This window comes from Somniosus microcephalus, chromosome 11, assembly GCF_052327205.1.
Source record: "Somniosus microcephalus isolate GS21.2 chromosome 11, FLI_Smic_1.0, whole genome shotgun sequence".
In the NCBI taxonomy this organism is placed as follows: domain Eukaryota; kingdom Metazoa; phylum Chordata; class Chondrichthyes; order Squaliformes; family Somniosidae; genus Somniosus; species Somniosus microcephalus.
In genome coordinates, this window is record NC_140997.1 from 238678495 (window position 1) to 238966852 (window position 288358).

The 288358-nt window shown below is 47.7% G+C and overlaps 2 protein-coding genes across 6 annotated transcripts; both read left to right on the plus strand.

Annotated features, from left to right (window-relative positions):
* Nucleotides 1-14144: 14144 nt before the first annotated feature.
* Nucleotides 14145-164527, plus strand: LOC147111374 (scm-like with four MBT domains protein 1). The gene is made up of 20 exons (XM_086002204.1): nucleotides 14145-14248; nucleotides 55285-55379; nucleotides 55551-55791; nucleotides 62054-62142; nucleotides 67066-67312; nucleotides 74247-74344; nucleotides 75158-75259; nucleotides 83006-83159; nucleotides 87336-87418; nucleotides 106915-107041; nucleotides 107390-107503; nucleotides 107749-107791; nucleotides 111391-111443; nucleotides 112148-112287; nucleotides 113262-113371; nucleotides 113459-113634; nucleotides 128373-128551; nucleotides 145494-145745; nucleotides 151276-151395; nucleotides 152457-164527. The coding sequence occupies exons 1-20, from the start codon at nucleotides 14152-14154 to the stop codon at nucleotides 152595-152597; spliced, it is 2661 nt and encodes an 886-aa protein (XP_085858330.1). The 5' UTR covers nucleotides 14145-14151; the 3' UTR covers nucleotides 152598-164527.
* Nucleotides 164528-183408: 18881 nt separating this feature from the next.
* On the plus strand, nucleotides 183409-275112 carry stimate (STIM activating enhance). Of its 5 annotated transcripts, none has more exons than XM_086002200.1 (9): nucleotides 183423-183722; nucleotides 200392-200440; nucleotides 204382-204477; nucleotides 211803-211924; nucleotides 244687-244799; nucleotides 254717-254794; nucleotides 255438-255587; nucleotides 270261-270539; nucleotides 274892-275112. In XM_086002200.1, exons 1-8 carry the CDS (start codon nucleotides 183560-183562, stop codon nucleotides 270375-270377), a joined length of 888 nt encoding a protein of 295 aa, XP_085858326.1. In that variant the 5' UTR covers nucleotides 183423-183559; the 3' UTR covers nucleotides 270378-270539; nucleotides 274892-275112. The 5 variants fall into 5 exon arrangements, with proteins under 5 accessions (XP_085858323.1, XP_085858326.1, XP_085858327.1 ...); XM_086002201.1 differs by having other exon boundaries at nucleotides 270261-270545; nucleotides 274892-274979; XM_086002199.1 differs by lacking the exon at nucleotides 274892-275112 and adding an exon at nucleotides 272824-274428.
* The last annotated feature ends 13246 nt before the right edge of the window (nucleotides 275113-288358 follow it).

Here is a 288358-nt window from a genome sequence, read left to right on the forward strand (position 1 = left end):
TGGCCAGAAAAAGCAGTAAACCCGAGGATTGGGAGCAGTTTAGGATCCAACAAAGGAGGACAAAGGGATTAATTAAGAGGGGGACAATAGAGTATGAGAGTAAGCTTGCAGGGAACATAAAAACTGACTGTAAAAGCTTTTATAGATATGTGAAGAGAAAACGATTGGTGAAGTCAAGCGTAGGTCCCTTGCAGTTAGAATCAGGGGAATTTATAATGGGGAACAAAGAAATGGCAGGCCAATTAAATACATACTTTGGTTCTGTCTTCACAAAGGAGGACACAAATAACCTCCCAAAGATGTCGGGGAACATAGGGTCTAATGAAAGGGAGGAACTGATAGAAATCAGTATTTGTAGGGAAATGGTGTTAGGGAAATTGATGGGATTGAGGGCCGATAAATCCCCAGGGCCTGATAATCTACATCCTAGGGTACTTAAGGAAGTGGCCCTAGAAATAGTAGATGCATTGCTGGTCATCTTCCAACATACGATAGACTCTGGAACAGTACCCATGGATTGGCAGGTAGTTAATGTTACCCCACTGTTCAAAAAGGGTGGTAGAGAGAAAACGGGGAATTGCAGACTGGTAAGCCTAACATCGGTAGTGGGGAAAATGCTAGAGTCCATTATAAAGGATGTAATAGCAGAGCACTTGGAAAAAAGTGACCGGATCGGACAAAGGCAACATGGCTTTACAAAAGGTAAATCGTGCTTGACTAATCTACTGGAATTTTTTGAGGATGTAACTGGTAAAATAGATAAGGGAGAACCAGTGGATGTGGTGTATTTGGATTTTCAAAAGGCTTTTGATAAGGTCCCACATAAGAGATTAGCGTGTAAAATTAAAGCACATGGGATTGGGGGCAAGGTATTGACTTGGAAAGAGAACTGGTTGGCAGACAGAAAGCAAAGAGTTGGAATAAACAGGTCTTTTTCCGAGTGGCAGGCAGTGACTAGTGGGGTACCGCAGGGATCGGTCCTTGGACCCCAGCTATTCACAATATATATTAATGATCTGGACGAGGGAACTAAATGTAATATCTCCAAGTTTGCAGACGACACAAAGCTGGGTGGGCGTGTGTGCTGTGAGGAGGATGCCGAGAAACTCCAGGATGAGTTGGACAGGTTGGGTGATTGGGCAGAAGCATGGCAGATGCAATATAACGTGGATAAATGCGAGGTTATTCACTTTGGTGTCAAAAACAGGAAGGCAGATTATTATCTGAATGGCAATAGATTGGGAGAAGGGGAAGTGCAACGAGACCTGGGCATCCTTGTGCACCAGTCGCTGAAAGTAAGCATGCAGGTGCAGCAGGCGGTTGAGAAGGCAAATAGTATGTTGGCCTTCGTAGCGAGAGGGTTTGAGTACAGGAACAAGGATGTCTTGCTGCTGTTGTACAGGGCCTTGGTGAGGCCACATCTTGAGTATTGTGTGCAGTTTTGGTCGCCTTATCTGAGGAAGGATGTTCTTGCCATGGAAGGAGTGCAGCGAAGATTCACCAGGTTGATACCTGGGATGGCAGGAATGACGTATGAGGAGAGATTGGGTCGATTGGGATTGTACTCGCTGGAGTTTAGAAGAATGAGAGGGGATCTCATCGAAACTTATAAAATTCTAACAGGACTAGACAGACTAGATGCTGGAAGGATGTTCCCGATGGTCGGGGAGTCCAGAACCAGGGGTCACATTCTAAGGATAAGGGGTAAGCCATTTAGGACAGAGATGAGGAGGAATTTCTTCACCCAGAGAGTGGTGAACCTGTGGAATTCTCTGCCAAAGAAGGCAGTTGAGGCCAATTCATTAAATATATTCAAGAAGGAGTTGGATATATTTCTTAAGGCTAAAGGGATCAAGGGATATGGGGAGAAGGCAGGAACAGGGTACTGAATTTGAATGATCAACCATGATCTCATTGAATGGCGGGGCAGGCTCAAGGGGCCAAATGGCCTACTCCTGCTCCTATCTTCTGTGTTTCTATGTTTCTACCTTGTCAAGCCCCCTCAGAATCTTATATGTTTCAATAAGATCACCTCTCACTCTTCTAAACTCCAATGAGTATCGGCCCAACCTGCACAACCTTTCGTGATAAGACAACCCCTTCATCCTAGGAATCAACTGAGTGAATCATCTCTGAACAGCCTCCAATGCAAGTATATCCTTCCTTAAATATGGTGACCAAAACTGTGTGCAGAAGGAGGAGACAAATCAGCCGTGGTTCCCACTCATGATCTCCTTCAGGGTTTCCCGAAGACATTGGCTGAGGACCAGGGTTTGCCAACACCCTAGGGTTGCCCTGGAGCCTCCAGGAATGAAGGACTAATCTCCAGGACATTGTGCTGCGAGGAGGACAACCCAGGAGTAAAACAGTGGGTTTTATTTTTAATTTTCTTTGAACACTTTTACTCCTTAGCAATGGAAATACCGGAGATCGGGGAAAAAAAGGCTGTTTGACTGATTGGCAAGAATCCTCTAATTGGGTAACAAAGAGTCTGTCCACTTTGCGATTGGCCGTGGGGAGGCGGGGCTCCACGAGGGTGGACGTGTCGAGCGACCAATGACGGGGTGGTGGGAGGCAGGAGGTCATGTGATGACACCTCCAGGAATAAGTCCACCCACACTAAATAACTCCACAATATACAAAGTCCCATAACCATATCAGAAATCAATTAAAACTTCAAGTATGCTATGGAGAAAGAGCAGGGTGAGTTCTTTCAAAGAGCCGGCACAGGCACGATGGGCAGAATGGCCTCTTTTGGTGCTGTAAAAATCTATGATAATATGAAACAAAAGCTAATGGCATGTTAGATTATAAAGAGAAAATGACCAATTGAGTGTCAATCAGAGGTAATCCTGCATCAATACAGTGCACTGGGCTAGCACCACTTAAAGCACTCATCAAAGTCACAAATGACATCCCATGTTACTGTGACAAAGGTAAACTACCCCTCCTCGTCCTTCTCAACCTGTCTGCAGCCTTTGACCAATCCATCCTCCTCAAACGCCTCTCCACCATCGTCCAGCTGGGTGGGACTGCACTCGCCTGGTTCCATTCTTATCTATCCAGTCGTAGCCAGAGAATCACCTGCAACGACTTCTCTTCCCACTCCCGCACCATTACCTCTGGTGTCCCCAAGGATCTATCCTTGGCCCCCTCCTATTTCTCATCTACATGCTGCCCCTCGGCAACATCATCCGAAAACACAGCGTCAGTTTCCACATGTACGCTGACCACACACAGCTCAACCTCACCACCTCTTCTCTCCACCCCGCCACGGTCTCTAAATTGTCAGACTGCTTGACAGACATCCAGTTCTGGATGAGCAGAAATTTTTGCCAATTAGATATTAGGAAGACCACAGCCATTGTAGAACTAGGGGGCGGGATGATGGCGGGTTCCCGACCCACTCCCAAAAATTTCAACTTTCCCACCCGACCCGCCTCCGATAGCGTCCGCAACCACCCCGGAAAATTCCGGCCCATGAAACTCTCAGATTGTTGTAAAAACCCAACTGGTTAGAGTAAGCTTGCAGGGAACATAAAAACTGACTGTAAAAGCTTTTATAGATATGTGAAGAGAAAAAGATTGGTGAAGTCAAGCGTAGGTCCCTTGCAGTCAGAATCAGGGGAATTTATAATGGGGAACAAAGAAATGGAAGACCAATTAAATACATACTTTGGTTCTGTCTTCACAAAGGAGGACACAAATAACCTCCCAGAGATGTCGGGGAACATAGGGTCTGATGAAAGGGAGGAACTGAAAGAAATCAGTATTTGTAGGGAAATGGTGTTAGGGAAATTGATGGGATTGAAGGCCGATAAATCCCCAGGGCCTGCTAATCTACATCCTAGGGTACTTAAGGAAGTGGCCCTAGAAATAGTAGATGCATTGCTGATCATCTTCCAACATTCGATGGAATCTGGAACAGTACCCATGGATTGGAGGGTAGCTAATGTTACCCCACTATTCAAAAAAGGTGGTAGAGAGAAAACGAGAAATTACAGACCGGTAAGCCTGACATCGGTAGTGGGGAAAATGCTAGAGTCCATTATAAAAGATGTAATAGCAGAGCACTTGGAAAACAGTGACAGGATCGGACAAAGTCAACATGGATTTACAAAAGGCAAGTCGTGCTTGACTAATCTACTGGAATTTTTTGAGGATGTAGCTGGTAAAATAGATAAGGGAGAACCAGTGGATGTGGTGTATTTGGACTTTCAGAAGGCTTTTGATAAGGTCCCACATAAGAGATTAGCGTGTAAAGTTAAGGCACATGGGATTGGGGGCAAGGTATTGACTTGGTGTGGTAAACCACTGTTATACCTGTCTGTACGTGTATGTGTATTCCACTAGGTACAGGTCTGGACATGCCTCGGCTGACTCCTCCCACTATTCCAGGTATATAAGTGACTACCTCCCAGTCCCTTGGTATTCTGGACGGGTCGACCACTCGAGACTAGACCTTCATTCTTTAGTTAATAAAAGCCTGGTTGTTACTCGCTTAACCTCAGTCTTTTGAGTAATTGATGGCGCATCACTTGGATAGAGAACTGGTTGGCAGACAGAAAGCAAAGAGTTGGAATAAACGGGTCTTTTTCCGAGTGGCAGGCAGTGACTAGTGGGGTACCGCAGGGATCGGTCCTTGGACCCCAGCTATTCACAATATATATTAATGATCTAGACAAGGGAACTAGATGTAATATCTCCAAATCTGCAGACGACACAAAGCTGGGTGGGCGCGTGTGCTGTGAGGAGGATGCCGAGAAACTCCAGGATGATTTGGACAGGTTGGGTGATTGGGCAAAAGCATGGCAGATGCAATATAACGTGGATAAATGTGACGTTATCCACTTTGGTGGCAAAAACAGGAAGGCAGATTATTATCTGAATGGCAATAGATTGGGAGAAGGGGAAGTGCAACGAGACCTGGGTGTCCTTGTGCACCAGTCGCTGAAGGTAAGCATGCAGGTGCAGCAGGTGGTTAAGAAGGCAAATGGTATGTTGGCCTTCATAGCGAGAGGGTTTGAGTACAGGAACAAGGATGTCTTGCTGCAGTTGTACAGGGCCTTGATGAGACCACATCTTGAGTATTGTGTGCAGTTTTGGTTGCCTTATCAAGAGAAAACTAAGAGGAGACCTGGTAGAAATCTTTAAAATTATGAAGGGGTTTGATAGGGTGGATGTAGAGAAACTGGTTTCCACTTGTGGGTGAGTCCAGAAGAAGGTGGCATAAATGTAAGATAGTCACTAATCAACCAAGTAAAGAATTTAGGAGGAATTTCTTTATACAGAGCGTGGTGAAAATGAAGAACTCACTACCACATGGAATGGCTGAGGCAGAGAGCATTGATGTATTTAAGGGGAGATTTGATGCATACATGAGGGAGAAGGGAATAGAGGGATATGGGGGCAGGGTGAGAAGAAGTAATTTGAGTGGGAGAAGACTCATGTGCAGAACATAAGAAATAGGAGCAGGAATAGGCCACTATAGGAATAGGGAGGAGTATTGGGCAGGTAGAGGAGGAGGGGGAGTATTGGACAGGTAGAATGGTCTGCACAGAGTGGACTTAAATGGAGTGCATTGAACAAAGTGTAAAAGTTAGGAATTTGGAGAGAGTGGGTATTTGGTGCAGAGGGGGAAGGTGATACTACATTTTGCTTCCAATACTTGTAGTGCTTTGTGTTACAGGTAAATATTGAATTTAATCTACCTATAACCTAAACTAGGTCAAGTAATTAGTTAAAAAAATAAACTATAAGCTAAGTTAATTAAATACATAAACTTTAATTAATTAAATAAATAAAACGTGGTTATAAAGGGATGACAGTGCGGTTGGTGTGCCGCAACTACAGCATGTGGGAGTTTGTGAAGAGCATTGCGATCCCAGACGACCACATCTACAATAAGTGCCTGCATCTTCAGGAACTTCAGCTCAGAGTTGTTGTGCTGGAGTCCGAGGTGCAGACTTTGCAGGGCATCCGGGATGGGGTGAGTTACCTGGACACTTTGATCCAGGAGGCTGTCACACCCCTTCAGTTGGTAGTGGTACAGGTCTGGTTAGTGGTCAGGGACAGGAGGGTGTGACTGCAACTCAGGCAGGTAAGGGGTCCCCAGGTGCAGTGCTGGAGGACCCTTGGCCTTTGCCCTTGTCCAACAGGTGTGAGGATCTTGCTGCCTGTGTGGATGAGGGTAAAGTCTGCAAGGTGGAAGAGCAAGCTGACCATGGCAGCATGCTACAGGAGGCCATTCAAGTGGGGGGCATGAAAAGAAATGTTGTGGTGGAAGGGTACCTTATAGTCAGGGGGATAAACACAGCCTTCATAACTCCCAGTCGCGAATGCAGATAACTCCCCACCCATTCACACACTCTGAACCCAATCCAAATCCCCCACCCTCACACACACACTGTACCCCATGCAACTCCCCACCCTCACACACACTGTACCCCATCCAACTCCCCACCCTCACACACACTGTACCCCATCCAACTCCCCACCCTCACACACACTGTACCCCATCCAACTCCCCACCCTCACACACACTGTACCCCATCCAACTCCCCACCCTCACACACACTGTACCCCATCCAACTCCCCACCCTCACACACACTGTACCCCATCCAACTCCCCACCCTCACACACCATGTACCCCATCCAACTCCCCACCCTCTCACACACTGTACCCCATCCAACTCCCCACCCTCACACACACTGTACCCCATCCAACTCCCCACCCTCACACACACTGTACCCCATCCAACTCCCCACCCTCACACACACTGTACCCCATCCAACTCCCCACCCTCACACACACTGTACCCCATCCAACTCCCCACCCTCACACACACTGTACCCCATCCAACTCCCCACCCTCACACACACTGTACCCCATCCAACTCCCCACCCTCACACACACTGTACCCCATCCAACTCCCCACCCTCACACACACTGTACCCCATCCAACTCCCCACCCTCACACACACTGTACCCCATCCAACTCCCCACCCTCACACACACTGTTCCCCATCCAACTCCCCACCCTCACACACACTGTACCCCATCCAACTCCCCACCCTCACACACACACTGTACCCCATCCAACTCCCCACCCTCACACACACACTGTACCCCATCCAACTCCCCACCCTCACACACACACTGTACCCCATCCAACTCCCCACTCTCACACACACACTGTACCCCATCCAACTCCCCACCCTCACACACACTGTACCCCATCCAACTCCCCACCCTCACACACACTGTACCCCATCCAACTCCCCACCCTCACACACACTGTACCCCATCCAACTCCCCACCCTCACACACACTGTACCCCATCCAACTCCCCACCCTCACACACACTGTACCCCATCCAACTCCCCACCCTCACACACACTGTACCCCATCCAACTCCCCACCCTCACACACACACTGTACCCCATCCAACTCCCCACCCTCACACACACTGTACCCCATCCAACTCCCCACCCTCACACACACTGTACCCCATCCAACTCCCCACCCTCACACACACTGTACCCCATCCAACTCCCCACCCTCACACACACACTGTACCCCATCCAACTCCCCACTCTCACACACACACTGTACCCCATCCAACTCCCCACCCTCACACACACTGTACCCCATCAACTCCCCACCCTCACACACACTGTACCCCATCCAACTCCCCACCCTCACACACACACTGTACCCCATCCAACTCCCCACCCTCACACACACACTGTACCCCATCCAACTCCCCACCCTCACACACACACTGTACCCCATCCAACTCCCCACTCTCACACACACACTGTACCCCATCCAACTCCCCACCCTCACACACACTGTACCCCATCCAACTCCCCACCCTCACACACACTGTACCCCATCCAACTCCCCACCCTCACACACACTGTACCCCATCCAACTCCCCACCCTCACACACACACTGTACCCCATCCAACTCCCCACCCTCACACACACTGTACCCCATCCAACTCCCCACCCTCACACACACACTGTACCCCATCCAACTCCCCACTCTCACACACACACTGTACCCCATCCAACTCCCCACCCTCACACACACACTGTACCCCATCCAACTCCCCACCCTCACACACACTGTACCCCATCCAACTCCCCACCCTCACACACACACTGTACCCCATCCAACTCCCCACTCACACACACACTGTACCCCATCCAACTCCCCACCCTCACACACACTGTACCCCACCCAACTCCCCACCCTCACACACACTGTACCCCATCCAACTCCCCACCCTCACACACACTGTACCCCATCCAACTCCCCACCCTCACACACACTGTACCCCATCCAACTCCCCACCCTCACACACACTGTACCCCATCCAACTCCCCACCCTCACACACACTGTACCCCATCCAACTCCCCACCCTCACACACACTGTACCCCATCCAACTCCCAACCCTCACACACACTGTACCCCATCCAACTCCCCACCCTCACACACACTGTACCCCATCCAACTCCCCACCCTCACACACACTGTACCCCATCCAACTCCCCACCCTCACACACACTGTACCCCATCCAACACCCCACCCTCACACACACTGTACCCCATCCAACTCCCCACCCTCACACACACTGTACCCCATCCAACTCCCCACCCTCACACACACTGTACCCCATCCAACTCCCCACCCTCACACACACTGTACCCCATCCAACTCCCCACCCTCACACACACTGTACCCCATCCAACTCCCCACCCTCACACACACTGTACCCCATCCAACTCCCCACCCTCACACACACTGTACCCCATCCAACTCCTCACCCTCTCACACCCACTGTACCCCATCCAACTCCCCACCCTCACACACACTGTACCCCATCCAACTCCCCACCCTCACACACACTGTACCCCATCCAACTCCCCACCCTCACACACACTGTACCCCATCCAACTCCTCACCCTCTCACACCCACTGTACCCCATCCAACTCCCCACACTTTCACACACACTGTACCCCATCCAACTCCCCCCCCTCACACACACTGTACCCCATCCAACTCCCCACCCTCACACACACTCTGTACCCCATCCAACTCCCCACGCTCACACACACACTGTACCCCATCCAACTCCTCACCCTCTCACACACTGTACCCCATCCAACTCCCCACTCTTTCACACACACTGTACCCCATCCAACTCCCCACCCTCACACACACTGTACCCCATCCAACTCCCCACCCTCACACACACACTGTACCCCATCCAACTCCCCACCCTCACACACACTGTACCCCATCCAACTCCCCACCCTCACACACACACTGTACCCCATCCAACTCCCCACCCTCACACACACTGTACCCCATCCAACTCCCCACCCTCACACACACTGTACCCCATCCAACTCCTCACCCTCACACCCACTGTACCCCATCCAACTCCCCACCCTCACACACACTGTACCCCATCCAACTCCCCACCCTCACACCCACTGTACCCCATCCAACTCCCCACCCTCACACACACACTGTACCCCATCCAACTCCCCACCCTCACACACACTCTGTACCCCATCCAACTCCTCACCCTCTCACACACACTGTACCCCATCCAACTCCTCACCCTCTCACACACTGTACCCCATCCAACTCCCCACCCTCACACACACTGTACCCCATCCAACTCCCCACCCTCACACACACTGTACCCCATCCAACTCCCCACCCTCACACACACTGTACTCCATCCAACTCCCCACCCTCACACACACTGTACCCCATCCAACTCCCCACCCTCACACACACTGTTCCCCATCCAACTCCCCACCCTCACACACACTGTACCCCATCCAACTCCTCACCCTCTCACACACTGTACCCCATCCAACTCCCCACACTTTCACACACACTGTACCCACTCTGATCAGCCATGATCGCATTGAATGGCGGAGCAGGCTCGAGGGGCCGAATGGCCTACTCCTGCTCCTATTTTCTATATTTCTATGTTTACCCCATCCAACTCCCCACCATTACAGGCAGACACAGAGTTAGATTCTCCTTTTCAAAGCTAGAAGCCCTTAGCGCAAAATTACGGTTTTCCGTTCAGTAAAAAAAATGAACAAATAATCTTGATCAGCTGGTGCCCAATTTTGCCATAAAGTTTTCTGCGGCCCCCCCACCCCTTAGATTGTACACCCAGGCAATAAAGAGTCTCAGACCTCATGTAAAGCACCTTTAGGTGTTTGCTGCATGAAAGCTTCTCTTTAAATGCAAGTTCCTAAAGGTTCTATGGGTTGAAATCCAGATGGTGCCCAGCATAAGTATCGAGATGAGACGCCCATCCTTGACCCCAGGGGGACGTCCCAAGCCACTATGGCTGCCTCTGGAGTCTTCGCTCATCAAAAGCACAACAAATGGCAAAGGCCTGTTGGGACAGGTCCAGCCCAACCTCCTAAAATAATTTGTAAAAAAGCAGCATAGAAATAATTTATTTTAAATTGCTGACTGTTTCTTTGAGGGTCCAAACCATGATCTCGATGTGGACCCCCAGATAGGCTCCACTTTCACCATTCAGCAGCAAAGAGCCACTGCTGACCTTTCACCGGATGCCTCTGAGGGCCAGGAATGTAGGAGCTCCTGACATAGGGAGTCTGCCCCAGCCTCACCTTTCTTACTCTGATAAGTGGCGTGTCCAGGACCCGGCCTAAATCCTGGCCCTTTCAGCGCAGTCCCATTGATTTTATGCTAGAACGTCCCAGAAGAGCATGGATTTTTGGCCCCTTTCTGTTCTATCTTTAGCAGATGCAGCGTATTTAGCGTAGGGCATTTCATGGCGTAATAATGCACTGCTCATCACTGTTCCAATTATTTCTAAACAGAACCAGGGTTATTTTAGCTTCTGACTTGTCAGTGTGGCCTGTGCCCAACAGAACACCCTGGAAATCTTGGAAAAGTTCAGCTCTGCTCCACTACCACACCAGCGTAAAGTTTCTCCATCAACAAGAGGGAAACGTGTTTAAACTTTAAGATTAATTTGCTCTTAATCTTGTTCAGAACTGGATAAAGAAATGCAAGATGGATATTATTGGAAGTCAAGTTGGTGGCTATAATAAAGAGTTTTCAGAGGATAACTGCGAGATTGTGAATCACTGAAGAAATGTAACTAATGTCTCTTGGGTTACAGAGAGGGTCATGGATAGGATTAGAGGCTATCTATAACCTGCCCCTGTGTTTCGTAAAGCTTTGCACCAACCAAGGAGTCTCTGGCCACTGGACTACAATGGAACAGCCAAATCTAAAATTTCCTCAGACCTTATTGGGGTGGTGGTGGCGGGAGGGAAATTGTGGCGGTCAGGCCTTCCACCCACCACAATAGGCTCTCCATCACCTTATCCCGACAAGTGGTGTCCCCCATGGATTTGTACTGGGGCCTCAGCTTTTCACCATATATATTAGTGACTTGGATGAAGGAATAAAGGGGGCTAAATTCGGTTGATTTGCGCCTACCGTTAGCGCCCTCCTAGGGTGTTAACGGGATGCAAATCAACTAGCGCCTGAGCGGGGCGCCACTAACGCCTCCGCAGGGCGCCACGAACGCCTCCTGCGAAATTCAGCGGCAGCACCAACCGTTAGCGCTGCGCCACCGACGATGACGTCATCGCCATGCACAGCACCCCGTTCGCGCCCCGGCTGTAATATTGGGTGGCGCCCCCCGGCTTATCGCCGGACGCTATGTCCGCTGGGGTCAGGGGGGCCTACCTGCGGCCGGGGCGGCGCTAGTTAAAGGGGAGGTGGTGGGCGGCCATTTTTGTCGCTGGCCGCCTGCCAGCACCTGTCCCTGTTGCTGTCCCCGGCCCCCGTGAAGCCCCCCCACAGGGTGCCAACTGCTCTCCGTGAGCCCGGCACTCCCGATCCCTTTAATAAGGGGAGGAAGGCCTGCAGTACCGCGGCGCAACGTGGTGCTGCGGCACGTAGCGCCACGATATTGGCTCGCAGCGCCCCAAGAGGGACGCGGGCGCTTCCAGTAGCACCCCTCCTCCCTCTCGGGGTGCTACCTTGGAAAATCAGCCGCGGGGGCGCTAACTTTTAGCACCCGCTACCCAATTTTTACCCCAAAGAGTTTAATATCCACATTTTCAGATGACACTAAGTTAGGAGGCACAGTGAGTTATCTAGATTGGAGCAGGAAGTTACATAGACAGACTTATTGGCCGGAATTTTGCTGGCGCTCAGAGTGCGGCTTCGGAGGCAGGTCCACTGTCAAAATCTAAAAGATTGATAGCGGGGCGGTATCCCGCTCTGAACCCGCCTCCTTGTAAGTTTCCAAAGTGTCGAGCCTGTCTACGCTTCACAGACCCGATACCAAGCGGCGGGCCAGCCAATTAACATCATTAAGAGGTAGTTTAAAGGTATTTTAAAAGAATTTTACCAGGTACTTACCATTTTCCAACTTTTTCAGTAGGTCCCATCGCTCGGGCATCATGTCAGGTAAGTGTGGCGGGATCTCAATTGCTGTGAATAGGTGACAGCTGCAAAAGTGGTATAAAAGCTATTATTTCACAGCTGTTCACTTTCCAATGTCAGAATTGGAGCCTTCATAATTTGGAAGACACTTTTCAGCTGTATGCAGTTTGGAAGTGTTTGAAGTAAACTCTCTGTCCACTGTCACCTCCTTGGAGCAACCTCTCCCACCATTGACAGATCGCTTCTGTCATCTCAATCTCACCTTGGTCCTCAGAATCCCACCACGATCAGCCCCAACACCAACATCACCAGGCACACCAGGACTGCAACAGGACATAGAAAGGCTAGCAGAATGGGCAGATGGAATTTAATACAGAGAAGTGTGAGGTGATGCATTTTGGCAGAAGGAACAGGGAGAGGCAATATACACTTAATGGCACTGTTTTTGAGTGTGCAGGGACAGAGGGACAGAGTGGTTAGCAAAGCATATGGGATCTTGGGCTTCATAAATAGAGGTATTGAGTACAAAAGTAGAGAAGTTACGCTGAACCTTTATAAAGCGCTGGTTAGGCCACAACTGGAGTACAACAGACTAGATGTTGGAAGGATGTTCCCGATGGTCGGGGAGTCCAGAACCAGGGGTCAGTCTAAGGATAAGGGGTAGGTCATTTAGGACAGAAATGAGGAGGAATTTCTTCACCCAGAGAGTGGTGAACCTGTGGAATTCTCTACCACAGAAGGCAGTAGAGGCCAATTCATTAAATATATTCAAGAAGGAGTTGGATATATTTCTCAAGGCTAAAGGGATCAAGGGGTATGGGGAGAAAGCAGGGACTGGGTACTGAATTTGGATGATCAGCCACGATCGCATTGAATGGCAGAGCAGGCTCGAGGGGCCGAATGGCCTACTCCTGCTCCTATCTTCTATGTTTCTATGTATTGCGTCCAGTTCTGGTCACCACACTTTAGGAAGGATGTGAAGGCCCTTGAGAGGGTGCAGAGGAGATTCACCAAAATGGATCCGGGGATGAGGGATCTTAGCTACAAGGACAGGTTGGAGAAGCTGGATTTGTTTTCATTAGAGCAAAGGAGGTTGAGGGGGTGATTTGATAGAGGTGTACAAGATTATGACAGGTTTGGATAGGCTAGACGGGGAAAGGCTGTTCCCACTAATTGATGGCACAAGGACTAGGGGACACAGATTTAGTTTTTGGGCAAAAGATACAGGGGGGACGTGAGGAAAAGCTTTTTTACACAGCGAGTGATGATGACCTGGAATTCACTGCCGACGGAAGTGGTGGAAGCGGAGACACTCAATGTTTTCAAGGGGAGACTGGATAGGCACTTGAGGGAAATAAACTTGCAGGGCTACGGGGATAGAGCGGGGGAATGGGACTGACTGGATTGCTCTACAGAGAGCCGGCACGGACTCGATGGGCCGAATGGCCTCCTTCTGTGCCGTTATAACTCTATGATGACTTCTCTGTACACCTTCCAATAACTGAATATCCCTTTCTGTGGGACATGGCCCAGGATGGGGCGCTGTCCGGCACCGGCCGCAGGGCTCTTGTCGCCCCTCGGGGCCTGTGGTCTGGGCCTCATTCACTCCGACCCCTGACCCCTGACCCCGGCACTACGCAGCTTCCCCCGAACCCGATATTGGAGCCATGGAACCGGCGCCGGCCGGAACCGCAGCCCGGGACACGGCACCGAGCCCGGCTTCAGCACAGCGCCAGAGCGCGGCGGCAGTCAGCGCCGACCCAGGTAAGAGCCGCCGCCCGGCCGGCCCGGGAAAGGAGCGCTGGCCGAGGCCGCGGGGAGGGAGCCGCTCGGGCCGGAGTGAGCGGCGGATGCTTCGCTGAAGGCCAGCAGTGGCCCGGGTGGGTTTTAATCCGACAGGTTCGCCCTCTCTTTATTTACAGATTTTATCAACAATTGAAATTCTCAAACTGCCGCCCTCGGATCACAACAACAACAACTTGCATTTATACAGCGCCTGCAATGTAAAGCGTCCCAAATGTAAAGCGTCCCAAGGCGCTGCACAGGAGTGATTATCGAACAGGAGATATTAAGGCAGGTGACCAGAAGCTTGGTCAAAGAGATAGGTTTTAAGTAGCATCTTGAAGGAGGAGAGAGAGGTAGCGAGGCGGAGAGGTTTAGGGAGGGAATTTCAGAGCTTAGGGCCTTGGCAGTTGAAGGCACGGCCGCCAATGGTTGAGCGATTAAAATCGGGGATGCTCAAGAGGGCAGAATTAGAGGAGTGCAGAGATCTCGGAGGGTTGTGGAGCTGGAGGAGATTTACAGAGATAGGAAGGGGGCGAGGCTGTGGAGGGATTTGAAAACAAAGATGAGAATTTTAAAGTCAAGGCATTGCTTAACTAGGAACCAATGTAGGTCAGCGAGCCCAGGGGAGATGGGCGAGCAGGACTTGGTGCAAGTTAGGACACGGGTAGTCGAGTTTTGGATGACATCAAGTTTACATAGGGTAGAGCGTGGGAGGCAAGCCAGGAGTGCGTTGGAATAGTCAAGTCTAGAGGTAACAAAGGCATGGATGAGGGGTTCAGCAGCAGATGAGGTGAGTCAAGTGCGGAGACAGGCGATGTTATGGAGTTGGAAATAGGCGGTCTTAGTTATGCTGCGGATATGGGGTCTGAAGCTCATTTCAGGGTCAGATATGACACCCTGGTTGCGAACAGTCTGGCTCAGCCTCAGACAGGGAAGAAACATAGAAACATAGAAGATAGGAGCAGGAGTAGGCCATTCAGCCCCTCGAGCCTGTTCCGCCATTTAATGAGATCATGGCTGATCATCCAAATTCAGTACCCTGTCCCTGCTTTCTCCCCATATCCCTGATCCCTTTAGCCTTAAGAAATATATCTAACTCCTTGAATATATTTAATGAATTGGCCTCAACTGCCTTCTGTGGTAGAGAATTCCACAGGTTCACCACTCTCTGGGTGAAGAAATTCCTCCTCATCTCAGTCCTAAATGGCTTACCCCTTATCTTTAGACTGTGACCCCTGGTTCTGGACTCCCCGGCCATCGGGAACATCCTTCCTGCACCTAGTCTGTCTACTCCTGTTAGAATTTTATAAGTTTCAATAAGATCTCCTCTCATTCTTCTAAACTCTAGCGAATATAAGACTAATCGACTCAATCTCTCCACATACGTCATTTCTGCCATCCCAGGTATCAGTCTGGTGAATCTTCGCTGCACTCCATCCATGGCCAGAACATCCTTCCTCAGAAAAGGCGACTAAAACTGCACACAATACTCAAGGTGTGGTCTCACCAAGGCCCTGTACAACTGCAGCAAGACATCCTTGCTCCTGTACTCGAATCCTCTCCCTATGAAGGCCAACATACCACTTGCCTTCTTAACCGCCTGCTGCACCTGCATGCTTACCTTCAGTGACTGGTGCACAAGGACACCCAGGTCTCGTTGCACTTCCCCTTTTCCCAATCTATTGCCATTCAGATAATTTGCCTTCCTGTTTTTGCCACCAAAGTGGATAACCTCGCATTTATCCACATTATACTGCATCTGCCATGCATCTGCCCAATCACCCAACCTGTCCAAATCATACTGGAGTATCTCTGCATCCTCCTCACAGCACACACGCCCACCCAGCATTGTGTCATCTGCAGACTTGGAGAGTTTGATGGAGCCGTTGATCGGGATGGAGTCGGTGGCTAGGGAACGGAGTTTGTGGCGGGAACCGAAAACAATGGCTTTGGTCTTCCCAATATTTAATTAGAGAAAATTTCTGCTCATCCAGTACTAGGTGTCGGACAAGCAGTCTGACAATTTAGAGACAGAGGAGGGAATGGAAGACGTGGTGGTGAGGTAGAGCTGGGTGTAATCAGCGTACATGTGGAAACTGACGCGGTGTTTTTGGATGATGTCGCCAATAGGCAGCATTCAATAGTAGCCTTCAAAAGGGAATTGGAGAAACAATTGCAGGGATATGGGGAAAGAATGGGGGAGTGGGACTAACTGGATTTCTCTTCGAAAGAGCCGGCGCAGACTCGATGGGCTGAATGGCCTCCTTCTGTGCTGTACTATTCTATAGCGACACACCCCATGTCACAACTTTAAGTCATGTTTTGCTTATGCTCTCTGATACTGTGGTGCTGTCTTTCCCGCAAGCAGTCTGCCTTTAAGGTTGAAGGCCGTACTATTAATATCTAACAGTACAATAGTATAACTTCGGGTGTAACAATATTATTCCCATGTGATCTGAATATTTTCCACAGCAGACTGAGAAAACGTTTGATAAGACAAGGCCAGAATGAATCATTTAAGCCGCTTTTTTTCACAATGAGTGACATACCGATCAGACACACTTAGTTCAATAAGTAAAACGTGTCTTTGTAAAATACTGAATACGCTATGCTCCCTCACATCAGTGGGTTGCCTTGCTTGACTTAAACAAAATAACCTGACTACCTACCTGCATTCTCGCCTAACATTGCCCTCGCAGCTTTCTGTTTAAGACCCTCGCTGCCGCTGTGTGTTTCTGTCTCTATCGCACCATGTTCACAACCAGAGGACAGGACCTATAACACAACCCCAACGAGCACTAGGGTCCTCCCAAATACTTCATGTGAGTGAGGTGTTTATCAATTACTAAGACAGGCTAACAAATGGCTTATTTTTTGCAGACTGAAGAAACAATTTTAATGACTAGCTAATTTGCAATTTAACCATCTTTCGATTGAGTGCATTTTTTAAACTTGTGTGAATACACTTTGCTTCAAAACTCTAACATTTAAATGTAAATATGGGCCAAAAATTCACAAAAAATGACACACTGATTTAGGCTCAGGGACCCCATCAGGAATTTTGGGACTTTTCTACCTTTCTTACTTTAGATTGTTTGACCCTTGTGACTTGGATCACCCTCGTGGTCAATTTCCAATGCCCCATATCTTAGCCTAGAGATCGAGGCAAGCTTTTGGTAACATCAATCTAAACAGAGGAAACTACAAGGGAATGTGGGACAAGTTGGCCATGGTAGATTGGGAGACTACACTAAAAGGTATGAAGGTGGACATACAATGGCTAACATTCAAGGAAATAATGCATAATTTGCAACAAACATATTCCTCCAGGGCATAAAAACCCCAAAGGAAAAGTGATCCAACCATGGCTAAGAAAATAAATTAAAGCTAGTATTAAGTCAAAGGATGAAGCTTATAAAGTTGCCAGAAAAAGCAGTCAGCCTGAGGATTGGGATCTTTTTAGAAATCAGCAAAGGGGGACCAAGAAATTGATAAAGAAAGGGAAAATGGAATATGAGCACAAACTAGCGAAAAATATAAAAATGGATTGTAAAAGCTTCTATAGGTATGTGAAAAGGAAAAGACTGGTGAAGGTAAATGTAGGTCCTTTACAGTCAGAGACGGGAGAATTTATAATGGGGAATGAGGAAATGGCAGAGAAATTAAATAAATATACTTTGTTTCTATCTTCACGGAGGAAGACACAAAAAACCTCCCAGAAATACGAGAAAACCAAGGGTGTGATGAGAATGAGGAACTTAAAGAAATTATTATTAGTTAAAAAACAGTACTAGCAAAATTAATGGGACTAAAAGTCGACAAACCCCAAGGACTGGATGACCTACATCCTAGGGTTTTGAAAGAGGTGGCCATTGGAATAGTGGACGCATTGGTTGTCATCTTCCAAAATTCTATAGATTCTGGAACGGTTCCTGCAGATTGGAGGATAGCAAATGTAACCCCGCTATTTAAGAAAGGAGGGAGAGAGAAAACTGGGAACTACAGACTTGTTAGCCTCACATTAGTAGTTGGAAAAATGCTGGAATCTATTATAAAGGATGCAATAACTGGGCACTTGGAAACTAATAGTAAGATTGGGCAGAGTCAACATGGATTTATGAAAGGGAAAGCCTGTTGACAAACCTGTTGGAATTCTTTGAGGATGTAACTAGTGGAGTAGACAAAGGGGAACCGGTAGATGTGGTGTATCTGGATTTTCAGAAGGCCTTTGATTAGGTCCCACACAAAAGGTTGGTGAACAAAATTAGGGCACATGGAATTGGGGGTAATATACTAGGATGGCAGACTGTGACTAGTGGGGTACCGCAAGGATCGGTTCTTGGACCCCAGCTATTCACAATCTATATCAATGATTTGGATGAGGGGACTAAATGTAACATTTCCAAATTTGCTGATGGCACAAAGCTAGGTGGCAGTGTCGGATGTGAAGAGGCTTCAAGGGGATCTCGACAGGCTCAGTGAGTGGGCGAGAACATGGCAGATGGAATATAATGTGGATAAATGTGAAGCTTTCCACTTTGGTAGAAAAAACAGAAAGGCAGAGTATTTCCTAAATGGTGAAAGATTGGGGAATGCAGATGCTCAAAGGGGACCTGGGTGTCCTTGTACATGAGTCACTGAAAGTGAATGTGCCGGTGCAGCAAGCCATTAGGAAGGCAAATGGTATGCTGGCCTTCATTACAAGAGGATTTGAGTACAGGAGTAAAGAAGTCTTACTCCAATTATATAGGGCCTTGGTGAGACCACACCTGGAGTACTATGTACAATTTTGGTCTCCTTACCTGAGGAAGGATATACTCGCCATAGACGGAGTGCAACGAATGTTCACGAGATTGATTCCTGGGATGGCGGGACTGTCATATGAGAAGAAATCGAGTAAACTAGGCCTGTATTCTCTTGAATTCAGAAGAATGAGAGGGGATCTCATTGAAGCATACAAAATTATTACAGGGCTTGATAGGGTGGATGTTGGGAGAATGTTTCCCTTGGCTGGGGAGTCTAGAACCAGGGGCCACAGCCTCAGGATAAAGGGTAGGCCATTCAGGACTGAGATGAGAAGACATTTCTTCACACAGAGGGTGGTGAATCTTTGGAATTCTACCTCAGAGGGCTGTGGAGGCTCAGTCGCTGTGGAGGCTCAGTCATTGGGTATATTCAACACAGAAGTCGATAGATTTCTGACTAGTAAGGGCATCAAGGGATATGGCGATAGGGCCGGTGAATGGAGTTGAGGCAGAAGATCAGCCATGATCTCATTGAATGGTGGAGCAGGCTGGAAGGGCCAAATGGCCGACTCCTGCTCCTATTTCTTATGTTCTGCACCTATCCTGTGGTCTTTGAGCAATGTAGTGTCACATTCCTCGTTTTAAGTTTAAGGCATTAAGCAAATTCATTTAATAAAAGATGAACAAACCAATAAGCTCAGTAATATAATTATAGATTTATACTAAAAGGTCTATTTAACTCAAGTGGACAAATAATACATTTTGCAGCAATATGAAGGAAGCTGGTCCTTTATAAAATTATTGAAATACACAAAAATGATTCTTTTTGAATTTCTTGCGACTATGGAAGGCTAGAATATTCTAAATGCCTTGGAAATTTCAAACTCATTGTTCTTTCTTTCAGGCGTTTCAAACTGTGTGGTTCCTTTCAATGAAGCTCCAAGTTGACTCTTTGAATTAAATAGACCAAGAGTTCAAACATAGAAACATAGAAGATAGGAGGAGTCGGCCATTCGGCCCCTCGAGCCTGCTCCGCCATTCAATGAGATCAAATCAAATCAAATCAACTTTTATTGTCATTGTTAGTGCACAAGTGCAGTACAACGAAATGTAGGCTTGCGGCTCCCGAGAGTGTACATTTAGATTAAGACATTTAAACATTCAACATACATTTGGCTTGTAATACATTAACATAAACATAACCATAATAAAGTGCATTGGCAGATGTGCCGGCTTTAGAGTTTATTTGTGGAGTTCAGTAGGATGACAGCCCTGGGAAAGAAGCTGTTCCTAAATCTGGTCGTTCGGGTGCGAATGCATCTGTAGCGTCTCCCAGATGGCAGGAGGGCGAACAGACTGTGGCTGGGGTGGGTAGGGTCTTTGATGATGGACCGTGACCTCCGTAAACAGCGTTTCTGGTATATGTGCTCTATGGTCGGTAGCCGGGTGCCGGTAATGCGTTGGGCAGTTTTGACTACCCGCTGCAGGGCTTTCCGGTCATAGTAGCTACAGCTGCCATACCATACTGTGATACAGTTCGTCAGGATGCTCTCTATAGTGCAGCGGTAAAAGTTAGAGAGGATCAGGGGTGACAGGTTACATCCCTTCAGCCTCCTTAGGAAATATAGGCGCTGCTGGGCCTTCTCCACCAGAGAGGAGGTATTGAGGGACCAGGAGAGGTCTTCCGTGATGTGGACTCCGAGGAACTTAAAGCTGTCCACCCTTTCCACCACAGCCCCATTGATGTGGATGGGGGTGTGACTTCCGCCTTTAGACTTCCTGAAGTCCACAATGATTTCTTTGGTTTTCTTGATGTTAAGGACCAGGTTGTTATCGGCGCACCACTTCACGAGATGCTGGACCTCCTCCCTGTAGGCTGACTCATCGTTGTTGGTGATCTGGCCTACTACCGTGGTATCATCCGCAAACTTGATGATGGCGTTGGAACCATGAACAGCCACACAGTCGTGGGTGAAGAGGGAGTAGAGGAGGGGGCTCAGCACACATCCTTGTGGGGCCCCCGTGTTCAGGGTCGGGGGGGGGAGGTGTGGTTACCTAATTTGACAGACTGGGGTCTGTTTGTTAGGAAGTCCAGCGTCCAGTTGCAGAGGGAAGTGTTCAGGCCAAGAGTTTGGTGGCCAGCTTGTTGGGGACGATAGTGTTGAATGCTGAGCTGTAGTCTATGAACAGCATTCTGATGTAGGTCTCTTTACCATCTAAGTGATTCAGTGCAGAGTGTAGAGCAGTTGTGATTGCATCCTCCGTTGATCTGTTTGCACGATAGGCAAACTGGTGTTGGTCAAGAGAGGCGGGAACACTGGCTTTGATGTGAGCCAGGACCAGCCTCTCGAAACACTTCATTATGATGGGTGTGAGTGCGACAGGTCGATAGTCGTTCAGGCACGTCACAGCCGTTTGCTTTGGCACAGGAATAATGGTAGCGGTCTTGAAGCATGTAGGGACTACTGCCTGGGCCAATGACAGATTGAAGATGGCGGTGAAGACATCAGCCAGCTGATCAGCACATTCCTTGAGTACCCGTCCAGGGATGCTATCCGGTCCAGCAGCCTTTCGTGTGTTCACTCCGCGTAGAACACCCCTTACGTCGGAGGTCGACAGAGTGAGCACCTGGTCTTCCGGGGGTGGCAAGGCTTTGGTAGCCGGCTCCCTGTTGTCCCTGTCGAAGCGAGCGTAGAAGTTGTTAAGCTCCTCCGGAAGGGAGGCATTGCTAACCGGGGGGCTGGTGTTTTTGCCCTTGTAGTCAGTGATGGACTGGATGCCTTGTCACATGCGCCGGGGGTCCGAGTTGTCGTGGAAATGATCCTCTATCCACAGTGTCTGTTTCCTTTTGGCAGTCCTGATACCCTTTTTTAGGTTGGTCCTAGCTGCACTGTGAGCCGCCGCGTCGCCAGATTTAAATGCTGCGTCGCGTGCTTTCAACAGCGAGCGGACCTCTCCGTTCATCCAGGGTTTCTGGTTGGGGTATGTCCTGATATTTTTATGGGTCGTGACGACCTCGACGCAGCTGTTAATGTAGAATAGCACTGTGGATGCGTATTCCTCGATGTCATTATGGGCAAACATGCCCCAATCAGTGCGTTCGAAGCAATCCTGAAGCTCCGAGACTGCCCCCTCTGGCCATACTTTCACTGATCTCACTGATGTTCTCACTCTTTTGATGAGCGGTTTGTATGCCGGGGCTAGAAACAGGGAGAGGTGGTCAGACTTCCCAAGGTGGGGGCAGGGAATGGCCTTATAAGCGTCTACAGTGCTCATGTAGACTTGATCCAGTGTGTTCTCCCCTCTTGTGGGGCAGGAAACATTCTGGTGGAATTTCGGTAGTACAGTTTTTAGGTTTATGTGATTGAAGTCCCCCGCGACGATAAAAGCTCCGCCTGGGTGCGCAGTTTGTTGTTCGCTGATGGCCCTGTAGAGGTCCTTCAGTGCTAGTTTGGCATTAGCGTGTGGTGGGATGTTGACCGCAGTAATGATAACAGCCGTGAATTCCCGAGGCAGGTAGAAGGGTCTGCACCTTACCATGAGGAATTCCAAATCAGCCGAGCAGGATCTATCAATTATGTCCGTGTTAGTGCACCAGGCATTGTTAGTGTAAATGCACAAACCGCCTCCCTTGCTCTTACCAAGATCATCCAAGTTCAGTACCCGGTGCCTACTTTCTCCCCATACCCCTTGATCCCTTTAGCCTTAAGAAATATATCCAACTCCTTCTTGAATATATTTAATGAATTAGCCTCTACTGCCTTCTGTGGTAGAGAATTCCACAGGTTCACCACTCTCTGGGTGAAGAAATTCCTCCTCATTTCTGTCCTAAATGACCTACCCCTTATCCTTAGACTGACCCCTGGTTCTGGACTCCCTGACCATTGGGAAAATCCTCCCTGCATCTAGTCTGTCCAGTCCTGACAGAATTTTATAAGTTTCAATGAGATCCCCTCTCATTCTTCTAAACTCCAGCGAGTACAAGCCCAATCAACCCAATCTCTCCTCATACGTCATTCCTGCCATCCCAGGTATCAGCCTGGTGAATCTTCGCTGAACTCCTTCCATGGCAAGAATATCCTTCCTCAGATAAGGCGACCAAAACTGCACACAATACTCAAGATGTGGTCTCACCAAGGCCCTGTACAACTGCAGCAAGACATCCTTGTTCTTGTACTCGAACCCTCTCGCTATGAAGGCCAACATTACCATTTGCCGCCTTAACTGCCTGCTGCACCTGCATGCTTACCTTCAGCGACTGGTGCACAAGGACACCCAGGTCTCGTTGCACTTCCCCCTTCTCCCAATCTATTGCCATTCAGATAATAATCTGCCTTCCTGTTTTTGACACCAAAGTGGATAACCTCACATTTATCCACATTATACTGCATCTGCCATGCTTCTGCCCAATCACCCAACCTGTCCAAATCATCCTGTAGTTTCTCGGCATGCTCCTCACCGCACACACGCCCACCCAGCTTTGTGTCGTCTGCAAATTTGGAGATATTACATCTAGTTCCCTTGTCTAGATCATTAATATATATTGCGAATAGCTGGGGTCCAAGGACCGATCCCTGCGGTACCCCACTAGTCACTGCCTGCCACTCGGAAAAGGACCCGATTATTCCAACTCTTTGCTTTCTATCTGCCAACCAGTTCTCTATCCAAGTCAATACCTTGCCCCCAATCCCATGTGCCTTAACTTTACACGCTAATCTATTATGTGTGACCTTATCGAAAGCCTTCTGAAAGTCCAAATACACCACATCCACTGGTTCTCCCTCATCTATTTTACTAGTTACATCCTCAAAAAATTCCAGTACATTAGTCAAGCATGATTTACCTTTTGTAAATCCATGTTGACTTTGTCCGATCCTGTCACTGTTTTCCAAGTGCTCTGCTATTACATCTTTTATAATGGACTCTAGCATTTTCCCCACTACCAATGTCAGGCTTACCGGCCTGTAATTCCCCATTTTCTCTCTACCACCTTTTTTGAATAGTGGGCCAAAAAGGAAATTGGATAACTATTTGAATAGGAAAATGTGCTGGGCTATGGGGAAAGAGCAGGGGAGATGGACTAATTGGAGAGCTCGCTCAAAGAGTCTCCTTCTGTGCAGTAAGGTTCTGTGATTCGATGAGTTACTGAGATTTCCTGGAATTTGAATATCTGACCAATCAAATTTAAACGGGAATTGTCACTCATATAAAAACTGAACCTTGCAATATTATACAGGGATCTGACCGGTTTACGTATTGTGACCGGATTTAAAGGGATGGATACTAAACTAACACGATACTAAAATAGTGTAGTATACTAAGATAGAACAGATGAATGCGTGGCTAAAGGGATGGTGCAGGGGGGAGGGCTTTAGTTTCCTGGATCACTGGGTCTGCTTCTGGGAAAGGTGGGACTTGTACAAGTCGGACGGTTTACACCTGAACCAGAGGGGAACCAATATCCTTGCGGGGAGGTTTGCTAGCACTGCTGGGGGGGGTTTAAACTAACTTGGCAGGGGGATGGGGTACAGAGTGGAGCTATAGTAGGGGGTGATTTACAGCCAAATACAGAGGAAAAAACAAGTCAGATGGGAAGGCAGAGCAAATATGTGAAGGCAAAAGGGAATATGGCAGGGCTGGAAGGCATTTATTTTAATGCAAGGAGTCTTGCAAATAAGGTGGATGAACTGAAGTTGTTGTTGAACACATGGGAGTACGATATGGTTGCTATCACGGAGACATGGTTGAGGGAGGGTCAGGACTGGCAGCTCAATATTCCGGGGTATAGAATCTTCAGGCGAGACAGAGGGGGGTGTAAAAGGGGAGGGGGTGTTGCAATATTAATTAAGGAGTCAATTACTGCTGTAAGGAGGGATGATATATTAGCGGGTTCCTCTAATGAGGCCATATGGGTAGAACTTAAAAACAAAAAGGGGGCAAGCACTTTGCTGGGAGTGTACTATAGGCCCCCAAACAGTCAGGGGGAGATAGAGGAACAGATATACAGGCAAATCTCAGAGAAGTGTGAAAATAATAGGGTAATAATAGTGGGGGATTTCAACTTCCCCAATATAAATTGGGACAGTCAGAGTGTGAAAGGCTTAGAGGGTGCAGAATTCTTAAAGTGCATCCAGGAGAGCTTTTTGAGCCAACATGTAGAAAGTCCTACAAGAGAGGGGGCGGTACTGGACCTAATTCTGGGGAATGTAGCCGGGCAAGTGGTGGAAGTATCAGTAGGAGAGCATTTTGGCGACAGTGACCATAATTCGGTGAGATTTAAGGTGGTCATGGAAAAAGACAAAGACGGCCCGGAAATAAGGGTTCTAAATTGGGGGAAGGCCGATTTTAATATGATAAGGCAGGATCTGGCCAAAGTGGACTGGGAGTAGCTACTTATAGGAAAATCCACATCAAAGCAGTGGGAGACTTTCAGAAGGGAAATAGAGAGAGTACAACGCCAACATGTTCCTGTAAAGGTCAAGGGTGGGACCAACAAGCAAAGGGAACCTTGGATGACAAGGGATATACAAAAATGCATTAGAAATAAAAGGGGGGCTTTTGGCAGTTACAAAAGACTAAAGACGGAAGAAGCCCTAGAGGAGTATAAAAAGTGCAGGGGCATATTTAAAAAAGAAATTAGGAGGGCGAGGAGGGGCCATGAGATAACACTGGCGAGCAAAATAAAGGAAAATCCTAAGATGTTTTATAAGTATATTAAGGGCAAGAGGATAACCAGGGAAAGGGTAGGGCCCATTAGGGACCAAAGTGGCAATCTGTGTGTAGAGCCAGATGATGTAGGCGGGGTTTTAAATGAATTTTTTGCATCTGTGTTCACTATGGAGAAAGACGATGCAGACATAGAAATCGGGCAAGGGGACTGTGACATACTTGAACATATTAGCATCGAGAGGGAGGAGGTGCTAGCGGTTTTAGCAGGCCAAAAAATGGATAAATCCCCAGGCCCGGACGAGATGTATCCCAGGCTGCTGTGGGAGGCAAAGGAGGAGATTGCAGGGGCTCTGACACAAATTTTCAGAACCTCTCTGGCCACAGGGGATGTACCAGAGGACTGGAGAACAGCTAATGTAGTACCATTATACAAGAAGGGTAGCAGGGATAAACCAGGGAATTACAGGCCAGTGAGCCTAACATCTGTGGTAGGGAAATTATTGGAAAAAATTCTGAGGGACAAAATTAGTCTCCACTTGGAGAGGCAAGGATTAATCGGGGATAGTCAGCATGGCTTTGTCAAGGGTAAATCATGTCTGACAAATCTGATTGAATTTTTCGAGGGGGTGACCAGGGGGGTGGATGAGGGAAATGCTGTGGATGTGGTTTACGTGGACTTCAGTAAAGCTTTTGACAAAGTCCCGCATAGGAGACTGGTCAAGAAGGTAAGAGCCCATGGGATCCAGGGTGCCTTGGCGCGTTGGATCCTAAACTGGCTGAGTGGCAGGAGGCAGAGGTTGATGGTCGAAGGTTGCTTTTGTGACTGGAAGCCTGTGTCCAGTGGGGTACCTCAGGGATCGGTGCTGGGTCCCTTGTTGTTTGTGATCTACATAAATGATTTGGATGAGAATGTAAAAGGTATGATCAGTAAGTTCGCAGATGACACGAAAATTGGTGGGGTGGTAAATTGCGAGGAGGAAAGCCTCAGGCTACAGGACGATATAAACGGGTTGGTCAGATGGGCGGAAAAGTGGCAAATGGAATTTAACCCTGAAAAGTGCGAGGTGATGCATTTTGGACGGACAAATAAGGCAAGGGAATACACAATGAGTGGTAGGACCCTAGGAAGTACAGAGGGTCAGAGGGACCTTGGTGTACATGTACATAGATCCCTGAAGGCAGCGGAACAGGTAGATAAGGTGGTTAAAAAGGCATATGGGATACTTGCCTTCATTAGCCGAGGCATAGAATATAAGAGCAGGGAGGTTATGATGGAGCTGTACAAAACGCTGGTGAGGCCACAGCTGGAGTACTGTGTGCAGTTCTGGTCGCCTCGCTATAGGAAGGATGTGATTGCTTTGGAGAGGGTGCAGAGAAGATTCACCAGGATGTTACCTGGGATAGAGCGCCTCAGCTATGTAGAAAGACTAAACAGGCTGGGGTTGTTTTCCTTGGAGCAAAGAAGGCTGAGGGGGGACCTGATTGAGGTGTACAAAATGATGAGGGGCATAGATAGGGTAGACAAAGAGGAACTTTTCCCCTTAGTAGGGGGGTCAATAACAAGGGGGCATAGATTCAGGGTAAGGGGCAGGAGATTTAGAGGGGATTTGAGGAGGAACTTTTTCACCCAGAGGGTGGTTGGAATGTGGAACTCAATGCCTAAAAGGGCGGTAGAGGCAGGAACCCTCACAACATTGAAGAAGCATTTGGATGAGCACTTGAAATGCCATTGCATACAAGGCTATGGACCAAATGCTGGAAAATGGGATTAGACTGGACAGGGATGGATGGGCGGCGCAGACACGATGGGCCGAAGGGCCTCTTTCTGTGCTGTAAAACTCTATGACTCTAAAATACCACGAATGTGTATAGCACAACTTAACTTTAACCAGCTAACAGTGTGCTGTTCACCAGTATAGTGCACTGGTACATTCTATGTGTTCTTACCAAGATTGTCGGTGAACTCTCCCCTCACCTGGTGCAGGGTCCCAGTCCCACCCAGATCACCCAGTGCAGGGTCCCAGTCCCACCCAGCGCACCGGGTGCAGGGTCCCAGTCCCACCCGGCTCACGCAGTGCAGGGTCCCAGTCCCACCCGGCTCACCCGGTGCAGGGTCCCAGTCACACCCTGCGCACCCGGTGCAGGGTCCCAGTCACACCCTGCGCACCCGGTGCAGGGTCCCAGTCACACCCTGCGCACCCGGTGCAGGGTCCCAGTCACACCCTGCGCACCCGGTGCAGGGTCCCAGTCACACCCTGCGCACCTGGTGCAGGGTCCCAGTCCCACCCAGCGCACCTGGTGCAGGGTCCCAGTCACACCCTGCGTACCTGGTGCAGGGTCCCAGTCCCACCCAGCGCACCTGGTGCAGGGTCCCAGTCCCACCCAGCGCACCTGGTGCAGGGTCCCAGTCCCACCCTGCGCACCTGGTGCAGGGTCCCAGTCACACCCTGCGCACCCGGTGCAGGGTCCCAGTTACACCCTGCGCACCCGGTGCAGGGTCCCAGTCACACCCTGCGCACCCGGTGCAGGGTCCCAGTCCCACCCAGCGCACCTGGTGCAGGGTCCCAGTCACACCCTGCGTACCTGGTGCAGGGTCCCAGTCCCACCCAGCGCACCTGGTGCAGGGTCCCAGTCCCACCCAGCGCACCTGGTGCAGGGTCCCAGTCACACCCTGCGCACCTGGTGCAGGGTCCCAGTCACACCCAGCTCACCTGGAGCAGGGTCCCAGTCACACCCAGCTCACCTGGAGCAGGGTCCCAGGCTCACCTGGAGCTGGAGCAGGGTCCCAGGCTCACCTGGAGCAGGAGCAGGGTCCCAGTCCCACCCGGCTCACCTGGAGCAGGGTCCCGGTCCCAGTCCCACTCGGCTCACCTGGAGCAGGGTCCCAGTCCCTCCCAGCGCACCTGGAGCAGGGTCCCAGTCACACCCGACTCACCTGGAGCAGGGTCCCAGTCCCTCCCAGCGCACCTGGAGCAGGGTCCCAGTCCCACCCAGCGCACCTGGAGCAGGGTCCCAGTCCCACCCAGCGCACCTGGAGCAGGGTCCCAGTGACACCCGACTCACCTGGAACAGGGCTTCATGTTAAATCAGCCGTTTCTTTCACAAATATAATTAGAGATGAGGCAGGCCATTTGGCCCATCTTTTTTTAAAATATTCGTTCATGGGATGTGGGCGTCACTGGCAAGGCCAGCATTTATTGCCCATCCCTAATTGCTCTTGAGAAGGTGGTGGTGAGCCGCCGCCTTGAACCGCTGCAGCCTGTGTGGTGATGGTACTCCCACAGTGCTGTTAGGGAGGGAGTTCCAGGATTTTGACCCAGTGACGATGAAGGAACGGCGATATACTTCTAAGTCAGGATGGTGTGTGACTTGGAGGGGAACCTGGAGGTGTTCCCATGCGCCCGCTGCCCTTGTCCTTCTAGGTGGTAGAGATCGCGGGTTTGGGAGGTGCTGCTGAAGAAGCCGTGGCAAGTTGCTGCAGTGCATCTTGTAGATGGTACACACTGTAGCCACAGTACGCTGGTGGAGGGAGTGAATGTTTAATGTGGTGGATGGGGTGCTAATCAAGCGGGCTGCTTTGTCCTGGATAGTTACATAGGATTACATAGGATATACGGCACAGAAACAGGCCATTCGGCCCAATCAGCCCATGCCAGTGTTTATGCTCCACTCGAGCCTCCTCCCGTCTTTCCTCATCTAAATCTATCAGCATAACTCTCTATTCCCTTCTCCCTCATGTAATGATATCAGCAAATAGTGATGGTATTTGCCTGTTTGATTATTATGCCTTACCAGCATATTTGCCTGTTTGATTATTTATGCCTTACCAGCAGAGGGCATGTGCGAGAGACAGTTTAGTTTTAGTTTCGTTTTAGATGGATCTCTAAGATGGTGTCTCCTGTAATGCTGTTAACTTAGTTGAACAAACTTTAGATTAAAAGACATTCTCTTTCATCAATGTGTCGTCATTGAACCCACGTAGAAATCAATACATGGTGTCAGAAGAAGTGATTGAAAGAGATGAAGAGGAAAAATCTGAAGTTAAATCAGCTCTCCACATATTAGCAAGCCAAAAGAGAACATCGTTACTTACCTTTGGAGAATAGCTAACGAAGTAAAAAATGGAAGGTTTACACCCACCGGCGAAGCTTCAGTTGACAGGTAATGTGGCTGAAAGTTGGAGGAGGTTCAAACAACGTTTGGAGTTGTATTTAGCGGCAATCGGAGCTGATGAGAAAAGTGATAAAATGAAAGCGTCAGTGTTCTTACATGTCGTGGGTGACGAAGCACTGGAGGTGTATAATAACTTCACATTCGCTGCTGATGGAGACAAAATGAAGCTGGATAAAATAATGGAACAGTTTGAGGCCTACTGCATACCTAAACGTAACGTGACGTTTGAGAGGCACAGATTTTTCACGTGTACAGAAAACGGGAGAGACTATTGATCAGTATGTGACTGAACTGAGAAACAGAAGCAAAACATGTGAATTTGGGGGACTGACAGACTCGCTGATAAAAGACAGACTGGTGTGTGGTATTCCAGATAATGGTCTAAGGGAAAGACTGCTAAGAGAGCAAAATCTACACCTGGGAAAAGCCATAGCACTGTGTAGGGCTACAGAGACTGTGAAGTCGCAGGCAAAGGAGCTGTTCAGTGACAGTAGCTGCAACGTGGATGCAGTGAGAATGAACGGACACAAACCGTTTAACAAAAAGGGCGCCAATGTGAAAAAAGAGGCGTGGCCAGCGAACAAAAATGAAAGGGGCAATCGAAAGTCATGTAGTCGATGCGGTACACAGCATCCACCAAAAAAGTGTCCAGCATATGGTAAAATATGCAATAGTTGCAACAAAAACAACCATTATGCCCGTTGCTGTAAGAACCAAGCGCAACAAAGCAAGGTCCATGCAGTAGATGAAAGCGAGATCGAGGAGTTCTATGTGGATGTTGTGTCAGAAAACAAAAAAGAATAAAGAGACTGGATGTTGACACTAAAAGTGAATGACATACACATTCCATTTAAATTGGATACTGGAGCACAAGTTAATGTGATATCAGAGACTGATTTTAAGAAAATTAGACCCAGACCAAAGATACATGGAATAAAAGTGAAAGTGACAGGATACTCAGGTACTGATATACCAGTGAAAGGAAGATGCATTGTCAAAGTGACACACAAGGACAGAGAGCACACGCTAGCATTAATCGTGGTGCCAAAGGATGTGCAGGCCATACTAGGTTTAATAGCCTGTGAGAGACTGAACCTGGTAAAGAGAGTCCTCGTTGTGGAAAGCGAAGGAGAGACAGTCTATGATGAACTCATGAAAGAGTACAACGACCTATTTCAGGGTCTAGGCTGCCTTCCAGGAGAACACACGATCAGAGTAGATAAAAGTATGCCAACGGTCATACATCCATGCAGAAAAGTTCCGTTTGCTCTTCAAAAGCAACTGAAGGCAGAGTTGGACAGGATGGAAAGCCTGAACGTGATTCAGAAGATAGATGAGCCAACTGAGTGGGTGAATTCCCTCGTCGTTGTGGACAAAAAGAATGGAAAGCTCAGAATTTGCCTGGATCCAAGAGATCTAAACAGAGCAATAAAGAGAGAGCACTTCAAGCTTCCTACACGTGAGGAAATCATGTCACAGTTTGCAAATGCAAAGTATTTCAGCAAGTTAGATGCATCATCAGGATTTTGGCAGATGAAACTGGACGAGGCAAGTTCAAGACTGTACGTTCAACAGTCCATTTGGCAGATACAGATTCCTAAGGTTACCATTTGGCATTGCCTCAGCTCCTGAAGTGTATCACAAAACTATCCATATGATCTATGAGCACCTGGAGGGAGTTGATACATCAATGGATGACATCATAGTATGGGGAACCACGAGAACTGAGCATGACAAGAGACTGAAAAAAGTGCTGGAAGCAACAAGGAAAACAAACCTGAAGCTGAATAGAGAGAAATGCGAGCTCGGGGTGACAGAACTGACATTCGTGGGAGATATCCTTAGCAGTGAGGGCATCAGACCAGATCCCAGAAAGGTGTCTGCCATTGAGAATATGCCAAAGCCACAATGCAAAAAGGACGTGCAGAGGTTTAATGGAATGATCAACTACATGGGTAAATTCATATCCAACCTCTCAGAAAAGATGGCGCCACTGAGAAGACTAACTGAAAAGAACATAGAATGGGAATGGAATCATGAGCATGAGAAGTCATGGAGCGATCTAAAGAAACTGCTCACAGAGGAACCAGTTCTGAGGTTTTATGACCCAGCGAGACCCATCAAGATATCATCAGATGCATCACAGAGTGGGCTCGGTGCCGTTCTTCTGCAAAAATATGACGACTGGCAACCTATTGCATATGCATCGCGCTCAATGACAGACGCGGAGACGCGATATGCTCAAATAGAAAAGGAGTTGCTCAGCATCACATACGCCTGTGAAAGATTTCACCAGTTTGTGTCAGGACAAGCAATCAGTGTAGAGACTGACCATAAGCCCTTGATTACATTGTTCCAAAAGCCACTAAATAGCTGTCCGCTTAGAATACAAAGAATGATGATCAGGCTGCAACGCTATACACTGAATGTTGCGTACACACCGGGTAAGCTGATGTATACAGCAGACACGTTGTCCAGAGCTGTTGACCCAGGAGAGCCCGCAAACACCAAAATGGATGAAAAAGTGAACGCCTACGTGGACATGATCACAAGTGCACTGCCCATAGCAGATGCAAAAATGGAGCTCATAAAGACTGAGACAAACAAAGATGAAACACTTAGACGACTGAGGAAAAGCATCTTGGATGGATGGCCCAACATGAAGCAAGACTGCTCACCTGACATGGCAGAGTACTGGAACTGCAGGGCGGAACTATCAGTGGTCGAAGACATCATCTACAAAGGAAGTAAAATAGTTATCCCAAAGAGTCTGAGAAAAGAGATGCTAAAAAGGATCCATGGAGGACATCTGGGAATCGAAAAGTGTAAGAAAAGAGCACGAGAGGTGATGTACTGGCCACGAATCAACCAAGATGTGACAAATGAGGTGTCAAACTGCACAATATGCCTGAAATATCAAGCAAGCAATCCTGCAGAACCACTAAAGCCACACCCAGCGCCAGACAGACCTTACCAGAAGGTAGGCGCTGACCTATTTGTATGTCAAGGGAAGGACTATCTTGTAGTCACAGACTATTGCTCCCTGTATCCAGAGGTTTGTAGACTGTACACCACCACTGCAGATGCTGTGATAACATGTATGAAAGCCATATTCTCCAGACATGGCGTGGCAAGCGAGGTCTTCACAGACAACGGACCCCAGTTTTACAATGCAAGTTTCCGACACTTTGCCAAAGAGCGGGACTTTGTCCACACAACGTCAAGTCCTCACTTTCCACAGTCCAATGGACTAGTGGAAAAATCGGTCCAGACAGTGAAAAGACTGATGTACAAGGCAAAAGACAGTGGAACTGACTTCTACCAGAGCATGCTTGTATACTGCACAACGCCGCTCGAGTGTGGTATGTCACCAGCCCAACTCCTTATGGGACGTCTGCTAAGGTCAAACCTACCCATCCCGGAGAACCTCCTGAAAACAAAAGAGGGGGAGAAAGTGAGGAAGTTCAAAGAACAACAGAAAGAAAAGCAAAAGTACTACTATGACAGAGGAACACAAAACCTACCTGAACTCCACACTGGTGACCAAGTAAGGTTCAAAGACAAAACAAACATATGGACTCAGAAGGGAACTGTCCTGAGTGAAGTCCAACCAAGATCATACACCATTCAGACAGATGAGGGTGCTGTTCTGAGAAGAAATCGTCGGGATCTTCTCATGGGACCAGCCACAGCAGGTCAAAAGACTGATACTGTTGAACAACCTGATCACACAGCAGGTCAAAAGACTGATACTGTTGAACAACCTGATCACACAGCTGAGAAACCATCATCTGAGGCAACAACTCAGATTCAAGGACAATCAATCAGAAAATCCTCAAGACACGTGAAGCCTCCTGAGAGACTCATTGAGCAAGTTTAAGGACTCTTGTTATAGAAGGAAGTAATGTTATCTTATTCTCTCCAAGTTCTAGTGTATTTACATATTTCATGTGAACACGCAAAGCAAGGTTAAAAAACTTTGATAATGATAATGTAAGTTCATTAAGCGTTACAGCTAAAATGCAGAGTAATACAAAGAAAACATGTTAGATAAAAGTAAAATACTTTTGTTTTAAGAAAGGGAGATGTAATGATATCAGCAAATAGTGATGGTATTTGCCTGTTTGATTATTATGCCTTACCAGCATATTTGCCTGTTTGATTATTTATGCCTTACCAGCAGAGGGCATGAGAGAGAGACAGTTTAGTTTTAGTTTCGTTTTAGATGGATCTCTAAGATGGTGTCTCCTGTAATGCTGTTAACTTAGTTGAACAAACTTTAGATTAAAAGACATTCTCTTTCATCAATGTGTCGTCATTGAACCCACGTAGAAATCAATACACCTCATATGTTTGTCCAACCTCCCCTTAAATGCATCTATACTATTCGTTTCAACCAGTCCCTGTGGTGTCGAGTCCCACATTATCACCACTCTTTGGGTAAAGAAGTTTCTTCTGAATTCCCTATTGGATTTCTTGGTGACTATCTTATATTGATGGCCTCTAGTTATGCTGTTCCCCACAAGTGGAAACATTCTCTATCCACTGTATCAAAACCTTTCATAATTTTAAAGACTTCTATTAGGTCACCCCTCAGCCTTTTTTTCAAGCGAAAAGAGACCCAGCCTGTTCATCCTTTCCTGATATGTATACCCTCACATTTCTGGTATCATCCTTGTAAATCTTCTCTGCACCCTCTCCAGTGCCTCTCTATTCTTTTTATAACATGGCGACCAGAACTGTACACAGTACTCTAAGTGTGATCTAACCAAGGTTCGATACAGATTTAGCATAGCTTCACTACTTTTCAATTCAATCCCTCTAGAAATAAACCCTAGTGCTTGGTTTGCCTTTTTAATGGCCTTGCTAACCTGTGGTGCAACTTTTAGTGATTTGTGTATTTGTTCACTAGATTGATTCCTGGGATGAGAGGGCTGTCCTATGATGAGAGATTGTGTAGAATGGGCCGATACTCTCTGGAGTTTAGAAGGAGAGGTGATCTCCTTGAAACATACAAGATTCTGAAGGGGATTGACAGGGTAGATGCTGAGAGGTTGTTTCCCCTGGCTGGAGAGTCTAGAACTAGGGGGCATAGTCTCAGGATAAGGGGTCAGCCATTTAGGACTGAGATGAGGAGGAATTTCTTCACTCAGAGGGTTGTGAATCTTTGAAATTCTCTACCCCAGAGGGCTGTGCATGCTGAGTCGTTGAGTATATACAAGGCTGAGATCGATAGATTTTTGGACTCTAGGGGAATCGAGGGATATGGAGATCGGGCGGGAAAGTGGAGTTGAGGTCGATGATCAGCCATGATCTTATTGAATGGTGGAGCAGGCTCGAGGGGCCATATGGCCTACTCCTGCTCTTACTTCTTATCAACTCCGAGATCCCTTTGTGCCTCTACCCCACCTAGACTTGCACCCTCCAAGTGATAAGTGACCTCCCTATTCTTCCTACCAAAATGTAATACCTCACATTTGTCTGTGTTGAACTTCATTTGCCAATTATTTGCCCATTCTGCAAGTTTATTAATGTCCTCCTGTAATTTGTTGCAGTCCTACATAGAAACATAGAAGATAGGATCAGGAGTAGGCCATTCGGCCCCTCGAGCCTGCTCCACCATTCAATTCAATCATGGCTGATCATCCAAACTCAGTACCCTGTCCCTGCCTTCTCCCCATATCCCTTGATCCCTTTAGCCTTAAGAAATATATCCAACTCCTTGAATATATTTAATGAATTGGCCTCTACTGCCTTCTGTGGTAGAGAATTCCACAGGTTCACCACTCTCTGGGTGAAGAAATTCCTCCTAATTTCTGTCCTAAATGGCTTACCCCTTATCCTTAGACTGTGACCCCTGGTTCTGGACTCCCCTGCCATCGGGAACATCCTTCCTGCATCTAGTCTGTCCAGTCCTGTCAGAATTTTATAAGTTTCAATGAGATCCCCTCTCATTCTTCTAAACTCCAGCGAGTACAAGCCCAATCGACCCAATCTCTCCTCCTCATACGTCATTCCTGCCATCCCAGGTATCAGCCTGGTGAATCTTCGCTGCACTCCCTCCATGGCAAGAACATCCTTCCTCAGATAAGGCGACCAAAACTGCACACAATACTCAAGGTGTGGTCTCACCAAGGCCCTGTACAACTGCAGCAAGACATCCTTGTTCCTGTACTCAAATCCTCTCGCTATGAAGGCCTTCTTAACCGCTTGCTGCACCTGCATGCTTACCTTCAGTGACTGGTGCACAAGGACACCCAGGTCTCGTTGCACTTCCCCTTCTCCCAATCTATTGCCATTCAGATAATAATCTGCCTTCCTGTTTTTGACACCAAAGTGGATAACCTCGCATTTATCCACGTTATATTGCATCTGTCATGCTTCTGCCCAATCACCCTACCTGTCCAAATCATACTGGTGTTTCTCGGCATCTTCCTCACAGCACACACGCCCACCCAGCTTTGTGTCGTCTGCAAACTTGGAGATATTACATCTACCTGTAGTTCCCTTGTCTAGATCATTAATATATATTGTGAATAGCTGGGGTCCAAGGACCGATCCCTGCGGTACCCCACTAGTCACTGCCTGCCACTTGGAAAAAGACCCGTTTATTCCAACTCTTTGCATTCTGTCTGCCAACCAGTTCTCTATCCAAGTCAATACCTTGCCCCCAACCCCATGTGCCTTAACTTTACACGCTAATCTCTTCTGCGGGACCTTATCGAAAGTCTTTTGAAAGTCCAAATACACCACATCCACTGGTTCTCCCTTATCTATTTTACCAGTTACATCCTCAAAAAATTCCAGTAGATTAGTCAGGCATGATTTACCTTTTGTAAATCCATGTTGACTTTGTCTGATCCGGTCACTGTTTTCCAAGTGCTCTGCTATTACATCTTTTATAACGGACTCTAGCATTTTCCCCACTACCAATGTCAGGCTTACCGGTCGGTCTGTAATTCCCCGTTTTCTCTCTACCACCTTTTTTGAATAGTGAAGTAACATTAGCTACCCTCCAAACCATGGGTACTGTTCCAGATCCCATCGAATGTTGGAAGATGATCAGCAATGATAACTGGTAGAATAGATGGGGGAGAGCCAGTAGATGTGGTGTACCTGGACTTCCAAAAGGCCTTCGATAAGGTCCCACATAAAAGATTAGCATGGAAAATTGAGGCTCATGGGATAAAGGGGATAAAGGGGAAAGTTTTGGCGTGGATAGGGAACTGGCTGTCAGATAGAAAACAGAGAGTTGGAATAAACGGCTCATTTTCTGAATGGCAGGCAGTAACAAGTGGGGTACCACAGGGATCTGTCCTGGGCCCCCAGCTGTTCACAATTTACATTAATGACCTGGATCAGGGAGTCGGATGCAGCATTTCCAAATTTGCAGACGACACTAAACTAGGAGGGGGGGTGGGCTCAGAGGAAGAGACCAGGAAGCTCCAGAGCGATTTGGACAGACTGGGCGATTGGGCGGATAAATGGCAGATGCACTATAATGTGGACAAGTGCGAAGTTATCCACCTTGGGTGCAGGAACGGGAGGGCAAATTATTATTTAAATGGCAATAGATTGGGAGAGGGGGAAGTACAGAGAGACCTGGGTGTTCTTGTACACCAGTCACTGAAGGCGAGCATGCAGGTGCAACAGGCGGTCAAGAAGGCAAACGGTATGCTGGCCTTCATAGCAAAAGGGTTAGAATACAGGAACAGGGATACCTTGCTGCAGCTGTACAGGGCACTGGTGAGACCACACCTCGAGTACTGTGTACAGTTTTGGTCGCCTCATCTGAGGAAGGATGTTCTTGCCATGGAGGGGGTGCAGCGGCGATTCACCAGGCTGATACCAGGAATGGCGGGAATGACCTGTGAGGAGAGACTATGTAGTTTAGGGATGTACACACTGGAGTTTAGAAGATTGAGAGGGGACCTCATAGAAGTGTATAAAATTCTGACAGGTCTAGACAGACTGGATGCAGAAGGAATGTTTCCCTTGGCGGGTGAGAACAGAACTAGAGGACATAATTTAAGGATAAGGGCTAAACCATTTAGGACAGAGATGAGGGGGAATTTCTTCACTCAGAGAGTGGTGAACCTGTGGAACTCATTGCCACAGAGGGCAGTGTACGCCAGCTCATTAAATATATTTAAGAGGGAATTAGATATATTTCTACGGGCAAAAGGGGTTAAGGGTTACGGAGAGAAGGCGGGGACGGGATACTGAATTAAAGGATCAGCCATGATCTCATCGAATGGCGGAGCAGGCACGAAGGGCCGAATGGCCTACTCCTGCTCCTATCTTCTATGTATCTATATGTATCTATGTATGAATCTACTATTTCTAGGGCCACTTCCTTAAGTACCCTAGGATGTAGATTATCAGGCCATGAGGATTTATCGGCCTTCAATCCCTCTTCAATATTGATTATCCCCCCCCCCCCCCGCAATTTGGTATCCTCTGCAAAATTAGAAATTGTGTTTTTGATTCCAAAGTCTAAATCGTTTAATGTAAATTGTGAACAGCAGTGGTCCGAGCACTGATCCTTGTGGAACACCACTACCCACCTTCTGCCACTGTGAATAGCTACGCTTTACCCCCACTCTCTGCTATCTGTCTTGAAGCCAGCGAGCAATCCATTCTGCTACTTGTCCCCTGACTCCGCATTCTCTGACCCTGTTCATCAGTCTATTATGGGGTACCTTATCGAAGGGCTTTTGAAAATCTAGATAAATTACATCTACTGCATTACCCTTGTCCACTCTCTCTGTTACCTCTTCAAAAAATTCAATAAGGTTGGTCAAGCAAGATTTTCCCTTTTGAAAACAAAGCTGACTATTCATTATTATACTTTTTATTTCTAGATGTTCTTCTATGCTCTCCTTTAGTAGGGATTCCATTATTTTTCCTACCACCGATGTTAAGCTGACTGGTCTATAATTCCCTGGCCATGTTCTATCCACCTTCTTAAATATAGGTATTGCATTAGCTATCTGCCAGTCCTCTGGCACTACACCTTTTTCTAAAGAATTATTAAATATGTGTAGTAATGCCTCTGCTATCTCTTCCCTAGATTCTTTTAAAATGCGAAGATGCAATCCATCCGGACCAGGGGTTTTATCCTCTTTGAGTTTGATTAGTTTATTTAATATATCCCCTTTTTTATTTTAAATGCACTTATCTCATTACTCATCTCATCATCCAATGTCATGTCTCAGTCATTGGGTATATTCAAAACGGAAGTCGATAGATTTCTGACTAGTAAGGGCATCAAGGGATATGGCGATAGGGCCGGTGAATGGAGTTGAGGCAGAAGATCAGCCATGATCTCATTGAATGACAGAGCAGGCTCGAAGGACCGAATGGCCTACTCCTGCTCCTATTTCTTATGTTCTTATGTCCACCTGTTCTATCTCCCTGGTAAATACCGAAGTGAAATAATGATTTAATATTTCTGCCATCCCCCTATCGTTACCTGTGTTATTGGCCTGTCCATCCTTTAATGGTCCTATTCCCATCCCAACCTTTTTTATTGCTGTGCCTGTAAAATGTTTTACTATTTTGTTTTATGTTCCTTGATAATTTAATTTCATAGTTCCTCTTTGCCTTCCTAATTGTTTTTTTGACTTCTCGCCTAATCCCTTTGTATTCTCTCTTATCATGCACTCCTCTGCTGTCTATGTATTTAATGTATGCCTCTTTCCTTACCCTCAATTGTTTCCTTACCCTCAATTGTTTCCTTATGTCTTTATTCATCCATGGAGTTTCATTAGTGTTTAGTTTGTTCTTTTTAGCAAAATATATTTTTCCTGCACTCTGAACACTGTTTTAAATGTTTCCCATTGTCGTTCTACATTGTTGTTTGCCAATATTGGTGCCCATTTTATCTTCTCAAGTTCTATTCTCAACCCCTCAAAATCAGCTTTTCTCCAATCTATTACCCTGGTTTTTGTCATTCTTATGTCCTTCTCTATTGTCATCTTAAAGTGTATTATATTATGGTCACTATTGCCTATATGTTCCCCTACTTTTACTTCTGTTATCTGCTCTGGCTCATTCCCCATAACCAGATCCAATAGCAAATCCTCCCTTGTTGGGCTTTTTACATATTAGGTTAGAAAGGAGTCCTGTAGACATTGTAGCAACTCTATTCCCTTATCCCCTTTATCTACCTCTTCTGTCCAATTAATATCTGGGTAGTTGAAATCCCCCATGATGATTTATTCTATGTGTTTTACTCATTTCTCTAATTTTCCATATAGTTCTTCCTCTAGAAACATAGAAACATAGAAGATAGGAGCAGGAGTAGGCCATTCGGCCCCTTGAGCCTGCTCCGCCATTCAATGAGATCATGGCTGATCATCCAAACTCAGTACCCTGTCCCTGCCTTCTCCCCATATCCCTTGATCCCTTTAGCTTTAAGAAATATATCCAACTCCTTCTTGAATATATTTAATGAACTGGCCTCCACCGCCCTCTGTGGCAGAGAATTCCACAGGTTCACCACTCTCTGGGTGAAGAAATTCCTCCTCATTTCAGTCCTAAATGGCTTACCCCTTATCCTTAGACTGTGACCCCTGGTTCTGGTCTCCCCTGCCATTGGGAACATTCTTCCTGCATCTAGTCTGTCCAGGCCTGACAGAATTTTATAGGTTTCGATGAGATCCCCTCTCAATCTTCTAAACTCCAGTGAGTATAAGCCCAATCGACACAACCTCTCCTCATACGTCATTCCTGCCATCCCAGGTATCAGCCTGGTGAATCTTCGCTGCACTCCTTCCATGGCAAGAACGTCCTTCTACCTCCCTCTTAGATGGTGTCGAGCTTCTTGAATGTTGTTGGAGCTGCACTCATCCAGGCAGGGGGAGAGTATTCCTTCACACTCCTTACTTGTGCTTTGTAGATGGTAAAAAGGCTTTGGGGAGTCAGGAGGTGAGACACTCGCTGCAGTATACCTAGCCTCTGGCTGGTCCAGTTAAGTTTCTGGTCAATGGTGACCCCCAGGATGTTGATGGTGGGGGATTCAGTGATGGTAATGCCATTGAATGTCAGGGGCGGTGGAGATAGTCATTGCCTGGCACTTGTGTGGTGCAAATGTTACCTGCCACTTACCAGCCCAAGCCTGAACGTCGTCCAGGTCTTGTTGCATGCGGGCATGGACTGCTTCATTATCTAAGGAGTTGCGAATGGCACTGAACACTGTGAAGTCATCAGCGAACATCCCCATTTCTGACCTTATGTTGGAGGGAAGGTCATTGATGAAGCAGCTGAAGATGGTTGGGCCTGGGACACTGTCCTGCAGAACTCCTGCAGCGACGTCCTAGGGCGGTGATGATTGACATCCAACCACCACAACCTTCTTCCTTTGTGCTAGGTATGACTCCATCCAGTGGAGAGTTTTCCCCCTGATTCCCATTGACTTCAGTTTTACTAGGGCTCCTTGATGTCACGCTCGGTCAAATGCTGCCTTGATGTCAAGGGCAGTCACTCTCACCTCACCTCTGGAATTCAGCTCCTTTGTCCATGTTTGGACCAAGGCTGTAATGCGGTCGGGAGCTGAGTGGTCTTGGTGGAACCCAAACTGGGCATCAGTGAGCAGGTTATTGGTGAGTAAGTGCCGCTTGAAAGCTCTGTCGATGACACCTTCCATCACTTTGGTGATGATTGAGAGTAGACTGATGGGGCGGTAATTGGCCGGATTGGATTTGTCCTGCTTTTTATGGACAGGACATACCTGGGCAGTTTTCCACATTGTCGGATAGATGCCAGTGTTGTAGCTGTACTGGAACAGCTTGGCTAGAGGCGCGGCTAGTTCTGGAGCACACGTCTTCAGCATGAGAACCGGGATGTTGTCGGGGGCCCATAGCCTTTGCTGTATCCAGTGCGCTCAGCCGTTTCTTGATATCACGTGGAGTGAATCGAATTGGCTGAAGTCTGGCTTCTGTGATGGTGGGGACCTCAGGAGGAGTCCGATATGGATCATCCACTCGGCACTTCTGGCTGAAGATGGTTGCAAATGCTTCAGCCTTGTCTTTTGCACTCACGTGCTGGGTTCCACCATCATTGAGGATGGGGATATTCATGGAGCCTCCTCCTCCCGTTAGTTGTTTGATGGTCCACCACCATTGACGACTGGATGTGGCAGGACTGCAGAGCTTTGATCTGATCCGTTGATTGCGGGATCGCTTAGCCCTGTCTATAGCATGCTGCTTCTGCTTTTTAGCATGCATGTAGTCCTGTGTTGCAGCTTCCCCAGGTTGGCACCTCATGTTTAGGTACGCCTGGTGCTGCTCCTGGCATGCTCTTCTACACTCCTTATTGAACCAGGGTTGGTCCCCTGGCTTGATGGTAATGGTAGAGTGAGGGATATGCCGGGCTATGAAGTTACAGATTGTGATGGAATACAATTCTGCTGCTGCTGATAGCCTACATCGCCTCATGGATGCCTAATTTTGAGCTGCTAGATCTGTTCTGAATCTATCCCACTTAGCACGGTGGTAGTGCCACACAAAACGATGGAGGGTGTCCTCAGTGCGAAGACGGGACTTCGTCTCCACAATGAGTGTGAGGTGGTCACTGCTACCAATCCTGTCATGGACAGATGCATCTGCGACAGGTAGGTTGTTGAGGATGAGGTCAAGTAGGTTTTTCCCTCGTGTTGGTTCTCTTACCACCTGTCGCAGGCCCAGATTGGCAGCTATGTCCTTCAGGACTTGGCCAGCTCGGTCAGTAGTGGTGCTACTGAGCCGCTCTTGATGATTGACATTGAAGTCCCCCACCCAGAGTACATTCTGTGCCCTTGCTAATCTCAGTGCTTCTTCCAAGTGGTGTTCAACATGGCGGAGTACTGATTCATCAGCTGAGGGAGGGCGGTAGGTGGTAATCAGCAGGAGGTTTCCTTGCCCATGCTTGACCTGAATCCATGAGACTTCATGGGTTCCGAAGTTAATGTTGAGGACTCCCAGGGCCACTCCTTCTCGACTGTATACCACTGCCCCGTCACCCCTGGTGGGTCTGTCCTGCCGGTGGGACAGGACATACCCAGGGATGGTGATAGAGGAGTTTGGGACATTGTCTGAAAGGTATGATTCTGTGAGTATGACGATGTCAGGCTGTTGCTTGACTAGTCTGTGGGACAGCTCTCCCAATTTTGGCACAAGTCCCCAGATGTTGGTGAGGAGGACTTTGCAGGGTTGACTGGGCTAGGTGTGCCGTTGTCGTGTCCATAGCCAGTGCCGAGGTCGATGCCGGGTGGTCTGTCCGGCTTTATTCTTATTATTGTGTTTTGTAGCGGTTTTTTGCAACTGAGTGTCTTGCTAGGCCGTTTCTGAGGGCAGTTAAGAGTCAACCACATTGCTCATTCTTCTGTAGAAACCCATGGTCCTCCATCACTGCCTTTAACTGCCTCTTGAATTTCCCTAGTGCCACATTGGCCACCTGCTCTGGGACTATTCCAGGTATTAATCTCTCTTTCTGCACAATACTTTGAGACATCAGTTGTGAACTTGTCTTTCTCCAGTTTGTACCTGTGTCACTTTCTCTTCTCCTTTAAGACGCTCCTTAAAACCTCCCTCTTTGACCAAGCTTTTGGTCACCTGTCTGAATATCTCCTTATGTGGAAAGCTGCAGAGTGAGTTTTTCAAACTTTCCACATGACTGATTTCTGACACTAGAGATCAGTCTTGTGTCCTTGTCTAATTCTGATAAGGAGTCTGCCATACAGTTTTAGCCAAGGCCCCTCAGAGCTCTGAGGTCCCAAAATACACTAGAATTTCCCCCTCCCCTGGATAGATTTTCTGATGTAATTTTGAAACGAATATCTGGTGTTGCAGTTGGATCCAGTTTTCTCCTCATTGTGTTGCAGTTTATCAATCCCCATGCATTTCAATTCTTGCACACTTCAGCTGCTGGGTAGGCTTGCAATTATCTAAACCCTTTGATCTCCACTCCTTAATTAACTGACTTTATAGAGCTTCTAATTCCAGCCTTTGTGTTTTAAATGTTTGAAGTGCGGGTCATTATGAATTGATGTCATCGTGTGGTGAGCACCATCTCCATGTTTAATGTTTTCCTAATTTAAAATCACAGCAGTGTATTTCCCAATTTGTTCAATGTACTGGTAAAGGAATGTTGTTGAATGTAACACCAGCTGGTTATGTTTCTTATTCTTGGGATGTGGGTGACACTGACTAGGGTGTGGCGGTTTGATGGGCGCAGTGGGTTAGACCGGTCCAGGGTGTAATGGTTACAGTCGCAGTCCACTGGTTCTGGAACTGGAATAGGAACCCAGAGGTTATCAGTTCAAATCCTACTGTCGCATGTTGTGAAACTGGGGATTGGCAACAGGATGAGTGATCATGAAAACTGCTGGGTTGTCGTAAAACCCAACTGGTTCACTAATGTCCTTTAGGGAAGGGAGCCTGCACTGCCACATTACATAGCTGACTCTCTGAAGTGACCAAGCAAGTCACTCAGTTGTACAAACAATTGCTGCAATCACTAGATGGCCCTCGGGCAACTGGGATTGGGCAAAAAATGCTGATCACAAGAAGAAATAATAACCAACAAAGGTTCTGTTTCCTGAAGAGCATCAGATTTTTAATTAAACTTCACAACTTACCATGGTGGGACTTGAACAACGACTTCACCACAGCTAGTCCAGTACTGTGAACATCGCCCCGCCACCAGGTCTTTGTTAACAAGTACCAGTCTCACTGGCATTTTGCACATACTAGTGGATGTAATGTCATCGCTTAAAACTCTTAACTAGAATGCTGATTTTGAGCAGCACTCCTCGCCATACTAGGAGATACACTGTTGTAAGTACAGGAATGTTAAACAAAAAAGCCACTGTTTATTAGCTGCCACTTAAGATCTTGAGTCTCCTAGCTAGAGAGTAAGGGAGAGCTATTCCTGTAAACAGCTGAATAGTTCAGCAGCACCACTGCTTTTAGACACTTTTGCTCATTGCATGATGGATCTGGTCTGATCGGAGATTCAGAGGGAATCTTCTGAACTGACCCCATTGATTTGATGAGTTTAAATAAGAAAACATGAACTTTTCTGGATTAAAAGGAGGGAAAAGAACAATTTTTTGAGATTTAGAAAATTAGGAACATTTTATAAATATGGTAAACCCATAACTAGCAGAATAAAATATCTGAACAAGGAACGTTGGTGATTTGATTGGTTGCCCTCAATATTGTGATGCTAACTAAAGCTGCGTGTTTCTGTGAAAGATCACAATAATGGCATCAGATGGAGCAGAACTACTGTTCAGGGAGGATACAAGGAGGGAGATTCAGATAAACAAAGTGTGAGGACATAATAATGGCAGATAGCCATAATCTAAATCGAGAATCTGGGCTTCATTAGGAGGGAAGTTTTACTGTAATTATACAGAGCACTGGTCAGACCAGGAATATTGTGTTCAGTTATGGGCATCCCTCCTTGGGAAGGATTTACTGGCCTTTGAGAAAGTCCAGCAAAGATTCATCAGGATGATTGCAGAGCTGGGTTTGCAAAATGGGTTTAGAATGCATGTACGTAAACGCACAAAGTGTGGTGAATAAGGTTGGTGAGCTACAAGCACAATTAGCCGTGTGGCAATATGATGTTGTGGCAATAACGGAAATGTGGCTTAAAAACGGTGAGGACTGGGCACTTAATATTCAAGGGTACAAGGTGTTCAAAAAAGATAGGGAAAGAAAAAAAGGGAGGTGGGGTGGCAGTGCTGATTAAGGAAAACGTTGTAGTGTTGGAAAGGGAGGATGTTCTTGAGGGGACAAGGACAGAATCCATTTGGTTAGAGTTGAGGAGCAAAAAGGGTATGATCACGCTATTGGGGGTATTCTACAGGCCTCCAAATAGTGAATGACAGGGAAATTGCAGAGATATGTAAGAGCTATAGAGTGGTGATATTGGGGGACTTTAATTACCCAAATATCGATTGGGATAATGCTAGGGTAAAGGGAAAGGAGGGGGAGGAATTTCTGAAATGTGTTCAGGAGGATTTCCTTGACCAATATGTTCTTGGCCCAACTAGGAAGGAGGCATTGCTGGATCTGGTGCTGGGGAATGAGGTGGGCCAGGTTGACCAAGTGTCTGTGGGAGAACACTTGGGTATGAGTGATTATCGTATCATAAGATTTAGATTAGCAATGGAGAAGAGCAAGGAACAATCTAGAGTGGAACTTCTAAACTGGAATAGGGCTAACTTCAATGGGATGCGAAAGGATCTAGCCAGAGTAAAATGGAACCAAAGACTGACAGGAAAAACTGTAATGGGAGATCTTTAAGGAGGAGATGTTCCAAGTACAGGCTAGGTACATTCCAACAAGAGGGAAGGGTAAGGGAACCAAAGCAAGGGCTCCTTGGATGTCGAGGGAGATGGAGAAGATGATGAAACAAAGAAAGAGGGTGTATGATGAATGTCAGGTGAATTCTTCAAGGGAGAACCAGACCAAATGCAATAAGTTGAGAGGGGATGTGAAGATGAAAATAAGATTGGCAAAGAGAGAATATGAGAGTAGAATGGCGGTTAACATAAAAGGAAACTAAAAAATCTTCTACCGGCATGTAAACAGTAAGCGGGTAGTAAGAGGCAGGGTGGGGCCTATTGGGGACAAAAAAGGTGATATATGCTTAGAGGTGCAGGGCAAGGCTAGAATACTCAATGAGTACTTTGTATCGGTGTTTACTAAGGAGGTGGATGCTGACAAAATATCGGTAGAAGTGGAAAAGGTAGAAGCAATGGAAGGGGTGAAAATTGATAGACAGGTTGCACTAGAAAGGCTGGGTATGCTTAGAGTGGATAAGTCGCCTGGTCCAGATGGCTTGCATCCCAGGTTGCAAAGGGAATTGGGGGAGGAGATAGTGGAAGGGCTTGCCATAATTTTCCAATCTTCCCTAGATGCCGGGGAGGTGCCTGAGGATTAGAAAGTGGCAAATGTGACACCATTGTTCAAGAAAGGGTGTAAGGACAATCCTAGTAACTACAGGCCGGTCAGTTTAACATCAGTGGTGGGTACAGTTTTAGAAACAATAATCAAGGAAAAAATTAACGGGCATTCAGAGAGGTTTAAACTAATTAAGGAGAGCCAACACGGATTTGTAAAAGGCAGATCATGTTTGACTAATCTAATTGAATTTTTTGATGAAGTAACAGGGAGGATCGCTGAAGGGAATGCAGTGGATGTTGTCTACATGGTTTTTTGGAAGGCGTTTGACAAAGTACCACATAGAAGGCTGGTTAACAAAATTGAGGCTCATGGAATAGTGCGTCAGTGGCAGCTTGGATAAGGAATTGGCTTAAGGACAGAAAACAGCGAGTTGTGGCAAATGGCTGCTTTTCAGACTGGAGGATGGTAGACAGTGGTGTTCCCCAAGGGTCAGTGCTGGGGCCACTTTTTTTTATATATATAAATGACCTGGATATTAGAATACACAGAAACATAGAAGATAGGAGCAGGAGTAGGCCATTCGGCCCCTCGAGCCTGCTCCACCATTCAATGACATCATGGCTGATCATCCAAGTTCAGTACCCTGTCCCTGCCTTCTCCCCATACCCCTTGATCCCTTTAGCCTTAAGAAATATATCCAACTCCTTCTTGAATATATTTAATGAATTGGCCTCTACTGCCTTCTGTGGTAGAGAATTCCACAGGTTCACCACTCTCTGGGTGAAGAAATTCCTCCTCATTTCTGTCCTAAAAGGCCTACCCCTTATCCTTAGACTGTGACCCCTGGTTCTGGATTCCCCGACCATTGGGAACATCCTCCCTGCATCTAGTCTGTCCAGTCCTGCCAGAATTTTATAAGTTTCAATGAGATCCCCTCTCATTCTTCTAAACTCCAGCGAGTACAAGCCCAATCGACCCAATCTCTCCTCATACGTCATTCCTGCCATCCCAGGTATCAGCCTGGTGAATCTTCGCTGAATTCCTTCCATGGCAAGAACATCCTTCCTCAGATAAGGCGACCAAAACTGCACACAATACTCAAGGTGTGGTCTCACCAAGGCCCTGTACAACTGCAGCAAGACATCCTTGTTCCTGTACTCAAACCCTCTCGCTACGAATGCCAACATACCATTTGCCTTCTTAACCGCCTGCTGCACCTGCATGCTTACCTTCAGCGACTGGTGCACAAGGACACCCAGGTCTCGTTGCACTTCCCCTTCTCCCAATCTATTGCCATTCAGATAATCTGCCTTCCTGTTTTTGACACCAAAGTGGATAACCTCACATTTATCCACGTTATATTGCATCTGCCATGCTTCTGCCCAATCACCCAACCTGCCCAAATCATCCTGTAGTTTCTCGGCATCCTCCTCACAGCACACACGCCCACCCAGCTTTGTGTCGTCTGCAAATTTGGAGATATTACATCTAGTTCCCTTGCCTAGATCATTAATATATATTGTGAATAGCTGGGGTCCAAGGACCGATCCCTGCAGTACCCCACTAGTCACTGCCTGCCACTCGGAAAAAGACCCGTTTATTCCAACTCTTTGCTTTCTATCTGCCAACCAGTTCTCTATCCAAATCAATACCTTGCCCCCAATCCCATGTGCCTTAACTTTACACGCTAATCTCTTATGTGGGACCTTATCGAAAGCCTTCTGAAAGTCCAAATACACCACATCCACTGGTTCTCCCTTATCTATTTTACTGGTTACATCCTCAAAAAATTCCAGTAGATTAGTCAAGCACAATTTACGAAGTAGAATTTCTAAATTTGCCAATGACACCAAACTTGGGGGTGTGGCAAACGTTGAGGATGATACCAATCGACTGCAACAGGACATAGAAAGGCTAGCAGAATGAGCAGACAAGTGGCAGATGGAATTTAATACAGAGAAGTGTGAGGTGATGCATTTTGGCAGAAGGAACAGGGAGAGGCAATATACACTTAATGGCACAGTTTTAAAGAGTGTGCAGGGACAGAGGGACCTGGGAGTTAATGTGCATAGGTCCCTGAAGGTGGCGGGACATATTGAGAGAGTGGTTAGCAAAGCATATGGGATCTTGGGCTTCATAAATAGAGGTATTGAGTACAAAAGTAGAGAAGTTATGCTGAACCTTTATAAACGCTGGTTAGGCCACAACTGGAGTATTGTGTTCAGTTCTGGTCACCACATTTTAGGAAGGATGTGAAGGCCCTTGAGAGGGTGCAGAGGAGATTTACCAGAATGGTTCTGGGGATGGGGGATCTTAGCTACAAGGACAGGTTGGAGAAGCTGGATTTGTTTTCATTAGAGCAAAGGAGGTTGCGGGGTGATTTGATAGAGGTGTACAAGATTATGACTGGTTTGGATAGGCTAGACGGGGAAAAGGCTGTTCCCAGTAGTTGATGGTTCCAGGACTAGGGACACAGATTTAAGGTTTTGGGCAAGAGACAAAGGGGGGAATGTGAGGAAAATCTTTTTTACGCAGTGAGTGGTGAGGACCTGGAACTCGCTGCCGACGGAAGTGGTGGAAGCGGAGACACTCAATGTTTTCAAGGAGAGACTGGATAGGCACTTAGATTCATAGAGTTATACAGCACGGATAGAGGCCCTTCGGCCCATCGTGTCCGCGCCGGCCATCAAGCCCTGTCTAATCTAATCCCATATTCCAGCATTTGGTCCGTAGCCTTGTATGTTATGGCATTTCAAGTGCTCATCCAAATGCTTCTTGAATGTTGTGAGGGTTCCTGCCTCCACAACCCTTTCAGGCAGTGAGTTCCAGACTCCAACCACCCTCTGGGTGAAAAAGTTCTTTCTCAAATCCCCTCTAAACCTCCCGCCCTTTACCTTGAATCTATGCCCCCTAGTTATTGACCCTTCTACTAAGGGAAAAAGCTCCTTAGTATCCATCCTATCTATGCCCCTCATAATTTTGTACACCTCAATCATGTCCCCCCTCAGCCTCCTCTGCTCCAAGGAAAACAAACCCAATCTGCCCAGTCTCTCTTCATAGCTGAAGCGCTCCAGCCCTGGTAACATCCTGGTGAATCTCCTCTGCACCCTCTCCAAAGCGATCACATCCTTCCTGTAGTGTGGCGACCAGAACTGCACACAGTATTCCAGCTGTGGCCTAACCAGTGTTTTATACAGCTCCATCATAACCTCCTTGCTCTTATATTCTATGCCTCGGCTAATGAAGGCAAGTATCCCATATGCCTTTTTTACCACCTTATCCACCTGTTCCGCCGCCTTCAGGGATCTGTGTACTTGCACACCCAGATCCCTCTGACCCTCCGTCTTGCCTAGGGTCTTACCATTCATTGTGTATTCCCTTGCCTTGTTAGTCCCCCCAAAGTGCATCACCTCGCACTTTTCCAGGTTAAATTCCATTTGCCACTGTTCCGCCCATCTGACCAACCCATCTATATCGTCCTGCAGACTGAGACTACCCTCCTCGCTATTTACCACCCTACCAATTTTTGTATCATCCGCGAACTTGCTGATCATACCTTTTACATTCATATCCAAGTCATTAATGTAGACCACAAACAGCAAGGGACCCAGCACTGATCCCTGTGGTACCCCACTGGCCACAGGCTTCCAGTCACAAAAACAACCTTTCGACCATCACCCTCTGCCACTAAGCCAGTTTTGTATCCAATGTGCCAAGGCACCCTGGATTCCATGGGCTCTTACCTTCTTGACCAGTCTCCTGTGTGGGACTTTATCGAAGGCCTTACTGAAATCCATGTATACCTCATCCACACACCTAGTCACCCCCTCAAAAAATTCAATCAAATTAGTCAGACATGATCTTCCCTTGACAAAGCCATGTTGACTATCCCTGATTAATCCTTGCCTCTCCAAGTGGAGACTAATTTTGTCCCTCAGAATTTTTTCCAATAATTTTCCTACCACTGATGTTAGGCTCACTGGCCTGTAGTTCCCCGGTTTTTCCCTACTCCCCTTCTTGAATAATGGTACTACATTAGCGGTTCTCCAGTCCTCTGGCACATCCCCTGTGGCCAGAGAGGTTCTGAATATATGTGTTAGAGCCCCCGCAATCTCTTCCTTTGCCTCACACAGCAGCCTGGGATACATTTCGTCCGGGCCTGGGGATTTATCCATTTTTAGGCCTGCTAAAACCGCCAATACCTCCTCCCTCTCGATGTTAATATGTTCGAGCATATCACAGTCCCCCCGCCCTATTTCTATGTCTACATCGTCCTTCTCCATAGTGAAAACAGATGCAAAAAATTCATTTAGAACCCCTCCTACATCTTCCGGCTCCACACACAGATTGCCACTTTTGTCCCTAATGGGCCCTATTTTTTCCCTAGTTATCCTCTTACCCTTAATATACTTATAAAACATCTTAGGGTTTTCCTTTATTTTGCTCGCCAGTGTTATTTCATGGCCCCTCCTTGATCTCCTAATTTCTTTTTTAAGTATCCCCCTGCACTTTTTGTACTCTTCTAGGGCTTCCTCCGTCGTTAGCCTTTTGTATCTGCCAAAAGCCCTCCTTTTTTTCCTAATCCATTCTCGTATATCCCCTGACATACAAGGTTCCCTGTGGTTTTTGGAACCACCCTTGACCTTTACGGGAACATGTTGCCATTGTATGATCTCAATCTCCCTTCTGAAAGCCTCCCATTGCTCCGATGCGGATTTTCCTACAAGTAGCTGATCCCAGTCCATTTTGGCCAGATCCTGCCTTATCCTATTAAAATCGGCCTTCCCCCAATTTAGAACCTTTATTTCCGGCCCACCCCTGTCCTTTTCCATGACCACCTTAAATCTCACCATATTATGGTCACTGTCGCCAAAGTGCTCACCTACTAGCACTTCTTCCACTTGGCCGGCCACATTCCCTAGAATTAGGTCCAGTACCGCCCCCTCTCTTGTAGGACTTTCTACATGCTGGCTCAAAAAGCTCTCCTGGATGCACTTTAAGAATTCTACACCCTCTGAGCCTTTCACACTCTGACTATCCCAGTTAATATTGGGGAAGTTGAAATCCCCCATTATTATTACCCTATTATTTGCACATTTCTCTGAGATTTGCCTACATATCTGTTCCTCTATCTCCCCCTGACTGTTTGGGGGCCTATAGTACACTCCCAGCAAAGTGCTTGCCCCCTTTTTGTTTTTAAGCTCCACCCATATGGCCTCATTAGAGGAACCTGCTAATATATCATCCCTCCTTATGGCAGTAATTGATTCCTTAATTAATATTGCGACACCCCCTCCTCTTATCCCTCCCCCTCTGTCTCGCCTGAAGATTCTGTACCCCGGAATATTGAGCTGCCAGTCTTGCCCCTCCCTCAACCATGTCTCCGTGATAGCAACAATATCGTACTCCCATGTGTTTATCAACACCTTAATCTCATCCACCTTATTTGCAAGACTCCTTGCATTAAAATAGATGCCATCCAGCCTTGCCCTTATATATTTGCCCTGTCTACCAAGCTGACTTGTTTTTTTCTCTATAATTGGCAGCACATCACCCCCTATTTCAGCTCCCCTCTGTATCCCATCCCCCTGCCAAGTTAGTTTAAACCCCCCCCCCCCCCCCCCCCAACAGTGCTAGCAAACCTCCCCGCAAGGATATTTGTCCCGCTCTGGTTCAGGTGCAACCCGTCCGACTTGTACAAGTCCCACCTTTCCCAGAAGCAGGCCCAGTGATCCAGGAAACTAAAACCCTCCCTCCTGCACCAACTCTTTAGCCACGCATTCATCTGTTCTGTCCTCCTATTCCTATACTCACCAGCACGTGGCACTGGGAGTAATCCAGAGATTACAACCTTTGAGGCCCTGCTCTTTAATCTGCTACCTAGCTCCCTAAATTCTTGATGCAGGACCTCATCCCCCTTCCTACCTATGTCGTTGGTCCCAATGTGGACCACGACCTCTGCCTGCTCACCCTCCCCCTTAAGAATGCCCTGTAGCCGCTCAGTGACATCCATGACCCTGGCCCCAGGGAGGCAACAAACCATCCTGGAGTCACGTTTGCGGCCACAGAAACGCCTATCTGTTCCCCTTACGATAGAATCCCCTACCACTATTGCTCTCCCACTCTTTTTCCTCCCTTTCTGAGCCGCAGAAGCGTCCCTGGTGCCAGGAAGTTGGCTGCTGCTGCTTTCCCCTGGTGCGTCATCCCCCTCAACAGTATTCAACTTGGTATACCTGTTTGAAAGGGGGATGACCGCAGGGGTCCCCTGCACTTCCTGCCTGCCTCTGTTGCTCCGCCTGATGGTCACCCAGTTTCTTTCTGCCTGTGCAGCCCTACCCTGCGGCGTGAACAACTCGCTAAACGTGCTATCCACGACCCTCTCAGTATCGCGCATGCTCCAAAACTTATCCACCCGCAGCTCGAGCGCCGCAATGCGGTCTACAAGTAGCTGCAGCTGGATGCATTTCTTGCACACATGGTCGTCAGGGACACTGGCAGCGTCCCTGACTTTCCACATGGAGCAAGAGGAGCAGAACACGGGGCTGAGCTCTCCTGCCATGACTTACTCCTTTTAATTAATTAAAAAAATTATTCAATACCCCAGTTACAGGTATACTCTAGGGTGCTTTATTTACCAACTGTCCCCACTATACCACAGAGACCCTAGAAATTTAACACCACAGAATTCAAGCTTGTATTGAAAAGAGAGAAATACTCACCAACCAATCACTTACCTGCTTCCTGCTGACGTCACACTTGGATTACTTTTTACCTCTCTCCCGGAACCTGGATTGGTATGCCTCGCTGCCTCGGGCTGCTCTTTATGTAGCTCTCCTGCCTCTGGTGATCCCGCTCAGGTCCGCTGCCTCTCCGGTCTCGGGGCTCTGGGCCTCGCTGCCTCGGGCTGCTCTTTATGTAGCTCTCCCGCCTCTGGTGATCCCGCTCAGGTCCGCTGCCTCTCGGGGCTCTGGGAAATAAACTTGCAGGGCTACGGGGATAGAGCGGGGGAATGGGACTGACTGGATTGCTCTACAGAGAGCCGGCATGGACTCGATGGGCCGAATGGCCTCCTTCTGTGCCGTTATGACTGTGACTTTATGAAGGGATTCAACAGGCCAGGTTTTGCTGTCATTATACGGTGAGGCGCTCGCTAATATTTATGCGTAAATGGTACAGCAACGTCAGGCGATTGGCAGATGCACGGTTAAAAACAGAAATCCAAAAGTTGCTGTCCGAGATGCTCCGCTCTGCCGTTAGCTTTGCAAAAATGGCATCTCGCTGTCTGCCTCACCATTGATATGCAATGGATGGTATGAAGTTGCTGTATTTGTGTGGTAGATACGAACTAAACCTGTAGCAGATATTTAGGGCTAGTAATTACAAACGTAAGTGCCTTTTATTGGCATGATAAGTGTTAATTAATACCAATCAACCTCTCTGGCTCTGAACATTAATTAATATAAGTGTGAAGTCTCATTCTTTCAGGTTGCAAATTGTTTTAGGAGATTATAAAAATGTCAAATTTTAATTTTTTTCTTACTATTCCTTTCTGTTTTTTTCTCTCTTATTCTAATCTTTCTTTTCCTCCCTTTATTTCTCTTTCTGTACCTGATTTGGCATTGAATTCACCCAGTCTAACTTTCTGCTCAGCCCTTGTGCTGCTAATTTAACAATACTTCAATCTGATTGGTTAACAAGGTACAGTTGCTTGCTATGGTCGCTCAGATACCCGGTTTCTCTCGCTGCCACGTTATCAGTTCGCACTTTCAGATACTTGGTGAGAAAAATGTTTTGAGCGGAAGGGTTTGGGGGCAAGTCTAACTAACAGTAGATGCCATTTTATGCTCTGCTACAGCAAAATCTGGACCATTATGATGAGAGACTGGGTATACTTGGGTTATATTCCCTGGATATAAGGATGTTAAAGGGTGATTTATAATGAAGGGAATTAAAAGGGTAGATCAGGGAATCCAGAACAGGAGGGCATCCTCTTATAATTAGAATTAAGCCAGTTAAAAATGAATCAGGAAAAAGTTCTTCAGACAAAAGAATTGTGAGAAAGTGGAACACACTGCTCTCGGGAGCCATTGAGGAACCAATTAAAATGGAGATAAATATTTGGTAAATAATGTTATTAAAGGATATGAAAAAAGGTTTTAAGTAGACAGTTGTGGGATTGAAGCACTTGTTGCAAAAGTTATGTTGCCCTGTTGTCACTGAAAGCAACACGAAGATAAGGGAATGGTTTCTAAGCGGCATCTGGTGCCAGTTTGTCAGTAGTCGATGATACAGTTCATGAATCTAATGATAGTGAGCAGGGCTTCTCCTCATGGAGTTCTTTAATTGTGGTGAAGGGAAGCTTGATGCTCGTGCACGTGTCCCAGCTGTAGTTGTGCACCTTGTGATGAGTGTTGCTGGGTCAATCCAACTGTGAATAAAGGATTAAAAAGTAAACCCTAGCTGTTAAAGGGTTAAAGAGACCGACTCACTTCTGTTCGGGTTCTGATAGGTTAATTTCTTTCTGCAGATGGTGGCTCCGGGTTGGATGAAGCAGAATTCAATTGGGATGCGTATTTGGAAGAAACGGAAGCGGTAGCAGCTCCCCCTGCGGCCTTCAAACACGTGAGTCCCGGACATTCTGTTCATCATCTGCCAGCAAAGTCAAATATTGTTTACAGGTATAATCAATTGGATGATCCGGTTGGGGAGTGAGTCAGGGTGGTCTGGCATGTGAGTGAGGCATGATTCCGAGATTGGTCAGATTAGTTACAGCTAAGTCTCTCTGCTGTCCAGGTGGATACGAGTCTGAGGAATGGTTTCAGTCCAGGGATGAAGCTGGAGATTGCGACCAAGGTGGATGCTGATTGCTACTGGGTAGCAACTATCGTCACGACGTGCGGGCAGCTGCTGCTCTTGCGCTATGACGGGTTTGGGGAGGACCGCAGAGCTGATTTCTGGTGTGATGTCATGACCGCAGACCTGCACCCGATTGGCTGGAGTTCACAGAACAATAAAAAGCTGCAGCCTCCTGAAGGTGAATTTTTAATTGTTTCCTAAAGATTGGTCTTAGCAACATGAAATCTTAATTTATCTCTGTCAAACAAAAGGTCTTGCCTCTAACAGACATCTCGATATAACCTCTGTCTCTTTTATGTAGTTCTCATGTTACATAGAGTTATACAGCACAGAAAGAGGCCCTTCGGCCCATCGTGTCTGCGCCGACCATCAAGCCCTGTCTAATCTAATCCCATTTTCCAGCACTTGGTCCGTAGCCTTGTATGCTATGGCGTTTCAAGTGCTCATCCAAATGCTTCTTGAATGTTGTGAGGGTTCCTGCCTCTACCACCCTTTCAGGCAGTGAGTTCCAGATTCCAGCCACCCTCTGGGTGAAAAAGTTTTACCTCAAATCCCCTCTAAACCTCCTGCCCCTTATCTTGGAACTATGCCCCCTGGTTATTGACCCCTCTACTAAGGGGAAAAGTTACTTTCTATCTACCCTATGCCCCTTATAATTTTGTACACCTCAATCAGGTCCCCCCTCAGCCTTCTCTGCTCTAAGGAAAACAACCCCAGCCTGTCCAGTCTCTCTTCATAGCTGAAGCGCTCCAGCCCAGGTAACATCCTGGTGAATCTCCTCTGCACCCTCTCCAATGCAATCACATCCTTCCTATAGTGTGGCGACCAGACCGGCACACAGTATTCCAGCTGTGGCCTAACCAGCGTTTTGTACAGCTCCATCATAACCTCCCTGCTCTTATATTCTATGCCTCGGCTAATGAAGGCAAGTATCCCATATGCCTTTTTAACCACCTTATCTACCTGTCCTGCTGCCTTCGGGGATCTATGTACATGCATACCAAGATCCCTCTGATCCTCTGTCCTTCCTAGGGTCCTACCATTCATTGTGTATTCCCTTGCCTTATTAGTCCTCCAAAAATGCATCACCTCACACTTTTCAGGGTTAACTTCCATTTGCCACTGTTCTGCCCATCTAACCAACCCATCTATATCGTCCTGTAGCCTGAGGCTTCCCTCCTCGCTATTTACCACTCCACCAATTTTCGTGTCATCTGTGAACTTACTGATCATACCTCCTACATTCATAGCTAAATCATTAATGTACACTACAAACAACAAAGGACCCAGCACCGATCCCTGCAGTACACCACTGGACACAGGCTTTCAGTCACAAAAACAACCTTCGACCATCACCCTCTGCCTCCTGCCACTAAGCCAATTTTGGATCCAATGTGCCAAATTGCCCTGGATCCCATGGGCTCTTACCTTCTTGACCAGTCTCCCATGCGGGACTTTGTCAAAAGTCTTACTGAAGTCCATGTAGACTACATCAACTGCACTACCCTCATCCACACACCTAGTCACCCCCTCGAAAAATTCAATCAAATTGGTTAGACATGATCTCCCCCTGACAAAGCCATGCTGACTATCCTTGATTAATCCTTGCCTCTCCAAGTAGAGACTAATTCTGTCCCTCAGAATTTTTTCCAATAATTTCCCTACCACTGATGTTAGGCTCACTGGCCTGTAATTCCCTGGTTTATCCCTACTACCCTTCTTGAATAATGGTACTACATTAGCTGTACTCCAGTCCTCTGGCACCTCCCCTGTGGCCAGAGAGGTTCTTGAAAATTTGTGTTAGAGCCCCTGCATTCTCCTCCCTTGCCTCACACAGCAGTCTGGGATACATCTCATCTGGGCCTGGGGATTTATCCACTTTTAAGCCCGCTAAAACCGCGAGTACCTCCTCCCTCTCAATACTAATTTGTTCAAATATATCACAATCCCCCTGCCTGATTTCTATGCCTACATCGTCCTTCTCCATAGTGAACACAGATGCAAAATATTCATTTAAAACCTCACCTACATCTTCCGGCTCTACACACAGATTGCCACTTTGGTCCCTAATGGGCCCTACTCTTTCTCTGGCTATCCTCTTGCCCTTAATATACTTATAAAACACCTTGGGATTTTCCTTTATTTTGCCCGCCAGTGTTTTTTCATGCCCCCTCTTCGCTCTCCTAATTTCTTTTTTAAGTGCCCCCCCCCACACTTTCTACAATCCTCTAGGGCTTCCACTGTTTTTAGTCCTCTGTATCTGCCAAAAGCCTCCCTTTTTTCCTAATCCATTCTTGTATATCCCTTGATATCCAGGGTTCCCTGGGCTTGTTGGTCCCACCCTTGACCTTTACGGGAACATGTTGGCGTTGTACTCTCTCTATTTCCTTTCTAAAAGACTCCCACTGCTCTTATGTGGATTTTCCTACAAGTAGCTGATCCCAGTCCACTTTGGCCAGATCCTGTCTTATATTAAAATCGGCCTTCCCCCAATTTAGAACCTTTATTTCCAGTCCATCTTGTCCTTTTCCATGACTACCTTAAATCTCACCGAATTATGGTCACTGTCACCAAAATGCTCTCCTACTGACACTTCTACCACTTGCCCGGTTACATTCCCTAGAATTAGGTCCAGTACTGCCCCCTCTCTTGTAGGACTTTCTACATACTGGCTCAAAAAGCTCTCCTGGATGCACTTTAAGAATTCCGCACCCTCTAAGCCTTTCACACTCTGACTATCCCAGTTAATATTGGGAAAGTTGAAATCTCCTACTATTATTTCTACATTTCTCTGAGATTTGCCTACATATCTGTTCCTCTATCTCCCCCTGATTGTTTGGGCGCCTATAGTACACTCCCAGCAAAGTGCTTGCCCCCTTTTTGTTTTTAAGCTCTACCCATATGGCCTCATTAGAGGAACCTGCTAAGATAGCATCCCTCCTTACAGCAGTAATTGACTCTTTGATTAATATTGCGACACCCCCTCCCCTTTTACACCCCCCTCTGTCTTGCCTGAAGATTCTATACCCTGGAATAATGAGCTGCCAGTCCTGCCCCTCCCTCAACCATGTCTCTGTGATAGCAACAATACCATACTCCCATGTGTTCATCAACACCTTCAATTCATCTGCCTTACTCGCAAAACTCCTTACATTAAAATAAATGCCATCCAGCCTTGCCCTACTCCCTTGTGCCGTTACATATTTGCTCTGTCTTCCAGGCTGACTTGTTTTTTCCTCTGTATTTGGCTGAGCATCACCTCCTAACTATAGCTCCACTCTGTATCCCACCCCCCTGCCAAGTTAGTTTAAACCCCCCCCCCCCCCCCCCCCAACAGTACTAGCAAACCTCCCCGCAAGGATGTTGGTCCCGCTCCGGTTCAGATGCAACCCGTCTGACTTGTACAGGTCCCACCTTCCCCAGAAGTAGACCCAGTGATCCAGGAAACTAAAACCTCTTTACCTCTTTGACTAAGCTTTTGGTCACCTCTCCTAATATCTCCTTATGTGGCTTGGTGTCAAATTTTACTACGGTAAAGGCGATGTATAAATACAAGTTGTTGATGCTGAAGGGGAGTCAAGACAGGTGTCGGATTTAGATGAACTTTGGTTAGAGGGCACAGGATAATTGGAGCGGGCTGTGCAGACGTAATTCATTCCTCACTTTAAAGTCATGCATTCTATCCATGTTTTTATATTTCCATTATAAATTGCTGTGTCCACTTGTCATGCTGTAATTACTCCTTCCTGCCTGCTGCGGCGCTGCAGTACCATTGCAGACCAGCTCTTCTAATCTAGCACGCTGTGGGTAATGGCACCTAATCTAGCACGCTGTGGGTAATGGCACCTAATCTAGCACGCTGTGGGTAATGGCACCTAATCTAGCACGCTGTGGGTAATGGCACCTAATCTAGCACGCTGTGGGTAATGGCACCTAATCTAGCACGCTGTGGGTAATGGCACCTGATCTAGCACGCTGTGGGTAATGGCACCTAATCTAGCACGCTGTGGGTAATGGCACCTAATCTAGCACGCTGTGGGTAATGGCACCTAATCTAGCACGCTGTGGGTAATGGCACCTAATCTAGCACGCTGTGGGTAATGGCACCTAATCTAGCACGCTGTGGGTAATGGCACCTAATCTAGCACGCTGTGGGTAATGGCACCTAATCTAGCACGCTGTGGGTAATGGCACCTAATCTAGCACGCTGTGGGTAATGGCACCTAATCTAGCACGCTGTGGGTAATGGCACCTAATCTAGCACGCTGTGGGTAATGGCACCTAATCTAGCACGCTGTGGGTAATGGCACCTAATCTAGCACGCTGTGGGTAATGGCACCTAATCTAGCACGCTGTGGGTAATGGCACCTAATCTAGCACGCTGTGGGTAATGGCACCTAATCTAGCACGCTGTGGGTAATGGCACCTAATCTAGCACGCTGTGGGTAATGGCACCTAATCTAGCACGCTGTGGGTAATGGCATCTAATCTAGAACACTGGGTAATGGCACCTAATCTAGAACAATGTGTACAGAAGCACATATAATGAACGGACTGAACAAGATCTGCCTTGGTTCCAATCAGAAGATATTTAAACAGCTTGCATTGATATGGTGTCTTTAACATAAAGAAAAATCTCCATACTCTTCACAAATGAGAATAGAAGACAGACTGGCTTTCCCGTGAAGGCGCCGATTTGCTTGAGTTAGGAACCTGAGGACCTTTATATCTTCGAAATCAATCTTGATTGATGGATCTGTAGCCAAAAGGTGCCTGAACCTGGGATAACTGCAAGAGGCTATCACTAGTTCTTCAGTTCGGTTCCTGAACCCCATCGCGTTTGTAGGTAGTTGCGGTGAGGCAGGACTCTGAGCACAATGACATGCCCTCGTCCAAGAACTGGTAATTTATCAGAAAGTGGTTTTAAAATTACTGGTGAGAAGTTGAACATTTTTTAAACTATTTTCTTTCATCTGCTGATTTATCTTATTTCTGTGTAATTTTCTTTTACAAGAAATGTATCCAGAATTGCTCACCCTGCTGTCTTCCTAATATGCCATCTAGTCTTTTCTTTAATCAGTCCAGTGTCCTGGCCTCAAACACCCCTCCTAGCAAGCATTCCTTGTAAAGAAATATTTCCTGGTGACCATCTTAAAACTGTCCATGACAGTACGGAACCTGATCCTTCTTCTCCTGTAGCCTTGCTCTGTCTGAAAGTATTGTTCTTTGTTCGTTTTCTCTGTCCTACTTAGTACCTTATACACCCCATAACATCCGCAGAGCCCCAGCTTATCGAGCCTTTGTTCGTTCCTCTGGGGGAAAACACTGGGAATCAGCCTGATTGCTATTTTTAGCACTGCCTCTAGGGCATGGGTGGTCTCAGAGTACTGTACACAATATTCTGAGTATCGTCAGACCAGGATAATGTACAACTTCAATGGGTATCAGAATAGCCATCAAATGTAGTTATGCTGAAACGAGTGCAGCTGATGCAATGGTGTTCTTAAAAAAAGTACTGTGCATTCAGACATACAAACTCAACCCCGCTTGCAGCAAAGACCAGCAGATAACCAACATTCATGATGACATAATATTTCTATCATAGAATTTACTGCACAGGAGGAAGCCTTGTGTTATTTTAGTATAGTGTTGGTTTAGTAGCATATGAGGCCTGTGTTCGTGTTAGCTATATAACAGGGTCTGTCCACTCTAATCCTTGTGTACTTTTACAGTCTTCCTTTTCAAATGCTTCCAAAATTCCTTTTTAAATAGTATTATAGTCTCTGCCTCATAGCTATCTGGTAAAACATTCCATGTTCGAATAACCCTGTGCGAGAAGAGTTCTTCTAACTGCTCCCACATTCTTCCAGTGATATCCTGAATCTATATTCCTTGTTACTGATTTGGCATTTAGCAAAAACAGTCTTTTAATATCTACCTTCTCAAAATCTTTCAGAATTTTGAAGAACCCTGTTAGATCCTCCTGGGCCTCCTTATCCTCATCGACCTCTCCATAGCCTTGGACATGGTCAATCACTCCATCCTCCTGCACCGACTTTTGGGGATGGTCCAACTATGTGGCACTAGTGGAACCCGTAAAGTAAAGCGGTTAAGCTGGAGAAAGTTGGGGCTTGTCCATTTCTTGATGTCGGGCAGCCAATCAGAGAGTACAGCACCTATGATGACCAAGAGGAACAGTCGTTTACAAACTGTTTCCATTGAGCTGCGAGTCTGCCCGTTTAAGAACCTTTTTGACATCAAAAACTTTCCTTAATTATTTAAAAAGGGAAAAGCTTATTCTATGAATTTTATTTCATTGCAATTAAATTACAAAATCGGTTGACTTTTCTATGAAATTAATGGTGATTCTATGCCTAAAAATGTGCAGAATCTTTGAAAAATGCTGTGATTTCAATTCATTTATTGTTCCTTTCCTACAGCCATAAGAGAGCGAATTTTGGACTGGCAAACCTTTCTGACTCGCACTGTGGAAGGAACCTGCAGTGCCCCAGCAAACCTGCTGGAGGGCGTAAGTACTCCAGCTTCACCGTACATTCAATCCTGATTAACCCTGTATATTTCCGTTGTTTATTTTAAAGAGAGAAAGGGATAGACCGAGTAATTACAGGCCAGTCAGCCTAACCTCGGTGGTGGGAAAATTATTGGAAAAAATTCTGAGGGACAGTATTAATCGTCATTTAGAAAGGCACGGATTAATCAAGGTCAGTCAGCATGGATTTGTTATGGGAAGGTCGTGTCTGACTACCTTGATTGAATTTTTTGAGGAGGTAACAAGGAGGGTCGATGAGCGCATTTGATGTAGTCTACATGGATTTTAGCAAGGCTTTTGACAAGGTCCCACATGGCAGACTGGTCAGAGAAGTTAAATCCCATGGGATCCAAGGGAAAGTGTCAAGTTGGATCCAAAAATGGCTCAGTGGCAGGAAACAAAGGGTAATAGTCGACGGGTGTTTTTGTTTCCAGTGGGGCCCGCAGGGCTCAGTACTGGGTCCTTTGTTTTTTGTGGTATATATCAATGATTTAGACTTCAATGTAGGGGGCATGATTAAGAAGTATGCAGATGATACAAAAATTGGCCGTGTGTTTGATAGTGAGGAAGAAAGCTGTAGACTGCAGGAAGCTATCAATGGACTGGTCAGATGGGCAGAAAAGTGGCAAATGGAATTCAATCTGGAGAATTGTGAGGTAATGCATTTGGGGAGGGTAAACAAGGCAAGGGAATACATAATAAATAGTAGAACACTGGGAAGTGTAGAGGAACAGAGGGACCTTGGAGTGCATGACCACAGATCCCTGAAGGCAGCAGGACAGGTAGATAAGGTGGTTAAGAAGGCATACGGGATACTTTATTAGCCGAGGCATAGAATATAACAGCAGGGAGGTTATGATTGAACAGTATAAAATACTAGTTAGGCCACAGCTAGAGTACTGCGTACAGTTCTGGTCACCACATTACAGGAAAGATATGATCGCACTGGAGAGGGTGCAGAGGAGATTTACGAGGATGTTGCCAGGACTGGAGAATTTTAGCGATGAGGAAAGATTGGATAGGCTGGGGTTGTTTTCTCTGGAACAGAGGAGGCTGAGGGGAGACTTAATTGAGGTGTATAAAATTATGAGGGGCCTAGATAGAGTGGATAGGAAGGACCTATTTCCCCTAGCAGAGAGGTCAATAACCAGTGGGCATAGATTTAAAGTAATTGGTAGAAGGATTAGAGGGAAGTTGAACATAAGAACAAAAGAAATAGGAGCAGGAGTCGGCCATTCGGCCCCTCGAGTTGCTCCGCCATTCAACAAGATCACGGCTGATCATTGACCTCAACTCCACTTTCCCGCCCGATCCCCATATCCCTTAATTCTCTTAAGAGACCAAAAATCTATCTATCTCAGCCTTGAATATACTCAAAGACTCAGCATGCACAACCCTCTGGGGTAGAGAATTTCAAAGATTCACAACCCTCTGAGTGAAGAAATTCCTCCTCATCTCAGTCTTAAATGGCCGACCCCTTATCCTGAGACTGTGACCCCTAGTTCTAGACACTCCAGCCAGGGGGAAACAACCTCTCAGCATCTACCCTGTCAATCCCCCTCAGAATCTTGTATGCTTCAAGGAAATCACCTCTCATTCTTCTAAACTCCAGAGAGTATCGGCCCATTCTACACAATCTCTCCTCATAGGACAGCCCTCTCATCCCAGGAATCAATCTAGTGACCCTTCGTTGCACCGCCTCCAAGGCAAATATATCCTTCCTTAGATAAGGAGACCAGAACTGTGCCCAGTACTCCAGGTGTGGTCTCACCAAGGCCCTGTACAATTGGAGCAAGACTTCCTCACTCTTATACTCCAACCCCCTTACAATAAAGGCCAACATGCCATTTGCCTTCCTTATTGCTTGCTGTACCTGCACGCTAGCTTTCTGTGTTTCTTGTACGAGGACACCCAAATCTCTCTGAACACCAACATTTGAAAGATTCTCACCATTTAAAAAATATTCTGTTTTTCTTTTCTTCCTACCAAAGTGAATAACCTCACATTTCCCTACATTATACTCCATCTGCCACCTTACTGCCCACTCACTCAGTCTATCTATATCCCGTTGCAGACTCTGTGTTCTCCTCACAGCTTACTGTCCCACCTAGCTTTGTATCATCAGCAAACTTGGTTACATTACACTCGGTCCTTCATCTAGGTCATTAATATAGATTGTAAATAACTGAGGCCCCAGCACTGATCCTTGTGGCATCCCACTAGTTACAGCCTGCCAACCTGAAAAAGATCCATTTATCCCTTCTCTCTGTTTTCTGTCCATTAACCAATCCTCTATCCAGGCTACTATATTACCCCCAACCCCATGATCCCTAATCTTGTGTAATCTTTTATGTGGCACTTTATCGAATGCCTTTTGGAAATCCAAATACTGTACACTACATCCACTGGTTCCTCTTTATCTACCCTGCTAGTTATATGCTCAAAAAACTCTAATAAATTTGTCAAACACGATTTCCCTTATCACATTTAAAAAGTACTTGGATTTGCACTTGAAGTGCTGTAACCCACAAGGCCCACGGAGCAAGAGCTGGAAAGTGAGGTTAGGCTGGATATCTCTCTTTCGGTCGGCACAGACACGATGGACTGAATAGCCTCCTTCTGTGCTGTAAACTTCTATGATTATTGGACTAGAGAAAACTCCCATACTGATCACTGCCCCCTGCCCAAGGTATAAGGGTTGGGGAATGAAACCCATTCTGATCACTGCCCACAGAGTATGGGTTGGGAAATGGACCCCTATACTGATCACTGCCCGCGGAGTATGGGTTGGGGAATGAACCCCCATACTGATCATTGCCCCCTGCCCACGGTGTATGGGCTGGGTAAGGGGCTCCCATACTGATCACTGCCCCCTGCCCAAGGTGTAAGGGTTGGGGAACGGACCCCATACTGATCACTGCCCCCTGCCTACACAATATGAGTTGGGGAACGGACCCCTATACTGATCACTGCCCTTTGCCCACAGAATATGGGTTGGGGAACAGACCTCTATACTGATCACTGCCCCCTGCCTACAGAATATGAGTTGGGGAACGGACATAGAAAACAGAAGATAGGAGTAGGCCATTTGGCCCCTCGAGCCTGCTCCGCCATTTAATGAGATCATGGCTGATCATCCAAATTCAGTACCCTGTTCCTGCTTTTTCCCCATATCCCTTGATCCCTTTAGCCTTAAGAAATATATCTAACTCCTTCTTGAATATATTTAATGAATTGGCCTCCACTGCCTTCTGTGGTAGAGAATTCCACAGGTTCACCACTCTCTGGGTGAAGAAATTCCTCCTCATCTCTGTCCTAAATGGCTTACCCCTTATCTTTAGACTGTGACCCCTGGTTCTGGACTCCCCCGCCATCGGGAACATCCTTCCTGCATCTAGTCTATCTAGTCCTGTTAGAATTTTATAAGTTTCAATGAGATCCCCTCTCATTCTTCTAAACTCCAGCGAGTATAAGCCCAATCTATCCAATCTCTCCTCATACGTCATTCCTGCCATCCCAGGACCCCTGTACTGATTACTACCCTTTGCCCACAGAATATGAGTTGGGGAACGGGCTCCTATACTGATCACTGCCCTCTGCTCATGGTTTATGGATTGGGGAAGGGGCTCCCATACTGATCACTGCCCCCTGCCCGTGAGGTATGGGTTGGGGAACGGACCCCATACTGATCACTGCCCCCTGACCGCGGGGTATGGGTTGGGGAACGGACCACTGTACTGATCACTGCCCCCTGCCCACAGTGTATGGATTGGGGAATGGACCCCTGTACCGAACACTGCCCCCTGCCCACGGTGTATGGGTTGGGGAATGAACCCCCATACTGATCACTGCCCACGGTGTATGGGATGGGGAAGGGGCGCCCATACTGATCACTGCCCCCTGCCCACGCTGGATGGGTTGGGGAACGGTGACCATCCTCAGTGCCCTCCTGATCCTGAGCTGAGCTTCAGATACTATATTCTTCCAGTCACATAGACTTCTATTTCGACCTCCACAACATCACCCAACTCCACCCATTGCCACTGCTGCTGAAACCCTCCTCTATGCCTTCAATACTCCCTTATGCACACTGGTACAAAAATATGCCACCTACATCCTTTCTCCCAAGTCTATCACCGTGACCTCGATGGCCTCCATTGTCTTCTTGCCCCCCATCCACTGAATTCTAATGTCTGCCGTTCCCTCCGTGGCTTCCCCAGCCTCTGTAACAACCTCCAGCACTAGGTGCCAATGGATGCTCTGCCAACTGTGCCCTCATTTGTATCCCCCCACTCCACCTTTGGTGTATTGCCTTCAGCTGTCTCAGCCCCACGCTCTGGAATGGTCTCTATATCTCTCTGCCTTGCTTCCTCTCCTCTGTTTCAAAGCCTCCTCCAAACTTATCTTGCTTTTGGTCATCTCCCCAACTCTCCTCCCATCAGTAAACCGCCATATTCTTGAGTTAACATTTCATGGAGTTGTTGGTTTAGAATAAACTGCTGATAATCATTGCTCTTGCCCTGCCAGTTGTTCCCAGTATTGCAGCATAACTAGCGAGTGAGCAGCTCCTTTCCTGCATTTGCCGTGTTCTCTCTCTGCAGTAAGAGAGGGAGTGAGTTCTTGTTGAATTGGAAAATTAGTGTTTAATCATGATATAAAAGAATAAGATTGTTGAGAGGAATGGAAAGGAGATGAAAAAAGTCATATGTGACTTGTGATCTGAGAATTCAGTTTAAGTGCAATGTGAACCCTGGTTAGTAGCTGTTGGGATTCACCACACAATGGAAACAACTGGCAGGAGATCCACTTCTCCACATTTACTCGCAGATAGATGTTTAATGGAGGAGAGAGTTAAAATAAACAGCACAATCAGCTTTCCTTTTTGTTTGATTTTTAATTTAGCCCAATCGAGGTAAGAACCCTCTGGACCTCATCACACCGGGATCACGGTTTGAACTCCAAGACTCGCTCAATCCCTTGGAGTCCTGGATCGTTCTTGTTGAAGAAAACTTTGGCGGAAGATTACATCTTCGTTACGAAGGCGTAAAAGACACTAAGAGATTCAGCCAGTGGCTGTTCTACCTTGACTCCCGTCTACATCCGCTCGGTTGGGCCGAAAAGCAAGGATATGCGCGCCAGCCCCCTACAGGTTTGTACAGTGACTGTAGTGACGTTCCCCAGCCCCGTCTGGCTGTAGTGACCTTCCCCAGCCCCGTCTGGCTGTAGTCACGTTCCCCGTCCCCGTCTGGCTGTAGTCACGTTCCCCGGCCCCGTCTGGCTGTAGTCACGTTCCCCGTCCCCGTCTGGCTGTAGTCACGTTCCCCGGCCCCGTCTGGCTGTAGTGACGTTCCCCGGCCCCGTCTGGCTGTAGTGACGTTCCCCGGCCCCGTCTGGCTGTAGTGACGTTCCCCGGCCCCGTCTGGCTGTAGTGACGTTCCCCGGCCCCGTCTGGCTGTAGTGACCTTCCCCAGCCCCGTCTGGCTGTAGTCACGTTCCCCAGCCCCGTCTGGCTGTAGTCACGTTCCCCGTCCCCGTCTGGCTGTAGTCACGTTCCCCCAGCCCCGTCTGGCTGTAGTGACGTTCCCCGGCCCCGTCTGGCTGTAGTCACGTTCCCCCAGCCCCGTCTGGCTGTAGTGACCTTCCCCGGCCCCGTCTGTCTGTAGTCACGTTCCCCGTCCCCGTCTGGCTGTAGTCACGTTCCCCCAGCCCCGTCTGGCTGTAGTGACCTTCCCCGGCCCCGTCTGGCTGTAGTCACGTTCCCCAGCCCCGTCTGGCTGTAGTCACGTTCCCCGTCCCCGTCTGGCTGTAGTCACGTTCCCCCAGCCCCGTCTGGCTGTAGTGACCTTCCCCGGCCCCGTCTGGCTGTAGTGACCTTCCCCGGCCCCGTCTGGCTGTAGTGACGTTCCCCGGCCCCGTCTGTCTGTAGTCACGTTCCCCGGCCCCGTCTGGCTGTAGTGACGTTCCCCGGCCCCGTCTGGCTGTAGTCACGTTCCCCGGCCCCGTCTGGCTGTAGTCACGTTCCCCGGCCCCGTCTGGCTGTAGTGACGTTCCCCCAGCCCCGTCTGGCTGTAGTGACGTTCCCCGGCCCCGTCTGGCTGTAGTGACGTTCCCCGGCCCCGTCTGGCTGTAGTCACGTTCCCCGGCCCCGTCTGGCTGTAGTGACGTTCCCCCAGCCCCGTCTGGCTGTAGTGACGTTCCCCGGCCCCGTCTGGCTGTAGTGACGTTCCCCGGCCCCGTCTGGCTGTAGTCACGTTCCCCGGCCCCGTCTGGCTGTAGTGACCTTCCCCGGCCCTGTCTGGCTGTAGTGACGTTCCCCGTCCCCGTCTGGCTGTAGTGACCTTCCCCAGCCCCGTCTGGCTGTAGTCACGTTCCCCGGCCCCGTCTGGCTGTAGTGACCTTCCCCAGCCCCGTCTGGCTGTAGTCACGTTCCCCGGCCCCGTCTGGCTGTAGTCACGTTCCCCGGCCCCGTCTGGCTGTAGTCACGTTCCCCGGCCCCGTCTGGCTGTAGTCACGTTCCCCGGCCCCGTCTGGCTGTAGTGACGTTCCCCGGCCCCGTCTGGCTGTAGTGACGTTCCCCCAGCCCCGTCTGGCTGTAGTGATGTTCCCTTCTTCGAGACCCTAGACAGCAAGTATTGTCAACCTATTCAACTGTGGGGGGAATCACAGCTGAGCCTGATCCTGCCTTCATCCCTGCACACCCTTTCCAGCAGGTATCCCTGAATGGGAATCGGGAATAGGAGCCTGGCCGATTAGCACCCTTCCTCTTGCTTCAGGGATGCTGAGGCCTGATGCAGTGTCCTGACTGACACACCAGTCAAGCCTGCTGACCCTGCAGTCTGGGGACGGAACCTGGGACATTCCGGTATGGCGGGGGGCCGCAACATGAGGGGAGGGGGCTCGGGACCCCAACACTGGGAGAGGGGGTTGGGTGGGGTGTGCTCGGGACCCCAATCCCGGGGGGGCTGATTGAAATCAATGAGAACTATTGAGTTCACCGTCCCATTGTCTTGTGAATTGGCAGTTTTCTAGTCTAGAATCTATCATTCGACCTAAAAAGTTGATGCATGTCAAATTTTTACTTAAATTGTAGAATCATCAAATGATACAGCACAGAATATGTCATGTAACTAAAATCGGGTCAGAATATTGTGGAAGAATAAGAAAAGACAGATGAGAAAAGGCCATTTGGTACATTGAAACACATTTCTCCTGTGCCTTAACCCTCCCATCGAAGTCCAGAGGGTTAAAAGTTTGTGAGGGTGACTGTGGTTCTAGCAAAGCTTCTGTTTCATTTCTCTGGGCCCTGAGATACGGGCTAACATTTTGATGCGCTATCAATTACTCATAAAAGACTGAGAGTTAAGAGAGTAACTAAAGGCTTTTATTAGCAAAGAACAGAGCATGCCTCTCGTGGTTGACTGGGTTCCAAGAAGGCAGGGGGCTGCAGGTCAATCACCTTTATACCTGGGCCTGTGTGGGTGGAGCCAGCCGAGACATGTTGAGACATGCATAGGTACAACAGTGTGTATCAACAACAACAACAACAACAGTGGTTTACCACATTCACCCCTTCTTTAAAATTGAGTCCGGCGGGGTGAAGTGTACTAAAGGTTCGTGTAAGTAAGTCTATCAGGTGGCCTTGTATGCCGTCCTGATCGTCGTGGTGGCGGCGGTGATGGTGCAGCATCCAACGTTGAGTCTGGCGTCTCATTGAGTGGTTGGGTGGTCAATGACGGGTCCTGGGGCTGCGGCATGCCGTCTAGCGGGGTTGGGTTGTGGGTAGTGGTGGATGGCAATGGTAGTGTTTCAGGGGCACCCGAAGGTGCGAGATCTCGTGTGGGGGCTGTGTCCTCCCGCCCGTCCGGGTACGCTACGTAAGCGTACTGGGGGTAGGCGTGGGTAGTGGTGGATGGCGAGGGGGGTGTTTCGGGAGCACCCGAAGGTGCGAGGTCTCGTATGGAGACTGTGTCCTCCCGCCCGTCCGGGTACACCACGTAAGCATACTGAGGGTTGGCATGGAGGAGGCTCACCCTCTCGACCAGGGGGTCCGTCTTATGGGACCTCACGTGCTTCCGCAGTAGGACGGGTCCTGGAGAAGTCAGCCATGTCGGTAACGAGGTCCCCGATGTGGACTTCCTGGGGAAGGAGAACATTCTCTCGTGAGGGGTAGCATTGGTGGCTGTACAGAGCAGTGACCGAATGGAATGGAGCGCCGCAGGGAGGACTTCCTGCCAGCGAGAGGTCGGAAGGCCCTTAGATTTCAAGTTTAAAAGGACTGCCTTCCAGACCGTCGCATTCTCCCTTTCCACCTGGCCATTCCCCCGGGGGTTGTAGCTGGTGGTCCTGCTTGTAGCGATACCTCTCGAGAGCAGGTACTGCCGGAGTTCGTCGCTCATAAAGGATGAGCCCCTGTCGCTATGAATATAGCTAGGGAAACCGAACAAGGCGAAGAGGTCATTCAGACATTTAATGACCGTGGTACTGGTCATGTCTGAGCAAGGGATGGCAAACGGGAAACGGGAGTACTCATCAATTATGTTGAGGAAGTACACATTGCGGTCGGAGGAGGGGAGGGGCCCTTTAAAATCGACGCTCAGCCGTTCAAAGGGGCGCGTGGCTTTGATCAGGCTTGCTCTGTCTGGCCTATAAAAATGCGGTTTGTACTCGGCACAGATTTGGCAGTTCCTGGTCATGGTCCTGACCTCCTCGATGGAGTAGGGCAGGTTACGGGATTTGATGAAGTGAAAAAACCTGGTGACCCCCGGATGGCAGAGGTCATTGTGGAGGGTCTTCAGTCTATCGACCTGCGCGTTGGCGCATGTACCACGTGATAGGGCACCTGGGGGCTCATTGAGTTTCCCGGGCCGGTACAAGATATCGTAATTGTAGGTGGAGAGTTCGATTCTCCACCTCAAGATCTTGTCGTTCTTGATTTTGCCCCTCTGCTTATTATTAAACATAAAAGCTACTGAACGCTGGTCAGTGAGCAGGGTAAATTGTTTTCCGGCCAGGTAATGCCTCCAATGTCGCACAGCTTCCACAATGGCCTGGGCCTCCTTTTCGACAGAGGAGTGTCGAATCTCGGGGCCCTGGAGGGTCCTTGAGAAAAAGGCCACGGGTCTCCCCGCCTGGTTAAGGGTTGCAGCTAGGGCAAAGTCGGAAGCGTCGCTCTCCACTTGGAAAGGGATGGACTCATCCACTGCGTGCATTGTGGCCTTCGCAATATCTCCTTTTATGAGAGTGAAGGCTGCACAGGCCTCTGCTGTCAGGGGGAAGGAGGTGGACTTGATGAGGGGTCTGGCTTTGTCCGCATAGTTCGGCACCCACTGAGCATAGTACGAGAAAAACCCTAGGCATCTCTTCAGTGCTTTTTGGCAGTGGGGGAGGGGGAGCTCCATAAGGGGGCGCATCCTGTCGGGGTCGGGGCCGATGACTCCGTTCTCCACTACACAGCCAAGAATGGCAAGGCGCTTGGTACGAAACATACATTTGTCCTTGTTGTATGTCAGGTTCAGCCGCTGGGCCGTACGGAGGAATTTCTCTAGATTAACATCATGGTCCTGCTGGTCGCGGCCGCAGATGGTGACGTTGTCTAGATAGGGGAAAGTGGCCTGGAGCGCGTTCTGGTCGACCATCCGGTCCATCTCCCGTTGGAAGACTGAAACCCCGTTGGTGACGCCGAAGGGAACTCTGAGGAAGTGGTAGAGATGACCATCAGCTTCAAAAGCTGTGTACTGGCGGTCCTCAGCCCTGATGGGGAGCTGGTGGTATGCCGACTTCAGATCAATCGTCGAGAACACCCGGTATTGTGCTATCTGATTGACCATGTCAGATATGCGGGGGAGTGGGTATGCATCTAGCTGGGTGTAGCGATTGATTGTCTGGCTGTAGTCAATAACTAGGCGCTGTTTTTCGCCAGTCTTCACTACCACCACTTGTGCTCGCCATGGGCTGGTGCTACTTTCAATAATCCCTTCAGGAGTCTTGCTACCTCGGATTTAATGAAGCTCCTATCCCCGGCACTGTAACGCCTGCTTTTGGTAGCGATGGGCTTACAGTCGCGGGTGAGGTTAGCGAACAAGGAGGGGGGGGGGACTTTAAGGGTGGAGAGGCTGCAAATGGTGCGCGGCGGGCGATTTAAAAGCTGCTGGCTGCAGACTGTGAGTGGGGGGAGGGGTCCGTCGTACGCTAATGTGACACTCTTAAGGTTGCACTGAAAATCCAACCCCAGTAGAACGGTAGCGCAAAGATGGGGCAGGACTAGGAGTTTAAAATTTTTGTATTCTGTGCCCCTTACTGAAAGGATCACTACACAGTAGCCACCAACGTCCGCTGACTGGGCTTTGGAAGCCAAAGAGATCCAATGTCGCGTCGGCAGGACCGGGAGAGAGTAACTCCGCACCGTGTCGGGGTGGATAAAGCTTTCCGTGCTCCCGCTGTCAAAAAGGCAGGTAGTGGCGCGGCCGTTTACCTTAATGTCCATCATGGACCTGGACAGCTGATGAGGGAGAGATTGGTCCAGCGTCACGGAGGCCAGCGTATGGTCGAGCGAGTCGATGTGGTCGTCAGATGAGGCGGTGGTTGAGTCCGGGTCCCCCGTGGTTGAAGTTGGAGACGTCCGAGATGGCGGACAAAATGGCGGCGCCCATGGTCCCGATCCCCACGCGGCTGGGGGAGCCCAAGATGGTGGACAAGATGGCTGCCCCCACGGTTCGCACGCGGCGCTGCTGGCGTTAGCGGTTTTACCTTTGCAGGCGCTGACATAGTGTCCTTTCTTCCCGCAGCCGGAGCAGGTAGCGTTTCTCGCCGGGCAGCGTGCTCTGGGGTGTTTTGCCTGGCCACAAAAATAACATTTCTGTGCCTTGGACATCGCAGCAGCAGTTGAAGGTGGCGGTCCCATGACCCAAGGTTGTGGCGTCCACGGTGCGGAGCGGTTAGGGGAGAAGGCGTCCATATTCCTGTGGGCCGCGTCGAGCGAGAGCGCGAGGGACACTGCCTTTCTCAGGTCCATTTCTCCCTTTTCCAACAGTCTCTGCCGGGAGTAGTCGGACCTTAGACCCGCAACAAAAGCATCTCGGATCAGTCCCTCCGTGTGTGCTGCGGCTGATGCTTCTTTGCAGTCACAGTCTCGGCCGAGTATCCGTAGTGCCCGTAGGAAGGCCTCCACCGATTCCCCGGGCTGCTGTCTGCGGGATCTTAAGAGGTGCCGGGCATAGACCGTATTTACCGGGCGTGCGTATTGCCCTTTTAGCAGACCGATAGCCGCCGCGTAGGTCGTCGCGTCCTGGATTATTGTATAAACTTGGTGGCTCACCTTTGAGGCCAGGATTTCCAACTTGTTTTCGTCCAGGGTCACAGTTGAGGCTTGCAGGTAGGCCTCGAAGCAACGCAGCCAATGCGCGAATTTGATAGCCGAACCCGCCTCTTGGGGGTCTAGGTCCAGGCATGTTGGTCTGAGGGCTCGCAGCAGCTCCTGTTGCTCAGCGTTTGGTGCAGCAGCCTGCTGTTCAGCGTTTGGTGCAGCAGCCTGCTGTTCAGCAAATGTCGACATTTTGTTTTTGCTAATAAAATTGATGCGCTATCAATTACTCATAAAAGACTGAGTTAAGAGAGTAACTAAAGGCTTTTATTAGCAAAGAACAGAGCATGCCTCTCGTGGTTGACTGGGTTCCAAGAAGGCAGGGGGCTGCAGGTCAATCACCTTTATACCTGGGCCTGTGTGGGTGGAGCCAGCCGAGACATGTTGAGACATGCATAGGTACAACAGTGTGTATCAACAACAACAACAACAACAACAACAACAGTGGTTTACCACACATTTAAACTAGCAGCCAGAGGGAGGGCAGCACACAGCCTGAAACTAGAGCTTGCTGCGCAACAGTCATTGTTGAAATGCAGCAGAACAAACTCCAAAGACACCGGGTGTTTCAGTTTTAGTGACGATGAAGAACTGCAAAGAGTTATAATCTGTTTTGTATTGAGTTCTTCTATTAACCTTTCAAAGATAATTCTAGGAAGAGAATTGCACTAATGAAATGACTGGAACAAATAATGCTTTTGTAAAGCAGTTTGAATTTGCTTAGTCATCAGATCATTGCTGAGTGAGGAGGAATGGCAAGCTGTCCTACAGACCATTGCAGAAGAGACAAGGAGCTCCCCTGACCCCCCACACGTGTTTAAAGTAAGTGTGACTATATCCAGGTACTGTGTCTGATCAACACCTGAGAGAGGAGCAATAGCAGCTTTTCTTGTTGGGATGTTTTCGTAGTGCGTCCCTGGCATGGAGGGCGGGTGGGTGTCCCTTGCAGAGTTTGTGGCTGCTACAAAGTGTGGAATCTGGTCTTTGTGTGTGTGTGCGTGCGTCTGTGAGTACGTGTTATCGCGCGCATGCGTGTGTCAAGCTCAGCCTTGGGCTCTTGCTGTTCCTAGGTTTATTTTTTGATTTTGTAACATTATGTGAGCACAGAGACGGAAACTAGTATGAACCTTTCTTCAAACTACTGTGTAAAATCCTAGCACAGAAACAGACCATTTGGCCCATCAAATCTGTATCACTGTTTTGAACCACATCTTCTAATGGCACGTATCTGCTCATGTCCCTTACCCTTCAATGGCCAGTTCTCTTTCTCCAGTAACTGTAATATCCGAGATGGAGCGAGACACTGATCTTTAAGAACATGAAAGGGTTTGATAGGGTAGATGTAGAAAATATATTTCCACTTGCAGGTGAGACCAGAACTAGGGGCCATAAATACAAGATAGTCACTAATAAATTCAGTCGGGAATATAGGAGAAACTTCTTTACCCAGAGAGTGGTGAGAATGGAATGAGAGATACTATTGCACATATTAACTAACAAAAAGAGAAATGCATTCCTTTAATAAACAAAAAGAAACTGTTTAACAGTCGATCTGCACAGTCTGTATCCCACCTGCCTGGTATTTGAATTGTTAAATTACTGCTTCTGAAGCTCTCTTTATTTTGTGTTTCTCAGGATCAGTATGAAATTGGTGAGCATTCTTTCCATGTCGGAATGAAGTTAGAGGCTGTGAATCCAGCCATGCCCTTTTGCATCAGCCCTGCCACTGTCACTAAGGTGAGCTACACTGTAATCACATTCTCAGAACTGAAGAAGTGCAAACTTGTGTTTCATTCATCGAATTACATAGAATGTACAGAACAGAAACAGGCCTTTCGGCTCAACTGGTCTCTGCCGGTGTTTCTGCTCCACAGGAGTCTCCTCCCACCCCTCTTCATCTCACCATATCAGCATATCCTTCTATTCTTTTCACCCCCCTCGACGACCTCTCCCCCACCTGCCCCCCTCGACCTCCTCTCCCCCGCCCGCCCCCCTCGCCCTCCCCTTCCTCAAGTCCGGAGATGACAAAGACATGGGTGTGAGTTTCAGCAGCGATGTGTTCAGGTAAGGATGGAGTTGACCGATGTTATAGACGTGGTGTTTGTAATGGAGATGATATGGGCCAAACAGGATAACGAGGTTGTGAACAGTATAGTTGAACCTGAGATGGCAGCTGAGGGGGGAATGGAATCGGTGTCGTGGGTAAGGAGTTTGTGGCAGGGACATAGACAGTGGCTTCAGTTCTCGCAATGTTTAACTGGAGGAAATTGTGCTTCATCCAAGACTAGATGTTGGAAAAGCAGTCTGACCGTGTAGAGGCGGTGGAGTGAGGTGGAGGAGAGATAGAGCTGGTTGTCATCAGTGTGCATGTGGAAACTGACTCCATGTCTGTGGATGATGTCTCCAAGGGTCAGCAGGTAGATGGAGAGGGGGCCAAGAATAGGTCCTTGGGGTAGTCCAGAGATAACCATGTGAAGGTGGAAGAGTAGTCGACAAGAGCAGTGGGGAAGCAGCTGACACAACGGATTGATGGCCTCTATCTTGCTGACAAAGAAGTACGTGAGCTGCTTGCACTTGGGGGAGACGGTGGGATTTGAAAGGGGTTGGCAGAGACAGTTAGTAGTAGAGAAAAGAAGCGGGGTTTACATTTGCTTTCCAGGATGATTCCTGAGTATGGACGGTTTTGGCAGAGGAGAGCAGGGCCTGATAGTGCACCAAATACGCTCAAGTCTGCATCCCTTTATTTGAGGGAGCAAAGATGGGGAGCATACCAGGGGGGATGACTGGGATGGGAGAAAGTAAAGGTTTTGCTGAGTACACCGATATCCAAAGTGGGAATGAGAGAATGGTTGAGCAGATTGACAGGTGCAAACATAATGTGACGAATGGAGGGCTAAAGGCTAGAGAGTAAGACTGTGCTCCTCAGACTCTGCTCTGGCCTCCTCTGTCTCCCCTAAAACCAACACTGCCACTTTTCTCTCTCTGCCTTTGAAAACCTTCTCAATGCTTTTGGTCATCTCTCCTAGCAATTCTGTCACTGTTTCAGCTTTGGAAGGGGGTTCTTAAAGGCACTATATAAATGCACGTTATTGTTCTCCATTCCAACAAGTTCTATCGACTCCATCCTCAATAACATAGAAGAAACATAGAAGATAGGAGCAGGAGTAGGCCATTCGGCCCCTCGAGCCTGCTCCGCCATTCAATGAGATCATGGCTGATCATCCAAATTCAGTACCCTGTCCCTGCCTTCTCACCATATCCCTTGATCCCTTTAGCCTTAAGAAATCTATCCAACTCCTTCTTGAATATATTTAATGAATTGGCCTCAACTACCCTGTGTGGCAGAGAATTCCTCAGGTTCACCACTCTCTGGGTGAAGAAATTCCTCCTCATCTCAGTCCTAAATGGCTTACCCCTTATCCTTAGACTGTGACCCCTGGTTCTGGACTCCCCGACCATCGGGAACATCCTTCCTGCATCTAGTCTGTCTAGTCCTGTTAGAATTTTATAAGTTTCAATGAGATCCCCTCCCATTCTTCTAAACTCTAGTGAATATAAGCCTAATCGACCCAATCTCTCCTCCTACGTCATTCCTGCCATCCCAGGTATCAGCCTGGTGAATCTTCGCTGCACTCTCTCCATGGCAAGAACATCCTTCCTCATATAAGGCGACCAAAACTGCACACAATACTCAAGGTGTAGTCTCACCAAGGCCCTGTACAACTGCAGCAAGACATCCTTGCTCCTGTACTCAAATCCTCTCGCTATGAAGGCCAACATACCATTTGCCTTCTTAACCGCCTGCTGCACCTGCATGCTTACCTTCAGCGACTGGTGCACAAGGACACCCAGGTCTCGATAGCAAAATACTGCAGATGTTGGAAATCCGAAATAACAACAGAAAATGCTGGAAAAACTCAGCAGGTCAGGCAACATCCGTGGAGAGAAATTTGAGTTGACGTTTCGGGTTTGACCCTTCTTCAAAACTGGAGAGAAAAGGAACTAGATCGAAGGCAGGGCTGCGATCGGACAAAAGAATAAAAGAACCAAAAGAAGTAAAAGAGATTAGAAGCTAGACGAGATGGTAATAGGCTGGGATTAGGTGTAAAGTGTACTGGCAGGGCAAAAGATAGCTGCCAGGTGTGAGAGAGAAACAAAAGGAAAGGGGGGGGGGAGGAAAGGAGTGGAAAAATATAAGTAAAAATGAAATAGGGGCCGAGGTTATGATCTGAAATTGTTGAACTCGATATTGAGACCGGAAGGCTGCAGAGTGCCTAATCGGAAGATGAGGTGCTGTTCCTCGAGTTTACGTTGAGCTTCCGTGGAACAGTACAAGAGGCCAAGGACGGTGAGGTCCGAGTGGGAATGGAGCGGTGAATTGAAATGACAGGCGACCGGAAGCTCGGGGTCACCCTTACGGGCTGAACGGAGGTGTTCCGCAAAGCGGTCACCCAATCTGCGTTTGGTCTCCCCAATGTAGAGGAGACCGCATCGTGAGCAGCGAATACAGTATACTAGATTGCGAGAAGTACAAGTAAATCGCTGTTTCACCTGGAAGGGGTGTTTGGGGCCCTGGACAGTGGGGAGGGGGGAGGTATAGGGGCAGGTGTTACACCTCCTCCGCTTGCACGGGAAGGTGCCAGGCGAAGGGGAAGGGCTGTTTGGGGTGATAGAGGAGTGGACTAGGGTGTCTCGGAGAGAGCGGTCCCTGCGGAATGCTGAAAGGGGAGGGGAGGGGAAGATACGTTTGGTGGTGGGATCACTTTGGAGGTAGCGGAAATGCCGGAGGATGATCCGTTGAATGTGGAGGCTGGTGGGGTGAAAGGTGAGGACAAGGGGAACCCTATCGTGGTTCCGGGAGGGAGGGGCAGGGGTGAGGGCAGAGGTGCGGGAGATAGAACTGACACGGTCGAGGGCAGTGTCCACCACGGTAGAGGGGAATCCTCGGTTGCGGAAAAAGGAAGACATGTCTGAAGCACTGGTGTGGAAGGTGGCATCGTCGGAGCAGATACGGCGGAGGCGGAGAAACTGGGAGAATGGAATAGAGTCCTTACAGGAAGCGGGGTGGGAGGAAGTGTAGTCCAGGTAGCTGTGGGAGTCAGTGGGCTTGTAGTAAATATTGGTCGATAACCTATCCCCAGAGATGGAGACGGAGAAGTCGAGGAAGGGAAGGGAAGAGTCAGAGATGGACCATGTGAAGGTGAGGGAAGGGTGGAAATTGGAGGCAAAGTGAATGAAATTGTCAAGTTCGGGGCGAGAGCAGGAAATGGCACCGATACAGTCATCAATGTATCGGAAAAAGAGGTGAGGGAGGGGACCCGAGTAGGACTGGAACAAAGATTGTTCCACATAGCCCACGAAAAGGCAGGCATAGCTAGGACCCATGCGGGTACCCATGGCAACGCCTTTGATTTGGAGGAAATGAGTGGAGTTAAAGGAGAAGTTGTTCAATGTGAGAACAAGTTCAGCCAGGCGGAGGAGGGTCGTGGTGGATGGGGACTGGTCGGGCCTCTGTTCAAGGAAGAAGCGGAGTGCCCTCAGGCCATCCGGGTGGGGGGATGGAGGTGTAGAGGGATTGTACGTCCATGGTGAAAAGGAAGCGGTTGGGGCCAGGAAACTGGAAACTGTTAAAGTGGCGGAGGGCGTCCGAAGAGTCGCGGATGTAGGTGGGAAGAGACTGGACAAGGGGAGAAAAGATAGAGTCAAGATAGGAAGAGATAAGTTCCGTAGGGCAAGAACAGGCTGAAACGATGGGTCTACCAGGGCAGTCCTGTTTGTGGATCTTGGGAAGGAGGTAGAAGCGGGCTGTGCGGGGTTGGGGAACTATGAGGTTGGCGGCAGCGGGGGGAAGATCTCCAGAGGAGATGAGGTCAGTGACAGTCTTGGAAACGGTGGTTTGATGTTCGGTAGTGGGGTCATGGTCCAGGTGGAGGTAGGAGGAGGTGTCGGAGAGTTGGCGTTCAGCTTCCGCTAGGTAGAGGTCAGTACGCCAAACAACAACAGCACCACCCTTGTCAGCGGGTTTAATGACCATGTCAGGGTTGGATCTAAGAGAATGGAGTGCTGCAAGTTCAGAGGGAGGTAGGTTGGAGTGAGTGAGGGGAGCAGAGAAATGGAGACGGCCGATGTCACGTCGGCAGTTAGCGATGAAAAGATCTAGAGAGGGTAAGAGGCCAGGGGGAGGGGTCCAGGTAGAATGGGAATTCTGCAAGCGGGAGAAAGGGTCAGTTGTGCGGGGGGAAGACTCCTGGCCAAAGAAGTGGGCACGGAGACGAAGGCGGCGGAAAAAGAGCTCAGCATCGTGCCGAGCTCGAAATTCATTGAGGTGGGGGCGTAAGGGGATGAAGCTCAGGCCTTTGCTGAGGACTGATCGTTCAGGGTCAGAGAGTGGAAGGTCAGAGGGGATAGTGAACACACGGCAGGGGGTGAGATTGGGAGAAGGGGGGTCAGAGGAAAGTGAAGGGGAAGAAGGTTCCGGAGGGGCGTTGGTGTCCAAGAGTTGATGAAGCTTGCGATCCTTGACATCGGAAAGGAAGAAGAAAAGTTTTTTGTTGAAGCGTCGGATGAGTCGAAGGATGAAGTGGAACTGAGGACCCGGACAGCTTTGAGATAGAGTGCGCCGGTGTTGCTGAAGAGAGAAGTCGAGTGTGTTCATGTGGCGCCGCATGGCGTTGAGCGTGGATCTCAGGATGCGGCGAGAGCAGTAGTTCGAGGAACGATGAATATCTTGGAGATATTTGTAATCCTGGGTGGATCCGAAGCACGAAGGGTGGAAGTTTAGTTGGAATCCACGTGGAGTAAGTCGGAACCGGAGACAGTTGCTGAGGAAAATGATGTGGCTGTGAAACCGAGTCTTGGCAGATACCTGATCAAACACGAGAAGGGAAACTGAAAGTAATGAAGATGAACAAGGTTGAAGAGCCAAACGGAGATCCCGTCGCAGAGAAGAGCAGAACTTCTTCAAGGTAGGCATTCCTAGAAGAGGTGTGGCAGTGAACCAAACACTAGTACGATAGCAAAATACTGCAGATGTTGGAAATCCGAAATAACAACAGAAAATGCTGGAAAAACTCAGCAGGTCAGGCAACATCCGTGGAGAGAAATTTGAGTTGACGTTTCGGGTTTGACCCTTCTTCAAAACTGGAGAGAAAAGGAACTAGATCGAAGGCAGGGCTGCGATCGGACAAAAGAATAAAAGAACCAAAAGAAGTAAAAGAGATTAGAAGCTAGACGAGATGGTAATAGGCTGGGATTAGGTGTAAAGTGTACTGGCAGGTCTCGTTGCACTTCCCCTTCTCCCAATCTATTGCTGTTCAGATAATAACCTGCCTTCCTGCTTTCGCCACCAAAGTGGATAACCTCGCATTTATCTTCATTATACTGCATCTGCCATGCTTCTGCGCAATCACCCAACCTGTCCAAATCATACTGGAGTTTCTCGGCATCCTCCTCACAGCACACACGCCCACCCAGCTTTGTGTCATCTGCAAACTTGGAGATATTACATCTAGTTCCCTCGTCTAGATCATCATTAATATATATTGTGAATAGCTGGGGTCTGAGGACCGATCCCTGCGGTACCCCACTAGTCACTGCCTGCCACTCTGAAAAAGAGCCGTTTATTCCAACTCTTTGCTTCCTGTCTGCCAACCAGTTCTCTATCCAAGTCAGTACCTTGCCCCCAATCCCATGTGCCTTAACTTTACACGCTAATCTCTTATGCAGGACCTTATCGAAAGCCTTCTGAAAGTCCAAATACAGGAAACTTTGTTATATCTGGCACCGACGGGACCGAGCTGTTGCCGATCTATCAAAACTGCCGGACATACCAGCGTTAATGTTGAAGCATACGGAGATTTGCAGCTCCGTATCTGGCAACAAACACTGTTGCTTAGCAACAGCTTCTAAACAGTCGGCCGTACCTTAGAAGCGTCTCTCTGAAGCTGTTGCTAAGCTACAGAGACTTTGCAGAGCCTGACTGTTGAAAAAAAAGCCACGAGAAGGAAAAAAAACTAACAAAACGGCTCCTGATTTCTGCTGGTAGATCGAGGTTTCCGGACATACAACCTCCGGATAAACCAAAGTTTCCTGTACACCACATCCACTGGTTCTCCCTTATCTATTCTACCCGTTACATCCTCAAAAATTCCAGTAGATTAGTCGAGCACGACTTACCTTTTGTAAATCCATGTTGACTTTGTCTGATCCTGTCACTGTTTTCCAAGTGCTCTATTACATCTTTTATAATGGACTCTAGCATTTTCCCCACTACCGATGTCAGGCTCACCGGTCTATAATTCCCCACTTTCTCTCTACCACCTTTTTTGAATAGTGGGGTAACATTAGCTATCCTCCAATCCATGGGAACTGTTCCAGAGTCTATAAAATTTTGGAAGATGACCAGCAATGTATCTACTATTTCTAGTAAGAAATCACACAACACCAGGTTATAATCCAACAGCTTTATGTGAAATCACAAGCTTTTGGAGCGCTGCTCCTTTGTCAGGTGAAGTCACCTGACGAAGGAGCAGCGCTCCGAAAGCTTGTGATTTCAAATAAAGCTGTTGGACTATAACCTGGTGTTGTGTGATTTCTTACATTTGTCCACCCCAGTCCAACACCGGCATCTCCACACCATTACTATTTCTAGGGCCACTTCCTTAAGTACCCTAGGATGCAGATTATCAGGCCCTGGGGATTTATCGGCCTTCAATCCCATCAATTTCCCTAACACCATTTCCCTATAAATACTGATTTCATTCAGTTCCTCCCTCTCATTAGACCCTATGTTCCCCGACATCTCTGGGAGGTTATTTGTGTCCTCCTTTGTGAAGACAGAACCAAAGTATGTATTTAATTGGTCTGCCATTTTTTTTGTTCCCCATCTGTTCATGGTGCAGATGTAAGGATGCCACATTCTATCACTCCAGAATCACTCCCTCTTCTGGAGGTTATCTGTCGCTCATTGCTCTGCCTGAATGAGTTACCCAGCTCTCACCCCTTCACTCCCCTCTCCCTGACCTGCAATGATTCTCTGGCGGGCGACCAATTCAGTGGTTCTTGGAGATCTGAAAGATGAAAATAACAGATGCTGGATCTAGCAGCATCCCTGGAGTTGCCGGTTGGCTGTTTCAGCCAGTGTTGAAACCACATTACAGAGGCTTCGCACCACTTCATTTTAGGTGGAGAACTAGCAATGAAGCGTGACAATAGTTTACTTTGATAGAGACATCTTCGGTTTTCGAACGTAAACATTCTCCACACACTGCCCTCCATTCATCCCTGTGGTTTCCATCTTGAAGTCTGGGTGCACCATCCATTCGATAATGTAGCTGTAACTTAAAATGAACTAATGCAGTGTGTGGACAGTGCTTCCTATGGAAGATTGACAAAGCCCCCATAAGGCAGATAACCTGTTTTTTATATTCCTAAATCATGCAGAGAGTTGTTTTCAGCCTCACTGAACAAAGTTTTTCCTACCAGGTGTATAACGAGAAGTATTTCTTGGTGGAAATTGACGATGTGCGAACGGATGGAGCCCGTGCTGTTAGCTCATTCGTGTGTCACAGGAAGAATCCCAACATCCTTCCCGTCCAGTGGTGTCTCAAACATGGTCTGCATCTGACCTCCCCCAAAGGTGACTGGAAGCAGAGGGTGGTGGATGGATGTTTTTCAGATTGGGAGGTGGTTTGCAGTGGTGCAAGGGTCTGGTTTGGGTCCATTACCCTTTTTAAACTTTTTATAAGCAAAGAGATCATGCTAGAACTTTATAAATCACTGGTTAAGCCTCAGCTGGAGTATTGTGGACAATTCTGGGCACCACACTTCAGGAAAGATATAAAGGCCTTAGAAAGGCTACAGAGGAGATTTACCAGGATCTTACCAGGGATGAGGAACTTCAGTTGTGAGGAGAGGTTGGAAAAGTTAGGACTGTTTTCCTTGGAACAGCAAAGCTTAAGAGGTGACCTATTGGAGGTTATCAAGATGATGAGACATAGAAGACATAGAAAAATAGGAGCAGGAGTAGGCAATTCGGCTCTTCGAGCCTGCTCCGCCATTCAATATGATCATGGCTGATCCTCTATCTCAATACCATATTCCTGCTCTCTCCCCATAACCCTTGATGCCTTTTGTGTCTAGATATCTATCTATCTCCTTCTAAAATATATTCAGTGACTTGGCCTCCACAGCCTTCTGTGGTAGAGAATTTCACAGGTTCACCACACTCTGTAAGTGAAGAAATTTCTCCTCATCTCAGTCCTAAATGTCCTATCCTGTATCCTTAGACTGTGACCCCTCATTCTAGACCCCAACAGCCAGGGGAAACATCCTGCATCCAGTCTGTCTAGCCCTGTCAGAATTTTATACGTTTCAATGAGATCCCCTCTCATTCTTCTAAACTCTAGTGAATACAGGCCTAGTCGACCCAATCTCTCCTCATACGACAGTCCTGCCAACCCAGGAATCAGTCTGGTGAACCTTCGCTGCACTCCCTCTATGGCAAGTATATCCTTTCTTAGGTAAGGAGACCAAAACTGCACACAGTACTCCAGGTGTGGTCTCACCAAGGCCCTGTATAACTGCAGTAAGACATCCTTGCTCCTGTACTCAAATCCTCTTGCAATGAAGGCCAACATACCATTTGCCTTCCTAACTGCTTGCTGCACCTGCTTGTTTGCTTTCAGTGACTGGTGTACAAGGACACCCAGGTCCCTCTGTACATCAACATTTCCCAATCTATCACCATTTAAATAATACTCTGCCTTTCTGTTTTTCCTACCGAAGTGGATAACTTCACATTTATCCACGTTATACTGCATCTGCCATGTATTTGCCCACTCACTCAACTTGTCTAAATCACCTTGAAGCCTCTTTGCATCCTCCGCACAACTCACAATCCCACCTAGATTTGTGTCGTCAGCAAACTTGGAAATATTACATTTGGTTCCTTCATCCAAATCATTGATATATATTGTGAATAGCTGGGGCCCAAGCACTGATCCCTGCAGTACCCCACTAGTCACCCCGAAAAAGACCCATTTATTCCTACTCTATGTTTCCTGTCTGTTAACCAATTTTCAATCAATGCCAGTATATTACCCCCAATCCCATATGCTTTAATTTTGCACACTAACCTCTTATGTGGGACTTTATCAAAGGCCTTCTGAAAATCCAAATACACCACATCCACTGGTTCTCCCATATCTATTCTACCAGTTACATCCTCAAAAAACTCCAGTAAGTTTGTCAAACACGATTTCCCTTTCATAAATCCATGTCGACTTTGTCTAATCCCGTTGATATTTTCTAAGTGTCATGTTATCACATCCTTTATAATAGACTCTAGCATTTTCCCTACTACTGATGTTAGGCTAACCAGTCTGTAGTTCCCTGTTTTCTCTCTCCCTCCTTTTTTAAATAGTGGGGTTACATTTGCCACCCTCCAATCTGCAGGAACTGTCCCATAATCTATAGAATTTTGGAAGATGACAACCAATGCATCCACTATTTCCATGGCTACCTCTTTTAGTACTCTGGGATGCAGATTATCAGGCCCTGGGGATTTATCAGCTTTCAGTACCATTAATTTTTCCAGCACTTTTTTTTACTAATACTAACTTCCTATAATTCCTCTTTCTCACTAAACCCTTGGGGGAAAAAATTCAGTTGGTTTTTGCCTCCCGTTGGCACCTTAAGAGGGCGCTAATGGGGCGCAAAGCAACTAACGCCTGGGCGCGGCGATGTTTGCACCGCTCGCGAAATTGACCAGACATTTTGCGGCGGCGCTAAACACTACCGCCACAATCTCCTGTGCCCACAGATCGTGACATCAGTCGAGCGTACAACGCCCCGGTAGAGCCCCGGACTGGATATTGAGTGGCGCCCCCTGCCTTACCGCCTGCCGCTAGCAACAACAGGTTGAGGGAAGCGTTTTGCAGTCGGGTAGGGACTGGGGGAGCGCTATTTAAAGGTGACCGCTTCCTGCCTCTTTTTGTCGGCGGCATTTTTGCACCACGCATTCTGAGTGAGAGAGAGACTTCTGGAGAGATTCAACACTGTGTTGCGGAGTTTTGGGTACTGAGCAGCATTTTGCAGGTTCATTTTGATTTGATCTTCCTTGCATCGATTTAGAAGAGACTGTGGGGGCTGCACTCTGAGCTCTTTCCCTGGGCCTCTCCATTCTTTCCAGCAGATTTGATGTACAGGTCTCTCCAGGCCGAGATTCAAGGCTGCAATGAGCAGGGTGTGGATGGAGAGCAAGATCGACCCTCCCCTTTAAGAACTGGCGGGCGCCAGTGTGTCTGTGTTCCATTGCTGACTGATATCACATGAGCTTCGCCAGCACTCTGAGGTAGCGCCTCGCTCCTCGGCGTTAGCGCCTTGAGAGGTGTGCAGCGCCTGATTTCGTTCTCCAATCACTCCAGGGGCGATAGAAGCCAAGTTTGCAGTCGGAGGCGATAATTAGCGCCAAGCGCTAAACATTGCGCCTGGCCGACAATTGCGCCCCAAACAGGGTGATACCGAATTTCTCCCCCCAGGTTCCTTAGCATTTTCTGGGAAGTTCTTTGTGTCCTCTACCGTGAAGGTAGAACCAAAGTATTTGTTTAATTGCTCTGCCATTTCCTTGTTCCCCATTATAAATTCTCCTGTTTCTGACTGTAAGGGACCTACATTTGTCTTCACTAATGTGGGTTTTGATAGAGTAAATAGAGAAAAACTATTTCCTGTGGTGAGTAGTTCAATAACCAGAGGTCATAGATCCAAAATCAATTGGCAAAAGATCTAGAGGGGAGATGAGAAATTTACTCAGAGTTGTCGGGATCTGGAACACTCTACCTGAAATGGTGGTGGAAGCTGATTCCATAAATAATTTTAAAAGGGAGTTGGACGGGTAGTTGAGGATGAGGAACTTACAGGGTTACGGACTTAAAACGGGGATGTGGGACTAAGCATGACTGCTCCTTCAAAGAGCCAACACAGGCACGACGGGCCAAATGGCCGCCTTATGTGCTGTAAGATTCTATGATCTTGTTCTTTCGTAACTGCATGGCAGGTGCAGCTGTTAGCTAGCGAGTTCTTCAATAATAAAAATACAAAATGCTGGAAATACTCAACAGGTCAGGCAGCATCTGTGGAGCGAACTCTTCACTAACTTTGTATTAGTGAACTTGCCCTTGAAAGTTCTCCTTTCATGAAAACTTCTTCTTTCTTGCCATTGTTTGTCAATGTGTACCAATATTGTTCTAATATTGTCTAAGACCCATGGCAAAGTTGTAACTGATGGGGCACTGCTCTTGAAATCAGGTGTGATCGTCAATTATGAGTCAATCATATGGACATGGCCTTGATGTGCCCTGGGTGCTGGTGGTGTTAGGAACATAGGAACAGGACGAGGCTATTCAGCCCCTCGAGCCTCTTACGCCATTCAGTTAGATCATTGCTGATCTGAGCCTCAACCCCATTTACCTGTTTGTGTTCAGCAGGTGGAGTGCCATTAAAAGCTAATTGCAATGGAAATACTTTCCAGACATCATTATGCTCACATGCCACAGGTGGTCTAAGTAACGGGTTGACTGTGATGGTTTAAAGAGAGAAAAGCTGCTGTGTGGGGAGATGTGTGGAATCTGCTGTTTGACTGTGACAGACTCTGCATTGTGAAATATTTGATTGAATGAAAGGTTGGCAGAAGGTACTTTTTAATAAAAGCTGCACAAGTTGCAGGTATGCAGAAAGCTAGCCTAGAAATATGTAATTTCATAGGATGGAAGGTTAACCTGTACTAATATGTCTGCTGTTTAATCAATGCCCTCAGGTTTTCCTGGACAGGATTTTGACTGGGCTGATTATTTGAAGAAGTCTGGTTCCAAGGCTGCACTGGAACACTGCTTCCCTTCTGTAAGTGTCAGTCACGGAAACTGTGGAGGGGGTGGGGGTGTGTATGGGGTGGGTTGGGGGGGGGATGTGTGTGTGGGGGGGGGTCGGGGATGTGTGTGTGGGGTGGGTGTGGAGGCGTGTGGAGGGATGTGAGGTGAGTGGGGTATGTGTGGGGTGGGTGTGTGACCCACTGTCCCAGAGTGTGAAAGGACAGTGTGTGACCCACTGTCCCAGAGTGTGACAGGACAGTGTGTGACCCACTGTCCCAGAGTGTGACAGGACAGTGTGTAACCCACTGTCCCAGAGTGTGACAGGACAGTGTGTGACCCACTGTCCCAGAGTGTGACAGGACAGTGTGTGACCCACTGTCCCAGAGTGTGACAGGACAGTGTGTGACCCACTGTCCCAGAGTGTGACAGGACAGTGTGTGACCCACTGTCCCAGAGTGTGACAGGACAGTGTGTGACCCACTGTCCCAGAGTGTGACAGGACAGTGTGTGACCCACTGTCCCAGAGTGTGACAGGACAGTGTGTGACCCACTGTCCCAGAGTGTGACAGGACAGTGTGTGACCCACTGTCCCAGAGTGTGACAGGACAGTGTGTGACCCACTGTCCCAGAGTGTGACAGGACAGTGTGTGACCCACTGTCCCAGAGTGTGACAGGACAGTGTGTGACCCACTGTCCCAGAGTGTGACAGGACAGTGTGTGACCCACTGTCCCAGAGTGTGACAGGACAGTGTGTGACCCACTGTCCCAGAGTGTGACAGGACAGTGTGTGACCCACTGTCCCAGAGTGTGACAGGACAGTGTGTGACCCACTGTCCCAGAGTGTGACAGGACAGTGTGTGACCCACTGTCCCAGAGTGTGACAGGACAGTGTGTGACCCACTGTCCCAGAGTGTGACAGGACAGTGTGTGACCCACTGTCCCAGAGTGTGACAGGACAGTGTGTGACCCACTGTCCCAGAGTGTGACAGGACAGTGTGTGACCCACTGTCCCAGAGTGTGACAGGACAGTGTGTGACCCACTGTCCCAGAGTGTGACAGGACAGTGTGTGACCCACTGTCCCAGAGTGTGACAGGACAGTGTGTGACCCACTGTCCCAGAGTGTGACAGGACAGTGTGTGACCCACTGTCCCAGAGTGTGACAGGACAGTGTGTGACCCACTGTCCCAGAGTGTGACAGGACAGTGTGTGACCCACTGTCCCAGAGTGTGACAGGACAGTGTGTGACCCACTGTCCCAGAGTGTGACAGGACAGTGTGTGACCCACTGTCCCAGAGTGTGACAGGACAGTGTGTGACCCACTGTCCCAGAGTGTGACAGGACAGTGTGTGACCCACTGTCCCAGAGTGTGACAGGACAGTGTGTGACCCACTGTCCCAGAGTGTGACAGGACAGTGTGTGACCCACTGTCCCAGAGTGTGACAGGACAGTGTGTGACCCACTGTCCCAGAGTGTGACAGGACAGTGTGTGACCCACTGTCCCAGAGTGTGACAGGACAGTGTGTGACCCACTGTCCCAGAGTGTGACAGGACAGTGTGTGACCCACTGTCCCAGAGTGTGACAGGACAGTGTGTGACCCACTGTCCCAGAGTGTGACAGGACAGTGTGTGACCCACTGTCCCAGAGTGTGACAGGACAGTGTGTGACCCACTGTCCCAGAGTGTGACAGGACAGTGTGTGACCCACTGTCCCAGAGTGTGACAGGACAGTGTGTGACCCACTGTCCCAGAGTGTGACAGGACAGTGTGTGACCCACTGTCCCAGAGTGTGACAGGACAGTGTGTGACCCACTGTCCCAGAGTGTGACAGGACAGTGTGTGACCCACTGTCCCAGAGTGTGACAGGACAGTGTGTGACCCACTGTCCCAGAGTGTGACAGGACAGTGTGTGACCCACTGTCCCAGAGTGTGACAGGACAGTGTGTGACCCACTGGCCCAGAGTGTGACAGGACAGTGTGTGACCCACTGGCCCAGAGTGTGACAGGACAGTGTGTGACCCACTGGCCCAGAGTGTGACAGGACAGTGTGTGACCCACTGGCCCAGAGTGTGACAGGACAGTGTGTGACCCACTGGCCCAGAGTGTGACAGGACAGTGTGTGACCCACTGGCCCAGAGTGTGACAGGACAGTGTGTGACCCACTGGCCCAGAGTGTGACAGGACAGTGTGTGACCCACTGGCCCAGAGTGTGACAGGACAGTGTGTGACCCACTGGCCCAGAGTGTGACAGGACAGTGTGTGACCCACTGGCCCAGAGTGTGACAGGACAGTGTGTGACCCACTGGCCCAGAGTGTGACAGGACAGTGTGTGACCCACTGGCCCAGAGTGTGACAGGACAGTGTGTGACCCACTGGCCCAGAGTGTGACAGGACAGTGTGTGACCCACTGGCCCAGAGTGTGACAGGACAGTGTGTGACCCACTGGCCCAGAGTGTGACAGGACAGTGTGTGACCCACTGGCCCAGAGTGTGACAGGACAGTGTGTGACCCACTGGCCCAGAGTGTGACAGGACAGTGTGTGACCCACTGGCCCAGAGTGTGACAGGACAGTGTGTGACCCACTGGCCCAGAGTGTGACAGGACAGTGTGTGACCCACTGGCCCAGAGTGTGACAGGACAGTGTGTGACCCACTGGCCCAGAGTGTGACAGGACAGTGTGTGACCCACTGGCCCAGAGTGTGACAGGACAGTGTGTGACCCACTGGCCCAGAGTGTGACAGGACAGTGTGTGACCCACTGGCCCAGAGTGTGACAGGACAGTGTGTGACCCACTGGCCCAGAGTGTGACAGGACAGTGTGTGACCCACTGGCCCAGAGTGTGACAGGACAGTGTGTGACCCACTGGCCCAGAGTGTGACAGGACAGTGTGTGACCCACTGGCCCAGAGTGTGACAGGACAGTGTGTGACCCACTGGCCCAGAGTGTGACAGGACAGTGTGTGACCCACTGGCCCAGAGTGTGACAGGACAGTGTGTGACCCACTGGCCCAGAGTGTGACAGGACAGTGTGTGACCCACTGGCCCAGAGTGTGACAGGACAGTGTGTGACCCACTGGCCCAGAGTGTGACAGGACAGTGTGTGACCCACTGGCCCAGAGTGTGACAGGACAGTGTGTGACCCACTGGCCCAGAGTGTGACAGGACAGTGTGTGACCCACTGGCCCAGAGTGTGACAGGACAGTGTGTGACCCACTGGCCCAGAGTGTGACAGGACAGTGTGTGACCCACTGGCCCAGAGTGTGACAGGACAGTGTGTGACCCACTGGCCCAGAGTGTGACAGGACAGTGTGTGACCCACTGGCCCAGAGTGTGACAGGACAGTGTGTGACCCACTGGCCCAGAGTGTGACAGGACAGTGTGTGACCCACTGGCCCAGAGTGTGACAGGACAGTGTGTGACCCACTGGCCCAGAGTGTGACAGGACAGTGTGTGACCCACTGGCCCAGAGTGTGACAGGACAGTGTGTGACCCACTGGCCCAGAGTGTGACAGGACAGTGTGTGACCCACTGGCCCAGAGTGTGACAGGACAGTGTGTGACCCACTGGCCCAGAGTGTGACAGGACAGTGTGTGACCCACTGGCCCAGAGTGTGACAGGACAGTGTGTGACCCACTGTCCCAGAGTGTGACAGGACAGTGTGTGACCCACTGTCCCAGAGTGTGAACGGACAGTGTCTGACCCACTGTCCCAGAGTGTGAACGGACAGTGTCTGACCCACTGTCCCAGAGTGTGAACGGACAGTGTCTGACCCACTGTCCCAGAGTGTGAACGGACAGTGTCTGACCCACTGTCCCAGAGTGTGAACGGACAGTGTCTGACCCACTGTCCCAGAGTGTGAACGGACAGTGTCTGACCCACTGTCCCAGAGTGTGAACGGACAGTGTGTGACCCACTGTCCCAGAGTGTGAACGGACAGTGTGTGACCCACTGTCCCAGAGTGTGAACGGACAGTGTGTGACCCACTGTCCCAGAGTGTGAACGGACAGTGTGTGACCCACTGTCCCAGAGTGTGAACGGACAGTGTGTGACCCACTGTCCCAGAGTGTGAACGGACAGTGTGTGACCCACTGTCCCAGAGTGTGAACGGACAGTGTCTGACCCACTGTCCCAGAGTGTGAACGGACAGTGTCTGACCCACTGTCCCAGAGTGTGAACGGACAGTGTCTGACCCACTGTCCCAGAGTGTGAACGGACAGTGTCTGACCCACTGTCCCAGAGTGTGAACGGACAGTGTCTGACCCACTGTCCCAGAGTGTGAACGGACAGTGTCTGACCCACTGTCCCAGAGTGTGAACGGACAGTGTCTGACCCACTGTCCCAGAGTGTGAACGGACAGTGTCTGACCCACTGTCCCAGAGTGTGAACGGACAGTGTCTGACCCACTGTCCCAGAGTGTGAACGGACAGTGTCTGACCCACTGTCCCAGAGTGTGAACGGACAGTGTCTGACCCACTGTCCCAGAGTGTGAACGGACAGTGTCTGACCCACTGTCCCAGAGTGTGAACGGACAGTGTCTGACCCACTGTCCCAGAGTGTGAACGGACAGTGTCTGACCCACTGTCCCAGAGTGTGAACGGACAGTGTCTGACCCACTGTCCCAGAGTGTGAACGGACAGTGTCTGACCCACTGTCCCAGAGTGTGAACGGACAGTGTCTGACCCACTGTCCCAGAGTGTGAACGGACAGTGTCTGACCCACTGTCCCAGAGTGTGAACGGACAGTGTCTGACCCACTGTCCCAGAGTGTGAACGGACAGTGTCTGACCCACTGTCCCAGAGTGTGAACGGACAGTGTCTGACCCACTGTCCCAGAGTGTGAACGGACAGTGTCTGACCCACTGTCCCAGAGTGTGAACGGACAGTGTCTGACCCACTGTCCCAGAGTGTGAACGGACAGTGTCTGACCCACTGTCCCAGAGTGTGAACGGACAGTGTCTGACCCACTGTCCCAGAGTGTGAACGGACAGTGTCTGACCCACTGTCCCAGAGTGTGAAAGGACAGTGTGTGACCCACTGTCCCAGTGTGAAAGGACAGTGTGTGACCCACTGTCCCAGAGTGTGAAAATCCTCTTCATCAAATTTTATTTTGGTACTGTTTTAAGAATTTAAAAAATAGGTTCACCGCCTCAAGACAAAGGGATATCCTGGGACAAATTGCAGTCTCAACTTTTTATTCATGGAATCATAGAATGATACAGCACAGAAGGAGGCATTTTGCCCGTCGTGGCTGTGCTAGACCTTTGAAAGAGCAGTTGTGCTTAGTCCCATATAACCGTTTTTTTGTCTGTAACTCTGTATGTTCCTCATCCTCAAGTACCTTTAAGGATTTGTGTATATGGACACCAAGGTCTCTGCTCATCGACACTTTTCAAAATCGTGCCATTTATAGTAAACTGTCTTTCTACATTAGTCCTCCCAAAGTGCATGACTTCACACTTCTCCGCATTGAACTCTATCTGCCATGTTTCTGCCCATTTCACCATCCTGTCTGTCATCCTGACGCCTATAACTATCCTCATTACTATCTACTACGTTGCCAAGTTTTGTATCATCTGCAAACTTTATAATGCTGCTCCTTACATAAGAATATAAGACGTAGGAGCAGGAGTCGGTCATTTGGCCCCTCGAGCCTGCTCCGCCATTCAATAAGATCATGGCTGATCTGATCTTGGCCTCAACTCCACTTCCCTGCCCGCTCCCCATAACCCTCGACTCCCTTATCGTTCAAAAATCTGTCTATCTCCACCTTAAATATATTCAATGACCCAACCTCCACAGCTCTCTGGGGTCTAGTCATTTATAAAAAAATTAAAGAGTAATGGAGCCAAAACTGACTCTTGGGGAACACCACTGCAAACCGCCTCCCGGTCTGAAAAACATCCATCCGCCACCACCCTCTGCTTCCTGTCACTGAGCCAATTCCATATCCATACCAACACTTTCCCCTGAATTCCATGGGTTTCCATCTTCTTAACAAGTCTCCTGTGTGGCACATATGAGGAGAGGTTGAGTAGATTGGGACTCTACTCATTGGAAATAACAACAGAAAATGCTGGAAAAACTCAGCAGGTCAGGCAACATCCGTGGAGAGAAATTTGAGTTGACGTTTCGGGTCGAACCCTTCTTCAAAACTGGAAAGAAAAGAAAATAGATCGAAGGCAGGGCTGTGATCGGACAAAAGAAGTGAAAGAGACAAAAGAAGTAGAAGAGAGTTCAGAAGAATGAGAGGCGATCTTATTGAAACATATAAGATTGTGAAGGGGCTTGATCGGGTGGATGTGGTGAGGATGTTCCCAATGATGGGTGAAACTAGAACTAGGGGGCATAATCTTAGAATAAGGGGCTGCTCTTTCAAAACTGAGATGAGGAGAAACTTCTTCACTCAAAGGGTAGTAGGTCTGTGGAATTTGCTGCCCCAGAAAGCTGTGGAAGCTACATCATTAAATAAATTTAAAACAGAAATAGACAGTTTCTTAGAAGTAAAGGGAATTAGGGGTTACGGGGAGCGGGCAGGAAATTGGACATGAGTCTAGATTCGGAATGGTCATGGCCCTGTGGGTAGTGGAGCAGGCCCAGGGGCCGTGTAGCCTGGTTCTGCTCCTACTTCTTGTGTTCTAATTATGTGTTAGATTTCAGGAGATGGTTCTATTCCTGTTCCTGGCTGGGGTGGAGATCGCCTTTACAGAAGGTAAGTACTGTAGAAAATATAGGGACAGAGTGATCTCCTGGACGAGTTTCGATCGCCTAGATGGGTCGGAGAGGAATTTCCCAGATTTTCTTTTCTCCCAAATTGGCCATTGGGTCTTTTATCTGGTTTTTCACCTCTCCCGGGAGATCACATGGGTTCGGGTGGATGTAGAGTGATAGTAGATTTGAGGTTAGGATCAGATCAGCCATGATCTTATTGAATGGTGGAGCAGGCTCGAGGGGCCGATTGGCCTACTCCTGCTCCTATTTCTTATGTTCTTATGTATGTTCTTACTTTGTAGAATGTCTTCCGAAGGTCAATTGTCCGGATTTTGCGTTGAGAATACCGGTGAGGCTAACAGCGCTCACCATTATTATAGATTAAATCGGACAGCAACTTCCAAACTGCGCATGTGCAATTAAACGCGGAAATCCAGAAGTTGCTGTCTGAGTTACCCTGCTACTCCACGGGCTGTGCTATAACAGCTAAAATGAAGTTTTTTTTCGCTTTCTCTACATGATTTAAATCTAATTTATACTTCTTGGTTTAGACTCTGCGGGCTGAATTTTTACCTTTGAATGGGTTGGGGGGAGGGGGTTGGGCCGCGTAGCGGGTCGCCATCACAAACAGTCCATCAGCGCACTCTTCACTGCGTGTTTAACTTAATTAGATCACTTGACTAAGTCATGCGGGTTTCCCGGCCAATTAAATGGAGCGGGCCTAATGACGCCGTGGATGACTAGACTTCAGCTCACCTATTTAAAGGGGCAGTGGACAGATGAGAGTTGAAGGCTGTTGGAGGTCGTCCAAAGGTGCTTGTAAGAGGTGCCTGTCAGTGTTACAGCCAGTAGTTTGACTTTGACTGAGGGTGCAATCATTTAGAGACAACAATGCAGTCTCGGCGCCAGAAGGCAGCGCCCAGGTTTTCAGATTCCTCCCTAGACATTCTGCTCCAGGGAGTGAGAGCAAGGAAGAGGTCCTCTTCCCTGGTGATGGCAGGAATAGGCCAGCCACTGAAACCAAAAGGGCATGGTTGGAAATCGCACAAGAAATGAGCAGCAGGGATGTTGTCAGCCACTCCTGGATTCAGTGCAGGAAGAGATTTAATGACCTCATGAGGTCAGGAAAGGTGAGTACAATGCCACATTCAACTACATCCTGATGTGCGTGTCATCCCAACCCCATCACTCTGCCTTCCCAAGCCTACTCCTGCACATCACTCCTCACACCAACCTACCTTGCAGGTGCACCCATCCCTCACTGTCTATGCATCTACCCACATCCCCATCTGACTATCCACCACTGACACTCGCCCTCAGCCTAATGCAATCATAGAAAGTAATGCCACAAAAGGAAGCCATTTGGCAATGTCATGCCACTCCCTCATTGTCGCCCTCTACAGATGTAGCCCATCCATCCCCTACATTCATTCCATCACTCTCACTCAAAGTTCTCTTCTTTCCCTCCTTGCAGGAGAAGAGAGCACAGAACAACAGGGAGAGAGTGAGAAACGGAGGTGGCCCTCCAATTTACACTACATTGACGCCAGCAGAGGCGGAGTTGCTGGAATTAAGTGGTGTGGCAGAGCTGCTGGCAGTGGGAGATGGAGAGAGGGGGACCTCCCAGCAACCTGGTGACAGAATTAAATATCATACAACCTCATGGTATACAGCAGTCACTCATGGTGACTGATGTCAGCAGCCAGTGAAATATGATGTCCATAATTGTAACATTAAACTTTCTTATCATAAGAGTTCTAATTCATGTCTTTACTCTCTCACAGGTCCATCAAGTGCCCCCCCCCCCCCCCACTGTCCAGCTAGAGGAGGAAGACGACTCCTCAGAGGAAGCAGCTGTCTTTGAGGGTGTACCGTCACCAGACCCATGCGCAGCCTGCACCAGCGCAGATACGCGTACATCAGTGGATCCTGCGATACATAGAATAGCATTGTTACCTGGTGTCTCACAACTCACAAGTGAGCAAGACAGGGAGAGCAGTGGAGAGTCCTCGCCGTAGGGCGAAGGACGCTCCAAGCTCTGCTCAGCTGGATGCAGATGCTGAACCTCGGGGGCCGTCGACAGAGGTTGATCTTGGAGGAGCAGCAACAAATGCACGAGGCTCTGGCAGCTTTTTCAGCCACGCTGTGCGTGACTAGAGAGAATGGAGGAGTCCATCTCCAACGTGAGCAGCACCATGTCGTAAGCGATGGCGACGATGTGCTCTTCCATGGAAAGGATGTAATGCGCCAGTCAAACGAGAACATGCTTGCTGTGAACAACAGCTTGCAGACTCTTATTGAACTCATCTCTAGAAGGGATACCAACATAGACTTGGGCGTTCATCACCCCACTGATGTGCAGCAAGGCGCTCTCTAGCTCCTTGCTAGCGGGGAAGTGCAGGTGGCCCATGAGAGGGATGATGGTGAGAAGGCACATGGAAATGGGGGCTCTGTTCAAAGCGCTCCCACTTCTCCCCCGTTGCCTCCCCTTCAGTCAGAGCCCCACGTGCTGCCTCGGATCCCGATGGCCGAACATATGCACGCAGCATATGACGATCATTTTGGAGACCCTGGCTGGTGCGTACTGAAGGGCTCCTCCAGATCTGTCAAGGCATCTGAAGCGCATCTTCAGCATGCTGATTGCTTGCTCTATGACACATCTGGTCGTCATGTGGCTTTCATTATAGCGCTCATCGGCCTCATTGCTTGGCCTCCTCAAGGATGTCCTCAGCCACATCTTCAGTGGATAGCCCTTGTCTCCAAGCAGCCAGCCGTTAAGTCTGTTCAGAGGTGCGAAGGGTTGAGGGAGGATGGACTGATGCAGGACGAAAGAGTCATGACCGCTCCCTGGGAATCTGGCACACACATGCATTATCTTTTTGTGGTTGCAGACGAGCTGCACATTGAGGGAGTGGAAGCCCTTCCGGTTCAAAAACACTCTTGGAAGATCTGGGGGGGGGGGTGCCTTGATTGCCACGTGTGCATTCGATGACGCCCTGCACCTGTGGGAAGCCAGCAAGAGCCACAAAGCCGAGCGCCCGCTCAGTCACACTGACTTCATCAGTGGTAAAGTTTACATAAGTGCCTGACTTGTGAAACATGGCATCGGTCACCTGGGTGATGCATTTGTGGGCGGCCAACTGCGAGATCCTGCAAATGTCTGCTGCAGATCCCTGGAAACAGCCTGAGGTGAAGAAGTTGAGGACGGTGGTGACTTTGACAGCCACTGGTAAGGCGTGTCCACCTGGCCCACTTGACAGCAGGTCGCCTTCCAGCAAGCTACAAATGTCTGGCGCGATAGCCTGAGCCTCTTGAAGCACTGCTGTTCAGTCATGTCCAGGAAGCTCATCCTCTGCCTATATACCCTGTGTTGGGGGTATCGCCTCCAGCGAGGTGCACTCCTGTGCTAAGCTGCTCTCTCCGTGAAGCATCAGGTCAGTAAAGAGAAGGCTGATGGTGTTGTTGCTGCTGCTGGTGTTGTTGGTGCCGGGCCCATCTTGGTCTGAATCTGAGGTCCAAGGTGAAATAACATAAGCCCGCACCCATGCTGATCTGATAGCTGGCAGGTAAAGTGGAGATCAGAGGCACAATCCTCCAGTGTAGTGAGAATGACTTGCAATGTAGTGAGAGTGACTTCCGAGGTTGTAGAAATCACCTGCAACCACCTGAAAGCAAAATCTCTGCACAGCATGGTGTCAGCAAGAGCCTTTCCCTTGGGCAAGAAAGCAGCCCTAAGGTGTGTGTATTTATGTGCTTTTTCCAGCTGTCACTTAATGAACTCGCAGAATGGCCACTGAGCTCTCGCCTTGCCTTCACAGGCGAGCTTCAGGAAGTCCATGAATCCCGTACACAAGCAGTAAAAGATGAAACCTCACGTTACAAAGCCTCTTAAGGGTCTCTCAACTAGCTGTTAAGTACTTCAATGAGGTTGTCCACCTCTCCCATGCGGGTCCGTGGCACGCTGAGAAATGCACCCGAGTTAAATGCGGATGTCGGTGGGATGAAGGCAGGTACCCAATGCGCTGTCAATTTCAGCACTTTTAACTGTCAACCCGCTCACAAATCCGCACTCTCTGCAATGTGAAAATTCCTGCATGTCTGAGTGAGAATTCTTCAATTTGATTGGTTGAAGTGCCACGCTGTTGCTTGATCTGCTCACACACGCCACAGATCCCCTGTAGAGGGCGGCGTGCTGGATCAGATAACTGATGACAGCAAGTTTCCGCTCAAAAGTCTGTGGGCAGCTGTCAGCGCTGTCCCTTTGCTACTGACCACACAATCCGGTGCATATATCTACTGCATTGCCTTAATCAATCTTCTCTGTTACCTCATCAAAGAATTCAATCAAGTTATTCAGACAGGATTTGCCTTTAACAAATCCATGCTGGCTCTCATTGATTAACCCATGCCTTTCCAAATTAAAGTTTATTTTGTCCTTGATAATGGTTTGTAATAACTTCCCTACCACCGATGTGGCTGACTGGCCTGCAGTTTCCTGGTTTATCCCTCTCCCCTTTCTTGAATAGTGGTATAACAGTTAGTCCTACTCCCCTGCTCTTTAGTAGTACTTACATAAGAACATAAGAAATAGGAGCAGGAGTAGGCCAATCGGTCCCTCGAGCCTGCTCCGCCATTCAATAAGATCATGGCTGATCTGATCCTAACCGCCAATCCACTATCACAGAACCATCTCCTGAATCTAACAGAATTAGACACACGAAATAGGAGCAGGATTAGGCTACACGGCCCCTGGGCCCGCTCCGCTACCCACAGGGCCATGACCGATCCGGACCTAGACTCATGTCCAAATTCCTGCCCGCTCCCCGTAACCCTTAATTCCCTTTACTTCTAGGAAACTGTCTATTTCTGTTTTAAATTTATGTAATGATGTAGCTTCTACAGCTTTTTGGGGCAGCATATTCCATGGACCTACCACCCTCTGAGTGAAGTAGTTCCTCCTCATCTCAGTTTTGAAAGAGCAGCCCCTTATTCTAAGACTATGCCCCCTAGTTCTAGTTTCACCCATCATCGGAAACATCCTCCCCGCATCCACCCGATCCAACCCCTTCACAATCTTATATGTTTCAATAAGATCGCCTCTCATTCTTCTGTACTCCAATGAGTAGAGTCCCAATCTACTCAACCTCTCCTCATATGTCCATCCCCTCATCCCCGGGATTAACCGAGTGAACCTTCTTTGTACTGACTCGAGAGCAAGTATGTCCTTTCTTAAGTATGGACACCAAAACTGTACGCAGTATTCCAGGTGCGGTCTCGCCAATACCTTGTACAACTGAAGCAATACCTCCCTATTTTTATATTCTATCCCCCTAGCAATGAAAGCCAACATTCCATTGGCCTTCTTAATCACTTGCTGCACCTGCATACTAACCTTTTGAGTTTCGTGCACCAGGACCCCCAGATCCCTTTGTACTTCAGTACTTTCCAGTTTCTTGCCATTAAGATAATAACTTGCTCTACGATTTTTCCTGCCAAAGTGCATAACCTCACACTTTCCAGTATTGTATTCCATCTGCCAAATCTCTGCCCACTTACTTAGCCTGTCTATGTCCCCTTGCAGGTTTTTTATGTCCTCCTCACTCACTACTTTCCCTCCCATCTTAGTATCATCTGCAAACTTTGATATGTTACACTTGGTCCCCTCCTCCAAATCGTTAATATAGATTGTAAAGAGTTGGGGACCCAGCACTGACCCCTGCGGAACACCACTAGTTACTGATTGCCAGTCTGAGAATGAACCATTTATCCCAACTCTCTGCCTTCTGTTAGATAGCCAATCCTCGATCCATGCCAGAATATTACCCCCATCCCGTGATTTTTTTATCTTAAGCAATAATCTTTTGTGTGGCACCTTGTCAAATGCCTTTTGGAAGTCCAAATACACTACGTCCACTGGTTCCCCTTTATCCACCCTATATGTTACTTCCTCAAAGAACTCCAGCAAATTTGTCAAATATGACTTCCCCTTCATAAAACCATGCTGACTTTGTCCTATTAAATTATGATTATCCAAATGTCCTGTTACTGTCTCCTTAATAATGGACTCCAAAATTTTACCTACCACAGATGTTAGGCTAACCGGTCTATAGTTTCCAGCCTTCTGTCTACTGCCCTTTTAAAATAAGGGTGTTACATTAGTAGTTTTCCAGTCTGCCGGGACCATTGCCGAGTCTAGGGAGTTTTGGAAAATTATTACCAATGCATCCACAATCCCTACCGCCACTTCCCTCAAGACCCTAGGATGTAAGCCATCAGGTCCAGGTGATTTATCCGCCTTGAGTCCCATTATTTTACCGAGTACCACTTCCTTAATGATTTTGATCGTGTTTAGCTCCTCCCCCCCTATAGCCCCCTGTTTGTCCAGTGTTGGGATACTCTTAGTGTCTTCTACTGTAAAGACTGATATAAAATATTAATTCAGTGTTTTTGCCATCTCCATATTTCCCACTATTAATTTCCCGGTCTCATCCTGTAAGGGACCAACATTTACTTTAGCCACCCTTTTTCTTTTTATATAACTATAAAAACTCTTACTATCTGTTTTTATATTTTTTGCTAATCTACTTTCATAATCTATCTTCCCTTTCTTAATCAATCTTTTTGTTATTATTTGCTGTCTTTTAAAGTTTTCCCAATCCTCTATCCTCCCACTAGATTTGGCTACCTTATATGCCCTTGTTTTTAGTCGAATACTATCCTTAATTTCTTTACTTAGCCACGGATGGCTGTCTTTTCTTTTACACCCTTTTCTTCTCAGTGGAATATATATTTTTTGGAAGTTGTAAAATAACTCCTTAAATGTACACCACTGATCATGTATCGTCTTACCCTTTAATCTATTTTCCCAATCCACTCTACTCAATTCCGCTCTCATACCTTCATAGTCTCCTTTATTCAAGCTTAGCACGCTTGTTTGAGATCCAACCTTCTCGCCCTCTAATTGAATATGGAATTCAACCATGTTATGGTCACTCATTCCAAGGGGATCCTTTACTAGGACATTTTTAATTAATCCTGTCTCGTTACACAGGACCAGATCTAAGGTTGCTTGCCCCCTGGTCGGTTCAGTTACATACGGCTCAAGAAACCCATCCCTAATACACTCAATGAACTCATCCTCAAGGCAGCCCTGCCCAATTTGATTTGTCCAATTAATATGATAGTTAAAATCCCCCATAATTATAGATGTTCCCTTATTACAAGCCTCAACTATTTCCTGCTTGTGGTAAACCACTTTTATCGTTCACTATCGTTACACTATGGTTATCACTGTTTACACTGTTGTATCACTACACAAGGTCACCTCTTGTCACGCTGTTATACCTGGGCTGACCACAGCTGACTCCGCCCATGGCTCCGCCTGCTTGCCCAGGTATAAAGGTGGTCGACTAGCTGGTATTCCTCCTTGTTGGACCCGATCACCCACGAGGGTGGACTCTGTCATTTAGCCAATAAAAACCTATAGTTACTATCTTAACTCGTCGCTTTTCATTGGATGAATTGATCGGTATATCAATTTTATTGGCTAAATTTTGAAATGAGTGGACCGGAGCAGCCAAACGACCAGCCAAACGGCCAGCTACAACAGCCACAGCAGCCGGCTTGGCTGCGAGCCCTCCGACCGCCGTACCTGGATCTAAACCCACAGGCAGCGAACTCAGCCCTCGACTTCAAACACTGGCTGAGCTGTTTCGAATCCTACCTGGGAGAATCCGGCGTGCCTCCGGGATCCAAACTAAGAGTCCTGACCGTTAAAGTGAGCCCTAAAGTATTTGCATTCATCCAGGACCTTACTACATACGAGGACGCCCTCAACCTGCTGAAAGAGCAGTACCGGAGCCCGGTAAATTCTATGTATGCCAGACATCTCCTAAGATCCCGCTCGCAACAGCCAGGAGAGTCTGTAGATGAATTTTTACGGGCACTACAAACACTCGGCAGGGACTGTGACTTTAAAGCTGTAACGGCGGCAGAAAATACTGAAGGGAATATCCGCGATGCCTTCGTGAAAGGCCTTCGGTCCGACTACTCACGGCAAAGACTGCTCGAATCAAAGGACCTCGACCTGAATACAACTGCAGCCCTCGCTCGCTCTCTGGAAGTGGCCCATCGGGACCTCGAGGCGTACTCCAGGTACTGTGCTGCGCGACCCTGGGACTCGGGCCCGACCCCGGCCGCAATACCCCTCGCACCGCCGCCTCTGGGACCTACCTCAGCGTCGGCGTCCCAGAACCGATTGGGACTGCCACCCCCGGTACCGGCTGCGACATCGGAGCCCCGCGATCGGGCCGCCGGCTGCTTCTTCTGTGGCCAGACGAAACACCCGAGGACGCGCTGCCCTGCAAGAAACGCGACTTGCTCCGATTGCCACAAGAAAGGCCACTTCGCGAAGGCCTGCAGGGGGAGAGCCACAGACGCCAGCAGTGCCTCATGCGAGTTGTGGGGGCGGCCATCTTTCATCAAGGCCACAGATGCCAGTATCCCCTCGTGTGAGTCGTGGGGGCGGCCATCTTTGATCAAGGCCACCGACGCCAGCAGTGCCTCGTGAGTTGTGGGGGCGGCCATCTTCTCCGCCATTTTATTCAACGTCGTGGGCGCCGCCATTTTGTCCACCACACTCGACCGCCACCTTGTCTCCAGACCCGACCACCGCCTCACCCGCAGACTACAGCAGCTCGCTCGGCCATACACTAGCCTCCGTCACACTGGACCAAGCTCGCCCGCATCACCTGTCCAAGTCCATGATGGACATCAAAGTAAATGGCCACGCCACGACCTGCCTGTTCGACAGCGGAAGCACGGAGAGTTTCATCCATCCAGACACGGTGAGCCACTACGCCCTCACTGTCCGGCCAACGCGCAACCGGATCTCGATGGCGTCGAGGTCCCATTCTACAGACATCAGCGGCTACTGTGTTGTGACCCTGTCGGTTAGGGGCACGGAGTATAAAAATTTTAAACTCCTCGTCCTGCCTCAGCTCTGCGCTGCCGTCCTACTAGGGCTGGACTTCCAATCCCACCTTCAAAGTGTCACTTTGGCATACGGTGGACCCCTCCCCCCACTCACAGTCGACAACCAGCAGCCTTTAAACCGCCCACCGCGTACCACCTGCGGCCTATCCACCCTCAAGGTCCCGCCCCCCTCCCTGTTCGCTAACCTCACCCGCGACTGTAAACCCGTCGCCACCAAGAGCAGGCGGTACAGCGCCGGGGACAGAGCTTTTATTAGCTCTGAGGTGCAGCGTCTCCTGAAGGAGGGCATCATCGAGAGGAGCAACAGCCCCTGGCGTGCCCAGGTCGTAGTCGTTAAGACCGGCAATAAAAACCGCTTGGTCATCGACTACAGCCAAACCATAAACCGGTACACCCAGCTGGACGCATACCCCCTTCCCCGCATATCTGATATGGTCAATCAGATTGCACAGTACCGGGTATTCTCCACCATCGACCTTAGGTCGGCCTATCACCAACTCCCTATCCGCCCTGAGGACCGCCAGTATACCGCCTTCGAGGCAAATGGCCGCCTCTACCACTTCCTTAGGGTTCCCTTCGGCGTCACCAACGGGGTTTCGGTCTTCCAAAGGGAGATGGACCGGATGGTTGACCAGAACGGGCTGCAGGCCACGTTCCCTTATCTAGATAACGTCACCATCTGCGGCCGCGACCGGCAGGACCACGATGTTAATCTGGAGAGATGTCTGTCTTTTCTTTTACACCCTTTTCTTAGTGGAATATATATTTTTTGGAAGTTGTAAAATAACTCCTTAAATGTACACCACTGATCATGTATCGTCTTACCCTTTAATCTATTTTCCCAATCCACTCTACTCAATTCCGCTCTCATACCTTCATAGTCTCCTTTATTCAAGCTTAGCACGCTTGTTTGAGATCCAACCTTCTCACCCTCTAATTGAATATGGAATTCAACCATGTTATGGTCACTCATTCCAAGGGGATCCTTTACTAGGACATTTTTAATTAATCCTGTCTCGTTACACAGGACCAGATCTAAGGTTGCTTGCCCCCTGGTCGGTTCAGTTACATACGGCTCAAGAAACCCATCCCTAATACACTCAATGAACTCATCCTCAAGGCAGCCCTGCCCAATTTGATTTGTCCAATTAATATGATAGTTAAAATCCCCCATAATTATAGATGTTCCCTTATTACAAGCCTCAACTATTTCCTGCTTGATACTCCGTCCAACAGAGTTGCCACTGTTCGGAGGCCTATAGACTACGCCCACTAGTGTTTTTTTCCCCTTATTATTCCTTACCTCCACCCAAACTGTTTCATTATCCTGATCTTTTGACCCAATATCATTTCTCTGTATTACAGTGATTCCTTCCTTTATTAACATAGCCACCCCACCTCCCCTTCCTTCCTGCCTGTCCTTCCTGATCGTTAAATAACCTGGTATGTTTAATTCCCAGGCATTGTCACCCTGCAGCCATGTTTTTGTAATGGCCACAAGATCATACCCATATGTAGTTATTTGTGCCATTAACTCGTCTATTTTGTTACGAATGCTACGTGCATTCAGATAGAGAACTTTCAAAGATGTTTTGTGACACTTAGTTCCTGCTTTTGCCCTTTTTATTACTTTACCTTTTACTCCATACCTTCTGCCCCTTCCTGACACGCTCTGGTTTTTAATTTCCCCACTGCTACCTAAGTCTATGACCTTCTCTGTTGTCATTTTTATTATTTGCTCTCTAGGAACCTCCCCCCCCCCCCCACTAGTTAGTTTAAAGCCCTCTCTACAGCCCTAGTTATATGATCCGCCAGGACTCTAGTCCCAGCACTGGCCAAGTGAAGCCCGTCCCAACAGAACAGCTCCCTCCTGCCCCAGTACTGGTGCCAGTGTCCCAGGAAGCAAAACCCATTTCTCCCACACCAGTCTTTGAGCCACGCATTTAACTCTCTAATTTTATTTGTCCTAGCCAAATTCGCTCGTGGCTCAGGTAATAATCCAGAGATTATTACCCTTGTGGTTCTGCTTTTTAATTTGGCCCCTAGCTGCTCAAACTCCCTCAGCAGAACCTCCTTCCTTGTCCTATCTATATCGTTGGTACCAACATGGACCACGACAACTGGATCCTCCCCCTCCCACTCCAAGTTTCTCTCCAGTCCAGAGGAGATGTCCTTAACCCTGGCACCGGGCAGGCAACACAGCCTTCGGGACTCTCGCTCTCGGCTGCAAAGAACTCTATCTATCCCCCTAACGATACTATCCCCTACCACTACAACATTTCTATTTACTCCCCCCTCTTGAATGGCCCCCCGTTCCACGGTGCTGTGGCCAGGTTGCTCATCCTCCCTGCAGTCCCTGCTCCTGTCTCCACAGGGAGTAAGAACCTCGAACCTGTTGGTCAAGAGCAAGGGCTGCGGCTCCTCCAGCTCTACTTCCTGGATCCCCGTACCTGCCTCACTCGTAGTCACACCGTCCTGTCCCTGACCATGGGCTACATCTGAATTACTTAACTTCATAGGTGTGACCACGTCCTGATACACAGAGTCCAGGTACTTCTCCCCCTCCCTGATGTGCCGCAGTGTCTGAAGCTCAGACTCCAGCTCATCAACACGGAGCTGGAGTTCCTGTAGCAGCAGACACTTGTCACAGACGTAATCACCGTGAGCCTCAATGGGGTTCACTGGCTCCCACATCTCGCAACAGTAACACATCACCTGCTCCATTCTATGTAATTAATTAAATTTTTTATTGTTAGTTATGGACACCCTCTGCCCGATTTTAGATGCTAGCATCCCCTTTAATGAATTGGATTTAAATTAAATCAATCCCTCTAGTTACACCAGTTAAATGGTTTACCAACAGTCACTCTGCACCAGAAAGGCCTTGGTACACCACAGCAACCTTAAAAACTATAAACCACAGACTTAAAGTTTTAAAACGAGAGAAATACTCCAATCACCTACCTGTTTTGTGGTGACGTCACACCTTGAATACTTTTTACCTCTCTCCTTGCCTGAGATTGGAGATTGGTGAGGCCTACCTGAGCCTCTGGGGCCTCTTGTAGTCGCTCTGCCGAGGTGCTCCGCCTCCACCCGCTGCCGATGCCGCACTGAGGCCTACCTGAGCCTCTGGGGCCTCTTGTAGTCGCTCTGCCGCGCTGCTCCGCCTCCACCCGCTGCCGATGCCGCACTGAGGCCTACCTGAGCCTCTGGGGCCTCTTGTAGTCGCTCTGCCGCGCTGCTCCGCCTCCACCCGCTGCCGATGCCGCACTTATTCAATTCTCTTTTGGAAGTTACTATTGAATCTGCTTCCACCGTCCTTTCAAGCAGTGTGTTCCAGATCACAACACCTCGCTGCATAAAAAAATGTTTTGTGTAGCCTCTGGTTCTTTTGCCAATCACCTTAAAATATGGGCACAGCAGTTGCATTGTTTTAATTTGGATCTTAAACTCTGATAAAGATAACTTCAAATCAATTGTTGATGTGGGGAGGCAGTGGTATTAGGAGACATTGTGAGTTCACGCGGTCTCTGCAGGGTACCCACTCTCCGCTCATTGGGCGATCCAGAATCTGCCCATTGGCCGATCCAGACTCTGCTCATTGGCCGATCCCATTGGCTGATCCAGACTCTGCTCATTGGCTGATCCAGACTCAGCCCATTGGGCGATCCCATTGACCGATCCAGACTCTGCCTGCTTCTGCTCCGTGACTGTTGCCTCCGTAACAACTGTGGCTGAACTTCAAACATAATCTGTTGGTTGTAAACTGGTCAGGACATCCTGAGCCGTGATAAACTGCTGTATAAATACAAGTTCCCCTTTCCTCTAGCCGCCCCTCGACCATGGATTGAAGGAGAATATGAAGCTGGAAGCAGCCAACCCGCTACGTCCAGGAGAGATTTGTGTCGCCACAGTTACCAAGTTTAAGGGCCACTACATCTGGCTGCATCTGGAGGGTGAGGGCGCGCAGGGGAGGGTGTGAGAGGGGATGGGGCATGGCTGGGGGGGTGCGCGGTGGTGACGGGGCGAGAGCGCGCGGTGGGTTGAGGGCGCGAGGTGGTGAGGGTGCGCGGTTGGGTGGGGTGAAGGCCCGTAGGGGGTGGCAGTGAGGGCACGCGGGGGTGACGGTGGCCGGGGAGGCGAGGGCACGTGCGGGGGGTGGGGGGGGGTTTGGAAACTGGTTGTTCTGATCCAGGCTGCACCTTAGTGTTCAGGCATGGGAGCACTGTGAGACAAAAGATAAAAGAAATATTACAAAAAGTTTACGTAGTATTTTTATTAATTTTTGTATAATCTATTGGCAGGTTCAAAGGAGCCAATCCCAGAAATCATTGTGCACGCAGAGTCAATGGAGATTTTCCCAGTCGGCTGGTGTGAGACCAATGGATTTCCCCTTCGAGCTCCACGGAAACTAATTGGTAATGCGGCGATCCTGTAGGGATTAACTGGCTGTCCTGGCAGCACACTCCATTATACAGTAATATTTACAAAATGAAGGCGTGTGATTGAAAAGCGTGTCACCGTGTTATAACCATGATCGTGGTATTCAATTGCCTCTCTTTTCCTCATACTCTTCAGTGTTTTAAATATGTTCCTGTTTTTCCCGGGGACATTGGGATTTTACCCCTTCAGTAATCTTGGCCTATTTTTTTCTTTTTGGCAGTCACCAAGCACAAGAAGATCGCTGTGGTTCAGCCAGAGAAACAGTAAGTAGCGGAAAAAGTTAATGATGAAGTTCCTCAAACTAACGTAACGAAATGACAGCCTTTTACTGGGGAACCGTTTGAACTTTGGGATTGAGCTGTGCTGCGTGTTGTTTCCAGTCCATGGCAACCAAAACAACTCGGGAATGTGCAGAAATGTTGTTCCTTAGCCGCAGCCCATCACATCTACCGTTTGTGAAGTACAGCAAACCAATAAATGCACAGCAGCAATGATCACACAGCGAGCACTTCCATCACTGAGGCAAAAAACACAATTAAATGGTTAAATCACCATTACTTTGGATGAGGAACAGGATAACAAAAAGACCAATTGCCAGCTCAATTGTTTAGTGTTTTCTATGGACAATACAGCCTCCTAGTGAAAGAGTCTTTCCCAAGGTCAATGAGAGTGTTTCCTGAGGTCAGTGAGTGAGCTCAGTGTTTCCTGAGGTCAGTGAGTGAGCTCAGTGTTTCCTGAGGTCAGTGAGTGAGCCCGCGGTGTTTCCCGAGGTCGGTGAGTGAGCTCGCGGTGTTTCCTGAGGTCAGTGGGTGAGCCCGCGGTGTTTCCCGAGGTCAGTGAGTGAGCCCGCGGTGTTTCCCGAGGTCGGTGAGTGAGCCCGTGTTTCCCGAGGTCGGTGAGTGAGCTCGTGTTTCCCGAGGTCGGTGAGTGAGCCCGCGGTGTTTCCCGAGGTCGGTGGGTGAGCTCGTGTTTCCCGAGGTCGGTGAGTGAGCCCGCGGTGTTTCCCGAGGTCGGTGGGTGAGCTCGCGGTGTTTCCCGAGGTCGGTGAGTGAGCTCGCGGTGTTTCCCGAGGTCGGTGGGTGAGCTCGCGGTGTTTCCCGAGGTCGGTGAGTGAGCTCGCGGTGTTTCCCGAGGTCGGTGAGTGAGCTCGCGGTGTTTCCCGAGGTCGGTGAGTGAGCTCGTGTTTCCCGAGGTCGGTGAGTGAGCCCGCGGTGTTTCCCGAGGTCAGTGGGTGAGCTCGTGTTTCCCGAGGTCGGTGAGTGAGCCCGTGTTTCCCGAGGTCGGTGAGTGAGCTCGCGGTGTTTCCCGAGGTCGGTGAGTGAGCTCGCGGTGTTTCCTGAGGTCAGTGAGTGAGCTCGCGGTGTTTCCCGAGGTCGGTGAGTGAGCCCGTGTTTCCCGAGGTCGGTGAGTGAGCCCGTGTTTCCCGAGGTCGGTGAGTGAGCTCGCGGTGTTTCCCGAGGTCGGTGAGTGAGCTCGCGGTGTTTCCCGAGGTCAGTGGGTGAGCTCGTGTTTCCCGAGGTCGGTGAGTGAGCCCGCGGTGTTTCCCGAGGTCAGTGAGTGAGCCCGCGGTGTTTCCCGAGGTCGGTGAGTGAGCCCGTGTTTCCCGAGGTCGGTGAGTGAGCTCGCGGTGTTTCCCGAGGTCGGTGAGTGAGCCCGCGGTGTTTCCCGAGGTCAGTGAGTGAGCCCGCGGTGTTTCCCGAGGTCGGTGAGTGAGCTCGCGGTGTTTCCCGAGGTCGGTGAGTGAGCCCGCGGTGTTTCCCGAGGTCAGTGAGTGAGCCCGCGGTGTTTCCCGAGGTCGGTGAGTGAGCCCGTGTTTCCCGAGGTCGGTGAGTGAGCTCGCGGTGTTTCCCGAGGTCGGTGAGTGAGCTCGCGGTGTTTCCCGAGGTCGGTGGGTGAGCCCGTGTTTCCCGAGGTCGGTGGGTGAGCTCGCGGTGTTTCCCGAGGTCGGTGAGTGAGCTCGCGGTGTTTCCCGAGGTCGGTGGGTGAGCCCGTGTTTCCCGAGGTCGGTGAGTGAGCTCGCGGTGTTTCCCGAGGTCGGTGAGTGAGCTCGCGGTGTTTCCCGAGGTCGGTGGGTGAGCCCGTGTTTCCCGAGGTCGGTGAGTGAGCTCGCGGTGTTTCCCGAGGTCGGTGGGTGAGCTCGCGGTGTTTCCCGAGGTCGGTGGAGTGAGCTCGCGGTGTTTCCCGAGGTCGGTGAGTGAGCTCGCGGTGTTTCCCGAGGTCGGTGAGTGAGCTCGCGGTGTTTCCCGAGGTCGGTGAGTGAGCTCGCGGTGTTTCCCGAGGTCGGTGGGTGAGCTCGTGTTTCCCGAGGTCGGTGAGTGAGCCCGCGGTGTTTCCCGAGGTCGGTGAGTGAGCCCGCGGTGTTTCCCGAGGTCGGTGAGTGAGCCCGTGTTTCCCGAGGTCGGTGAGTGAGCTCGCGGTGTTTCCCGAGGTCGGTGGGTGAGCTCGCGGTGTTTCCCGAGGTCGGTGAGTGAGCTCGCGGTGTTTCCCGAGGTCGGTGAGTGAGCTCGCGGTGTTTCCCGAGGTCGGTGAGTGAGCCCGCGGTGTTTCCCGAGGTCGGTGAGTGAGCTCCGGTGTTTCCCGAGGTCGGTGAGTGAGCTCGCGGTGTTTCCCGAGGTCGGTGAGTGAGCTCGCGGTGTTTCCCGAGGTCGGTGAGTGAGCTCGCGGTGTTTCCCGAGGTCGGTGGGTGAGCCCGTGTTTCCCGAGGTCGGTGAGTGAGCTCGCGGTGTTTCCCGAGGTCGGTGGGTGAGCTCGCGGTGTTTCCCGAGGTCGGTGGGTGAGCTCGCGGTGTTTCCCGAGGTCGGTGAGTGAGCTCGCGGTGTTTCCCGAGGTCGGTGAGTGAGCTCGCGGTGTTTCCCGAGGTCGGTGAGTGAGCTCGCGGTGTTTCCCGAGGTCGGTGGGTGAGCTCGCGGTGTTTCCCGAGGTCGGTGGGTGAGCTCGCGGTGTTTCCCGAGGTCGGTGAGTGAGCTCGCGGTGTTTCCCGAGGTCGGTGAGTGAGCTCGCGGTGTTTCCCGAGGTCGGTGGGTGAGCTCGCGGTGTTTCCCGAGGTCGGTGGGTGAGCTCGCGGTGTTTCCCGAGGTCGGTGAGTGAGCTCGCGGTGTTTCCCGAGGTCGGTGAGTGAGCTCGCGGTGTTTCCCGAGGTCGGTGAGTGAGCTCGCGGTGTTTCCCGAGGTCGGTGAGTGAGCTCGCGGTGTTTCCCGAGGTCGGTGAGTGAGCTCGCGGTATTTTCTGAGGTCAGTGTGACGATAAGGAACTTTGCCAGTTAGATGGTGCTGATTACACAAACTATAACTTGTGCCAATCTAACTTCCTGTGTTAGTGCTGCCTCCATGAAGTTGGAGTTCATCATCCTTCATGCCCACTTTCAGGGTGCAATCCTTATTCAGTTCAAACCACAGTCTTTCTGTATCATTTAATGGGCTTGTGCTTCCCCTCCCTCCTGCGTGGCACCAGAATCCACCTCGAAGACACCGATGGTTTTCTGTATAACAATGCATTTTGTTTGCCTATTTCCTTGGTTGCAGCTGTGTTCTGCTGGAGCCAATCGGTTATGTATTAGGCTCGTTGGACATGTTTTCAGAATGTAGCCCAGTCGTCTTCATTGTATTCCGATGCCACATCCGGAGCAGGACCTGGAGGGGGCTGGGGCCGAGGCAGAGGCTGGGAGTAGGGCTGGGGCTGGGAGTACAGGAATGGCATCAAACTGGAGTCTGGAATTGAGACACAAATTCCTCAGAACCAATGATCTGGCTTAGTGGTGAGAGTGATGGGTTGGCCACGCAATGTTGGGTTTGAGTGTTTTGAATCTGCTGTGTTTTGGAGTAAGATTGTGCTCTTGCTGTGTATTGTAGAGTAAACACTCAAGAGTCTCTGATGGTTTCAAGAATCAAGACTTCATTTTCTCACTGCATGATTCAGGTAAGAGACGTTGCTTCTCGTGGTGTGAGTCAGATAGAGACCATTCGAACCTCAGCACCCTCCTCCGTACACACACTGCGTGAATTGCTGCAGGTTAGATCGGAATGAGATCCCGACAGTTAACCTAAACGGCACGTTTATCTGAACAAACTGCACAATTTCTGACAACGTTTTATATGAATTTAATTGCTGATCTTGTCGGGGGGGGGGGGGTGGGGTCGTGCTGTCCGGTGGGGGGGGGGGGGGTGGGGTCGTGCTGTCCGGTGGGGGGGGGGGGGGTGGGGTCGTGCTGTCCGGTGGGGGTGGGGGGTGGGGGGAGTTCTGCTGTCCGGGGGTGGGTGAGGGGGGTCGTGCTGTCCAGGGGGGCGGGGGGGGTCATCGTGCTGTCTAAGGGGGGGGGGGGGTGGTGTTCTGAGGTGTTTTTAGCGAGTGTGTGTTACTCCAGGGTTAATGAACTGGTGCATGATTTGAATATTGATTTTAATGCAGAATAAAGAATGATGGTGTACTTCTGTAAACAGTGGCTCGCTCTGCCGTCTCTCTCCACAACGTTGGGTAATAATTCCAATGGCAAATTCATGTAAAAACCCTTGAGTGTAAAGCGGCTGTGTATCGCGACTCTGTGACTGAGGCGCCCTCTGCTCCTCCTATTTTCCCCGCGTTTCCATTCTGTGACAGTCTGACTGCTCCTTTTATTGGTTCAGGGTTGAGTAACACGAGATATTACTGCCCCAAAATCTACTTCAATCACCGCTGCTTCTCGGGACCTTACCTGAACAAAGGGCGTATCGCAGAGCTGCCGCAGTCAGTGGGACCCGGGAACTGCCTTTTGGTTCTGAAAGAGGTACGGATTGTCTGACGATCAGGCCCGCCCCCCACCACTCCGACCCCATCTCCTTCCTTTCTCTCCCTCTCTCAACCCCCCTCTCTCTCTCTCGCTCTCTCTCTCTCTCTCCTCTCTCTCTCTCTCCCCCCTCTCTCTCTCCCCTCTCTCTCTCGCGCTCTCTCTCTCCTCTCTCTCTCCCCTCGCTCTCTCTCTCCTCTCTCGCTCGCCCCTCGCGCTCTCCTCTCTCTCTCCTCTCCCTCTCTCCTCTCTCGCCCCTCGCGCTCTCCTCTCTCTCTCTCTCCTCTCTCTCTCTCTCCCCCTCTCTCTCTCCCCTCTCTCTCTCCTCTCGCGCTCTCCTCTCTCTCTCTCTCTCCTCTCCCTCTCTCCTCTCTCTCTCGCTCGCCCCTCGCGCTCTCCTCTCTCTCTCTCTCTCTCTCTCCTCTTCTCTCGCCCCTCGCGCTCTCCTCTCTCTCTCTCTCTCTCTCTCTCTCTCTCTCTCTCTCCTCTTCTCTCCCGCCCCTCGCGCTCTCCTCTCTCTCTCTCTCTCCTCTCCCTCCTCTCTCTCTCGCTCGCCCCTCGCGCTCTCCTCTCTCTCTCTCTCTCTCTCTCTCCTCTTCTCTCCCGCCCCTCGCGCTCTCCTCTCTCTCTCTCTCTCTCTCCTCTTCTCTCCCGCCCTCCTCTCTCTCGCTCGCCCCTCGCGCTCTCTCTCGCTCGCCCCTCGCGCTCTCCCTCCCTCGCCCCTCGCGCTCTCCCTCCCTCCCCCTCCCTTCCTCTCGCCCCTCGCGCTCTCCTCTCTCCTCTTCTCTCCCGCCCCTCGCGCTCTCTCTCTCTCTCTCTCGCGCTCTCTCTCGCTCGCCCCTCGCGCTCTCCCTCCCTCCCCCTCTCCCTCCCTCCCTCTTTTCTCTCTTCGCTCTCTCGCTCGACCCCCTCGCTCCCCCTCACCCCCTCTTCGCTTGTATATTGAGACTGGTTTGCATGTTTCTTTTCTGCAGGTTCTCTCTCTGTTAACTAACGCAGCTTATAAGCCAAGCCGTGTCCTTCGAGAACTGCAGTTGGATCAAAGGCGGTCGCCACACGGATTCGGAGAGACTCTTAAAGCAAAGTAAGGATTTAAAAGTTGTCACTTACTGACTCTTGCTGGTGAACCCCTAATGCCAGGTGCTGAGATACCTGCTTTGTTCTGCCCCAGGTACAAAGGGAGATGTTATCGTGCCACAGTCGAGGTTGTGACAACAGTTGACCAGGTCACCAGTTTTTGCCGGAGAACCTGCATTAAGCTGGAGTGTTGCCCAAACCTGTTTGGCCCAGTGATGGTGCTGGAGAATTGTCCAGAGAAATGCTCAATGCTGACCAAAACCAAGTACAGTGAGTACCTCCATTAGCGCAGGCGCCTCCTTACAGATTAAACAAAGCTGCACTCTCCCTGCGCTCTCCACTTCCCAAGCCAAACAGCGGAGTAGGCCATTCGGCCCCTCGAGCTCGCTCCGCCATTTAATGAGATCATGGCTGATCATCCAAATTCAGTACCCTGACCCTGTTTTCTCCCCATATCCCTTTAGCCTCAAGAAATATATCCAACTCCTTCTTGAATATATTTAATGAATTGGCCTCAACTACCCTGTGTGGCAGAGAATTCCTCAGGTTCACCACTCTCTGGGTGAAGAAATTCCTCCTCATCTCAGTCCTAAATGGCTTACCCCTTATCCTTAGACTGTGACCCCTGGTTCTGGACTCCCCGACCATCGGGAACATCCTTCCTGCATCTAGTCTGTCTAGTCCTGTTAGAATTTTATAAGTTTCAATGAGATCCCCTCCCATTCTTCTAAACTCTAGTGAATATAAGCCTAATCGACCCAATCTCTCCTCCTACGTCATTCCTGCCATCCCAGGTATCAGCCTGGTGAATCTTCGCTGCACTCTCTCCATGGCAAGAACATCCTTCCTCATATAAGGCGACCAAAACTGCACACAATACTCAAGGTGTAGTCTCACCAAGGCCCTGTACAACTGCAGCAAGACATCCTTGCTCCTGTACTCAAATCCTCTCGCTATGAAGGCCAACATACCATTTGCCTTCTTAACCGCCTGCTGCACCTGCATGCTTACCTTCAGCGACTGGTGCACAAGGACACCCAGGTCTCGTTGCACTTCCCCTTTTCCCAATCTATTGCTGTTCAGATAATCTGTCTTCCTGTTTTTGCCACCGAAGTGGATAACCTCGCATTTATCCACATTGGGCAGATGCATGGCAAATGCAGTATAATCACCCAACCTGTCCAAATCGTACTGGAGTTTCTCTGCATCCTCCTCACAGCACACACGCCCACCCAGCTTTCTGTCGTCTGCAAACTTGGAGATATTACATCTAGTTACCTTGTCTAGATCATTAATATATATTGTGAATAGCTGGAGTCCTAGCACCGATCCCTGTGGTACCCCACTAGTCACTGCCTGCCACTCGGAAAAAGACCCGTTTATTCCAACTCTTTGCTTCCTGTCTGCCAACCAGTTTTCTATCCAAGTCAGTACCTTGCCCCCAATCTCATGTGCCTTAACTTTACGCGCTAATCTCTTATGCGGGACCTTATCGAAAGCCTTCTGAAAGTCCAGATACACCACATCCACTGGTTCTCCCTTATCTATTCTACCAGTTACATCCTCAAAAAATTCCAGTAGATTCATCAAGCAGGATTGGTTAATGGACAGAAAACGGAGAGTAGGAATAAACGGGTCATTTTCGGGTTGGCAGACTGTAACTAGTGGGGTACCGCAAGGATCATTGCTTGGGCTCAGCTATTCACAATCTATATCAATGATTTGGATGAGGGGATCAAATGTAATATATCCAAGTTTGTTGATGATACAAAGCTAGGTGGGAATCTAAGTTGTGAGGAGGATGCAAAGAGGCTTCGAGGGGATATAGACAAGCTAAGTGAGTGGGCAAGAACATGGCAAATGGAATATAAAGTGTAGAAAAATATGAAGTTATCCACTTTGGTAGGAAAAATAGAAAAGCAGAGTATTTTCTAAATGGTGAGAGATTGGAAAATGTTGGTGTTCAGAGGGACCTGGGTGTTCTTGTATGCAAATCACTGAAAGCTAACATGCAAGTACAGCAAGCAATTAGGAAAGCAAATGATATGTTGGCCTATATTACTAGAGGATTGGAGTACAAGAGTAAAGATGCCTTACTGCAATTATATAGGGCCCTGGTGAGACCACACCTGGAGTATTGTGGACAGTTTTGGTCTCCTTTACCTAAGGAAGGATATACTTGCCATTGAGGGAGTGCAACGAAGGTTCACCAGACTGATTCCTGGGATGGGGGGATTGTCCTATGAGGAGAGATTGAGTAGACTAGGCCTATATTCTCTGGAGTTTAGAAGAATGAGAGGTGATCTTATTGAAACATACAAAATTCTTACAGGGCTTGACAGGGTAGATGTTTCCCCTGGCTGGAGAGTCTAGAACCAGGGGGGTCACAGTCTCAGAATAAGGGGTCGGCAATTTAGGACTGAGATGAGGAGAAATTTCTTCACTGAAGGTGGTGAATCTTTGGCATTCTCTACCCCAGAGGGCTGTGGAGGCTCAGTCGTTGAGTATATTCAAGACAGAGATCGATAAATTTTTGGCTATTAAGGGAATCAAGAGATATGGCGATCGTGCGGGAAAGTGGAGTTGAGGTAGAAGATCAGCCATGATCTTATTGAATGGCAGAGCAGGCTCGAGGGGCCAAATGGCCTACTCCTGCTCCTATTTCTTATGTTCTTATGAACCGAGGGAAGGTGAGCACAGACTCAAGCTGCGGGAAGTTGAGCACAGGCAATGCCTATGTCTCTCAGGCCAAACGTGAGATGCCTCATCTTTCTTCAGTGATCAACCACCATAATCGTATTAGAATGTGGCTAATGAGAGTGGTCTGTGTGTGATCGCAAGGGGCTGTGCCTGGGTATGGGTGCAGTGAGTGTGAGCGAGGTGGGTATGGGTGCAGTGTGTGTGAGCGAGGTGGGTATGGGTGCAGTGTGTGTGGGTGAGGTGGGTATGGGTGCAGTGAGTGTGGGCGAGGTGGGTATGAGTGCAATATGTGGGCGAGGTGGGTATGGGTGCAGTGAGTGAGCGAGGTGGGTATGGGTGCAGTGTGTGTGAGCGAGGTGGGTATGGGTGCAGTGTGTGTGGGCGAGGTGGGTATGGGTGCAGTGAGTGTGGGCGAGGTGGGTATGGGTGCAGTGTGTGGGCGAGGTGGGTATGGGTGCAGTGAGTGTGGGCGAGGTGGGTATGGGTGCAATATGTGGGCGAGGTGGGTATGGGTGCAGTGAGTGAGCGAGGTGGGTATGGGTGCAGTGTGTGAGCGAGGTGGGTATGGGTGCAGTGAGTGGGCGAGGTGGGTATGGGTGCAGTGTGTGGGCGAGGTGGGTATGGGTGCAGTGAGTGAGCGAGGTGGGTATGGGTGCAGTGAGTGTGGGCGAGGTGGGTATGGGTGCAGTGAGTGGGCGAGGTGGGTATGGGTGCAGTGAGTATGGGTGCAATGTGTGTAAGCGAGGTGGGTATGGGTGCAGTGAGCGTGGGCGAGGTGGGTATGGGTGCAGTGAGTGGGCGAGGTGGGTATGGGTGCAATGTGTGGGCGAGGTGGGTATGGGTGCAGTGAGTGTGAGCGAGGTGGGTATGGGTGCAGTGAGTGTGGGCGAGGTGGGTATGGGTGCAGTGAGTGGGCGAGGTGGGTATGGGTGCAGTGAGTATGGGTGCAGTGAGCGTGAGCGAGGTGGGTATGGGTGCAGTGAGCGTGGGTGAGGTGGGTATGGGTGCAGAGTGAGCGAGGTGGGTATGGGTGCAGTGAGTGTGGGCGAGGTGGGTATGGGTGCAGAGTGTGGGCGAGGTGGGTATGGGTGCAGTGAGTGAGCGAGGTGGGTATAGGTGCAGTGTGTGTGAGTGAGGTGGGTATGGGTGCAGTGTGAGCGAGGTGGGTATGGGTGCAGTGAGTGAGCGAGGTGGGTATGGGTGCAGTGTGTGGGCGAGGTGGGTATGGGTGCAGTGTGTGGGCGAGGTGGGTATGGGTGCAGTGTGTGAGCGAGGTGGGTATGGGTGCAGTGTGTGAGCGAGGTGGGTATGGGTGCAGTGAGTGTGAGCGAGGTGGGTATGGGTGCAGTGAGTGTGAGCGAGGTGGGTATGGGTGCAGTGAGTGTGAGCGAGGTGGGTATGGGTGCAGTGAGTGTGAGCGAGGTGGGTATGGGTGCAGAGTGTGAGCGAGGTGGGTATGGGTGCAGTGAGTGTGAGCGAGGTGGGTATGGGTGCAGTGAGTGTGAGCGAGGTGGGTATGGGTGCAGTGAGTGTGAGCGAGGTGGGTATGGGTGCAGTGAGTGTGAGCGAGGTGGGTATGGGTGCAGTGTGAGCGAGGTGGGTATGGGTGCAGTGTGAGCGAGGTGGGTATGGGTGCAGTGTGAGCGAGGTGGGTATGGGTGCAGTGTGTGTGGGCGAGGTGGGTATGGGTGCAGTGTGTGTGGGCGAGGTGGGTATGGGTGCAGTGTGTGTGGGCGATGTCGTGTATGTAACCGTTACACCTTTAAGAGAACCGTTCCACCTTTAAGAGAACTATTTTAAGAGTTGCACTACTTTATCTTGGCTGCTGTATACTGTAATACCGGTGGTGACCACACCGGTATATAAGTGCTGTGTAATGATTTATTGGGCAGTTCCGCCCTGACCGTCAACCAGTAAAGACCTGTTAAATTTTACTCTTGTGGTCTGTGTAGTAATTCTCAATATAACACACAGACTTAACAGTGGCGACGATTACGATCTTACCCTGCGGCAGAGATACATCCAAGGCAGTGTAACGGGCGTCGAGAAGAGGCATCCGCCCTCCTCATTCTGCTGAGAGAAGACTCGAGTCTGCAGAGCGATGGAAGAATTCTGACACGAAGCCTTCCATCAGCAACAGGCAGTGATCATCCCTTCTATCACGGTGGTGGGTAAGCCGATCAGCGACGAGCAGCAAGTCAGCCACGTTGGCTGTGAAATAGGGGAGGGAAGAACGGAGGAGATAAGGGCGGAGAACTCGACCACGGCCGGGGAAAAGAGCCGGACAGAAGTCGGGGCCAGAGGCGCTGAGACTGGGGCAGCGTAGGGCACGGAAGCCGCGGTGAATGCAAACGCAGCCGGTGTGAGAGACCGGGCTACAAGCGGGAACGCAGCCGGTGTGAGAGACCGGGCTACAAGCGGGAACGCAGCCGGTGAGAGAGACCGGGCTACAAGCGGGCTGGGAGACGAAACAGCGTCGAGAGACAGCTCGACCGCGACCGGTGAAAAAGGCCGGGCAGCTACCGAGGCCGCGAGGCGCAGCGACCGGGACAGCGTAAGCGCGGGAGGAAAAAAAAAAAAACGCGGAGAACTCAGCCGCAGCCGGGGGGGAAAGGACCGGACTGCAAGAGGGGCTGGGAAGCGCGATTTGAAAACCGCTGGGGGAGGGCGAACGCAGCAATACGGCAATCGCCATTACAGCCAGCGGGGGAGAAAGGCAAACGCGGGAAGCCGCCATTTTCGGAGGCGGGGGAAGAAGACAAGCGCGGGAAACCGCCATTTTGTAAAAAAAAAAAAATTCTTTTGTTTCTCAAGAAGATTGCGAGGATGCCTAAGCGTGGTAACATCAACGATTTCGATCCCGATGTTGAAGATTGGGCCACGTATGTAGAACGCATAGAGATATATTGTAAGGCAAATAAAATATCAAATGAAGATAAAGCATTAACCTTACTAAACTCAATGGGTGCGAAGACATACAGGCTATTGAAGCATCTTCTATCACCAGCTAAACCGGCGGATCAGACTTTCGCTAATATTGTTACTGTACTGAAGGATCATTTGAACCCCACACCGCTGATGTTAGCGGAACGATTTAAATTTTATGCGAGAACGCAACTGAAAGAGGAAAGCAACGCGGAGTACTTAATTGAACTGCGTAAGCTAGCGAAATACTGTCAGTTTGGGGAAGGACTGACAGAGGCACTGAGAGACAAATTCGTGTGCGGATTGTCGAAAGAAGGAACACAAAAGCGGCTACTTGAAGAGAATGATCTTACACTTGATAAGGCTGTCTCTATTGCAGCATCGCACGAAGCCGCAGCGAGAGGCACTGCGGAAATGCAGCTGAAGGCAGCGGTACTCAGCGTAGATCAAATGGCTTTGGCTACAACGAAATGTTATCGTTGTGGGAAGACAACACACGATCAGAACCAATGCTGGTTTAAAAACCAGGAATGTAGAAAATGTGGCAAGCTTGGTCACATAGCTAAAGTATGCCGGTCAGGAAAGAAAACCAGCAACAAAAAGTCACCGCAGGAAAAGTGCAGCAAGGTACACAAGGTGGCTGAGAAGAGTTCGGATGAACAGAATTCGGATTCAGACTCCAACAGCAAGGAACTGGGTAGTCTGAGAATTCACAATGTGAGTAAGGAAGCTGACCGACAAACTATCTGGGTCACACTGCAGTTAGCAGGAGTCCAAGTGAAGTTGGAATTGGACACCGGATCGGCGTTGACGGTCATGAATAAGCAAGATTACAAAAGGTTATTCACACACATTCCCCTACGGGATACGGAGATAGTATTAAAGACATACACGGGGCAAAAAGTATACCCCATTGGGAAGATAAAAGTCAAGGTGAGACACAAGGGCAAAGAGCACCAAGGAATGGACATATATGTACTGCCTGAGGGAGGTCCACCACTTCTGGGACGGGAGTGGATCAGGAAAATAAATATGGACTGGCACCCCCTAAAAGCAATGACGGAAAGTCCAGAAAATGAGCGGGAAGTCCTGAGGTGTCCAACGTGCAACAAAGTCTACAAACAAAGGGTGAAAAACCTGTTTCAGAAGCACGTGCAGCAGTGCGGAAACCAGACTTCACAGGAGGATGGTGACGGGTACAAAGCCCAGGATAATGATTCAAACAAAAGGAGGTACCCCCGGGGCCGCTCAACTACCTTTTTCAGGTTGACTCCTTTTTATGGTGGCAAGTCATATGGTGAAGAGGATTTTCCATTCTACCGAGATCCTTCGGGGAAGAAAAGAGGAGAGCAGTCAACTCAAGCGCAGGTAGACGGAGCCGATGATCCAAGCACGTCTTCTGACGAGGATATGGAATACTACTACAATTTCACCAGAACTGTCATCACGTCCGATCGCGAGGGAAGACTCGAGCCGTGCAGTTTCTTTGACGGCGAGGAAGATTGCCGCCTACCCAGGATCAGCTCAGACTCTGGAACTGATGATGGTAAGACCAGCCCATGTGCAAGAGACAAGTCTAAAATGGACTTGCAGACTAATGATGGAAAAACGAAGGAGTGCATAAATGCTTCAGAAGAGAACAAAGTATCAGAACAGAATTCCACTGAACAACAACAACATAGTTTGACAGAGAATTCTGAGTCTGTCCAGTCTACAGACATGCACATTTCTGAGGAACACCGGGCTCGAACTCAACTCAACCTCAAACTACAACAGCAATTAGAACAAATGATTCGCCGTTTTGAGCAAGAGATGAATTAAAAGAAAAAGTTCTTTGACACAGAGTTGGAGAATCTGGGAAGACAGCAGAAGCAGCTGATTGAGAAAATGGAGCAGGAATACACAAACCGTCTGCGCGATGAGGCCAATCGAATCCAAGCTGAGCAAGAAAGGGAATATGTCAAATTCGTCGATCAGTTGAAAGCTAAGAAGGAAGAGCACCCTTTTGTGAGCAGTGTCAGCAGTAATAAGCCACTCAGAGAATTGGTGGCAGAGGCAAAAACTGAAGATGCTGCAGAGATCAAGTTGTTGCTGAAAGCGCTACTTCCAGAGCTTTGCTTTGAATTAAAGAATGGCCAGTTAAAATTGTGAAACCCTTAAGAGAGAAGATTGGCATGGAGAAACATCGTGTCATTTTCGAATGCAAGGTTTCCAGGCCAAATGCTGCTGTCAAGTGGTATTACAGAGACAAAGAGATTCATCCCAGTAATAAATATGAGATTGTGAGTGAAGATGTGTACAGGAAGCTCGTTATTAATAATGTCGCTTTTGAAGATGAAGGCAACTACATGTGCGATGCCATAGATGACCAAAGCACAGCAAAGTTATATGTAGAAGAGCAATCAATTGCCATCATTAAACCCATATGTGATGTGGAAGTTACAGAGCCAAGTGACGCCATTCTTGTGTGTGAGCTTTCAGTTGCGGACGTGAAGCCTCCAAAATGGATACTAAATGGGGAAATTCTTCGTGCTTCTGAAGATGTGGACATTGAGCATCGTGGCACTATTCATCGTCTCACTCTGAAACAAACAACTTGTAAGATGACCGGCTTGCTGCAGTTTATCGCAGGGAAATCAAAATCTGAGGCGAGGCTGACTATTAAAGAGCCTCCGTCAAAGGTAGTCAAAGAACTACAGAACATTACAGTGGAAGAGAAGCATTCTGCTACTTTGAGCTGTCACGCGCGTGGTCCCTCCGAACTGAGCCAAATCAGTCTGGAAACAGAAAAACTTCCCAAGGTACTCGAGCCTTTAGAAGTCAACAATGCTGGTTCTGAAGTTACGAAAATTCAAGCTGTTAAGTCCAGTGAAGGACTATTAGATAAGTCACCCCAGCAACGAAAACCTACTACACCACCGAAAACTACTACACCACCGAGGCGCTATTCGGACCGAGTCAGGAGGCACAGGAGGCGCCGCCTCAGAGACTGAATCCGTGAACTGTTTTACATGAAGTTGTGTATAGATGTTATGATGTTATGTTTAATGGGAAACATATACTGTTAAGCTAAAAAGGGAGGATTGTAGTGTATGTAACCGTTCCACCTTTAAGAGAACCGTTCCACCTTTAAGAGAACTATTTTAAGAGTTGCACTACTTTATCTTGGCTGCTGTATACTGTAATACCGGTGGTGACCACACCGGTATATAAGTGCTGTGTGAAATAAAGAATAGATTGGCCTTCCAAAGCTAGGCTTTATTAACTTTAAAATCAGCAGCATATCTTTCCACATCCAGTCCCAACTAAAGCTAGAAAAGGACTGAATTTAAGGTAGCCACAACACATCATGTGATCATCAACTACCAATGAGATTACAACACATATCCCAAGGCAGTTAACAAACAACGAATCACAATACTTTTACTAATCAAGGAATAATCACCACATTCACCCCTCCTTTTAAAATATACTCCAACCTAATAACTTTTACAATTTACAATTAATTATTTACAACTGAACTATGCACGAGAATAAAACTATTTACATAACACAATACTAAATGAACAACAACAAATAATAACATTACGCATAAGTATTAAGTATCACTCAACTAAAACAATATACTATAATATTTCAACAATTTTTAAAACATTACTATCAATTTAAAAGTCCATTTTCAATCGGGCGACCGGATATCTTGTTCGTGTCGACCTTCTTAACCTTGGTGAAATTCCTTGCCCTCCCACGCCAGAAGGCACAGAAGTATCTTCAACAGGAAGGCTATCCATATCCCGATTCTCAACGGTTTCCGGATTAGAAATCCCATCAGAAGATGAACTGGGACGGTCATAAACATCTATCAAAGGCTGACTAATAGAAGTATGATTATCTGCAATCGGATTGGAAATATTCGTAGTATCTGTAACAGCATCCACATTATCCGAATCATGACCATTATTAATATCCTCAGAAGAGGGCTGGCCCCCACAAGGAGCCAAGTCTTTAATTGAAACAGTACTTTCTTTCCCATCTTGGAATCGAATATGAGCATATTGGGAATTTGCCTCCAACAGCTCCACCTCCTCCACCAAGGGGTCATATTTTGACAATCTAACATGGCGTCGAAGCAACACAGGTCCCTGCATAGTAAGCCATGAAGGTACCGAATATCCCGTAGTAGATCTCCGCGGATAGTTCAAGAGCCTTTCATGGGGGGTCACATTAGTAACCGTTGAAAGCAATGATCTAATGGAATGCAGGGCATCAGGCAGCACCATTTCCCACTGTGTATTCTTAAGGTTCCGGGATGTCAACGCCAACATAACTGCCTTCCAGATCACCCCATTGTATCGTTCACACTGTCCATTACCCTGGGGATTATACGGGGTAGTTCTACTAGTAGAAATTCCCCGACTCTGAAGGTATTCCTTCAACTGGGAAGACATAAAAGAACTTCCCTGATCCGAATGGATATACGCAGGCATCCCAAAGATGACAAAAAGTTGAGTCAAACATTTAATAACTGTAGCAGCTGATACATCTGCACAAGGAAAAGCAAAAGGGAACCTTGAAAACTCGTCCACAACCGTAAATATATATCGGTTTTGAGTAGTTGAAGGAAGAGGTCCCTTAAAATCGACACTCAAACGTTCAAAAGGAGAAGTAGCCTTTATAAGATGAGCTCGTTGAGGCTTAAAGAAATTCGGTTTACACCGAGCACAGATAGAACATGATGAAGTCATCCGCTTGACGTCTTCAACTGAAAAAGGCAAGTTCTTACTGCGTACAAAGTGTATCATCCTCGTAACCCCAGGATGACATAAGGCATTGTGAAGATTAATAAGCGTATCTCCGTGAATCACAGAACAATAAGCCCTCCACAGTGCATCAGCAGCAACATTATCCTTCCCCGGACGATAAACTATGTCAAAATGGTAACATGCCAACTCAATCCTCCATCTCATTATTTTATCATTTTTAATCTTTCCAAAATGTTTAACATCAAACATAAAGGACACAGATTTTTGATCAATTACCAACGTGAAATGTCACCCCGATAAATAATGTCTCCATTTACGCAATGCTTCTACTATTGCGTATGCCTCTTTCTATTGAGGAATGTCTTTTTTCACTATTATTCAAAGTACGTGAGAAAAAGGCCACAGGTCTTCCATTTTGGTTCAAAGTAGCCCCAATTGCAAAATCCGAAGCATCCGTCTCAATCACAAAGGGAACCTGCTCATCAATGGAATGCACAACTGCTCCTAAAATATCCTTTTTAAAATTCTCAAAACATGTCCTGGCCTCCCATGATAGAGGATATGTCGTAACCCGAATAAGAGGCCGGATCTTCCGTGAAAAATTTGCAATCCAATTAGAATAATAAGAAAACAGTCCAACAACTCGTTGCAAAGCCTTAGAATTAGTAGGACAAGGTAAATCGATCAATGGTCGCAGACGTTCTGGATCTGGTTTAATCTTATTTCCCGAAATAATATACCCCAATAGATTTACCTCAGTAGTCGAAAAGATACATTTCTCTTTGTTAAAAGTTAAACCAACTTTTTCCGCAGCTTGAAGGAATCTTTTTAAATTAGAATCATGCTCCACCCTTGATTTGCCACACACTGTGATGTCATCTAAGTATGAAAAGGTGTCAGAGAGGGAGTTATCACTTATAAAAGCATCCATTGCCCGTTGAAAACAAGCAACACCATTAGTAACACCAAATGGTATTCGGCAAAACTGATACAGCTTTCCACCAGCCTCAAAGGCCGTATATGGTTGATCCTTCTTAACAATAGGAATCTGATGATAAGCACTCTTTAAATCAATAGTGCTAAAAACTTTATACTGAGATACTTTATTGATAAGCTCATCAATCTTAGGCAAAGGATACGCGTCTAATTGAGTATACCTATTAATAGTTTGGGAATAGTCTATCACCATTCGTTTCTTGTGTCTCTCATTAGTCGTGACAACTACCTGTGCTCGCCAAGGCGAACAACTAGGTTCAATGATTCCTTCCAATAAGAGACGTTGAACTTCAGAATTAATAAATTCTCTATCCTGACTACTATATCTTCTTGACTTGGTAGCAATTGGCTTACAATCCGACATCAAATTGGAAAAAAGTGATAATGGAGGAATAGATAAAGAGGTTAATCCACAAATAGATAAAAGGTGGCTTAGTCCCTCCAAATGAAAGACTAAGAGACTCGTGTAACTGAAGCACATCATGTCCAATCAAAATATCCGCACAGAGATTAGGCAAAACAGATAGGCGTATATCAGTATATACGTATTACTTAGAAGAACCATTTTCACAAAGCAACAACCAGCTATTTGTGAAGTAAGGGTCGTCTGAGCCATACACACCTGATACGTAACAGGCGAAATTTTCAAATGCTTCTCCTTCGCAAACTCAAGACTTATAAAACTCTCAGTACTGCCCGTATCTATAAGGGCCTTCACTTCCAACCCATTAACTTGAACCGTAACTATAGCTTTGTTTAGGCCATGAGCAAATGCAGCAGAAATTGATGCAATAAACACCCTATCTAAAGGCTGAATAGTCACAGAAGAGGTAGTGGAGGAAGACCCTCCCACACCAGGAGAAGGGAAGGTAATTGAACCTGATGATTTGCACACACGTGCATAATGACCTCTCTTGCCGCATTTACTACACACAGCCTCCCGAGCAGGACACTTCAGACGAGGGTGCCGGATATTCCCACAAAAATAACACTTCTGAATCCTAGAGGCAACGGCCGCCGAAGTAGAAACTGTTTCAAAATCTAGTAAACCACTCCCATTAAGTTCACATAATTCCTTTTCATCCGAAACTGCCGAAACCATAGTCGCAGGCCGATTAAAAAGAGCATAAGAATCCGAACTTCTCTGAGCCACATCCAATGTAGAAGCTTGCTCAAAAGCACTTTTAAGAGCCAGAGTCTTATTTTCTAACAACCGCTGACGAATTGATCTAGACAGTAATCCATTAATAAAAGCATCCCGTACTGATTCGTCCTTATATTCTTCAGCCGTCACAGCCTTATAATTACAGTCAACACTAAGGCAGCGAAGTGCTTGTAAATAAGTATCCAAAGATTCTCCCACCTGCTGCCTACGGGCAGATAGAAGATGACGTGCAAATACCTCATTCTTTGGTTTAACAAAAATCTTTTCCAATGTAGAAATAGCCTCTTCATAAGTTTTACAGTGCAAAATATATTTATATACATCCGGGTCAATGTAGTTGATCAGCATATTCAGCTTATTTAGAGCCTCTTGATCCAACACGCCCAAAAAGTTTTAAAATGTACAATACCAATGTTTCCATTTATCATCCACTCCAGCAGAATTGGGGTCAGCCTTGAATCGTTCTGGTTGAAGATATCGCTCCATTCTAACAAAAAGTTAATAAATTGAAATAAAGAATAGATTGGCCTTCCAAAGCTAGGCTTTATTAACTTTAAAATCAGCAGCATATCTTTCCACATCCAGTCCCAACTAAAGCTAGAAAAGGACTGAATTTAAGGTAGCCACAACACATCATGTGATCATCAACTACCAATAAGATTACAACACATATCCCAAGGCAGTTAACAAACAACGAATCACAATACTTTTACTAATCAAGGAATAATCACCACACTGTGTAATGATTTATTGGGCAGTTCCGCCCTGACCTTCAACCAGTAAAGACCTGTTAAATTTTACTCTTGTGGTCTGTGTAGTAATTCTCAATATAACACACAGACTTAACAGGCGAGGTGGGTATGGGTGCAGTGAGTGTGGGCGAGGTGGGCATGGGTGCAGTGAGTGTGAGCGAGGTGGGTATGGGTGCAGTGTGTGTGGGCAAGGTGGGTATGGGTGCAGTGAGTGTGAGCGAGGTGGGTATGGGTGCAGTGAGTGTGAGTGAGGTGGGTATGGGTGCATTGAGTGTGAGCGAGGTGGGTATGGGTGCAGTGAGTGAGCGAGGTGGGTATGGGTGCAGTGAGTGTGAGCGAGGTGGGTATGGGTGCAGTGAGTGTGAGCGAGGTGGGTATGGGTGCAGTGAGTGTGAGCGAGGTGGGTATGGGTGCAGTGAGTGTGAGCGAGGTGGGTATGGGTGCAGTGTGAGCGAGGTGGGTATGGGTGCAGTGTGTGTGGGCGAGGTGGGTATGGGTGCAGTGTGTGGGCGAGGTGGGTATGGGTGCAGTGTGTGAGCAAGGTGGGTATGGGTGCAGTGAGTGTGAGCGAGGTGGGTATGGGTGCAGTGAGTGTGAGCGAGGTGGGTATGGGTGCAGTGAGTGTGGGCGAGGTGGGTATGGGTGCAGTGTGTGTGAGCGAGGTGGGTATGGGTGCAGTGAGTGTGAGCGAGGTGGGTATGGGTGCAGTGTGTGTGGGCGAGGTGGGTATGGGTGCAGTGAGTGTGAGCGAGGTGGGTATGGGTGCAGTGAGTGTGGGTGAGGTGGGTATGGGTGCAGTGAGTGTGGGCGAGGTGGGTATGGGTGCAGTGAGTGTGGGCGAGGTGGGTATGGTGCAGAGTGTGAGCGAGGTGGGTATGGGTGCAGTGTGTGTGGGCGAGGTGGGTATGGGTGCAGTGAGTGTGAGCGAGGTGGGTATGGGTGCAGTGAGTGTGGGCGAGGTGGGTATAATTCCTCTACATTGGATAGTTCCTGTGGTTCGGAGTGTGTTCAGATTGATAGAGATGGGTGGCTGGGCTTGATTAAATTGATGAGCAGCCGAACCATTTAATGTGCAATGAGCTGAGTTGAGCCCAATGCATGGTGCCTGTGGTGCTCAGTCAGTGGTGTGGTTGAGGTTTGAGGTGCTGTCTGTGTGGTCTGAGACTCAGAGCCATGGTTTCAGGGTATTGAAGGTAGTGGCTGGGCTGCAGAGCTCCGGAACGGGTCACTAATGCAGGACAGCAAGTTCCATTGGAACAACATTCTGCCTCAGGCCGTGGCAACTCTGCCTCTGTTTTACTGTCGAGTCCAAGACCTGATGTGTTTGAAAAGCCTGAATTGTGTAAAACTCTCACTAACTGGCTAATTGATCAGTGAAGATGTGAGAGCAGTGGGGGTGGCGGCAATGGCCCCCCCAAACCAGTGCAAGTTTGGGGCTTTCGGGCAAGAGAAGTCCCAGAGCTGCAGATTATTTTTGGGTTCAGGTGAAGGTGGTCTGTCATCCTGTAAATTTAGAAAAAGATTTTGGATTTTTTCATATTTACAAAGGCAGAAATCAAAATAAGAAACACAATCACCGGTAACTGGAGTGTTTAACCATTCCCACCAACGGGAGGGTTTAATAATCACCACCAGTAACGGGAGGGTTTAACAATCTCTGGGGTTGCCCGCCGATATTCAGTCTATGATGTTTTCAATTCTTTCTAGCACATTACCACGGAAAGCAGAAGAATCTTTGTATCGGGCTCCCTCCCTCCCTCTCGTCAAACCTCGAGGGATGCATAAAAGTGGTGGGAAAGCGGAAGAAAAGGCGTCGGAGCTTCTTCATACAGAAAAAGAAACATTCAGCAACTTCGGTGGAGAACAATCCCTCTGGATCCCCACAGGTACATTGGGATTAGAACATAAGAAATAGGAGCAGGAGTAGGCCACTCGGCCCATCGAGCCTGCTCCGCCATTCAATAAGATCATGGCTGATCTTCTACCTCAACTCCACTTTCCTGCACTATCCCCATATCCATCACCGACCCTCTCCACACCTCCCTCCAGAATGTCCGTTCACTTGCGAACAAGGCCCTTGCCATCCATGAGCATATCATGGATGACTGCATCGACATCATGGCCCTGACGGAAACTAGGTTGAGGGGTGATGACACTTTACCCTTAAATGAAGCCTCCCCACCTGGCTATACCTTCCACCTCTTGCCCCGCTCAGACCGCCGTGGCGGTGGTGTGGCTCTCATCACCAAATCACACCTTGGTCTCTCCCCCATTCCTCCCGCACTTTCTCCTTCTTTGAGCATCTCACCTTATTCCACCCCTCTCACATCTCATTTAAAATTCTTGTTCTCTACCGCCCACCCAAGTACCATTAAAAATGTTATTACAGGAAACTTTCTGGTATCCGGCACTGACGGGACCGAGTTGGTGCCGTCCCATCAAAACTGCCGTATAAACCAGCGCTAATGTTAAAACATACGGAGCTTTTCAGCTCCGTGTGAATCAACAAACCCTGTTGCTTAGCAACAGCTTCAAAACAGTCGGCCGCAGCTTAAAAGCGTCTCTGTAGCTAAGCAACAGCTTCAGCTAGACCTTGCAGAGCCTGACTGGGGAAAAAAAAAAGCAACGAGAAGTAAAAAAAAACTTATAGGAAACGGCTCCTGAATTTTGCCGGTAGATAGAGCTTTCCGGACATTTAACCTCCAGTTAAACGAAAGTTTCCTGTACCGAGATATCTTCACTGCTCTCCTCCCTCAGTCTCTGCACCAAGCGAATTCTCATCCTCGGTGATTTCAACCTCCATCTCAATTCATCACGTGCTCTCTCCTCTGAGTTCACTAGCCTCCTACCCTCCCTTAATCTCTCCCTCCATGTAAACTCCCCAACCCATATTCACGGCCACCCCCTTGACCTTGTCGTCTCTCTCGGCCTCGCTACTCCCATCGTGTCAATCGCAGATAAGGCCATCTCTGACCACTTCTTCGTATCGCTCTCCACCCACATCACCCTTCCACCCCCCCACCAACCCTACCTCCTTCTGTGTCTGTCCCTGGGAAAAACTCTCTTCCCAACTCTCTTACAACTGCACATGAAATCCCAACTGTCCAGCCTTTGGCCCTCCATTCACCATGACATTTCTGCAGCTACTAATCTGCTCAACCACACTCTCACCACCACCTTTGATGCCCTAGTCCCTGCTAAAACAATTACCCCCTCTCACCCTGGCTGTTCCCCCTGGTACGGCTCTCATCTTCGCTCCCTTTAAGGCTCCTATTCTCTACTGCTAACCCTCTTCTTAAACCCCTCTCCCCTGTCTGCTCCATCCTCGCCTCCGATAACAAGTGTGAGGAGCTCATGGACTTCTTTCTCTAAGATTGAGACCATCCGTTCAGCTGCCACTGCCACTTCCCTTCCTTCCCCTAGCCCATGGGCCAAACTTCCTCTAAGGGTCCCCCCTGCCCCAGCCCTGAACTCATATCTTTCTCCAGTTTCTCTTCAATCTCCCCTCATGACCTCTTCACGCTCATCTTGTCCATGAGACCCACCTCTTGCTCCCTCGATCCTATTCCCACCAAACTGCTGACCACCCAACTTCCTTTTCTGGCTCCCATGTTAGCTGACATTGTTAACGGTTCTCTCTCCTCAGGTACTGTCCCCCTCTCCCTCAAATCTGCCGTCATCACCCCTCTCCTCAAAAAACTAACCCTTGATCCCTCCGTCCTTGCAAACTACCACCCCATCTCCAACCTCCCTTTCCTCTCCAAAGTCCTTGAACGTGTTGTTGCCTCCCAAATCCGTACCCATCTTTCCCGCAATTCCATGTTTGAATCCCTCCCATCAGGTTTCCGCCCTTGCCACAGTACCAAAACGGCTCTCATCAAAGTCACAAATGACATTCTTTGTGACTGTGACATAGGTAAACTATCCCTCCTCATCCTTCTTGACTTGTCTGCAGCTTTTGACATGCTTGACCACTCCATCCTTCTCCAACACCTCTCCACCGTTGCCCAACTGGGTGGGACTGCACTCGCCTGGTTCCATTCTTATTTATCTAATCGTAACCAGAGAATCACCTGCAATGGCTTCCCTTCCCGCTCCCACATCGTTACCTCTGGTGTCCCCCAAGGATCTATCCTTGGCCCCCCCCCTCTCCTATTTCTCATCTACATGTTGCCCCTTGGCGACAACATCCGAAAACACGTGTCATTTTCCACATGTACGCTGACGACACCCAGCTCTACCTCACTACCTCTTCTCTCGACCCCTCCACGGTGTCTAAGTTGTCAGACTGCTTGTCTAACATACAGTTCTGGATGAGCAGAAATTTTCTCCAATTAAATATTGGGAAGACCGAAACCATTATTTTCGGTCGCTGCCACAAACTCTGTTCCCTAGCCACTGACTCCATCCCTCTCCCTAACATCTGTCTGAGGCTGAACCACATTGTTCGCAACCTTGGTGTCATATTTGACCCTGGAATTAGCTTCCGACCACATCTCCACAGCATAACAAAGACCGCCTATTTCCACCTCCGTAACATCGCCCGTCTCCACCCCGCCTCAGCTCATCCGCTGCTGAAACCCTCATCCATGCCTTTGTTACCTCTAGACTTGACTATTCCAATGCACTCCTGGCTGGTCTCCCACATTCTACCCTACGTAAACTTGAGGCCATCCTAACTTGCACCAAGTCCTGTTCGCCCATCACCCCTGTGCTCGCTGACCTACATTGGCTCGCGGTTAAGCAGCGCCTCGATTTCAAAATTATCATCCTCGTTTTCAAATCCCTCCATGGCCTCGCCCCTCCCTATCTCTGTAATCTCCTCCAGCCCCACAAACCCCCCAGAGATATCTACGCTCCTCTAATTCTGCCCACTTGAGCATCCCTGATTATAACTGCTCAACCTTTGGTGGCCGTACTTTCTGTTGCCTGGGCCCTAAGCTCTGGAATTCCCTGCCTAAACCTCTCCGCCTCGCTACCTCTCTTTCCTCCTTTAAGACGCTCCTTAAAACCTACCTCTTTGACCAAGCTTTTGGTCACCGGCCCTAATTTCTCCTAATGTGGCTCGGTGTCAAATTTTTTGTCTTATAATCCTGTGCAGCGCCTTGGGACGTTTTACTTACCTTAAAGGTGCTATATAAATACAAGTTGTTGTTATCCCTTGATTACCTTAATATTAAAAAATCTATCGCTCTCTGTCTTGAATATACTCAACAACTGAGCTTCCACAGCCCTCTAGGGTAGAGAATTCCAAAGATTTACTACTCTCTGAGTGAAGAAACTTCTCCTCATCTCAGTTCTAAATGTCTGACCACTTATTCTGAGACTGTGACCCCTGGTTCTAGACTCCCCAGCCAGGGGAAACATCCTCCCTGCATCTACCCCATCAAGCCCAATAAGAATTTTGTATGTTTCAATAAGATTGTCTCTCATTCTAAACTCCAGAGAATATAGGCCTAGTCTACTCAATCTCTCCTCAGGACAATCCCCCCATTCCCAGGAACTAGTCTGGTGAACCTTCGTTGCACTCCCTCTATTACAAGTATATCCTTCCTTAGGCAAGGAGACCGAAACTGTACCCAATACTCCAGGTGTGGTCTCACCAGGGCCCTATATAATTGCAGTAAGACGTCTTTACTCTTATACTCAAATCCTCTTGTAATAAAGGCCAACATACCATTTCCTTTCCTAATTGCTTGCTGTACTTGCATGTTGGCTTTCAGTGATTTGCGTACAAGGACACCCAGGTCCCTCTGAACACCAACATTTCCCAATCTCTCTCCATTTAAAAAATACTCTGCTTTTCTATTTTTCCTACCAAAGTGGATAACTTCACATTTCTCCCTGTTATATTCCATTTGCCCCCTCACTTAGCCTGTCTATATCCCCTTGAAACCTCTTTGCATCCTTCTTGGAACTTAAATTCCCACCTAGCTTTGTATCATCAGCAAACTTGGATATATTACATTTGGTCCCCTCATCCAAATCATTGATCTAGATTGTGAATAGCTCAGGCCCAAGCACTGATCCTTGCGGTACCCCACTAATTACAGCCTGCCAACCCGAAAATGACCCGTTTATTCCTACACTCTGTTTTCTGTCCGTTAACCAATCCAATTATTATTTTCTAAGTGCCCTGTTACCATGTCCTTAATAATAGATTCTAGCATTTTCCCAACTACTGATGTCAGGCTAACTGGTCTGTAGTTCCCTATTTTCTCTCTCCCTCCTTTCTTAAATAGTGGGATTACATTTTCTACCTTTCAATCCGCGGGAACCGTTCTAGAATCTATGGAATTTTGGAAGATGCCAACCAATGCATCCACTATCTCTATAGCCACCTCTTTCAAAACCCTAGGATATTGGCCATCAGGTCCAGGGGCTTTCAGTCCCATTAATTTCTCCAGTGCTATTTTTTACTAATACTAATTTCTTTCAGTTCCTCATTCTCACTAGACCATTGGCTTTCCACTATTTCCAGGAGGTTTTTTGCGTCTTCTTCCGCGAAGACAGACACAAAGTATTTGTTTAATTTCTCTGCCATTTCCTTATTCCCCATTATAATTTCTCCTGTCTCCGCCTGTAAGGAACCCACATTTACTTTTGCTAATCTTTTCCTTTTTACATACCTATAGAAGCTTTTACAGTCTTTTTATGTCTCTTGCTTGTTTACTCTCATATTCTATTTTCCCTTTCTTTATCAATTTCTTGGTCCTCCTTTGCTGAATACTGAAATCCTCCCAATCCTCAGGCTTACTACCCTTTTTGGCAACATTATAAGCCTCTTCCTTCAATCTAATACTATCTTTAACTTCTCTTGTTAGCCACGGTAGGACCACTTTTCCTGTGGGGTTTTTGTGCCTTAAAGGAATGTATATTTGTTGTAAATTATGTATTAATTCTTTAAATGCTAGACATTGCTTGCCTACTGTCGTACATTTTAATGTAGTTTCCCAGTCTACCTTAGCCAACTCGCCCCTCATACCTACGTAGTTTGCTTTGTTTAGATTTAAGACCCTAGTTTCGGATTTAACTAAATCACTTTCAAACTCAATATAAAATTCTATCATATTATGGTCATTCTTCCCTAAAGGCCCCTTTACTACAAGGTTATTAACTAACCCTTTCTCATTGCACAATACTAGATCTAGAATAGCCTGTTCCCTAGTTGGCTCCTCAACATACTGATCTAGAAAACTATCTTGCATACATTCCATGAATTCGTCCTCCACACTATTACTGCACATTTGGTTTGTCCAGTCTCTATATGGATTAAAGTCCCCCATGATTACTGTATTACCCTTGTTACATGCGCCTCTAATTTCCTGATTTATACTCTGCCCTACATTACAACAACTGTTAGGGGGCCTATAAACAACTCCCACCAATGTTTTCTGCCTCTTCCTGTTTTTTTAGCTCCACCCAAACTGATTCTGCTTCTTAAGTTAAGTATCCTGGAATATTTAGTTCCCAACCTTGGCCACTTGCAACCACGTCTCCTTTATGGCTATTAGATCAAACCTGTTAATTTCTATCTGCACTATTAATTCATCTATTTTGTTGCAAACGCTTCGGGCATTCAGATATAGTGCCTTTAGCTTTGACATTTCTCTTTTCCCCTGCTGTCACCTTAGTTACTGATGCCTTATTACCTTTGTTACTTTCTCTGTCGCTTCCTGACCCACTCTGCTTATTTTTACCCCAAACTATACTCTGCTCTGGAGCCTTGACATTTCTCTTGCAGCTTTTAAATTTACTCTTTCCTGAATCCTCCCCCCCCCCGCCTTCATTAGTTTAAAGCCCTGTCTATTGCCCTAGTTATTTGATTCGCCAGGACACTGGTCCCAGCCCAGTTTAAGTAGAGCCCGTCCCAATGGAACATAGAAACATAGAAGATAGGAGCAGGAGTAGGCCATTCGGCCCCTCGAGCCTGCTCCGCCATTTAATGAGATCATGGCTGATCATCCAAATTCAGTACCCTGTCCCTGCCTTCTCCCCATATCCCTTGATCCCTTTAGCCTTAAGAAATATATCCAACTCCTTCTTGAATATATTTAATGAATTGGCCTCAACTGCCTTCTGTGGCAGAGAATTCCACAGGTTCACCACTCTCTGGGTGAAGAAATTCCTCCTCATTTCTGTCCTAAATGGCTTACCCCTTATCCTTAGACTGTGACCCCTGGTTCTGGACTCCCCGACCATCGGGAACATCCTTCCTGCATCTAGTCTGTCCAGTCCTGTCAGAATTTTATAAGTTTCAATGAGATCCCCTCTCATTCTTCTAAACTCCAGCGAGTATAAGCCCAATCGACCCAATCTCTCCTCATACATCATTCCTGCCATCCCAGGTATCAGTCTGGTGAGTCTTCGCTGCACTCCTTCCATGGCAAGAACATCCTTCCTCAGATAAGGCGACCAAAACTGCACACAATACTCAAGGTGTGGTCTCACCAAGGCCCTGTACAACTGCAGCAAGACATCCTTGCTCCTGTACTCGAATTCTCTCGCTATGAAGGCCAACATACCATTTGCCTTCTTAACCACCTGCTGCACCTGCATGCTTACCTTCAACGACTGGTGCACAAGGACACCCAGGTCTCGTTGCACTTCCCCTTCTCCCAATCTATTGCCGTTCAGATAATAATCTGCCCTCCTGTTTTTGCCACCAAAGTGGATAACCTCGCATTTATCCACATTATACTGCATCTGCCCAATCACCCAACCTGTCAAAATCATACTGGAGTTTCTCGGCATCCTCCTCACAGCCCACACGCCCACCCAGCTTTGTGTCATCTGCAAACTTGGAGATATTACATCTAGCCCCCTCGTCTAGATCATTAATATATATTGTGAATAGCTGGGGTCCTAGCACCGATCCCTGCGGTACCCCACTAGTCACTGCCTGCCACTCGGAAAAAGACCCATTTATTCCAACTCTTGCTTCCTGTCTGCCAACCCGTTCTCTATCCAAGTCAGTACCTTGCCCCCAATCCCATGTGTTTTAACTTTACACGCTAATCTCTTATGTGGGACCTTATCGAAAGCCTTCTGAAAGTCCAAATACACCACATCCACTGGTTCTCCCTTATCTATTCTACCAGTTACATCCTCAAAAAATTCCAGTAGATTAGTCAAGCATGATTTACCTTTTGTAAATCCATGTTGACTTTGTCCGATCCTGTCACTGTTTTCCAAGTGCTCTGCTATTACATCTTTTATAATGGACTCTAGCATTTTCCCCACTACCGATGTCAGGCTTACCGGTCTATAATTCCCCGTTTTCTCTCTACCACCTTTTTTGAATAGTGGGGTTACATTAGCTACCCTCCAATCCATGGGAACTGTTCCAGAGTCTATAGAATTTTGGAAGATGACCAGCAATGCATCTACTATTTCTAGGGCCACTTCCTTAAGTACCCTAGGATGTAGATTATCAGGCCCTGGGGATTTATCGGCCTTCAATCCCGTCAATTTCCCTAACACCATTTCCCTACAAATACTGATTGATGCGCTATCAATTACTCATAAAAGACTGAGAGTTAGAAGAGTAACTAAAGGCTTTTATTAACAACAGAATGGAGGTCTGCCTCGCGTGGTCGCCCGGTCCAGGATACAAAGGGCTGGGGAGCAGTCACCTTTATACTAGGACCTGTGGGAGGAGTCAGCCGAGGCATGTCCAGGCATGTACACAGTGGAATACAAACAGGACAAACAGGAATACAAACAGTGGTTTACCACATTCACCCCTTGTTTAAAATTGAGTCCGGCGGGGTGAAGTGTATTAAAAGTTAGTGTATTGGAGTCTCTCCGGAGGTCTTGTCTGCCGCTGTGATCGGCGTGGCGACGGCAGGGGTAGTGAAGCTTCCGGCGTCGAGTCCAGCGTAGGCTGTGGCACAGGCGTGTCGTCCTCGTAGATGTCGAGCGGGTCGCGGGGCCCAGGCCTGCCGTCTGCTGGGGCTGGATATCGGATCGTGGGGGTGGGTGGTAGTGGGTAGTGGGTTACTGTGGCCCCCAAGGGTGCAAGGTCTCTTATGGAGACTGTGTCCTCCCGCCCATCCGGGTATGCGATGTAAGCATACTGGGGGTTGGCGTGGAGGAGGTCGACCCTCTCGACCAGGGGGTCCGTTTTATGGGTCCTCACGTGTCTTCTCAGTAGGACCGGCCCTGGGGACGTCAGCCATGGCGGTAGCGACGTCCCCGATGTGGACTTCCTTGGGAAGACAAACATTTTCTCATGAGGGGTGGCGTTAGTGGCAGTGCAGAGCAGTGACCGAATAGAGTGGAGCGCATCGGGGAGCACATCCTGCCAGCGGGAGGTTGGAAGGCCCCTAGACTTTAAGGCTAGCAGGACGGCCTTCCAAACTGTCGCATTTTCTCTTTCCACCTGTCCGTTCCCCCGGGGGTTGTAACTGGTGGTCCTGCTTGTGGCAATACCCCTAGTTAGCAGGTACTGACGGAGTTCGTCGCTCATAAACGATGAGCCCCGGTCGCTATGGATACAGCTGGGGAAGCCGAACAGGGTGAAGAGGTTGTTCAGACATTTAATGACCGTGGCAGGGGATGGCGAACGGGAAACGGGAGTACTCATCAATAATATTGAGGAAGTACACATTGCGGTCGGAGGAGGGGAGAGGCCCTTTAAAATCAATGCTCAGGCGCTCGAAGGGGCGAGTGGCTTTTATCAGGTGGGCCCTGTCTGGTCTATAAAAGTGCGGTTTGCACTCAGCGCAGACTTGGCAGTTCCTGGTCATGGTCCTGACCTCCTCAATAGAGTAAGGCAGGTTGCGGGCCTTGATGAGGTGGAAGAACCTGGTGACCCCCGGGTGGCAGAGGTCATTGTGGAGGGCCCGCAGTCTATCGATCTGCGCGCTGGCGCAGGTGCCACGCGATAGCGCATCCGGGGGTTCATTTAGCTTCCCGGGCCGGTACAAGATCTCGTAGTTGTAGGTGGAAAGTTCGATTCTCCACCTCAAGATCTTGTCATTTTTGATTTTGCCCCTCTGCTTGCTGTTAAACATAAAAGCAACTGAACGCTGGTCAGTGAGCAGGGTAAATCGTTTTCCGGCCAGGTAGTGCCTCCAATGACGCACAGCCTCCACAATCGCCTGGGCCTCCTTCTCAACAGCGGAGTGTCTGGTCTCCGGGCCTTGGAGGGTTCGTGAAAAGAAGGCCACGGGTCTCCCCGCCTGATTGAGGGTAGCGGCCAGGGCAAAGTCGGACGCGTCGCTTTCCACCTGGAAGGGGATGGATTCGTCCACTGCGTGCATGGTGGCTTTGGCAATGTCCTCCTTGATACGGTGGAAGGCTAAGCGGGCCTCTGCCGTCAAGGGAAAAGAGGTGGACTTGATCAGCGGACGGGCCTTGTCCGCATAGTAGGGGACCCACTGGGCGTAATAGGAGAAAAACCCTAGGCACCTCTTCAGGGCCTTGAGGCAGTGGGGCAGTGGAAGTTCCATAAGGGGACGCATCCGGTCGGGGTCGGGGCCGATGACTCCGTGTTCCACAACACAGCCAAGGATGGCGAGGCGGTTTGTGCGGAATATGCACTTCTCCTTGTTATATGTCAGGTTTTGGAGTTGGGCGGTGCGGAGGAATTTTTCGAGGTTTGCGTCATGGTCCTGCAAGTCACGGCCGCAGATGGTCACATTGTCCAGATATGGGAAAGTGGCCTGCAACGCATTTTGATCTACCATCCGGTCCATCTCCCTTTGGAAGACGGAGACCCCGTTGGTGACGCCAAAGGGAACCCTAAGGAAGTGATAGAGGCGGCCGTTTGCCTCAAAGGCAGTGTACTGGCGGTCCTCAGGGCGGATGGGGAGCTGGTGGTACGCTGATTTCAGGTCAATGGTCGAGAAGACGCGGTACTGCGCGATCTGGTTGACCATATCAGCTATACGGGGGAGTGGGTAGGCGTCCAGCAGGGTGTAGCGATTTATTGTCTGGCTGTAGTCGATGACCAGGCGCTGCTTCTCGCCGGTCTTAACGACCACAACCTGGGCTCGCCAGGGGCTGGTGCTGCCCTCAATAATCCCTTCTTTCAGGAGCCGCTCCACTTCGGTTTTAATGAAAACCCTGTCCCCGGCACTGTATCGCCTGCTCTTTGTGGCGATGGGCTTACAGTCGGGGGTGAGGTTAGCAAACAGTGGTGGGGGGGTGACTCTGAGTGTGGAGAGGTTGCACCTGGTGCGCGGCGGGCAATTTGGAAGCTGCTGGCTGCGGACTGTGAGTGGGGGTAGGGGTCCACCGTACGCCATCGTAACACTTTTAAGGTGGCACTGAAAATCTAACCCCAGCAGGACGGCAGCGCAGAGGTCAGGCAGGACCAGAAGTTTAAAATGATCGTACACGGTCCCGTCTACTATGAGTGTCACCACGCAGTAGCCGCCGATGTCCGCCGACTGGGACTCAGAGGCCATAGAAACCCGCTGTTGCGCAGGCAGGACTGGGAGAGAGCAACGCCGCACCGTGTCGGGGTGGATGAAGCTCTCCGTGCTCCCAGAGTCAAAAAGGCAGATTGTATCGTGACCATTTACCTTAATGTCCATTGTGGAACTGGCCAGTTGGTGCGGTCTCGCTTGGTCCAGTGTAACGGATGCCAGCGTAGGGGTCGGTGTGTCGCTGCGGGTATCAGATGAGGCGGTGTCGGGGGCCTGCTGCGTCCCGGCTGTCGTCCAAGATGGCGGCGTCCATGATCCCCATGTGGCTGGAGGCGTCCAAAATGGCTGCTGTACCGGTGATTCGCACATGGCCGGGGAGGTCCAAGATGGCGGCCCGCATGGCCCACACGCGGCGCTGCTGGGGTTCGGGGTGGCTTTGGCCCTGCAGACGCTAGCGTAGTGTCCCTTCTTCCCGCAGCCCGAGCAGATCGCGTTTTTCGCCGGGCAGCGCGCTCTGGGGTGTTTTGCCTGGCCACAGAAGTAGCATTTCTGGCCTTGGGGCACTGCTGTCTGGCCTTGGGACACTGCTGCGGTAGTTGGGCCGTTGTTGGGGTGTGGCTGGGGTGGCACGGCGCTATGAGGCGGTCCTACCGTGTCCCAGGCTGTCATTCCCCGCGGCGTCCACGGTGCAGAGGAGTAGGCATCCGTGCCCTGGTAGGCTGCATCCAACGATAGTGCGAGTTCAGAGGCCTTGTTGAGGTCGAGGTTACTCTGCTCCAACAGTCGCTGTCGGGTGTAATTGGATCTGTGGCCCGCTACAAAAGCGTCCCGGATAAGTTCCTCTGTGTACACGGCGGCCTTTACATCCTTACAACCACAGGCCCGGCCAAGCACAGACAGTGCCTGAAGGTATTCCACGGTCGATTCCCCAGGTTGTTGTTTACGACTCCCCAGGAGGTGCCTGGCGTACACTTCGTTCACTGGGCGCATGTACTGGTCCTTGAGCTTGATAGCATCCGCGTACGAGGTCGCGTCTTGGATGACCGAGTACACTCGGTGGTTCACTTTGGAGGTCAGGACATCCAGTTTGTCCTCGTCCGATTTGATTGCTTCGGAGGCGGTCAGGAATTTTTCGAAACACTTAAGCCAGTGAGTAAACTTGGTGGATGAGTCCGCCTCCCGATGATCTAAGTCCAGGCATGCTGGTGTGAGGATCTTCTCCATTATAAAAATGTTGTTAATAAAATTGATGTGCTACCAATTACTCATAAAAGACTGAGAGTTAGAAGAGTAACTAAAGGCTTTTATTAACAACAGAATGGAGGTCTGCCTCGCGTGGTCGACCGGTCCAGGATACAAAGGGCTGGGGAGCAGTCACCTTTATACTAGGACCTGTGGGAGGAGTCAGCCGAGGCATGTCCAGGCATGTACACAGTGGAATACAAACAGGACAAACAGGAATACAAACAGTGGTTTACCACACTGATTTCATTCAGTTCCTGCCTCTCATTAGACCCTATGTTCCCCGACATCTCTGGGAGGTTATTTGTGTCCTCCTTTGTGAAGACAGAACCAAAGCATGTATTTAATTGGTCTGCCATTTCTTTGTTCCCCATTATAAATTCCCCTGATTCTGACTGCAAGGGACCTACGCTTGACTTCACCAGTCTTTTTCTCTTCACATATCTATAGAAGCTTTTACAGTCAGTTTTTATGTACCATGCAAGCTTACTCTCAAACTCTATTTTCCCCCTCTTAATTAATCCCTTTGTCCTCCTTTGCTGAATCCTAAACTGCTCCCAATCCTCAGGTTTGCTGCTTTTTCTGGCCAATTTATATGTCCTCTCCTTGGATCTTATGCTATCCCTAATTTCTCTTGTTAGCCACGGTTGAGTCACCTTTTTTGTTTTATTTTTATGCCAAACAAGGATGAACAAATTCTGTAGTTCATCCATGCGATCTTTAAATGTTTGCCATTGCCTATCCACTGTCAACCCTTTAAGTAACGTTCCCCAATCCATCCTAGCCAACTTGCGCCTCATACCATCGTAGTTTCCTTTATTTAAATTCAGCTCCCTCTTTCCCCAGTACTGGTGCCAGTGCCCCATGAGCTGAAACCCTTCCTCCCACACCACTCTTTGAGCCAGACATTTAAACCTCTAATCTGTTTGTCCCTATGCCAATTTGCGCATGGCTCAGGTAACAATCCAGAGATTATTACCTTTGAGGTTCTGCTTTTTAATTTGGATCCTAGCTCCTCAAACTCCCTCAGCAGAACCTCAGTCCTAGTTCTACCTATGTTATTGGTTCCTATGTGGACCACTTACACTCCAAGTATTTCTCCAGCCGCAAGGAGATATCCTTAAACCTGGCACCGGGCAGGTAACACAACCTTCGGAACTCCAGGTTGTGGTTGCAGAGAACAGTATCTCTCCCCCTGACTATACTGTCACCTTCCACTACCACATTCCTTTTTACTCCCTGCACTTGAATGGCCTCCTGTACCACGGTGCCGTGGTCAGTTTGCCCATCCTCCCTGCAGTCCTTGTTCTCTTCCATACAGGCAGCAAGTACCTCATACCTGTTGGACAAGGTCCAGGGCTGAGGCTCCTCCATCACTACATCCTGAGGTCCCCATACTTTCCTGACTCGCAGTCACCCCCTCCTGTCCCTGACCATTGGCTATTTCTAAAGTACTGCTTAACCTGCTTAACCTGCTTAACCTGCCTCCTGGAACAAAGGTCACTCTCCCCCTCCTGATGCCCCGCAATGTCTACAGCTCGGACTCCAGCTCAACAACTCTGAGCCGAAGTTCCTCGAGCTGCAGACACTTACCACAGATGTGGTTGCTCAGGATCTCATTGGTCTCCACCAACTCCCACAAGCTGCAGTTACAACACACCATCTGCACTGCCATCTCTATTGAATCGAATCATAGAATGGTTACAGCACAGAAGGTGGTCATTCGGCCCAACAAGCCAGTACCAACTCTCAGCTAGTTCCACTCCCATGTCCTTTCCCCGGAGCCCTGCAATGTTTTTTCCTTCAGATACTTATCCAACTCCCTTTTGAAAGATAAGTTTGAATCTGCCTCCACCACCCTTTCAGGCAGTGCATTCCAGATCTTAACCACTCGCTGTGTAAAGAAGTTTTTTCTTATGTCGCCTTTGGTTCTTTTGCCAATCACCTTAAATCTGTGTCCTCTGGTTCTCGACCCTTCTGCCAATGGGAACAGTTTCTCTCTCTCTACTCTGTCCAGACCCCTCATGATTTTGAACACCTCTATCAAATCTCCTCTCAAACTTCTCTGCTCCAAGGAGAACAACCCCAGCTTCTCCAGTCTGCCAACGCAACTGAAGTCCCTCATTCCTGGAATCATTCTCTTAAATCTTTTCTGCACCCTCTCTAAGGCCTTCATACCCTTCCTAAAGTGTGGTGCCCAGAATTGGACACAGTATTCCAGTTGGGGCCGAACCAGTGTTTTATACAGAACCACAAAGGTAATAATCTCTGGATTACTACCTGAGCCATGAGCAAATTTGCATAGGGCCAATAAAATTAGCATACAATGCTGCCAAGGTTAGTGGAAGGCCAGAGGATTGGGAAATTTTTAAAAACCAGCAAAGGATGGCTAAAAAAATAATAGAGAGAGAAGTTGAATTATGAGAGCATAACTAGCAAGAAATATAAAAACAGATAGAGCTTCTACAAGTATATACAAATGAAGAGAGTAGCTAAAGTAAACATTGGTCCCTTAGAGGATGAGACTGGGGAATTAATAATGGGGAACAGGGAAATGGCAGAGACTTTGAACAAATATTTTGTATCAGTCTTCATGGTAGAAGACACTAAAACCATCCCAATAACACATAATCAAGGGGCTATAAGGAGGGGGGATCTTAAAACAATCACTATCACTAAAGTAAAAGTACTCGGTAAAATAATGGGACTAAAGGTGGACAAGTCCCCTGGACCTAATGGCCTGCATCCTAGGGTCTTAAAAGAAGTGGCTGCAGAGATAGTGGTTGCATTGGTTGCAATCTACCAAAATTCCCTGGATTCTGGAGAGGTCCCAGCGGATTGGAAAACTGCAAATGTAACGCCCCTATTTAAGAAGGGAGGGAGACAGAAAGCAGGAAACTATAGACCAGTTAGCCTAACGTCTGTCGTTGGGAAAATGCCAGAGTCCATTATTAAGGAAGCAGCTGCAGGACATTTGGAAAATCATAATACAGTCAAGCAGAGTCAGCATGGTTTTATGAAAGGGAAATCATGTTTGACAAATTTGCTGGAGTTATTTGAGGATGTAATGAGCAGGGTGGATAAAGGGAAACCAGTGGATGTGGTGTATTTGGATATCCAGAAGTCATTCGATAAGGTGCCACATAAAAGGTTACTGCACAAGATAAGAGCTCACAGGGTTGGGGGTAATATATTAGCATGGATGGATGGAGGATTGGCTAACTAACAGATAACAGAGAATCGGGATAAATGGGTCATTTTCTGGTTGGCAAACGGTAACTAGTGGGGTGCCACAGGGATCAGTGGTGGGGCCTCAACTACAATCTATATTAATGACTTGGATGAAGGGACCGAGTGTAATGTAGCCAAATTTGCTGATGATACAAAGATAGGTGGGAAAGCAAGTTGCGAAGAGGACACAAAGAATTTGCAAAGGGATATAGACAGATCAAGTGAGTAGGCAAACATTTGGCAGATGGAGTATAATGTGGGAAAGTGTGAGGTTAGCCACTTTGGTAAGAAAAATAAAAAAGCAAATTATTATTTAAATGGAGAGAGATTACAAAATGCTGCAGTACAGAGGGACCTGGGGGTCCTTGTGCATTGGAGGCAGTTCAGAGAAGGTTCACGAGGTTGATTCCTGAGATGAAGGGGTTCACTTTGATGCGCCATCAATTACTCAAAAGACTGAAGTTGAGCGAGTAACAATCAGGCTTTTATTAACTAAAGAATGAAGGTCTTGTCTCGAGTGGTCGACCCGTCCAGAATACTAAGGGACTGGGAAGTAGTCACTTATATACCTGGAATAGTGGGAGGAGTCAGCCGAGGCATGTCCAGACCTGTACCTAGTGGAATACACATACAGACACAGACAGGTATGACAGTGGTTTACCACACACTTATGAAGAGAGGCTGAGCAGGTTGGGCAAATACTCATTAGAGTTTCGAAGAATGAGAGGTGATCTTATTGATGCATATAAGATACTGGAGACTTGACAAGGTAGATGCAGAGAAGATGTTTCCCCTCATGGGAGAATCTTGAACTAGGGGGCATAGTTTCAGAATAAAGAGTTGCCCATTTAAAACTGAGATGAGGAGGAATTTATTCTCTTGAGGGTCGTAAATCTGTGGAATTCTCTGCCCCAGAGAGCTGTGGAGGCTGAGTCATTGAATATAATTAAGGTGGAGATAGACAGATTTTTGAACAATAAGGGAGTGATGGGTTATGGGGAGCGGGCAGGGAAATGGAGTTGAGCCCAAGATCAGATCAGCCAGGATCTCATTAAATGGCGGAGCAGACTCGAGGGGCCAAGTGGCCTACTCCTGCTCCTATTTCTTATGTTCTTATCAGAGAGTTGAATGCGTGGCTCAAAGATTGGTGTGAGAGAAATGGATTTCGATTCATGGGTGGGGGCAGTACTAAGGGAGCGCCGCACTGTCAGAGGGGCAGTACTGAGGGAGCGCCGCACTGTCGGAGGGGCAGTACTGAGGGAGCGCTGCACTGTGGGAGGGGCGGTACTAAGGGAGCGCCGCACTGTCGGAGGGGCAGTACTGAGGGAGCGCCGCACTGTCGGAGGGGCAGTACTGAGGGAGCACCGCACTGTGGGAGGGGCGGTACTGAGGGAGCGCCGCACTGTTGGAGGGGCAGTACTGAGGGAGCGCTTCACTGACGGAGGGGCAGTACTGAGGTAGCGCTGCACAGTCGGAAGGGCTGTCCAAGCTTAAAAATGCACATTGTGTGAGGGCGGGATTGGTTTCCACAGTCGAATCGCCGGCTGGCGATTGCTGTCTAGACTCGCACGTCATGAATGGTCACTTGGGTGAAGTCCTCAAACGTTCTTTCATCATGCGGGAATTTTAGTTTTTCTCCTCATTGCTGGTTCGGCTGTAAGAAACCTGAATTCCTCTAATCTGTTCATGTGAGGTTCGTTCCAATGCAATATCGGTATGAATATCTGTCAGCCTAAAACGCTAACAGAAGGGAGCAGTCTGGCGGGGTACGAGTTGTATTATGGGTTGTTGTGGCGTGACTGGAGCAGAGAGTATTCTCAGAGCAGAAACCATTCAAACTCCAGCCAGCAGGAGGCAACCTGCTCCATCAAGACTCCCTCCCGGTCTGCTCTCCTTCCCAGTCTGCTTTACTTTCTTTAGTCTTGCGCATGTTGCTTTGCCAAATCTGAATTTAGCATTTGTTATTTTACCCACACAGGGCAGTATTGATGGTGAGGAGGACGAGGATCAAGATGAGGCAGATGATGACTCGGGCAGTGAGGACTCTGGTTCTGAGCAGCAGGAGGAGTCAATGGAAGATGCTGAGGCTCTGCGTCCCAGTCCAGGTCTGGAACAAGGCGGCAGTCTGTCCCGGCCTCCTCCTGCTGGAGACCAGCAGCGGAGAACAATGCCCACTTTCTTGCTCTCAGAAAATGAAAATTTTATGCTTCTTAAACCCTCATCTCAAAAGGTAAGGATTCCATTGAGCTCTCGGGAACACCATTTTTTGAAGCTTGAATCAGTCAGAATCACACATTGATTCATGTCAGAGCCATTTAATTAGAAAGAAAAACATACATTTATACAGCGCCTTTCACGAGCTCAGGATGTCCCAGACCGCTTCACAGCCAATGGAGTACTTTTGAAGTGTAGTCACTATTGTAATGCAGGAAAGCTCAGCAGCCAATTTAAGCACAGATAGATTACACAAGCAGCAATGTGATAATGACCAGATAATCTGTTTTAATGATGTTGATTGAGGGATAAATATTGGCCAGGACACCGGGGAGAACTCAAAATAACAACAGAAAATGCTGGAAAAACTCAGCAGGCCAGGCAACATCTGTGGAGAGAAATTATAGTCGACGTTTCGGGTGAACCCTTTTTCAAAACTGGAAAGGAAATGAGATAGATCGAAGGCAGGGCTGCGATAGAACAAAAGACAATGGCCCAGTAATTCCTGTCACAACGCGTGAGTACGGACAGGGTACTCACGCGTGTGCCAGGAGGAATTGCCGGTTTTCAGCATGCACAGCGCATGCGCTGAAAACCGGCATTTCCTGTCCTCTGACCCAAGGGGTTAAGAGGCTGAACGCATGCGCGGTATCGGGCAGCGCGTGCGACTTGGATTTCCTGTATTTTTACAGATTTGCGCGTGTGTAAAGGGCTCCGGTTTTTAAGCATTGAAAAACCACACGTAAGTACTTAGTTTTACAGGTAAGTGGTCTTTTAGTACAATTTAGAATTTTTTTTTCCACAGGTTTATTATTTTTAAAGAATCTACAGTAAGGTAAGTTTAGTTTTAGACCCTATTTTTAAAAAATTTATTTTTTTCAAAAATTTGATTAATTGTTTAAAATAGTTTTTAAAGTTATTCATAGTTAATTTAATTATTGGGATGCTTTTTAAAATTTTATTTAAAGTTTAAGTAGTGTTTTGGGGTGCCGTACTTTTCATGAGTTTGACAGTCTTTACTATCAAACTTATGAATGAAGTTTCCCCTCCCCTGATTGGCTGAACAGTGCTCACCTGATCCCAGCCGGCACATCGCACTAACTACGCCGCTGGGTCAGGTTAGCACAGCGCGCCGAGATCAGAACCGGGCCACTTACAGGAAATCCACTGCGGGCCAGGTTTCAGATGTCGGCGCGCCGGGTAAGTGCACATCGGGGGCTTGCACGCGCGGCAAGCCCCCGACAGGAATTACTGGGCCATTAAGAGGTATTCAAAACCAGACAAGATGGTAATAGGACAGTGGAGACAAAAGACAGCTCAGATTAGGTGTGAAGTGTACTGGCAGGATGAGAGACAGCTGCCATGTGGGAGAGAGAAAAAAAAGGAAAGTGGGGGTGGGGGGGGAGGTAAAACCCAAAACAAAGGGGTGGGAAAAAAATATAAGTAAAAATGTAATAGGGGCCGAGGTTATGATCTGAAATTGTTGAACTCGATATTGAGTCCGGAAGGCTGTAAAGTGCCTAATCGGAAGATGAGGTGCTGTTCCTCGAGTTTACGTTGAGCTCCGTGGAACAATGCAAGAGGCCAAGGACGGTGAGGTCCGAGTGGGAATGGAGCGGTGAATTAAAATGACAGGTGACCGGAAGCTCGGGGTCACCCTTACAGACTGAACGGAGGTGTTCCGCAAAGCAGTCACCCAATCTGCGTTTGGTCTCCCCAATGTAGAGGAGACCGCATCGTGAGCAGCGAATACAGTATACTAGATTGCAAGAAGTACAAGTAAATCGCTGTTTCACCTGGAAGGGGTGTTTGGGGCCCTGGACAGTGGGAAAGGGGGAGGTATAGTGGCAGGTGTTACATCTCCTGCGCTTGCACGGGAAGGTGCCAGGCAAAGGGGAAGGGCTGTTGGGGGTGATAGAGGAGTGGACTAGGGTGTCTCGGAGGGAGCGGTCCCTACGGAATGCTGAAAGGGGAGGGGAGGGGAAGATGCGTTTGGTGGTGGGATCACTTTGGAGGTAGCGGAAATGGCGGAGGATGATCCGTTGAATGTGGAGGCTGGTGGGGTGAAAGGTGAGGACAAGGGGAACCCTATCGTGGTTCCGGGAGGGAGGGGCAGGGGTGAGGGCAGAAGTGCGGGAGACAGAACGGACACGGTCGAGGGCCGTGTCAACCACGGTAGAGGGGAATCCTCGGTTGAGGAAAAAGGAAGACATGTCAGAAGCACTGGTGTGGAAGGTGGCATCGTCGGAGCAGATACGGAGGAGACAGAGAAACTGGGAGAATGGAATAGAGTCCTTACAGGAGGCGGGGTGGGAGGAAGTGTAGTCCAGGTAGCTGTGGGAGTCAGTGGGCTTGTAGTGAATATTGGTCGATAACCTATCCCCAGAGATGGAGACGGAGAAGTCGAGGAAGGGAAGGGAAGAGTCAGAGATGGACCATGTGAAGGTGAGGGAAGGGTGGAAATTGGAGGCAACGTGAATGAAATTGTCTAGTTCGGGGCGAGAGCAGGAAATGGCACCGCTACAGTCATCAATGTATCGGAAAAAGAAGTGAGAGAGAACTCCCCTGTTCTTCCAATAGTGCCGTGGGATCTTTTACATCCACCCGAGAGAGCAGATGGGGCCTCGGTTTAACGTCTCATCTGAACGACGGCCCCTCCAATAGTGCAGTGCTCCCTCAGTACTGCCCCTCCGACAGTGCAGCGGTTCAGTACTGCCCCACCGGCAGTGCTGCCCCTCCGACAGTGCAGCGGCTCAGTACTGCCCCACCGGCAGTGCAGCGCTCCATCAGTACTGCCCCTCCGACAGTGCAGCACTCTCTCAGTGCTGCCCCTCCGACAATGCAGCGCTCTCTCAGTACTGCACTGGAAGTGTCAGCCTAGATTATGGGCTCAAGTCTCTGAACCCACAACCTTTTGAAAAGAGGCAAGTGAGCACTGCCCATTGAGGTACGGCCGACATATATTTATAAACTGAGGAATTTCCATCAACCTTCCTTCAGAATTGGCGACTCTTGATACAAATAAGAACATAAGAAATAGGAGCAGGAATAGGCCACTTGGCCCCTTGAGCCTGCTCCATCATTCAATAAGATCATGGCTGATCTTGGGCTCAAAGCCACTTCCCTGCCCGCTCCTCATAATGCTTTACTCCCTTATCTTGCAAAAATCTGTCTATCTCCACCTTAAATGTATTTAATGACCCAGCCTCCGCGGCTCTCTGGGGCAGAGAATTCCACAGATTTACGACTCTCTGAGAGAAGAAATTCCTCCTCATCTCCGTTCTAAAAGGACGACCCTTTATTCTGAAACTATGTCCCCGAGTTCTAGATTTCCCCACGAGGGGAAACATCCTCTCTGCATCTACCTTGTCGAGCCCCCTCAGTATCTTTTATGTTTCAATAAGATCACCTCTCATCTTCTAAATTCCAATGAGTATAGGCCCAACCTGCTCAACCTTTCTTCATAAGTGAACCCCCTCATCTCAGGAATCAACCATGTGAATCGTCTCTGAACTGCCTCCAATGCAAGTATATCCTTCCTTAAATAAGGAAACCAAAACTGTTCGCAGTACTCAAGGTGTGGTCTCACCAGCGCCCTGTACAGTTGTAGCAGGAGTTCCCTGCTTTTATACTCCAACCCCCTTGCAATAAAGGCCAACATTCCATTTGCCTTTTTGATTACTTGGTGTACCTGCATGCTAACTTTTTGTGTTTCATGCACAAGGACCCCCAGGTCCCTCTGAACTGTAGTATTTTGTAATCTCTCTCCATTTAAATAATAATTTGCTTTTTTATTTTACCTGCCAAAGTGGCTAACCTCACACTTTCCCAAATTATACTCCATCCGCCAAATGTTTGCCCACTCACTTAGCCTGTCTGTATCCCTTTGCAGATTCTTCGAGTCCTCTGCACAACTTGCTTTCCCACCCATCTTTGTATCAACCGCAAACTTGGCTACATTACACTTGCTCCCTTCATCCAAGTTATTAATGTAGATTGTAAATAGTTAAGGCCCCAGCACCGATCCCTGTGGCACCCCACTAGTTACCGTTTGCCAACCTGAAAATGACCCATTTATCCCAACTCTCTGCTTTCTGTTAGTTAACCAATTCTCTATCCATCCATGCTAATATATTACCCCCAACTCCGTGAGCGCTTATCTTCTGCAGTAACCTTTTATGTGGCACCTTATCGAATGCTTTCTGGAAATCCAAATATACCACATCCACTGGCTCACTGTTATCCACCCTGCTCGTTACATCCTCAAAGAACTCCAGCAAATTTGTTAAACATGATTTCCCTTTCATAAAACCATGCTGATTCTGCTTGACTGCATTATGATTTTCTAAATGCCCTGCTACTGCTTCCTTAATGAAGGACTCCAGCATTTTCCCAACGACAGATGTTAGGCTAACTGGTCTATAGTTTCCTGCTTTCTGTCTCCCTCCTTTCTTAAATAGGGGCGTTACATTTGCAGTTTTCCAATCTGCTGGGACCTCTCCAGAGTCCAGGGAATTTTGGTATATTGCAACCAATGCATCCACTATCTCTGCAGCCACTTCTTTTAAGACCCTGGGATGCAGACCGTCTGGTCCAGGGGACTTGTCGTCTTTTAGACCCATTATTTTACCGAGTACTTTTTCCTTAGTGATGGTGATTGTCTTTAGTTCCCCCCTCCCTGTGGCCCCTTGATTATCCATTATTGGGATGTTGTTCGTGTCTTCTACCATGAAGACAGATACAAAACATTTGTTCAGAGTCTCTGCCATTTCCCCGTTCCCCATTATTAATTCCCCATTCTCATCTGCTAAGGGACCAACGTTTACGTTAGCTACTCTGTTCCTTTTTATATACCTGTAGAAGCTCTTACTTTCTGTTTAATATTTCTTGCCAGTTTACTCTCATAATTCAACTTCTCTCTATTATATTTTTAGTCATCCTTTGCTGGTTTTTAAAAATTTCCCAATCCTCTGGCCTCCCAACATTGTATGCCTTCGTTTTCAATTTGATACCATCCTTTACTTCTTTACTTTAGGAGATTAAATGGTTGGAGACCACAACATCTTGCATTTATAAACCGCCTTTAAACTAGTAAAACATCCCAAGGCGCGTTACAGGAGCGATTATCAAACAAAATTTGACACCAAGCCACATAAGCAGATACTGTATTAGGTCAGGAAAGAGGTAGGTTTTAAGGAGCATCTTAAAGGAGGAGAGCGAGGCGGAGAGGTTTAGGAAGGGAATTCCAGAGCTTGGGGCCTAGGCAGCTGAAGGCACGGCTGCCAATGCTGTAGATGGGCAAGAGGGCAGAATTGGAGGAGTGCAGAGATTTCAGAGTGTTGTCTGGCTGGAGGAGGTTACAGAGTTGGCGGGGGGGGCGAGGCTGTGGAGGGATTTGAACATAAGGATGAGAATTTTAAATTTTTCGAGTCCGCGATGAGGCAGAGTGTCTGATTCTGGGGAAGGATCAGGTTGAATGGCCTTTCCTGTTATTTTTAAGATTCCATATGTCGGATATTTTTCAGTCCCGACTGTTTTCTAAGCAGGAAATGAAGGAGATGAGGCTGCGGCTTGAGACTAACCCGTTGGAGTGGAGCGTCGCTGAAGTGGTGCGATTCATCAGGTCTACCGACTGTGCTCCGCTGTCCAGGCTCTTCCGGGATCAGGTAGCAGCTGGCTGTGCTCTCTGAAATGTCTTTAGCATCAATGAGGCAGCATGTATGCAGGGATAGTTAGCACAAACTGGACAATGTCTGCTCCTGAACCCCTAAAAAGGCAGCTTGTTCTTTCATTCTGCATACGGAAAGTAAATAGACAAATGTAGAAAGGCAGTAGAGACTGACTGTAGCTACCAGCTTGTGATTATGTGGAGCATTGTATTCTGCATTTGGTGTGACAAACCAGTTAGCCCACTTCCTGACTATGCAGTAACAGTTTAGGAAGTGTTTGTATCCAATCCGATTTAATTCAGTGACATTCTAGTCTGATGCAGAAGTCATTTATATAACGAAAGCGAGCAGTGGGTATGGCCCCATCGCTTCAACTGTTTGTGGGCTGCAGGGGAAACCGTTTTAATGGCAGTGCTAGCATTTCAACAGATTAATGTAAGGACTTCCAGTGTGTCATCAGCTTGAGTAAGATTTCAAATATTTGTGCAGAAGAGGGTTTATTTGTACATTGAATATGTCCCTCTGACCAGTGACGGTTCTCTGTGTTTGAGCCCGGCTCTGCTTCCTGAGGCTCCCAGTGACAGTCCTCTGTGTTTGAGCCCGGCTCTGCTTCCTGAGGCTCCCAGTGACGGTTCTCTGTGTTTGAGCCCGGCTCTGCTTCCTGAGGCTCCCAGTGACGGTCCTCTGTGTTTGAGCCCGGCTCTGCTTCCTGAGGCTCCCAGTGACGGTCCTCTGTGTTTGAGCCCGGCTCTGCTTCCTGAGGCTCCCAGTGACGGTCCTCTGTGTTTGAGCCCGGCTCTGCTTCCTGAGGCTCCCAGTGACGGTTCTCTGTGTTTGAGCCCGGCTCTGCTTCCTGAGGCTCCCAGTGACGGTTCTCTTGTGTTTGAGCCCGGCTCTGCTTCCTGAGGCTCTGTTGGATACTTCAGTGGAAAGTTTAGTGTGTAATTTTGCTCGGGCCATCTTCACCAACAATTAGCCACCTCGCTCACTGGGGTCAGGGTGCAGCTTAGTTTAGCTTTATGAATATGTGGTTTAATATTCTGCTCTTCCTTTGTCAGGAGATCGATGGGCAGGCTCTGCTCCTGCTCACTCTCCCCACGGTTCAGGAATGCATGGAGCTCAAACTGGGACCTGCAATCAAACTCTGCCACCACATTGAGAGGCTCAAGGTTGCATTTTACCAGCAGTTTGCTTGCTAGAAGAAGCAATGTGACTGTAGTTCAGGACATATGCAGAATCTCGCTCTGAGCACAGTACAGCGTGAGGACTATGGAAATGAGAATGCCTGATATAACGAAGAACTCGATACATTTTACCTCTGGTTTATGTTAAACTGGTGGATGACGAGTTACAGCAATTATCAGAATGATGCAGCACAGAAGAAGACGCGTGACCCATCGTAGCTGTGCCTGTTAATATGGGCCATTTGTTTCATTGATCTGTCAGCTAAAGAATGCATCTCTCTGTCTCTGCAGTTATATATGAGACATTGTTACGGCCACCGACATCTCTCCTGCTCAATATTTAATTTTCATTCATGCTGGATGTTTAATTGTTGTACGATTAGGAACTGCAAGGTAGCAAATGTAACCCCACTATTCAAGAATGGAGGGAACTACAGGCCAGTTAGCCTGACATCAGTAGTAGGGAAAATGCTAGAATCTATTATTAGGGACATGGTAACAGGGCACTTAGAAAATCATATGAGTAGGCAGAGTCAACACTGTTTTATGAAAGGGAACTTGTGTTTGACAAATAATAGAGTTTTTTGAGGTTATAACTAGCAAGGTAGATAAGGGGGAACCAGTGGGTGTAGCGTATTTGGATTTTCAAAAAGCATTCAATAAGGTGCCACGCAAGAGATTATTACACATGGGATTGGGGTAATACATTATACATAGAGGATTGGTTAATGGACAGAAAACAGAGAGTAGGAATAAATGGGTCATTGTCTGGTTGGCAGGCTGTAACTAGGGTTACTGCAAGGATCAGTGTGAGGGCCTCAGCTATTTACACTCTATCAATGACTTAGATAAGGGGACCGAGTATAATGCATCTAAGATTTCTGACGATACAAAGCTAGGTGGGAAAGTAAGTTGTGAGGCAGATGCAAAGAGGCTGCAAAGGGATATAGACAGGTTAAGTGAGTGGGCAAGAACATGGCAGATGGAATATAAGGTGGAGAAATGTGAAGTTATCCACTTTGGTAGGAAAAATAGAAAAGCAGAATATTTTTTAAATGGTGAGAGGTTGGAAAATGATGGTATTCAGAGGGACCTGGATGCCCTTGTACACGAATCACTGAAAGTTAACATGCAGGTACAGCCAGCAATTAGGAAAGCAAATGGTATGTTGGCCTTTATTACAAAAGGATTGGAGTATAAGAGTAAAGAGGTCTTGCTGCAATTATATAGGGCCTTGGTGAGACCACACCTGGAGTACTGTGTACAGTTTTGATCTCCTTACCTAAGGAAGGATATGCGTGCCTTAGAGAGAGTGCAACAAAAGTTCACCAGACTGATTCATAGAATGGTTACAGAACGGAAAAAGGTAACTGGGCCCGTCGAGCCCATGCCAATTCTTAGCTAGTCCCACTCCCCTGCCCTTTCCCCGTAACCCTGCAATTTTTTTTCCTTCAGATACTTATCCAACTCCCTTTTGAAAGATGAAATTGAGTCTGCCTCCACCACCCTTTCAGGCAGTGCATTCCAGATCTTAACCACTCGCTGTGTAAAAAAGTTTTTTCTTGCGTCTCCTTTGGTTCTTTTGCCAATCACCTTAAATCTGTGTCCTCTGGTTCTTGACCCTTCTGCCAATGGGAACAGTTTCTCTCTACCCACATGATTTTGAACACCTCTATCAAATCCCCTCTCAATCTTCTCTGCTCCAAGGGGAACAACCCCAGCTTCTCCAGTCTATCAACGTAACTGAGGTCCCTCATTCCTGCAATCATTCTCGTAAATCTTTTCTGCACCCTCTCTAAGGCCTTCACATCCTTCCAAAAGTGTGGTGCTCAGATTTGGGCACAGTACTCCAGTTGGGGCCGAACCAGTGTTTATACAGGTTCATCATAATTTCCACACTTTTAGTTTTTAGTTGGGGATGGCATTAAAAGGGAAATTAAAGAAGCGTGCAATAAGGGCACAGCAGTCATCATGGGTGACTTTAATCTACATATAGATTGGGCCAACCAAATTAGTAACAATACTGTGGAGGAGGAATTCCTGGAGTGTTTACAGGATGGTTTCCTGGACCAATATGTCGAGGAACCAACCAGAGATCAGGCCATCTTAGACTGGGTATTATGTAACGAGAAAGGATTAATTAGCAATCTTGTTGTACGAGGCCCCTTGGGTCGGAGCGATCATAATATGATCGAATTCTTCATTAAGATGGAGAATGAAGTAGTTGACTCAGAGACAAGGGTCCTCAATTTAAATAAAGGAAACTACGATGGTCTGAGGAGCGAGTTGGGTAGGATTGATTGGGGAATGGCACTCAAAGGGTTGACGGTGGATAGGCAATGGAAAACATTCAAAGACCGAATGGATGAGCTACAGAATTTGTTCATCCCAGTTTGGCATAAAAATAAAACAAAAAAGGTGACTCAACCGTGGCTAACAAGGGAAATTAGGGATAGCATAAGATCCAAGGAGAGGACATATAAATTGGCTAGAAAAAGCAATAATCCTGAGGATTGGGAGCAGTTTAGGAGTCAACAAAGGAGGACAAAGGGATTAATTAAGAAAGGGAAAATAGAATATGAGAGTAAGCTAGCAGGGAACATAAAAACTGACTGTAAAAGCTTTTATTACAGATATGAGAAGAGAAAAAGATTGGTGAAGTCAAGCGTAGGTCCCTTACGTCAGAATCAGGGGAATTTATAATGGGAAACAAGGAAATGGAAGACCAACTAAATACATACTTTGGTTCTGTCTTCACAAAGGAGGACACAAATAACCTCCCAGAGATGCCGGGGAACATAGGGTCTGTTGAAAGGGAGGAACTGAAAGAAATCAGTATTTGTAGGGAAATGGTGTTAGGAAAATTGATGGGACTGAAGGCCGATAAATCCCCAGGGCCTGATGCTCTACATCCCAGGGTACTTAAGGAAGTGGCCCTAGAGATAGTAGATGCATTGCTGGTCATCTTCCAGAACTCGATAGACTCTGGAACGGTACCCATGGATTGGAGGGTAGCTAATGTTACCCCACTATTCAAAAAAGGTGGTAGAGAAAAAGCGGGGAATTATAGACCGGTAAGCCTGACATCAGTAGTGGGGAAAATGCTAGAGTCTATTATAAAAGATGTAATAGCAGAGCACTTGGAAAGCAGTGACAGGATCGGACAAAGTCAACATGGATTTACAAAAGGTAAATCATGCTTGACTAATCTACTGGAATTTTTTGAGGATGTAACTGGTAAAATAGATAAGGGAGAACCAGTGGATGTGGTGTATTTGGACTTTCAGAAGGCTTTCGATAAGGTCCCACATAAGAGATTAGTGTGCAAAATTAAGGCACATGGGATTGGGGGGCAAGGTATTGACTTGGATAGAGAACTGGTTGGCGGACAGAAGGCAAAGAGTTGGAATAAACGGATCGGTCCTAGGACCCCAGCTGTTCACAATATATATTAATGATCTGGACGAGGGAATTGGATGTAATATCTCCAAATTTGCAGACGACACAAAGCTGGGTGGGAGGGTAAGCTGTGAGGAGGATGTCGTGAAACTCCAGTACGATTTGGACAGGTTGGGTGATTGGGCAGAAACATGGCAATTGCACTATAATGTGGATAAATGTGAGGTTATCCACTTTGGTGGCAAAAACAGGAAGGCAGATTATTATTTGAATGGCAATAGATTGGGAGAAGGGGAAGTGCAAAGAGACCTGGGTGTTATTGTGCACCAGTCGCTGAAGGTAAGCATGCAGGTGCAGCAGGCGGTTAAGAAGGCAAATGGTATGTTGGCCTTCGTAGCAAGAGGGTTCGAGTACAGGAACAAGGATGTCTTGCTACAGTTGTACAGGGCCTTGGTGAGACCGCACCTTGAGTATTGTGTACAGTTTTGGTCACCTTACCTGAGGAAGGACGTTCTTGCCATGGAGGGAGTGCAGCGAAGATTCACCAGGCTGACACCTGGGATGGCAGGAATGACGTATGAGGAGAGATTGTGTCGATTGGGCTTATACTCACTGGAGTTTAGAAGATTGAGAGGGGATCTCATCGAAACCTATAAAATTCTGTCAGGTCTGGACAGACTAGATGCAGGAAGGATGTTTCTGATGGCCGGGGAGTCCAGAACCAGGGGTCATAGTCTAAGGATAAGGGGTAAGCCATTTAGGACTGAAATGAGGAGGAATTTCTTCACCCAGAGAGTGGTGAACCTGTGGAATTCTCTGCCACAGAGGCCAGTTCATTAAATATATTCAAGAAAGAGTTGGATATATTTCTTGAGGCTAAAGGGATATGGGGAGAAGGCAGGGACAGGGTACTGAATTTGGATTATCAGCCATGATCTCATTGAATGGCGGAGCAGGCTCGAAGGGCCGAATGGCCTACTCCTGCTCCTATCTTCTATGTTTCTACTCTATACCTCTATTTATGAAGCCCAGGACCCCGTAAGCCTTTTTAACTGCTTTCTCAACCTGCCCTGCCACTTTCAACGATTTATGCACTCATACCCCCAGGTCTCTCTGTTCGTGCAGCCCCTTTAGGATTGTACCATTTAGTTTTCTATGTCCTCTCCTCATTCTTTCTGCCAAAATGCATCACTTTACACTTTTCTGTGTTAAATTTCATCTGCCACGTGTCAGCCCATTTCACCAGCCTGTCCATGTCTTCCTAAAGTCTATCACTCTCCTCCTCACTTGTTCACTATACTCTACATCAACCACATTACCCTCATCAACCCTCTCTGTTACCTCATCTTGTAGATGGTACACACTGCAGCCACGGTACGCTGGTGGTGGAGGGAGTGAATGTTTAAGGTGTTGGATGGGGTGCCAATCAAGCGGGCTGCTTTGTCCTGGATGGTGTCGACCTTCTTGAGTGTTGTTGGAGCTGCACTCCTCCAGGCAAGTGGAGAATATTCCATCACACTCCTTACTTGTGCCTTGTAGATGCTGCAAAGGCATTGGGGAGTCGGGAGGTGAGACACTCGCTGCAGAATACCCAGCCTCTGACCTGCTCTTGTTGCCATAGTATTTATGTGGCTGGTCTAGTTAAGTTTCTGGTCAATGGTGACCCCCAGGATGTTGATGGTGGGGGATTTGGTGATGGTAATGCCGTTGAATGTCAAGGAGCGGTGGTTAGACTCTCACTTGTTGGAGATAGTCATTGCCTGGCACTACTGTGGCGCAAATATTACCTGCCACTTACCACTTGTTGCATGCGGGCATGGACTGCTTCATTATCTGAGGAGTTGTGAATGGTACTGAACACTGCAGTCATCAGCAAACATCCTCATTTCTGACCTTATGTTGGAGGGAAGGTCATTGATGACGCAGCTGAAGATGGTTGGACCTAGGACACTGCCCTGAGGAACTCCTGCTGCAATGTAATGGGGCTGTGATGATTTACCTTCAACTACGTCAACTATCTTCCTATAAGCCAGTGGAGAGTTTTCCCCCCGATTCCCATTGACTTCAGTTTTACTTGGGCTCCTTGATGCCACACTTGGTCAAATGCTGCCTTGATGTCTAGGGCAGTCACTCTCACCTCACCTCTGGAATTCAGCTCCTTTGTCCATGTTTGGACCAAGGCTGTAATGAGGTCAGGAGCCGAGTGGTCTTGGCAAAAACCAAACTGGGCATCAGTGAGCAGGTTATTGGTGAGTAAGTGCCGCTTGATAGCACTGTCGATGACACCTTCCATCACTTTGCTGATGATTGAGAGTAGACTGATGGGGCAGTAATTGGCCAGATTGGATTTGACTTGCTTTTTGTGGACAGGACATACCTGGGCAGTTTTCCACATTGTCGGATAGTTGCCAGTGTTGTAGCTGTACTGGAACAGCTTGGCTAGAGGCGCGGCTAGTTCTGGAGCACATGTCTTCACGTTAGCTGGGATGTTGTCGGGGCCCATAGCCTTTGTTGTATCCAGTGCGCTCAACCGTTTCTTGATATCACGTGGAGTGAATCGAATTGGCTGAAGACTGGCTTCTGTGATGGTGGGGACCTCAGGAGGAGGCCGATATGGATCATCCACTTGGCACTTCTGGCTGAAGATGGTTGCAAACGCTACAGCCTTGTCTTTTGTACTCACGTGCTGGGCTCCACCATTATTGAGGATGGGGATATTCATGGAGCCTCTTCCTCCCGTTAGTTGTTTAATGGTCCACCACCATTGACGACTGGATGTGGCAGGACTGCAGAGCTTTGATCTGATCTGTTGATTGTGGGATCGCTTAGCCCTGTCTATAGCATGCTGCTTCCGCTTTTTAGCATGCATGTAGTCCTGTGTTGCAGCTTCCCCAGGTTGGCACCTCATTTTTAGATATGCCTGGTGTTACTCTCCTTACTGAACCATGGTTGGTCCCCTGGCTTGATGGTAATGGTAGAGTGAGGGATATGCCGGGCCATGAGGTTATAGATTGTGGTGGAATACAATTCTGCTGCTGCTGATGGCCCACAGCGCCTCATGGATCCAGTTTTGAGCTGCTAGATCTGTTCTGCATCTATCCCATTTAGCACGGTGGTAGTGCCACACAACACAATGGAGGGTGTCCTCAGTGTGAAGACGGGACTTCGTCTCCACAATGAGTGTGCGGTGGTCACTGCTACCAATACTGTCATGGACAGATGCATCTGCGACAGGTAGATTGGTGAGGACGAGATCAAGTAGGTTTTTCCCTCATGTTGGTTCTCTCACCACCTGTCGCAGGCCCAGACTGGCAGCTATGTCCTTCAGGACTCGGCCAGCTTGGTCAATAGTGGTGCTACCGAGCCACTCTTGGTAATGGACATTGAAGTCCCCTACCCAGAGTACATTCTGTGTCTTTGCTACTCCCAGTGCCTTTGTTGCCTGACCTTTCTCCCTCGTGGGAATGTACCTTGACTGTACCTGAACTATTTCCTTTTTAAAGGCAGCCTATTGTTCCACTACAGTTTTGCCTGCCGATCTTTGATTCCAGTTTACCCGGGCCAGATCTGTTCTCATCCCATTGAAATTGGCCTTCCCCCAGTTAAACATTTTTACTCTAGATTGCTCCCTGACCTTTTCCATAGCTAAACCTTATGATATTATGATCTCTGTTCCCTAAATGTTTACCTACTGACACTTGCTCCACTTGACCTACCCAGAACCAGATCCAGCAATGCCTCCTCCCTCGTCGGGCTGAAAACCTACTGATCAAGAAAATTCTTCTGAACACACTTCAGAAATTCTTCCCCTTCTCTGCCCTTTACACTATTACGATCCCAGTCTATATTAGGATAGTTGAAGTCCCCCATTATTGCTACTCTATAGCTTTTGCACCTCTCTAATTTCTCTGCAAATTTGCTCCTCCATATCTTTCCCACTATTTGGTGGCCTATAGAATACACCTAGTAGTGTAATGGCACCTCTTATTTCTTAACTCTAGCCATATAGATTCTGTCCTTGACCCCTCCAGGACATCCTCCCTCTCCAGCACACTAACGTTCTCCTTAACCAATACTGCCACACCACCTCCTATCTTTCCTGAACACCTTATAACCAGGAATATTTAGTACCTAATCCTGCCCTTTTTTGAGCCAGGTCTCAGTTATTGCCACAACATCATATTCCCATGTGGCTATTTGTGCCTGCAGCTCACTTACCTTGTTTACTACGCTTTGTGCGTTCACATACATACACTATATATAAACCCATCTTAGACCATCCTGTATTCTCTCTTAGTTTGACCCCACCTAATACCTCACTATTTCTTACTTTAGTACTCTCTGCCTCTCCCAATCCTTTGAGCACTTTATTTCCCCTTTCTAATTTAACATCCTGGTGCCCATCCCCCCGCCAAATTAGTTTAAACCCTCCTCAACAGCACTAGCAAACCTCCCCGCGAGGATATTGGTTCTGGCCCTGTTGAGGTGCAACCCGTTCGGCCTGTACAGGTCCCATCTCCCCCAGAACCAGTCCCAATGCCCCAGGAATCTGAAGCCCTCCCTTCTGCACCATCTCTCCAGCCACACATTCATCTGCTCTATCCTCCTATTTGTAGACTCACTCGCACGTGGCATTGGGAGTAATCCAGAGATTACTACCTTTGAGGTCCTGCTTTTTAATCTCTTTCCTAGCTCCCTAAAATCTGTCTGCAAGACCTCATCCCGCTTTCTACCTATGTCGTTGGTACCAATATGGACCACGACCTCTGGCTGTTCACCCTCCCGCCTCAGAATGTTCTGCAGCCGCTCAGTGACATCCTTAATCCTGGCACCAGGGAGGCAACATACCATCCTGGAGACACATCTGTGGCTGCAGAAACGCCTGTCTGCTCCCCTAACTATCGAATCCCCTACCGCTATTGCTCTCCCACTCATCTTCCTCCCCCTCCCCCCCTGTACAGCTGAGCCACCCATGGTGCCGCGAACTTGGCTCTGGCTGTACTCCCCAGAGGAACCATCACCCTCACCAGTACTCAGAACAGAATACTGGTTGGAGAGTGAGATGCACTCAGGGGACTCCTGCACTACCTGCCTGGTCCTCCTTTTCTGTCTGGCAGTCACCCATTCCCTCTATGCCTGCACACTCCTTAGCTGCGGGGTGACCACCTCCTGAAACGTGCTATCCACGTAGCTCTCAGCCTCGCGGATGCCCTGACATGGGGGGATTGTCAGTGACACCCTGCGATGGGGGGATTGTCCTATGAGGAGAGATTGAGGAGACTAGGCCTATATTCCCTAGAATTTAAAAGAATGAGAGATGATCTCATTGAAACATATAAAATTCTTACAGGGCTTGTAAGGATAGATGCTGGGATGATGTTTCCTGGTTGGGGAGTCTAGAACTAGGGGTCACAGTCTCAGAATAAAGGGTCAGCCAATTAGGACTGAGATGAGAAGAAATTTCTTCACTCGAGGGTTGCGGGGAAGGAGAATGACCGTTGCTCTTTGCCAGCAGTAAATTAACCTGGCTCTCCTTTGGCTGCGGATCCCACCTCTGAGTCAGACGGTCGTGGGTTTGAGTCCCGCTCCAGGACTTGAGCACATAATCTGGTCTAATACTTCAGTGCAATACTGAGGGCGTGAACCCATGACCTGCTGATTCATAGGTAAGAGTGCTGCCACTGACCATTTAATTTAGTTGGGTCTGCATTGTGGTGCAGAAGCCATCAATCTGCATTTCTTTGCATTATTAGTTTCAGGTTAGTGTTTAGTTTGAATTAAATTTCACATTTATGAGATATTCTGAGAGTGAAATAGTGAAATGCACAAAACTTGCCAGGAGTTTTAATAGAATTGGTAATGTATGTGTAGCAGTAGAAAAGCCAACGGTGAGAGGATCTACACAACCCCAACTGGGCCCAGAAACAGAAGCTGCATTACTCCTGTCTCCATTCCACTCTGAGCAGAATAAGTGCCAGATTTCCCACTCTAAACAGCTAAAGAAATAAAATTTTAGTGAGAATGCTTCTTCTGGTTTCAGATAAATTAAGAGAAAAAGAATCGAAATGAACTGATGTAACTGGCCAGATCTCTCAGTGCTGGCTGATACTTTGTATTCAGGAGCTTCTTAAAATATCAGGGTGAGAGAGGCTGTTGCATGTGTGCACGATATCGCACGACTGATAGTGACTGACTCAAGAATCAGCAGTGCTAGTGAGAAAGTGAAACAGGAAAAGTCAGGAGGACGAATAGTCTGAAGCCAAGGCTGCTGAATAAGCACGGGTCTGTCTAGGAATGTTCGACTCTGGTGGTGTGTGCTGGCGCTGGGTGTTCGGACGTTGGAGGGCACAGTGTTGGAGCAATGGAGGGCTCAGTGTTGCGGTGTTGGAGTGGACGGTGTTGGAACGTGCAATGTTGGAGTGGGAGCAGTGCTGGAGGGCGCAGTGTTGGAGCAATGGAGGTTTCAGTGTTGCGGTGTTGGAGAGCAGTGTTGGAGTGGGAGCAGTGCTGGAGGGCGCAGTGTTGGAGCAATGGAGGTTTCAGTGTTGCGGTGTTGGAGAGCACAGTGTTGGAGTGGGAGCAGTGCTGGAGGGCGCAGTGTTGGAGCAATGGAGGTTTCAGTGTTGCGGTGTTGGAGTGGGAGCAGTGCTGGAGGGCGCAGTGTTGGAGCAATGGAGGTTTCAGTGTTGCGGTGTTGGAGAGCACAGTGTTGGAGTGTTGGAGTGGGAGCAGTGTTGGCGGGCGCAGTGTTGGAGCAATGGAGGTTTCAGTGTTGCGGTGTTGGAGAGCACAGTGTTGGAGTGGGAGCAGTGCTGGAGGGCGCAGTGTTGGAGCAATGGAGGTTTCAGTGTTGCGGTGTTGGAGAGCACAGTGTTGGAGTGGGAGCAGTGTTGGCGGGCGCAGTGTTGGAGCAATGGAGGTTTCAGTGTTGCGGTGTTGGAGAGCACAGTATTGGAGTGTTGGAGTGGGAGCAGTGCTGGAGGGCGCAGTGTTGGAGCAATGGAGGTTTCAGTGTTGCGGTGTTGGAGAGCACAGTGTTGGAGTGGGAGCAGTGTTGGCGGGTGCAGTGTTGGAGCAATGGAGGTTTCAGTGTTGCGGTGTTGGAGAGCACAGTGTTGGAGTGGGAGCAGTGTTGGCGGGTGCAGTGTTGGAGCAATGGAGGTTTCAGTGTTGCGGTGTTGGAGAGCACAGTATTGGAGTGTTGGAGTGGGAGCAGTGCTGGAGGGCGCAGTGTTGGAGCAATGGAGGTTTCAGTGTTGCGGTGTTGGAGAGCACAGTGTTGGAGTGGGAGCAGTGTTGGCGGGCGCAGTGTTGGAGCAATGGAGGTTTCAGTGTTGCGGTGTTGGAGAGCACAGTATTGGAGTGTTGGAGTGGGAGCAGTGCTGGAGGGCGCAGTGTTGGAGCAATGGAGGTTTCAGTGTTGCGGTGTTGGAGAGCACAGTGTTGGAGTGGGAGCAGTGTTGGCGGGCGCAGTGTTGGAGCAATGGAGGTTTCAGTGTTGCGGTGTTGGAGAGCACAGTGTTGGAGTGGGAGCAGTGCTGGAGGGCGCAGTGTTGGAGCAATGGAGGTTTCAGTGTTGCGGTGTTGGAGAGCACAGTGTTGGAGTGGGAGCAGTGCTGGAGGGCGCAGTGTTGGAGCAATGGAGGTTTCAGTGTTGCGGTGTTGGAGAGTGGAGTGCTGGAGCAGGTGGTTTTGGAGCGGGCGCGGTGTGTGTTCTTTAATCTTTGCTGCACAGTCTTGCTGCTTTGGCCAGATATGGCACGTTGCTGATGTATCACAAATAAAAGAAAGAAAAAGAAAGACTTGCATTTATATAGCGCCTTTCACGACCACCAGATGTCTCTTTACAGCCAATGAAGTACTTTTGGAGTGTAGTCACTGTTGTAATGTGGGAATGGAGGCGGTTGTTTAAAGACTCTCACAATAAATGTTTGTGTTTCTAGGTTTCGTGTGGACAATCATGAGCACAGGTTGACTTGTGCCCTGATTTGGTTGCAGTTGTTGGCTGTGCTCCCTGTGGAGACTCTGCCACTGCACTTTGCTGCATCCTGTTGTCTTAATGCTGCTTATTTGAAGTTACGCAAAGTATGAAAAGGAAAATTGATAGAAATATGCCAGACATCAATGTTTTTATGCTCTGGTCGATAGCTTGAATTGTACATAAATCTGTGGAATATTCATTTTTAAAAAAAATCAGTTTTCAGTAGAATGTGGAGTTCTGTAAACATTGAGTTTGTGAATTTACCTTACACTGAGCTATTTATATTAAAGAGAGATGTGGCCAGTGTGAAGACTGATTGGTTGCTATTCCGATGATATGATGGGTCATTTCATGTTGCTACGGTGACGGTGTCAGACGAAAGTTTTGAATGGTTTCATTTCACAGTTCCTGAAAAATTTGACTTCTATGAATTGTATATTTTTATTTTCCGGCGTCTGCTCGTTTTATTGAATTTCAATATGATGTTGTGAGTTCACTTTAAACATGGATTCTACCTTGTGCTGGCGATCACTCGCTCTGCCGAATAAATCTTAGTTCACCGCCACCTCTGGTCACAGTCGAATACTAATGTTCTCCATCAGTGAAAAGAACTTGGCCAGAAATTAATTCAAAAACATTATGGAACATAGAAATTAAACATGGAAACTGGCTGTCCGTGCCAGACGTGGGTCAGGAATTGGTTGAGAGGTAAGAGACAGAGAGTGGGGAGAAGGGATTCCTCTGGGATCTGTACTGGGGCATCAGTTTTTCAACATGTATATCAATGACTTGGATGAAGGAGTAGAGAGAAGTTTGCAGATGACACTAATTTGGGAGGCACAGTAAGTTGTGTAGATGGGGGAATGAAGTTACAAAGGGACATAGACAGATTAAGTGAGTGGGCAGAACTGTTGCAAATGGATTTCAATATGGGGAACCCCCTTTGAATCAGAGAAAGAATATTTTCGTAATGGTGAGAGCAGCGGGAGCGGCAGACCTGCGAGGGAGCAGCGGTTGTGGGTGAAAATAAAGGTCGGTGATTTTCAGGCCCAGTCGAGCAACGGGAGCGGCAGACCTGCGAGGGAGCAGCGGCTGTGGGTGAAAATAAAGGTCGGTGATTTTCAGGCCCAGTGACATCACAGTACAGAAAGTGACGCTGGCGCAGGGGAAGCAGCTGATCAGGTGAGTATACTATATAGTTTGACAGTTAAGGTTCATAATTTATAAAATTTAAAAGGTCTTAATTTTGTGGTTTATAGTTGCTACGGTCTCTGTTGTGTAGCGGGGAGTGCTAGGAAACAAGGACCCTTGAGTATATCATTTAATTGTAGTGTAATTAGTGGTATTGATTTGATTTAATTTAATTTGAATTAATTAAACGGTAAGTCATGGCAGGACAGCTCGGCCCCGTGACATGCTCCTCCTGCACTATGTGGGAAATCAGGGACACTTCCTGTGTCCCTGACAGCCATGTGTGCGGGAAGTGTATCCAGCTGCAGCTACTGGCAGACCGCATTGCGGCGCTGGAGCTGCGAATGGATACATATTGGAGCATTTGCGATGCTGAGGACGTCGTGGATATCAGTTGGTCACACCGCAGGTAAAGGCTGCACAGGCAGGAAGGGAATGGGTGACCGCCAGGCAGAGTAGTAGGCACAGGCAGGTAGTGCAGGGGTCCCCTGTGGCCATCCCCCTCTCAAACAGATATACTGCTTTGGATATTGTTGAGGGAGATGGCTTATCAGGGGAAGGCAGCAGCAGCCAACTTCCTGGCACCGTGGGTGGTTCTGCTGCACAGGACGGGAGGAAAAAGAGTGGGAGAGCTATAGTAATAGGGGATTCTATTGTAAGGGGACTAGATAGGCGTTTCTGTGGCCGCAAACGAGACTCCAGGATGGTACGTTGCCTCCCTGGTGCAAGGGTCAAGGATGTCTCGGAGTGGCTGCAGGGCATTCTGGCGGGGGGGGGGGGTGGTGAACAGCCAGTTGTCGTGGTGCATATAGGTTCCAACGATATAAGTAAAAACCGGGATGAGGTCCTAAAAGCTGAATATCGGGAGTTAGGAGGTAAATTTAAAAATAGGACCTCAAAGGTAGTAATCTCTGGATTGCTACCAGTGCCACGTGCTAGCCAGAGTAGAAATGGAAGGATATTTCAGATGAATACGTGACTAGAGGAATGGTGCAAGGGGGAGGGATTCAAATTCCTGGGACATTGGAACCGGTTCTGGGGAGGTGGGACCAGTACAAACTGGACGGTTTGTACCTGGGCAGGACCGGGACCGATGTCATTGGGGGAGTGTTTGCTAGTGCTGTTGGGGAGGGTTTAAACTAAAATGGCAGGGGGTTGGGAACCTGTGCAGGGAGACAGAGGAAAGGGAAACAAGGATAGAAGCAAAAGACAGGAAGGAGAAAAGCAAAAGTGGCAGTCAGAGAAATCAAGGGTTTAAATCAAACATGGCCACAGTAAATAATAATTCTAAAAGGTCGAAGAGTGTTAAAAAAAAAAAAAAACAAGCCTGGAGGCTTTGGGCTAAAAATTCGGTTTCGCCGCGCCAGGTCTTTAGTGCCCGAAATTTTGCGCTGGCCCAGATTCCCGTAGCGCCCGCCTGAAATTCAGTCGCGCCGGCCCAAGACGGAGGCGGGCGCTATTGCAGGGTTTGGCCGCCTCGTTTGGGGCGATGTATGTAAGTTTCAGGCATCCAGCTGCTGCTGCGGCACCCGATGCGGTGCGGCAGGCTGGGGTACTGCAGGCCTCCTCCTCTTAAGGAGGAGCTGCCTGCAGCCGTGAGTTCAGCGCGGGATTCCCCCGGCAAATGAGCCCGGCACCCCGGAGAAGTGCCGGGCTCGCGGGAGTCACACATCAATGCCGCGGGGGGGTGGTGCAGGAGTCCGGGGAGGGAGGTGCGGCCAGGCGGCTGCCGGGAAAGCGGCCGGCCGCCCCTCCACCTTTATGCGCCGGCCTTTCGGAGCTGCAAGGCATCGTTTTACAAACGCTGTTTGCGGCCGCCACGGGCGAGGCGGCCGCAACTGAATTTGGCCATCGGGCCGGAACAGCATTGCAACCGGGGCGCTGCGCACACCGATGACGTCATCGGTGCCGGCGCAGCGCTACCGGCTAACGCCGATGTTAGGGTCCATCTGAATTTCGGGCGATAAAAAACTTCAGGCGCAAACCACTTTATAGCCAATAAGTGGGCGCAAACGCGACTGAATTTCTAGGCCTTTGTGTCTTAATGCGAGGAGCATTCGTAATAAGGTGGATGAATTAGCTGCGCAAATAGATGTAAATGGATATATGATTGGGATTACGGAAACATGGCTCCAGGGTGACCGAGGCTGGGAACTCTACATCCAGGGGTATTCAATATCCAGGAAGGACAGGCGAAAAGAAAAAGGAGGTGGGGTAGCATTGCTGGTTAAAGAGGAGATTAACATAATAGTGTTATAAATCTCATCATCATGAAGAAACGACTCATGAAATAACACTGGACGGCCAGCTGGTGGCGCCGTCCAAGGAGTATAAATACTCGGGCGTGGGCCCAGCTTGTCCAGGGACATTTTGTAAACAGGAACTAGTGAAGGACAACTAGATTTCCATGCTTTGAAACAAGTTGATTAAAGCCTTGCTTTATACTCAAACCAAGTGTGTAGTGAGTTTTCTTACGTCAATTTAATCAACTTGTATCGACTCCGCGCTCTTGAGTGATTTCGGGAACAGCCAGCTACGACTTTAACTGCAGAAGGGAACTCCGGCGTAGTAATCAATCCATCATGGACAAATTACTCCGACCCGCCCGTCTTGACCCGGACCCGAATTCACCTAGAACTGCTAAGGAATGGAAACACTGGTATCGTACCTTCAGCAACTTCCTCAGGGTGTGTGGTGAGAATGTTCCTGATAAATTAGAGATACTTGCCAATTATGTATCTCCTCACGTGTTTGACTATATCGAAGACTGTGTAGACTATGACTCCGCTATCCTAATATTACAGCGACTATATGTTAAGGCCCCAAACAAAATTTTTGCTCGGCATCTACTGGCCACAACTCGACAACAACCCAGGGAATCACTTGACGAATTCCTTCAGAAACTTCGCAGGCTCAGCAAGCATTGTAATCTTAAAGCTGTCACAGCTGAGCAGTACCAGGAGGAGTTAATTTGTGATTCCTTTATTAATGGGATTGCGTCTCCCTTCATACACCAGCGTCTGTTGGAGAATAAAACCCTCGAGTTACAGGCTGCCTATGACCAGGCATGTTCCCTGGACTTAGCAAAGAGGAGTGCAGATACCTATCTTTTACCTCGTGCACGGCCTGCTGCTATGACTTTTAATGACTCCTTCGATAGGTCTCGGGCGGAAGCCCTCACTGATGATGACTCTAACCTAGCGGATGACAACCCTACCCTAGAAGCCTTCACTGATGACGACCCTGCCCTAGCGGCATCTTGGCAATCTGGAAGAAAGTGTTTCTTCTCTGGAGGTGCGTTCCATTATAGGAAATTTTGTCCTGCTCGTAACGCAACCTGCAATCATTGCAGCAAGAAAGGTCACTTTTCTAAGGTATGCCAGTCAAGAGCCTCTGTTAGTAAGAAAGGCCACTTTTCTAAGGTATACCGGTCGAGAGCTCCTGTTAGTTTTGCAGCTACTATCTTTAAAACTGCTCCTCCCCCAAGAGCCACTACTAAAGTTGCAGCTGCTATCTATGAAACTGCTCCTCCCCCAAGAACCACTACTAAGGTTGCAGCTGTCGAGGGTAAAACTGCTCTTCCTCCCATTACAGCTGTTTTTCCCCAAAGTCTGTCCCATGCAGCCACGAAGGTTTCGGTAAATGGACACATTTTGAGCGCACTAATCGACTCATGCAGCTCTGACAGCTTCATGAGTGAGCGGTCTGTCAGTAAGTTAAAACTACGTATTTACCCCTCAGACAGGGAAATTGCAATGGCCCTGATGACACTGACCACCAACTCTTCCAGCTTTTGTTGTGTCGACCTTATTCTCAATGGCCGCACTTATTTCTCCACCCAGCTCGGGGTGCTCAAAAACCTATGCAGTGATGTGCTCCTGGGACAGGATTTCCAGAAACAACACAAAAGACTCACTTTCGAGTTTGGAGGGTCAAAGCCGGAGCTTACTATTTCCAAAGTACCGTTTTGTGCGCTTTCGGCGGCTTCGCTCGAGGAGCCCTCCTCATTTGCCAATCTTTCCCCCCCGATGTAAACCCATAGTCACTAAATCACAACGTTTCAGCCAAGATGATCGATCCTTTATCGAGGCAGAAATCTCTCACCTTCTAGCGGACGGTATCATTGAGCCATGTTCATCTTCCTGGCGGGCTCAAGTCGTCGTTGTTAAAAAATCCTCTGAAGCAACACAAGAAATGTCTTTGCATCGATTACTCGCAAACTATTAACCAGTATACCAACCTGGATACCTACCCACTACCACACATCGATAACATGGTCAATAACCTTGCTAACTACAAGGTATTTTCAACTTTTGATTTAAAGAGCGCATATCATCAAGTACCATTAAAGGACTCTGACAAAAAGTATACGGCCTTTGAGGCCAATGGTCGGCTTTATCAGTTTTGTCGCCTTCCATTTGGGGTCACCAACTTTCAACAGGCAATGGATAGCCTAGTCAAACAGGAGAACTTAACGGACACTTTTACATATCTAGATAATATCACCATTGCTGGTCATGGCCAGAAGGAGCAGGATGCCAATCTCCAGAAATTTTTTGACGTTCTCCGTCGTCGCAACTTAACCTTAAATGAGTCCAAATCAGTACCATCAGTCAACATCCTTGGCTACTGGGTGGGCAACGGTGTCATCAAACCGGATCTGGAGCGACTTTGTCCGCTTCAGGAGCTCCCTCCCCCTACGAATCTCGGCTCTCTTCGTCAGGCACTCGGCATGTTCGCCTATTATGCGAAGTGGATACCCCACTTCTCCGACAAGATCCAGCCCCTGCTTCACGCAAAGTCATTTCCATTGGAGGCAACGGCTATTTCAGCTTTCAACCTCCTCGAGCGACAACTTGGAAAAGCCACGCTTCGTTCCATTGATGAAAATCTTCCTTTCGTGGTCGAATGCGATGCATCGGAGGTGGCGATCTCGGCTACCTTGAATCAAGGTGGTCGACCCGTTGCATTTCTGTCCAGAACTTTGCAGGGTAGCGAGCTCCATTATCCTCCTGTCGAGAAGGAGGCTACGGCCATCATCGAAGCAGTACGTAAATGGAGTAATTTTCTCGCTCGTCGCCATTTCACACTTATAACCGATCAGCGCTCCGTGGCCTTTATGCTGGATAACCGGAAACGCACTAAGATCAAGAATAACAAAATACAACTCTGGAGGATGGAATTGGCCGCCTTTGGATACACCATACATTATCGACGCAGCAAAGACAATGTGGCCCCGGATACCCTCACGTGGGCATTCTGCTCTTCTATGTCAACTTCGACTCTTGTGGATCTTCATACTGACTTATGCCATCCTGGCATTACACGTATGTTGCACTTTGTACGATCTAAAAATCTCCCATTTTCTACGGAAGATGTGAAAAGAACATGCTCCTCCTGTAGAATTTGTGCGGAATTAAAACCGCAATTCTTCCGTCCATCGGATGGCTCGCTCGTACACGCCATGCAGCGACTCCGCATTGACTTTAAAGGACCATTACCTTCTGCAATGCGAAACACCTCCTTACTTACTATGGTCGACGAATATTCACGCTTTCCCTTTGCTTTCCCCTGTCCCAATATGCTTACTTCCACAGTGATCAAATGCCTCGATCAGGTCTTTTCCCTTTGCGGTACGGCCAATTTTATCCACTCTGATCATGGACCCTCTTTCATGTCAAGCAAACTCAAAAGTTATCTTTCCCAACGGGGAATCGCCACAAGTAAAACGACACTATCATCCCATCGGTAACGGACAGGTTGAGCGATACAACGCTATCATTTGAAACGCTGTTCGTCTTGCACTGAGGTCACGCAACCTACCAGACCAGCAGTGGGAAACTGTGCTCCCTGACGTGTTCCATTCCATCAGGTCTCTTCTTTCTACATCCACCAATGTCACACCTCACGAGCGATTCTTCAGGTTCCAGATGTCTTGCTGCAGTTGTACAGTGCCTTGGTGAGACCACACCTTGAGTATTGTGTGCAGTTTTGCTTGCCTTATCTGAGGAAAGATGTTCTTGCCATGGAGGTAGTGCAGCGAAGATTCACTAGACTGATATGTCATTCCTGCCATCCCAGGTATGAGGAGAGATTGGGTCGATTGGACTTATACTCGCTGGAGTTTAGAAGAATGAGAGGGGATCTCATTGAAACTTATAAAATTCTAACAGGACTAGACAGACTAGATGCAGGAAGGATGTTCCTGATGGCGGGGGAGTCCAGAACCAGGGGTCACAGTCTAAGGATAAGGGGTAGGCCATTTAGGACAGAGATGAGGAGGAATTTCTTCCACCCAGAGAGTGGTGAACCTGTGGAATTCTCTACCACAGAAGGCAGTTGAGGCCAATTCATTAAATATATTCAAGAAGGAGTTGGATATATTTCTTAAGGCTAAAGGGATCAAGGGATATGGGGAGAAGGCAGGGACAGGGTACTGAGTTTGGATGATCAGCCATGATCTCATTGAATGGCGGAGCAGGCTTGAGGGGCCTACTCCTGCTCCTATCTTCTATGTTTCTATGAGATGAGGAACTGTGGAGGACCAAAGAGATTTAGGTGTCCAAGGAAACATTTGCAGGACTATGGAGAAAAAGCGGGGGAGTGGGACTAATAGAATAGTTTTTTCAATGAGCTGGCACAGGCGCGATGAGCTGAGGTGTTTGCTCACGTGGAGCCCAAGGAAGAAGACAGTGTGGCTGTGTTACCTTGCCTGCTCTGGCTGGGTCATTGAACTTCTTACAACACTGGTTTGCAGCGCTCCATGTGGCTCAAGTGACATATTTGGCAGGTTAATACCATGGACATCCAGCAGTCTGTCTCCTGATGCTTGCTGGCCAGAGTTTTTGAAATTGTGACATCTTGTCCTCTGTGACGTGCCCTGGTTCCTAGTTTGTCTGCATGTGATAAACTATCAAAAACAGTCAGCTGACCTCCCCCAGCTGTAACCATCGGTCAGAATTCTATGTCTAATCACTCTGCCGATTGCGCAAGTTTTGTGCCAATTACTTTTCCAGCAATATGCTACTAAGCTGACCCAGGAAACCCGTGTAAATATCTCTCCAGACCATTGGTGGGTGCAACTCACAATGTGGAAATACTCCCCTAGTCTGGGATAATGTAAGATGGGGTTAGCGAGAGGGAGAGAGGAAGTTCTAAGAACATAAAAACAAGTGGAGGCCATTTAGCTCCTCGAGGCTGGTCTGTATCTCAACTCCATTCACTCGCCTTTGCTCCATATCCCTTGATAGCCTTACCTAACAAAAATCTATCGCTCTCAGTCTTGAAATCGCCAATTGTCCCCCAACATCCACAGCCTTTTGGGGCAGAGTCCAGATTTCCACTATCCTGTGTGAAAAAGTTCTTCCTGATTTTCCTCTTAAACAGCTTAGCTCTAATTTTAAGATGATGTTCCCTTGTTCTTGAGTCCCCCATCAGAGGAAATCGTTTCTCTTCGATCAACCCTCAATATTCTAAATTCAAGGGAATACAAGCCTAGTTTCTGCAACTCGTCCTCATAATTTAACCCGTTTCGCTTTGGAATAATTGTGGTGAATCTACGCTGCACCCCCTCCAAGGCCAATATATCCAGCGTGAGGTGTGGTGCCCAGAACTGAATGCAGTATTTCCAGAGGGGGTCTGACCAAGACACTCTACAACTTAAGCATCACTTCCTCACTTTTGAATTCCGATCCTCTTGAGATAAAGACCAACATTCCATTAGCTTTCTTTATTACATTTTTTTAACCATTGCACTTTAGGTGCCCCTACCCTAACCTATTTCCGTTTGTCTCTTTTACCTTGTTCATCTTCATTGCTTTCTGTCTCCCTTCTCGTGTTTGATCAGGTATCTACCAAAACTCGCTTTCACAGCCACATATCTTTCAAGGTGAAACAGCGATTTACTTGTACTTCTTGCAATTTAGTATACTGTATTCGCTGCTCACGATGTGGTCTCCTCTACATTGGGGAGACCAAACGCAGATTGGGTGACTGCTTTGCGGAACACCTCCGTTCAGTCCGTAAGGGGGACCCCGAGCTTCCGGTCGCCTGTCACTTTAATTCACTGCTCCACTCCCACTCAGACCTCACTGTCCTCGGCCTCTTGCATTGTTCCACAGAAGCTCAGCATAAGCTCGAGGAACAGCACCTCATCTTTCGATTAGGCTCTTTACAGCCTTCTGGACTCAACATAGAATTCAACAATTTCAGATCATAACATATATATATATTTTTTATTTATTTATCCACACTTTTGTTCTGTTCTCCCACAGGGCAGCTGTCTTCCATTCTGCCAGCGCAAGTTACACTTCATCTAGAGCCATCCTTGTAATGATCAGTAACATGTCATTCTAGAATGGTACACCAGGTGGAGCTGTATGTTTAGTAGTGGGCTACCCACAAGGCAGTAGTCAAGATGGATGCCTGTACACTAGTCCACATGGCTGAATAAATGACTAGCTCAAGCTAGCTGTTCATAATGAAAACGTCTATTTATTTATGAACATAACATGGTACCAGGATTGATAATATCTGCTGAATATTGTGAAGCACGACATGGAGAATTTGAAGCCACCGGAGGGTTTGAAACTCACGGGGAATGTCGACTGCAATTGGCGGACTTCCAAACAACAATTCAAACTCTACATTGCTGTCATCGGGTTCGGTACGAAGCCAGACGCAAGGAAAATAGCGTTACTGCTCACGGTTGCAGGCCCGCAGGCGATAGAGGTATTTAATACGTTTGTATTTGATCAAGAGGAGGACAGAGAAAAAATGGACGATGTGCTAAAGAAGTTTGATACACATTGTTCTCCCAAAAAGAACGAGACCTATGAGAGGTACGTGTTCTGTTCACGGACACAGCAGCAAAACGAGACTTTTGATAGCTTTGTGACTGATCTGAAACTGAAAGCACAGACATGTAATTTCTCTGAGCTGAAATCATCCATGATTCGTGACCAGATTGTGTTTGGTATTCATGATAAAAAAAAGTCAGGGAACGTTTGTTGAGAGAAACCAAACTAACATTGGAGGATGCTGTGAAAATATGCCATGCCAGTGAGCTAGCTCAGCAGCACGCAAAGACTTTGTGAAATTAATAATAATGCGACTGTAATGTGTGACTGTGCTGCTGTCGGTGCTGTGTCCTACAACGGGAAAAAAAATGGGCAGAACAGAAATGCAAAGCAATCAGAGGATGGAATTTTTAATTGTAAACGTTGTGGTTACCAGCACCAGTCAAGACAATGCCCAGCGTTTGGGAAAATGTGCACAAAATGTAATGGAAAGAATCACTTTGCCAAACAATGCTTTTCAAAAGTAAAAACAAAGAAAGGGCAACAAGTCAATGTGATTGAGGACACTGATTTAAGTGAGACATTTTTTGTAGGAATGGTGTCATGTGACAATATCGAAAAGGATACAGAAAATGTGCAGCCCTCAGGAATGGACAATGCTGAACATAAAGTTAATGCAGTAAAAGAGGACAAATGGATGATGCCACGGCAGGTAAATGGAGCATTAGTTACATTGAAACTAGACACTGGGGCAAAAGCAAAATTAATCAGTATGAGTGACATTAAAAATATGAAAGAAAAGCCCAAAATACAGAAAAAGTCAGTACTACTGAAGAACTATAATGGACAGAAAATAGATAGCTTAGGTGTATGCACACTCAAAGTGACAGTCAAAGACAAAGTGCATCATCATGTTTTCTGTTGTGGCTGAAGGACTTGATTCACTACTAGGTGACAAAGCTTGTGAGGACTTAGAACTGGTCAAGAGAGTCTACCATATAAACTGTGCCATAAGCAGACCAGATGACTCAGTGGATTCTGTAGTGAGTAATTTCCAGGATGTGTTCAAAGGATTTGGAGTTCTACCATTCACTTACAAGATCCAGCTAAAGGAGGATGCTCAGCCAGTGGTACATGCTCCACGGAGAGTTCCAGCACCCCTGCGTGACCAGCTTGATGCGCTATCAATTACTCATAAAAGACGGAGAGTTAGAGTAACTAAAAGGCTTTTATTAACAAAGAACAGAGCATGCCTCTCGTGGTTGACTGGTTTCCAAGAAGGCAGGGGGCTGCAGAGCAGTCACCTTTATACCTGGGCATGTGGGTGGAGCCAGGGGCGGAGCCAGCTGAGGCATGCATAGATACAACAGTGTGCAACAACAACAACAACGGTGAACAACAATAACAGTGGTTTACCACATTCACCCCTTGTTTAAAATTGAGTCCGGCGGGGTGAAGTGTACTAAAGGTTCGTGTAAGTAAGTCTATCAGGTGGCCTTGTATGCCGTCCTGATCGTCGTGGTGGCGGCGGTGATGGTGCAGCATCCAACGTTGAATCTGGCGTCTCATTGAGTGGTTGGGTGGTCAATGACGGGTCCTGGGGCTGTGGCATGCCGTCTACAGGGGTTGGGTTGTGGGTAGTGGTGGATGGCAATGGTAGTGTTTCCGGGGCACCCGAAGGTGCGAGGTCTCGTATGGAGACTGTGTCCTCCCGCCCGTCCGGGTACGCCACGTAAGCATACTGGGGGTTGGCGTGGAGGAGGCTCACCCTCTCGACCAGGGGGTCCGTTTTATGGGACCTCACGTGCTTCCGCAGTAGGACGGGTCCTGGAGACGTCAGCCATGTCAGTAGCGAGGTCCCCGATGTGGACTTCCTGGGGAAAGTGAACATTTTTTCATGGCGGCTGGCATTGGTGGCCGTACAAAGCAGTGACCGAATGCAGTGGAGCGCCGCAGGGAGGACCTCCTGCCAGCGAGAGGTCGGAAGGCCCTTAGATTTTAAGTTTAAGAGGACGGCCTTCCAAACCGTCGCGTTCTCTCTTTCCACCTGGCCGTTCCCCTGGGGGTTGTAGCTGGTGGTTCTGCTTGTAGCAATACCTCTCGTGAGCAGGTACTGACGGAGTTCATCGCTCATAAAGGATGAGCCCCGGTCGTTATGGATATAGCTAGGGAAGCCGAACAAGGCGAAAAGGTCATTCAGACCTTTAATGACCGTGGTACTGGTCATGTCTGGGCAAGGGATGGCAAACGGGAAACGGGAGTACTCATCAATTATGTTGAGGAAGTACACGTTGCGGTCAGAGGAGGGGAGGGGCCCTTTAAAATCGACACTCAGGCGCTCGAAGGGGCGAGTGGCCTTGATCAGGCTTGCTCTGTCTGGCCTATAAAAATGTGGTTTGCACTCGGCACAGATTTGGCAGTTCCTGGTCATGGTCCTGACCTCCTCGATGGAGTAGGGCAGGTTACGGGATTTGATGAAATGGAAGAACCTGGTGACCCCCGGGTGGCAGAGGTCATTGTGGAGGGTCTGCAGTCTATCAACCTGCGCGTTGGCGCATGTACCACGTGATAGGGCATCTGGGGGCTCATTGAGTTTCCCGGGCCGGTACAAGATATTGTAATTGTAGGTGGAGAGTTCAATTCTCCACCTCAAGATCTTGTCGTTCTTGATTTTGCCCCTCTGCTTATTGTTAAACATAAAAGCTACTGAACGCTGGTCAGTGAGCAGGGTAAATCGTTTTCCGGCCAGGTAATGCCTCCAATGTCGCACCGCTTCCACAATGGCCTGGGCCTCCTTTTCGACAGAGGAGTGTCGAATCTCGGGGCCCTGGAGGGTCCTTGAGAAAAATGCCACGGGTCTCCCCGCCTGGTTAAGGGTTGCAGCTAGGGCGAAGTCGGATGCGTCGCTCTCCACTTGGAAAGGGATGGACTCATCCACTGCGTGCATTCTGGCCTTCGCAATATCTCTTTTTATGAGAGTGAAGGCTGCATATGCCTCTGCTGTCAGGGGGAAGGAGGTGGACTTGATGAGGGGTCTGGCTTTGTCCGCATAGTTGGGCACCCACAGCATAGTAAGAGAAAAACCCTAGGCATCTCTTCAGTGCTTTTTGGCAGTGGGGGAGGGGGAGCTCCATAAGGGGGCGCATTCTGTCGGGGTCGGGGCCGATGACTCCGTTCTCCACTACGCAGCCAAGAATGGCGAGGCGCGTGGTGCGAAACATACATTTGTCCTTGTTGTATGTTAGATTCAGCCGCTGGGCCGTACGGAGGAATTTCTCTAGGTTAACGTCATGGTCCTGCTGGTCGTGGCCGCAGATGGTGACGTTGTCTAGATAGGGGAAGGTGGCCTGCAGCGCGTTCTGGTCAACCATTCGGTCCATCTCCCTTTGGAAGACCGAAACCCCGTTGGTGACGCCGAAGGGGACTCGGAGGAAGTGGTAGAGACGACCGTCAGCTTCAAAAGCTGTGTACTGGCGGTCCTCAGCCCTGATGGGGAGCTGGTGGTATGCCGACTTCAGATCAATCGTCGAGAACACCCGGTATTGTGCTATCTGATTGACCATGTCAGATATGCGGGGGAGTGGGTATGCATCTAACTGGGTGTAGCGGTTGATCGTCTGGCTGTAGTCAATAACTAGGCGCTGTTTTTCGCCAGTCTTCACTACCACCACTTGTGCTCGCCATGGGCTAGTGCTACCCTCAATGATCCCTTCCTTCAGGAGTCTTGCTACTTCGGTTTAATGAAGCTCCTATCCCCGGCACTGTACCGTCTGCTTTTGGTAGCGATGGGCTTACAGTCGCGGGTGAGGTTAGCGAACAAGGGGGGGGGGGGACTTTAAGCGTGGAGAGGCTGCAAATGGTGCGCGGCGGGCGATTTAAAAGCTGCTGGCTGCAGACTGTGAGTGGGGGGAGGGGTCCGCCGTACGCTAATGTGACACTTTTAAGGTGGCACTGAAAATCCAACCCCAGTAGAACGGCAGCGCAGAGATGGGGCAGGACAAGAAGTTTAAAATTTTTGTATTCTGTGCCCCTTACTGAAAGGGTCACTACACAGTAGCCACCGACGTCTGCTGAATGGGATTTGGAAGCCATAGAGATCCGATGGCGCGTTGGCAGGACCGGGAGAGAGTAACTGCGCACCGTGTCGGGGTGGATAAAGCTCTCCGTGCTCCCGCTGTCAAAAAGGCAGGTAGTGGCGCGGCCGTTTACCGTAATGTCCATCATGGACCTGGACAGTTGGTGAGGGAGAGATTGGTCCAGCGTCACGGAGGCCAGCGTATGGTCGAGCGAGTCGCTGTGGTCGTCAGACGAGGCGGTGGTTGAGTCCGGGTCACCCGCGATTGGAGTTGGAGGCGTCCAAGATGGCGGACAAAATGGCTGCGCCCATGATCCCGATCCCCACGCGGCTGGAGGTGTCCAAGATGGCGGACAAGATGGCTGCCCCCACGGTTCACACGCGGCGCTGCTGGCATTAGCGGTTTTACCTTTGCAGGCGCTGACGTAGTGTCCTTTCTTCCCGCAGCCAGAGCAGGTAGCGTTTTTCGCCGGGCAGCGTGCTCTGGGGTGTTTTGCCTGGCCACAAAAGTAACATTTCGGGTCCTTGGACATCGCTGCAGCAGTTGGTGCCGGGGGTGGCGGTCCCATGACCCAAGGTTGCGGCGTCCACGGTGCGGAGCGGTTGGGGAGAATGCGTCCATATTCCGGTGGGCCGCGTCTAGCGAGAGCGCGAGGGACACTGCCTTCTTCAGGTCGATTTCGCCCTTCTCCAGCAGTCTCTGCCGGGAGTAGTCGGACTTGAGGCCCGCAACGAAAGCATCTCGGATAAGTCCCTCCGCGTGTGTCGCGGCCGATACCTCTTTACAATCGCAGGCTCGGCCGAGTATCTGTAGTGCCCGTAGGAATGCCTCCACCGATTCCCCGGACTGCTGTTTGCGGGATCTCAGGAGGTGTCTGGCGTAAACCGTATTTACCGGGCGTGTGTATTGTCCTTTTAGCAGATCGATAGCCGCCGTGTAGGTAGTCGCGTCCTGGATGAGCGTGTAGACTTGGTGGCCCACCTTGGAAGCCAGGATTTTTAGTTTGTTTCCATCTAGTGTCACGGCTGAGGCTTCCAGGTAAGCTTCGAAGCAACGCAGCCATTGTGCGAACTTGGTAGACGAACCCGCCTCTTGAGGGTCTAGGTCCAGGCATGTTGGTCTGAGGGCATGCAGCAGCGCCTGCTGCTCAGCGTTTGGTGCCGTCATTTGCTGCAGCGCCTGCTGCTCAGCGTTTGGTGCCGACATTTTGTTTTTGCTAATAAAATTGATGCGCTATCAATTACTCATAAAAGACGGAGAGTTAGGAGAGTAACTAAAAGGCTTTTATTAACTAAGAACAGAGCATGCCTCTCGTGGTTGACTGGTTTCCAAGAAGGCAGGGGGCTGCAGAGCAGTCACCTTTATACCTAGGCATGTGGATGGAGCCAGGGGCGGAGCCAGCTGAGGCATGCATAGATACAACAGTGTGCAACAACAACAACAACGGTGAACAACAATAACAGTGGTTTACCACACAGCTCAAGAAAGAACTGGACAGAATGACCACACTAGGAGTCATCAGGAAAGTCGAAGAGCCAACAGACTGGGTTAACTCCATGGTATGTGTAAAGAAAAAGAACAATGATCTAAGAGTATGCATGGATCCAAAGGACTTAAATGCAAACATAAAACGTGAACACTACCAGATTCCCAAGCGAGAAGAAATCACCAGTGAAATGTCAGGTGCCAGATACTTCACAAAGCTCGATGCCTCACAAGGATTTTGGCAACTAAAACTGGATGAAGAGAGCACCAAATACTGTACCTTCAACACACCATTTGGCAGGTATTGTTTCCTCAGAATGCCTTTCGGGATAATATCTGCATCTGAAATCTTTCATAGAGCGATGGAACACATAATTGAAGGTCTGGAAGGAGTTCGGGTCTAAGTTGATGACATCATCATCTGGGGCTCCACACTGAAAGAACACAATGAGAGACTGACTAAAGTGCTACAGAGCATACGCCGGAATGGACTGAAGCTCAACAAAGCCAAGTGTCAGTTTGACGTCCAGGAAGTCACTTTCCTAGGAGATAATCTATCTGGTAAAGGAATAGAGCCAGATATGGAAAAAGTAAACGCCATACTCAAAATGCCCCGACCCACTGACAAAAAAGGAGTGCTACGCATCATGGGGATGATAAACTTCATTGGAAAGTTCATTCCTAACTTGTCAGCCAAGACAGCCTGTCTGCGAGACCTGCTACATAAAACAAATGAGTTTGCATGGACAGAAAGACATGAACAAGAGTGGATGAACCTCAAAGCAGTGCTGACAACCACACCTGTACTCTCCTTCTTTGACCCAACAAAGAGAATCAAAGTGTCAACAGATGCATCGAAAGATGGCCTAGGCGCGGTCTTGCTACAAGCAGAGGGTGAAGATTGGAAGCCTGTTGCCTATGCCTCCAGGTCTATGACTGGCTGAGTGTCGATACGCCCAGATTGAAAAGGAATGTCTAGGCTTGGTAGTTGGACTAGAAAAGTTCCATGGCTACATATATGGACTTCCCACCTTCACAGTTGAAACAGACCACTGCCCACTGGTTGCCATCATAAAAAAAAACCTGAATGAGATGTCTCCAAGGATTCAACGACTCATGATGAAGCTGCAAAGATATGACTTTGAACTGATCTACACACCAGGCAAACACATAGTGTTAGCAGATGCACTATCCCGAGCACCCACAATGAGTCATGTGAGCTCTACTGAGGAAGACGTGGATGTTCATGTGAGTATGGTCACTGTTGCGCTGCCCGTGTCAGACACAAAATCAAAGCAAATAGCAGAAGAAACAGTAAAAGATACAGTGTTACAAACAGTAATAGAGAACATTCATCATGGTTGGCCAAAAGGTTCCTGTCCAAAGTACTATCACATCACATCAGGTCAGAGTTGAGTGTCGCAAGTGGACTATTACTAAAACAGAACAGAATAGTCATTCCACAGGCTCTACGTCGAGACATGCTCAAAAGGATTCATGAGGGACACCTCGGAATTGAAAAATGCAAAAGGAGAGCAAGAGACACTGTTTATTGGCCTGGCATAAATAAGGACATTGAGAACATGATAGGCATATGTGAGAACATAAGAACATAAGAAATAGGAGCAGGAGTAGGCCAATCGGCCCCTCGAGCCTGCTCCGCCATTCAATAAGATCATGGCTGAGCTGATCCTAACCGCCAATCCACTATCATAGAACCATCTCCTGAATCTAACAGAATTAGACACACGAAATAGGAGCAGGATCAGGCTACACGGCCCCTGGGCCCGCTCCGCTACCCACAGGGCCATGACCAATCCGAACCTAGTCTCATGTCCAAAATTCCTGCCCGCTCCCCGTAACCCTTAATTCCCTTCTAGGTGTTAGAAACACCAAAACAAACAAGCAAAGGAACCAATGATAGTAGCTGACTTACCAACAGCACCATGGCAAAAGGTTGGTATGGACCTCTCTCATTTGAATGGTAAAGACTATCTAATAGTGATTGACTACTATTCTAACTATCCTGAGATGGCGCTGCTCTCAAGCACATCAGCAAGCAGTGTCATAATGCATGTTAAATCCATCTTCGCCAGACATGGAATTCCCAGGATTGCCGTTAGCGATAATGGTCCGTGCTTCAACTGTAAGGAGTGGCAACAGTTTGCAGCACATTATGACTTTCAACACATCACATCCAGTCCTCTGTATGCTCAGTCGAATGGTAAGGCAGAGAAAGGTGTTCAAGTTCTCAAACAGCTACTGAAGAAAGCAACAGAAAGCAAGTCTGATCCTTATCTCGCCCTGCTGAGCTACCGAGCCTCCCCTTTAGACTGTGGTTCTTCACCTGCTGAACTAATGGGTTGCAAGTTGCACACCACGCTACCCTGCTGTGCAAAAGAAAAGCAGAGTAAGGAACTGAAACAGAGACTTCAACTGTTAAAGCTGAAACAGAAATCAGACTATGACAAGTCATCCAAAACTCTGAAACCATTGACAAGGGATGATGTTGTCAGGATTGAGGATCCAGATGCATGGAACAGGAAAGCTACAGTTCTTGAGGAAGTATAGGACCAAGGTCATACACTGTTAGAACTGAGGAAGGACAGATTCTCAGGAGGAACCGCCGTTACCTCCTGAAAACACAAGAAACTATCCAAGAGCAAATCAATGACAATGCCGCAACTGAATCTTGTCACTCACCACCAGAACAATCTAACAGAAACACACATACAGGCTCTCATGAAAACACATCAGACTTACCTGTGCTGAGAAGATCCACACGTGAAGTAAAAAAGCCTGATAGACTTAATCTTTGAGTACAAAGAAAACTATAATAAAAGAATGAAAAGCTTAAGAGTTCATAAAGTAAAGCTTTGAAAATGTGTTGACTGTTGTGAAGATGTTTATGTCGTTATGATTGATTGATATTGATTTTGTTTAACCTCTAAGGAAGGGGGATGTAATGATCAGTAACATGTCATTCTAGAATGGTACACTAGGTGGAGCTGTATGTTTAGTAGTGGGGCTACCCACAAGGCAGTAGTCAAGATGGATGCCTGTACACTAGTCCACATGGTTGAATAAATGACTAGCTCAAGCTAGCTGTTCATAATGAAAAAGTCTATTTATTTATGAACATAACAATCCTTTGTTTCTTAACCTGTCCCATTACCATCCTCCTTTGCCTTGAATATCTCTCAATGTCTCTTAATCTCTCCTACCTTCCAGCCTATCACAGGCCTTCCCTTTTGTTCTTTCATCCCCTCCCCCATTTCCCAGCCACTACACTTGCTTAAAAATCTGTTCCATTTCCTGCTTTTTTCCAGTTTTGACGAAAGGTCATCAACCTGAAACGCTAACTCTGCTTCTCTTTTCACAGATGCTGCCTGACCTCCTGAGTATTTCCAGCATTTTCTGTTTTTATTTCTAACAGTCACCTTACTGGCCTTTCATAAACATGTCCAAAAGTCTGCTGCATGTGTAATGTCCTGCTTATCCATCACCTCTGTTCTTACTGAGCTATACTGGCTCCCCAACCCCCAACACATCAAATTTAAAATCTTTGTTCTGGTCTCTCCTCGGCCTCACCCCACCTTGTCTCTGCATCCAGCCTTGTATCCCTCCCAAACGCTCCAGTCCTGACTCCTGCCTTCTGTGTATTCCCCTTCCCGTCACCACACCACTGCTGGCAGAGTTTTCATCTGCCTCCGTCCTACTCTCCACCTCTCTCCCATCTTCTAGAATCATAGAAGTTTATGGCACAGAAGGAGGCCGTTCGGCCCATCGTGTCTGTACTGGTGGGAAATGCGCTATCCAGCCTAATCCCACTTTCCAGCTCTTGGGCCGTAGCCCTGTGATTTTAAATTAATTTAATGGGTGGAAGAATCTCAAATGACCCCTTTACCTCAGGCTGCCATTCGCCGTGGAGCACGCTGGGAGTTGTAATTTTGAAGCTGCGGCTGCGCACAAAGGACCGGAGCGTCTCCATGCCGCGGCCGGAACTACAGCCCCCAGAGTGCCCCGCGGGCCGGCTCGAGCCCAGCAATGGCCGCCAGCGAGCTCCAGCCCGGGGCCGGCGCCAACCTCAGCCTGAGCGGCCCGGGCCCGGGCTCCGGCACCAGGGGCTGCGAGACCGGCGCCCTCATGGGCAACTTCGGCATCTTCATCCAGGGCCTGCTCGGTGTTGCGGCCTTCAGCCTCCTGATGCGTGAGTACGGGGGAGGGGAGGGGCCGGGAGTGGGACAGGGGATGGGGAGGGAGTGGGACAGGGGAGGGAGTGGGACAGGGGCCGGGGGAGGGGAGGGAGTGGGACAGGGGATGGGGAGGGAGTGGGACAGGGGCCGGGGGAGGGGAGGGAGTGGGACAGGGGCCGGGGGAGGGGTGGGCTTAAAAATCAGTTCTACGGGAAACTTCAAACTGGCTGTGAATGAACTGAAAGAGAAAGCAAGAAGGGCTTTCTATGCCATCAAAAAATCAATCCAAATAGAAATCCCAATTAGCATTTGGCTCAAAATTTTCAAATCAGTAATTGAACCAATTGCACTCTATGGCAGTGAGGTCTGGGGACCACTAACACAACAAGAATTTGCAAAATGGGACAAACACCCAATTGAGATCCTACATGCAGAATTCTGTAAAAGTATCCTCCGGACTCAAAGGAAAACAGTAAACAATGCATGCAGGGCGGAACTAGGCCAATATCCATTAATAATCACTATCCAAAAAAGAGCCACCAAATTTTGGAATCACCTACAAATGAGCAATCCCCAATGCTATCACTACGACGCCCTGAAATGCCAAGAGCTGACCATAAAGAAGAATACCCTCAGTCAACTAGTCCTGGGACTCAGTGAAGTAACTACTAACAATACTAACAATAACCAGCCCCAGGACAGTGACAGGGTAACACAAAGAATTCGACCCAACACAATCGTCGCTAAGCAAAAGGAAAAATATCTGACATATTGGGCAGAAACAACAAAAACCCAAAGCAAACTCAATTGCTACTTGGCCCTAAACAGACAATACAACATAGCTGATTACCTGACCATGGTAAAGGATAACAAACTGAGAAGAACCTTGACAAGGTACAGACTTAGCGAACATAGCCTAGCGATCGAAAAAGGCAGACACAGGCAGACCAGGCTGCCAAGAGAGGACAGGATATGCTCTCACTGCAGTCAGGGAGTGGTGGAGACAGAGATGCACTTCCTCACAGCTTGTGGAAAATATCAGGGCATCAGGGAGAATTTCTACCAAAAATTCTCACAAATATGCCCTGATTTCAGAAATCTGAATGACAACCAAAAACTCCCATTCCTACTGGGAGAGGAGAGAAGCTGTATAACACTGGCGGCACACTATGTTACAGCTTGCCATGAACAGAGGGACAACCAGTAAACTAAGAAAAGAATATATATAAACAATGCGAATGTATATTTATACACTCAGGGATATACCTGTTTATACACTGTATGAATAGAACTGCGTTTATGTGCTAAACCATAAATGTATTTTGATGCTTTGGCAACATAAGATGTAACTTATCATGCCAATAAAGCGATTTGAATTGTGAATTGTGAGTGGGACAGGGGCCGGGGGAGGGAGTGGGACAGGGGCCGGGGGAGAAGGAGGGAGTGGGGGGGGGGAGGAGAAGGAGGGAGTGGGGGGGGAGGAGAAGGAGGGAGTGGGGGGGGAGGAGAAGGAGGGAGTGGGGGGGGGGAGGAGAAGGAGGGAGTGGGGGGGGGGAGAAGGAGGGAGTGGGGGGGGAGGAGAAGGAGGGAGTGGGGGGGGAGGAGAAGGAGGGAGTGGGGGGGGAGGAGAAGGAGGGAGTGGGGGGGGGAGGAGAAGGAGGGAGTGGGGGGGGGAGGAGAAGGAGGGAGTGGGGGGGGGAGGAGAAGGAGGGAGTGGGGGGGGGGAGGAGAAGGAGGGAGTGGGGGGGGAGGAGAAGGAGGGAGTGGGGGGGGAGGAGAAGGAGGGAGTGGGGGGGGAGAAGGAGGGAGTGGGGGGGGGTAGAAGGAGGGAGTGGGGGGGGGGGTAGAAGGAGGGAGTGGGGGGGGAGAGAAGGAGGGAGTGGGGGGGGTAGAAGGAGGGAGTGGGGGGGGGTAGAAGGAGGGAGTGGGGGGGGAGAGAAGGAGGGAGTGGGGGGGGAGAGAAGGAGGGAGTGGGGGGGGAGAGAAGGAGGGAGTGGGGGGGGGAGAGAAGGAGGGAGTGGGGGGGGGAGAGAAGGAGGGAGTGGGGGGGGGGAGAGAAGGAGGGAGTGGGGGGGGGAGGAGAAGGAGGGAGTGGGGGGGGAGGAGAAGGAGGGAGTGGGGGGGGGAGGAGAAGGAGGGAGTGGGGGGGGAGGAGAAGGAGGGAGTGGGGGGGGAGGAGAAGGAGGGAGTGGGGGGGGAGGAGAAGGAGGGAGTGGGGGGGGGAGGAGAAGGAGGGAGTGGGGGGGGGAGGAGAAGGAGGGAGTGGGGGGGGGAGGAGAAGGAGGGAGTGGGGGGGGGAGGAGAAGGAGGGAGTGGGGGGGGAGGAGAAGGAGGGAGTGGGGGGGGGGGAGGACGACAAACACGTACCACTCTTTAACCTATCATAGTAAAAGATCAAACTTAACATGAAATCCTTATATATTTCGACCTGGAATATCCAAGGTCTACGCTCTTCACTGCGAGAAGTGAAAAGTAGGACCCCAGAGTTCATAGATGAAACTAAAGACCTAGATATTATCATTTTACAGGAAACTTGGTATAAAGGAAAAGGACACACTGGCTGTCCCCAAGGGTACACTGAGCTGGTGGTCCCCTCCAATAAATTACCAAGTGTAACCCAAGGCAGAGACTCCGGAGGCATACTGATCTGGTTTAAAACAGAACTTAAGAATTACATCAAATTTATAAAAAAGGGCGAAAACCATATGTGGCTCAAACTTGAGAGGGAGATTATCTCAAACACCCAAGATGTTTACATTTGCGCACTTTATATCCCTCCAATCGATTCCCCGTACTTTAAAGAGGACACCTTCTCCAACATGGAGGGGGAAATTATCCAATACCAGGCCCAGGGGAACGTGTTGATCTGTGGGGACCTCAATTCAAGAACGGGCGAAGAACCAGACTTCACCAACAATCAGGGAAACAATTACGTTTTCGGGAATAACCACTTTGACATCCCTTCCCTTCCATACAGGCATAACTGCGACAAGCAGTCAAATACCAATGGAAAACAGCTACTACAGCTCTGTCGAAACCTGGGTCTGTACATTGTCAATGGTAGGTTCATAGGAGACCTCCTAGGAAGATCGACCTATTGCTCACCTCTTGGCTGCAGCACAGTAGACTATATGATTACAGACTTAGACCCATCCTCTTTCAGAGCATTCACAGTCAAACCACAAACAACACTGTCAGATCACAGTCAAATTACTATGTTCCTCAAAAAGACAGAAACAAACATAGAAACACAACCCAGTAAACTGTACAACACCAAAAAATCGTACAGATGGGCCAAAAACGACACGGAAAAATACCAGAAAACAATTAGCAATGCATCAACTCAAGCTCTCTTAGACACCTTTCTGGATAACATATACACTCACAATAAAGAAGGCGTAAACCGGGCAGTTAGTAAACTAAACAATATTTTTGATAATTTGGCAACAAATGCAAACTTGAAAGCTCGCAAGAACAAACCCAAAACAAAAAACTATGAAAAATGGTTTGACCGAGATTGCCATAACATGAGGAAAAAACTTAGAAAAATATCAAACCAAAAACACAGACATCCAGAAAACGAGGAACTACGCCTTACTTATTGTCAGACACTAACACAATACAGAAACACACTCAGAACCAAAAAAGAGCAATATATTAAGAATACACTCAGCTCCATGGAGGAATCCATAGATTCCAATTGTTTCTGGGAAAACTTGAAAACACTACACAAAAAACAACACGACGATTTGGCCATTCAAAATGGGGACACATGGGTAAACCACTTTGAAAAATTACACCAGAAAAACACACTAAGACCAGAGCAACACCAAATATGCAAAAAACTGGAAAAGCTAGAAATGGCCATAAAAGATAACCAAAACCCGCTGGACGCCATAATAACAGAAAAAGAACTTCTTGAAAAACTCAAGGACCTGCGACCAGGAAAAGCCTGCGGGACAGACGGCATACTAAACGAGATGATTAAACACACAGACAACAAAATGAAGCTGGCTATCCTAAAACTCTTCAACTTGGTTCTGAGTGTCGGTTATTTCCCTGATATCTGGAACAAAGGACTCATAACGCCCATATACAAAAGTGGGGACAAAATCGACCCAAACAACTATCGAGGCATCTGTGTAAACAGTAACCTGGGGAAGGTATTCTGTAGCATCATAAACAAAAGACTTATAAACTTCCTTGAGGAGCACAATGTCTTGAGTAAAAGCCAAATTGGATTCCTGCCAAACTATAGAACATCCGACCATATCTTCACCCTACAGACCCTAATTGACAAACACGTTCACCATAACAAAAGCAAAATCTACGCATGCTTTGTAGATTTCCAGAAGGCTTTCGACTCCATCTGGCATGACGGTTTATTCCTGAAACCTATCGAAAGTGGGGTAGGAGGGAAAACATATGATGTAATTAAATCAATGTATACAAACAACAAATGTGCAGTTAAAATTGGAGACAAACAAACAAAATACTTCCCACAGGGGCGAGGGGTGACGCAGGGCTCGCCAATCTCACCGACACTCTTTAATATTTACATTAATGGATTGGCAAAACTACTTGAACAATCTACAGCACCCGGCCTCACCCTATATGAATCCAAGGTTAAATTCCTCCTCTATGCAGACGACCTGGTTCTGCTGTCACCTACTAAAGAGGGGCTACAGCAAAACCTGGACCTGCTGGAGTCGTACTGCCAGACTTGGGCCCTGACAATAAATCCCCAAAAAACCAAAGTCCTTGTGTTCCAGCAAAGATCCAAACATCAGGGACCCAAAATAAATTTCACAGTAGGAACAACCAAAATTGAACAAACCACTCACTACACATACTTGGGCTTAAAAATCAGTTCTACGGGAAACTTCAAACTGGCTGTGAATGAACTGAAAGAGAAAGCAAGAAGGGCTTTCTATGCCATCAAAAAATCAATCCAAATAGAAATCCCAATTAGCATTTGGCTCAAAATTTTCAAATCAGTAATTGAACCAATTGCACTCTATGGCAGTGAGGTCTGGGGACCGCTAACTCAACAAGAATTTGCAAAATGGGACAAACACCCAATTGAGATCCTACATGCAGAATTCTGTAAAAGTATCCTCCGGACTCAAAGGAAAACAGTAAACAATGCATGCAGGGCGGAACTAGGCCAATATCCATTAATAATCACTATCCAAAAAAGAGCCACCAAATTTTGGAATCACCTACAAATGAGCAATCCCCAATGCTATCACTACGACGCCCTGAAATGCCAAGAGCTGACCATAAAGAAGAATACCCTCAGTCAACTAGTCCTGGGACTCAGTGAAGTAACTACTAACAATACTAACAATAACCAGCCCCAGGACAGTGACAGGGTAACACAAAGAATTCGACCCAACACAATCGTCGCTAAGCAAAAGGAAAAATATCTGACATATTGGGCAGAAACAACAAAAACCCAAAGCAAACTCAATTGCTACTTGGCCCTAAACAGACAATACAACATAGCTGATTACCTGACCATGGTAAAGGATAACAAACTGAGAAGAACCTTGACAAGGTACAGACTTAGCGAACATAGCCTAGCGATCGAAAAAGGCAGACACAGGCAGACCAGGCTGCCAAGAGAAGACAGGATATGCTCTCACTGCAGTCAGGGAGTAGTTGAGACAGAGATGCACTTCCTCACAGCCTGTGGAAAATATCAGGGCATCAGAGAGAATTTCTATCAAAAATTCTCACAAATATGCCCTGAATTCAGAAATCTGACTGACAACCAAAAACTCCCATTCCTACTGGGGGAGGAGAGAAGCTGTGTAACACTGGCGGCACACTATGTTACAGCTTGCCATGAACAGAGGGACAACCAGTAAACTAAGACAAGAGTATATATAAACAAGGCGAAAATATATTTATAAACTCAGGGATATACCTGTTTATACACTGTATGAATGGAACTGCGTTTATGTGTTCAACCATAAATGTATTTTGATGCTTTGGCAACATAAGATGTACCTTATCATGCCAATAAAGCGATTTGTATTGTATTGTATTGTATTGAGTGGGGGGGGGATGCAGGAGTGGGAGGAGGGGGGGAGGGGGGGGAGGAGTGGAGGGGAGGGAGGAGGAGTGTGGGGAGGGGGGGTGTGTGGGTGGGGGGGGAGGGGAGGGAGTGGGGCCAGGGGAGGGGAGTGGGGCGGGGAGAGTGGGAAGGAGGGAGGAAGGGGGGCCGGGCCCGGGTCTCCTCTTTCTCTCACTCTCTGTTTGTGAATCTATTGTGGACCCACACCCTGGCTCTGGCTGTCCGGCTGAGTGAATGTTTTCAGGGAGATTCCCTGGGGGAGGGGGGTGTTTACATTCACACCCGAGGGGGGTTTACATTCCCACCCGAGGGGGGGGGTTTACATTCCCACCCGAGGGGGGTGCGGGGATTTACATTCACACACTTCTTTAGATATGTGAAGAGAATAAGATTGGTGAAGTCAAGCGTAGGTCCCTTGCCGTCAGAATCAGGGGCGTTTATAATGGGGAACCAAGAAATGGCAGACCAATTATTAAACACATACAGGAAACTTTGTGTTATCCGGAGGCGAACCGTCCGGCAAGCTCGAGCTACCGGCAAAAATCAGGAGCTGTTTTTTATTCTTTTCGTTACTTTTTTTTGAACAGTCAAGCTCTGCAAGGTCTGTAGCTAAGCAACAGCTTCAGCTAGAGACGCTACAGAGACGATTGGAGGGTAGCTAATGTTACCCCACTTTTCAAAAAAGGTGATAGAGAAAAAGCGTGGAATTATAGACCGGTAAGCCTGACATCGGTAGTGGGGAAAATGCTAGAGTCTATTATAAAAGATGTAATAGCAGAGCACTTGGTAAGCAGTGACAGGATCGGACAAAGTCAACATGGATTACAAAAGGTAAATCATGCTTGACTAATCTGCTGGAATTTTTTGAGGATGTAACTGCTAAAATAGATAAGGGAGAACCAGTGGATGTGGTGTATTTGGACTTTCCGAAGGCTTTCGATAAGGTCCCACATAAGAGATTAGCGTGCAAAATTAAGGCACGTGGGATTGGGGGCAAGGTATTGACTTGGATAGAGGACTGGTTGGCGGACAGAAAGCAAAGAGTTGGAATAAACGGGTCGTTTTCCGAGTGGATCTCATCGAAACCTATAAAATTCTGTCAGGTCTGGACAGACTAGATGCAGGAAGGATGTTTCTGATGGCTGGGGAGTCCAGAACCAGGGGTCATAGTCTAAGGATAAGGGGTAAGCCATTTAGGACTGAAATGAGGAGGAATTTCTTCACCCAGAGAGTAGTGAACCTGTGGAATTCTCTGCCACAGAGTCCAGTTCATTAAATATATTCAAGAAAGAGTTGGATATATTTCTTGAGGCTAAAGGGATATGGGGAGAAGGCAGGGACAGGGTACTGAAATTGGATGATCAGCCATGATCTCATTGAATGGCGGAGCTGGGTCGAATGGCCGACTCCTGCTGCTATCTTCTATGTTTCTGTGATTGCTGACTGTTTAGAGGCTGTTGCTAAGCAACAGGGTTTGTTTCAACATTAGCGCTGGAGTGTCCGGCAGTTTTGAGGGAATGGCAACAGCTCGGTCCCGTCGGTGCCGGATAGCACAAAGTTTCCTGTACTTCGGTTCTGTCTTCACAAAGGAGGACACAAATAACCTCCCAGAGATGTTGGGGAACATAGGGTCTGATGAGAGGGAGGAACTGAAGGAAATCAGTATTTGTAGGGAAATGGTGTTAGGGAAATTGACGGGATTGAAGGCCGATAAATCCCCAGGGCCTGATAATCTAGGGTACTTAAGGAAGTGGCCCTAGAAATAGTAGATGCATTGCTGGTCATCTTCCAAAATTTGATAGACTCTGGAACAGTTCCCATGGATTGGAGGGTAGCTAATGTTACCCCACTATTTAAAAAAGGTGGTAGAGAGAAAATGGGGAATTATAGACCGGTCAGCCTGACATCGGTAGTGGGGAAAATGCTAGAGTCCATTATAAAAGATGTAATAGCAGAGCACTTGGAAAACAGTGACAAGATTGGACAAAGTCAACATGGATTTACAAAAGGTAAATCATGCTTGACTAATCATCTGGAATTTTTTGAGAATGTAACTGGTAGAATAGCTAAGGGAGAACCAGTGGATGTGGTGTATTTGGACTTTCAGAAGGCTTTCGATAAGGTCCCGCATAAGAGACTACCGTGCAAAGTTAAAGCACATGGGATGGGGGTAAGGTACTGACTTGGATAGAAAACTGGTTGGCAGACAGGAAGCAAAGAGTTGGATAAACGGGTCTTTTTCCAAGTGGAAGGCAGTGACTAGTGGGGTACCGCAAGGATCGGTGCTAGGACCCCAGTTATTCACAATATATATTAATGATCTAGACGAGGGAACTAGATGTAATATCTCCAAGTTTACAGACAACACAAAGCTGGGTGGGCGTGTGTGCTGTGAGGAGGATGCAGAGAAACTCCAATACGATTTGGACGATTGGGCAGATGCGTGGCAGATGCAGATAAATGCGAGGTTATCCACTTTGGTGGCAATAACAGGAAGGCAGATTATTATCTGAATGGCAGTAGATTGGGAAAAGGGGCAGTGCAATGAGACCTGGGTCTCCTTGTACACCAGTCGCTGAAGGTAAGCATGCAGGTGCAGCAGGCGGTTAAGGCGGCAAATGGTATGTTGGCCTTCGTAGCGAGGGGATTCGAGTACAGGAACAAGGATGTCTTGCTGCAGTTGTACAGGGCCTTGGTGAGACCACACCTTGAGTATTGTGTGCAATTTTGGTCGCCTTAGCTGAGGAAGGATGTTCTTGCCATGGAGAGAGTGCAGCAAAGATTCACCAGACTGATACCTGGGATGGCAGGAATGACGTATGAAGAGAGATTGAGTCGCTTAGGCGCTTATTCGCTAGAGTTTAGAAGAATGAGAGGGGATCTCATTGAAACTTATAAAATTCTAACAGGACTAGACAGAGTAGATGCAGGAAGGCTGTTCCCGATGGCGGGGGAGTCCAGAACCAGGGGTCACAGCCTAAGGATAAGGGGTAGGCCATTTAGGACAGAAATGAGGAGGAATTTCTTCCACCCAGAGAGTGGTGAACCTGTGGAATTCTCTACCACAGAAGGCAGTTGAGGCCAATTCATTAAATATATTCAAGAAGGAGTTGGATATATTTCTTACGGCTAAAGGGATCAAGGGATATGGGGAGAAGGCAGGGACAGGGTACTGAATTTGGATGATCAGCCATGATCTCATTGAATGGCGGAGCAGGCTCGAGGGACCGAATGGCCTACTCCTCCTATCTTCTGTGTTTCTATGAATATAAATCCCCTCCCCCGGGTGTGTATATGAACCCCCCCCCCCCCAAGGTGTGAATATAAATCCCCTCCCTCTGCTCTCGAGCTTCAGGCTCTAATCATTCTCACAGCTTGTCCCCTTTACACATGGGTGAGTCCTGTTCCCTCATCAATACAGTTAGTCTTTTCAGTGTAGTGACCAGAATTGCTCAGCGCTGGTGTTGTTTGACCAGTGCCTTGTGAAGACCAAACATTGACCTCTGTAGATTGTCCTGATCTGACTGTGTATCCCAGCATTCCAATCATTGCTTTGCCACATTATCCCGTCATGAACCGGCCATCACTCCCGCGACCTGTCTGAGTCTGTAAACAATTGCTCCGTTTGAAATCCTTCACATTTATCACCATTTGATTTCATTGGCATTTTATCTGCCCAGCTGTGTAATCGATCTTCATCCTCCTTCAAATCTTGTGTACAGCATCTCTCTCTCTCTCTTTTGTTTGAAAACTTGGCGAGTTTACAATGGGATTTGCTCTCCACAACTGACTGATGACCAGCGGCTTCACTTAGTTATCTTTGGACATTGGAGACAAACCTGAGAGTTTCCCGTATTTATTCAGGAAGTTATGTAAGTCAGCACTGAGCAGGGAGTGTGTGGAGAGATCAGGGGATGCAAGCGGAGCTAGAGGGTGGAGGTTGACCGGGGTGTGGGGAGGGAGTGGGGCAGAGAGATCGACCCAGGGAGAAGAGGGGAACAGTAACAGATTGGGCTTCTGGAGGGATCTTTACCTGTGGACCTCATCCTGCCCTGGGAACCCAGTGCTGCTCACACGCACTCTCCAGCCAGGAGTCGCGGGATAGCGAGGAGGAGGGTGAGGACTGGATTTTCCCTTTCCCCAGTGCTCTGGCTGAGAGGTTAATGGCAGGGACTGGGAATCAGACTCGAAACTTCGCCAAATGTCTAAGATGCAAGATGTCATGTATCTTTAGAAAGTTTATTAAGGGAATGATGTACACCAGGACCGCTGCACACAGGGGACTTGCACATTCGCAACATGAAAATAACATCACGCACTCTTTGCAGCAAACAGCAGCCAAACAAATGATCATTTGGCTCCCAGCTGCTGCTATAAATGGCATGAATGTAATAGCTGGGTTACTGCAAATCAAACGTGACCAGACTGCTCCCAGACAGCTGTATCCAGGAGCGGCTGCGAAGGCCAAGTGGGCCCAGCTTCCCTCTTCTGTTCTGGGGTAGCACAGGGAGGGCAGATCTGGCCCGATGGTGGGAACGGTACAGATATCAGGACACAGGATTAGGAAGGGGAAATTCCCCAAGGCTCCTGAACACACTCCATTGCCTGCTGCTGGTAATTGTACATGTGGGGGAGAACTGGGAGGGTCAGAGGGAGGGGGGGCATCAGCCGAACAAGAAAGGAAGCAGTATTGGATCTAGTTCTGGGGAATGAAATAGGGCAAGTGGAGCATGTTTCAGTGAGGGAGGATTTGGGAAACAGCGATCATAATATTTTAGACTAGTTATGTAAAAGGACAAGAAAAAAGGAAAGACTAGACACAATAACATGAGGGGGAAAGGAAGAGCATCCAAAACTAGAGCTCCCTGGATGGCTAGAGATATAGAGATTAAAATGGAACAGAAAAGGGAGGCTTATGATCAATGTCTGATTCATAACTCAGTAGAGAAGCAGGCAGAATACAACAAGTACAGAGGAGAACTGAAAAAGGAAATGAGGGACAGAGAGATTGTATGAGAAAAGATTAGCAAGCAACATAAAAAGGGGAACACTAAAGTCTTTTATAAACATATATGTAAAGTGTAAAGGGGTAGTCAAAAGAAGGGTGGGGCCGATTAGGGACCAAAAAGGAGATCTGCTTGTGGAGCCAGCGGGCATAGCTGAGGTACAAAATGAGTATTATAGAGTGGTTAAAGCATAGAAAAGGCCATTCGGCCTGTCGAGCCTGTGCTAGCTCTCTGCAAGAGCACTCCAGCTAGTTCCACTCCCCTGCCCTTTCCCCGTTGTCCTGCAATTTTTTTTTCCTTCAGATATTTATCCAACTCCCTTTTGAAAGCCACAATTGAATCTGCCTCCACCACCCTTTCAGGCAGTGCATTCCAGATCCTAACCACTCGCTGCGTAAAAAAGTTTTCCCTCATGTTGCCTTTGGATCTTCGGCCAATCACCTTAAATCTGTGTCCTCTGGTTCTTGACCCTTCCGTCAGTGGGAACCGTTTCACTCTATCTCCTTTTTGGAATATAATGTGGAGAAATGTGAAGTTATCCACTTGGTAGGAAAAATGGAAAAAGAGTATTTTTTAAATGGTGAGAGATTGGGAACTGTTGGTGTTCAGAGGGACCTGGGTGTCCTTGTGCACGAATCATTCAAAGTTAATATGCAGGTACAGCAAGCATTAGGGAAACAAATGGTATGTTGGCCTTTATTACAAGAGGATATGAGTTTTTTTATATTCGTTCATGGGATGTGGGCGTCGCTGGCAAGGCCAGCATTTATTGCCCATCCCTAGTTGCCCTTGAGAAGTGGTGTTCCCATGTGCCTGCTCCCCTTGTCCTTGTCCTTCTAGGTGGTAGAGGTCGCAGGTTTGGGAAGTGCTGCCGAAGAAGCCTTGGCAAGTTGCTGCAGTGCATCTTGTAGATGGTCCACGGTGCGCCGGTGGTGGAGGGAGTGAATGTTTAAGGTGGTGGATGGGGTGCCAATCAAGCGAGCTGCTTTGTCTTGGATGGTGTCGAGCTTCTTGAGTGTTGTTAGAGCTGCACTCATCCAGGCAAGTGAAGAGTATTCCATCACACTCCTGACTTGTGCCTTGTAGATGGTGGAAAGGCTTTGGGGAATCAGGAGGTGAGACACTCGCCGCAGAATATCTAGCCTCTGACCTGCTCTTTTTGCCACAGTATTTATGTGGCTGGTCCAGTTAAGTTTCAGGTCAATGGTGACACCCAGGATATTGATACTGCAGTCATCAGCGAACATCCCCACTTCTGACCTTATGATGGAGGGAAGGTGATTGATGAAGCAGCTGAAGATGGTTGGGCCGAGGACACTGAGGAACTCGTGCTGCGATTTCCCGGGGCTGTGATGATTGACCTCCAACAACCACAAGCATCTTCCTTTGTGCTAGGTATAACTCCAGCCAGTGGAGCGTTTCTCCCCTGATTCCCATTGACTACAATTTTACTAGGGATCCTTGATGTCAAGGGCAGTCACTCTCGCCTCACCTCTGGAATTCAGCTCTTTTGTCCATGTTTGGACCAAAGCTGTAATGAGGTCGGGAGCTGAGTGGTCCTGGTGGAACCCAAACTGGGCATCAGTGAGCAGGTTATTGGTGAGTAAGTGCTGCTTGATAGCACTGTGACGACACCTTCCATGACTTTGCTGATGATTGAGAGTAGACTGATGGGGCGGTAATTGGATTGAATTTGTCCTGCTTTTTGTGGGCAGGACATACCTGGGCAGTTTTCCACATTGTCGGATAGATGCCAGTGTTATAGCTGTACTGGAGCAGCTTGGCTAGAGGCGCGGCTAGTTCTGGAGCACAAGTCTTCAGCACGATAGCCGGGATGTTGTCGGGGCCCATAGCCTTTGGTGTATCCAGTGCGAAGATGGTTCCAGCGCTTCAGCCTTGTCTTTTGCACTCACATGCTGGGCTCCAGCATCATTGAGGATGGGGATATTCATGGAACCGCCTCCTCCCGTTAGTTGTTTAATGGTCCACCACCATTCACGGCTGGATGCGGCCGGACTGCAGAGCTTTGATCTGATCCATTGATTGTGAGATCGCTTAGCCCTGTCTATAGCATGCTGCTTCTGCTTTTAGCATGCATGTAGTCCTGTGTTGCAGCTTCCCCAGGTTGGCACCTCATTTTTAGGTACGCCTGGTGCTGCTCCTGGCATGCGCTTCTACACTCCTTATTGAACCAGGGTTGGTCCCCTGGCTTAATAATGGTAGAGTGAGGGATATGCCGAGCCATGAGGTTACAGATTGTGATGGAATACAATTCTGCTGCTGAAGGCCCACAGCGCCTCATGGATGCCCAGTTTTGAGCTGCTAGATCTGTTCTGAATCTATCCCATTTGGCATGGTGGTTGTGTCACACAACACGATAGAGGGTGTCCTCAGTGTGAAGACGGGACATCGTCTCCATAATGACTGCGGTGGTCACTGCTACCAATGCTGTCATGGACAGATGCATCTGCGACAGGTAGATTGGTGAGGACGAGGTCAAGCAGGTTTTTCCCTCATACGATAGCAAAATACTGTTCTGACGAAGGGTCTTCGACCTGAAACATTAACTCCGTTTCTCTCTCCACGGATGCTGCCCTGGCCTACTGAGTTTTTCCAGCGTTTTGAGGTTTTTCCCTCGTGTTGGTGTTCTCACCACCTGTCGCAGGCCCAGACTGGCAGCTATGCCCTTCAGGACTCAGCCAGCTCGGTCAGTAGTGGTGCTACCGAGCCACTCTTGGTGATGGATATTGAAGTCCCCCACCCAGTGTACATTCTGTGCTCCTTCCAAGTGGTGTTCAACATGGAGGAGTACTGATTCATCAGCTGAGGAAGGGAGGTAGGTGGTAGCAGGAGGTTTCCTTGCCCGTGCTTGACCTGAAGCCATGAGACTTCATGGGGTCCGGAGTCAATGTTGAGGAATCCCAGGGCCACTCCTTCCGGACTGTATACCACTGTACTGCCACCCCTGGTGGGTCTTCCTGATGATGGGGCAGGTCATACCCAAGGATGGTGATGGAGGAATTTGGGATATTGGCTGAAAGGTATGATTCTGTGAGTATGACTGTGTCAGGCCGTTGCTTGACTAGTCTGTGGGACAGCTCTCCCAATTTTGGTACGCCCCCAGATGTTGGTGAGGGGGACTTTGCAGGGTCGACTGGGCTGGGTGTGCCGTTGTCGTGTCCGAGTATAAGAGTAAACATGTCTTACTGCAATTATATAGGGCCCTGGTGAGACCACACCTGGAGTATTGTGTAGAGTTTTGATCTCCTTACCTAAGGAAGGATATACTTGCCATAGAGGGAGTGCAACGAAGGTTCACCAGACTGATTCCTGGGATGGGGGGATTGTCCTATGAGGAGAGATTGAGTAGCTTAGGCCTATATTCTCTGGAGTTTCGAAGAATGAGAGGTGATCTCATTGAAACATAAAAATTCTTACGGTGATCTCATTGAAACATAAAAATTCTTACGGTGATCTCATTGAAACATAAAAATTCTTACAAGACTTGACAGGGAGGATGTTTCCCCTGGCTGGGGAGTCTAGAACCAGGGGGGTCACAGTCTCAGAATAAGGGGTCAGCCATTTCGGACTGAGATGGGAAATTTCTTCAGTCAGGCTGGTGAATCTTTGGAATTCTCTACCCCAGAGGGCTGTGGAGGCTCAGTCATTGATCATATTCAAGACCGAGATCGATAGATTTTTGGATATTAAGGGGATATAGGGATAGTGCAGGAAAGTGGAGTTGAGGTAGATCATCAGCCATGATCTTACTGAATGGTGAAGCAGACTCGAGGGGCCAAATGGCCTACTCCTGCTTCTGTTTCTTATGTTCTTATGTACTCTGTCCAGACCCCTCATGATTTTGAACACCTCTATCAAATCTCCTCTCAACTGTCTCTGCTCTAAGGAGAACAATCCTAGCTTCTCCTGTCTATCCACATAACTGAAGTTCCTCATCCCTGCGAACATTCTTGTAAATCTTTTCTGCACGCTCTCTAAAGCCTGCGCATCTTTCCTAAAGTGCAGTGCCCAGAATTGGGACAGAATGCTCCAGTTTTGAGTGAGGGGACCAAATGTAATATATCCAAGTTTGCTGATGATACAAAACTAGGTGGGAATCTAAGTTGTGAGGAGGATGCAAAGAGGCTTCAAGGGGATATAGACAGGCTAAGTGAGTGGGCAAGAACATGGCAAATGGAATATAATGTGGAGAAATGTGAAGTTATCCACTTTGGCAGGAAAAATAGAAAAGCAGAGTATTTTTTAAATGGTGAGAGATTGGGAAATGTTGGTGTTCAGAGGGACCTGGGTGTCCTTCTATATGAATCACTGAAAGTTAGCATACAAGTACAGCAAGCAGTTAGGAAATCAAATGGTATGCTGGCCTTCATTATAAGAGGATTTGAGTACAGGAGTAAAGAAGTCTTACTCCAATTATATAGGGCCTTGGTGAGACCACACCTGGAGTACTGTGTACAATTTTGGTCTCCTTACCAAAGGACGGATATACTTGCCATAGAGGGAGTGCAACGAAGGTTCACAAGATTGATTCCTGGGATGGCGGGACTGTCGTATGAGAAGAGATCGAGTAAACTAGGCCTGTATTCTCTTGAATTCAGAAGAATGAGGGGGGATCCCATTGAAACATACAAAATTATTACAAGGCTTGATAGGGTGGATGCAGGGAGAATGTTTCCCTTGGCTGGGGAGTCTAGAACCAGGGGCCACAGCCTCAGGATAAAGGGTAGGCCATTCAGGACTGAGATGGGAAGAAATCTCTTCACACACAGGGTGGTGAATCTTTGGAATTCTCTACCCCAGAGGGCTGTAGAGGCTCAGTCATTGGGTATATTCAAAACAGAAGTCGATAGATTTCTGACTAGTAAGGGCATCGAGGGATATAGTGATAGGACCGGTGAATGGAGTTGAGGCAGAAGATCAGCCATGATCTCATTGAATGGCGGAGCAGGCTCGAAGGGCCGAATGGCCTACTCCTGCTCCTATTTCTTATGTTCTTATCAACTTGCTCTGCCACCTTTAAGGATTTGTGTATATGGACACCAAAGTCTCTCTGCTCATCGACACTTTTAAAAATTGTGCATTTTATAGTACAGTATACTGTCTTTCCATATTGGTCCTCCCAAAGTGCATCACTTCACACTTCTGATTGAATTCCACCTGCCATGCTTCTGCCCATTTCACCATCCTGTCCGTCAGCCTGATGCCTATAACTATCCTCATCATGATCTGCTACTTTGCCAAGTTTCGTATCATCTGCAACCTTTATAATGCTGCTCCCTACACCAGAGTCTGGGTCATTTATAAAAATTGCAGAGAGTAATGGACACAAATCTGCCCCTTGGGGAATACCACTGCAAACCACCGGCCAGTCTGAAAAACATCCATCCACCACCACTCTTTGATATTATAAATGTGGAGCTGATTTACAGATCTCACTACTCTGGATTGAAACAATGACTTTCCCAAACGAGCTTAAATTTTCACCTGCAAAACAATCAGCCTTTGTTGAATTAGCGGAAATTAATTTATAATCGGGTCAAGTTTTAAAGTGATGCATTGCTTTATTTCTTGCAGTGAAACGTTTCCGAGAACCAAAGTACGAGAGGCGCCCATGGAAGATATGGCAAGTATTGATCGGCTGCAGTATTGATTGGATCGGCTGCAGTGTTGTTCGGTCGGGGCAGTTGCTGCGTCGAGGCGGTCGCTGTTTATCACAAATTTCCTTTCACTGAAGAGTTTGGAAACATACAGATAATGAGTTAACCTTGGACTGAACAGTCCTTCAAACTTAACCAAAGCATGAGCTAAATTCAGGATTTTAGTCTGCTTATCTTCAAGTTCAGAATACTCCTTACTGAACTGGTGATAATCAAGTTCCCACATCAGCTGTCCTGTGACGCATCGGAGACTGGAGTGGAATAGTAACGGGGCACAGTGCGTGAACCCCATCCTGACCTTGTAGTAAAGGGGCACAGCACATGAACCCCATCCTGACCTTGTAGTAAAGGGGCACAGCACGTGAACCCCATCCTGACCTTGTAGTAAAGGGGCACAGCACGTGAACCCCATCCTGACCTTGTAGTAAAGGGGCACAGCACGTGAACCCCATCCTGACCTTGTAGTAAAGGGGCACAGCACGTGAACCCCATACTGACCTTGTAGTAAAGGGACATAGCACGTGAACCCCATCCTGACCTTGTAGTAAAGGGGCACAGCACGTGAACCCCATCCTGACCTTGCAGTAAAGGGGCACAGCACGTGAACCCCATCCTGACCTTGTAGTAAAGGGACATAGCACGTGAACCCCATCCTGACCTTGTAGTAAAGGGGCATAGCACGTGAACCCCATCCTGACCTTGCAGTAAAGGGGCACAGCACGTGAACCCCATCCTGACCTTGTAGTAAAGGGACATAGCACGTGAACCCCATCCTGACCTTGTAGTAAAGGGGCACAGCACGTGAACCCCATCCTGACCTTGTAGTAAAGGGACATAGCACGTGAACCCCATCCTGACCTTGTAGTAAAGGGACATAGCACGTGAACCCCATCCTGACCTTGTAGTAAAGGGGCACAGCACGTGAGCCCCATCCTGACCTTGTAGTAAAGGGACATAGCACGTGAACCCCATACTGACCTTGTAGTAAAGGGGCACAGCACGTGAACCCCATCCTGACCTTGTAGTAAAGGGACATAGCACGTGAACCCCATCCTGACCTTGTAGTAAAGGGGCACAGCACGTGAACCCCATCCTGACCTTGTAGTAAAGGGACATAGCACGTGAACCCCATCCTGACCTTGTAGTAAAGGGACATAGCACGTGAACCCCATCCTGACCTTGTAGTAAAGGGGCACAGCACGTGAACCCCATCCTGACCTTGTAGTAAAGGGGCACAGCACGTGAACCCCATCCTGACCTTGTAGTAAAGGGACATAGCACGTGAACCCCATCCTGACCTTGTAGTAAAGGGGCACAGCACGTGAACCCCATCCTGACCTTGTAGTAAAGGGACATAGCACGTGAACCCCATCCTGACCTTGTAGTAAAGGGACATAGCACGTGAACCCCATCCTGACCTTGTAGTAAAGGGGCACAGCACGTGAGCCCCATCCTGACCTTGTAGTAAAGGGACATAGCACGTGAACCCCATACTGACCTTGTAGTAAAGGGGCACAGCACGTGAACCCCATCCTGACCTTGTAGTAAAGGGGCATAGCACGTGAACCCCATACTGACCTTGTAGTAAAGGGGCACAGCACGTGAACCCCATCCTGACCTTGTAGTAAAGGGGCACAGCACGCGAACCCCATCCTGACCTTGTAGTAAAGGGGCACAGCACGTGAACCCCATCCTGACCCTGTAGTAAAGGGGCACAGCACGTGAACCCCATCCTGACCTTGTAGTAAAGGGGCACAGCACGTGAACCCTATCCTGACCTTGTAGTAAAGGGGCACAGCACGTGAACCCCATCCTGACCTTGTAGTAAAGGGGCACAGCACGTGAGCCCCATCCTGACCTTGTAGTAAAGGGGCACAGCACGTGAACCCCATCCTGACCTTGTAGTAAAGGGGCACAGCATGTGAACCCCATCCTGACCTTGTAGTAAAGGGGCACAGCACGTGAACCCCATCCTGACCTCATAGTGAAGGAGCTCAGCACATGAATCCCGTCTATCATCCATGCAGTTTCTGTTGGAGGTCAATGGATAGTGATCAGGAGTGGGAACCCTGGATGATTACAGGAGGTGGTGTCACAGGACTGAAGAATTGCAAATGTTACACCCTTGTTCAAAAAATGGTGTAAGGATAAACTGAGCAACTACAGGCCAGTCAGTTTAACCTCGGTAGCGGGGACGTTTTTAGAAACAATAATCAGGGACAAAATTAACAATCACTTGGACAAGTGTGGATTAATTAAGAAAAGCCAGCACAGATTTGTTAAAGGCAACTTGATTGAGTTTTTTGATGAGGTAACAGAGGGTTGATGAGGGCAATGCGGTTGACGTAGTGTACATGGACTTCCAAAAGGCGTTTGATAAAGTGCCACATAATAGGCTTGCCATGGAATAAAAGAGACAGTGGCAGCATAGATACGAAATTGGCTAAGTGACAGGCAACAGAGCGCAGTGGTGAATGGTTGTTTATCGGACTGGAGGAAGGTACACAGTGGTGTTCCCAGGAGTCGGTTCTAGGACCACTGCTTTTCTTGATATATATTAATGACTTGGATGTGGGTGTACATGGTACAATTTCAAAATCTGCAGATGACACAAAACTTGGAAGTATAGTGAACAGTGAGGAGGATAGTAATAGATTCAGGAAGACATAGACATGCTGGTGGAATGGGCGGACACGTGGCAGATGAAATTGAATGCAGAAAAGTGCAAAGTGATACATTTTGGTAGGAAGAATGAGGAGAGGCAATATAAACTAAAGGGTACAATCCTAAAGGGGGTGCATGAACAGAGAGACCTGGGGGTATATGTGCACAAATCGTTGAAGGTGGTAGGGCAGGTTGAAGAAGCGGTTAAAAAAGCTTACGGGATCCTGGGCTTCATAAGTAGAGGCATAGAGTACAAAAGCAAGGAAGTTATGATGAACCTTTATAAAACACTAGTTCGGCCCCAGCTGGAGTATTGTGTCCAATTCTGAGCACCGCACTTTAGGAAGGATGTGAAGGCCTTGGAGAGGGTGCAGAAAAGAGTTACAAGAATGGCTTTAGGGATCAGGGACTTCAGTTATGTGGATAGACTGGAGAAGCTGGGGTTGCTCTCCTTAGAGCAGAGAAGGTTGAGTGGAGATTTGATCGAGGTGTTCAAAATCGTGAGTGGTCCAGACAGAGTAGATAGAGGGAAACTGTTCCTATTGGCGGAAGGGTCGAGAACCGGAGGTCACAGATTTAAGCTGATTGGCAGAAGAACCAAAGCCGACATGAGTAACTTTTATTACGCAGCGAGTGGTTAGGATCTGGAATGTGCTGCCTGAAAGGGTGTTGGAGGCAGATTCAATCACAGCTTTCAAAAGGGAGTTGAATAAGTACCTGAAGGAAAGGTGGGGGAGTGGGACTGGCTGAAGTGCTCTTGCAGCGAGCCGGCATGGGCTGAATGTCCTCCTTCTGTGCTGTAACCATTCTATGATTTCTCGCTAAGAATGGCGGTGAATAATCTGGGAGCTAACAGGTGGAGGAAGCTCCACGATTAAAGGACAAGACACAAGTGTTTGCAAAAGTTTGCAGTTAAAAGTAGCGAGTGGACCCATCCCTCTGGGATTCTATCAGAGCCGTAAATCGGGCGCGGCCCATCACTCTGTCTCTGTGCGTCTGTGATATGTGCGCTGCTTTTCTCTCTCCGGCCCCCCCCCCCCCCCACCTGCTGTGCCAAATCAATAGTATTGGCATTAAACATCGCAGCAATAATCTCTAACTATTGCGGTTCCTGCCGAGCTCAGTGTCATTATTACACAGCATTCTGATCCCCAGTGTTGTTAATTACAATGATTCTCAGCAGTTTATTCTCTAAACTCTGAGCAATATCTCTCAAATGATAGTTGAACTTGTTGTTTTGCAGGTTTTTAGATACCTCGAAGCAGGCTATCGGGATGCTGTTTATCCACTTTGCCAATGTCTATTTGTCTGACCTGACTGAAGAGGACCCGTGCTCACTGTGAGTGATGGTGTTTACGTGTGACTTGTCTCTCCCACACTCGCAGTGCCGTTGTTCAAAAGCCTTAAGATTCGTGTTTTCCATATTTTTGATTCAAATGTACTCACGGGTACTGCTGACTGGAGTCTACTGTGACTGTTAAAATTCACAAGCATTGATTTAGAGTGCAAGCATTGATTTAGAGTGCAAGCATTGATTTAGAGTGCAAGCATTGATTTAGAGTGCAAGCATTGATTTAGAGTGCAAGCATTGATTTAGAGTGCAAGCATTGATTTAGAGTGCAAGCATTGATTTAGAGTGCAAGCATTGATTTAGAGTGCAAGCATTGATTTAGAGTGCAAGCATTGATTTAGAGTGCAAGCATTGATTTAGAGTGCAAGCATTGATTTAGAGTGCAAGCATTGATTTAGAGTGCAAGCATTGATTTAGAGTGCAAGCATTGATTTAGAGTGCAAGCATTGATTTAGAGTGCAAGCATTGATTTAGAGTGCAAGCATTGATTTAGAGTGCAAGCATTGATTTAGAGTGCAAGCATTGATTTAGAGTGCAAGCATTGATTTAGAGTGCAAGCATTGATTTAGAGTGCAAGCATTGATTTAGAGTGCAAGCATTGATTTAGAGTGCAAGCATTGATTTAGAGTGCAAGCATTGATTTAGAGTGCAAGCATTGATTTAGAGTGCAAGCATTGATTTAGAGTGCAAGCATTGATTTAGAGTGCAAGCATTGATTTAGAGTGCAAGCATTGATTTAGAGTGCAAGCATTGATTTAGAGTGCAAGCATTGATTTAGAGTGCAAGCATTGATTTAGAGTGCAAGCATTGATTTAGAGTGCAAGCATTGATTTAGAGTGCAAGCATTGATTTAGAGTGCAAGCATTGATTTAGAGTGCAAGCATTGATTTAGAGTGCAAGCATTGATTTAGAGTGCAAGCATTGATTTAGAGTGCAAGCATTGATTTAGAGTGCAAGCATTGATTTAGAGTGCAAGCATTGATTTAGAGTGCAAGCATTGATTTAGAGTGCAAGCATTGATTTAGAGTGCAAGCATTGATTTAGAGTGCAAGCATTGATTTAGAGTGCAAGCATTGATTTAGAGTGCAAGCATTGATTTAGAGTGCAAGCATTGATTTAGAGTGCAAGCATTGATTTAGAGTGCAAGCATTGATTTAGAGTGCAAGCATTGATTTAGAGTGCAAGCATTGATTTAGAGTGCAAGCATTGATTTAGAGTGCAAGCATTGATTTAGAGTGCAAGCATTGATTTAGAGTGCAAGCATTGATTTAGAGTGCAAGCATTGATTTAGAGTGCAAGCATTGATTTAGAGTGCAAGCATTGATTTAGAGTGCAAGCATTGATTTAGAGTGCAAGCATTGATTTAGAGTGCAAGCATTGATTTAGAGTGCAAGCATTGATTTAGAGTGCAAGCATTGATTTAGAGTGCAAGCATTGATTTAGAGTGCAAGCATTCTTGCTGCTTCCCCTCACTGTTAGTCACTGCTGCTCACAACAGCTGACTGGTGCGCACTGTCCCTTACTTTCATTTTATACAGCGCTTTTAACATCGTAAAAGATCCAAAGGCGCTTCACAGGAGCGTAAACCAAACAAAATTTGTCACTGAGCTACATGAGATTTTGGGACATGTGACCAAAAGCTCGGTCGAAGAGGTAGGTTTTAAGGAGCGTCATAAAAGAAGAGACAGAGGTGGAAAGGTTTAGGGAGGGAATTCCAGAGCTTAGGGCCTTGGCAGCTAAAGGCACGGCCGCCAGTGGTGGAGTGAGGCCAGAATTGGAGAAGCGCAGAAATCTCGGAGGGTTGTGGGGCTGGAGGTGGTTACAGAGATAGGGCGGGGCGAGGCCGTGGAGGGATTTGAAAACAAGGATGAGAATTTTAAAATTGAGGCAATGCCAGACCGTGAGCCAATGTAGGTTAGTGAGCATAGGGGTGATGGGTGAACAGGACTGGGTGTGAGTTAGGACACGGGGCAGTGAGCACAGGGGATGATGGGTGAACAGGACTGGGTGTGTTAGGACACGGGGCAGTGAGCACGGGGTGATGGGTGAACGGGATTGGGTGTGAGTTAGGACACGGGGCAGTGAGCACGGGGTGATGGGTGAACGGGACTGGGTGTGAGTTAGGACACGGGGCAGTGAGCACAGGGTGATGGGTGAACGGGACTGGGTGTGAGTTAGGACACTGGGCAGTGAGCACAGGGGGTGATGGGTGAACGGGACTGGGTGTGAGTTAGGACACGGGGCAGTGAGCACGGGGTAATGGGTGAATGGGACTGGGTGTGAGTTAGGACACGGGGCAGTGAGCACAGGGGGTGATGGGTGAACGGGACTGAGTGAGTTAGGACACGGGGCAGTGAGCACGGGGGGTGATGGGTGAACGGGACTTGGTGCGAGTTAGGACACGGGGCAGTGAGCACGGGGCGATGGGTGAACGGGGCTGGGTGCGAGTTAGGACACGGGGCAGTGAGCACGGGGTGATGGGTGAACGGGACTGGGTGTGAGTTAGGACACGGGGTCAATGAGCACGGGGTGATGGGTGAACGGGACTGAGTGAGTTAGGACACGGGGCAGTGAGCACAGGGGGTAATGGGTGAACGGGATTGGGTGCGAGTTAGGACACGGGGCAGTGAGCACGGGGTGATGGGTGAACGGGACTGGGTGTGAGTTAGGACACGGGGAAGTGAGCACAGGGGGTGATGGGTGAACGGGACTGGGTGTGAGTTAGGACACAGGGCAGTGAGCACGGGGTGATGGGTGAACGGGACTGGGTGTGAGTTAGGACACGGGGCAGTGAGCACGGGGTGATGGGTGAACGGGACTGAGTGTGAGTTAGGACACGGGGCAGTGAGCACAGGAATGGGTGAACGGGATTGGGTGCGAGTTAGGACACGGGGCAGTGAGCACGGGGTAATGGGTGAACGGGATTGGGTGCGAGTTAGGACACGGGGCAGTGAGCACGGGGTGATGGGTGAACGGGACTGGGTGTGAGTTAGGACACGGGGAAGTGAGCACAGGGGGTGATGGGTGAACGGGACTGGGTGTGAGTTAGGACACAGGGCAGTGAGCACGGGGTGATGGGTGAACGGGACTGGGTGTGAGTTAGGACACGGGGCAGTGAGTACGGGGTGATGGGTGAACGGGACTGGGTGTGAGTTAGGACACGGGGCAGTGAGCACGGGGGGGGCGATGGGTGAACGGGACTGGGTGAGAGTTAGGACACGGGGCAGTGAGCACGGGGTGAACGGGACTGGGTGTGAGTTAGGACACGGGGCAGTGAGCACGGGGTGATGGGTGAACGGGATTGGGTGCAAGTTAGGACACGAGGCAGTGAGCACGGGGTGATGGGTGAACGGGACTGGGTGTGAGTTAGGACACGGGGCAGTGAGCACGGGGTGATGGGTGAACGGGATTGGGTGCGAGTTAGGACATGGGGCAGTGAGCACAGGGGGTGATGGGTGAACGGGATTGGGTGCGAGTTAGGACATGGGGCAGTGAGCACAGGGGGTGATGGGTGAACGGGATTGGGTGCGAGTTAGGACACGAGGCAGTGAGCACGGGGTGATGGGTGAACGGGACTGGGTGTGAGTTAGGACCCGGGGCAGTGAGCATGGGGTGATGGGTGAACGGGACTGGGTGTGAGTTAGGACACGGGGCAGTGAGCACAGGGGGTGATGGGTGAACGGGACTGGGTGTGAGTTTGGACACGGGGCAGTGAGCACAGGGGGTGATGGGTGAACGGGATTGGGTGAGAGTTAGGACACGGGCAGCAGAGTTTTGGATGAGCTGAAGTTTATGGAGGGTGGAAGATGGAAGGCCAGCCAGGAGAGCGTTGGAATAGTCGAGTCTGGAGGTAACAAAGACATGGATGAGGGTTTCAGTAGCAGATAGGCTGAGGCAGGGAATCACTGGATAGTAATAGATTTCAGGAGGACATCGGCAGAATGGTGAAATGGGCAGACACTTGGCACATGAAAGTTAACACAGCGAAGTGTGAAGTGATGCATTTTGGAACGAAGAATGAGGAGAGGCAATATAACAACAACAACTTGTATTTATATAACGCCTTTAACATAGTAAACTGTCCCAAGGCGCTGCACAGGAGTATTTTAAGACAATAAATTTGACACGGAGCCACATGAGGATAAATTGGACAGGTGACCAAAAGCTCGGCCAAAGAGGTAGGTTTTAAGGAGCGTCTTAAAGGAGGAGAGAGGTAGTGAGGCGGAGAGGTTTAGGTGGGGAATTCCAGAGCTTAGGACCCAGGCAACTGAAGTCACGGCCACCAAAGGTGGAGCGATTATAATCAGGGATGCTCAAGAGGGCAGAATTAGAGGAGCGCAGATATCTCGGGGTTGTGGGGGGGTGGAGGTTGTGGGGCTGAAGGAGATTACAGAGATAGGGAGGGCCGAGACCATGGAGGGATTTGAAAACCAGGATGAGAATTTTGAAATCGAGGCACTGATTAATATGAACTAAATGGCACAATTTTAACGGGTGTGCAGGAACAGAGAGACCTGGGAGTGTATGTACACAAATCTTTGGAGGTGGCAGGATAAGTTGAGAAGGCTGTTAAAAAAGCATATGGGATCCTTGGCTTTATAAACAGAGGCATAGAATACAAAAGCAAAGGAGTTATGCTAAACCTTTATAAAACACTGATTAGACCTCAGCTGAAGTATTGTGGTCAATTCTGGGCACCACAATTTAGGAAGGATGTCAAGGCCTTGGAGAGGGTGCAGAGGAGATTTGCTAGGATGAGGGACTTCAGTTATGTGGAGAGACTGGGGTTGTTCTGCTTTGAGCAGAGAAAGTTATGGGGAGATTTAATAAAGGTGTTCAAAATCATGAAGGGTTTTGATAGAGTAAATAAGGAGAAACTGTTTAGTGGCAGGTGTGTCGGTAACCTGAGGACACAGGTTTAATGTGATTGGCAAAAGAACCAGAAGCGACATGAGGAAACATTATTTTACACAGTGAATAATGATGATTTGGAATGCACTGCCTGAAATGAAATTAGAGCAGAGAAGGTTAAGGGGAGATTTAATAGAGGTGTTCAAAATTGAGGGTTTTTGATAGAGTAGCTAGGAAGTAACTGTTTCATTGGCAGGAGGGTCAGTAAGCAGAGGACACAGATTTAAGATAATAGGCAAAAAAAGCAGAGGGGAGAGGAGGAAACTTTTTTTTATGCAGTGAGTTGTGATACTTGAAGGGGAAAAATTTGCCGAGGTATCGAGCAGGGGGAGTGGGACTAATTGGAGAGAGTGAATGTTTAAGGTGGTGGATGAGGTGCCAATCAAGCGGGTTGCTTTGTCCTGGATGGCCTCGAGCTTCAAAGGGGTTGTTGGAGCTGCACTCATCCAGGCAAGTGGAGAGTATTCCATCACACTCCTTAATTGCGCCTTGTAGATGGTGGAAAGGCATTGGGGAATCAGGAGGTGAGACACTCGCCGCTGAATACCTAGCCTCTGACCTGCTCTTGTAGCCACAGTAATTATGTGGCTGGTTCCGTTAGGTTTCTGATCAATGGTGACCCCCCAGGATGTTGATGGTGGGGGATTCGGTGATGATAATGCCGTTGAATGTCAAGGGGCGGTGGTTAGACACTCATTTGTTGGGGATAGTCATTGCCTGGCACTTAAGTGGCAGGTAACATTTGCACCACACATCAGCCCAAGCCTGAACGTCGTCCAAGTCTTGTTGCATGCGGGCACGGACTGCTTCATTACTTGAGGAGTTGTGAATGGCACTGAACACTGTGCAGTCATCAGCGAACATCCCCATTTCTGACCTTATGCTGGAGGGAAGGTCATTGATGAAGCAGCTGAAGATGGTTGGGCCTAGGACACTTCCCTGAGGAACTCCTGCAGCGATGTCCTGGGGCTGTGATGATTGACCTCCAACCACCACTACCATCTTCCTTTGTGCTAGGTACGACTTCAGCCAGTGGAGACTTTTCCCCCCGATTCCCATTGACTTCAGTTTTACTAGGGCTCCTTGATGCCTTTGGTGTCAAAAACAGGAAGACAGATTATTATCTGAATGGCAATAGATTGGGAGAAGGGGAAGTGCAACGAGACCTGGGTGTCCTTGTGCACCAGTCGCTGAAAGTAAGCATGCAGGTGCAGCAGGCGGTTAAGAAGGCAAATGGTATGTTGGCCTTCGTAGCGAGAGGGTTTGAGTACAGGAACAAGGATGTCTTGCTGCAGTTGTACAGAGCCTTGGTGAGACCACATCTTGAGTATTGTGTGCAGTTTTGGTCGCCTTATCTGAGGAAGGATGTTCTTGCCATGGAGGGAGTTCAGCGAAGATTCACCAGGCTGATACCTGGGATGGCAGGAATGACGTATGAAGAGAGATTGGGTTGATTGGGCTTATACTCGCTGGAGTTTAGAAGAATGAGAGGGGATCTCATTGAAACTTATAAAATTCTGACAGGACTGGACAGACTAGATGCAGGAAGGATGTTCCCGATGGTCGGGGAGTCCAGAACCAGGGGTCACAGTCTAAGGATAAGGGGTAAGCCATTTAGGACAGAAATGAGGAGGAATTTCTTCACCCAGAGAGTGGTGAACCTGTGGAATTCTCTACCACAGAAGGCATTTGAGGCCAATTCATTAAATATATTCAAGAAGGAGTTGGATATATTTCTTAAGGCTAAAGGGATCAAGGGATATGGGGAGAAAGCAGGGACAGGGTACTGAATTTGGATGATCAGCCATGATCGCATTGAATGGCGGAGCAGGCTCGAGGGGCCGAATGGCCTACTCCTGCTCCTATCTTCTATGTTTCTATGCCACACTTGGTCAAATGCTGCCTTGATTTCAAGGGCAGTCACTCACCTCACCTCTGGAATTCAAAGTACATGGCTATGCACTTGAAGTGCTGTAACTTACAAGGCTACGGACCAAGAGCTGGAAATTAGGATTAAGCTGAATAACTCTTTTTCAGCCAGCACAAACACGATGGGCCAAATGGCCTCGTTCTGTGCCCAAATTTCTACGATTCTGTAATAAACCTGGTCATTTGTGGGCTGACGGCAGGGAAGGAATGACCATGAAATTTGCCAGGTTCACTAGTGTCCTTCAGGGGAAAGAACCCTTTCTTCATGTGGCCTACACACCCCTCCGATCCCGTACTAAGAGTTGACTCTGAATGCTTTCCAGAGATGGTCAATAAATACGGCCATTTCTGAATCGCCCACATCCCAAGGAGAAATACATTCAAAAAATATTATTTCACTTAAAAATCTTTTTGCTGAGATTTGTGTTGAGGCCTTGTGTCTGGCGACTGATATTTTTCTGTTTCCACTTCAGGTATCTGATTAATTTCCTGCTGGATGCCACCCTGGGAATGCTTCTGATCTATGCTGGAGTGCGAACAGTGGGTGTTCTCGTGGAGTGGCGACACTGGGAGTCTCTTCGCTTTGGCGAGTATGGTAAGAAAACTTTCATTCCTTTTCTTTTTTCTTTGTCTCAACCTTTGCCTTCCCCATGACAAAGGAACATAGTTCGGGATTATTGTACCTTTGTTGCTGTGTGCGAGGCAACGGGATGGGAAGCAGCTGCCATTTTGCCTCTTGCTTGAAAGTGAGTTACTTGGTGAAGAATGTGATTGCTGTGCGGTTTGTTCGATGTGTCCTGCACTATGAAACGTCATTGGTCCAAATACGACTGATTAACATATCTACCAGAGTTTGTGATGGAGCTTGGAGTAAAGTGCTAAACACATTGTCTGATTTCCAAAAACAGCAGTGTTGCTGCAATACAGAGGGAATGAATAAATCAGCAGTGTGATGGAATACTCCCCACTTCCCTGGAAAGCTAAAGCTGCAACAACACTCAAGAAGCTCAATACCATCTAAGACTAAGCAATCGGGAGCTCAAACACCACTTTAAACATCCACTCTGTCCACTCCCTCCACTGTACTCACGGGACGAGTGAATATTATACCATGCAGCACTCCCTGGACAGGTGAATATTACAACATGCGCACTCCCGGGACAGGTGAATATTACAACATGCGCACTCCCGGGACAGGTGAATATTATACCATGCGCACTCCCGGGACAGGTGAATATTACAACATGCGCACTCCCGGGACAGGTGAATATTACACCGTGCAGCACTCCCAGGACAGGTGAATATTACACCATGCAGCACTCCCGGGACAGGTGAATATTACAACATGCGCACTCCCGGGACAGGTGAATATTACACCGTGCAGCACTCCCGGGACAGGTGAATATTACAACATGCGCACTCCTGGGACAGGTGAATATTACAACATGCGCACTCCCGGGACAGGTGAATATTACAACATGCGCACTCCCGGGACAGGTGAATATTACACCGTGCAGCACTCCCGGGACAGGTGAATATTACACCGTGCAGCACTCTTGGGACAGGTGAATATTACACCGTGCAGCACTCCCGGGACAGGTGAATATTACACCGTGCAGCACTCTTGGGACAGGCAAATATTATTTGCTGCAGTCCTGCTTTTTGCTTTGAATTGAGCCGTTCCTTGCTAGTTATGTGTAGAAGGCGAGGCTTGGAATGGATGTACTGAAGAGTCTATTGTGCCCATATATGGTGACAAAAGTCAGATCAACTTAATGCAGTTGAGAAGTTGCTGGAAAATAACAATGGTTAACTGGACGGAAGGTTTTTGTGTGACTGTTTTAATAACAAAGTAGAACTAAGTTTGTAGATGAAGCAGATTGTTTAGGGAGTTTGGTCTTCCTGAATCTTTGTTTGAAAGCAAGGCTTGTATTTATATAGCTTCTGTCTCTGAAATGTCTCGAAGCACTGCGTGTAATGAATTACTTTGAAATATATAGTGACTATAATGCAGCCAGACATATAATCATCCCCCAATTCCTACTGGTAAATGCTCGTTCCAACATTGCCATCCTTTTAATCTTTGATTACATTAGAATTTAAACTGAGCTGGGATTGATATCTTCACGGAGATGTTAACTATACCAGGGTAAGGTACAGAAGTTTCTTTGCTCTGTCAGCATCTGTAGAGAGAGAAACAAAGTTAACGTTTCAGGCCAATGACCCTTCATCAGACCGGAAGAAAAGGGCTTTAAACTAATTAGTGGGGGGGAGGTTTCTAGAGAGCAAATAATAGAAATGACAACAGAGAAGGTCATAGACTTAGGTAGCAGTGGGGGAATTAAAAAACAGAATGTGTCAGGAAGGGACAGAATGTATGGAGTAAAAAGTAAAGTACTAAAAAAGGAAAAAACAGGAACTAAGTGTTACAAAACATATTTGAGAGTTCTTTATCTGAATGCACGTAGCATTCGTAACAAAATGAATGAGTTAACGGCACAAATAATGACATATGGGTATGATCTTGTGGCCATTACAGAAACATGGCTGCAGGGTGACCATGACTGGGAATTAAACATACCAGGTTATTTAACAATCAGGAAGGACAGGCAGGAAGGGAGAGGAGGTGGGGTGGCTATGTTAATAAAGGAAGGAATCACTATAATACAGAGAAATGATATTGGGTCAAAGGAGCAGGATAGTGAAACAGTTTGGGTGGAGGTAAGGAATAATAAGGGGAAAAAAACACGAGTGGGTGTAGTCTATAGGCCTCCGAACAGTTGCAACTCTGTTGGACGGAGTATTAATCAGGAAATAGTTGAGGCTTGTAATAAGGGAACAGCTATAATTATGGGGGATTTTAATTATCATATTAACTGGACAAATCAAATTGGGCAGAGCAGCCTTGAGGAAGAGTTCATTGAGTGTATTAGGGATGGGTTTCTTGAGCAGTATGTAACTGAACCGACCAGGGGGCAAGCAACCTTAGATTTGGTCCTGTGTAATGAGACAGGATTAATTAAAAATGTCCTAGTAAAGGATCCCCTTGGAATGAGTGACCATAACATGGTTGAGTTCCATATTCAATTAGAGGGTGAGAAGGTTGGATCTCAAACAAGCGTGCTGAGCTTGAATAAAGGAGACTATGAAGGTATGAGAGCGGAATTAATTAGAGTGGACTGAGAAAATAGATTAAAGGGTAAGACGGTACATGACCAGTGGTGTACATTTAAGGAGTTATTTTACAACTTCCAAAAAAAATATATTCCACTGAGGAAAAAAGGGTGTAAAAGAAAAGATAGCCATCCGTGGCTAAGTAAAGTAATTAAGGATAGTATCCGACTAAAAACAAGGGCATATAAGGTAGCCAAATCTAGTGGGAGGATGGAAGATTGGGAAGTCTTTAAAAGACAGCGAAAAATAACAAAAAGATTGATTAAGAAAGGGAAGATAGATTATGAAAGTAAATTAGCAAAAAATATAAAAACAGACAGTAAAAGTTTCTATAGTTATATAAAAAGAAAAAGGGTGGCTAAAGTAAATGTTGGTCCCTTAGAGGATGAGACCGGGAAATTAATGGTGGGAAACATGGAGATGGCAAAAACACTGAACAATTATTTTGTATCAGTCTTTACAGTAGAGGACACTAAGAATATCCCAACACTGGACAAACAGGGGGCTCTAGGGGGGGAGGAACTAAATACAATTAAAATCACTAAGGAAGTGGTACTTGGTAAAATAATGGGACTCAAGGCGGATAAATCCCCTGGACCTGATGGCTTGCATCCCAGGGTCTTGAGGGAAGTAGCGGTAGGGATTGTGGATGCATTGGTAATAATTTTCCAAAACTCACTGGACTCAGCAAAGGTCCCGGCAGATTGGAAAACTGCTAATGTAACACCCTTATTTAAAAAGGGTAGTAGGCAGAAGGCTGGAAACTATAGACCTGTTAGCCTAACATCTGTGGTTGGTAAAATGTTAAGAGTCCATTATTAAGGAGACAGTAACGGGACATTTGGATAAACATAATTTAATAGGGCAAACTCAGCATGGTTTCATGAAGGGGAAGTCATGTTTAACAAATTTGCTTGAGTTTTTTGAGGAAGTAACATACAGGGTGGATAAAGGGGAACCAGTGGACGTAGTGTATTTAGACTTCCAAAAGGCATTTGACAAGGTGCCACACAAAAGATTATTGCTCAAGATAAAAAATCACGGGATTGGGGGTAATATTCTGGCGTGGGTGGAGGATTGGCTCTCTAACAGAAAGCAGAGAGTTGGGATAAATGGTTCGTTCTCAGATTGGCAACCAGTAACTAGTGGTGTTCCGCAGGGGTCAGTGCTGGGTCCCCAACTCTTTACAATCTATATTAACGATTTGGAGGAGGGGACCGAGTGTAACATATCAAAGTTTGCAGATGATACAAAGATGGGACGGAAAGTAGTGAGTGAGGAGGACATAAAAAACCTGCAAAGGGACATAGACAGGCTAAGTAAGTGGGCAGAGATTTGGCAGATGGAATACAATACTGGAAAGTGTGAGGTTATGCACTTTGGCAGGAAAAATCATAGAGCAAGTTATTATCTTAATGGCAAGAAACTGGAAAGTACTGTAGTACAAAGGGATCTGGGGGTCCTGGTGCACGAAACTCAAAAAGTTAGTATGCAGGTGCAGCAAGTGATTAAGAAGGCCAATGGAATGTTGGCTTTTATTGCTAGGGGGTTGGAATATAAAAACAGGGAGGTATTGCTGCAGTTGTACAAGGTATTGGTGAGGCCGCACCTGGAATACTGCATACAGTTTTGGTGTCCATACTTAAGAAAAGACATACTTGCTCTCGAGTCAGTACAAAGAAGGTTCACTCGGTTAATCCCGGGAATGAGGGGGTGGTCATATGAGGAGAGGTTGAGTAGATTGGGACTCTACTCATTGGAGTTCAGAAGAATGAGAGGCGATCTTATTGAAACATATAAGATTGTGAAGGGGCTTGATCGGGTGGATGCGGTGAGGATGTTCCCAATGATGGGTGAAACTAGAACTAGGGGGCATAATCTTAAAATAAGGGGCTGCTCATTCAAAACTGAGATGAGGAGAAACTTCTTCACTCAGAGGGTGGTAGGTTTGTGGAATTTGCTGCCCCAGAAAGCTGTGGAAGCTACATCATTAAATAAATTTAAAACAGAAATAGATAGTTTCCTAGAAGTAAAGGGAATTAAGGGTTACGGGGAGCGGGCAGGAAATTGGACATGAGTCTGGGTTCGGAATGGTCATGGCCCTGTGGGTAGTGGAGCGGGCCCAGGGGCCGTGTAGCCTTGTTCTGCTCCTACTGTGTTCTAATTCTGTTAGATTTCAGGAGATGGTTTTATTCCTGTTCCTGGCTGGGGTGGAGATCGCCTTTACAGAAGGTAAGTACTGTAGAAAATATAGGGACAGAGTGATCTCCTGGAAGAATTTCGATCGCCTAGATGGGTCGGAGAGGAATTTCCCAGATTTTTTTCTCCCAAATTGGCCATTGGGTCTTTATCTGGTTTTTCGCCTCTCCCGGGAGATCACATGGGTTCGGGTGGATGCAGAGTGATAGAAGATTTGAGGTTAGGATCAGATCAGCCATGATCTTATTGAATGGTGGAGCAGGCTCGAGGGGCCGATTGGCCTACTCCTGCTCCTATTTCTTATGAATTGACCAAACTAAGGGAATCCAAACTAAAATATTGGTATATTAATGCATGTGGAGCAAGAAGTACAACTAGGGAACTAATCATTGATTTAAAATAAATTATCTGCAGCTGGGTCAAGATTGCCGATATACCTGGACACACAACCTTGAGGGACTGGGAATAAAGAATGGGAAATGGGGTTGCAGCATTAATAGGAGATATTAGCACTAGAGCATTTAATTAGAAAAGTGGTCCAAACAAAATCCCTTTGGTTAAGGTAAGGAATTACATAACATAAGAAATAGGAGCAGGAGTAGGCCATTCGGCCCTTCGAGCCTGCTCCGCCATTCAGTGAGATCATGGCTGATCATCTGCCTCAACTCCATTCACCGGCCCTATCGCCATATCCCTTGATGCCCTTACTAGTCAGAAATCTATCGACTTCTGTTTTGAATATACCCAATGATTGAGCCTCCACAGCCCTCTGGGGTAGAGAATTCCAAAGATTCACCACCCTCTGTGTGAAGAGATTTCTTCCCATCTCAGCCCTGAATGGCCTACCCTTTATCCTGAGGCTGTGGCCCCTGGTTCTAGACTCCCCAGCCAAGGGAAACATTCTCCCAGCATCCATCCTATCAAGCCTTGTAATAATTTTGTATGCTTCAATGGGATCCCCTCTCATTCTACTGAATTCAAGAGAATACAGGCCTAGTTTACTCAATCTCTTCCCGCCATCCCAGGAATCAATCTCGTGAACCTTCGTTGCACTCCCTCTATGGCAAGTATATCCTTCCTTAGGTAAGGAGACCAAAATTGTACACCGTACTCCAGGTGTGGTCTCACCAAGGCCCTATATAATTGGAGTAAGACTTCTTTACTCCTGTACTCAAATCCTCTTGTAATGAAGGCCAGCATACTATTTGCCTTCCTAATGGCTTGCTGCACCTGCACATTCACTTTCAGTGACTCATGTACAAGGACACCCAGGTCCCTTTGAGCATCTGCATTCCCCAATCTTTCACCATTTAGGAAATACTCTGCCTTTCTGTTTTTTCTACCAACGTGGATAACTTCACATTTATCCACATTATATTCCATCTGCCATGTTTTCGCCCACTCACTGAGCCTGTCGAGATCCTCTTGAAGCCTCTTCACATCCTCTTCACAACTGACACTGCCACCTAGCTTTGTATCATCAGCAAATTTGGAAATGTTACATTTAGTCCCCTCACCCAAATCATTGACATAGATTGTGAATAGCTGGGGCCCAAGCACCGAACCTTGCGGTACCCCACTAGTCACAGCCTGCCATCCTGAAAAAGACCCGTTTATCCCTACTCTTTGTTTTCTGTCTGCTAGTATATTACCCCCAATTCCATGTGCCCTAATTTTGCAAGGTATATTATAGATTACCAAACAGTGCCATGGAAAATGAGCATGAAATTTATAGATAAGTTAGAGGTGTGTTTTAACAATAGTTATAATAAAGAAAGAAAGACTTGCACTTATATAGCACCTTTCACGACCACTGGATGTCTCAAAGCGCTTTTCAGCCAATGAAGTACTTTTTGAAGTGTAGTCACTGTTGTAATGTAGGAAACGCGGCAGCCAATTTGCGCTCCGCAAGCTCCCACAAACAGCAATGTGATGATCAGATAATCTGTTTTAGTGATGTTGATTGAGGGATAAATATTGGCCAGGACACCGGGGATAACTCCCCTGCTCTTCTTCGAAATAGTGCCATGGGATCTTTTACATCCATCTGAGATAGTAGATGGGGCCTCGGTTTAGCGTCTCATCCGAAAGACTGCCCCTCCCGACAGTGCAGCGCTCCCTCAGTACTGACCCTCCGACGGTGCAGCAGAGCTCCCTCAGTACTGCCCCTCCGACAGTGCGGTGCTCCCTCAGTACTGCCCCTCCGACAGTGCAGCACTCCCTCAGTACTGCCCCTCCGGCAGTGCGGTGCTCCCTCAGTACTGCCCCTCCGACAGTGCAGCACTCCCTCAGTACTACACTGGAGCGTCAGCCTAGATTTGTGTGCTCAAGTCTCTGAGTCAGAAGGTTGTGGGTTCAAGTTGCACTCCAGAGGCGAGGGTGCTACCAACTGAGCCACAGCTGACACTCAATAGGAAATTTCAATGATCCTGAAATAGACTGGGATGGAGAAAGTCTTTGTGGTGACAGAGGGGAACTTGGGACTTTTTCTTTGGCCAAGGTGTTGCTGCTCCAGCAGAGGAGGAAGAACAGATAGGTGAACATTGGGGAAACAACGGCCTTAATACAATTAGGGTCATGATGGGCCTTCAATAACCACAAAACTAGAAGTTATAGACTTAAACAAGTTGGCTTTTAATCACTAAGATCAGAGCTAACATCTCAACACGCCAACTGGTTCACAGGAATGAGTCATACAGATCCTGGGATCTTTATGTAAGAGAAGTCAGGGGCAGAGCCAAGAGCCAAGACCTGGAACCTCCCAGGTTAGTCGGGAAAGAGGAAGTGAAACTGTACACAGTGGGGGAGGGTAATATACATGAGTGCAAAACGAATACAGGACCAAGACAAACCGATTTCATTACATTCACCCCTTCTATAGATTTAGTCCATCGGGGTGATGTTTCTTAAAAGTTGGTATAAGTGAGTCTGTCGGGAGGTTTTGCAGTTCTCGGTGATCGGCGCAAAGCCGGTTGGGGTGCCTCTAGGGGAGTGGATTCTGGTTCCTCCGCTGTCCGGGCCTCCGCAGTGTCTTCCAGGTTATCTGCAGTGTCCTCCAGGTTAAAGTTGGGTATTGATACCTCTGGGCGTCCTGTCTCTTTTTGTAGTGTAGGTCTTCATCGGGTAGTCTCCCATCGTTCTCTCCGCTCCCCGAGGGAGCGAGGTCTTTTATGGAAACAGTGTCCTCTCGCCCGTCAGAGTATTCGATATAGGCGTACTGAGGGTTTGCATGGAGGAGCTGTACCTTTTCCACAAGGGGGTCCGTTTTATGGCCTCTCACGTGCTTCCGCAATAGTACTGTCCCCGGAGACGTCAGCCACGCGGGTAGAGATATGCCCGAGGTGGATTTCCGGGGGAAAACGAACATCTTTTTGTGAGGGGTAGCGTTAGTGGCAGTACATAACAGAGACCTTATGGAGTGGAGCACGTCTGGGAGGACTTCCTGCCAGCGGGAGGTCGGAAGGCCTTTTGACTTTAAGGCTAACGTAACAGCCTTCCAAACAGTAGCATTCTCCCTTTCCACTTGCCCATTACCCCGGGGGTTGTAGCTAGTGGTTCTGCTAGTGGCTATCCCCTTCGAGAGCAAGAACTGGCGCAGCTCGTCACTCATGAATGACGTCCCCCTATCGCTGTGTATGTAGTTCGGCATGCCAAACATGCAGAATAGATTACAGAGACACTTGATGACCGTGGCACTGGTCATGTCTGGGCAGGGAATGACGAAGGGGAAGCGGGAATATTCATCAATGATATTGAGGAAGTATACGTTACGGTCGGCAGAGGGAAGGGGTCCCTTGAAGTCCAGACTTAGGCGCTCGAATGGCCGTGTGGCTTTGATAAGGTGTGCACGGTCAGGCCTGTAGAAACGAGGCTTGCATTCCGCACAGATGCGGCAGGCTCTGGTCATTGCCCTGACCACCTCGATGGAGTGGGGCAGATTGCGGGACTTTATAAAATGGTATAGTCGGGTGACCCCCTGGGTGACAGAGGTCGTTGTGGAGACCCTGTAATTTGTCCGTATGAATGCTGGCACACATTCCCCGCGATAGGGCGTCTGGGGGTTCATTAACGGCTCCCGGCCTGTACATAATATCATAGTCGAACGTGGATAGTTCGATCCTCCACCTGAGTATTTTGTCATTCTTGATTTTCCCCCTTTGTTATTAAACATGAAAGCCACCGACCGCTGGTCGGTGAGCAGGGTGAAACGTTTGCCGGCTAGGTAGTGTCTCCAGTGCCGCACTGCCTCCACTATAGCCTGTGCCTCCTCCTCGACAGAAGAGTGCCTGATTTCAGGTCCCTGAAGGGTTCAGGAGAAGAAGGCCACAGGTCTCCCAGCCTGATTGAGGGTCGCAGCTAAGGCAAAGTCTGACGCATCGCTTTCGACTTGAAAGGGAATGCATTCATCCACTGCACACACTGCAGCCCTTTCAATGTCCTGTTTAATACTGGTGAAAGCCTCCCGAGCTTCAGCTGATAGTGGGAAGGACGTCGATTTAATGAGGGGTCGGGCCTTATCAGAGTAATTGGGCACCCATTGGGCATAATACGAAAAAAATCCCAGGCACCTTTTTAAAGCTTTGGGATTGTGTGGCAGGGGCAGTCCCTTTAGGGGGCGTAATCGGTCAGGGTCCGGTCCAATTACCCCATCTTCCACCACACAGCCGAGGATACAGAGACGGGTTGTGTTGAAGACACATTTGTCTTCGTTGTAGGTTAGATTCAGCTTTAGGGCAGTTTTTTAAAATCTTGCAAGATTTAGATCGTGGTCTTGCTGGTTGTGCCCGCAGATAGTGACATTGTCCAGATAGGGGTAGGTGGCTTGTAGTTTATTCTCATCAACCATGCGGTCCATCTCACGTTGGAAGACCGAGACCCCATTTGTTACCCCGAAGGGCACTCTGAGAAAAAGGTAGAGGCGCCCGTTCGCCTCGAAGGCGGTGTATGGGCGGTCCTCCGTTCTAATGGGGAGCTGGTGATACGCGGATTTGAGGTCGATAGTCGAGAAGACTCGGTATTGCGCAATCTGGTTGACCATTTCTGATATGCGGGGTAAAGGGTAGGCATCCAGCTGGGTATAAATATTAACAGTCTGGCTGTAGTCAATTACCATCAGTTTCTTTTCGCTATTTTTAACTATGACTACTTGGGCACGCCACGGGCTGGTACTGCATTCAATAATGCCTTCCCGCAGGAGTCTGTCCACTTCCGCCTTGATAAAGTGTCTGTCTTCCAGACTGTACCGTCTACTTTTGGTCGCTATGGGCCTACAGTTCGGAGCGAGATTAGCGAATAAAGAGGGCGGGCTGATTTTTAAGGTTGATAGGCCACAGACTGTGAGTGGCGGCTGGGACCCACCATATGCTAGCGTGACACTTTCGTGGTGGCACTGGAAGTCCAGGCCCAAGATTACATTAACAGAGTTCTGGCATCACGAGGAGTTTAAAATCCTTGTAGTCCGTGCCTTTTACAGTCAGTGTTACCACACAGTAGCCCAAAATGTCCGAAGTGTGGGGCTTAGCAGCCATAGCAATTCTGCTCCGTGTAGGGGTTACCGTTAATGAGTGCCGCCGTACCAGGCTAGGGTGGATAAAACTCTTGGTACTCCCACAGTCAATTAAACATTTCGTTAAATTCCCGTTTACTTGTATGTCCATCATGGATTTTGTCAACGGGTGTGGCCTGGATTGATCCACCGTGATCGAAGCCACTGTTGGGCCCTGGGCGGCCGTTGAGTCGGGAAAAGATGGCGGATCCCAAGATGGCGGCACGCACGAGGCGGTGACGGAGTTGGAAATCGGATTCCCCCTGCAGACTTTGCTAAAATGCCCCTTTTTCTTACATTTGAAGCATGTAGCGTCCTTCGCTGGGCATCGTTATCTGGGGTGCTTGGCCTAGCCGCAGAAGTAGCATTTCGGGCCTCGAGACATTGCCGCTGTAGTAGGACTCCTGGGTGAACTTCTGTGTGGGGACTCCGGCGGCGTAGAGCTGGTCTGAGACCTGGATGGGGAAGATGGCTGATTCCAAGATGGCGGCCCCCTCGGCACGCACGAGGCAGTGAGGGCCGCATAGCCGGAAGAATAAGAGTCAGAGTTTCTCTGGGCCACGTCCAGCGATCGCGCAGTGGCCACTGCCTTTTTTAAGTCCAGGACCACCTCCTCCAGCAGTCTCTGCCGGATATAATTCGATTTGAGGCCCGTGATGAAGGAATCGCGGACCAATTCGTCAGAGTACGCGTTGGCCGTCATGGCCTTGCAGTTACAGTCCTGGACCAGGTCCTTTAGGCCCTGTAAGAAATCGTCCATTGATTCCTCTGGTCGCTGCCTGCGTGTAGCCAGCAGATGTCTGGCGTACATTTCGTTTACCGGCCTCTGGTATTGGGCCTTCAGGATAGTGATGGCCTCCGTGTAAGAGGTGGCGTCCCGGATGAACGAATAAATCCGATGACTTACGCGAGTAGTCAGTAGACTCAGTTTATCTACCTCGCTAGCGGATGAGGCCCCCGTGAAGAGTTCGAAGCATTTGAGCCAGTGTCCAAATTGATTTGATGCTTCAGCAGAATGTGGATCCAAGTCCAGACGCTCTGGTTTTAGGAGTCGATCCATCTTAGTATTCTTTAGTGATTAAAATTGATGGGCCTTCAATAACCACAAAACTAGAAGTTATAGACTTAAACAAGTTGGCTTTTAATCACTAAGATCAGAGCTAACATCTCAACACGCCGACTGGTTCACAGGAATGAGTCATGCAGATCCTGGGATCTTTATGTAAGAGAAGTCAGGGGCGGAGCCAAGAGCCAAGACCTGGAACCTCCCAGGTTAGTCGGGAAAGAGGAAGTGAAACTATACACAGTGGGGGAGGGTAATATGCATGAGTGCAAACGAATACAGGATCAAGACAAACAGATTTCATTGCAGGTCATTTCAGTGAAAGAACAGAAAAAATAAATTGAAGACTAGAGTACTTGACTGGAAAAAAGCAAATTGTGCGATAGAAGAGACTTTGCCTAAATTAAATGGACCGGAAAAATAGCAAATATGATTCTAAAGCAATAAATCAGCAATAGGAAATATTTAAACATGGAAAGGGTGCAATTGACATACCTTCCAGTGAGGAAGGAACAGTGTATCGAATGCTGGGGTCATGTGGATGGACTGAGAAATTAGATCAGATTTGAAGTTTTAAAAAAAGAATCATTTAGTCCCGACAGGGCAGATACTAAAAGGGAAAAGTGAGGACAAATATAAAATATATCGTAATGTACAAATAGGAAGGCTAAGAGGGAGTATAGGATAAACTAGAAAGAAACATTAAGACCACAAAATGGCTTTCTATAGACAGTAATTAGAGGATAGTCAAGGTAGAGGTAGTGGTGCTGACAGGTGGAGCAAGCTGTGAAGAATGAGGAAATGACACAGATGGTCAATAAGGACTTTGCCTCAGTTTTCACAGAGGAGGTGGATATTGAAGATGTAGAACCAGCAGAGCTGGGTGTGAAACAGGAGTTACTTGGGCCAGTCAGTGCAGATTGTGTTTCGCCAACTTGGAGTTAATGGGAAGGGTGAAAAAGAAATTTTTAAAAGAGTAATGAAATGGCAGGGCAACGGGAGTTGAATCATAGAGTGATACAGCACAGAAGAAGGCTATTCAGCCCATTGTGCCTGTGCCGGCTCTTTGAAAGAGCTGTCCAATTAATCCCACTCCCCTGCTCTTTCCCCATAGCCCTTCAAATTTTTCTCCTTCAAGCATTTATCCAATTCCCTTCTGAATGTTGCTATTGAATTTACTTCCACTGCCCTTTCAGGCAGTGCATGCCAGATCACAACAACTCGCTGCGTACAAAAATGTGTCCATCTCCCCTCTGGTTCTTTTGCCGATTACCTTAAAAGTAGGGAGATTGCTCTTTCAGCGAGCCTGCACAGGCTCGATACTGCAACAGGACATAGAAAGGTTAGCAGAATGGGCAGACAAGTGGCAGATGAAATTTAATACAGAGAAGTGTGAGGTGATGCATTTTGGCAGAAGGAGCAGGGAGAAGCAATATACACTTAATGGCACAATTTTAAAGAGTGTGCAGGGACAGAGGGACCTGAGAGTTAATGTGCATAGGTCCCTGAAGGTGGCAGGACATATTGAGAGAGTGGTTAACAAAAAGCATATGGGATCTTGGGCTTCATAAATAGAGGCATTGAGTACAAAAGTAGAGAAGTTATGTTGAACCTTTATAAAGCGCTGGTGAGGCCACAACTGGAGTATTGCGTCCAGTTCTGGTCATCACACTTTAGGAAGGATGTGAAGGCCTTTGAGAAGGTGCAGAGGAGATTTACCAGAATGGTTCCAAGGATTGGGGGATCTTGGCTACAAGGACAGGTTGGAGAAGCTGGATTTGTTTTCATTACCAAATCACCCCTCAACCTCCTTTAGAGGTGTACAAGATTATGACGGGTTTGAATAGGCTAGACGGGGAAAGACTGTTCCCACTAGTTGATGGTACAAGGACTAGGGGACACAGATTTAAGGTTTTGGGCAAGAGATACAGGGGGGACGTGAGGAAAAACTTTTTTACGCAGCGAGTGGTGATGACCTGGAATTCACTGCCGACAGAAGTGGTGGAAGCGGAGACACTCAATGTTTTCAAGGGGAGACTGGATAGGCACTTGAGGGAAATAAACGTGCGGGGCTACGGGGATAGAGCGGGGGAATGGGACTGACTGGATTGCTCTACAGAGAGCCAGCACGGACTCAATGGGCCGAATGGCCTCCTTCTGTACCATTATGACTCTTGACTTTCTATGCTGTAACATTCTTTTGTAAAGGAAATGCAGTGGATGTGCTTTATACGGATTTTCAGGAAGGCATCACATAATCTAGGAATGTTGGAAGTTTTTATCGCCAGTTTTAAAAGCCTAGGTTTCTGATCTGATAAATGTTAATATCATAAATTAGAGAACATTGAAGGGGATAAATAGGAACCCAAAGCCACATCTACATTTCTAGAAAATCATTCAAAATCACGTTTTTGTTGAAGTTGGAATTACATTAAAAAATATATAGAGATTTATTAAAAGAACCGACGTGCAATTTACAGTTGGTGAGTCAGTCAATCACAACGTTAACCATTCTAAAAAGAGAAAAAATACTATCTTACTTTTAAATCTTAACTTTGCTACAGTATTACAGTTCTTAACGTTTTCTATATAGGATATCCATCAATATCAAATACCTTTGATCCCCGAGGTACAAAGAGTTGGAGACTACAGAGCCGCCTCTATAGCCGAGAATCGCTTTACCCGATTAAAGCGAATCTGATATCCCATTTGTAAATTCAATATTTATACCATTTTTCAGTGGTATTGCCTTTAAAGTTTCTGCTGATGCAAGTCAATTATCCCTATTCATCTTTCTGCCAACCTCTGCAATTCTTACTGCTACATCAGCTTGTAATATTCCAGAATCTTGACTCATCTGGGTTGACCATATAAAAACGGTGTCAAGGGCAGGTGTTCCTTATTGTCATCTTTACGAGGGCAGATGTTCCTTATCTTATGTGCCATCTTTACGGAGTTTAAATTAGAACACCTTATCCAGGGTGAACCTTTGTTTTTGTTCCCAAAGGTCAGCCTGTCGGAGCCATGCACCTTCTGTTTCAATAAGGTTATTTATTCAGGGTCAACAACTGTCTTATCTCAATAGCCAGAATTCTTTCACAGCTATTTCATCGTTCGGTTTCTAAATTTCCAAACCCAGTTGGTCATGTTTCAATAAGGCCAGAATGCTTTCATAAGATGGTGTCTTTTTCTGAATCGGTTATATGGCTCATTCCTTCACGTACTGGCACTCCACCTGTAACAGCAGCCTGTAACCCTAACCCATCCTGATTTCTCATGGACCAGTTGATACTTAACTGCAGTACATCAAAGCTCTGGGGAACTCTTCCCTCCGAAACGAAGGATACAGTTATGTAGCAACAGGAGGAGGTCATTCAGCCCCTCGAGCCTGTTCCGCCATGCCATTAGATTTTTTTTTAATGCATTCCTGGGATGTGGGCGTTGTTGGTAAGGCCGGCATTTATTGCCCATCCCTAATTGACCTTGAGAAAGTGGTGGTGAGCCGCCACCTTGAACCGCTGCAGTCCGTATGGTGAAGGTACTCCCACAGTGCTGTTCGAGTGGGAGTTCCAGGATTTTGACCCAGCGACGATGAAGGAACAGCGATATGTTTCCAAGTCAGGGTGGTGTGTGACTTGGAGGCGGTGGTGTTCTCAGCGCCTGCCGTCCTTGTCCTTCTAGGTGGTAGAGGTCGCAGGTTTGGGAGGTGCTGTCGTAGATCATGACTAATCTGTACCTCAACCCCATTTACCTGCCTTTGCTCCGTATCCCTTGAAAATCCTATCTGTCAATCTCCGTCTTGAAAATTTCAATTGACCCCTGACATCCACAGCCTTCTGGGGGAGCGAGTTCCAGATTTACACTACCCTGGAAAAAGTACTTCCTGACATCACCCCTGAATGGCCTAGTTCTGATTTTAAGATTGTGCCCCCCCTTGTTCTGGACTCTCCCACCAGAGGAAATATCATCTTGTATCTACCCTATTAACTCCTTTAATCATCTTAAATACCTCAATTAGATCACCACTTAACTTACTAAACTCAACATAGCACAAACCAGGTTTATGCAACCTGGCTTCACAAATTAACCCTTTAAGCCCTGGTGAATCTGTGCTGCACCACCTCTGCGACAAATTTTGCCAGCCACAGCAGTGAATTTTGCGTATACACGGTTTTTAATTTTCAAGTTTCATGGGTCGTGCTTCCAAACACGAGACTCCATTCATCCGCGCCGCTCTTTTGAGCGTGTGTGTGTGTGTGTGTGTTCTCTACTCATTTTACCTTTACTTACAGTATTGTTCTGTTTAGCCCTTAATCATGGCCCCTTAGCGTAATCTCAGTGGTAAAGGTGAATCAATAGTGAAAAGGGCAAGGAATGCACGGCGAAGAGTTGACGGAGGAGGACCTTGATGAGCTGATACAGCATTCTAGTGAGGCAGAGGACGAAGACGAGGATATGGTGGAGAAGTCGAAGATGACAAGTGCCAACCTTAGCAAGGCAATGCTTCTTGCTACTAATCTCTCCGACCTCTTTATGGAGATTGACCCATTCTTGGAGCGTAGTTTAAAATTCAAGCGAGGTTTCAAGGATTTAATGAGACCATACAAGCAGGTCCAGAAAGATATTCAGAAAAAAATGAGTCAACCATCCATCGCAGAATTCTTTAAGAAACCACCCAGTTGCATCAACCAGCCACGATGTCGCTTCTCTGCATTCACCCCCCCCCCCCCCCCTCGATTGATGATCTTTTTTATTGTGTTATTTAAAATAAAGCAACTTAGTTAGGCTCTGACGAGTGTAAATGCAGCCGCGTTCCCCCAACCCCATTTTTACAATAAGGTCTTATGTTTGCCAACCACAGGGGTTTTCGGGGACGTATCCCCTGCGGTTGGGGAGGGATTACTGTACTGCAGATGGGGTTTGACCAGAGCGCCCTACAACTGAAGCATAACTTCCTCCCCTTTGTATTCCAGTCCCCTTGAGATAAAGGCCAACATTCCATTAGCTATTTTGATTGCTTTCTGTACCTGTGCACAAGCTTTTAATGGACACCCAAATTCTTTTCCTCTTCCACAGTCCCTATTCCCTCACTGTTAAGAAAATATTCCGATTTGCCTTTCTTGGATCCAAAGTGGATGACCTCACACTTCCCAAATTGAACTCTATCTGCTGTAGTTTTAACCAACTCACTTAATCTGTCTATGTCCCTTTGTAACTTCCTGGTCCCATCCACACAACCTACTGCCCTCCTAACTTCATATCATCTGCAAACTTGGATATCCAACACACTCTTCCTTCATCCAAGTCATAGATAAATATGGTGAAAAGCTGAGGCCTCAGAACAGATCCCTGGGGAGCATCACACGTCATAACCGAAAATCAGAGAACATTCCCTCTGTCCCCGCTCTCTCTGTCTCCTTCCCAACCAATTACCGACCCATGTCACATGGTTACCTCTAAGCCTGTGTGCTTTTACTTTTGCTAATCTCTTGTGTAGAACCTTATTCTAACAGTAACTACACTATAGGACAGAGTATAAATCAAGAAATCACGGGGCTTGTAAGAAAAGTACTGCAAGAATCGTGGGCAATTTTAATCTTCTTATAGATTGGACAAATCAAATTGGCAAAGGTAGCCTTGAGAATGAGTTCAGCGTGTATTCGGGACAGTTTCTTGGAACAATACGCTGTGGAACCGACCAGGGAACAGGCTATTTTAGATCTGGTAATGTATAATGAGACAGGATTAATTAATGATAGTAAAGGATCCTCTAGAGAAGAGTGATCATAACACGATAGAATTTCGCATTCAGTTTAACCCAGGAGAGCAGGAGTTAAAAATCTGCATGAGAGGGGGCCAGAGAACCAGAAGAATGAACCATCCGTGGCTAACTAAGGAAGTTAAGGATGGTATCAAATTGAAAGAAAAGGCAGACAATGTTGCGAAGATTAGTGGGAGGCCAGAAGATTGGGAAAATTTTAGAAACCAGCAAAGGACTAAAAAAATAGTAAAGACGGAGAATAACAAGAAATATAAAAACTGACAGTAAGAGCTTTACAAGTACATAAAAAGATAGAATAGCTGAAATAAACGTTGGTCCCTTAGAGGACGAGACTGGGGAAATAATAATGGGAAACAAGGAAATGGCAGAGGATTTGAACAAATATTTTGTATTTGTCTTCACAGTAGAGGACATTAAAACATCCCAGTAATAGTAGAAAATCAAGGTGCAAAAGGGAGAGAGGAATTTAAAACAATCTCTATCACTAGAGGAAGAAGTACTAGGCAAACTTATGGGTCTAAAGGCTGACAAGTCCCCTGGACCTGATGGCCTGCATCATAGGGTCTTAAAAGAACTGGCTACAGAGATAGTGGGTGCATTGGTTGTAATCTTTTAAAATTCCCTTGACTCTGGAAAAGTCCCTGCGGATTGGAAAACAGCAAATGTAACGTCCTTATTCAAAAAAGGAGGGAGACAGAAAGCAGGAAACTATAGGCGAGTTAGCCTAACATCTGTTATTGGCAAAATGTTCGAATCCATGATTAAGGAAGTAGTAGCAGGGCATTTAGAAAATCATAATACAATCAAACTGTCAACATGGTTTTATGAAAGGGAAATCGTGTTTGACAAATCTGAGTTCTTTAGGGAGGTAACAAGCAGGGTGGATAAAGTGTATTTGGATTTCCAAAAGACATTCGACAAGGTGCCACATAAAAGGTTACTGCATAAGTTAAGAGCTCGTGGTTTTGGGGGTAATATATTAGGTTGGATAGAGGATTGGCTAACTAACAGAAAACAAGAGCCGGGATAAATGTGTCATTTTCAGGATGGCAATCTGTAACTAGTGGGGTGCCATAGGGATCAGTGTTGGGGCCTCAGCTATTTTCAATCTATATTAATGACTTGGATGAAGGAAGCCAGTGTATTGTAGCCAAATAGAAAAGAAAAATATATAAATGGAGAAAGACTACAGAATGCGGCGGTACAGAGGGATTTGGGTGTCCTTGTTAACATGCAGGTGCAGCAAGTAATTAGGAAGGCATACATAAGAACATAAGAAATAGGAGCAGGAGTAGGCCAATCGGCCCCTCGAGCCTGCTCCGCCATTCAATAAGATCATGGCTGATCTGATCCTAACCGCCAATCTACTATCACAGAACCATCTCCTGAATCTAACAGAATTAGACACACGAAATAGGAGCAGGATCAGGCTACACGGCCCCTGGGCCCGCTCCGCTACCCACAGGGCCATGACCGATCCGAACCTAGACTCATGTCCAAATTCCTGCCCGCTCCCCGTAACCCTTAATTCCCTTTACTTCTAGGAAACTGTCTATTTCTGTTTTAAATTTATGTAATGATGTAGCTTCTACAGCTTTTTGGGGCAGCATATTCCATGGACCTACCACCCTCTGAGTGAAGTAGTTCCTCCTCATCTCAGTTTTGAAAGAGCAGCCCCTTATTCTAAGACTATGCCCCCTAGTTCTAGTTTCACCCATCATCGGGAACATCTTCCCTGCATCCACCCGATCCAACCCCTTCACAATCTTATATGTTTCAATAAGATCGCCTCTCATTCTTCTGAACTCCAATGAGTAGAGTCCCAATCTACTCAACCTCTCCTCATATGTCCATCCCCTCATCCCCGGGATTAACCGAGTGAACCTTCTTTGTACTGACTCGAGAGCAAGTATGTCCTTTCTTAAGTATGGACACCAAAACTGTACGCAGTATTCCAGGTGCGGTCTCACCAATACCTTGTACAACTGAAGCAATACCTCCCTATTTTTATATTCTATCCCCCTAGCAATGAAAGCCAACATTCCATTGGCCTTCTTAATCACTTGCTGCACCTGCATACTAACCTTTTGAGTTTCGTGCAGCAGGACCCCCAGATCCCTTTGTACTTCAGTACTTTCCAGTTTCTTGCCATTAAGATAATAACTTGCTCTACGATTTTTCCTGCCAAAGTGCATAACCTCACACTTTCCAGTATTGTATTCCATCTGCCAAATCTCTGCTCACTTACTTAGCCTGTCTATGTCCCCTTGAAGGTTTTTTATGTCCTCCTCACTCACTACTTTCCCCCCGATCTTAGTATCATCTGCAAACTTTGATATGTTACACTCGGTCCCCTCCTCCAAATCGTTAATATAGATTGTAAAGAGTTGGGGACCCAGCACTGACTCCTGCGGAACACCACTAGTTACTGATTGCCAGTCTGAGAATGAACCATTTATCCCAACTCTCTGCCTTCTGTTAGATAGCCAATCCTCTATCCATGCCAGAATATTACCCCCAATCCTGTGATTTTTTATCTTAAGCAATAATCTTTTGTGTGGCACCTTGTCAAATGCCTTTTGGAAGTCCAAATACACTACGTCCACTGGTTCCCCTTTATCCACCCTATATGTTACTTCCTCAAAGAACTCCAGCAAATTTGTCAAACATGACTTCCCCTTCATAAAACCATGCTGACTTTGTCCTATTAAATTATGATTATCCAAATGTCCCGTTACTGTCTCCTTAATAATGGACTCCAAAATTTTACCTACCACAGATGTTAGGCTAACCGGTCTATAGTTTCCAGCCTTCTGTCTACTGCCCTTTTTAAATAAGGGCGTTACATTAGCAGTTTTCCAGTCTGCCGGGACCATTGCCGAGTCCAGGGAGTTTTGGAAAATTATTACCAATGCATCCACAATCCCTACCGCCACTTCCCTCAAGACCCTAGGATGTAAGCCATCAGGTCCAGGTGATTTATCCGCCTTGAGTCCCATTATTTTACCGAGTACCACTTCCTTAGTGATTTTGATCGTGTTTAGCTCCTCCCCCCCCCCCCTTTAGCCCCCTGTTTGTCCAGTGTTGGGATATTCTTAGTGTCTTCTACTGTAAAGACTGATGTAAAATATTCATTCAGTGTTTTTGCCATCTCCATATTTCCCACCATTAATTTCCCGGTCTCATCCTCTAAGGGACCAACATTTACTTTAGCCACCCTTTTTCTTTTTATATAACTATAAAAACTCTTACTATCTGTTTTTATATTTTTTGCTAATTTACTTTCATAATCTATCTTCCCTTTCTTAATCAATCTTTTTGTTATTTTTTGCTGTCTTTTAAAGTTTTCCCAATCCTCTATCCTCCCACTAGATTTGGCTACCTTATATGCCCTTGTTTTTAGTCTTTCTCCATTTAAATAATTTTTTTCTATTCTTCCTACCAAAGTGGATAACTTCACACTTTCCCACATTATACTCCATCTGCCAAATTCTTGCCCACTCACTTAACCCATCTATATCCCTTTGCAGACTCTTAGGCCTAGAAATTCAGTATAGCCACGTTTGGGGCGCTACAGCCGGGCAGCCGCTAAAGTTTGTGCCCGGCGCAACTTCGCGCCACCTTCGCCGATATTCAGTGGCATCGCCCCAAGAGATTGCTGCTACGCTAAAGCAGGCGATGCACGACTATCATTAGGCGCTAAGCCGGCGATCCGGGGCGCTAACACCGAGGACGGGCGCAGCGCAGGTGCGGCGAGTTGCTCAATGAAGGCAGACATGCTGGTGCCGGTCAGCTCTTAAAGGGGAAGGGTTGACTTGTTTGGCTGCCATGCCCTGCACACTGCAGCCCTGAAGCAAGGCCTGACCATTGCTGGTTCATCAGTTCTACGCCCTCAACCATGGGGAAGCCCGCTATTCTTCCAAAGCCGATTGCACGCTCTTGCTGCTTGTCCAGGGTCATGGGGAAGGAGATGTACTGACGTCTCCTTCTGAAAGGGGCATTGTTCACCTGGCGGATGCAGCAATGTACCGCGAACTGGGAGATGTTGGCAATGTCCCCAGTAGCGGATTGGAAGGAGCCAGTGGCATCGAAGTTGAGAGCCACCGTCACCTTCACTGCCACTGACACAGACGTCCTGCTCCTCAGCTGTGGCTGCAGATCTCTGCGAAGCAGGTGGCAGATCTCAGTGACCACCTCCCTTCTGAATCGCATCCTCCGAACACACTGCTCCTCAGACATGTTCAGATATGAGAACTGCTGGCGGTATACCCTGGGTGGGTAAGGCCTCCTGTGCCGACGCCTGTTGGCCAATCTCCGTCTGGCCATGACTGGCACTCTCTCACGGCGTCTCTGATCCCTTTGAATGCAATGCAGAAAGCCAACGCTTCCACCCATTGCAGCCCCCATTATATGTGGCGACTCAAGGCTATGGCACTGAAAGTGAAATCCAAGTGCAAAGCTCTGGCCTGAAGCCACAAGTACCTGTGCAAGCGCTGAGTCAAAGCAGAAAGCTCTCTGCCTTTGTCTCTCTCCAAATATCCGTCTCTCACACAGAGGGATTGGCACAAAATGGCTGCCACTTATACTGCAGGAGGAGTCCCCTTTAAATAGCGCCCCGCAGCGACTGGGAACCGTTCCCCTCTACCAGTCGCTGGGGGCGCCAGGCGCAAAGGGCGGCGCCACTGAATTTCCGGTTCGGGGCGCACAAAGGGCGTTGCACGATGAAATGACGTCAGGATCTGCGCGCGCAGCTGAGCGCGCACAAAGGCTTTGCGCCGCCGCTAAATCTTTACTGAAGTTGGGGAGAGGCGCAGATCGCGCTGCGCCCGGCCGCTAGCCGCCTAGCGCCCCACATCTCCTCCTAAGGCGCTAGCGGCTGGCGCAAACAACTGAATTTCTAGGCCTTAATGTTCTCCTTACAACTTGCTTTCCCACCTATCTTTGTATCGTCTGCAAATTTGGCTACAATTAGGAAGGCAAATGGAATGTTGGCCTTTATTTCAAGGGGGATAGAGCATAAAAGTAGGGAAGTCTTGCTACAACTGTATAGAAACATAGAAAAATAGGAGCAGGAGTAGGCCATTCGGCCCTTCGAGCCTGCTCCGCCGTTCAATATGATCATGGCTGATCCTCTATCTCAATGCCATATTCCTGCTCTCCCCATATCCCTTGATGCCTTTTGTGTCTAGAAATCTATCTATCTCCTTCTTAAATATATTCAGTGACTTGGCCTCCACAGCCTTCTGTAGTAGAGAATTCCACAGGTTCACCACCCTCTGAGTGAAGAAATTTCTCCTCATCTCAGTCCTAAATGTCCTACCCCGTATCCTGAGACTGTGACCCCTCGTTCTAGACCCCCCCCCACAAAGCCAGGGGAAACATCCTTCCTGCATCCAGTCTGTCTAGCCCTGTCAGAATTTTATACGTTTCAATGAGATCACCTCTCATTCTTCTAAACTCTAGTGAATACAGGCCTAGTTGACTCAAGTTCTCATACGACAGCCCTGCCATCCCAGGAATCAGTCTGGTGAACCTTCGCTGCACTCCCTCTATGGCAAGTATATCCTTTCTTAGGTAAGGAGACCAAAACTGCACACAGTACTTCAGGTGTGGTCTCACCAAGGCCCTGTATAACTGTAGTAAGACATCCTTGCTTCTGTACTCAAATCCTCTTGCAATGAAGGCCAACATACCATTTGCCTTCCTAACTGCTTGCTGCACCTGCATGTTTTCTTTCAGTGACTGGTGTACAAGGACACCCAGGTCTCTCTATACATCAACATTTCCCAATCTATCACCATTTAAATAATACTCTACCTTTCTGTTTTTCCTACCGAAGTGGATAACTTCACATTTATCCACGTTATACTGCATCTGCCATTTATTTGTCCACTCACTCAACTTGTTTAAATCGCCTTGAAGCCTCTTTGCATCCTCCTCACAACTCATAATCCCACCTAGTTTTGTGTCGTCAGCAAACTTGGAAATGTTACGTTTGGTTCCCTCATCCAAATCATTGATAAGTATTGTGAATAGCTGGGGCCCAAGCACTGATCCCTGCAGTACCCCACTAGTCACCGCCTGCTACCCTGAAAAAGACCCATTTATTCCTACTCTCTCTGTCAACCAATTTTCAATCCATGCCAATATATTACCCCCAATCCCATGTGCTTTAATTTTGCACACTAACCTCTTATGTGGGACGTTATCAAAGGCCTTCTGAAAATCCAAATACACCACATCCACTGGTTCTCCCTTATCTATTCTACCAGTTACATCCTCAAAAAAAAAAAAAACTCCAGTAGGTTTGTCAAACACGATTTCCCTTTCATAAATCCATGCTGACTTTGTCTAATCCCATTGATATTTTCTAAGAATCCTGTTATCACATCTTTATAATAGACTCCCTACTACTGATGTTAGGCTAACTGGTCTGTAGTTCCCTGTTTTCTCTCTTCCCTCCTTTTTTAAATAGTGGGGTTACATTTGTCACCCTCCAATCTGCAGAAACTGCTCCATAATGTATAGAATTTTGGAAGATGACAACCAATGCATCCACTATTTCCATGGCTACCTCTTTCAAGGGCACTGGTGAGACCACACCTAGAGTACTGCGTACAGTTTTGGTCCCCTTATTTAAGGAGGGATATACTTGCATTGGAGGCAGTTCAGAGAAGGTTCACTCGGTTGATTCCTGGGATGGAAGGGTTGTCTTATGAGGAAAGGTTGAGCAGGTTGGGCCTATACTCATTGGAGTTTAGAAGAATGAGAGGTGATCTTATTGAAACATAAGATTCTGAGGGAGTTGGACAGAGTAGACACTGAGAGGATGTTTCCCCTCGTCAGGGAATCTAGAACGAGGGGCATAGTCTCAGAATAAGGGGTCGCCCATTTAAGACGGAGATGAGGAGGAATTTCTTCTCTGAGGGTCGTGAATCTTTGGAATTCTTTACCCCAGAGCACTGTGGAAGCTGAGTCATTGAATATATTCAAGGCTGAGATAGATAGATTCTTGAGCAAAAGGGGAGTCTAGGGTTATGGGGAGTGGGCAGGAAAGTGGAGTTGAGGCCAAAATCGAATCAGCCATGATCTCATTAAATGGCGGAGCAGACTCCAGGGGCCGAATGGCCTGCTCCTGCTCCTGCTCCTATTTCTTATGTTCTTATTAAAAGCCTTTGGAAGTCCATATAGCCAACATCCATGGACACTCCCGTATCCACCATGCTAGTGATGTTTTCAAAAAGGATTAGTCAGATATGACCAACCCTTCATAAATCCATGTTGATTCTTTTCACCCAACTGTTACTTGTCCAGGTGTTCAGTCTCTGTCCCTAATGATAGATTCCAGTAACTTCCCCAAAGCTGACGTCAGACTGACCGGTCTGTCGTTTCCTGGTTTCACCCTCTCTCCTTTCTTAAATTATGGTGACCTTTTCAAAATGTAAACTCTGAATGTTTACATTTTGGAAATAAGAATAGAGAAAGGAAATGCATCTTAAATTACACAATTTTAAGTAGAGCAGAGGGAACTTTGTCCAGATGTACAGGTCCTTAAAGTTGGTTGCATAAATAAGGCCATTAAAAGGCAAACAGTACTTGGTTTAGTATCTAGAGGCAGAGTACAAAGGCAGGGAGATAATGTTGAACTTGTAAAAGACTTTGGGGTGCAGTTGGAGTATTAGGTGCAAAACTGTGTACAGTTCTGGTGTCCTTGCCTAAGGAAGGATATACGTGCCTTAGAGAGAGTGCAACAAAGGTCACTAGACTGATTCCTGCGATGGGGGGATTGTCCTGATTCCTGCGATGGGGGGGATTGTCCTGATTCCTGCGATGGGGGGATTGTCCTGATTCCTGCGATGGGGGGATTGTCCTGATTCCTGCGATTGGGGGGGATTGTCCTGATTCCTGCGATGGGGGGATTGTCCTGATTCCTGCGATGGGGGGATTGTCCTGATTCCTGCGATGGGGGGATTGTCCTATGAGGAGAGACTGAGGAGACTAGGCCTATAGTCCCTAGAATTTAGAGGAATGAGGTGATCTCATTGAAACATATAAAATTCTAACAGGGCTTGACAGGGTAGATGCTGGGAGGCTGTTTTCTCTGGCTGGAGAGTCTAGAATTAGGGGTCACAGTCGCAGAATAAAGGGTCGGCCATTTAGGACTGAAATGAGAACTTTCTTCACTGAGGATTGTGAATCTTTGGAATTCTCTACCCCAGAGAACTGCATGCTCGTCGTCGAGTATATTAAAGGCTGAGATCGATAGATTTTTGGACTTTAGGGGAATTGAGGAATATGGGGATCAGGTGGGAAACTGGAGTTGAGCTCGAAGATCAGTCATGATCTTATTGAATGGCAGAGCAGGATCGAAGGGCCAAATGGCCTACTTCTCCTATTACGTATGTTATCTTTCTGTTTATGGTGTACTTTTCTGTGACAACATTGCTGCAGTGCCTGTTGGAGCTAGGCCATGATATTGGCAGGGGGATGGGCACCAGGATGTACCATTAGAAAGACAAAATAAAGTGCACAAAGGATTGGGAGAGTGAGAAAGCACTAGATTAAGAAACAGTACGGTATTAGGTGGGGTCAGACTAAGAGAATAAGAACATCAGATATAGGAGCAGGAGTAGGCCTTTGGCCCCTCGAACCTGCTCCGCCATTCAGTAAGATCATGGCTGATCTTCTACCTCAACTCCACTTTCCTGCACTATCCCCATATCCCTTGATTCCCTTAATATTCAAAAATTGATCAATCTCTGTCTAGAATATGCTCAATGACTGAGCCTCCATAGCCCTCTGGTGTAGAGAATTCCAAAGATTCACCACATTCTGGGTGAAGAAACTTCTCCTCATCTCAGTCTGAAATGGCCAACCACTTATTCTGAGACTAACCCCTGGTTCTAGATTCCCCAGCCAGAGGAAACCGCCTCCCTGCTGCATCTACCCTGTTTAAAAAATTAAAAATTAAATTTTTTTTTTAAATTTGTATGTTTCAATGAGATCACCTCTCATTCTTCTAAACTCTAGAGAATATAGGCCCAATCTACTCAATCTCTCCTCATAGGACAATCTTCCCCCCCCCCCCCCCAATCCCAGGAACCAGTCTGGTGAACCTCCCTTGCACTCCCTCTGCGGCAAGTATATCCTTCCTTAGGTAAGGAGACCAAAACTGTACACAATACTCCAGGTCTGGTCTCACCAGGGCCCTATATAATTGCAGTAAGACTTCTTCACTCTTATACTCAAATCCTCTTGTAATAAAGGCCAACATACCATTTCCTTTCCTAATTGCTTGCTGTACTTGCATGTTGGCTTTCAGTGATTTGCGTACAAGGACACCCAGGTCCCTCTGAACACCAACATTTCCCAATCTCTCACCATTTAAAAAATACTCTGCTTTTCTATTTTTCCTACCAAAGAGGATAACTTCACATTTCTCCACATTATATTCCATTTGCCATGTTCTTGCCCACTCACTTAGCCTGTCTATATCCCCTTGAAGCCTCCTTGCATCCTCCTCACAACTTACATTCCCACCCAGCTTTGTATCATCAGCAAACTGGGATATATTACATTTGGTCCCCTCATCCAAATCATTGATGTAGATTGTGAATAGCTGAGGCCCAAGCACTGATCCTTGCGGTACCCCACTAGTTACAGCCTGCCAACCCGAAAATGACCTGTTTATTCCTACTCTCTGTTTTCTGTCCGTTAACCAATCCTCAATCCATGCTAGTATTGCCCCCAATCCCAAGAGCCCTAATTTTGTTTAATAACCTCTTGTCTGGCACCTTATCGAATGTCTTCTGAAAATCCAAATACCCCACATCCACTGGTTCCCCCTTATCTATTCTGCTAGTTACAACCTCAAAAAAACTCAACAGATTTGTCAAACACTATTTCCTTTTCATAAATCCGTGTTGACTCTGCCCAATCCTATTATTATTTTCTAAGTGCCCTGTTACCACATCCGTAATAATAGATTCTAGCATTTTCCCCACTACTGATGTCAGGCTAACTGGGCTGTAGTTTCCCGTTTTCTCTCTCCCTCCTTTAATAGTGGGGTTACATCTTCCAATCTGCGGGAACCGTTCAGAATCTATGGAATTTTGGAAAATGACAACCAATGCATCCACTATCTCTATAGCCACCTCTTTCAAACTCCTAGGATGTAGGCCATCGGGTCCTGGGGATTTATCGGCTTTCAGTCCCATTCATTTATCCAGTACTATTTTAGAGTACAAGAAGGTCTAAGAGAGGTTTACAGTGCATGTGTGTAAAAGCACGAAGCGTGGGAAGTGAAAAAGAAAATAAGAGGGGTAAAGATATGAGAATAGATTGGCAGCTAACATAAAAGAGAATTCAAAAGTCTTCTGTAGGCATATAAATAATAAACGGGTAGTAAGAGGAGGGGTGGAGCCGATTAGGGACCAAAAAGGAGACCTACGCATGGAGGCAGAGGACATGGCTGAGGTTCTAAATGAGTGCTTTGCATCATCTCCAAGGAAGAGGATGCTGCCAAAGTCATAGTGAAAGCGGAGGTAGTTGAGATACTGGATGGCATAAAAATTGATAGAGGAGATACTAGAAAGGCTGGCTGTACTTAAAGTAGATAAGTCACCAGGACTGGATGGGATGCATCCTAGGATGCTGAGGGAAGTAAAGGTGGAAATTGCGGAGGTACTGGCCATTATTTTCCAATCCTCCTTAGATACAGGAGTGGTGCCAGAGGACTGGAGAATTGCAAATGTTGCACACTTGTTCAACTACAAGCCAGTCATTTTAACCTCGGTAGTGGGGAAGCTTTTAGAAACGATAATCAGGGACAAAATTTACAATCACTTGGACAAGTGTGGATTAATTAAGGAAAGCCAGCACAGATTTGTTAAAGGCAAATCGTGTTTAACTAACTTGATTGAGTTTTTTGATGAGGGAACAGAGAGGGTTGATGAGGGCAGTGTGATTGACGTAGTGTACATGGACTTCCAAAAGGCATTTGATAAAGTGCCACATAATAGGCTTGCCAGCAAAGTTGAAGCCCATGGAATAAAAGGGACAGTGGCAGCATGGATACGAAATTGGCTAAGTGACCAGAAACAGAGAGTAGTGGTGAACGGTTGTTTTTTGGACTGGAGGAAGGTATACAATGGTGTTCCCCAGGAGTCGGTGCTAGGACCACGGCTTTTCTTGATATATATTAATGACTTGGACTTGGGTGTACAGGGCACAATTTCAAAATTTGCAGATGATACAAAACTTGAAGTATGGTGAACATTGAGGAGGATAGACTTCAAGAAGACATAGATAGGCTGGTGGAATGGGCGGACACGTGGCAGATGAAATTTAACACAGAAATTGCGAAGTGATACATTTTGGTAGGAAGAACGAGGAGAGGCAATAAAAACTAAAGGGTACAATACTAAAGGAGGTGCATGAACAGAGAGACCATGGGATATATGTGCACAAATATGTGCAAGGCAGGTTCAGAAAGCGGCTAAAAAAGCATACGGGATCCTGGGCTTCATAAATAGAGGCATAGAGTACAAAAGCAAGGAAGTTATGATGAACCTTTATAAAACACTGATTCGGCCTCAACTGGAGTACTGTGTCCAATTCTGGGCACCGCACTTTAGGAAGGATGTGAAGGCCTTCGAGACGGTGCAGAAAAGATTTACAAGAATGGTTCCAGGGATGAGGGACTTCAGTTACGTTGATAGACTAGAGAAGCTGGGGTTGTTCTCCTTGGAGCAGAGAAGGTTGAGTGGAGATTTGATAGAGGTGTTCAAAATCATGATGGATCTAGACAGAGTAGAAACTGTTCCCATTGGCAGAAGGATCGAGAACCAGAGGGCACAGATTGGCAAAAAACCAAAGGTGATATGAGGAAAAACTTTTTTACGCAGCAAGTGGTTAGGATCTGGAATGCACTGCCTGAAAGGGTGGTGGAGGCAGACTCCATTGTAGCTTTCAAAAGGGAATTGGATAAGTACCTAAAGGGGAAAAAAATTGCAGGGCTACAGGGAAAGGGCGGGGGAGTGGGACTAGCTGAAGTGCTCTTGCAGAGAGCTGGCACGGGCTCGACGGGCCGAATGGCCTCCTTCTGTGTTGTAACATTCTATGATTCTATAAAACTCCTCTGTCCAGTGCGTCTAACTTTAAATGTGGTCCACCCATAAATATCTCTGGAAAACTGGGAAACTGAATCTGTTAATCTGTCTAACTGCAAGGAAATCTGCGTTGTGTTGCGCAGAATGTTCCTGATTACTCTGCTCCAATGCAGCATTTGCTGACCTCCAATACTGCACCAGATTAGTGTGATACTTCACAAAGCAGGGTTCACACTGGCAGTGGTTAAAAAGTCAAGTTATTATAATCTTCAGTGTTGTTGCAGCTAATTAAAGTGATGCCAAAAGCCTGTTTAATGTTCAACTCTATACAGATAATTCCATGTGCTTATAAAGGGTTCCAAGCCTCTTTCATGGATGTTGGACAAGCAGTCTGACAATTTAAAGAAATTGGAGGGGCAGAGAGAAGTGGTGGTGAGGTAGAGCTGGGTGTCGTCAGTGTATATGTGGAACCTGATGCTGTGTTTTCAGATGATGTTGCTGAGGGGCAGAAATAGATGAGAAATAGGAGGGGGCCAAGGATAGATCCTTGGGGGACACCAGAGGTAACGATGCGGGAGTGGGAAGAGATGCCATTGCAGGTGATTCTCGGGCTACGATTGGATAGATAGGAATGGAACCAGGCGAGTGCAGTCCCACCCAGCTGGACAACGGAGGAGAGGAGGATGGTGTGGTCAACCGTGTCAAAGGCTGCAGACAAGTCGAGAAGGATGAGGAGGGATAGTTTACCACGGTCACAGTCACATAGGATGTCATTTGTGACTTTGATAAGAGCTGTTTCAGTACTGCGGCAGGGGCAGAAACCTGATTAGAGGGATTCAAACATGGAGTTGTGGGAAAGATGGGCACGGATTTGGAAGGCAACAACACGTTCAAGGACTTTGGAGAGGAAAGGGAAGTTGGAGAAGGGGCGGTAGTTTGCAAAGACAGAGGGGTCGAGAGTGATGTTTGAGGAGTGGGTGATGATGGCAGATTTGAAGGGGATGGGACAGTAGCTGAAGAGAGGAAACCGTTTACAATATCAACCAGCATGGGGGCCAGGAGGGAGGTTGGGTAGTCAGCTGTTTAGTGGGAATAGGGTCAAGGGAGCAGGAAATGGATCTCGTGGGCAAGATGAGCTCAGAGAGGGCATGATAGGAGAGAAACTAGAGAAAGATGGGCCCAGGGCTGGGCAGGGGGTCCTTCAGGAAATTACAGCTACAATGTATGACAGGTGAAGGGAGTAACTGACTGCCTCGTCAGGATAGTTAAAATGTGGATGAATAACCTTCCTCTCCTGGGTGTCTCCTCTAATCAAATAAGGTTTTTTTTAGTGAAATATGAAGTGTAACTACTGTGGGGAAAGGATCAGGCCCTGAATCTTTATAAGGTCATTGCACACAGCAGCTTTTACACCCATTTTCTAATTGTGTCTGGTTTACGATTTTATAAAAGTTATACATCCATAGATACTGTAATGAAATAATCCAGCTGTTCAGCGGTATTTTGGTTTTTTTAAACTTGTTTTATGGGATGTGGGCATCGCTGGCAAGGCCAGCATTTACTGCCCATCCCTAATTGCCCTTAAGGTGGTGGTGAGCCGCCTTGAAACGCTGCCGTCCGTGTGGTGAAGGTACTCCCACAGTGCTGTTAGGTATGGAGTTCCAGGATTTTGACCCAGCGACATTGAAGGATCGGCGATATACTTCTAAGTCAGGATAGTGTGTGAGTTGATGGGGAACTTGGAGGTGGTGGTGTTCCCATGCACCTGCTGCCCTTGTCCTTCTAGGTGGAAGAGGTCGCGGGTTTGGGAGGTGTTGCCGAAGAAGCCTTGGCAAGTTGCTGCAGTGCATCTTGTAGATGGTACACACTGCAGCCACGGTATTACCTAGCCTTTGACCTGATCTTGTTGCCACAGTATTTATGTGGCTGGTCCAGTTACGTTTCTGGTCAATGGTGACCCCCCCCCCCCCCCAGGATGTTGACGGTGGGGGATTCGGCGATGATAATGCCGTTGAATGTCGAGGGGAGATGGTTAGACGCTCGCTTGTTGGAGATAATCATTGCCTGGCACTTCTGTGCGCGAATGTTACCTGCCACTTATCAGCCCATCCTGAACGTCGTCCAGGTCTTGTTGCATGTGTGCATGGACTGCTTCATTAGATGGCGGGGATCTCGGCTTCCTCAGGTTGGCACCTCATTTTTAGGTACATCTGGTGCTGCTCCTGACATGCTCTTCTACACTCCTTGTTGAACCAGGGTTGGTCCCCTGACTTGATGGTAATGATAGAGTGAGGGATGTGCAGGGCCATGAGGTTACAGATTGTGGTGGAATACAATTTTACTGTTGCTGATGGCCCACAGCACCTCATGGATGCCCAGTTTTGAGCTGCTAGATCTGTTCTGAATCTATCCCATTTAGCACGGTAGTAGTGCCACACAACACGATGGAGGGTGTCCTCAGTGTGAAGATGGGACTCCATCTCCACAATGACTGTGCAGTGGTCACTGCTACCAATCCTGTCATGCACAGATGCATCTGCAACACGTAGATTGGTGAGGACGAGGTCAAGTAGGTTTTTCCCTCGTGTTGGTTCTCTCACCACCTGTCGCAGGCCCAGACTGGCAGCTATGTCCTTCAGGACTCGGCCAGCTCGGTCAGTAGTGGTGCTACCGAGCCACTGTTGATAGAAATTGAAGTCCCCCACCCAGAGTACATTCTGTGCCCTTGCTACCCTCAGTGCTTCTTCCAAGTGGTGTTCAACATGGAGGAGTACTGATTCATCACCTAAAGCCATGAGACTTCATGGGGTCCGGAATCAATGTTGAGGACTGCCAGGACCACTCCTTCCTGACTGTATACCACTGTGCCGCCACGCCTGGTGGGTCTGTCCTGCCGGTGGGACAGGACATACCCAGGGATGGTGATGGAGGAGTTTGGGACATTGGCTGAAAGGTATGATTCTGTGAGTATGACTATGTCAGGCTGTTGCTTGACTCGTCTGTGGGACAGCTCTCCCAATTTTGGCACAACTTTGCAGGGTCGACTGGGCTGGGTGTTCCATAGCCGGTGCCGAGGTCGTTGCCGGGTGGTCCATCCAGTTTCATTCTTCTTGTGTTTCGTAGCGGTTTGTTGCAACTGAGTGACTTGCTAGGCCATTTCAGCGGGCAGTTAAGAGTCAACCACATTGCTGTGGGTCTGGGGTCAGGTAAGGACAGCAGATTGCCTTCCCTAAAGGACATTAGTGAACCATATGGGTTTTTATGACGATCCGATAGTTTCATGGTTACCATTACTGATACTAGCTTTTTATTCCAAATTTATTTAATTAACTGAATTTAAATTCCCCAGCTGCCGTGATGGGATTTAAACTCGCGTCACTGGATCATTCGTCCAGGCCTCTCGATTATTAGCCCAGTGACGTTACCACTATGCTACCGTTCCCATAAGGTTGCCGCACCAGTAATTCCATAATGTTAATTGCAGGAGACCCACTGGAGTGCAGCGCCTGGGTTGGACAGTGTGCACTTTACCTGCTGATTATGATGTTGGAGAAGACTGTGGTGATTATAGTGCTGCTCTTGCCTCAGTGGAAGAAGGTTTGTATTCTTTGTCTTCTCCAAATCCGACTCAAATTCACATCATATGTGTATTTCTGAACTCTTCATTTAACTCTTTCATATTTCAAATATTACACCAACTTTAATAAGAACATAAGAATTAGGAGCAGGAGTCGGCCATACTCCCCTCGAGCCTGCTCCGCCATTCAATAAGATCATGGCTGATCTTCGACTTCAACTCCACCTTCCCGCCTGATCCCCCATATCCGTTGATTCCCCTAGAGTCCGAAAAATCTATCGAACTCAGCCTTGAACATACTCCACGGCTGAGCATCCACGGCCCTCTGGGGTAGAGAATTCCAAAGATTCACAACCCTCTGAGTAAAGAAATTCCTCCTCATCTCAGTCTTAAAAGACCGATCCCTTATCCTGACCCTTTGGGAACACCACTGTCTACCATCCTCCAGTCTGAAAAACAGCCATTTACCACAACTCGCTGTTTTCTGTCCTTAAGCCAATTCCTTAGCCAAGATGCCACTGACCCACCTATTCCATGAGCCTCAATTTTGTTAACCAGCCTTCTATCTGGTACTTTGTCAAACGCCTTCCGAAAATCCATGTAGACAACATCCATTACATTCCCTTCATCAATCCTCTCTGTTACTTCATCCAGAAATTCCTATATGCTAATTCAGTGTTTCTTGTACTAGGACTCCTAAATCTCTCTGAACACCAACATTTAAATAGTTTCTCACCATTTAAAAAATATTCTGTTTTCCTACTTAGCAAAGTAAATAACCTCACTTTTCCCCACATTATACTCCATCTGCCACCTTATTGTCACTCACTTAAACTGTCTATATCCCTTTGCAGGCTCTTTGTGTTCTCGCAGCTTACTTTCCCTCCTAGTTTTGTATGGTCAGTGAACTTAGATGAAGGGACGGAGTGTAATGTATCCAAGTCATTAATATACAGGAAACTGGTTTATCCGGAGGTTGTATGTCCGGAAACCTCGATCTACCGGCAGAAATCAGGAGTCGTTTTGTTAGGTTTTTTTTCTTCTCGTGGCTTTTTTTTTTCAACAGTCAGGCTCTGCAAAGTCTCTGTAGCTTAGCAACAGCTTCAGAGACGCTTCTAAGGTACGGCCGACTGTTTAGAAGCTGTTGCTAAGCAACAGTGTTTGTTGCCAGATATGGAGCTGCAAATCTCCATATGCTTCAACATTAACGCTGGTATGTCCGGCAGTTTTGATAGATCGGCAACAGCTCGGTCCCGTCGGTGCCAGATATAACAAAGTTTCCTGTAGATTGTAAATAGCTGAGGCCCAAGCACTGATCCTTGCAGTATCCCACTAGTTACAGCCTGCCAACCGGAAAATGAACCGTTTATCCCTACTCTCTATCTTCTGTCCATTAACCAATCCTCTATCCTGCTAATACATTACCTCCAACCCCATGAGCCCTTATCTTACGTAGCAACCTTTTATGTGGTACCTTATCAAATGCCTTTTGGAAAACCAAATATACTACATCCACTGGTTCCCCTTTATCAACTTGCACTGATATCTACACAAGCACTTCCTTTCTCTTTGTCCTCTAGCTTTCTCCCCATCTCAGAAATATATTGGCCCTGGCCAGGGAATCAAATCAAATCAACTTTTATTGTCATTGTTAGTGCACAAGTGCAGTACAACGAAATGTAGGCTTGCGGCTCCTGAGAGTGTACATTTGGATTAAGACATTTAAACATTCAACATACATATGGCTTGTAGTATATTAACATAACATAACCACAATAAAGTGCATTGGCAGATGTGCAGGCTTTAGAGTTTGTTTGTGGAGTTCAGTAGGATGACAGCCCTGGGAAAGAAGCTTTTCCTAAATCTGGTCGTACGGGTGCGAATGCATCTGTAACGTCTCCCAGATGGCAGGAGGGCGAACAGACTGTGGCTGGGGTGGGTAGGGTCTTTGATGATGGACCGTGACCTCCGTAGACAGCGTTTCTGGTATATGTGCTCTATGGTCGGTAGCCGGGTGCCGGTAATGCATTGGGCAGTTTTGACTACCCGCTGCAGGGCTTTCCGGTCATAGTAGCTACAGCTGCCATACCATACTGTGATATAGTTTGTCAGGATGCTCTCTATAGTGCAGCGGTAAAAGTTAGAGAGGATCAGGGGTGACAGGTTACATCCCTTCAGCCTCCTTAGGAAATATAGGCGCTGCTGGGCCTTCTTCACCAGAGAGGAGGTATTGAGGGACCAGGAGAGGTCTTCCGTGATGTGGACTCCGAGGAACTTAAAGCTGTCCACCCTTTCCACCACAGCCCCATTGATGTGGATGGGGGTGTGACTTCCGCCTTTAGACTTCCTGAAGTCCACAATGATTTCTTTGGTTTTCTTGATGTTAAGGACCAGGTTGTTATCGGCGCACCACTTCATGAGATGCTGGACCTCCTCCCTGTAGGCTGACTCATCGTTGTTGGTGATCTGGCCTACTACCGTGGTGTCATCCGCAAACTTGATGATGGTGTTAGAACCATGAACAGCCACACAGTCGTGGGTGAAGAGGGAGTAGAGGAGGGGGCTCAGCACACATCCTTGTGGGGCCCCCGTGTTCAGGGTCTGGGGGGGGAGGTGTGGTTACCTAATTTGACAGACTGGGGTCTGTTTGTTAGGAAGTCCAGGGTCCAGTTGCAGAGGGAAGTGTTCAGGCCAAGAGTTTGGAGTTTGGTGGCCAGCTTGTTGGGGACGATAGTGTTGAATGCTGAGCTGTAGTCTATGAACAGCATTCTGATGTAGGTCTCCTTACCATCTAGGTGATTCAGTGCCGAGTGTAGAGCAGTTGTGATTGCATCCTCCGTTAATCTGTTTGCACCATAGGCAAACTGGTGTTCTCTAGATACTGGCAGTCACAGTAGCCAAATTGTCAGCTGTGGCTCCGTGGGTAGCACATTCACCTCTGAGTCAGAAGGTTGTGGGTTCCAAGTCCCACTCCAGGGACTTGAGCACATACATCAAGGCTGACACTCCAGTGCAGTACTGAGGGAGAGCTGCACTGTCGGAGGGGCAGTACTGAAACATAGAAACATAGAGATAGGAGCAGGAGTAGGCCATTCGGCCCCTCGAGCCTGCTCCGCCATTCAATGCGATCATGGCTGATCATCCAAATTCAGTACCCTGTCCCTGCTTGCTCCCCATATCCCTTGATCCTCTTAGCCTTAAGAAATATATATAGCTCCTTCTTGAATATATTTAATGAATTAGCCTCAACTGCCTTCTGTGGCAGAGAATTCCACAGGTTCACCGCTCTCTGGGTGAAGAAATTCTTCCTCATCTCAATCCTAAATGGCTTACCCCTTATCCTCAGACTGTGACCCCTGGTTCTGGACTCCCCCTAATCGGGAACAGCCTTCCTGCATCTAGTCTGCTTAGTCCTGTTAGAATTTTATAAGTTTCAATGAGATCCCTTCTCATTCTTCTAAACTCTAGCGAATATAAGCCTAATCGACCCAATCTCTCCTCATACGTGATTCCTGCCATCCCAGGTATCAGTCTGGTGAATCTTTGCTGCACTCCCTCCGTGGCAAGAACATCCTTCCTCAGATAAGGCGACCAAAACTGCACACAATACTCGAGGTGTAGTCTCACCAAGGCCCTGTACAACTGCAGCAAGACATCCTTGCTCCTGTACTCGAATCCTCTCGCTATGATGGCCAGCATACCATTTGCCTTCTTAACCGCCTACTGCACCTGCATGCTTACCTTCAGCGACTGGTGCACAAGGACACCCAGGTCTCGTTGCACTTCCCCTTCTCCCAATCTATTGCCGTTCAGGTAATAATCTGCCTTCCTGTTTTTGCCACCAAAGTGGATAACCTCGCATTTATCCACATTATACTGCATTTGCCATGCATCTGCCCAACCTGTCCAAATCGTACTGGGGTTTCTCTGCATCCTCCTCACAGCACACACGCCCACCCAGCTTTGTGTCATCTGCAAACTTGGAGATATTCTATCTAGTTCCCTCGTCTAGATCATTAATATATATTGTGAATAACTGGAGTCCAAGCACCGTACCTGCGGTAACCCACTAGTCACTGCCTGCCCCTCGGGATAAAGACCCGTTTATTCCAACTCTTTGCTTCCTGTCTGCCAACCAGTTTTCTATCCAAGTCAGTACCTTACCCCCAATCCCTTGTGCTTTAACTTTACATGCTAATCTCTTATGCGGGACCTTATCGAAAGCCTTCTGAAAGTCCAAATACACCACATCCACTGGTTCTCCCTTATCTATTCTACCAGTTACATCCTCAAAAAATTCCAGTAGATTAGCCAAGCATGACTTACCTTTTGTAAATCCATGTTGACTTTGTCCAATCCTGTCACTGTTTTTCAAGTGCTCTGCTATTACATCTGTTATAATGGACTCTAGCATTTTCCCCACTACTGATGTCAGGCTTACCGGTCTATAATTCCCCATTTTTTCTCTCCCACCTTTTTTAAATAGTGGGGTTACATTAGCTACCCTCCAATCCATGGGAACTGTTCCAGAGTCTATAGAATTTTGGAAGATGACCTGCAATGCATCTATTTCTTGGGCCACTTCCTTAAGTACCCTAGGATGTAGATTATCAGGCCCTGGGGATTTATTGGCCTTCAATCCCGTCAATTTCCCTAACGCCATTTCCCTATAAATACTGATTTCATTCAGTTCCTCCCTCTCATTAGACCCTATGTTCCCCAACATCTCTGGGAGTTTATTTGTGTCCTCCTTTGTGAAGACAGAACCAAAGTATGTATTTAATTGGTCTGCCATGTCTTTGTTCCCCATTATAAATTCCTCTGATTCTGACTGCAAGCGACCTATGCTTGACTTCACCAATCTTTTTCTCTTCACATATCTATAGAAGCTTTTGCAGTCAGTTTTTATGTTCCCAGCTAGCTTACTCTCATACTCTATTTTCCCCCTCTTAATTAATCCCTTTGTCCTCATTTGCTGAATCCTAAACTGCTCCCAATCCTCAGGTTTGATGCTTTTTCTGGCCAATTTGTATGTCCTCCCCTTGGATCTTATGCTATCCCTAATTTCCCTTGTTAGCCAATGTTGAGTCACTTTTTTGTTTTATTTTTATGCCAAACCGGGATGAACAAATTCTGTAGTTCATCCATGCGATCTTTAAATGTTTGCCATTGCCTATTCACCGTCAACCCTTTAAGTAACATTCCCCAATCCATCCTAGCCAACTCGCGCCTCATACCATCGTAGTTTCCTTTATTTAAATTCAGTACCCAAGTCTCTGAATCAACTACTTCACTCTCCATCTTAATGAAGAATTCTATCACATTATGATCACTCCTCCCCAAGGGCCCTCACACAACAAAATTGCTAATTAATCCTTTCTCATTACATAATACCCAGTCTAAGATGGCCTGATCTCTAGTTGGTTCCTCAACATATTGGTCCAGGAAACCATCCCGTATACACTCTAGGAATTCCTCTTCCACAGTATTGTTACTAATTTGGTTAGACCAATCTATATGTAGATTAAAGTCACCCATGATAACTGCTGTGCCCTTATTGCACGCTTCTCTAATTTCCCATTTAATGCCATCCCGAACCTCAGCATTACTGTTTGGGGGTCTGTATACAACTCCCACTAACGATTACTGAGGGAGTGCTGCACTGTCAGAGGTGCTGTCTTTCGGATGAGACGTTAAACCAAGGCCCCGTCTGCGCTCTCAGGTGGACGTAAAAGATCCCATGGCACTATTTCAAAGAAGAGCAGGGAAGTTATCCCTAGTGTCTTGGCCAATATTTATCCCTCAACCAACATAAGGGGAGACTGGATAGACACTTGAGGGAAATAAACTTGCAGGGCTACGGGGATAGAGCGGGGGAATGGGACTGACTGGATTGCTCTACAGAGAGCCGGCACGGACTCGATGGGCCGAATGGTCTCCTTCTGTGCCGTTTTGACTCTATAACAAAAGAACAGATTATCTGGTCATTATCACATTGCGGTTTGTGGGAGCTTGCTGTGTGCAAATTGGCTGCCGTGTTTCCTACATTACAACAGTGACTACACTTCAAAAGTACTTCATTGGGTGTAAAGCGCTTTCAGATGTCCAGTGGTTGTGAAAGGTGCTATATAAATGTAAGTCTTTCTTTCTATTGCTGATAGGTTTATAAACTGGAATTTATGGTAAATATATCAGTGTGCGCTTCAGTTTAATCTGGATTACTGCATTCCGCAGAGTTATGATGCTGAAATATAGTCTTCATATTGATATTTTCCCCATTTAAAAAAAATTTCCCCTTATTTCTTTTGAAACTAGTAACTGATGCTGGGGTACGGTACTGCCGGTTGCTGGGTATCGCCGGTCGCTGGCAGTCCTTATGGTTGGTGAATGTCTGTCTGTGGGCTATTTAGTCATCGAGAGCATCACATTGACCTGGATCCTGTCTACACTGATATCGACACAAGCACTTTTTGTCCTCCAGCTCTTTCCCCATCTGTCGGGAATATATTGGCCCTGGCCAGGGAATGTTCTCTAGATTCTAGAAAAAAATTCTCCTCAACTCCCCTCTAATCCCTCTACCAATTACTTTAAATCTATGCCCCTGGTTATTGACGACCTCATAAAAGGAATAGGTATTTCCTATCCACACTATCTAGGCTCCTCATAATTTTATACACCTCAATTAAATCTCCCCTCGGCCTCCTCTGTTCCAAAGAAAACAACCCCAGCCTATCCAATCTTTCTCATCGCTAAAATTCTCCAGTCCTGGCAACATCCTCGTAAATCTCCTCTGCGCCCCCTCTAGTGCAGCTACATCTTTCCTGTAATGTGGTGACCAGACTGTACATAGTACTCCAGCTGTGGCCTAACTAGTGTTTAAAACAGTTCTAGCATAACCTCCCTGCTCTTTTATTCTATGACTCAGCTAATAAAGGCAAGTATCCCGTATGCCTTCTTAACCACCTTATCTACCTGTCCTGTTACTTTCAGGGATCTGTGGACATGCACTCCAAGGTCCCTCTGTTCCTCTACACCTCTGTGTCCTAACATTTATTGTGTATTCCCTTGCCTTGTTAGCCCTGCCCAAATGCATTACCTCTCACTTCTCCGGATTGAATTCCATTTGCCACTGTTCTGCCCACCTGACCAGTCAGTCCATTGATATCTTCCTGCAGTCTACAGCTTTCTTCCTCACCATCAACCACACGGCCAATTTTTGTATCATCTGTAGACTTCTTAATCACGCCCCCTACATTTAAGTCTAAATCATTGATATATACCACGAAAAGCAAGGGACCTGGTACTGAGCCCTGCGGAACCCCATTGGAAGCAGCCTTCCGGTCACAAAAACACCCGTCGACTATTACCCTTTGTTTCCTGTCACTGAGCCAATTTTGGATCTAACTTGCCACTTTGCCTTGGATCCCATCGGCTTTTACTTTTCTGACCAGTCTGCCATGTGGGACCTTGTCAAAAACCTTGCTAAAATCCACAGACTACATCAAAAGTGCTACCCTACTCATCCCTCCTTGTTGCCTCCTCAAAAAATTCAATCAAGTTAGTCAGACACGACCGTCCCTTAACAAATCCAAAATAAAAACAGAAATGCTGAAAAATACTCAGCAGGTCAGGCAGCATCTTTGGAGAGAGAACCAGAGTTAATGTTTCAGGTCGATAACTTTTCATCAGAACTGGAAAAAGGTTATAAGCAAGTACTGAGGCAGAGAAATGGGGAGGAGAGGAAAGAACAAAAGGGGGAAGGTCTGTGATAGGCTGGACGGCAGGAGAGATTGAAGGACAAAAAGGGATGATGGTGCGAGGCAAAAGGAGAGGTAATGGGACAAGTAAAGAAACAAAAGATGAGTCTAGACTTTAGGGGAGGTGTAGAAACATAGAAGAATAGAAGCAGGAGTCGGCCATTCGGCCCTTTGAGCCTGCTCCACCATTCAATATGATCATGGCTGATCCTCCATCTCAATACCATATTCCCGCTCTCTCCCCATACCCCTTGATACCTTTTGTGTTTAGATGGGAATAATCAATAGCTGCCGTCTGGGGAAAAAAATGGGGGCAGAGGTCATGATCTGAAATTGTTGAACTCAGCGTTGAGTCCGGAAAGCTGCAAAGTGCCTAATCAAAAGATGAGTGGCTGTTCCTCAAGCTTAGGCGGGGGGGGGGGGTGTCCAGAACCAGGGGTCACAGGCTAAAGATAAGGGGTAAGCCATTTAGGACAGAGATGAGGAGGAATTTCTTCACCCAGAGAGTGGTGAACCTGTGGAATTCTCTACCACAGAAGGCAGTTGAGGCCAATTCATTAAATATATTCAAGAAGGAGTTGGATATATTTCTTAAGGCTAAAGGGATCAAGGGATATGGGGAGAAGGCAGGGACAGGGTACTGAGTTTGGATGATCAGCCATGACCTCATTAAATGGTGGAGCAGGCTCGAGGGGCCGAATGGCCTACTCCTCCTATCTTCTATGTTAACGTTGAGCTTCGAGTGGGAGTTGATGGAGAATTAAAGTGACAGGCGACCAGAGCTCAGGGTCACGCTTGTGGACTGAACGGAGGTTTTCCGCCAAGCGTTTACCCAATCTGCGTTTGGTCTCCCCAATGTAGAGGGGACAGCATCGTGAGCAGTGAATACAGTATATTAAATTGAAAGAAGTACAAGTAAATCATTGTCTCACCTGGAAGGAGTATTTGGGGCCCTGGACGGTGGGAAGGGAAAAGGTAAAAGGCAGATGTTGTATATCCTGTGCTTGCATGGGAAGGGAACGGGGTGTTGGGGGTGATTGAGGGGTGGGCCAGGGTGTCGGGAAGAGAACAGTCCCTTCGGAATGCTGAAAGAGGAGAGGAGGGGAAGATGTGTTTGGTGGTGGGATCATGCTAGCGGTGGCGGAAATGGCGGAGGATGATCCGTTGAATGTGGAGGCTGGTGGGGTGGAAGGTGAGGACAAGGGGAACCCTGTCGTGGTTCTGGGAGGAAGGGGCAGGGGTGAGAGCAGAAGTGCGGGAAATTGAACGGACACGGTTGAGGGCCGTGTCAACCACGGTGGAGGAGAATCCTTGGTTGAGGAAAAAGGAAGACACGCCAGAAGCACTGGATGGAAGGTGGCATTGTCAGAACAGATGCGACGGAGTCGGAGAATCAGGGAGCATGGACTTACAGGAAGCTGGGTGGGAGGAAGTCTAGTCAAGGTAGCTGTGGGAGTCAGTCGGCTTATAGTGGATATTGGTCGATAGCCTATTCTCAAAAATGGAGACAGAGAAGTCGAGGAAGGGAGAGTCAGAGATGGACCGTGTGAAGGCAAGGGAAAGGTGGAAATTGGAAGCAAAGTTGATGAAATTTTCCAGTTTGGGGCGAGAGCAGGAAATGGCACCAATTTACCGGAAAAAGAGGTGAGGGAGGGAACCTGAAGTTGGACAAACAATGTTCCACACATCCTACAAAAAAGCAAGCACAGCTGGGACCCATACGGGTTACCATAGCAACACCTTTTATTTGGAAGAAGTGAGAGGAGTCAAAGGAGAAATTTTGCTTTTGTAATCAAATATCCAGTTCAGGGCTAGGGCAGGGGGGAACCTTGGGGGACGTTTGGCCTGGAGGGCTAGGGGGAGGAGAGGGAAGCAGCAGAGGCAGCTGAACAGATGGTCTCAATCTTAGTGACAAAGAAGTCCTTGAGCTCTTTGCACTTGTTGGAGGGGGCAGGGGAGAGGAGGAGAGGGGCTTAAGAAGACAGTTTATAGTGAAGAGAAGCTGGGGGTTATCTTTGCATTCCAGTTTTTACAAGTTGCATTCAATTGTACATGGGTGCTGTGGAAGGAGATTGTGGGTGGGCTAGTCAGTGACATGGGCAGTGGAAGGAGAAGGCTTGCTTGGTTGGTTGACCTTTTATCATTTGTGCGCTCTGAATGATTTTTCTGATTGTTTACAGGTGGCCCTGCTCAATCCAATCCAGAACCCACAGTTGGAGCTGGCGATTGTAATGCTTATAGTCCCTTTTTTTGTCAATGTAAGTACCCCTTACAGACTGAGCTTTACTGGAAGGTTTGAACCTGAACTGAGCAATGCAGTGATTTTACCGTTTCTGGTAATGACAGTTCTGACGTAGAGGTTGGCTGTGGGTTTGATCATAGAATCATAGACATTTCTTCTTCTTAGGCAGTCCCTCGGAACCGAGGATGACTTGCTTCCACATTAAAAATGAGCTTGCAGGTGACTGATTAGTCAAATGTGGGACCTACAGTCTCTGTCACAGGTGGGGCAGACGGTGGTTGAAGGGGCGGGTGGGTGGGGTGCTTGTGTTGACGTGCGCTTCTTGCGCTGCCTGCAATTGGCTTCCGCTTGCTCCCAAGGAGGGCATTCGGCACATCATCGCAAGCTTCATATAATATTGGGAATGTTGTTCATACATTTTAAAAGCTGAAACATTTGGTTTCTGGAAAATACTCTGTTAATGATTTTATATTTAACAGCTTGAGCTCACGGAACTTTGAGTGTTCGTGGTTGGGCACAAAGGGCGCTTTTTATTTTGACGATGTAGATGTGATGTTTGAACTGTGGCGAATGCCATCTGTGTTTGTAATCAGACATGACTCTGTTCTATCGATAAATCCTTTACTCAGGTGCCTGTTTTGCTTTTGCATTCCTCACAGGCATTAATGTTTTGGGTGGTAGATAATTTTCTAATGAGAAAAGGCAAAACTAAAGCTAAACTGGAAGGAGAAGGCGGGGAAGACGACACTAGAAGCAGCAACAAGGTCAGATACAGAAGAGCAGCATCGCATGAGGAGTCTGAGTCTGAGGTAAGCGCTGGTCTCCAATTTCACTCACTAGATCTCTGCATGACTGTGGGATTTGTAGGTTCCATATTCACTGCTTTCTTCCTCTTGCATGCAGCGAGAGCAAGTAAGTGAATGTTTAGAATCATAGAATGATACCGCACAGAAGGAGGCCATTCGGCCCATCGTGCCTGTGCTACCTCTTTGAAAGAGCTCTCCAATTAGTCCACTCTTTCCCCATAGCCCTGCAAATTTCTTCCCTTCAAGTAGTTATTTATTCCTTTTTGTAACTTACTATTGAAACTGCTTCAACCACCCTCTCAGGCAGTGCATTCCAGAGCATAATAAAATGTGGGTAGGAATATCCTTGCGTTAAAACTCAGGCCTTTGGAATAGTAGCACTTTTCTCTGTAGGTTTACCATTAAACAGCATTTCCTACGTGAGTCAGGAATTAAAAACAGAAAATGCTGGAAATACTCAGCAGGTCAGGCAGCATCTGTGGAGCGAGAACCAGAGTTAATGTTTCAGGTCGATGACCTTTTATCAGGAGAACACAGACTGGTGAAATGGGCAAATGCTTGGCAGATGAAATTTAATGCAGAGCTTGGAGACAGTTGAGTGAATTGCAAACGGAGTGGGAGCTGATAATTTGTTGATGGTAGGAATTCGGTGGAGAGGAGGAAGGTGGTTTCTCACATCCAACTCAAAAGAAGGAGTGGAGCCGCAGAATCTGAGGATTCTAAGATAGTATTTAGGTTAAGTATCTAGATATCTAATATTTAGGTTCTTTGTGTTTAGTGACCATGGTTCTTGTTAAGCTTAAGTAAATCATTAATCTTTGGTTAGTTCACTTTGAGGAGCAAATAGAAAAATAGCAGTGTAGTTTAGACCTAGTTAACAGCAATTATATAAATCACCTTGTATCTAAGGGTTTTATTTAAGTTTCTGGTTAGAATGGAGGGACAGCTACGACCCATAGCCTGCAGTTCCTTCGCCATGTGGGAACTTCAGGACGCTTCATGAGTCCCGGAGGCCCATGTTTGCAGGAAGTGCTTCCAGCTGCTCAAACTCACGCTGAGGGTTTCTGAGCTTGAGGGGCAACTGGATTCACTGCAAGGCATACGGGTGGCTGAGTGTGTCCTGGATCGCAGGTTCCAAGAGCTGGTCACCACACGGCCAGATAGAGTTCCAAATAGCAAGTGGGTGGCCATCCGGAAGTGTAGGAAGAGGCAGACAGTGCAGGAATCCTTCGGGAGTGTGGCACTCTCAAACCGATATTCACCGGTGAGGGTGACAACACCTCGAAGGAGGGCAGTCCCTAGCCTGACACTGAGGCAAGGACTGCATAGAACATAAGCAGGAGCAGGCCATACGACTCCTCAAGCCTGCTCCACCATTCAATAAGATCATGGCTGATCTTCGACCTCAACTCCACTTTCCTGCCCGATCCCCATATCCCTTGATTCTCCTAGAGTCCAAACATCTCTCGCTCTCAGCCTTGAATAAACTGATGGGGGTACAGCAAAGTGTAGGAATGCAGTCGTAATAGGGGATTCGATAGTCGGGGGGACAGACAGGCAGTTCTGCTACCGTCGACGTGAGACTTCTATGGTATGTTGCCTCCCTGGTGCCACGGAGAGGGTGCAGAACATTCTGCGGGGGGAAGGGGAGCAGCAAGAAATCGTGGTCCATGTTGGAACCAATGACATAGGGAGGAAGAGGGTTGAGGTCCTGCAGTCAGAGTTTTAAGGAGCTAGGGAGGAAGTTAAAAAGCAGAACTTCAAAGATGGTAATCTTTAGATTACTCCCACTACTACGTGCTACTTAGAGTAGAAATAGGAGGATATAGCAGGTTAATGCGTGGAGGGCTTCAGATTCATGGGACATTGGGACCAGTTCTGTGGCAGGAGGGACCTATTCAAGATGGACGGGTTGCACCTGAACAGAGCTGGGACTAATATCCTCATGGGCAGATTACTAGTGCTGTGGGAGTGGTATTAAACTCATTCGGCAGGGGGTTGGGCACCAGGATGTAGTATTAAAAAGTAGAAACCAGGTGCACAGAGGGCTGGGAGAGATGGTTAGAGTTAGAAATTATACACAATTAGGTGAGGTCATAGAAAATACAAAGAGGTCTTAGTTGGGTTTGGAGTTCATGTGTGTAAATGCACAGTGTGGTTAATAAGGGTGGTGAGCTGCTGGCGTAAATAGCCACGTGGGAATATGATGTTGTGGTGATAACTGAGACCTGGCTTACAAAAGTGGTGGATTGGATGCTTAATATTCCTGGGTACAAGGTATTCGGGAAAGATGGGAAGGAAAAAAAAGGAGGGGTAGCAGTTTTGATTAAGGAAAATATTAGTGCTGGAAAGAGAGACTGTCTTTGAGGGTTCAAAGACAGAATCTATTTGGTTGGAGTTGAGAAACAATAAAGGAGCTATTTCACTACTTGATGTATTTTATAGGCCACCAAATAGTGGGAAGGAGAAAGGAGAGCAAATTTGCAGAGAAATTACTGAGAGGTGCATGAACTATAGAGTATGGGGCAGAGAGGGGGAGGAATTTCTGAAGTGTGTTCAGGAGAACTTTCTTGATCAGTATGTGTCCTGCCTGATGCGCCATCAATTACTCAAAAGACTGAAGTTGAGCGAGTAACAATCAGGCTTTTATTAACTAAAGAATGAAGGTCTTGTCTCGAGTGGTCGACCCGTCCAGAATACTAAGGGACTGGGAGGTAGTCACTTATATACCTGGAATAGTGGGAGGAGTCAGCCGAGGCATGTCCAGACCTGTACCTAGTGGAATACACATACAGACACAGACAGGTATGACAGTGGTTTACCACACTGCCCAACGAGGAAGGAGGCATTGCTGGATCTAGTCCTGGGGAATGAAGTCAGTCAAGTGGAGAATGTCACAGTGGGGGACAATGTTCCCTCTAATTTTTTTTGTACTGAGCGGGCCACGAACGGGGAGGGTTTAAACTAAATGGCAGGGGGTTGGGAACCTGTGCAGGGAGACAGAGGAAAGGGATGCAAGGATAGAAACAAAAGACAGGAAGGAGAAAAGCAAAAGTGGAAGGCAGAGAAATCAAGGGTGTAAATCAAACAGGGCCACAGTAAATAATTCTAAAAGGGCTAAGAGTGTTAAAAAATCAAGCCTGAAGGCTATGTGTCTTAATGCGAGGAGCATTCGTAATAAGGTGGATGAATTAGCTGTGCAAATAGATGTAAACGGATCTGATATAATTGGGATTACGGAGACATGGCTCCAGGGTGACCAAGACTGGGAATTCAACATCCAGGGCTATTCAATATTCAGGAAGGACAGGAAAAAAGGAAAAAGAGGTGGGGTAGCATTGCAGGCTAAAGAGATTAACACAATAGTAAGGAAGGATATTTGCTCTGATGTGGAATCTGCAGAGTTGAGCAATACCAAGGGGCAGAAAACGTTAGTGGGAGTTGTATACAGACCCCCAAACAGTAATGTTGAGGTTGGGATGGCATTAAACGGGAAATTAGAGACGCGTGCAATAAGGGCACAGCAGTCATCATGGGTGACTTTAATCTACATATAGATTGGGCTAACCAAATTAGTAACAACACTGTGGAGGAGGAATTCCGAGAGTGTATACGGGATGGTTTCCTGGACCAATATGTCAAGGAACCAACTGGAGATCAGGCCATCTTAGACTGGGTATTATGTAATGAGAGAGGATTAATTAGCAATCTTGTTGTGCGAGGCCTCTTAGGGAGGAGTGATCATAATATGATAGAATTCTTCATTAAAATGGAGAGTGAAGTAGTTGACTCAGACTAGGGTCCTTAATTTAAATAAAGGAAACTACGATGGTATGAGGCACGAGTTGGCTCGGATGGATTGGGGAACGTTACTTAAAGGGTTGACAGTGGATAGGCAATGGCAAACATTTAAAGATCGCATGGATGAACTACAGAATTTGTTCATCCCTGTTTGGCATAAAAATAAAACAAAAAAGGTGACTCAAACGTGGCTAACAAGAGAAATTAGGGATAGCATAAGATCCAAGGAGAGGACATATAATTTGGCCAGAAAAGGCAGCAAACCTGAGGATTGGGAGCAGTTTAGGATTCAGCAAAGGAGGACAAAGGGATTAATTAAGAGGGGGGAAATAGAGTATGAGAGTAAGCTTGCAGGGAACATCAAAACTGACTGTAAAAGCTTCTATAGATATTTGAAGAGAAAAAGATTGGTGAAGTCAAGCGTAGGACCCTTGCAGTCAGAATCAGGGGAATTTATAATGGGGAACAAAGAAATGGCTGACCAATTAAATACATACTTTGGTTCTGTCTTCACAAAGGAGGACACAAATAACCTCCCAGAGATGTCGGGGAACATAAGGTCTAATGAGAGGGAGGAACTGAATGAAATCAGTATTTGTAGAGAAGTGGCGTTAGGGAAATTGATGGGACTGAAGGCCGATAAATCCCCAGGGCCTGATAATCTACATCATAGGGTACTTAAGGAAGTGGCCCTAGAAATAGTAGATGCATTGCTGGTCATCTTCCAGATTCGATAGAATTTTGGAACAGTTCACATGGATTGGAGGATAGCTAATGTAACCCCACTATTTAAAAAAGGAGGTAGAGAGAAAATGGGGAATTATAGACCGGTAAGTCTGACATCGGTAGTGGGGAAAATGCTAGAGTCCATTATAAAAGATGTAATAGCAGAGCACTTGGAAAATAGTGACAGGATTGGACAAAGTCAGCATGGATTTACAAAAGGTAAATCATAGAAACATAGAAGATAGGAGCAGGAGTAGGCCATTCGGCCCCTCAAGCCTGCTCCGCCATTCAATGAGATCATGGCTGATCATCCAAATTCAGTACCCTGTCCCTGCCTTCTCCCCATATCCCTTGATCCCTTTGGCCTTAAGAAATATATCCAATTCCTTCTTGAATATATTTAATGAATTGGCCTTTACGGCGTTCTGTGGTAGAGAATTCCACAGGTTCACCACTCTCTGGGTGAAGAAATTCCTCCTCACCTCTGTCAAATCCTGCTTGACTAATCTACTGGAATTTTTTGAGGATGTAACTGGTAGAATAGATAAGGGAGAACCAGTGGATGTGGTGTATTTGGACTTTCAGAAGGCTTTCAATAAGGTCCCGCATAAGAGATTAGCGTGCAAAGTTAAAGCGCATGGGATTGGTGGTAAGGTACTGTCTTGGATAGAGAACTGGTTGGCAGACAGGAAGCAAAGAGTTGGAATCAACAGGTCTTTTTCTGAGTGGCAGGCAGTGACTAGTGGGGTACCGCAGGGATCGGTGCTAGGACCCCAGCTATTCACAATATATATAAATGATCTAGACGAGGGAACTAGATGTAATAGCTCCAAGTTTGCAGATGACACAAAGCTGGGTGGGTGTGTGCGCTGTGAGGAGGATGCAGAGAAACTCCAGTATAATTTGGACAGGTTGGGTGATTGGACAGATGCATGGCAAATGCAGTATAATGTGGATAAATGCGAGGTTATCCACTTCGGTGGCAAAAACAGGAAGTCAGATTATTATCTGAACGCCAATAGATTGGGAAAAGGGGAAGTGCAACGAGACCTGGGTGTCCTTGTGCACCAGTCGCTGAAGGTAAGCATGCAGGTGCAGCAGGTTAAGAAGGCAAATGGTATGTTCGCCTTCATAGCTAGAGAATTCGAGTACAGGAGCAAGGATGTCTTGCTGCAGTTGTACAAGGCCTTGGTGAGACCACTCCTTGAGTATTGTGTGCAGTTTTGGTCACCATATCTGAGGAAGGATGTTCTTGCCATGGAGAGAGCGCAGCGAAGATTCGCCAGACTGATACCTGGGATGGCAGGAATGACGTATGTGGAGAGATTGAGTCGATTAGGCTTATATTCACTAGAGTTTAGAAGAATGAGAGGGGATCTCATTGAAACTTATAAAATTCTAACAGGAGTAGACAGACTAGATGCAGGAAGGATGTTCCCGATGGCGGGGGAGTCCAGAACCAGGGGTCACAGTCTAAGGATAAGGGGTAAGCCATTTAGGACTGAGATGAGGAATTTCTTCACCCAGAGAGTGGTGAACCTGTGGAATTCTCTACCACAGAAGGCAGTTGAGGCTAATTCATGAAATATATTCAAGAAGGAGTTTTATATATTTCTTACGGCTAAAGGGATCAAGGGATATGGGGAGAAAGCAGGGACAGGGTACTGAATTTAGATGATCAGCCATGATCTCATTGAATGGCGGAACAGGCTCGAGGGACCGAATGGCCTACTCCTGCTCCTATCTTCTATGTTTCTATGTAACTTCTTTGAGCGTGACCTTTTCTTCTGTGAGCAAATGTTTGAACAACAACAACTTTTACGACAGCAACAGCAACCACTTAAAAGCATACAGTAATGCCATATTGCCACCCCACTGTCTCAAATCATGAGACAATCAGACAAGGTTCTATATAAGTTTAACATAATTCTATTCCTCTAGAAATGAACCCCAGTGCTTTATTTGCACTTTTATGGCTTTTTTAACCTGCGTTGCTACTTTAATGATTTGTGAATTATTACCCCTAGATCCCTTTGCACCTCTACCCCATTTAGACTCTTTATTTTCCAAAGAGTAAGTCGCTGCCTTATTCCTCCTACCAAAATGCACCACCTCACACTTATCTATATTGAAATTAGTTTGTCATTTACATGCCCATTCTGCAAGTTTGTTTATGGTAGAATTAATTAAAAGCATTTAGTTCGTCATGTACAAACTCTATTTAATAAAAAAATGTACTTGTCAGAAATGAATGGGATATAAAAGAACTGCATAATAATGCATTAACACTTCAGAAACGTCACTCAGTTGCACGTTTATGCATCAACAATCCAAAAGCCCAAGGTGAGCTGAAAGAGGCATATATCTTTGTGCAATTTGTATTATTTTTAAAGTTTTCAACGTATTAGCCCATCCTGCATGTCACTATAGCCATTCGCTGCACAAGCAGCAGGAGCAGCGGCTTTCCTGTGGCGCTGACGGGCTGTACGTCCACATAAATAATTAGAATATTAATCACAATGCAACCAGACAACCAACAAATATAAAGTGCTGTAGTTCTTCAGTTTTCAACACTGTGAACTAAACAAAAACGGGTATCCGTATTTTCAACTTATCACTTCCATTAATAAACGTTGTCTTCTTGAACCAACGCACCCCCCATGTAACATGTCAGAAATGCAGCACTTATTCACAAGTGCAGAAAAACACATACACAATTTGCGTCACCAAATTAAAAACAAAAAGCAGGAAAAGCTATGATTTAACAGAAATAAACATTTATCTTTCTTCCTGGACAGGAGAACCAATTAGACTGACTTGGAAATGTTAACTACAGTAATATGTTGACGTCAAGATCTTAATTTACACAAATTTCACTTCTAATGTTTTTCTTTCAAACATTCTCCACAATATTAATGCCTGCTCTTATCACAAAAAGTGTTGAATTATTTTAGGTACTTCCCAATTAAAAAGTGGGAAACAAACTTCATTGTAATCTCAATTTTTAATCTCCTTTTTCAGAATATTTATACCAAATCGAGATTAAGAACATAAGAAATAGGAGCAGGAGTACGCCAATCGGCCCCTCGAGCCTGCTCCGCCATTCAATAAGATCATGGCTGATCTGATCCTAACCGCCAATCCACTATCACAGAACCATCTCCTGAATCTAACAGAATTAGACACAAGAAGTAGGAGCAGGATCAGGCTACACGGCCCCTGGGCCCGCTCCGCTACCCACAGGGCCATGACCGATCCGAACCTAGACTCATGTCCAAATTCCTGCCCGCTCCCCGTAATCCTTAATTCCCTTTACTTCTAGGAAACTGTCTATTTCTGTTTTAAATTTATGTAATGATGTAGCTTCTACAGCTTTTTGGGGCAGCATATTCCATGGACCTACCACCCTCTGAGTGAAGTAGTTCCTCCTCATCTCAGTTTTGAAAGAGCAGCCCCTTATTCTAAGACTATGCCCCCTAGTTCTAGTTTCACCCATCATCGGGAACATCCTCCCCGCATCCACCCGATCCAACCCCTTCACAATCTTATATGTTTCAATAAGATCGCCTCTCATTCTTCTGAACTCCAATGAGTAGAGTCCCAATCTACTCAACCTCTCCTCATATGTCCATCCCCTCATCCCCGGGATTAACCGAGTGAACCTTCTTTGTACTGACTCGAGAGCAAGTATGTCCTTCCTTAAGTATGGACACCAAAACTGTACGCAGTATTCCAGGTGCGGTCTCACCAATACCTTGTACAACTGAAGCAATACCTCCCTATTTTTATATTCTATCCCCCTAGCAATGAAAGCCAACATTCCATTGGCCTTCTTAATCACTTGCTGCACCTGCATACTAACCTTTTTGAGTTTCGTGCACCAGGACCCCCAGATCCCTTTGTACTTCAGTACTTTCCAGTTTCTTGCCATTTAAGATAATAACTTGCTCTACGATTTTTCCTGCCAAAGTGCATAACCTCACACTTTCCAGTATTGTATTCCATCTGCCAAATCTCTGCCCACTTACTTAGCCTGTCGATGTCCCCTTGCAGGTTTTTTATGTCCTCCTCACTCACTACTTTCCCTCCCATCTTAGTATCATCTGCAAACTTTGATATGTTACACTCGGTCCCCTCCTCCAAATCGTTAATATAGATTGTAAAGAGTTGGGGACCCAGCACTGACCCCTGCGGAACACCACTAGTTACTGATTGCCAGTCTGAGAATGAACCATTTATCCCAACTCTCTGCCTTCTGTTAGATAGCCAATCCTCTATCCATGCCAGAATATTACCCCCAATCCCGTGATTTTTTTATCTTAAGCAATAATCTTTTGTGTGGCACCTTGTCAAATGCCTTTTGGAAGTCTAAATACACTACGTCCACTGGTTCCCCTTTATCCACCCTATATGTTACATCCTCAAAGAACTCCAGCAAATCTGTCAAACATGACTTCCCCTTCATAAAACCATGCTGACTTTGTCCAATTAAATTATGATTATCCAAATGTCCTGTTACTGTCTCCTTAATAATGGACTCCAAAATTTTACCTACCACAGATGTTAGGCTAACCGGTCTATAGTTTCCAGCCTTCTGTCTACTGCCCTTTTTAAATAAGGGTGTTACATTAGCAGTTTTCCAGTCTGCCGGGACCTTTGCCGAGTCCAGGGAGTTTTGGAAAATTATTACCAATGCATCCACAATCCCTACCGCCACTTCCCTCAAGACCCTAGGATGTAAGCCATCAGGTCCAGGTGATTTATCCGCCTTGAGTCCCATTATTTTACCGAGTACCACTTCCTTAGTGATTTTGATCGTGTTTAGCTCCTCCCCCCCCCCCCTTTAGCCCCGTTTGTCCAGTGTTGGGATATTCTTAGTGTCTTCTACTGTAAAGACTGATACAAAATATTCATTGTGTTTTTGCCATCTCCATATTTCCCACCATTAATTTCCCGGTCTCATCCTCTAAGGGACCAACATTTACTTTAGCCACCCTTTTTTCTTTTTATATAACTATAAAAACTCTTACTATCTGTTTTTATATTTTTTGCTAATTTACTTTCATAATCTATCTTCCCTTTCTTAATCAATCTTTTTGTTATTTTTTGCTGTCTTTAAAGTTTTCCCAATCCTCTATCCTCCCACTAGATTTGGCTACCTTGTATGCCCTTGTTTTTAGTCGAATACTATCTTTAATTTGATTGTACATTATCAGTTTAATCGAAGTATTTTCTGTGTCTTTCTCAATAAACAAATAGTAGTTTCTTCTAAAGTAGCTGTCTGCAATTTTTATATATCATTACATAACTCGTCTCTATTAGCACTCCACTAAATGTTTCCAAGAGGAAATCTATGTTTACATTATTTCTGGGACTTGTTCAGACTGTAGAATGGCAGACAAAATAAAATAGTTTGTGTTTTCCCCCTTTTTTGGTTCTCTTCCTAAACATCTCAATACTTTTTATTGACTTTTCTTAAAATATGTAACTCCTACAAATCCTCCCCTGCCCCCTCCTGAACAGCATGGTTGCATGTCTGTAAAGCAACTCACTTCAGTCGTTCAAAATCAGATATTGAGAAATTTCAATTTTAAAATGTTTTAAGAATTTCAGACACTATTTAAAAGCATTTGGACTTCAAGACCTGGTCCAGAACCAGGGGTCACAGTCTAAGGATAAGGGGTAAGCCATTTAGGACTGAAATGAGGAGGAATTTCTTCGCCCAGAGAGTGGTGAACCTGTGGAATTCTCTGCCACAGAGGGCGGTGGAGGCCAGTTCATTAAATATATTCAAAAAAGAGTTGGATATATTTCTTAAGGCTAAAGGGATCAAGGGATATGGGGAGAAAGCAGGGACAGGGTACTGAATTTGGATGATCAGCCATGATCTCATTGAATGGCGGATCAGGCTCGAAGGGCCGAATGGCCTACTCCTGCTCCTATCTTCTATGTTTCTATGAAACTTGTTTAGATGAGGGGAAAATTGATTTTTGTTTCTGTTTCTTCCAAAATCATATTCAAAACTTTTGGGGGGGGGATAAAAAGTGTTTCTAACACACATTTTTTGAGAAGTACATTAAAAATCTTTAAATTCTTTCAAGTCTTGTTGCAACTTTGGTGTTGCTCCAAGTTTCTCTTTCCTTCTTGAACGCTGTCATTAAGCATACAACCAAAAAATAATAAAATAAACTCCAGTTCCAAACGGAGCTCAAGGTAAGAAAGTGGTTAAACTTCCTAAGAAGGCAGTGACGTTATCTATCCCCAGCCTTGGCGATGAGTTGGGATCAGTTTTGGAGAAGTTGTTTCCTCTTTTTCTGCTGCTGTTCCCTCTGTTTCTCAGACTCTGGGGTACAAACGGGGAACAAACTTTTTCCCCCCTCTCATAACTGATAACCCTGATAAACTCCTTCAAACCGGGGGCAACACCTGGCAAAATTTAAGTGGAGCTTACCGCGGGGCATTCAACATCACTTTCCAGTATTTTTTTCTGCCTTTAAAGAATTTTCTGAATTTAAAAAAAAAATTATCATTTTTGTTTCACCGAGGGCCTAAAACTTGTTTGCTTTAGCCTCCATCCAGCAGCCATTGTACATGTGCTGCGCCTCCACCTGTGTTGTTTCAAAGTGCGACCGCCGCACCGTCCCCGTGAACGGACTACATGCATCTGGACCCTCATCCCCCCCCTCTCTCCCTCGCACTCTCTGTCCCTCTCCCTCGCACTCTCTGTCTCTCTCCCTCGCTCGCTCTCTGGCCCCCTCCGCGCTCTCTCTGGCCCTCTCCCTCCGCGCTCTCTCTGGCCCTCTCCCTCCGCGCGCTCTCTGGCCCTCTCCCTCCGCGCGCTCTCTGGCCCTCTCCCTCCGCGCGCTCTCTGGCCCTCTCCCTCCGCGCGCTCTCTGGCCCTCTCCCTCCGCGCGCTCTCTGGCCCTCTCCCTCCGCGCGCTCTCTGGCCCTCTCCCTCCGCGCGCTCTCTGGCCCTCTCCCTCCGCGCGCTCTCTGGCCCTCTCCCTCCGCGCGCTCTCTGGCCCTCTCCCTCCGCGCGCTCTCTGGCCCTCTCCCTCCGCGCGCTCTCTGGCCCTCTCCCTCCGCGCGCTCTCTGGCCCTCTCCCTCCGCGCGCTCTCTGGCCCTCTCCCTCCGCGCGCTCTCTGGCCCTCTCCCTCCGCGCGCTCTCTGGCCCTCTCCCTCCGCGCGCTCTCTGGCCCTCTCCCTCCGCGCGCTCTCTGGCCCTCTCCCTCCGCGCGCTCTCTGGCCCTCTCCCTCCGCGCGCTCTCTGGCCCTCTCCCTCCGCGCGCTCTCTGGCCCTCTCCCTCCGCGCGCTCTCTGGCCCTCTCCCTCCGCGCGCTCTCTGGCCCTCTCCCTCCGCGCGCTCTCTGGCCCTCTCCCTCCGCGCGCTCTCTGGCCCTCTCCCTCCGCGCGCTCTCTGGCCCTCTCCCTCCGCGCGCTCTCTGGCCCTCTCCCCCCGCGCGCTCTCTGGCCCTCTCCCCCCGCGCGCTCTCTGGCCCTCTCCCCCCGCGCGCTCTCTGGCCCTCTCCCCCCGCGCGCTCTCTGGCCCTCTCCCCCCGCGCGCTCTCTGGCCCTCTCCCCCCGCGCGCTCTCTGGCCCTCTCCCCCCGCGCGCTCGCCCTGGCCCCCGCCCCCCGCGCGCTCGCCCTGGCCCCCGCCCCCCGCGCGCTCGCCCTGGCCCCCGCCCCCCGCGCGCTCGCCCTGGCCCCCGCCCCCCGCGCGCTCGCCCTGGCCCCCGCCCCCCGCGCGCTCGCCCTGGCCCCCGCCCCCCGCGCGCTCGCCCTGGCCCCCGCCCTCCGCGCGCTCGCCCTGGCCCCCGCCCGCTCGCCCTGGCCCTCTCCGTCCCTCCCCCTCACCCCGCGCGCTCTGGCCCTCTCCCTCCCTCCCCCTCCCCCCGCTCGCTCTGGCCCTCGCCCTCTCCCTCCCCCACGCTCTCTGGCCCTCTCCCTCCCCCACTCCCCTTTCGATCCTCGCTCTCTTTCTCCCCCCCCCCCCCCCCCCCCAAATCGGCCATCAACAGATGCCCTGACCTCCACACGTGGCCCAACTGGATACGGCGCATGCGTGGCTCCGGTATACCGGGAGTTGGCACAGAAGTCTGAGAGGCAAATAATCAGAGCACGGGGGATTGTCCCGCTGAAAGGTCACAGTTCGGGGGTGAAAAACAAACCCCTCCTGGCATTACCCATCAACCATCGGAGCACAAGCTTTAAGAGCTACAGTTGGGATCGGCTCTGAGGTCGCAAGACTCACAAAGGACTCTGTCTGGATTCCTGGGGCCATTGCGTATTGGGCCCCTCCCCCACTCCAGCTGCTGCCTGCACGGCTTTTCAATTCAACTGCATGGGAGCTCAGAGATCAGTGCATGGCCGCGCAGCCGCACATCTTGGAGGGAACAGTGGTGGGGGAGCATCTCTGGAATAGTGATCATAGTATCAAGGTTTAGATTAGTTAGGGAGAAGGACAAGGAGCAATCTAGAATAAAAATACTTAACTGGAAGAGGGCTAATTTCAGCTAATTGAGGAGGGATCTGGCCTGGGTAAAGTGTAGTCAAAGACTAGCAGGCAGAAATGTAATGGAGCCTTTAAAGAGGAGATGGTCGGGTACAGTCAGGTACATTTCCACAAGGGAGGGCAACCAAAGCCAGAGCTCCCTGGATGATGGAGTTAGCGAGTAGGATGAAGCAGAAAAAGGGGGTGTATGACAGATGTCAACTTGATAATACAAGGGAGAATCAGGCTGAATATAAAAAGCACAGATGTAAGATTTGGATCACAGGTCGCACACAGATTACCCAAAGGGTCTTGGGTCGATTTATTCAGGAGCAGCAGTTCAAACATGGTTAAATCAGGATAGATATCCAAACCGTAACAGATGAGAACGGTTTACCGGCCCCGGGACGGACGGACGGGGGTTGAGGCACAACGGTGGTCTTGGATCCCTGCAGCCTGCGGCTGTGGTCTCTTCCTCTTTGGTCGTCTCCCGAGGCTGGCGGAGGTGTTGGGCAGAAGCCAGCATGAGATCCACCTCAGAGGAAGCCCTTCCCCTCTCTGCCTATTTTTCCCCTTTCAGCTGCCCGTTTATATACCTTATTTCGGGGGGCCGGTGGATACCTCGCATCAATCATTTGTTTTCCATTCAATTGTCCAATTACAGGGGAATGGGTACCTACAGCAAACTCCGCCTGTCCCCATGAGATCATCCCTCTGCTTATCTCTTGTTTGGACCTCTGGTTACCTTCTCTTGGCCAGTCTGTTCATCTCAAGGCTCCTTGCTCAATCCTCTTACCAGGTCTGTTTTTGCGTTATGCCCTTGTAAACGACCTCAGCTCTTTGTGCAACTCCTTATCTGACATGATTGGTTTCTCCTGTGTCATCAGCTTATCCTGGCTGCTGAGCTCAGCAAACACGTTTCTCTTATAAAACAATTATTTCTTTTACAATTCACAATTTCTTCCAATTCACAATTTCTTACACAGAAGAGGTGAAAAAGGAAATAAGAGGGGAAAAGAGAGTGCGAGAATAGATTGGCAGATAACATAAAAGGGAGCTCAAAGGTCTTCTATAGGTATGTTAACAGTAAAAGGATTGTCAGAGGAGGGATGAAGCCAATTAGGGATCAAAATTTGGTGGCGGCAGAAGGCATAGAATCATAGAAATTTACAGCACAGAAGGAGGCCATTCGGCCCATCGTGTCTGCACCGGTCGAAAAGGAGCTGTCCACCCTAATCCTACTTTCCAGCTCTTGGCCTGTAGCCTCGTAGGTTACGGCACTTCAAGTGCACATCCAAGTACTTTGTAAATGCTCCAAAGAGAACAGCCCCAGTCTATCCAAGCTTTCCTCATAGCTAACATTCTGTTTTGTAGCCAGCTTGCTATCCATTCTGCTACTTGTCCCCTGATTGCAGTCATGAGTCGAACTTGTCTTAAGCCCTTCACCGTGCTGCATTGCACATGATTTCTTTCTATTCTTAGTCTTAAAGCTATTTCAAATAATCTTTCTCAAACTCTGTAAACTACAAGTAGAACATGTATTTGTGACTAAGGAAGCTAAAAGAGATTGGATTGCATTTATGATTTCTAGTAATGTGTGCTGTCTGCAGATTTTGCTTGTAATTTCCAGTTCTCACTGTTAAATGCGGTTTACAGATTCTCATTTCAGCAGATGATGAGATGGACGAATCTGAAGGTGACGAGGACCTTAGGAGACTGACGAACTTAAAGCCCGTTAAAAAGAAGCTGCGATTCGGGGGCCTCCCTGTATGACACAGTGTGACGGTGCAGCGCTCTGTCCCTCGAAGTTAGCAGGGAGAGTCACGCTGTCACAGGGTGACCTCGTTTCCTGCTGTAAACTGCAATGTGAAAATGGGCTACATAATGTGTGTGGAGCAGTACAAGGACCTGAAAGATAAAAAGGATGAGACTGAGGTGATTGTGAGTTTATGATCTCGGCTCTCCTCTTTGCACTGATACCAAACATTCCCTGATCAAAGTCGTCCATTGATTGCAGTACAGGCCCGTTGGTTGCTGCAGAACATTTTTCTTTAAGCACCCATTAGGTTTTTGATTCCTTGTTTAAGTTATTAAGTCTGTTCATATGTTTTATATATTGCCCAAGAACTGTGAATCCTCAACTCTCAAAGACCATAGTTAACAGATGTATTTATTGCACAATGTGGTTACAAGTTGGCGATCGGGTGAGCATGCAAGAACTCCGCAATTACCAAATGGAAAACGCTGCAATGGGAAAATCTACAATACAGGAAACTCTTTTTTTATCCGGGACCGGCGTGGTGCCGGTTTATCAAAAAGTCCGGATTACAGAGAGGTACAGTAAAAGGTACGAGAGCTCCGTACACAGCAACAAATCCAGGCTTCCCTGTTGCTTAGCAACAGGTGCAGGAACCGGCCACAAGATCCAAATGTTCCTGTTGCTTAGCAACAGGTGCAGGAACCCGGCCACAAGATCCAGGAACAGCCACTAATATGAATTAAAACTTACCTGAACCACCTACTGAATTTTGCCGGGTAACACAGATTTCCGGTTATTTAGGTGCCGGTAAATCGAGAGTTTCCTGTAGTAAAAGGTCAGGTGACTCGTGTGAACTAATTCGATCCCTTCTGACCCTGTCTCTCTCCATCCCCTCTGACCCTGTCTCTCTCCATCCCCTCTGACCCTGTCTCTCTCCATCCCCTCTGACCCTGTCTCTCTCCATCCCCTCTGACCCTGTCTCTCTCCATCCCCTCTGACCCTGCCGTGATAGCAGTCGAGAAGTGTTGCTCCATTTATGATGTGTTGTATTTACCGGGATTGGTAGGACCCGAGTGCCAGCTGGGTTTCACTAACTGATTAAAGATGGCAGTTCCCTGTAGGTTGAATAACATGCCGTTTTGCTGCACAGTTTCTCGATGGAATGTGATGGTCAAAGTTCCAATTCAGCAACAAGACATTCAATTTCTAATACAGATCCCCTTGTACCCAGGCTTTGCTTTGCAAAGTTCACTAACAGCGTAAAGGTGTATGTTACCTGTCTGTCCGACAGCACTCGACCGCCCAAAGTTATTTCATAACGGTGTCCCTGGTTCTAACCCATGCCTGCTTTGGCAGAACAAATATAAATTGGAGACAGTAACGTTTATTGAAGCTTCATGTTTAACATTACGTTTCTGACTGTAAGGGACCCATTTGAAAAGACTTTAGCAGCAGCAGTCCTCTTACTATTTGGCATGGGCTGGTGTGGCAAATACAAGTATTGCACGAGTGCAGTAGGACTTCTCAGATTGGCCTTGTGGCGCATTGTTCGAGCAGAGCGAGCTTTACTCTGTATCTAACCCGTGCTGTACCTGCCCTGGGAGTGTTTGATGGGACAGTATAAAGGGAGCTTTACTCTGTATCTAACCCGTGCTGTACCTGCGCTGGGAGTGCTTGATGCTGTTACTGGGTGCCTGAATTGTTCCATTTCCAGTACTGACATACTCACCTTAAACACAAATTTAATTTATTTATAAATTTATATGATCATCTTGCCATTTCTATAAGATGGTTATTGGGACAAATGAGTAATTTTGATATTAGAGTAGTTTAAAATTAAATTCTGTCCAAATTAATAACTGTAGTTGATTGTTGCGAATGTTATTGAGTTCTAAAACTGCACCATCAGTTCGTGGATAGCAGTGTGAATGCCGCTGCAGTTAATCTATTAACGCGCTGACTATCTCTAACTGCATTACAGGTTATACTGTAAGGAGAATTCTAGGATATCCCAAACAATTTAGAGCCTTGAAATATTTAACCTTCAAAAGCTAAACCATTTTTTTTACACCAACGAAAAATTAATCCTTAACACAAACTTTAATGGGTTTCAGTGTGGAGATGAATTTTGGAATGAATTGCAAAAGTAGATCTGGTTTTCTTGGAGTAAAACAAACTGAAATTAAAGTGTGTGTCTCAGAGGCAGGGAACTGCTGGCATGAAAGGTCAATGCTGTTAAAATATGATATTTGAGTTTATTTCACAGGAATTTCAACTTCCGTTCTGGTCCTAGTGTTGCACTAGACTCGAATAAAGACTGTCCTGTGCTGGTGCAATGCCACTTGGCTGGAGCACATTTAGCGGAGTGTGAGGTTACGGCGATGTTGGGATTGCTGCTTTGTTTTGTCATTTTCAGTTGATCGGTTTTCCAATCTTAATCCATAATTTTTTTCTTTTTAGTCTGTAAAATTGGCTGCAGGAGGTGACACGCTGCGATTATCCCCGTCGCGAACTATGTATTGGAGGCTACGGGCCAGTCAGTTTTAATAGTGAAAGCTAGAGAACTCAAACTGATGCTGGCATTTATTTCACAGTTCTTAATATTTAAAAAAACTTGTGAATAAGCAGCACATTTAATCTAATGCGTTTAACAGGAATAAAGTTTAACGTTACAGCTGTGGCTCGTGTTCACCCTGACATTTCACAGTGGATAATAGGACATTTGAAACATTAATTTTTTGGATACCTATTCACGGTCCAAACATGTAAAAATGTTTATATAAAATAGGTAGCTTATTGACCTACATTTATAGTGAGGTTAATGTGGCCGAGTTTAACTGAGTTTAGAGTTTGCAGTAAATATCTCATTTGAATGTAAGTCACTGCTTCGGATAAAGTGCCTCTTTTACAAATCCAGTCTTGTGTTCTGAGAAACTAATGTTCAGATCAGAACTCTTTTTAAAGTGAATTTGAGGTATATAACATTTTAATCAGCCAAAAATGCAAAATAGGAAAAGTTCTATATATGAGTCCTTCACTACAAGTGTGTGTTTTGATTCTTTAAAGCTGCACAACTCTCAAACTACCAGGTCTAAAAATGGTGACCGAATGTTTTCCCCTCTCTCCTCTATCTGAATCAAGTTCTAAAAACAAAAGTTAGTGTTGTTAGTGTCACTGTCCCAGCCACGGGGATAGAGTTGGTGGTGTTAGTGTCACTGTCCCAGCCACGGGGATAGAGTTGGTGGTGTTAGTGTCACTGTCCCAGCCATGGGGATAGAGTTGGTGGTGTTAGTGTCACTGTCCCAGCCACGGGGATAGAGTTGGTGTTGATAGTGTCACTGTCCCAGCCATGGGGATAGAGTTGGTGGTGTTAGTGTCACTGTCCCAGCCATGGGGATAGAGTTGGTGGTGTTAGTGTCACTGTCCCAGCCACGGGGATAGAGTTGGTGTTGTTAGTGTCATGTCCTGGATCACCTTTCTGAAATTGTTTTTTCTTTAATCCCATATTATCCAAATTCTGCTCCTGAGCTCTGGGACCTCCGTCCTGTTTGTTCTGATGTGACTGACACAATTCTCCTGTTTGTATTCTGTGGGCCTGGTGGTTTGGGAAGAATCATAGAACTTTACGGCACAGAAGGAGGCCATTCGACCCATCATGTCTGTGCCGGCTGAAAAAGAGCTATCCAGCCGAATCCCACTTTCCAGCTCTTGGTCCGTAGCCTTTTAGGTTACGGCACTTCAAGTGCATATCCAACAGATTTGTAAGTTGATTGGTGGATACATCCTAAATCAGTTCACCCAGATGTGTTAGTGTCAGCACTCAGCAATGAAATGGTACCTTGATTTAAACTGTGGTGGGGGGGGGGGGGTCTGCTCTACATTTAGAAAGAAGCAGCTTTCAGTTAGTCACCCAGAGATTTGAGTGTGTGAATCTGAGGGAAAGGCTGAAGCAGATTGGGTCGCAGTGATTGGGAATATATTCACATGCTGTTGCTCTGAGTCACTCCCAGTGCGGTGGAACTTCCCTCACTGGTGTAATTGGACAGCCTGGGAGATTGAGTGCTTGGTTCAGCTTTGAGACTTGCCCTGACTGTCGCTTATCCCAATTATTCCTGGGTGTGTTCATGCCTCAATTATTGTTTCATTTTCATGAATTAGATTTTGTGCAGAAATGTGATGTGAAAACACTTTGAGCCCTTTCACAGGCGAATAGTACTTCATGTTGGCTACTGATTGAAGTGGAGAGTTCCGCCTAAGAGCCGATGGTGAAAGGATGCTGCTTTTAGTTTCTGATCTCATGTCAGTGGGTGAAAGAAGTCAACAAAGGAATATCACAAATATAGTTTCTGATTAAAATATGCCTCAAATTTGAGCTGCATTTTGTAACAGCGTGATGTTGTAAGAAAAAAATGATAGTCTAACTACTAACTGTTCAAACTGCCACAGAGGCTAGAAATGACAGTGTGTCTAAGTTCGGGTAACAGTCCGATATATTGAAATGGGTCTTTACTTCTGTCATTCCTTTTAGTGTAGTTCAAACGTTAGAGTAACTCCTGCATCAACCAAATCAGCGAAAGACTCCTGCGGATTCACCAAAACGCTGCTCTGGGAACGGGCCGCACTGGGGCCGGGCCGGGTGGCACTGGGACCGGGTCGGTCTTATCATGTTGCAATGTACAGGAGATAAGTATATAATGTATATACTTTGTATATCGCTTTATATTAAAGTATTGGAAACTTGAAAACTAACCAGATATTCCTGACGCCTATTTTTGACAATCTGAACTGTAGGGAGAGTTTAAACCCGTTGCAGCGCACAGTGCCTGTAAATTGCCCAGACTGGGATCCATCAGATCGATGCTCGCCTCTCAAACATTACATAGGATATACAGCACAGAAATAGGCCATTTGGCCCAACCAATCCATGCTGGCTTTTATGCTCCACTCGAGCCTCTTCCCGTCTTTCCTCATCTAACTATCAGCATAACCCTCTATTCCATTCTCCCTCATATGCCTATCTAACCGCCCCTTAAATGTATCTATACTCTATTCGCTTCAACCACGCCCTGTGGTAGCGAGTTCCCCATTCTCACCACTCTCTGGTAAAGTTGTTTCTTCTGAATTCCCTATTTGATTTCTTGGTGACCATCTTATATTGATGGTCTCTAGTTTTGCTGTTCCCCACAAGTGGAAACACTCTATCTACTCTATCAAAACCTTTTGTGATTTTAAAGGCCTCTATTACTTCACCCCTCAGCTGCCTTTTTTCAAGAGAAGAGACCCAACCTGTTCACCCTTTCCTGATAGGTATAACCTCATATTTCTGATGTGGAGATGCCGGTGTTGGACTGGGGTGGACAAATGTAAGAAGTCACACAACACCAGGTTATAGTCCAACAGCTTTATTTGAAATCTCAAGCTTTCGGAGCGCTGCTCCTTCGTCAGGTGAAGTGGAGAGATGCATATAGACACAGCATATATAGTCAGAGAATACTGCCAGATGATTACAGGTAATCTTTCTAACTGCCCTTTATTACACATCGGCAGAGATAATTACAGCAATCAAAGGTGTGAATGGTGTCCAAACAGGTCAGTCAGGAAAACATTACATCAAAGAACAATGAGGTGGGGTCACAAGGGGTCAAATGTTGCAGATGCTGGGGTCTATGAAAAACAAAAAACAGACAAAAAATAATAAATCACAGCAGGTCTGGCCACATCTGTGTAGAGAGAACAAGCCAACGACGACTCGAGTCTGGATGACCCTACGTTAGGTGGGGTTACATGTAGCGTGACAGGAACCCAAGATCCCGGTTGAGGCCGTCCTCATGAGTGCGGAACTTGGCTATCAGCTTCTGCTCGACGATTTTGTGTTGTCATGTGTCTCGAAGGCCGCCTTGGAGAATGCTTTCTATCTGCCAACCAGTTCTCTATCCAAGTCAATACCTTGCCCCCAATCCCATGTGCCTTAACTTTACACGCTAATCTCTTATCTGGGACCTTATCGAAAGTCCAAATACACCACATTCACTGGCTCTCCCTTATCTATTTTACTAGTTACATCCTCAAAAATTCCAGTAGATTAGTCAAGCACGATTTACCTTTTGTAAATCCACATTGATTTTGTCCGATCCTGTCACTGCTTTCCAAGTGCTCTGCTATTACATCTTTTATAATGGACCCTAGCATTTTCCCCACTACCGATGTCAGGCTTACCAGTCTGTAATTCCCCGTTTTCTCTCTACCACCTTTTTTGAATAGTGGGGTAACATTAGCTACCCTCCAATCCATGGGTACTGTTCCAGATTCCATCGAATGTTGGAAGATGATCAGCAATGCATCTACTATTTCTAGGGCCACTTCTTTAAGTACCCTAGGATGTAGATTATCAGGCCCTGGGGATTTATCGGCCTTCAATCCCATCAATTTCCCTAACACCATTTCCCTACAAATACTGATTTCTTTCAGTTCCTCCCTTTCATCATGTTCCCTGGAAGCTTACTCTCATATTCTATTTTCCCTTTCTTAATTAATCCCTTTGTCCTCCTTTGTTGAATCCTAAACTGCTCCCAATCCTCTGGATTACTGCTTTTTCTGGCCAATTTATATGTCCTCTCCTTGGATCTTATGCTATCCCTAATTTCCCTTGTTAGCCATGGTTGAGTCACCTTTTTTGTTTTATTTTTATGCCAAACTGGGATGAACAAATTCTGTAGTTCATCCATGCAGTCTTTGAATGTTTGCCATTGCCTATCCACCGTTAACCCTTTGAGTGACATTCCCCAATCAATCCTACCCAACTCGTGCCTCAAACTGTCATAGTTTCCTTTATTTAAATTCAGGATCCTAGTCTCTGAGTCAACTACTTCATTCTCCATCTTAATGAAGAATTCGATCATCATATGATCGCTCTGACCCAAGGTTTGTCTGACGCATCTGTTCTTGGATGAGACGAGATTTCCTCCAATTAAACATTGGAATGATCGATACTCCATTCTCTAGCCGCTGATTCTGTCCCTATCTATGGGCACTGTCTTAGGCTGAACCAGACTATTTGCAACCTCGGTGTCGTATTTGACCCGGAGCTGAGCTTCCGACCCCATAGACACTCCATCACTGAGACCGCCAACTTCCACCATCGTAACATTGCCCGACTCCACCCCTGCCTCAGCCCATCATCCATGCTTTTGTCACCTCTAGACTCGACTATTCCAATGGTCTCCTAGTCAGCCTCCCACCCTCTGTAAACTTCAGAACACTGCTGCCCATATCCCATCCTTCACCAAATTCCTTTTGCACATCGGCCCTGTCTGTGTTGAGTTACATTGGCTCACAGCCGCCCAACCCCTTCAAACTTAAAATCGTCCGCTTCCTCCAGCCGCCCACACCCACCGAACTCTGCACTCTGGAATTCCTTCCCAAAGCCTCTCCTGTAAGATCCTCCTTAAAGAACAGCTCTGACCAAGCTTCCTAATCTCTCCTTTGATTCAAAGTCCATTTTTAAAAATGTGTGAAATATAAATGCAACTTGTTCAGCCATTTAATCTGTGCTGGGGGTTTGCCTTCCATAAATCACCTCGTACTGCAGGAGATGCACTGACTGCATGTGAACAGGTTGAGTTGGAACCAAGTGTGGGGAGTCTCCAGAGGAAAACCATATAACAACTTGCATTTATATAGCGCCTTTAATATAGTAAAATGCACCAAGGTGCGTCACGGGAGCATTAACAAAATGTGACACCGAGCCACTTGAGATATTGGGACACGTGATCAAAAACTTGGTGAAAGAGGTAGGTTTTAAGAAGCGTCTTAAAGGAGGAAAGAGGTGGAGAGGAGCAAGGATATTCATGGCCTGGAAGATAAAATGTGATTTGCAGATTCCCCAGGTCCATCTTGGAGCTCCACGCATCCACTTGCCTGGATGAGTGCAGCACCAACAACACTCAAGAAACTCGACACCATCCAGGACAAAGCAGCCCGCTTGATTGGCACCCCCTCTACCACCTTAAACATCCACTCCCTCCACCACTGGCGCACCGTGGCTGCAGTGTGTACCATCTACAAGATGCACTGCAGCAACTCGCCAAGGCTTCTTCGGCAGCACCTCCTAAACTCATGACTTCTTCTATCTAGAAGGACAAGGGCAGCAGACGCATGGGAACACCACCACCTCCAAGTTCCCCTCTAAGTCACACATCATCCTGACTTAGAAGTACAGGTAGACTATCCTTTATCCGAAAACCTCGGGACCAGCCGTGTTTCGGTTTTCGGAAAATTTCGGATTTCGGAAGGTATTTTATAAGACTGGGAAATTTGTCGGGGGTGGGTCGGCGGGAGTCGGGGTCCGCGGGGGGGTCGGCGGGGGTCGGGGTCTGCGGGGGGTCGTCGGCGGGGGTCGGGGTCGTGCGCACGACTTACGCTGACCCTCTGCTCAGCGTAAGTCGTGCGCCACTCTGGTCATGTCGTGCGCACGACTTACGCTGAACGAAAAAACCTTCGGTTTTTAGAGGGTTTCGGTTTTCGGAAGTTCGGATAAAAGGTACCTTCACCACACGGACTGCAGCGGTTCAAGAAGGCGGCTCACCACCACCTTCTCAAGGACAATTAGGGATGGGCAATAAATGCTGGCCTTGTCAGCGACGCTCACATCCCATAAAAGCGAATTTTTAAAAATGAGCGAAGTTTAAGCCACATTTTTCTCCTTGAATGATCTATTTTACATCCCACTGTCGACAACTGAACCAAGGGATTTGTGCTCTGGGTCCATTACTCTGCATCTGTACTTTACACTATTGTCACAACCGTACTGTCTCACCAAGGGCAATTTAATATTTTAGTAAAGACCTTTGTCCAGCTTGAAATAGTCAATTACCAGAAAGAACCTCAGAGAGTCGAAGCTGTCAGCTGATCAAGGCGAGGATTTGGATTTCCGTGGCAGGGGAGGAAAGGCAAGTGCAGACGTGGACAATGTGTGCGTGAAAAAAGTGTTCTTGGTGAAGCGCCGGACGTGGGAGTGGATACTGATCTCCGGGGCGAGCAATGTGCCAAGGTCCCACACATCTGGGCTAAGACCAAGGAGGAGGCAAGGCCTCAGTTTTACCAGCTTTAAACTGGAGAAAGTTTTGGCACATCTGGATCTTAATGTCGCATCGACCGTTGCAGATGGTGGTAACTGCCATGGTATCAATTCAAGTTTTGAATTTGTCAAATTCAACTGCATGTCAACAACATCATCAGCTTGCATTTATACAGCGCCTTTAACATAGAGTCCCAAGGTGATTCACAGAGGCATGAGGAAAAATGGACACCAGCCACAGGAGATGTTTGATGACTAAAAGCTTGGTCGAAACTATAAGTTTTAGGGAGGGTTTTAAGGGAGAAGGAGTTTTGGGAGGGAATTCCAGAGCATAGGGCCTAAGTGGCTGAAGGCACGGTTTCCAATGGTGGGCAAAGGGAAGAGGAATGCACAAGAGGCCAAAGTCAGAGGGAGGGAACATTTGGCGGGGGTGGGTTGTGGAGCTGGAGGAAGTTACAGAGATAGGGAGGGGTGAGGGAATGAAGGGTTTTGAACTTGAGGATACTTTTAAATTGGAGGTGTTGGAGAACCAGGATCCAATGTAGGTCAATGATGGGTGAGCAGGACTTAGTATGGGCTAGGATACGGGCAGCAGAGTTTTGGATGAGTTTACGGAGGCTGAGAGGCCATTCAGGAGAACATTGGAATAGTTGAATCTGGAGGTGGCAAAGGATTTCAGCAGCAGATGTTAGAGGTGGAAGTAGGCAATCTTTGTGATGGAGAGGACATGGGGTCGGAAACTCAGCTCAGGGTCAAGGTTGTAAGCTGTCTGGCTCATCCTAAGACAGTAGCTGGTGATGGGAATAGAATTGATAGCAAGGGTATGGACTTTGTGCCGGGGATAAAAGATGATGGCTTTAGGCTTGCCAAAGTTTAGGTGGAAGAAATTGTGCCTCATCTAAGATTGGATGTCGGACAAGCACTCTGATAGCACAGAGGCAGTGAAGAGGTTGAAAGAGGTAGAGCTGGGTGCCGTCAATGTACATGTGGAACTTGACACGATGTTTTCTGATGATGTCGGCAAGGGGCAGCATATAGATGGGGAAGAGGAGGAGACCAAGATCATTGGGGGACTCTAGAAGTAGTGGTGCAAGGGAGGGAAGAGAAGCCATTGCTGGAGATAATCTGGCTATGATCAGATAGGTAGCTAAGTGAGGGTAGTCACTCTGAGAAGAGGTGTTGGATGAGGATGGGACGACCTTAGATCTGGACTGGAGGCGACGGAGGTTGAACAGTTGCCCGTTTGTTCTGTAAATTAGCTCCACTCCAGTGGGGAGCTTACTGAGGGTGAGATGGAGCATTGCAGCAAGGAAGATCAAGAAGAGCATTGGTGCGATGACACAGCCTTGCTTGACCCCAGTTCGTACGTGAATTGGGTCTGTGGTGGAACCGTTGGTCAGGATCACGGCTTGCATGTCGTCGTGAAGCAGGTGGAGGATAGTGCTAAACTTTTGAGGGCAGCCGAATTTGAGGAGGACACTCCATAATCCCTCACGGTTGACAGTGTCGAAGGCCTTTGTGAGATCAAAGGCGGCCATGTACAGTGATTGGTGCTGTTCCCTGCATTTCTCTTGTAATTGACGTGCGGTGAAGATCGTGTCCATTGTGTCCCTTAGTTGGCGGAATCTGCATTGCGACTCTGGGAGGAGCTCTTCGGCCACTGGGAGAAGGCGAGTGAGGAGGATTCTTGCGATGACTTTCCCTGTGGCAGATAGCAGGGAAACTCCTCTGTAATTACCGCAATCGGACTTGTCACCTTTCTTGAAGATGGTCACAATTACGGCGTCTCTGAGATCCCCTGGCATGCTCTCCTCCTTCCAGATAAGAGAAACGAGTTCATGAATTCGCGCCAGTAGTGCTTCTCCGCTATGCTTTAGTGCCGTCGAATTAGAGTATGTAGACGATGCTTGCATCTACGCTCACTCGGAGGTCGAACTCCAAGCCATCGTCAACACCTTCACCGAAGCGTATGAGAGCATAGGCCTTACACTAAACATCCATAAGACAAAGGTCCTCTACCAACCTGCCCCTGCCACACAGTGCTGCCCCCCGATTATCAAAATCCACGACAAGGCCTTGGACAACGTGGACCACTTTCCATACCTCGGGAGCCTACTGTCAACAAGGGCAGACGTCGACGACGAAGTCCAACACCGCCTTCAGTGTGCCAGTGCAGCCTTTGGTCACCTGAGGAGTGTTTGAAGACCAGGACCTCAAACCCGGCACTAAGCTCATGGTCTACAGGGCAGCAGTGATACCCGCCCTGCTGTATGCCTCAGAGACATGGACCATGTACAGCAGGCACCTCGAAGCACTGGAGAGGTACCACCAATGCTGCCTCCGCAAAATCCTGTAAATCCATTGGCAGGATAGGCGCACCAATGTCAGTGTTCTTGCTCAGGCCAACATCCCCAGCATCGAAGCTCTGACCACGCTCAATCAGCTCCGATGGATGGGTCACATTGTCCGCATGCCCGATACGAGACTCCCAAAACAAGCGCTCTACTCGGAGCTCCAGCACGGCAAGAGAGCCCCAGGTGGGCAGAGGAAATGCTTCAAGGACACCCGCAAAGTCTCCTTGAAAAAGTGTAACATCCCCAACGACACCTGGGAATCCCTGGCCCAAGACCGCACAAAGTGGAGGAGAAGCATCCGGGAAGGCGCCGTACACCTTGAGTCTCTTCGCTGGGAGCAAGCGGAAGCCAAGCGCAGGCAGCGCAAGGAGCACACGTCAACCCAAGTACCCCACCCACCCGTCCCTTCAACCACCGTCTGCCCCACCTGTGACAGAGACTGTAGGTCCCACTTTGGACTAATCAGTCACCTGCGAACTCATTCTTAATGTGGAAGCAAGTCATCCTCGGTTCCGAGGGACTGCCTAAGAAGAAGTTGGATGAGGATTATGTGGTCAAACATGTCAATGGCTGCAAAGTGGTTGGGTTAATTAACCCATTACTCAAATTGGCGCCAAGGAAAGAAGTTTAAACAGCTCCTAGTATTATAATATAGAATCATAGAAATTTACAGCACAGGAGGCCATTCGGCCCATCTTGTCTGTGCCGGCCGAAAAAGAGCTATCCATCCTAATCCCACTTTGTCCGTAGCCTTGTAGGTTACGGCACTTCAAGTGCATATCCAAGTACTTTTTAAATGTGATGAGGGTCTCTGCCTCTACCACCCTTTCAGGCAGTGAGTTCCAGACCCCCACCACCCTCTGAGTAAAAAGTTTCTCCTCAAATCCCCTCTAAACCTCCGACCAATTACTTTAAATCTGTGCCCCCTGGTTATTGACCCTTTTGCTAAGGGAAATAAGTCCTTCCTATCTAGGCACCTCATAATTCTATACACTTAGGTCTCCCTTCAGCCTCCTCCATTCCAAAGAAAACAACCCCAGCCTATCCAATCTTTCCTCATAGCTCAAATTCTCCAGCCGAGGCAACATCCTCGTAAATCTCCTCTGCACCCTCTCTAGTGCAATTACATCCTTCCTGTAATGTGGTGACCAGAACTACACGCATTATTCTAACTGCGGCCTAACTACTGTTTTATACAGTTCAAGCATAACCTCCCTGCTCTTATATTCTGTGCCTCGGCTAATAAAGGCAAGTATCCCGTATGCCTTAACCACCTTATCTACCTGTCCTGCTACCTTCAGGGATCTGTGGACATGCACTCCAAGGTCCCTCTGATCTTCTGCACTTCTCAGTGTCCTACCATTTATAATGTATTCCCTCGCCTTGTTAGCCCTCCCCAAATGCATTACCTCACACTTCTCCAGATTGAATTCCATTTGCCACTGTTCTGCCCACCTGACTAGTCCATTGATATCTTCCTGCAGTCTGCAGCTTTCTTCTTCATTATCAACCACACGGCCAATTTTTGTATCATCTGCAAACTTCTTAATCATACTTCCTACATTCAAGTCCAAATCATTGATATATACCACAAAAAGCAAAGGACCCAGTACTGAGCCCTGCCGAACCCCACTGAAAACAGCCTTCCAATTACAAAAACACCCTTTGACCATTACCCTTTGTTTCCTGCCTCTGAGCCAATTTCGGATCCAACTTGCCACTTTGCCTTGGATCCCATGGGCTTTTACTTTCGTGACCAGTCTGCCATGCGGGACCTTATCAAAAGCCTTGCTAAAATCCATATAGACTACATCAAATGCACTGCCCTTGTTGACCCTCCTTGTTACCTTCTCAAAAAATTAAATCAAGTTAGTCCTTCCCTTAACAAATCCATGCTGACTGTCCCTGATTAATCCGTGTCTTTCTAAATGAAGATTTATCCTATCCCTCAGAATTTTTTCCAATAATTTTCCCACCACCGAGGTTAGGCTGACTGGCCTGTAATTAATCAGTCTATCCCTTTCTCCCTTTTTAAACAATGGTACCACGTTAGCAGTCCTCCAGTCCTCTGGCACCACACCCATAGCTAGAGAGGATTGGAAAATGATGGTCAGAGCCGCTGCTATTTCCTCTCTTACTTCTCTTAACAGTCTGGAATACATTTCATCTATGCCTGGGGATTTATCCACTTTCAAAGATGCTAAACCCCTTAATACTTCCTCTTTCACTATGTTTATTTCATCTAATATTTTACACTCCTCCTCCCCGATTGCAATGTCTGCATCATCCCTACTTTTGTGAAAACAGACGCAAAGGTCCCGGCAGACTGGAAAACTGCTAATGTAACACCCTTATTTAAAAAGGGTAGTAGGCAGAAGGCTGGAAACTATAGACCGGTTAGCCTAACATCTGTGGTAGGTAAAATTTTGGAGTCCATTATTAAGGAGACAGTAACAGGATATTTGGATAATCATCATTTAATAGGACAAAGTCAGCATGGTTTTATGAAGGGGAAGTCATGTTTGACAAATTTGCTGGAGTTCTTTGAGGAAGTAACATATAGGGTGGATAAAGGGGAACCAGTGGACGTAGTGTATTTAGACTTCCAAAAGGCATTTGACAAGGTGCCACACAAAAGATTATTGCTTAAGATAAAAAATCACAGGATTGGGGGTAATATTCTGGCATGGATAGAGGATTGGCTATCTAACAGAAGGCAGAGAGTTGGGATAAATGGTTCATTCTCAGACTGGCAATCAGTAACTAGTGGTGTTCCACAAGGGTCAGTGCTGGGTCCCCAACTCTTTACAATCTATGTTAATGATTTGGAGGAGGGGACCGAGTGTAACATATCAAAGTTTGCAGATGATACTAAGATGGGAGGGAAAGTAGTGAGTGAGGAGGACATAAAAAAACCTGCAAGGGGACATAGACAGGCTAAGTAAGTGGGCAGAGATTTGGCAGATGGAATACAATACTGGAAAGTGTGAGGTTATGCACTTTGGCAGGAAAAATCGTAGAGCAAGTTATTATCTTAATGGCAAGAAACTGGAAAGTACTGAAGTATCAATCAGGAAATAGTTGAGGCTTGTAATAAGGGAACATCAACTATCATATTAATTGGACAAATCAAATTGGGCAGAGCAGCCTTGAGGATGAGTTCATTGAGTGTATTAGGGATGGGTTTCTTGAGCAGTATGTAACTGAACCGACCAGGGGGCAAGCAACCTTAGATCTGGTCCTGTGTAACGAGACGGGATTAATTAAAAATGTCCTAGTAAAGGATCCCCTTGGAATGAGTGACCATAACATGGTTGAATTCCATATTCAATTAGAGGGTGAGAAGGTTGGATCTCAAACAAGCGTGCTAAGCTTGAATAAAGGAGACTATGAAGGTATGAGAGCGGAATTGAGTAGAGTGGATTGGGAAAATAGATTAAAGGGTAAGACGATACATGATCAGTGGTGTACATTCAAGGAGTTATTTTACAACTTCCAAAAAATATATATTCCACTGAGAAGAAAAGGGTGTAAAAGAAAAGACAGCCATCCGTGGCTAAGTAAAGAAATGAAGGATAGTATTCGACTAAAAACAAGGGCATATAAGGTAGCCAAATCTAGTGGGAGGATAGAGGATTGGGAAAACTTTAAAAGACAGCAAAAAATAACAAAAAGATTGATTAAGAAAGGGAAGATAGATTATGAAAGTAAATTAGCAAAAAATATAAAAACAGATAGTAAGAGTTTTTATAGTTATATAAAAAGAAAAAGGGTGGCTAAAGTAAATGTTGGTCCCTTAGAGGATGAGACCGGGAAATTAATGGTGGGAAATATGGAGATGGCAAAAACACTGAATGAATATTTTACATCAGTCTTTACAGTAGAAGACACTAAGAATATCCCAACACTGGGCAAACAGGGGGCTAAAGGGGGGGAGGAGCTAAACACGATCAAAATCACTAAGGAAGTGGTACTCGGTAAAATAATGGGACTCAAGGCGGATAAATCACCTGGACCTGATGGCTTACATCCTAGGGTCTTGAGGGAAGTGGCGGTAGGGATTGTGGATGCATTGGTAATAATTTTCCAAAACTCCCTGGACTCGGCAAAGGTCCCGGCAGACTGGAAAACTGCTAATGTAACACCCTTATTTAAAAAGGGCAGTAGACAGAAGGCTGGAAACTATAGACCGGTTAGTCTAACATCTGTGGTAGGTAAAATTTTGGAGTCCATTATTAAGGAGACAGTAACAGGACATTTGGATAATCATAATTTAATAGGACAAAGTCAGCATGGTTTTATGAAGGGGAAGTCATGTTTGACAAATTTGCTGGAGTTCTTTGAGGAAGTAACATATAGGGTGGATAAAGGGGAACCAGTGGACGTAGTGTATTTAGACTTCCAAAAGGCATTTGACAAGGTGCCACACAAAAGATTATTGCTTAAGATAAAAAATCATGGGATTGGGGGTAATATTCTGGCATGGATAGAGGATTGGCTATCTAACAGAAGGCAGAGAGTTGGGATAAATGGTTCATTCTCAGACTGGCAATCAGTAATTAGTGGTGTTCCGCAGGGGTCAGTGCTGGGTCCCCAACTCTTTACAATCTATATTAACGATTTGGAGGAGGGGACCGAGTGTAACATATCAAAGTTTGCAGATGATACTAAGATGGGAGGGAAAGTAGTGAGTGAGGAGGACATAAAAAACCTGCAAGGGGACATCGACAGGCTAAGTAAGTGGGCAGAGATTTGGCAGATGGAATACAATACTGGAAAGTGTGAGGTTATGCACTTTGGCAGGAAAAATCGTAGAGCAAGTTATTATCTTAATGGCAAGAAACTGGAAAGTACTGAAGTACAAAGGGATCTGGGGGTCCTGGTGCACGAAACTCAAAAGGTTAGTATGCAGGTGCAGCAAGTGATTAAGAAGGCCAATGGAATGTTGGCTTTCATTGCTAGGGGGATAGAATATAAAAATAGGGAGGTATTGCTTCAGTTGTACAAGGTATTGGTGAGGCCGCACTTGGAATACTGCGTACAGTTTTGGTGTCCATACTTAAGAAAGGGCATACTTGCTCTCGAGTCAGTACAAAGAAGGTTCACTCGGTTAATCCCGGGGATGAGGGGATGGACATATGAGGAGAGGTTGAGTAGATTGGGACTCTACTCATTGGAGTTCAGAAGAATGAGAGGCGATCTTATTGAAACATATAAGATTGTGAAGGGGTCGGATCGGGTGGATGCGGGGAAGATGTTCCCGATGATGGTTGAAACTAGAACTAGGGGGCATAGTCTTAGAATAAGGGGCTGCTCTTTCAAAACTGAGAGGAGGAGGAACTACTTCACTCAGAGGGTGGTAGGTCCATGGAATATGCTGCCCCAAAAAGCTGTAGAAGCTACATCATTACATAAATTTAAAACAGAAATAGACAGTTTCCTAGAAGTAAAGGGAATTAAGGGTTACGGGGAGCGGGCAGGAATTTGGACATGAGTCTAGGTTCGGATCGGTCATGGCCCTGTGGGTAGCGGAGCGGGCCCAGGGGCCGTGTAGCCTGATCCTGCTCCTATTTCGTGTGTCTAATTCTGTTAGATTCAGGAGATGGTTCTGTGATAGTGGATTGGCGGTTAGGATCAGATCAGCCATGATCTTATTGAATGGCGGAGCAGGCTCGAGGGGCCGATTGGCCTACTCCTGCTCCTATTTCTTATGAAGTACAAAGGGATCTGGGGGTCCTGGTGCACGAAACTCAAAAGGTTAGTATGCAGGTGCAGCAAGTGATTAAGAAGGCCAATGGAATGTTGGCTTTCATTGCTAGGGGGATAGAATATAAAAATAGGGAGGTATTGCTTCAGTTGTACAAGGTATTGGTGAGACCGCACCTGGAATACTGCATACAGTTTTGGTGTCCATACTTAAGAAAAGACATACTTGCTCTCGAGTCAGTACAAAGAAGGTTCACTCGGTTAATCCCGGGGATGAGGGGATGGACGTATGAGGAGAGGTTGAGTAGATTGGGACTCTACTCATTGGAGTTCAGAAGAATGAGAGGCGATCTTATTGAAACATATAAGATTGTGAAGGGGTTGGATCGGGTGGATGCGGGGAGGATGTTCCCGATGAAGGTCGAGAGCTGGAGAGAGGACAGTTTGAAGGTCGAGAACTGGAGTGACAGTTTGAAGGTCGAGAGCTGGATAGACAGTTTGAAGGTCGAGAGCTGGAGAGACAGTTTGAGGGTCGAGAGCTGGAGAGACAGTTTGAAGGTCGAGAGCTGGAGTGACAGTTTGAAGGACGAGAGCTGGAGAGACAGTTTGAAGGACGAGAGCTGGAGTGACAGTTTGAAGGTCGAGAGCTGGAGTGACAGTTTGAAGGTCGAGAGCTGGAGTGACAGTTTGAAGGTCGAGAGCTGGAGAGACAGTTTGAAGGTCGAGAGCTGGAGTGACAGTTTGAAGGTCGAGAGCTGGAGAGACAGTTTGAAGGTTGAGAGCTGGAGTGACAGTTTGAAGGATGAGAGCTGGAGAGACAGTTTGAAGGTCGAGAGCTGGAGAGACAGTTTGAAGGTCG

Coding starts and splice junctions, on each gene's coding strand:
- LOC147111374 (XM_086002204.1), top strand. CDS start 14,152: ATGGAACCGGCGCCGGCCGGAACCGCAGCCCGGGACACGGCACCGAGC. Junction 107,504..107,748: donor AGCTCCACGGAAACTAATTG/GTAATGCGGCGA, acceptor TCTTTTTGGCAG/TCACCAAGCACAAGAAGATC. Junction 113,372..113,458: donor GGAGAGACTCTTAAAGCAAA/GTAAGGATTTAA, acceptor GTTCTGCCCCAG/GTACAAAGGGAGATGTTATC.
- stimate (XM_086002197.1), top strand. CDS start 183,560: ATGGCCGCCAGCGAGCTCCAGCCCGGGGCCGGCGCCAACCTCAGCCTG. Junction 200,441..204,381: donor AGGCGCCCATGGAAGATATG/GCAAGTATTGAT, acceptor GTTGTTTTGCAG/GTTTTTAGATACCTCGAAGC. Junction 244,800..254,716: donor TCTTGCCTCAGTGGAAGAAG/GTTTGTATTCTT, acceptor GATTGTTTACAG/GTGGCCCTGCTCAATCCAAT.